Raw genomic sequence first — 262,242 nt, 5'->3', positions numbered from 1 at the left:
CTATACGAGTTTGAGTATTAGCCAGCTGTGTTGAATCAACCCCATCAACTCAATGTTCTTGATTTTCTGCAATATAACCTTGCGAGGATCAGATAAAAATCCCAGGACTAATTTACAAAAGGTTTTGCATATCATGCAATTTAGCCAAAAATTGGAAGTGGGTGGACCTAAATATTCCACTTTGCAACTTTCTTAAGCCAGAAAAATGTGTCTCTCTGCCTCATGGTTTAGGAGTTACAAGACCAAACCCCATGCCTTAGTACCCGCTTGCAGCTGATCAGGCTCATGCCTAGGACTACTACCAATTAACCACATTTCATGTCTTTAGGATATATGGTTTGGTCTACAGGATAAACAAAAACAAAAGGGTTTCAGCGCGATGTGCGTGGACAACCTAATTAATTATATGCAACATTAATTGTGGTACTACTTTAAATGTACTGGTTTTTGGCTGTGATTACTTATTACTCGAGCTTTGCTTTTACTTGATTGGCAGCCGTAGGAGGGAACTTCTTGCAGCTCACATGGCAAAAATGGATGCTTTGGAGTTTGGGTGTTCTAATGGAGTCCTGAGTTTACTAATCAAGTGACTGTCTGAGACTTTCCATTTCATTAATAACAGCTGCGATGTTGAATGCTCGCATTTCATGTCTTCTTCCATAATGTCTCAGTTCTCAGTAATGAGACAATCTCCCTCACTTTCCAATGTTCCACTCTTTTGTGGAAATGTACACATTGAAAAGTAAATTCAGTGCATCACTCACTAGAAAACACCCTGAGCATCAGCCCATCTACACCGCTGATAAGAAATAGAACTCAGAGAAAAGACATTTTGCTTTTAATGCACTTTCAGCTCCAGTGACTTTCTGCCATTGTATGAATTTGATGTCTCACGTTCCCAGCCCATACAAATCATTGCTCCAACTTGTGTAATTTGTCCCTCGGATTTGTGAGGCAGGGCATCAATGAGCTTTTTTCAGATTTCTACAATCTTTACACAAGTCTTCTATCTCACCTGCACTTGGGGATCTTTTTGTCTTTGTGTGTCTCAGTTCAACACAGCCTGCAGTGTTTCCCTCCCGAACTCTCTTCAGCGGTGCTTTATCCGTGCCCGGAGAGGCCCGATCACAGCCGCACCGCCCGGAGAGCTCTCCGCACTGCTTTGACTGATCTGAATAGGGCGTTAATCGGGCAGAGAGGGGATTCCCACAGCCAGGCCGGGGGCAGCAGAAGCCCTGAATACCTGTCAGGTGTACAGTGACATCCCGACATTGTTCCACGAGGGCGAGATTGATTGTGGAAAGCCGAGGAGGCGACGCAGAAGGGGCTGATGGGTAATGTGCCTGATTGCCTGAACACAGAACAATGCTGTCCATTTCATCTGTTGTCATGCCAACCAGCAGAGAGAGAAATAATAAAGAAGACAGCAGAAAGACAGCATGGAATAAATCCAAGTCTAGATCTTTCTTCGCTAATCTTCACAGAGATTTAAGTGTAAAGCTCTGCAATAATGAAAAAAAAAGTGTCACAATCATAACTCAAGCAGAAGGTTGAGTGTGAAGTCTATTAACTAGAGGCTCCATTAACAGCGGGACTGTTGGTGGTGGTACGAGTCCTAACTCTATATGTGAGAAATGTACCGATGACATTGAGATGCTAATGGCCTTTCGGACAATTATCCTTGCATCCTGGGCAAATGGACTCGGCCATGCATGTGTGATCTCGCCTCTCCGTCGCTGCCTCTGAGAATGTGTGCTCTTCTGAACGTTATCAGTGTTAAGAGATCCCTTGAATACAAAACGAATGTACTTTTTTTATGTGAAATTTTTGTTAAAGTGGATCATTACCAAGCATAACACATCACTACAGAATATTACTGTCAATTCAGTATTTAAATAGGACAAAACACCTTGAATAGCTCTGCTTATTATACTTCATGTCCATGAGTAAAATGTTATTCAGTATCTATTATTACTATTAACAACTGATATAGTCCAATTTTAGAGAACCGGGCTTTCAAAACGTCACTGCAGAAAAGTCATGCTAGGATCTGGTATATGTAAAACACTGGGCAGAGAAAGAGCAGAACCTTGGTGATTTCCAGATTCTGTCTAGGAGTCCCTCTGTGGCACCAAAATCCGATTCCCGTCTTCTGCATAAAGTGTGTGTGTGTCCGTCTCTCTGTCCGCATGAACACAATGCTTGTCGTCACATAGTCTGGGCCTGTAATGTGCTGAGAGAGGATAGAAAAGGAGATTGTACATGAAGATGAGACCAGGTCTGCACTCACAATGCCCTCATTTAGTGAGCTGAGACTTCCAGGCTCAGAGGCCGTGGGCCCCTCTGTCTTACAGCTTTACCCCAGGAAGAAGCTTCTGCCCTGGGGACACACATACACAGACACACAACGCCTACACACCCCTCCAAATCCAGCTCACACTTATCACATGCTCAAATGTGCACCATAAAACTGTAGCTAAATTAAGAAGACATCAGGACTGAGGTGGTTGCAGATTTGAAATGTACAATATCCCAGTAACTCCACTCATTTCAGAAACTGAAATGCATAGTCACAAAAATCATTAAAACCATTACCTTTTTTATTGTAACTACACATGATCTTTGTTTTAACAATATTGAGAGACTGAGATATTATAACTAAACACATTTGTGTAAAATCTGTAAAATGTCATTAACAGAAATGCAATTTCCTTGTGAGGAAAAAGTTGATATACACCCACATTTATTACTACTTAAAATGCCTAAAATTAGAATCGGTGTACGACAACCACTGCAGATGATTATGTCTAGAGAGGATTTTGGAGGAGCCAGTCTTCTTTAAACCTCACCACATTTCGTTTGTTTTACTCTTGATTGTTGAAGTGAGTGGTTTTACCATGGTGAGATCCAAAAAGCTCTCTGAGGCCTTTAGAAAGGAGGTTGTAGATGCAAATAAGTCTGAGGGGATTTAAAAAGCTCTCAAGACACCTAGAAATCAAATCATGCAACTGTCCAGAAAATAAATGACAAGAGGAAAACATTTAAAACAACTGCCAACATGGCTGGATCAGGACATCCTCGAAATTTCAGCTTAAGAGTTGACCATACAATGCAAACCCTATAATGCATATGAGCCCTGATATGCGTCCTGAAATGTTTTTCACTTTATTTATCACAATAATTGTATTTTGATGTATTTCATACATGTGGAAATGGTGTAGTGAATGCAATGCATCTTTCTTTTCTTTCAGTGCACCTTCTCTGAATTTTATACAGGGCTTATAGTTTGTAGGTTCATGTTTTTTCGCTTCAGTGGATTGGAGGTGCTGACTAGCTCCTGTTAGCATATGGATAGGGTGCAGCAGTGCTCTTGTTGACAGGGCATGGCGTGTAGACAGTTGATATCCACCCACTACTACAGTACAGCACACATGCAGAATACTGAACAGAACAACACAATTCACCTTTTCACTGTTTTTGCAAACAGCTTTTTTCTAATTCATTCTCATGACATTATTCAATATAGCATTTCATTTTCATTTACATTCTTATGAATAGAGCCCCACTGAGACGGCAACTTCAGGATCTGCTGTGTTTTCCTGCTTGCTTTTCTATCAAAATAAAGAGATATGTTGAGTAGTTATATGCTTTCAGTGAATGTTTAAGCTCTTAATAACTGTTTACATCATACACTCAAATTGAGAGACTGAGAAAACAAAAGCAAAGTGGACTGAATCTGCAGATTTGACAGAATCAGAAGGCCACCCCAACCCTTGCCTTGATTGCAAGACGACAGCAACATCTCAACAGCTCCCACTATGTGCAAACGTATCCAGAGGCCCATTCTAATGAGTAAATTCAGCTAGCTTAGGTGCACCCATTGCTGACATGAGCGCTCTATTGCAAACACACAGCCTGTGTTTAATAAATGTCCAATTTCAATAGAATGGGACACTCTGGAGCCGGCACACATGAGCCTTAGTCATCCTTCCCATTGCCAACCATCAACTGGAGAGATATAAAACCTCCTGCACTGGAAAGTGAAGCACTAGAGTGGGAACAGTGTTCCCTAGATTAACTTAACAACAACCAGCACCTTCATGATGAGTTGGTGTGGTGTTTTTAATGGCGAACAAATCATGAAACATCTGTACCTGACCTTACTGCTCAAAGACAACAGAAGACCAGGCCAGGCTAACACTGCTTAAGAGTGATCAGGGAAAAACAGCGGCATTTACCCACCCAATTGTGCCCTCTCGGGCTCCGGATGCTGATGGCAAAGTGGCATGGCCTGGAACTTGCGACCCCTGGGCCACAGTGGTAAAACATTAGAGCGCGGAGTGTAGAAAATGTTTTTGATCATTAGTATGCCAGCAGACAAGGCACATGAAAAGTCAGAAGAACTCAAAATGATCAAGCAAAACATAAAAAAAAATATTTTAATACTAAAGCAGTGGTGCAGAAACCACTTATATTGTACAATAAACTAATACTACACATGGTGGGTGCATTGTTGGAAGCAGTTCCTTTAAGCATTAACTAACAGTTTAACATTAGTAGCCATTTTATCTCAAATACACACATGAATAAGCCTACATGCATCCAAGGTAATAGTGAGCATGAGGCTGTAGATAGTCTGTATTTACACCCCCTGTGCTGCCACAACAGATCTGCCCATTCGAAACATGGACCCATAAGACCTCTGAAGGCATCCTATGGTATCTGGCTCGTTGCATCAACGAGCCTTAGGTGCCCATGACCTTGTGGCATTTTCACCAGTTGTCCTTTCTTGGACCACTTTGGTGGGTACTGGCCACTGCATAACAGACAAAAACCCACAAGACCTGCCTAATGTTTTGGAGATGGTGTGACCCAGTCATCTAGCCATCACAATCCGGCCGTTGTCAAAGTGGCTCAAATTCTTGTGCTTGCCCATTTTTCCTGCTTTTAACACATCACCTTCAACAACTGATTGTTCACTTGTTGCCCGATATATCCAGCCCTTGACAGATACCACTGTAGATGAAGACAATCAATGTTTTTCACTTATGTTATGGCTGATTTCAATTGCTAATCAGGTCTTGAGTACAGTCCTGAGGATCCAAAGAGAATGTGTCAAACTTAACTCTTTACTGTTCACATCCTCAGCAAATCCACACCCCCACAAGAGCACTGCTGAACACCTCAGATCAAGGCAGGAATGTGCACACACTGGCATGCACGGTTCTCCGCAGCAGGGTTTCTCAATACACTCATCCAGGCATATTCTTACAAAGCCTTCAGAATGCTCTCCAACAGCACTCTTATATTCGCATAATCTCTAAGCAGATACACCATTTCTCTCACTCTCACTCACACACCCATACACACACACACAGGTAACAGCAGGACCTCTCGCAACACACCAGCTCCACAGCCATGCACTCATACAGAGAGGAAGTCTCTCTGAATACATTCACACACTGGCCCAGAGGGATGCCACTTCTCTGAGCTCTAGTGGTCTTTACTCCCATCAGGCAGCCTAAAGAATCGATGATGAGAGGTGCTTTCAGGTCAGGAACACACATTTCCTCTCCGTCTGACCGGCTAGGCAGTTCACCACTGCCCCTTTTGTGTCTTCCCTGATTAGCCGCATCCATAGATCACCCACTAATCACCAGACCAACCTGCACTAAGGTGTGCTTATATTTAGACCTCCTGATGTGCGTGGACGCATGTGCCCGTGTCTTCCGTCGGGCCTGCAGCGCAGCCATAAAAAAAATAATTCTCCAGCGTCCCCCCTCAATAAATTAACCAATCAGCTCACTCCTCTAAAGAGGTAGCATGCGGCCAATTCATCAATATCCCTCCAGCCAAATATCCCCTCTTTCCAACCTCTCCTCAGACACACACTGAGTTGATGGAGAGAAGGAACCTCTTCCGCTCAGGTAGACTGCAGCCTTGATTACACAGCTGTGCTACAGTACAGACCAGGACTACCATATATTCAGCCGCTAAGCACCACGCAACAGAGCTGCTTCAAGCATCACATGACCAAGTCAAACGAAAATTTCTTAACCAACATTTTTTTGCTATTACAGGGAATCTAAAATTGAAGGGGGATTTCTTAGCAATGATTTGCTTCATGAACAGACCAACGTGTCCCAAGTATGCAGAGATGGGTTTCAGCAGGGGTGTCCAATCTTATTCGCAAAGGGCCGGTGTAGCTGCTGATTTTTATTTTAAACAAATCAGCAGCCACACCTGATTCCACTTGTTCAATCAGTCGGTGAGTCTTTCAACAACTGATCACATGCAGGAATGAAAGCCTACAGCCACACTGGCCCTTGAAGGATGAGACTGGACACCTCTGGGTTACAGTATTGAGGCCACAGCCTTTAAAGACAGAGAAAAGTGTATGTACCAAATTACCAAATTACTTTAATGCAGTTATTTTACCTGTGTAAGTATTGTTCATATGTTTGAGGATGGACTTGGATAGTAGATACAAATGTGCAATCATTTTCATCAAGGTTAATTTGTGTATTGTACCAGTAAATATAATAGTAGATATGTATGATAGCATATGATAGAATCATACTGGTTTTAGAATATGCGAAGTCAAGTGATACATATCAACTGTTAACATTTAGCTAACATCAGTTAGAGTAGCTAACATCTAGCTAACATTAGTTAAAGCAGTTGACATGTATCCAACAGCTCTCAGAGTAGTTAACATCAAGTGTCTTTATCCTTTTTTTTTCTAACATCTGAAAAATCTCATTTATCCTCTTGTTGCATACATATGTCTATGCATAAACATACCAAAATACAAAACCTGAACAGAAACTACAGTACCAATTACCAATTTGGCCAATATTGAGCGATATTTGATTATGTGTTTATTGTGCTCCAGAAGAGATGTAAATTTAAGCTACAGCACATTTAATTCCCTACAGAAATATATTTTATAACCAGGGTTACAGCAGGATACTGGGTTTAGGTATAAAAATCTATTTTTATACCACAGTATGGGAAAAATAAAATGCAACCAAATTTAAAATGCAAAAGAATCTTTTGAAAACCTCTTTCAGAGTTTTAAAAACCAAACAATCAATTAATGGAAAAAATAATCAGCAGATTAATCTATAATGAAAATAATCATCAGGAAACAAAATAATTCAAATGAGCTTCACCTCATGTCAATAAAAGGATAATTTTTTACATCTAAAATGTCCATTAATAAATTGTAGTAAACTGTAGTAAATATTCTGTTCAACCCAAAAATACTGTATTGATTCATTTTGGGGTAAATGTAGAAGAAGAAGAAGAAGAAGAAGAAGAAGAAGTTGTTGTTGATATTTTCTTAGATGGTCATCATGTCATTGTAACCCTACACATAACACCAATATGGGCAGTGGTGGCTCAGCGGTTAGAGCGCCGGGATATTGATAACAGGGTTGTGGGTTCGATTCCCGGGCTCGGCAAGCTGCCACTGTTGGGCCCTTGAGCAAGGCCCTTTACCCTCTTTGCTCCCCGGGCTGGAGTTGGCTGCCCACCGCTCTGGGTGTGTGTCTGTACTCACTGCCCCTAACACATGTGTGTGTGTGAGTGTGTGTTCACTACCAGATGGGTTAAATGCGGAGGACACATTTCGCTGTACACTGTACAGTGACAAATACGCGCACCTTTAATAACACAGGTAGATGAAGACCCACTTTCTGTATTTAATAAACAGCAACATGCCGCCACTGGTTTCAATATCAGTAGATACATACATGTAAAATAATGAATGTAGTATACCATATCAGTACATCTAAAAAATATATATATATAAATTGAACTTTACATTCTTAAGCCCACAGAATCTCACAGCAGCTCACACTAACAGAGGACAACAAGGGCACGATGGGCCAGATATTGCTGCTATAAGTAAACATGAGTCAGGGCGTTTTTTTTTTACTAACACAGGATGTTACTATGACTCATGGGCATGGTACGTATTCCAAGTTAAGCATTAATGATTCCCATGCTTAAATGTCTAGTCCACCATTCTGCTAGTCAGGAAAACATGCTTTCAGTTCATAGTTTCAAAAGAGAAGAACATTACAAAATAGACCAGGCTGGAACGAAGTACTCACGAATGCTAACATTAAGAAGCCGCTCACTAGTCTTCGGGAACAATATCTGGGAACAAGACAGAGAAAACTCAAGCACTGTTATTCTCTGCCCCCCCTTCCCCCCCGATGTTGCTGCAGTGATTCCAGAATAATCATCTTCTAATCATCTTCACAGGCCATTTCGTAACAGACTAAACTAGTGAACATGAGCAAGGGAAAGAGAAGGATTCCTGTTTTTAGCCCTGTGCATATCTTTGAGAGGCAGTGAGTGGCTCGCGGGCCCATGGGAACATTCTGAGAGAACAATATGAGAAAGAGCAACTTAAGGTTTCGGCCACAGCTCCAGAATAAGCATTATCTTCACAGGCCATTTCATAAGGCTACACCATTAATCAGACACAACCCCTCCAATGCACCTCCAAACTGACCCACGCTTACGCCATGGTCGTCCAGCCAGAATCACTTGTAGTACATCCAAGTTTGCATATAGACATCAAATAGCTTTCCTCTCCATGTAAAACCAAGAACAAATGTTCTCCACAAATGCTTAGAGGTAGGAGTATTGCTTGGCATTATTTTTTATATTAGGTTGAGCTCATGGTGGACTGTAAGGCCATAATCATTGAAAGTCACCACATAACAATATCAGCCATAGTTTTGCATGTAAATCAGCAACCCTAAAATGCCAAAAAACACCCATGTCCAGAGTGAACACAGAAAAAAAAGGGATGCTGTGGTCAAGCGAGACACAGTAAAGCACTTCAGTCGAAGATAAAAGGTTCAGGTTCTGGCTAAGGATGCTTCAGTAGTGCATGAAGAGTGAGGGTTTTGTTTTGCCCCTTTGTACACTAAGAGCACGGTTCCCTCTTTCACACAGTAATGGGAGAGGTAGTATTGACACCTGCTGACTGAGGCCAAAGCCTTCTGTCATGCAGTCCCTCTTCACATGGTTTAATAATATCTCTGTAGTGCAAGGTCCAATTTGATGCCTCGGGTGAGGACGCTCGTTCTTGCTCGCCTAAAGACAAAAACAAGAGTACAAGAAGTCCCTGACTGAGCAGTCAGAGGATAAGGAACAGCCCGGGCTGTTCAACTACAGAGAACAGGGGAACAAGAAGAGCTTTGAGGACTTTTGATGGGACCTGGTGCGGTCTGCACTAGTCTGCAGCCTTCAGGGGTTAACCTCCCCTTCAGCCAAGCAAAATACTCCAAGAAGCATGCAATTACAGCCTCAGTCAAAGGGCATGCGCAATTTCCAAACCTATTTACACAGTGGTGAAGGGCCTCCCTTTACCTCCCCCCTCCCTCTCTGTCTGCCAGGAATATAGCAAACTGAGATAGCATGATTAAGGTAGTTTCCATTGAAGAAAAACACGGGCTCAGCGAAATTCACATGAAGCATCTAGGAGAGCGGGATAGAGGTTGATTTTGGTTGGCAAGTTAGATATGTGGGTGTTTGGTGTCTAAAAAGAATGAACAGAACAGCAATGGAGCTCGATACAACCGAGTTTATTAAGCCTTAATCTGGAATTGATTAGACATCCATCAAACCACGTCTGTAGAGATGGGCTAAGCAACTGAGGCACTGACCTGCCTGGTGGACAGAGAATATGTTATGTATTGAGATTGAATTCGCCAGCCCTCCCGTCTTCAAAAAAGACAAAAGCACATTTTTGCGGCAGATAAACCCAAGACCGAACTCTGAGACTTTCCAAGCCCATGTCCACCAGTTAGCAAGGTCTGAGAAACATGTGCTAAATATTCCACACAACTTGGCACAGAGGCCATAGCTCCGCCCCAAGTTGGGACAGGTCTCTCCTGGGAGTGGTGAGTAGGGGCGGGGGGTGGGGGGGTGTAGGCCTTCACAGCTGTTGACCAGCACCAGGGTCCAGAGGCCCTCTGTGCTTCCTCCTTTCAGAGAGACGACAGAGGCTGGCCAGGGGGCACAGCACTCTAATAATAACAACATTCAACATGCAGAAACCAGGTCAGTCCTGCCCTACCCTGACCTCCCATCACTGCGCTGATGTCTGGACAAGAGCCAGCACCCAGAACAAGCAAGAGAGAGAGAGTGAGAGCGAAAGAGCATGTGTGTGTGTGAGAAAGAACAAGAGAGCAAGAAAGAGAGGGAGAACGACTTCAACTCATGGCAGGCCGCAGGGTACCGGAACACAGGGGCTCAGATCACTTCCTTCTCAGTGCTGTGTTCTTCCTGTTTCAAATAGACCTACACCACACACACACACACACACACACACACAAACACACACACACACACACACAACTTGACACATTCTGCGCACCAGGTTTTTTGGGCAAGGTGCCAGGGACTCACCAACAATTCCACTGACCTTACCGGTAATTCAGTGGTTTGAGGAGCAGTCACGCTGAAGTTTCCTGATGCAGTAATTGCAGGTTTTCCTGCGTAAACAAAAGTTATGATACGTGTGAGCCGACAACACAATATGGCATATCTCTGTGCAAATATGGTATAGTTACACTAAGGCAGGGGGATCAGAAAGTGAATGGGTGGCCTAATGTCATAAGCTGACTTAGCTGTTGCTAGGAAACCCTGTTCCCACATAGATTTGCTCTCCATCATAGCCTTAGCCTGCATTCATGTTTATCTGGTCATTTCGCCTGTCCTGCTTTTTAACTCCGCTCTGACAATGTTCTTATTTTAATGGCATCATGTACTAATAATGCGCTAATACATGGTCATTACTTGGATATAAAGAGAACCTTACCAAATTAGAAACTATGTGGACCAAGGACAAAAAAGAAAAAGCAATGAGTAGCAATGAGGTGTTGCATAAATGATAAAAAGTTGAATGATGACCCACATGATAAGCCTCCTTGGGGCTACTTTGTATTATACAGCTCGCAAAGTCTATAAACTCAGGTAATCATCAGCCTTGTGGCATTATGGGAAAATACACCGTTTGTCAATATGTTTGTGGACACCCCATCTAATAAATGCATTCATCTACTTGCACCCATTACTGATACAAATGTGCGCAAATGCGCAAATGTGCAAATGCGCACACACACACACACACACACACACACACACACCTTGTCTAGCCTCTGTAGAGAAGTACAACCAATAGATAAGCTCAGGAAATAGGTGGGACATGGTATTCATCCAACATCCTGATGCTGTTGTCGCTGAATGCAATCAAATCCTCACAGCAATGCTCCAAGCTCTAGTAGAAAGCCTTCCCTGGACAGTTGAGACAGTTACTTTGACAAAAGCAGAATAAACTCTTTTTTCAATACTCTTGATTTCTGAAGATACCATGAATGATCAGGTGTCCCAATACTTTTGTCCACATAGTGTATTTACTGACTGTATTTCCCTGTGTCCATATGTTTTGCATACTGAACAATAACAGAACAGAGAAGGGGTCAAAGGGGCAGACAGAGGTAAGAAAAAGACTAAACGTAAAAGGGTCACTCTTGGACCGCACTGACCACTTTAAAAAAAGTGCACCTGTAGCTGCAGATCCACTAGTAGATTGTGGGAGACTGGGAGGGAGGGAGAGAGAGAGACAGAGATGTGTGTCTTAGGAAAAGCACAGGAACATAAGCAACATCTCAAACAGCGAGACGCAAGAAGGGAGATGCGAGAGAAAAAGAAATGGCGGGTTGTAGACTTCCTGCCAGGACAGAGACTGGGCAGGATCACATGACCGTCTATCAAAACTGTCCACTCCCATCAGAGCAAGTGAGTGTGTGAGAGTGTAAAAGGAATATTCTTTGTCTACAAAGAAACCTTCAGGCAGTGATGAAACCCACACACACACACACACACACACACACAGATAAACCACACTGTTGTTTTCAATCTGTTAAAGAAAAAAAGCCGAGCATCATCCTGGTCTCTCGCTCTCTAAGGTTTAACACTCTTGGCTTTTAAAGCAAATACCCAAGTGGTATTTGTTGAACGTAAGGGTTTGGATTATAAACACTGCAGGCCCCCCTCACAGGCAGGTCGGAAAGGTTGCAGCAGTGTGGTGTGATGGTGGTTAGTCTCTCTGTCTCTCTCACACACACACACACACACACACACACACACACACACACACACACACACACACACACACACACACACACACACACACACACACACACACACACACAGGTTTCTCACACACTCAGCACCAAGGGAATACTCCAGGCTAATTAGCCCCCTGCATCTGGGAAATGTCAGTCTGTCTCCTTTTGGCATAAGCAACATTCCTATTTACTTACTAACCTCAACCCATCTACTGTACACACTGAAGCCCTATTTACTTCTGCTCTTCAGCTGCGTGCCTGATCGGATTTTGGGATCGCGATCTGTCACGCCCCCTCCTGTGGGATTTCAAATACACTCTGTGGTCATATTTTGGGCAACAGCAAATGCCTTGAAACTCTTGAAAGCAGATTGTGGCTGTTAGGCCTGAGCAAAGCATGGAGAGAATGAGAAGTCCAAACAAGCTGCTGACAAACAAGACATATCTGGGGCACACTGTTCTTCACATAGCTTCTTTACATCAGGGGAATGAGCAGAGAGAAAGACTGCGAGAACGCTGGAGGGTTTTAGACAAAATTGAGCATTAGCCGAAATATTTTCAAGCTTCCTGGTGTCTTCTATCTAGCTTGTGTGACCAAAACCATGTAACTACTAGCTACTAGTACCCCTAATAAACAAACATAAGTACCCAGACGCCTCACAAAGAAACTATTTGACTACTTTAAAGTACACTTTACATACATTAATTTTTAAGAATATTTTTAATGACATATCACAGTTAATTTACTATTGTGATCATTTATAAATTATATAAATTCAAAGAAATGCTACCATAGCAGTCCCATACATACTAGCAAAGAAGCTTCGCTGCAACTACGTTCATTACCCCCAGTGGGGCCATATGGAATAGATTACTGCAGAGCATGGGGTGCTGTGCTTCTCTCAAAAGCAGCAAACTAGCTAGCATTTTCCTAAGTCAACCAGCCTTCATTTTTTATGTGAAAAAAAAAACTCTCATGCATCATATGGGACACCTGTGTACTTTAACCTATCCTCTATCCACCTTATTCTGCCAGGCCCCTTTTAAAAGGCATGTGTTAGAAAGGGTGTATAGTCATATCAGTCATATCATACTCTGAATGACTATTTCCATCTTAATGGTTGAATTATACAGAAACCCTGAAAAACGGAATTCCCTTTTAATGGATCTCAAAAGACATATTCATCTTAACAAAAGCTTGTAAGATGAAGTTAATAGGATCATGCTCACACGTGGCCGCATGTTACAACCGCTTACTAAGAGGTTCCTGTTGACATACTCCAGCATTCCCATATGGCCCCATGACAGAACGTTCTCAAATTAAGGATTAGCAATAATTTGAAGGCTAGATGACATCAGGTTGACAAGTGGTCAGCATTAGCAGAGGGAGGCCTGTAGAGATCCTCTACCTGACAACATCACACACACAGGCATCCTGTCTGCCTCCACAGATGCTATCTGTCCATCCCTCGGTCATTCTCCCTGGTTTCCGCGATGTCAAACCAGGATTCTGATTTGGCCCTGTTGCTCCTTCTTTGGACCTCTCTTTCCTCCATGATTCATCACAGCCTGATTTTGGCTGGGTTAATTGCACTGCGCCAGACCACGGCAAGCCCCCAGACCTCAGATGGAGAAGATAAACGTCTCTGCTACAGATTAGATCAAAATATGTTTGTTGATAATTATTTTACTAAAACTGGCAACAAAAAAAAAAGCAAGACGCTTTCAGGTAACAGTGGGGATTTATAAGGCAAAGCGGTGTAAGCAAAGACGGCCAGAGAATTTTAAGACCCCTCTTAAGCAGCAGCTTCAAGCATGATCTCAAGTTACCACCACTCACCACCACATCCTAACCATGTTTGAAATAAAGAATAACACACACCTGTTGAACAAAAAGCCAGAGTGAGCACCAGTCTTTCACAGACAAGTATGTTATGTGTTTCAGACCAACAGCGTCTGGCCATTAGTAGTTGCTCGAGTCGATACGCAGATGTGAATGTTAAATAAGCAATACAAAAAACCCCACAGTGTAACAAATGAGCCTATCGGATGAGAACGACAATAAAGTTTGAACACCAGCAGGCAGGAGAACGGTCTCCTTTGGAGTTGGTAACCTGATCTTAATCAAGCCACGATTCAGGATGAGCCTGTTTGTATTTTCAGCACTACCTACATACATCACACCTGACACAAAAAAACAAGAAGCACAGCAGTGGAACTGTTCTATCAGCGTCAATCATCATTTATAACCAGATGCAAAACGAACAAGTGATTTTTACACATGTTGCCAAACTGAAATCACAAATCACATTCAGCCATTGGTTTAATCTAGCTTGCTGTTTAAACGAAAAGGCACAAGCTGAACGTCAGCGCAAGAAATGAAACGTTCCAAGCACCTGCAATCACTAAATGAACGGCAGCATTCACTTGGAATGTTTGTTTGGCTTCTACAGAAAAAAAGGAAAAAAAGAAAATCAGGGTCTAAACTTTACAGCCAACACAAATTTTCATTAAAAGCACATCTGCATGCTTTGCTTTGCATGATTCGTTTCTGTGAAGTCGTCGCACATTACCAGTGCCCAAAAGTGTACTTGCAGAACTGTGGCTGGTTTGGATGTAGCAGGGAACTACTGACTGAAAGAAACAGCAGCAGGAGGGCAAAGTGAGGAAACCAGACATGTCAGAGGTTATCTTGAAGAGACTCAGGTAGACTAGCTATTAGCGCCTGTAAGGTGTTTATATCTTAACTGTAATTCGAGCAGTGTAAACACCTGGATTAGCCAAAGTGAGATGCGTGTTTACACGCTGTGAAGCATCACCACCAGTCCCCAGTGAGTTCCTCGCTACTGTCAACACATCCACTTTCTCTATGCCTCCCTGCTCAGGTTTAACAGGCCACCCTATCGCTCCACCTGATCCCACCACCCCCTCCCGGCCTCCCTCGGCCACTACAATCAGTCTTCTGCTGGCACATGCAATTAAAAGATGTCAAACCTGGTTTCTTTCTTAACAGTGTTTAGGTTGGGCTTGTCAGCGCATCAAGCGGTATCTTAAAGAGGCCTCAATCAAGAGAGAAAAGGAAAAGCTTGGTTAAGTGACCGTGAGGAGGGCCGATGTCCCTCAGGTATGCGACAGGAGCAGGGAGTGGACAATGCTGTGGGAATACGATCAGGATCAGGCAGGAGAGAGGAGGGGTGCGGCTTGGCCGCCTCTCTGCCCCTTCTGGGAATTCTCAGGACCAAGATGCAGAGATTCAGATGGAGACAAAGTATCAGGTTCGTGGCTTTCCGAAGTGCGGCTGGGCCACGTTCCAAACGGTGCCTCTGTCTCAAGGAAGGGCGACAGAGGCGCCAGCAGGTAACGAGAGGACTGTGCCCGTTTGACGAGTGAAACCCGAGATTTAAAGCACCAGACTTTAAGCTTGCAGTCATTATTCCAGACATAGGAGAGGCAAAGCTTCAGGCTGGCAGAGGTACAGTAGAGGTTATACAGTATATACAGGTTTCTCAGTTTAACAATATAGTAACCTAATCAACATACCCAATCATACTAATACACAGCACAATTCTTACTATACAGTAAGCCCACTCATACGGCAATACACAGTATAACCCAGTGTTTCTCAAGCCTGGTCCTGAAGGCACTCTGACCTGCACATTTTAGTGCACTCAGAAAGACCATGTTAATGAGCTGATTAGTTGAATTAGATGTGTGTTGGGGGCAAACCAAATTATGTTGGACCAGGGTTGCGAAACACTGGCATAACCAAATCACAATACAAGAACTATATACCATCACATGGTATATAAAACGTTGTACAATTGCAAGTGAAATTATTCAACCTCAACTGCAAATCAGGTTTAATAGCAAATTGTACAGACTTTCAGCAACCAATCAAACAAGACCAATTTAAATAGCTCAACACAACTAATAGAACAAGTGCTTTCTCCAAATCCAACACAAAATGACACTTAATAACGACCTAATGACAAGCCTCTTTAATAGTTACTAAAGTATCCTTTAACCAGATAGCAGTGCCAGCAAGAACTCCTGATGCAACTAATGAAGCCCTTGATTTGTGCTCATATAAGGAATTCTATTCAGGGGGTTGAATAATTCTGAAACTGCAGAAGTCATTAAAAAGAATGGACCACTGAAACAAGCAGTACTCAAGATTAGCACCTTCTAGTTTACATCAAAAGGGTACAACTACAGCTAAATATATGGGTTATTTATTGGTTAATGGAATGCTATTGATGCAGCATAGTTCGTAGGATCTGCTGATACGTCTTGGTGCCAGATACTACAGGGCATCTTCAGAGGTCTTGTAGAGTAAGCTGCTTCGGTGGCATGCGGCCTGCCTACATATTATTAAGCAGGTGGTCATAATGTTTTGCCGTATTTGCAGTAATGCAGGATCACAAGCTTTGAAATCAACCTCAAAGAACAGCTTCAGGTTAAGCCATTCCACAGTAAAGGACTGCCTGAGAAAAGAACTGAACCAGGAAAATCACTGATTTGGAAAAAATAATAAAGCAATTAGGTTAACACCAGCAATGCAGGCTTTAGTATGGTGTGGCAACTACGTAGAACACATATTTACAATCAAACTAAGAGGATCACTCACAGCTGCACTGTCATGAAAACAGGCTAAAACCTTGACCAAGTTACTGCCAGTCATACAGGAGACAAATAGGGTGAAGTGGCTGTAATTTAACCTCCTGTGTTTCTACAGAGCTCAGAGCTTACATGACGGACAGACGGCGATGACCACTGTTCCTGCAGGACGGAAAGGAAACGGCCCAGAGGGCGAGGCGGCAGTCTCTGATCACTGTGGATGATTGTTGTGCAGGCCCGGTTATGCCACACCACGCTGCCTCTCTTCACTCACTCTCTCTGGAGCTCCACTGGCAGAGTGATTGTAGTAGGAGAGAACCCTACAATAGACGAGCAGCAATATTACAGTTTACACAGCCCTCTGAATGATTCCTCCACAAAACATGGTTATTTTCCATCACTCACTCTGTCTCTCTCTCTCTCTCTCTCACACACACACACACCTGCTTTACAACATTTCACCTGTGAAAGCGCTGTCTAAAAATATGGGTGTGTAATACAATAGAGTTAAGCTCCTCTGAGTGTACAAAACTCTCATATGCGAGTCAAAGGCCTTGTACAGTCAAGTGTTCTTCAAGATCACGTTTGGAAATAAAATAGGAAAAAAAAAAAAATAGGAAACATCTGCATGCTTAAAGGGTTTTCTGACAGTTTAATTGGTTGATTAAGAACCTTTGGTATATGGTTCGATAGAGCATATAGCAGCTATCAAGTCATAAACCTAGATGCTCTTACATAGAGTGACTTACTTAATCATGTTAAGTCAGCGATTGTAGGCTTACAAGTCTTAGCCAAGGACTCTTACAGCCTGTTTACACCTGGCATTAGCATGCCTTTGGTATCTGGACAGTATCTGGATCTACTTTGACTGGATTCTGTTTGCACTGGTCATTGGGTAGGGAAACATGGCCGAGCAGCTAAGGGAGAGCAGCAGGGTTTCTCTCATACAAACCGACCTGTTTTAATAGTATAACCCTAAAAGTATGGTATGGTTTGTTTTCTTTCCTTTTTTATTTACATGTTTTTACTCAGTGACAGACGTAATTCATAATGTCGCAAAGTACTTTGCGACGTTAAACACTTCAAACGAAACATACATCAGTAAAATTAAAACCCACAAAGATAAAACCCCCATTTTTTGAAGAACACAACAAACTACTGCCATTAGTTTACACCATACATTAGTTTCTACAGCTAGCTAAGTGCCCACCGTGCCAACCGAGCAACACTATCAGATAATGAGCATTTGTTTTTGTTCTTGTTACAGTTCTGTCTACATGTTTACTTGGTTTGATAAATCAGCCAATAAAAGCAGAGCACCCTCCCCCCATTGAGCCCACCATAAAAGGGAAATCAGCAGGTTTCATTCTGGGGGGGGAAATAAAATCTGAGCATTTTCTGCCACAACCGAAGTAAGTCACATACTTACTACACACACACACACACACACACACACACACACACACACACACACACACACACACACACACACACACACACACACACACACACACACACACACACACAAAGAACAACTTCAAATACTCAAGAAAAGCATTCTTTGGCAGCTTTAAAGCTTTTACCTTTGAGAGATCTGAAAAAATCCACAGGTGTTTCTGTGACGACTAAACAGTAAAAAGATGTACTGCTGTCAAAAGCCGCTAGTGAAAACGGACAAAAAGGAAGAACATTTGCAAATCAAAGAAAGACGCCACTGGTGTTCTCAGAATGATAATCTGAGCCAAACATCACCAAATGGTGAGAAGCAGAGAGCACTCCAACTTCTAAGACTGAACTTTGGAGAAAAATCACCCTACAGAAAAACTGAACGCCAGCTGTAAGCCGTAATAAAGGCAAAGTGTGGACACAGTAAATGCAGATCAACATGATTTTACATGTTTTGGTTGAGTTTGTGTGCAATTTCCTGTTAAATGGTTTTTAGATTTTTCCCGATGTTGAAAAAAGGAATAACTTGCATTTAATGGCAGTTTTGACTGGAAAGTAAATAAAGGAAGGGTGGTCTGTGACTTTTCCACAGTGCAGAATATTTGGAAAACAATGTGAGAAATGTTCTTGTGCAGTAATCCTTCTTTACGCCAGTGAAACTAGACCTTTGTCAGGAAATCTGCAGCATTGCGATTTGTGTAACGACAGATGTTCTGCTGCAGTTCACAACAATCACTCTGTGAAGACAAAAATAAAATCTAATCAAGATCATTAACTCTCACAAGTCCATTCTGGACAACCGACAAGGGATCAGGCAGCCAAGTCCAGGCTGCAGCAGCCAGAGGAGTGAGTGGATCCAATTAATATCTGGATATGGTCAACAGTTCAGGGCATTGCTTATTACATCTGAAGGGGAGAGGAAAATGAAAATTAACCCCCAGACCTTAATTTTTTAACTGCAGAGAGGGGAAAAAAGTGGCAGTAGAAATGGTTATTCATCAGCATGATCTGCATAAGTGGCCTGTGAAACGGCAAAGAGGTTTTAAATTGAAAGGCATAACCGTCATTAGGGAAACACTCAATACCACATGCAATCAGAAGTAACATTAGCCACAGGAGGGTCCACAGAAAAAAAAGATTATGCTATAAATTCATTTGACTTAATGTGTGGCTTGAATTAAACGACTGTACATTCAGGCTCACACTCGTTCTACAGTGAAGTCTGTGCTACACAGCCTGTCTATTTTCAGACTAGAGCGAAAAGTGGACTCCTCAAAATCTCTTTGCCCCTATTTTTCTTTCATCCATTAATATGAAACACATAAGGACAACTTGAAAACATTAGTCAAGTCATTTCCATACACAGTCATCTCAAAATACAAATGAGTTTTGAAAGGACGAGGATGTGGATCACATCCGAAAACCCATAATCCTGGAACATGTACACATTGGGCCTTGTTTTCGTGCAGCCACAAGAGCAGTCTAACTGTGTTTAGCTTTGTCTGTGCACAAGCACATTTGTGCCTGTTTATGCACAGTTCCTATTTTGTTGGACAGAAATAAACGATCTGGACTGTGGATGCTGTCCTTAGAATGTGGAGAAAAGACAAATCAAATGAGCTAGAGAGAAAGAGGAGAACACTTTCTGCATTCTCCCAACAATCCAACACAGATATGGTCTTAAACACTGGCCCTGTCCTCAGAAGACTGATCTCCATCTCAGGTGAGGCCACAGTCCTCCGTGGCTAGCAGTCCAGAAGAGCACAACTGGACTCACTCACTCGGGGTGGGTCAGATGGATGTCCCTTCCTAGCACTTGCATCATCACCTGGTGCATTGCTAGATAAAACAGAACTGGCAGTAGGTGTTCTCCTCCAAGCTTGTTGAGCTGCTAAATGACGTTGCGTTAGACGGCATTTCGAAAATATGTGATGCGCTGGATGGGATGTTGCTAATAAAATATTCAGTCAGATCCAGTCCTGTTTGCATTTGCGACACATTGTGCCTGGGTAACCCAGGATAGGTCTTTCTCCACTAGCAAAAACGCATCTAAGGACATAGGCAGGTCTGCCTTGCAGAAACAGACCCACAATTTAGAGAGATCATCACAGACCCTCTTCTAGACATCCCAAATGTTTCACATGAATGTGTATTCCCTTAGGAAGCAAACACCGCGTATTCTTGTATACCTAAGGGGTACTTAGGGGTGAGCAATAAGACTATATTTTATTGAAACTGGGATCAATTTTCTTGTTGTGATAAAAGCCAGTTTATCGTTTCAGTACAGAGAGGGTAATTAGTGCTGTTTAATTAGATAAAGTGTAGCAGTCTTTGAATATACATCACTCTATTCACTATGGGAGAGTATTTGAAAGCAATTTTTAACAATCTGCTGCTACTGATGCATTTTGTCTGCATTTTAAAACATTGCAATTAATATTATTTCGTAAAACATTGTCTTTAAATATTGTGATATTTTACCATATCGCCCACCCCAATTCAAATCTAGTGTAAGCCCCTAACAGAAGCTACCATAAAAAAGTTACAGTTAATAATAACAATAATAATATTAATAAATACAATACTGAGCTGAACTATAAAGATCTTAATTTTACTTTCAGTACAAAAACCAGTACACAGTTGGGCAATATACAAAACATTTATTTTTTTATATGAAGTGCTTCAAAATCTACATATCGCTTCATTCTGAAAACAGAGCCTGGTGACCAGAGAAAATGAAGACAATAATAAAGAAACAGGAAGAGAGAAAAAAAGAGAGAGAAAAAAAATGAAACTTGCCACAAATACTCCTCTAGAATGTCATCAGTGAACAATCCAAGTTCAACTAGCTGTTCAACCCCCCCTCCCTTTCACACAGAGCCCTCTAACAGGTCATGTTCTAGTTTAATGGTGTTACACAAAAGAGGGATGGCCTGCAAGGGGCGTTGTAGGCGAATGTAAATATCTATGTATCTGCGAGCACTCAAATTTTCAGCTAGTCCCTACTGCAGTCCCAGAGTGATCCAAGACTCCTGGGGTTTCCAATAATCCACAAGAGGTGTTGTGCGTGTGTGTGTTCATGCCTGAGACAGCCTTTCGAGGACTCTACGGTACTCTCCCAGAACGTCCTGGTAGCTCTTCTCCAGTTCTTCGTGCTGTAGTCTCGTGTCCATCTGACTGATGTGAGACGCCAGCTCCTCTGGACGCAAACACTTGCGCATCTTTGTCAGCTCGCGCTGGTTCTTCTGTGAACACGAGACACATCACAGTACAGTAAACCATTCTGTAGGATACTAATAATCAATTTCACTGCCTTTGCTTTTTCAATAAATCTCAACAGACCCAAAACAACTGTGTAGTTGATCATCAACCAGCACTGCTCCCAGCGGACCACATACACACACACTTAACTACACACACATGTTCAGGGAACAGAGATCCCACAATGCGAAAATACTATGTGCAATAGCCCCCCCCATGTGCAATTAAGAGTCATTTGCTGTAAATAATATTGTTATTGCTCTTTTAAATCTTATTTATATTGTGTATGTAGTGTAAATTATTTATCTACATTTTTGTAACTGAGTGTCTTGCTATCCCTTTCTGCTGTGACACTGAGAATTTCCCCACTGCGGGACTAATAAAGGATTATCTTATCTTATCTTATCAAGTCTGATGTGTCTGACTGAACTGTTACCTAAAGCATATGCCTTCACTTCACCAGTCACTTTGTTTTAGCTTATAAGAATTTATAATGGGATTATCATTGGTTGAGTGGTAGAGTGGTTGGTGCGACACTATGGAGAACACCACTACCTGCCAGGGAGCTACCACATCATGTGAGAGACTGGGGTTGGATTCCCGGTCTGGGTGACTATGCAGCGCTACACCAATAAGAGTCCATGGGCAAGACTACTAATACTACATAGGCCCACCTCTGTAATAAGAGTAACCTCTTAAGTCACTCTGGATAAGAACATCAGCTAAATGCCATAAATGTAAATGAAGAGACTTTATGGAAAAGGAATTCACAGATCCATGGTAAATCAACAGTATACTGACCACAGTACCATAGAAAAAGTTTGGACACATCAGTGAACATTCCCCTTACTGTGAGTTCAGTGAGAAAATAATTTCTAATACATAAAAAAATACTTTAAGCAAGATCAGGGTTTTGAAAAAGTAAAAGTGAAAAAGAAAAAGTCTGGGCACACCTCTGATAACTTTGTTTGAGCACTCAATGATTACCAAGGTCTCAGACCGTAGCTTTTTAGGGCTATGGCTTGTTTACAATCATCATCATCTGGAATTTGTTACTGAATCTGCCACTGACTATTCAGACTATACTGGCAGAAGTGGGTGAAACTGTTCATTTAAAATGATCTATTGGGGGCTGATTACAGATTTTTTTTCTTTAGTGTTTGTAATGCGTCTTGTGGGGTACAAGTTGTTTGATTTAGAATAATAAGGTCTTTTTCTGGTTAAATAAAGGTAAATAAATTTAAATAAAAGGCCAGGTGACACAAATTTCAAAGCTCTATGAATAGTCATACTCCTCAAACCCTGTTCCAACAATAAGCAACCATGGGTTCCTCTAAGCAGCTGCCTAGGACTCTAGGCATAATAAAAATAATTGATCCACGTAAAGCAGGGTAAGGCTACAAACATTTCAGTAGCTGTTTCCTCAGTTCATGTTCAGAAATTGCAGGTTAAAAATGGAGATCAAATTGAGATCTGGATGACCAAGAAAACCACCAGGGAGAACTGCTCTTAGGATTGCAAAGCAAGAAAGGGAAAGCAATTTGACGGCAAAACTCTGGAGGGGACTCTGGAGGGGTGGTGCACTTTGTACAGTTTTCTACTGTACAAATATGTTCTTCACAGAAGTGTACTCACAAGATTTAAATCACAAATGTTTTCAAAGCAACATCTAAACAAATCTTGTTACATTTTGGAAACAATTACTGTAGACTGATTAAGTTGCAAAAGAACTGTGGTGGATTGATCACGATTTGGCGTGCGTTGCAGCCAGTGGCACGGGAAATGTGGGGGAGACAGATTCAAATTCTGGAAGCAAAAATCAAAAACTAAAGATGAAAACTAAAGAGGGCAGCTTCTACAACAGGATGATGATCCTAGACACACCAGAGAATCCATAATGGACTACCTTAAGAGCCGCAAGCTGAAGGTTTCGTCATGGCCAAGGTTTGGAGTTCCCCTACCAAACTTTCCTGGAAAAGCAGTGGACTGACCTAAAGGACCAATGCACAGCTCAAGAACTAGAAGCATTTTGCAAGGAAGAATGGATGAAAATTATCCAAAAAAGAACTAAAAGAGTCTTGGCTGCTACAAAAAGCATTTACAAGTACTGACCATGCAGGGTGCATAAAATGTTTGCTGTGTAAAAGTGAAAATCAGAATAACCCTAATTGAATTATTAAAGAAACTGGTCTTCTTTCACTCTACGCTTTTTGGAAATCAGGTCATATCTTACCTGTCTAGCTATTCACAGCAACAAAGTCTGATCTTTTGTAGCCACTGCAGCACCAGAAACAGGTCTTGTATCGCTACGAGCCAAATAAACTACACACCTACATAGAGCTTCCTTTTTTGTTTAGAGTGTAGGTTACTGTGTTTAGTTTTAGCTCCCCAACAGCATACATACAGCCATACATACACACATTCAAATGTACACACACAAGATTGAATGTAAACACACACACACAAGAGGAAAAAAAAACAATATCACACAACCCTTGCATGCACTGAGTAATATGCAAAGTAATGCACATAGCCATACACACCATTCCCACCTGCATGCAACAATCGCACACACTCCAACACCCCCATTCTCACCCTGAGGGAAGCTGAGCAAGGGAGAGAGAGCAAGAGCGAGAGCGAAAGGAGGGAGCACAAGAGGCAGAGAGAAAGAGCATCTGGTCTCCAGATCCTTCCATTATACTCTACTAAGGAATTCCAACTTCCTTTTCAATCCCACGTTCTCTTTTTTTTTCAGTCTCTTCTGCGTCCCTTGTTTTTTTTTTCTGTCCAAAGTTTGTATGCTGGTTAATGTCACAGTGAGAGGTTAGGGAGCTGTGATCCGGCATTCCCCGCTGATCCCACATTTCTGTTAAATGTTTCACTTACAGGGGGCACAGCACAAAGCACACTACTTCACATACACCAATATTATCATATAGTCCCTATGGAGCACAACATACATACACACAATAGGAGCAACATATTTTAGAATAAATACCTAATAAGGGCATTAAGTAGACCCTGAACATTGGTATAATGGACCACTGATTTTCTGAGCCATTAATTGCTGATGCTAACAGAACACTTGAGGATGTCCATGAGGATTTTAAAAAATCCTTGAAATTTAAACTGTCTCAATAGAAAGAGGTAGAGAGAGAGAGAGAGAGAGAGAGAGGGGCAGAGAGAGAGAGGTAGAGGTAGAGAGAGAGAGAGAGTGTTTGTATGATAGGGCACAACTGATTGTGAACAGTTTGCTACATTCCTTGCAGCAAATAGTGTGTCTGAATGAGATGCAAATCCCTAATAATGACAGCAGCTTTGAATAGAGCTCACAGTCCTGCAGTGCAGACTATAGCCACTGCCTGGGGAGAGCCATCAGAATCCCTCCCACCCGCTTACAGGCTTCACTTTAACATTGCACGTGGGCTCTGTGTGGGTGTGTGCGCTTATGTGTATGAAAGACAAGAAATAAATCGGAAATGCAAAAATAAAGGAATAAAATACACAAAAGACCAAAATTAACATTTTTGATTCCACATTCCCACAGTAAATTGCCAACTTATGACATGTACATGAACTTGGTGGTTGGTGTAGGTGTTTGGTGATAACACCTACATCATTAAAAGCCCTCCCCGTGGCAGCCTGGGGTTTAGAATCCCTGGCCGGACATACACGCTACGCTACACCAAAAAGAGTGTCTTTGGGCAGGACGTGCCCAAAACTAAGTTTTCCTAACTGTGAAACATCATGCAAATAGAAGTCCCTTTGGATTAGAGCTTCAGCCAAGCAAACATATACCATGAGTGTAAAATATACATCCCTCAGCACAATGAAATGTGACATAGTCAGACACGCTTAGCAGAGTAAATGGTACATGTTTTGGACAGACTTCACTCACTGCATTATTAACCATTATTTAATGAAGAAGATTAAGGACTTAACTAGAACTAGAATCATGCAATGTTTCATTTTATGATATTTGATTAGGAACAGGAACAGGTGTCAACACTACACTGGGAGTCTTTAGTCACCCCACAATTCTGAATTATGATACATAGAAGTGACCACAAAATGATTCTCTAGGCATTCTTAAATCACTGTGCACTGTGGCAGAAACACCCTCCCTGAACAGTGCACCAGTCCATCACAGGGTACCACGCACACCCATACACACACAGGCATGTGCACAGGTGCAATTTCATATGAACAATTCACTGTGTGTTTCTGGAGGGTGGGAGAAAACCAGAGCACCTGGAGGAAACCCACAAGGACACAAGAACACCAAACTCTCTCTCGGACACCGACCAGAGCAAGGATCAAACTCACAACCCCAGGCCTTTGGAGCTGGCTGGTGCACACCTTACTATGCTGCCTAACTGTGCTGTTGATATTGAATCAGAATTACAAAAAGTATTGGTATTGGCAATACAGAGCACTGATATGAAGCTTACTGACGCCCTACATTTTTTTTATGATATAGAACATTTTTGTTTGCATACTTTGTTTAAACAACCAGTAAAAGCCAGTCATAATTAGTTATCATTAAACAGATATTTAATGGAACTTTTACATTAGCATTTTCTGTTTCCATGTGGTGTTTTGTGAGTTTAAGCAGCTTGTTTAAAGGCAGCATATTGAAGTTTAGCACCTTTTAACACCGTGTACCTGAACGTGAAATTGCTGCATAAGCAATTTTTGTTTGCTGCCATTTTTTTCGCTGCTCTGAAGTGTGAATTTTAAACACTGATTAAAAAGCTGTTGAGTGAGCTTAGCCTGATTATACTTCCCTACTTGCATGTGTTTCTGCATTGTTGCAAATTAGATTTTTTTCATAGCTCTGAAACATTAAATATGCAGTTAGTCAACCAGTAAATGCTGTTCTTTCAAGCTTATTTTATCTTATTTAGGATATGATATAAAAAGTATAACCTATAAAAGTGGAACATTATAAATATCAGGATTTATAGCCATCTATCAAGTATAAGTGAGAGTTGGTATCGATATCGATACGCTGTATCGGCAGATACTTGAAAATCTGGCATTGGTATCAGAAGAAAAAAGTGGGATCGGTGCATCTCTAATGTTTTAGTCATTAACACAAAATCTTTTGAGAAACTCGTGATTAACTGATCCTTTTTTTACCACCTCAAAACACTCAAATCAACTCTTTGAAAGTGACTTTCTTAGTACTATCTTTCTCACCATTACTCATGGACACATACCCTGTAAGGCCCAAAGAGTCTTTTCTTCACTTCCAGCCGGAACTCTCTGGCTTTTTCCTCATCACTCATGTCTGTATTCCTGAGCCGCAGAATCTCGTACACCCGCCTGGCGTGCTTCTGCATGGGAAACGAGAAAAGGGCGCTTTGAAACTTGCATATGAAAAAGCAGATGATTAACACAAACACAAGTAAATACAGGAACATACATAAGTAAGTGCTGTTAATGTATGCATGTCTCCTTAAAGGATCCATACTACAATACGACTGACTGCAAATGGACACTGGAGATTGTGGAAAGCAAGTTAAAGCATTAAAAGGCCATTTAATCACACCCGGTTTGAACAGCACAGCTCTGAGCCCCACACAGTCCTCCATGGGATGAGGGGTAGCCATTTTGCCTGGTCATGCCATAGGCACCAGACTGTGATAATCGTCCACAAACAACAGGGCCAGGGGGATTCTGGGAAATAAAAGAGGGTGCTGGGACGTAATTGGAGCAGTTAAATAGTGGCCTAAGTGCAGAGAGAGAGAAGTCATACAGGAGCCACACTGAGGTGAACTCCTACCCATTCACAGTTAATGGCAAGCTTCCAGTGGTGTGTGGGCGTGGGTGTGTGTGAATATGAGAGAGAAAGCACGAGAGAGAGAGAGAGCAAGAGAGAGAGAGAGGGGGAGAAAGCTTGTCTTCCTTAAGATGAAAGTCACAAATGAGTGAAAGGTCATCAAGAACTACAAATAGAAGAAAAACAACAACACTTGCTGTAACACTTGTTGAGGGGCTTGACAGTGGCATTCCACACTTTTTACCCTCCGTTTTGACAAAAAATCTGGCTAAATTGGAAAAAAGCGCAGGTTTGCGAGGGAAATGTCTTATTAAATTAAGGTCAGATTGGACAAAGTAAACCTTTCCTCTTATTTGATGCATAAGACTCCTACACATGTTCTCCCAGTGGAAGACGAGTGCTTAATTTCTACTGAGGGAGAATACACACACACACACACACACACACACACACACACACACACACACACACACACACACACATATATATATATATAAATTATTATTAGTGGTACTTTCTGTTGAAGCATGAAGCACATTGCTGTACAGCATGAAGCACGTGAGCTCACCTTGTTGATCTTGAGTTTCTCTCGTGCTTCTGTGGCCATCTCCTCGCTGAAGCCATGGGCTAGTTTCTCTGTGGAGAAGGATTGCAAGGCCATACACAGCTTCACCAGCACAAAGTCCCTCAGCTTCACGTAGTTCTCAGAGGGATCCTCGGCTAAGATTAATCAGACAAGAACGTCAGGTTAAATTCAGACCAATTAACAAAATCTTACAAGCTCTTTAATCATGGCAATTGCGTTTGGCGTGCAACAACCAATCGACTTGGGCGACTAAAATCAACATCATTTAGCGTTAAGAAGCAATATAGCAACCCGACTACACAACTGCAGCTACATCACTCTGGTGTGGAGAGTAGAGTTATATCTGCGAGAGGTGAAAGAGTCACACATGGACACAGACTTAGTGTTAAAGAAGAAACTCCAAGGAAATCAACCATATGAAAGGGAGGCATGTAGCGAACACTCAATAGTCACTTCCTGCCATTTCCACATACTTCCTGACTCACACTTGTCTGACACTTGGGATTGAAATACATTTTGTTGTATTTTGTTACTTTACACATCCTTGGTTTTGGATTTTGACAGGAAAAAGATACTTGAGTTTTATTTATCTTTTATATTAAAGGAAAGTTCATTAAAACATATAAATATACATAGATATAGATAGCAGTGTGTGTCTTTTCAATGTACATATGAGAATGGTGTCGTGATGTGCTTTTAAGATGCTACTACTAAGAAAGAACCTTTCTTCAGTGACCTGTTGCAGCACAGCGGGTAATGAGACAACACCAATACACATGCAAAATAACCAATGCTTGTACTTCTGCACAGAAACTTGCCAACTTGCTATGCCCACTCTTACAATCCACACATCATTTTTCACAAGAGCTACTATGATTAATCAGCCTAATGCTACTGTGACTGTAACCCACAATTGTGGGCAGATATGATTATAAGCCCCCTTTTGAAATTTTATTCGTCTTAAAACACCAGGCCGTGCATTTTCAATGTGATTCCCAATACTGTTATCATTCAACTCAAGCCTATTCTGGTCTGATGCTGTGCGTTGGCAGCTGCAAGGACAACTGAGGAGCTTATTCACAAATTATTTATATTCCCCTAAAGGAGTTGCCCTATTTGTCTACATGGGTCAACATTTGTTTTACCCTTACAGCAACTGGAACTGCAGCTAACCAGTCTAAAACCAGTCACACTGCACTTCCCTCCTCACTTCATCACACTAACATTTGAACAATTCATATCTTCTCAAATGCCTAGATGTAAATATCAATATGTATATTTTCATAGCCTATACATTCATAACTATAGCTTAAACAGTGTAATAGTCTATGGTGTACATATTCTGCATTTTTAATTTAGCGTATATTGTGGATTTACTCCTACAAGGGACTATGCACCTCAGCGTTTTTCACACACCTTTACATCTGTAGTAACGTGACGTGACAAAGGTGATTTGATTGGATTTAGATTTAACAGTTGTTTCAGTGCTTGAGCGCAGAGCCAAAGCCTTAAAAACAGAGCCAATATCTGCACTGCTGCGAGTGTATGTACTGTATGGACTGATTAACTGGCAGACAGCGACCCAAATACACACACCGACAAAAGAGAAGAAGTTAGGGCACAGAGACAAAAAGCACAAAAAGAGGGAAAAAGAGAACAAAAACAGGGAAAAGGACATATGAAAGCTGGGCGAATGCTGGCTGCAGGTCTGCCGTGGTAGAGTGGAGCTGTGTATTCAGTTTGAATGAAAGCTAATCTCTCTCTCCCCACACAGCTCAATAATTATGCCATTGTGTGAGAGAGCCCGAGCAGCAGCATGTGGCCAGCACATTTCAGCAGCAAACTGCCTGCAATTTACATACATCCCTCCCACCTCGCCACACGTTGGACCGAAGAGCTCCGAGCACAGCCGTGGCAGAGAGGTATTTAAATTCAGTCGATAACTATGCTCGGAAAGGAAGCTCTGATCGATGCTGTCACACACACCGGGAACGTTTTGAAGAAACGGCCTAAAAAGTATGAATACGTCCCATTTGCATTACGGGGGAATGGAGAACGGCAGACGCAGATCTCTGCCATGTCGGGGTGTGTGTGTGTGTGTGTGTGTGTGTGTGTGTGTGTGTGTGTGTGTGTGTGTGTGTGTGTGTGTGTGTGTTAGAAAAGGCCCTAGGCCAACAGTGGCTCATGTGAGTAACTCATAAAGTAGGAAAACGCAAGAACCGATCCCACATGTTAGAAAGCACACAGAGGCATGCACCGCAGGCCTAATTTAATTAACTTCCATAAGAAGGTTAATGCAACCGGGAAGCTTCCATTTCAGCATAACTCTCATAAACTATAAACATTCTCCAACAACCCATGTAATGGTCATAACATACAGTTTCCGCTAAGCACTCGCCACCTCCAACCCACCTGTGACGTCCTGTACTTTAGGAGAGTTGCAGTAGAACCGGTGGACGGTCTCCAAGAGCTGAGCTCCATGACCCTCACCCTGGAATGGTGGCAAGACCAGCATCTGACTGGCTCAGAGGAAAAGAGAGAAAGGTTCACATAAAAACAACACATGAAAGAAGACCTTTAGGGGACCACAGGGCGAAGAGCATGAGTTTAAGGTCAAGTCTTTTCATCCCCCCCCCCTCCCTCTCTTTGCTCTTCCCATAGAGTTAGCTATTACACAGCACACTCCCACAATATCACATCCAATTCAGCCTCACATGATACAATGGACATTTCATGATCATAATGATGATCTGATACAGATATGACAATATGTTTTGTTTAATACACATAATTCATGTCCGGACTGCTTTATTTTCTCCAGCGTAACACTTGATATAGCTCTAGCAAAAGATTATCTTTGTTCATTCACTCGGCCAACATAATGAAATGTTACCACGCTGTGCCAATCAATATATTACGCTGATTTCTAAAATGGGCTTTTTGATGGGTGCTGCTGACTTCACCATCCTTATAATAAGCAAATGGGGGCTGGCTTATAGGATATATAAGCCAGTAATTTGGGGCATTTAGGGACAAGAGAGCCAGAGATGTATAATTTTCTTTTCCTTTTTTCAAAGAATAAAAGAGAGAAGGCACGTGCTTCCCCCGGTAATTACCTGACACGTGGTCTGGTTTTGTCTGGGTATACGTAGTAATTATACACTGTCATGTAGCCAACCGTAGCGTAGAGTGTCTCCCCATCTTTATTGTATTTCTCAAAACTGTAGAAAGAGTGAAAGAGAAAGAGAGAGAGAGTGTGTGAGAGGAACAGAGCAAGAAACAACGATAGAGAGAGAGGGGAGAGAGAGAGAGAGAGAGAGAGAGAGAGAGAGAGAGAAAAAAAAGAACACAAAGGCAAGCAGGTCAATCATAGGCACGCTCCCATGCACCGGACCTTCTATCACTCTTTCAAACCCCCCCCTTTTCCTTTCTCGTCTCTAGCCGTTTATCACCCCCCTCCCTGCTTGTTTTCTCCCTCTCCCTCTCCCTCTTGGTCTGTGGCCTGCTGTCAGTATGAGCATGCTGGAGCAGGGCAGTTGCAGCCTGTGCACCTGCTGTAGAGAGTGAATGCATTATGCACTTAATTGGTGCACTGCAACTTAGAGAAGAGAGGAGCGGAGAGAGGGAGGCATCTAGCCTCTTCAAATCTCTCCAGTCCATTTGCCCATTGTCAGCTTTAATAGGTGCCAAACTAAAGAAAACACTAGCAGAGTCTCCTTTTCTGCTGCTAGAGATTCCATTCACTGTTTCAAAAGACAACAGCATTCAATTCAGCCTCTTGCACTAAAAAAAAAAAAAAAAAAAAAAAAAAAAAAAAAAAAAGGCAGAAAAGAAAAGAGACAAACAACACAAAAGGAAACTCTTGCGAGATCAACAGTTCACCTCTATGCAGGGGGAAATATAATTAAACAGGCCCGGTAATTGGCCGCAAGCACTACAATGAGAGGTAGTGAGGTCTCCTCACGTGTGTGTATGTGCGCGCGAGTATGTGTGTGTGTGTGTGTGTGTGTGTGTATATACGCACATGCACCTGACTGAGTGCAAGAGATGTTTTTCAGCCAGCATGCTCATGTCCCGCTTGCTTTATTAATTCTAAATGCATTCTCTCAAGTTCACTTCAGAGTTCAATCATAAGCCAGAACAGGGATTGATGTGACTTGATGTCACATCACACACACAGACACACACACAAAAAGGACATTTGAGGACGTTTGCGCTTCCAAATCCTATGACGTGACAGAAAGCAGGTTCGCCACTGTGCATGGGCCAAAACATTATTATAAAATTATGAAAACGTCCCTTAAAAATATTTTTTGTATGACGTTTAAAACAATTCAGTCAAGGGGGGGCAACTGCCATGCGTAAGAAATGATGAAACCTTCGGATGGTGAGAAAACGCTAAAACTAGTCACAGAGTGTACTGTATGCTCTTTAGTTCTGTATTAGTTCTACTTAGTGGTTCTCAGGGCTGCTGACAGACTTCTTCATGACAACATTTTGGGTCACTGAAAGCTACTCTCCAGGAAACTCTTGTTTTTTAGCGTTGTCATGTGGACAGATGTTTCTGAAAAAGCTACGCCTGTTTCTTGCGTGATGAGCTGCTTCAGGACTCTGCATGTCTGACATGGCTGATGATCGGGTCATTTCTGAGCTCAGTAATGTCAGATTTGATTACGTCACCAACCAAACAGAACTATTACATTTTTTTGTTTCAAGAAGCGAGGTAAAACAGAGGTCTTACAAAGTCAGACGACCTCCACAAGAGTACACAACTTTCCTCCATAAAACATGACACAACGTTCACACTGAGTTTTTAAAGGACAATGCAGATCTATTACTTTGTCCTTGATTAAAGGGAACACCCCACCCCAAAAGGACAATGATTCTTAATTTGTAATTTAAGCTATTGACAGGCCGATTACAGTTTCTCTTTTCATAATTAATCCATTAATTGAAATTCATAAGGCATTTTCACATTAGCGTTTCTGTTCCAGACCAAGTTCGGTCTTCGAGCCCGGCAGTGGTCCAGAGCACCAGTCTCTGGTTGTCCAGAAATCGGTGGTCTGGGGTTCATTTAAGCGGACTCTGGTGCGGTCTGATGCAGATGTGGTGTGTCGGCACATTGCAGGGTTGCACGATTGGTTCATTTTGTCATGTGACTGCTGCCTACACGCCTAAAAACCTTCTACTATGAGAACAGCTTCTCGTTTGCAGGTGTTCCTACATGGTGTAACAGCATGACTACAGAAAAGCGGTGCTCTTTGCCACCTGAGTGTTTGTATCCAAGCAAGAAAATACTGAAAAGCAATAAACAGATGAACAAAGCTCCGACAAAAATAGACACAGAAAAGTGATGTTGAAAACTGAACAACTGATGCACGGTTCAGATGAAATTCTTGTGTGAAAGCAAACCAGTGATAATGAGCCTCTCCTCCAAACAAGCCCAGAATCGGCCTTGGGTGCAGACCTGTGTATTCGGGACAAGTGTGAAAACGTCCATAATGGCCCGACTAATCAATTATAGAAAAAGTCATAAGCTGCAGCCCTAGTTTGGACAGCATTTTGTTTCTAACATTTCTATACAGGAAAGACGGTCATGTCACATTTTATACATTTGCAGTTTCTACATTTGAAGGCAACTGAATCATTAACAAGCATCCAATTTTAGGACTGGCAGTAAACCTGGTTCCATTGGCCGGTTTGTACTCCAAGTATAAGTAGACTTAAAAACAGCAAGAGACTCACACAAGAAAGAAGTCCCAACGATCGTCATCTATATCAATAAAGCTGGCTGTCTCAATGAACCACATGAGGAAGGTCTGGAGGCGCTCGTGATACTCCTTGAACCCTGGAGATGAAATATCCACCTGTAAGACAAACAGGCAAAGATGACCTATTTTAATAGCGTTTTGACTGTGTACTAGAGTCACATTATACTTCATTAGCATGCCCCACCAGGGGTCTTAAACCGAACACAATTCAACAGTCTTTCAATCAATTCCCCAATGACTTTAAAGGTCAGAACTGTAGCATTACAATTAGTTCTGGCCAATTAGGAGCCACTTTGTATTTAGCAGGAAAATAAAGTTATTACGCAATCAGAAGGTGGTGAAAAGTGTGTATTGTGTATCAGGACAGCATGAGATGTACTCAAAACGATGAATAAGCCGTCACACGACTTGACTGCCCACGATACTCAGCAGGCCCTGCTTACCTTGTGTATCTGGTAGGTAAGGTCCACTCCCTCTTCCACATTGTGAACTTTGTAAGTGTGCAAAAGGCTCCCGAACGGCTTGAAGTTTCCCTCTTTTTCCAGGAGAGAGATAAAGTCATCGGTGTTGCAGCTGAAACCTGGAGGAATGATCTCCCTGACCTTCCCTTCCACATCATCAGGCTGTGGACACATCCGATACATTAGAAGGGTCAGTGTGAGTTCTAATAACAAGATTCTGTAAATAATGACTATTTAAGAGACTGAAGCAGCACAATTGTTTAGTAGCAATGTTACATTGCGTTACAAGAAAAGAAATCTTTCTAATCTCAAACAAATCACCCTAATACCTGTCTGGCGAGAAGACAAACTCATTTGGTTAACAGTCTTGTGTGCACTCTTCGTACTGAATACATTAAGTTAACAGTACACCATTAGGTGACAAGTTTGTACTCCGTGTTTCCCAGTGCTCTGGCCTCGCGTGTAACCCCAATGGAGCCACAACAGAATAATACCCTATTGTTCTGTCATTAGGCTATACTTCAGCCTTGATTGACATAGCACACGTGGAATTAAAAAAAGAAAGAATACATATTTTTGTCGAACAAAAAGGAGAACCATTAGGCAATTAGTACTGTCAGCTGAGTAGGCCTTCAGCCCCCCTCTCTCCTACTCTCTCTGAAAGACCACTTAATTGAATACATTTACTACTTATCTTAAACCATGAATATTTGATGAAGTCCCCCCACAATAATGCGTCTCTGCTTCTCACCGGGCAATAAAATTTAATGAATTGATCTCAACCTTAACAAAAAAACCCAGGCATCTATAATAGGCTCCTCTCCTCTAAGCCTGGCGAGCGAACTCAATCAAACGAGTTTGCCCCCGCCATTCAGAGCCTTCTGGGCAGACAAAAGACCCCTCCTCTGCCCTCTTTTGAGATTTTTTACTCAGCAGAATGCGCAGTGGCTTCAGCTGCGATGTTTGCATTGTATCCATTTCCATGCGGATTGACATGAGAACACTTTGTATTAAGTTGCTAAGCAGGGCCTTTGGCACCATTTAGACGCGTGATGGGCATTAGTTCTGTAGCAGGCCTCTCGCTGCTCCACATTCAAAACAGGGAAATGAAGAAGGACAAGGACAAAACGCACGACAAAAGGCTAATGCAACACGGCGCTAATTCCTGCTCTTTCAGACATCAGCTAATATCAGCCAGGAAGCAATGCACCTGCGGCTGAGAAACACTTCTCCATTGTTACTGTTCAACTGCATTTCAGAGGAATAAGAGAATCCGGGAATGCACATAAAAGGCAAAGGACAAACAAGTCAGATTGTCCCTGCTCTCTTCTATACAACATTTACAAATTGCACAATCTTCTGTATAAAGAGGGCATTGTTGGGTCACTATATTAACTAACTGCGCTTCTTCAGAGCTTTTAGTCCATTCGGGAATACATCATCTTTTCAGATGAGAGCTCCACAAAGGTAAATGCCAGTGTAGGATCTAATTCTTACATAAAGGCTTTCATTTTAATCAAAGAACGTCTTGTTCTGTAAGAGAAAAGGGGAATAAAGTACCCCAATATGAGCAGCAGCTCCCTCCTTCAGAAGCACCATGTACAAATTCACCACAAAGACTCACCTTCTACTTGGGGTACACTATATGCTGTTGCCAGCTGACAGTATGCCAAACAGACTAGAGGATTTACCAATCTGTTACACATGTGCTGACGGGGTTTTTTCGCAGACCTATCAACAGACAACAAGCTTCTTCAAGCTAAGGCTAAATCCCATTTGGTCAACGTTTGGCACGTTGGTTATTTGATTCGATAAAAGAACTCACAAGTTGTACAAACAAAGGATAAGGCCAGAGACAGTTCACTCATATATGAATATAAAGGCTTTGAGCTAACCAAACAAGGTTTTGCCCGTTACTGCATTACCTAAAGTCACAACGCCATTCATACCACAACGCAATCTGCATTCTGAGTGTTGCAGCAGGGGTGCGGTAGCGACAGTACTGCCGGTCAATGCGGCTTTGTAATATTAACACATTTCCATTTGGACAACTGAAACAGCAGAGCAGCAACAAGTCTCTTACAGAACTGGTTTGCTTGTATATTTATATTGGTGAATATACATTCCATTAGGGCAGGGGATGGGCAACAAGGGCCAGAGCTTACTGATATCCCTGCTCTAACAGACCTGCTAAACCTGGCAATTACCAGGTGAGTTAAATCAGGTGCGCTTGTGGAGGAAAACCACAAAAGTGTGCAGGAATCCGGCTTTCCAGGACCGGAATTGTCCACCCCTGCATTAGGATAATGTCTGTGCAAGCAACTCTGCACAGTAGAAAGGTGCACCTGCTTCTTGAACTTTCACACGGGAACTTGGCAGTCACAGGGATCCCAACATACCAGTAGTTCTCTCCAGGAGAGTCTTTTTGGTCTTTCAGATCTCATCTAGACCGCCACAGTTCCTCTGAATTGCCATTTCTTAATAACAATCTGTACTGTAGAAACCACAAGCTACATTATAGCCTTTAACCTACAATTATCCATTATTATCCATAAGCAGGCAACATAATTTAATTCATTTATTAGTAATCGTCAGTAAAGGTTATTACACATGACTCTTTTTTTGTTATCATGAAGTGGTTAGCTACAGGCAGCAGTCGCTTGTAATAGCATAGTAACAAGTTGCGTTGTCATTTATGTTTTTACATAAGTTGCTAAGATCATTTGTAGATGTGCTCAGGTGTAGCTTGTAACTATAGTCTATGATCATTTAGGACTATTTAAGGGTGTGTTACTTATATATAGTTCTGGTACATCAAGACCAAGCAAGAAAATGTACAACTCGTTCACTACTTGATTCTGTCTCTCACTGTTGATTCCAACTGAAGAAAAACTGCAGACTGCTAACCAGCACAGGGTCAAGTCGCTTTGCCATCAGCAACCAGAGTCCAATAGAGCACAATTGGCAGGGTTCTCTGAGTGGGTACATGGCACTCTCTCTTAAGGGATGTTGGCCAGCGTAGGCATCTGTCAGCTGGTGCAGTATCTTAGCAGAGGTGGGTAAGGTGCAACAGCTAAAGAGAGCCAATCTCCCTCAAAAGCTGCTCGTCTGTTTTCACAGATGCACGACAGCCGGGAACAGCAGCTTAACCAAAGCTGACAAAAAAAAACACCTCTTATGTGTTGTGAAAACATCACAGGACAATGTTGGCAAAGAGATGCCCATGGCTTAAACATCTTCATAGCACTCACTGCGTGACAAGGGCTGAGAACATCATCACACCCTGAACATCATCTGTTCAAGCTCCTCCCAGCAGGCAGGAGCCTCAGGTCAATTTGCGCACACACACGCATACATACAGAGACTTAAAAAAGTGGAGTGTGCAATGTTTACTCACATATCATTCCAAGCTACTGCATATGTTAACTTAACAAGCCTTTTTAAGGATCAGCGGTAACCGTGTAATTACCCACTACAGGAAAGTCTGAATTAACTGCATTCTGTTTAGATGTGCATGGCAGTGGTTAGCTGACTGCCAGCATAGCTGTATGACTAATACAGTATGTATTCTTTTCAAAAGGGAACGTGGCACGACCCTTACTTCGAGCAGAAGTAAGGGCATGTTTTAGATCACCGGTTATTTTTATGTAATGGGGTACAAACAACACGCAGACTTGTATTACAAGTCAAAACTTGGTCTGCATTATACAATCCTTGAAGATCAACAAACACAAAGGTTTTCCAGGCTTACCTCCACACAGTCAAACTTCTCGGTGACTCTGGCAGAGTATTTCACTTTGAAGAGTGTGCTCAGGTTGCCGGCAGTGTAGTACAGCTGAATCTGAAGGCCTTTATATCCAAAGGCCACTTCGCTGTTGGGCAAGAAAACAAACAAAACAAATCTGTTGACTATATCTGACAGGACACAGCTCTCACATTTACAATCCAAGGCAAGACACTTTACTGAAAAGACAAGAAAATCAACAGGACACACTTGCACTAGCAGGCTACTATTAATAGGCTGAGTTGCAAGGCAGTGAGCATCAACTTCATGCCCATGTATATCATATCACTAATTCACTTGTTAGGTCATGTTTTCAAATCAAGAATCCTATGGCTCACAGCTTCAGACCATAGTATTCTTATTGTTTACAGAGAAGCAAAGAGTTCATCAAAGCAGCTGACACAAAGCATCACTTACACTATAGTGCCTACTTATCAGCCCACAAATAAAGTATTTGTTGTGTAATTCCCTGTGAATAACTCTGGATGTTACTTACTCATCACCAAACAGTTGATGGCTGTACTCAGGGTGGAATGTTGTGCTCTCATCCTCCACATCCTCTGGGAAACGTACTGTGGGAAATCAATGACCATCATGACACACAAACATCATGGACTGCATACTTACATTTAACCAAATACACCCCCCCAAAAAATTTTTTTTTTTATATTCTTTTAAAGAAGACAGGTGTTACCTAATTTTAAGCATATTGCTTCGTTGGTATCGCATTTATACTCTGCCAGTTTCTTCTCCATCTCATTTACACCTGGAAGATAAGCAGAAAAAACAATGCTTTAGCAGCTGTTGTAAACAAAACCACAGCCAAATATGTTCTGTGTTAAGTCACTACACTGAATAATGATATATATATATATATAAGACCTTACCTACGCAAGAAATATAAGGAAGTTCAGCAGTGCAACAAAGAATCGATACTGTAGTACTGTGGTACACATATACAGTACGTACATTTAAGAGAATTTAAGAGAACTGAGCAGCATGTGAATAGAAATAAACCAATATAAAATGGGCAGTGGTGGCTCAGCGGTTAGAGCGCTAACAGGGTTGTGGGTTCGATTCCCGGGCTCGGCAAGCTGCCACTGTTGGGCCCTTGAGCAAGGCCCTTTACCCTCTCTGCTCCCCGGGCGCTGGAGTTGGCTGCCCACCGCTCTGGGTGTGTGTGTGTGTGTACTCAATGCCCCTAACACATGTGTGTGTGAGAGTGTGTGTTCACTACCAGATGGGTTAAATGCGGAGGACACATTTCGCTGTACAGTGACAAATACGTGCACCCTTTAAAATATGTATGAACTGCAACATGTTAAAGTGCATATGTGCTTTGATTACAGCAGAGGAAAGTGGGAGAGGCTCTCATTCATGTTTAATAAAGGGCATGTGCAGCAGATTAAAGCAGAGGGGTATGAGGAGGGTCCTTGTTTAGGGGGATGATGGCCTGAGAAACGATGCTGTGGAGGTGGCAGTGGAGATTTATAGTTATGAAATGAATTCTGACCAACCCTATAAATGTAATCGATGACAGTCGGGTATGTCAACTCTGCAAGCACGTATCTTTGCCCAAAACCAGCCAATATTAGCCAACTAGTAGAAGCACAGCTGACTCTGACTGCTAACGACCGGTTAGCACAAGCTTGTCTCTGATCCCATCACTGTGCCATCGGTTTTATTAAAACAGCAAAGGATCATGTGAGGAACCAGTTCGTTTTAGGCGAAACAGTTACGGTGATTCAGCTCACTTGTTGATGTGATTATCGAGGCACCACCAACGATGACGTTAGCTAGCTAACTTTTAACAGTCATGTTAGCTAGCTAGCTAGAATATGCTACAAAAATAGACCGCGTAGCTCTCGTTCAGCGCTGCCCTTTGCTGTAAACACCAGTCAGCAATAAAGTGCAAGCTAGAGCAAGAATAGAATAACCACGCGATCTAACCGTACAGTAGCTACATTATTGATCCAGCTGCCCGCCTGGTTCAGGCTGGCTAACGCGGCTGCAGCTAGCTAACCAGCTAACTTAGCGATCACAGACATCAGCCGTGAACTCGGTAACAGCGCTGATAACAGTCACCCTGTTGTCACACGGGATGCTCCCCTGAGCGACTGAAGCACATACTGTACATATGTACAGAGATCCTGTACAATTACAGTGTGATTTGAAGAGTTATCGCTTCTACTGCTTACCCGCCATTTCCACGCACTGTTTCTCCTCACGACCCGCGAAATGCAAAAGCATGTCCTGTTTACCCACGTGCTTCCGCCCTCAACTGTGATTGGAGGAGAACAGCCCTTAGTCTGACAGCATTTTCCCGCGCCTTCAAAAGCCATCACTGAGCAGAGCGCTGTGACCAGACCATGTATCATCTTTATCAGATCAACATACCTCGTAACTTCTAGCTCATATGAAAATGCTTGGTGTGTTTTAAAATCATAAATATTGATTAACTAAACTCGTTTGGTTTTCTAATGGCCTTAAAATGTCCTCACACACACACTAGAGAACCTTCAAGCAATCAATACTCGTGTGCATTGTAGTGCCTATAAGTTGGTGTAACTTAGCCACCTTTTGTAATATGTTGACATGGTAGGTTATATGGTATATAATAATATATATTTAATATATTATATATATAATATATATATAATATAATATATATATATATATATATATATATATATTGGGTTAGGTTATTTCAGACAGTGTGTTATAGAGAACAGTGTACTGGGTTACATGGCACAGTGTGTTAGATTATATGGTAGTATAAGTGTGTTAGGTTGGATTGGCAGGATTGGCAGGTTACATGGTTGATGCACTGGTTATATATATATATATATATATATAATTATTATTATTATTATTATTATTATTAATAATAATAATTATATATTATATACTTATTTTGCATAAGCCCTTTCTGGGCTTTTTTACATATATATATATATATATATATATATATATATATATATATATATATATATAGTAGCTACTTCATCTAATTCATCAGCTTTGTGGTTTCAGCAAGCACTGATTTGTCTTGTTTCTAATGAGCTAATTTCTAATTGGTTTCAGGCAGCACTCGGTCAGACACTGTGGATATAATGTGGACACTTGAGCATCTTGCTAAATAAACAACTCCTGAAAACCTAGTTTCTTTAAGTGAATGTACCACAAAAAAACTGAATCCGTTAATGTGAGTGTCCACTGAAATGTCCGAACAAATGGACTCTCACTGTGGTGAGAAGGAAACATATTTCTTGATTCAAAAAAGCAAAAATGAAATGCATAACATGCCATGTCATCTGACCCCTACAGCCCTGTCCAGAACTGGAATAAATGACCCTGCTGACAAGTTAATGCCCATTAGTTGAAAAAACTATTGTAAAAACTTATACATACTGAACTCAACACCTATGAATGACACCTGAGGTCAACAACCCCAATACCACGCTCATCAGCTAAATGGGGTAGAAAGCTCCCAGCGAGAGGTGGAACTACACCCTCTGGAGTGATGGAGCTCCACCCTACACCTTTGGGACGAGCTGAAGCAGCAGTACCGGACCTTACTAATGATGTTTAGTGTCTGACAGCAGTCCAATCCTCACAGAAAGGATGAGCAGAGGCTGAAGCTCTATTAATACCTTTGATTTAAGAAGAAACTCTGGGAGGATTTGCTTCATTTTAGTTGCTGCTTCTGCTGCTCAGAGGCGTTAGCCTGTTAGCACTGCGGTAAGAGGGGGTCCTTGGGCGACTCTGCGTAGTTGCTAACTCGCCAGGACAGCAGCACAACACACGCGTCAGTGTGGAGTAATTGCAGCGATAGTAGCAGCAGTAGTAGTTGTTGTCGTCGTCAGTCTCCGTCTGCCGGCGAGCGAAGCGCGTGGGCTAGTCGACGTGACGTCACTCCCAGCATGGCGGTCAAGGTGACTCTGTCAATATTGTGCTGTTTAGAATTAACCAGACTCGGGCATTAGCAGGGGTTTCTCGTCATAGCGGTTTCTAGCCGCTTAAATAAAGTAATAGTGGTCGGATTCGCCTGCGTTTAAGCCTCTTACCGGCGACAGCCTTGAAGAGAGAGAGAGAGAGAGAGAGAGAGAGAGAGAGAGAGAGTTTTGGAGCGCGCAACTTTGGACCTGTTGGTCATTTCAGTCTTACTCTGTCCGTGTTGTCTTAACGTGAACGTAAACCGGCCATAGTTATTCAGCAGAATATGCGCAAGCCCATGCTTCTGCAGCATTAACTGAATGATGCGCAGTGAACTGTATTCAGAGCTCATCCACTGACCTGTTGCAGACTAGCATGTGTTCTACAGTGGGCAACGCTGACCACTTTGCATGTGTTTGCAGGTGCAGTCCACCAAACGAGCCAACCGCAATGAGCTGAAGGATATATTCCTGAAGGTAAGGCTCATCACCACCATCACCACCACCACCATCATCATCATCCTTATCTTTATCTATGGGAATCTTCATTCTGTTGTAGATCCAAGCAAATGTTCTATTATATTTATTTCCCTGTATACCCCCCCCCCCCCACTACCACCTCTTTTTTGTATAAATGTGTATATGTGTATGATCTGTTCATTCAGGATGTGTTGGTATAACTGCAAACTGTGCTGCGAAGTGATGGTGACAGTCTGTATGTGTTAGCAGAGTTCAGCCCATGTCAGGAATTAATTGTATTTTTAGAGTAACCTGACTGGTGTTTACTGTGGGCAGTCACAGGACACAAAGACATGTGTAGTGATTAACTCCTTACACTTCTTAGGTTTATTATTCAGTTGTTAATTCTTATACATATGCTGTTATGGCTACTTTAAGTATATGTCCCGCTGGATTCTATTTTGAGGTCTATGAAATCTATGATGTAAATTGTGACAGTATTGTGACAACTGAAGGATAGGTGTTTTGTGGAGTTTTAGGGCCTATGAAACTGGTGTAAAATAATGATGTGTGATTTTTACGGTATGATAAACATCTTTGAAAATAGCATGGTTATACAGTATACACAGTATACAGCATTTTACAATTCTCCCTCTTGTTGTTGTAGTTCTTCTTCTTATTAGTAGTAGTAGTATTAAACACTGACCCTTAAAGGAGTTAAAACAGGGTATTTTTTCAGTTGATCAAAAGCCATACTATAGGTAAAGCTTGAAACAGTTTATTAAAAGAAGGATTTCTCTATTAATCAATTGATTGATTGACTCTGAAAATAGTAACAAATTGGTGGGATTCTCTTCTCAGGTGCACACGTTAAGCAAATATACTCGATATGATCAAGCCATCAATCTTCAAGTTTGAAAAACCTTGTTCTCCCAGCCTTGCACACTGATCAGTAGCACTGTGTGTGTAAAGTGGTCTTAGAGGAGGTTGTGTGTCAGAGCTGGCCGAGGTCCATGGCACGAGAGGAAAGGTCACACGCCTGCTTGGACTAATTCTGTCTCTCCCCTTCTCCCTGGTATCTGCCCTTTCTCCGCTTCTCCAGACCTCTGACATTTGCTTCGCTCTCTTGTTGTCCCAACAAGGCAATTGATCAACAAGCATGCAAATTGCATCGCAGGCCACTTACTTTTCTTTCTTTTTTTTAACCACACTAAATTCCTTGTTGTTCCATGACTGGGTTGACTCAAATCACCTATTTGTCTCAGTGTCTATGAAGGCTCAATGGTTGCTGTTAAACTGTCAGAAACTAGGAAGCACTTCGACAACTCTCGAAGTGAGTGGTTCACAATTTAACCTAGCAACATTTGAAAAGCTGCTCTCTCTCTTTCTCTCTCTCTCTCTCTTTCTCTTTCTCTCTCTCTCTCTCTCTCTCTCTCTCTCTCTCTCTCTCTCCACACATGGCTGCACAGTTAACCTTGCTCGACAGCGATCAAATCTATAATTGACAGAACTATGATTTTAATACCACCCTCGTCACACGAAATAATTAAGTAGCTCTCAGAAATGAAGTCTGCTATAATGTGTAAAGGAGCCACTGAAAGCAAGAGTACTATTTCACTCAGTGCTAACTACGTGCTTGATTTGATGATGAAGTACTTTAGGCTTACCACAGCTGAACTTGCGCTCAATTATATGGTGAAGCTGTTAATAAATTGATTGGAATTAATGCTTTCCCCACAAGCATTAGCTGTAGAGTGTGGAGCGATGAGTGTGTGTGTGTGTGTGTGTGTGTGTGTGTGTGTGTGTGTGTGTGTGTGTGTGTGTGTGTTTGTGTGTTACAAGAGGGAGAGTGATAGACAGACAGAGAGCGTGTGTGCATTTTAGACAGATGTCAAAGAGGCACCCATCACTGTCAGTGCAACCTGATGATTTCTATCCTGTCCAAGCTGCCTTTTAGTTGGTGATCTTTATCATTTATTTGATTATCTCCTGCAGTTCTACAGCAAGTGCTATACACTAAGCCTACTCGTACACCAACTACCATAAAAATGCAGCTACCTGTATCTCTGTGTGTTTCTATGAACCACTACAATTCAAAGAGGATTACATTATCCAGGGCAGCTTGTATTAGTACTTGTATTACTATGATGACATTATAAAGACACAAGTTCACTATATGTCCAAATGTTTGTGGACACCCCTTCTAATGAAAGCATTCAGCTACGTTAAGTTGCACCCGTTTCTGACACCTGTAGACACCTGTCCTTGTGGACAAGTATTGTCAATAGAATAGGACTCTCAAAAGCAGATCCATATGAATCTATTGGCAACATGCCTAATGCCAGCCGTGGGCTAGAGGGGCATAAAGTCCCCCAGCACTGAGCTGTGGAGCAGTGGAAATGTGTTCTCTGGAACGATGGTGTTCCATCCAATACCTTCGGGATGGGTTGGGGAGTTGCATGGTGGTCATCCAACATCCTGACCTCACTAATGCTCTCAAACAAATCCTCACTCCAGTGATCCAAAATCATCAAGCAGGGTAAAATCCCAATACTTTTGCCAATATAGGGTATCCTAGGGTGCACCTGGATTAGAGATTGGACTGGACACATAACACAGGTTCTGTCAGATACACATCTTCTACCAGTCTGAGGCAGAAGAGTCACACACACATATACACACACACACACACACACATGGACGAGATCCGTGTTTGATCATGATGTGATTTGGGTGATCCCATCGTAATTAGATCGCAATGCATCTTGGGGGTGTTTACACCTGGCTTTTCAGGTGGACAAGTGAAAGCATGATCCGATCACCAAAAATGCCAGGGTGTAAACGGGCTCTTAGCAACTCTAAAATAGCCATTCATATTCACTGTAGAACTTTGTACCTCTAAATATGCATGTTATTGTAAATGTGCTATGAGTATGCTGTCTACCTATCAATCTGCCTGCCTGTCTGTCTGTCTTTCTGTCTGTCTGTTTATCTATCTAATCCACTGGGTTAAGATACCTACCTACCTACCTACCAACCAATCAATGAGTGAAGTGAAGTGTTTGATAGCAGTTTTTAAAGCTGAATCTTATCTCTTTCTAATCCCCCCCTTTTTTTTTGCAATGCTGGTATTTCCACATTTTTTTAACTGAACTGAGGCCCAACCAGTCACTTTACACACACTTTCCTCAGAAGTCTTGTCAGGTGCCTGAAGGGAATGTGATGTTGTGGATAAGTGTAGGATATTACTATATCGTTACACACATTTTACCTGCAATTCAGTACGTAAGCTGTGTACTGGTCTCTCTAAACACTGGCTGGTATTCTCATTACTGCATGCACTCCTGAACTCTCTGTTTTACTCTTCATTTACACACACAGCACATCGCTGCTCTTCATATTTATTCAATTTTACTGTTAGTAGAGTAACTTAGTTTGGCCCTTAATCACCCTGCCTTCATGCACACATTAGCACATATTTATATAGCTTTGTACTTCTTGTCTATGCAATCTTAAATCAGCCTTCTGTTTTGTCTATAGACCTTTCACTATTGTATCATGTACTGCCTATTCTGCACTGGACACTTAGCCTAACAGTGTTTAATTGTACTGTACAACCCTGTATTAGTATAACGACAATAACATTGAATTGAATTAAATTAAATTTAATTGAATTAATTTAATAAACATCTGTTGTGTTTTTTAACATGTTCTCCATTTTAGCGATACCATCTTCCTGCAGAAGTCACTGACCTGTCCCAGCTTTTCAGATGTTAGCAGCAATTCACTAGTATGCTCTTTTGAATGTGTCTCCAGGTGTTGTGCATAGCTGTAACTTTACTGGGGCCTCAGGCACAATTTGCTGGCAGGTCCTAAGAAGCCAGCTCTCCATCATTCTTCTGAGCACAAACAGGCAAAATTTTATTAAACTTCAGCTGAAAGAGGAATTGAAGATAAAACATTCGATGCTGAATGCAAGCTCGCCGCTGAATAGTGGGAGAAAATGGAACTGAAAGTTTTGATTGTGCACTTTGAACTTGACAGGCGTCAATGAAATCCATGATAAGTGTGAAAATATTGATGTACCTCAAACAAAGTATACACTGGATTTAGAGAGAGAAACATAAATCAATTACATTGATGTTCTCACGGAGAGAGAGAAACGCAGCTGAAAAGCAGCCACAGTTTCCAGCAATTACTGTTGCAATGAGGAATAAAGTGGTCATATAATAGCTGTGAGAACAGTGATACAAAAGGACAGATTGCTGCTGATTTTACACCGTATTTCATTGAAGCCTTTATAGAGAAAGTAAACAAATGTTTGTCTGTAGATCATTTAATTTCCCTCTGCTGTCAGTGGTACCAGATGTACTGTTATTTCAGGAAAAGGAAAAATTCTCATATTTTTGCTGGATCTACTTTAGCATTCAGTGTACAAGAGAATGATATACAAAGCAGTACAGAGTGTTTTTAACACATTCCTTTGATTAATTATTACCCAGTAAATTACTTTAAAATGATCAATGATCAGGAATTTCTGTGTTTCAGTAGTCAAATTTCAGTGCTGATAGTTGATCATTGTACAGGCAGTTTTTTTGGTGCATCTATTAGTTTTATAGAAAATGTTTTATAATTTTCACAATTTTCATAATGTAGTACAAAACATCTGTGTGTATATGTATATATAATATACATAAATTGTTGCTGTTCACACAAAAACCTTGTCTCTCTAAAATGACAACTTTACAGGAGAAAGAAAAAACTTTAACTTTCAATAGAAGTCAATGTACAAGTCACATTGGGCATTTCTATTGGTCCATTTATCATGGAATTCTAAGACAGTATAAAGAACAACTGCCAGATTCACATTTGTCAAAATTGAGGTTTTTGTGTGTGAGTGACGATCTGTATAAATAATAAATCAGACATATATCAGACAAACAGACTACATGTACACTTTTACTATAGGTCAGGAATTCAGGGAGTCAACATCTCAAAGTCAACATATTAGTATTAGAATCTGTATTCATAAATGATTAGTAACATGTTTCTCTGAAGCAGAAGCAGATGTATATCTACAGTGTATTTTACAGTAAAAGATTTGGAAAGCAGTTAAACATGTATTAGTTCATTGGTAAATGTGTTTAAACTGTGGCTGATTGAAGCTTCAGTATGTTGTTATGTATTTGGTCCTGCAGTATGCCAGTGTGGTGGATAGGGATGGGGAACATTACATGACTCCTGGAGATTTTGTGCAGAATTTTCTTGGACTCCACACTCAACTCAACCACAATCCCAAAACTGTACAACTCATTGCTGGAGTCGCAGACACCACTAAAGATGGGTAAGAGAGAGGTCTTATCTTAAGAGATATGCTCACTGTAAATAGTGATGATTCTTAAATGCATGAATGATTATATAATGCACTGTAGAATCCTCATATTTTCACTAATTTTAGTGCTGTGGTCAGTTGGTAACAACTTTGCCAAAATCTTTTAAATGACCTGATTATCATTTGCAGTTATCATATTAACAAAGAGTAGTTTTAGTGGCTATAATAAATTATGAAATGCTTTCTTTTTGCAAATGCTTCCTAAGCGTAATGAATATTTTGTTTATTGCTTTCTATTTTTTGTGCCAAACTTTTAGCACATATGGCGTTTTATCTCATTTGCCAGGGGTCATTGCTTTGTGTCTCTTTAAAATCGTTAAAATTGTTAGCAGTAATTGCCCCTGCTATTCTGCGGTTGTAAATTCACAGTAAGAGAAAATCTTCTTACTGAGGCAGTACATTACATCATAGTCATCACTGTCAGGTCTGTCTGAGTGTTGATATCAGTTCTCATAAACACTCTTGTTTTTTTTTTTTATGGGAGTTGGATCTTGGTCATTATCCTTATGTTAATGACCACTTTAGCAAACTCTCTCTTTCTCTCTCTCTCTCTCTCTCTATATATATATATATATATATATATATATATATAAAGGTAATATATATATATATATATATATATATATATAGGTAAATAAAATAATAAATAAAGGTGCACGTATTTGTCACAGTGTCCTCCGCATTTAACCCATCTGTGGTAGTGAACACACACACGCACTAGTGAACTAGGGGCAGTGAGTACACACACACCCAGAGCGGTGGGCAGCCAACTCCAGCGCCCGGGGAGCAGAGAGGGTAAAGGGCCTTGCTCAAGGGCCCAACAGTGGCAGCCAAGCCCGGGAATCGAACCTACAACCCTGTTATATTTATTTATTTTGAGGATCTGTCTGTGTTTTTCAGATTGTGCTCTTTCTTTCTTGTCCAAACAGACTGATCTCTTTCCAGGAGTTTCTGGCCTTTGAATCAGTACTGTGTGTGCCGGATGCCCTCTTCATAGTTGCATTTCAGTTATTTGACAAGACTGGAACTGGGGACATTTCTTTTGGTATGTATGGACTTAAGGATGTTATGGTTACATCTGGTTTACCAACAGTTGTGGAGTCAGGCACTAGTCATTCATCTGTCTGGTGAACACCATAAATCTCAATTTCTGCACCTACACTCATACAAATAAAGATACTTCAGTGGTTCTTTGAGTGATGCCAGAGAAGAGCCATAATTGGTTCCATGAACAAATATGTTTGTAATATAGATGTATGAGTGTGAACCTTTTAGAGTTTTAAAGAATTCTTTACCAATTTGAAGTTGCTTCACACTCACACATCCCTATTACAAACATATAAGTTTCTCTTCTATGGCATCCCTCAGAGAACCATTTGAAGGATGTTTTATTTTTAGAGTGTAATGTTTTTGTTAACAGTAGCTGGTTATGTTTCTGTGTTGTAGAAAATGTACGAGACATCTTCAGTCAGACTACAGTACACCATCATATCCCCTTCAACTGGGACTGTGAATTCATCCACCTGCACTTCGGCCAGAACCTCAAAAAACGCCTCAACTACTTAGAGTTTACCCAGTTCCTACAGGTGCGTAAAGCAGAACGCAGACCACAGCTTGCAGCCCCCACTAACTTGGTCCTGGGACTATGTTTTCACCCTGCCATCTTGTGGAGGCTAAAGTATCTCCATGCATGAAACATATCAGTTACTCCATGCTTTCACACACACACTGACACATGCACACACACACCTAAAGATGGGCCTGTAAAGCAGACAAGCATGCTAAAGTGCTGGTAGAGCACTTAGTGCCTCGCTATGAAAAAGAGATCCAGGCGAACGTGAGGATTCCAGAGGTGAAGTTGAGAAGTTGGATTCCTCTTTTGTCTGAAAGTTGTGATTTAGGGTCGGGGCGTTCCCTCTGTCCATCAGATGTGCTGTGAGAGGAGACTTGTAGAAGAGAAGACTGCAGTTGCAGTGTGATGGCATGTTGAGTTATGGAGATCAGAGGGGCTGCTGTGGTAGTATCTGATCAGTTTTGACAGCCTTGCTGACTCCTGGTTCGACCCTCTTCTCCCCCCCTCTGCCTCAGCTCATGTGTCTGATTGCAGTGCTGTCCGGCTGAATCATGGCTCCGTGCTCCGGAAACACCTGCCTCCTCTCTAGGGCACACAGCATAGGATCAGACTACACCTGATGTGGTTTTCATTAAACACACCCACACATAGAAGATGTGGACACACAGAAACACACATGCGCGCACACACACACACATTCAACTTGCTACAGCCCTTATTCAAAATGAAGTTTTAGTGATTTATAAAAATGCGTGAGAAAAACACTGAGTCATGGTGACATCATACTGCAGGTCTGGGATTCTACAGGATTTATTGAGGCACAACAGATATTCGTTCTTTCAGCTCGTGTTTGTTTAAGGTTTTGTTGATTAACAAAAGTCAGAAAGAATACCAGCCAGTCACAGTGTTATGGGTTGTGCCTGACAGTTAAATGTGCTGACATTAAATATGAGGGACTTGCGTAACCCTCTAAACGGGAATAATGTCAAATATGAATTGACAGTCAAAGCAGTGTGATGTTGAAGGTCCAGCACGCATGTTTTTTGTCTCTCTCCCTGTAGGAGCTGCAGTTGGAGCATGCCCGCCAGGCCTTTGTTCAGAAAGACAAGAAGAACAGTGGGATGATCTCAGCTTTAGACTTCAGTGACATCATGGCCACCATTCGCCACCACATGCTCACGCCGTTCGTAGAGGAGAACCTCGTCTCAGTGAGTCTTAAGCCTCCAAAACCCTTAAGGGCAGTGCACACCCAGCCACTGTCCTCTAACAAACCCTAGCATTCTGAAGGCCAGAGTAGTCCGTCTGGACAAACACAATCCAACCCAAACATTCGAATGATTCATGTTTTCCATAACATGTTCTGAAAAAAAACAGACATATCAAATTCTAGATTCTCCCATCAGTCAAACACAGGTATGGCATGCCAGCCAAACATTTGTGGTCAGTGGTCTTATGTTGATGGACACCAAATGTGAACACCAAATGTGAACTATCAACCAAGGTGACTTACAGATCATTCTAGAGACTTCCAGCGATCACACATGGGGATAGCACACCCACTGTCATTTGAATTTGTTGGCGATTTTGCTTGAGAGTTTGATTGGTCAGGATGCTCTGGTCTGTACACACCAGACCACGTTCTGGACTTCTGGACACAGATTGGCTAAAAGGGGGTCTACAGTGGTCCTTGTTTAAAATTCCACACACCTACAGTCTTTAAAATAAAGGTACTGCAAAGGGCTCTTTGAGCGATGTCATAGAAGATATATTTGTGGTTCTAGAAAGAACCAAAACATTTTTTGTAAAGGATATATAGTTATAATGAACCTTTAATGGGTTTAAATACATCAATATTAAGGTCTTTAATACTTTAAGTTTAATACTTTTAGTATCAGTAGACAGTGTTCTGTGGAATGATGGTGCTACATCCAATAGTTTTGGGATGGGTTGGGGATCATCCAACATCCTGCTCCTATTAACGCTCTTGTCGCAGAAGACAATCAAGTTCTCACAGCAAGGCTTTTCTGTAAAAACAGTTACCCCAACAAAAGTAGGATCAATTATTTTTAAACCTTATGCACAAAAACCTAAACCTAATATGCACAAAAACAATGAATAAGCAGGTGTCCCAATACTTTTGTACATATAGTGTGTACATATGTTTATATGTTCTTTCTTTTAGAAAGTGTCACATCCATTCCTTCATACTCCAACACAACAAAGCTGAATGAACAATTTGGACAGTTAAAAATTAGAAAATTAATTATGTAATTATAATATTCCATTGAGGCAGTTTGACAGCATGATGAGTTCTGTAGATTCTGCTGAAATCTTTTAAATGACAAATTAGGACTGAAAGTAGATTATGAAGAGGACTTTTTCAGAGTCTTGTTTTCATTTAGACTCGGCCTTGACTTGCTCTTGGCTGCCTTCGGGCTCTGTATGACCTCGATCTTGACTTGGACTTGTCTTGAGTTCCTGAGTACAGCCCTAGGATCCTCCGAGAATGTTCTGCATATGGTTCCAAAATACAGACTGTTGATTGCCCTTTTGTTTTCAACAGTGTATGTCTAATCACTGCCTGGCAATCCCCTGTCTCCAAAGTTCTCCAAAGAGGTCGAGCCTAACTTTTAACTTTGTATATTCCGTGGACACTTATTGAGTTTTTTGGATTGTATTATTATTTATTATCTTCTATTCCTGTTATTTGCAACCACATTTGACACACATTCAATTACTGGAGTGTAAAATGGAGATGATGAGTATTTTGCTGGGTTAATAAACTCAGTATTTGCTCTCTGCTCTGCAGGTCGTGGGTGGAGGCACCTCACATGTGGTCAGCTTCCCCTTCTTCACCGCCTTTAACTCCCTCCTCAACAACATGGAGCTTATTCGAAAGATCTACAGTACAATAGCCGGCACACACAAGGACACACTCGTCACCAAAGGTACCTACCACAGTCAGTTTCCTTCACCAGGAAGTTCAGAGAGGGCTGAGATTACTGATTACATCTTTAAGTAGCGCTTTCCTGTTTTGGTTTGTTTGTCCAGAATTTGGATGTGTATGAACCGGCTTGGTGCCGGTCACAAGGCCAGACACAGGACAGGAACACGTTATCTGAAAAGGATTGATAGAGAGCACAATATGAAGTAATCTGCACTTGATAAATGAAGATGCTACAAAAGGTTCTTTGAGCAACGGGATAAAAGACCATGTTTTGGTTCCACAAAGGACACGTGAACCTTTTTAAAGGTTTAAAGTTCTTCACACTCACATTTCTCTTACATAAGTGGTTCCTCATGGAACCCAAAGTGGTTCTTCTATGGTATCGCTCAAAGAACCCTTTGCAGCAGCTTTATTTTTAATTGTGCCTTGCCTTCATGCCAACAGGGACTATTCTATAGTAAACCACTAAGGCAGTTGTTTTTGGTGTTATACACTATATGTCCAAATGTTTGTGGACACCCCTTCTAAAGAATGCATTCAGCTACTTTAAGCTGCTCCCACTGCCAACACAGATGTGGAAATGCACATATAGCTTGTCGAGTCCCTGTACTGTCAAAAGAATAGGACTCTCCGGAGCAGATGAACATGAACCTAAAGGCACCAGGCCTAATGCCATGTGTGAGGGGCTAGAGGGGCAGCGGAACTGTGTTGTCTGGAATGATGGATGGTGCTTCATTCAATACTTTTGGGATGAGTTGGGGAAGTTGGGGATGAGGTGGGGTGGTGATCATCCTACATCTCGACCTCGCTAATGCTCTTGTTGCTGAATGCAGTCCAGTCCTCACAGAAAGGCTCCAACATCTAGTAGGAGGCCTTTCCAGGATAGCAGAGACAGTCACTCCAACAACCGCTGCCGCTGTGGGGCCTTGAGCAAGGCCCTTCACCCTCTCTGCTCCCTGGGCGCCGCAGCAATGGCTGCCCAACGCTCCGGGCACGTGTGCTCACTGTCCACTGTGTGTGTTTCACTGGTGTGTATATGTGTGTTCACTGCACGGATGGGATAGATGCGGAAGCCAAATTCCATCTGTGCCCGTCACAAAATGGTCAATGTGGTTGTTTATTGATTAATGTTTAATAAGCTTGGGTTTTTTTAATACCCTTGATTTAATACCCTGAAGTAACACTGAAGTAGCAGGTGTCCCAATACTTTTGTCCATATAGTATATATTTTCATGGAAAATGTGGCTCCTCATTCCAGTCCCATGTTTTGGGAATAGTTTATGTGAGACTTATGTGAGCTTGTCTGATTATCTGATGTTTTTCCTCCTCCACCTTTGTGTATATCACCGTCTGCCAATCTGCCCAGAGGAATTTGTTAATGCTGCCAATAGGTTTGGTCAGATCACTCCAATGGAGGTAGACATCCTGTACCAGCTCTCTGGCCTTCACTCTCACTCGGGGTAATTACACACGCTATAAGCTTCTTTCTCTGGACAAATTCAAACAAACCACTGTACAAACAAAACTGTAGCTCTGGTACTTTTTAATGCACATTTTTTTTATGCCCCCCCACCAGCTACCTTGTTTACACTGACTATTGATCACTTTGAGTTGTAATCACTGTGGAAGAAGTGGTTCGGTTGAATTTGATCTGCTGCACTGCAGAGAGTCTTTATCCAGCATGCATGGCTCCTGCTGCAGGCCTCTGCATTGACTGAGGAGCTTCGCATGAACGTTGACAGCTTAGTGTGACCTCGTGGTCTAACCTACCTAACACATTTCTCCTAAACAGGCTCTGCTGATTGAATCTATAAATGCCATTAAAAACATTACAGCCCTGTTTATAGCTCGTAAAGTTTGCATTATTGCCTGTTTTCTGTAACAACAGTGGCTCCATTGCTTGATTTATAGGGGAAAGGAGAGCGAGAGGGAGCCGTAACAATGCCTGCGGCGCGTGCTGGAGAACGCTCAGTGTCTCTCTCTCTCTCTCTCCCTCTCCCTCTCTCTCTCTCTCTCTCTCTCTCTCTCTGGCTTTCTAATGGAGTCTTGCTCTGTATGTGTGTGTGTGTGTGTTTTACATGTGTGTGTTACAGGCTTGTGTCCAGCTTTGTTTACCTGTCTGTGTGTGCAGGCATGCAGTAACTCAGTGTTACGGCGCTGTAAAAAAGCTTATGGAAAATGTGACTTCATGCTGCTGGGAGGGATACAGCTCAGTTTGGTGTTCTTACTTCACTAAAGTGAAGCTTTCCTGGCACCCTCTAACCGGGCTGCTTCCTCCCTCTCTCTGCTGTCTCTTTCTTTCTCTGTCTATCTGCTGTCTATCTGTCTATCTACTGCTGTCTCTTTCTCTGTCTATCTGCTGTCTATCTGTCTATCTACTGCTGTCTCTTTCTCTGTCTATCTGCTGTCTATCTACTGCTGTCTCTTTCTCTGTCTATCTGCTGTCTATCTACTGCTGTCTCTTTCTCTCGCTGTCTATCTGCTGTCTATCTGTCTATCTACTGCTGTCTCTTTCTCTCTCTCTCTGTCTATCTACTGCTGTCTCTTTCTCTCTCTGTCTATCTACTGCTGTCTCTTTCTCTGTCTATCCACTGCTGTCTCTTTCTTTCTATGTCTATCTCCTGCTGTCTCTTTCTCTCTGTCTATGTATTGCTGTCTCTTTCTCTTTCTGTCTATCTACTACTGTCTTATTCTCTATCTGTCTGTGTACTGCTGTCTCTTTCTTTCTCTGTCTATCTGCTGTCTATCTGTCTAACCACTGCGGTCTCTTTCTATCTCTGTCTATCTCTGTCTGTCTGCTGATCTCTCTCTCTTTCTGCCTGTCTCCTTTTCTCTTTGCTGCTCTTTCTCTCTCTCTCTTTCTCTGCTCTGACCTTACTTTCTCTCTACTGCTGTTTCTCTCTCTTTCCCTACTGTTGTATCTTTCGCGATTCTGCTCTTATCTCTCTCTCCTCTCTTTGCTGTCTTTCTCGCACTCGCTGGCTTCTGCTGTGTGTGTTCTCTGTACTGAACTCTCATTTTCTCTCTACTGCTCTTTCTTTCTTTCTCTCTCTCTCTCTCTCTCTCTCTCTCTCTCTCTCTCTCCCTGTAGGCGTTTGAATCTGGCTGATATAGAGAGAATAGCTCCTCTGGAAGAGGGGGCTCTGCCGTATCACCTAGCTGAAGTGCAGAGGCAGGTAGGTCTCTCACACTTCCACAGTTTTCTCTCTTTGTGCTCTTGTTCTGGATGCAGATCGAGAGCACGCTTTAATCTCCTTGCTTTTTCGTTCCGTAATAACGTAACCACCGTCTTATTAGGGTGAAAATTACACACGCTCTCTCCATAACGGAATTAGCAGGGAGACTTTTTCTTCTTTGTGGTCTTGCGTTACGTAAAACTAATTGGAGAGCATATTATCCCCAATTTCCTGCAGTAAAAGCTTGTCACCCTCAGTCTGCGTGGACGCATATCACACGCACACACTCACACTCTCTCTTTCACACACACACACACACATCTGAGAATCTTTAATAGGTGCTTTTATCAGCGCTGGGTTTTCTGAAGCCTCATTGTGTGAAGCTCCTGAGGCAAGGTCTGCTCCATCTGAAAGTGAAGAGCTGGATTCTTGGTGAAAGGGAAAAGGGGAGCAGGGTTGGAGAAACAAAGCAGACAGACAGAATAGACTCACACAAACACAGAAGAGGAAGAGGAAGAGGAAGAGAGGTGGACAGCAGTAGAAAGTTAGGGGGGTTTACCTGACTGACGGTGAGGCCTAATTTACTCACAGACAGATACACACCATGCTGTGGTCAGTCTCTCAGTCTTCACTGCTGGAGGTCTGGAACACCACACTGGGGAAACGCACACACGCACACACAGACATTCACGTGCATGCTCGCACAGAGTTGTGGTGTTCTCAGGCCTCCTCGGGTGGAAGTTGGGGTAATTGCACTGGCTCCTTTGATCAGAGTGCAGCCTCGTTAGCATTCTGCCCTACAGTAAAAACAGCTGTGTGTGTGTGTGTGTGTGAGAGAGAGAGAGAGAGAGAGAGAAAGAGAGAGAGAGATCACTCAAGTTCTCAAACACGCTTTTTCAAGTCATGTAGATACTTATCAGAAGAAAAATCTCACAGGATTAATCATATTCCGAGGATCACAGTAAACACACTGTTAACATATGACCGCAAGGAGAGAGAGAGAGAGGGAGAGAGACAAACCGAGGACAGAGAGAAACAGAAACAAAAGGTGAGAAAGAGAGAAACTAGAAGAAAGAGGGAACGCAGAGGAAACTGAAGAGAAACAGGAGAGAGAAAGAGTGAATGAAGCCAGATTTGGGAGAAGATTCTAAGAAGCTAGGGGAAACTGAGGGATAATGAGAGAGAAGGAAACTGGAGAGTGATAACGAAAAAAAACAGGAGAAAAGATTGGAGATGATTAGAGAAACTGGGGAGAAAGAGATCGGACGATAGAAAGAAAGCAATTGGGGAGAAAGGTTGGGAGAGTGATAAAAAAGAGATGTAGAAGAGTGAGAGAGAGAAAGAGATCGGAATAAATAAACTGGGACAAATAGAGATTGGAAGATAGAGAGACTGGGAGAGAGTGAGAATAAGAGATTGGGAGAGAACAAGAAAGAGAAATATTGGGAGAGAAACAAAGAGAAATATTGGGAGAGAGAGAGAGAAAGAATGGGAGAGTGAGGAAGAGAAAGACTGGGAGAGAGTAAGATAGAAATATTGGGAGAAAGAGAGATTGGGAAAAGTAAGAAAGATTGGGACAGTGAGAAAGAGAAAGAGATTGGGAGAGAAAGATTGTGAGGAAGAGAACAAACTTTCTTTGGGAGAAAGTGAGAATAAGAGATTGGGAGAGAGTGAGAAAGAAACTGGTGGGAGAGAGAGAGGTAAGAATCAGGAGAGTCTTTATTACTCTAGAAGTCTGTTCTCCAACCGTACACAGACAGAACCTCATCTTCACATGAATACGAGTGAAAGGGGGGATAAGATATGAGGCGCCTACAGCACATTCCACATCTTTCCTCTGCTGTCAACCGCTTTATAGTGCTCCTCTGTCTACACAGTATCTGGTTAACGATAGTTTTATAAAGCTCAATTCATTCATTCCCTCCCTCCAGTTTTCTTCAGTGGTCTATACTCTATCTCTCTTTCCCTCTCTACAGCACACAGACAGTTCGCGGCCAATCTGGCTCCAGGCTGCTGAGTCTGCGTACCGCTTCACGTTGGGCTCCATCGCGGGAGGTGAGTGACGTCCATGCTTGGCCTGCTGAGGAGTAACTCGAGCTGGGCATACTGACATAGGGAGGCCCCTGGACTGGTTATTGTCCTATTGGCTGATCTGTGGCTCCAGGCTGTCTTTGCAGGGCAGGGTTCCGGAATGACACAAATCTTCCGGAATTGTGGTGGAATCTCGGAATAATTACGAAGGAGGAACTGATACAAGGAGACCACTGACATAATGGTGCACACACACTCGCTCATGCACATACACACACCCGTACGCACACACACATGCACACAATAGGCTACACACGCCGGCTTGTGCCTCTGACTGTTCCAACTGGGAGTTTTGAAAGAATCTTACTGTCTGTCTGCACACACATATATATACACACACACACACACACACACTCTCTGCTTGTGCTTGCACTGCTAACGCTTTAGGCCAAGGCCTTATGAATTACTATAATGATAGAGCCAATTATCAAACAGTAACATTAGCTAGAAAAAGTGAATATAACTCTTAATGAATGTCAATTCATAAACCAAATGGCAGCGTATTGTATATAATACACTGCCATTTCTAACTGCAAATATGCTGATTGACACTGATTGTACTGTGCAGAGGTAGTAATATGGTATACCAGCAATATGTGTCAGTGCCTGCATGTTATGCTATGTTTGATTTAAGCAGGTGTAGTATTGTACTTGTGGATGTAAATATTAAATATCATACAGTGCTTCAGAAAGATGTAACATGGAGCCTCATGTCCGTCGTGTTTTCTGTTTTTGTCCCCATGTTTACTTTTGTCATGTGCTTTTTTTTGTCTTTGCCATGTGTTGCTTGTTATTTGTTATTTACCTGGGAAGTCGGATGTCGGAGATGGGAATGACCGTGTTCCAGTTAGACATTCCAATAATTGTCCCACTTTTTATGACCCAGGTTAGCATTGTTAACATTGCCTCACATTAGTGTTGTTAGTAAGACCAGTCTTCCAGGCATCCAAACATCATGGAAACACGTCCACAAATAGACATTGGACAGTACTGAGTGTGCACTGTTAAAATTATAAGGAAAATTGAGGAACTTTTGGAGGTTCTTCAATTTGAAACTGTAGAGGAACCTTTATAAGGTGCTTTGAGGAAGGTTTTCAAAAAAAGTTTTTTAGAAGAAAAAGGTTCCTTGAAGGTTCCTCAAAGCACCTTAAGAGATCCCTCCACAGTTTCAAACTGAAGAACCTCCAAAAGTTCCTTATTAATCATACTTTTAACAGTGTTGATTTAATGACATGCAAATATAAATACTAATAAATGGTTACTTTGATACTACTGGGCGTATACTGTTTATGTGTGGTGCAGCCATCTTGAATTTTGAACTCGGGGTTGTTGAGGCTCTCCCAACTTTATGAGTAGGAAATCCGAATTGTGGGGAACAATTTCCAACCTGGAACAATCTCCGAAATTCCGACATCACCAGTTCAAATGGAAGTTTCAAAGCATAAGCAGTTCAGTGTGGCATTGTTTGGTGTTACACATCTTCAGTTGTCTTTTGATTTCAAATGATTTCTCAGTGATCCAGTTTCATGTTCAAGTTGTGTTTGACTCCGTTTTTGTGTTAATTTTGTTTTAATAAAGCCTAAAAACGCACACTTGCGGTCTAATTTTGGAGTCATAGGTGGACCTCAGAAGAAAATTTTAATTCTGTAGAGGGTAAGCATTGATGTCATATTCTCGCTGGAACGTGTGCCCTTTAGTCTGACTTATTGGCAAAACATGGCTTTGTTAATTAGAGAAAACAACCCAACCGGCATTGTCTGCTCAAGTTAAAGGCAGTCAGACTCAAAAGTGATCCAATGGTTCATGGAAAGCGATGTGTAGCCAGGAACATCCAGCCAACTGAGGCTCAAATTTAAAACACATTTAGAGAATAAAACCCCATATCTAGCAGCACAAAGTCGAGTGAAGGGTCTTAGGAGTGTTTTCGTCTTTTTAGGCTCATTTAGTAGACTGGCTCATCCAGGTTTGCTAGCTTTCCCTTTTAATCGAGCTTAAACTTGCTGAAATACAGTGGGTTTTTTTTTTTTTTTCTCCCATGTTTTTTTCAGAGCATGATTTCACTACTCTACTACTTTTAAATGTAAGGTGCAGCCCCTGTAGGTCTGATATGTATAAATGACCTCTGTTCTGATTGGAGGCCTTTTTTAGAAAGCAGTCAGGGCTAAATTACTTTATATAACTACAGCATGAGAGGGCGGGGCTAAACGGATGTAAGCAGCATAGGTGAACAAATTGTTGTTTTCACAAAAATATATATACTGGTCCATTAATCATGACAGTTTTGTATAACGGAGAGAAAATTGCAAAAACAGACAAGGTTTTTGCGTAACTGCAACGATTTATGTATGTTGTTTTTTGTGACGTCACTTAAACAGTACATTCAAAACAGGCTGTTTTTGTATCTTCTAGCCCTGTACAAGAAAGCCTCACAGTGTTTTTCTCTTTTTTGGCATGTCTCTGTCTGTCTGTCTGTCTGTCTGTCTGTCTCTCTGTCTCACACACCTCTCACACTCTCCGTGCATGTTTGAGAGATGCAGTCGTCACCTGCGCTTTGAAGTTGAGACAAGACTTGACAAGCTTTTGAGGTTAAGAAAGGCGTTTACGGCAACCTGCTCCTGAACTGCCACCACGCACACGCACACACACACAAACACACACACACACACACACACAGACACCTATTATAAAGCCCTCATACACATTTTTGTTCTCTTAACTTCTAACCTCTCACATGTTAAACATTTTGGCTGTGTCCGTAACGGAAGGCAGCTGCCTTGTTGCCTTGCTGCCTAGGCTGTCTCACAAGTCAATACTTTAGAAGGCAGCATTGTAATGAAGGTACCTGCAACCGACCAAATCTTTGAAGGTAGCAATACGTCAAGATGTTGCCAGGATACCAACTACCGTAACTAATTAAAATTGTTAAACATCAAAGGCCAAAATTAAGATATTACACTGACAGTAAAAAATCTATATTATGGGAAAATAATCGTAAAAAATGTACATTTGTACAGATTGCTGACTGCTTTGCTTCTTTTCTCGAGACTAACTTAGAGGATCATGGCCTTCACAAATTGAAGTCACAGCAACGATAAAAGTACCTTAACAGACAGCATTTTATACAAATGCTTGATTAGGACATGACTTGGCACCTCCCTGCCTTCGAATGCTGTCTAAGTAGGCAGCATTTATTACGTTTCAGACGCAGCTAATGTCACACAAAATCCTTGTATGTCTTTTTCTGCTGTTTTTCACTTTTTTACATAATCTGAGAGTTGTGTCAAACCTTCATGATGAATGGACCAATAGAAATGCTCCAAATAAAATCTTTTTACATTTGACTTTCATTCAAACTTAAGAACTTAAGTTGATATTTTGGCAATACAAGGTTTTTGCTGGTAGCACTGATCTACATACACATACAAACACATGCTCAACCATGTGACAGAGCTCTCATGTATAATATAAAGTATAAAATCCTTCTTGCCACACTGTGGCATAAGTACACATACACGTCTTTCTCACACATTCTTATTCTCATGCTCACAAGCTTATATAAACACACACACAGGGCGTCTGTGGGAATTGGAGTTCTCACTGGCAGGCATCACACAGTCTGAGCCTAATGACTGTTTTCAGCACATGCAGTGTATACAGGTATCTACAGCATGCAGAAAGAAAACAGCAAAACAATGGCAGCTAAATCTAGCGCTGGAAGGGTATTACAAGCAGAACAGATTTTTCATTTCATTTGTGTGTGTGTACGGCTTAATGGGTAAGACCTAAGAATATTGTTCATATTGTGTTTGTGTGTATTTGGACGGTGTTGTTGTGGGGACTTTGTCCTAAGATATCCAGCTACTTTAAGGTGCACCTATTGGTGACATAGAAAACTATTACCAAATGAATGGGATGCTCTGGAGCAGCCACACATGAGCCAAAGGTCACCATGTCCAATGCCAAGCATCAGCTAGAGGGATATAAAGCCCTCCAGTATTAAGCTGTGGAGCAGTGCAACTGCGATCTCTGGATTGATGGAGGTCCATCCAATAGCTAGGGTTGACATTAGATGCAGGAATAACGATGTTCAAACAAAGGGGGGCAAACTCTCTATTAATACTCATGATTCTGGAAACCTATTGATATGTATGAAAGGACAACGCAAAAACTGATCTAGTAGACCCTAATATATGAAATTTGCTTAAATTGTACCAGTGTGGTTATATCTCAAAGCCATTTAACCCATTTTTACACCATTGTCAGCTCCCCTTTACACTGTGTGAACTTTTAATGATGAATGGATTAATAGAAATTGTCCAAATTTAAAGCGCCTTTTCCCTTCTGCAATAAAATTAACCATTAATTAATACTATTTTTCTGTAATGGCAACATGTAGGTGAAAGCTCCTATTTCCATCTGTTTTATGAAAAAAAAATGTGTGGGTTAACACTTGTGTGTCTGGCAAATGAGGTTTAAAGTTCATGCACTGATTAATTCCTGCCGTCTCTTATAGCCACGGGTGCCACAGCTGTGTACCCCATAGACCTGGTGAAGACACGCATGCAGAACCAGAGGTCCACTGGCTCATTAGTGGGAGAGCTCATGTACAAGAACAGCTTCGATTGCGCTAAGAAAGTGCTGCGATACGAGGGCATCTTTGGCTTCTACAGAGGTAAACTTACACTTTACAGTGAAATGGACCCCCTGAAAGCACTCACAATGACCTGTTTCTAATGCATGTTGACCCAGTTTAGACTGTTAGCTAATAAACTCAAGGACCTGAAATCAGATGACACAGAATAGTTATAGGAAAGGATCGAGATGACTCAAAGGCTTCACTCAAAGGTAACTCCTGATATCACCTTCATTTAAAGTGGATTATGATTCACTGCGTGTTGCGTCACTGACATGTGTGGCCTACACTAGACAATGCCAAATCAAACAGCTTGAGTGCTCATGGTTGATACAACATTGAGTGGTTAGTAAATAAAGAGAGCTAGCGAACGGCCCAAGTAATGTACTGAACAAATTCACTCTCGATTGCTCTCATGCTCTCATACTTGCACAGGGGTCAGGATCCATTACATATCAATCAAGCCAATCCAGACATGGCTTTGCAAACAGTTACATTGACTTCCATGTTGGGTTTCTCTGACATTGCCATTAAAAAGCTCAGATATGTTGAGTCTATGTGGTAAAAAATGTGTAGTAAATGTCTGGATAAAATTACTGTATGTCTACTTATTATATCACTGCTGTGTAATGAAAAACATGTATCTCCGTTTTTGGTTGTTGGAAGCCTGTAGCAGCTCTGAACACTGTGTAAATAAGGTTGGATGAATAGACCAATAGAAATGCTCTAATTTACTTGGAATAAACTCTTAATTTTCATTACCTTCCATTCAAAGATAAGGATGTTTTTGCCTTCTCCTGTAAAGTCACTATTTGAATGTGTTACAGATGACATGACGACATTATGACTGTTCTAATTATTTACGCTGAATGTATAAATGAATGAAATGTACAGTTTAATTTCAGCCTCTTATCTTCAGTATGAACAGATTATTATATTTCAGTAATATTTAGACATGTGTAGTTTAAACTTGTTCTGATCTGTGATGTGAGCTACAGGGCTATGTTTCCGTCTCAGCACTGTCACACAAATTAAAGATCTGTGTTAAATGGCAGAGCGAGCGTCGCATGTAACCCTCTCTACCGTTTCAGATAGACCTAATACTACAAAGCTTTTGACATCTGAGGTAGGGTCAGTGGGCTGCCCTGTATGTAATCACTGATCACCTTTTACTACCAGCATTTGTTTCACTGGTGTGTTAGTGGGAAATAAACAGTCACTGCAGACAGAGGGGACATTTCTGACAGGATTACAGAATGAAAGGGAGCTGGTGGTACACAGCAAAAGTAGACTTTTATACATGCACACTCTTCATGCGTGAAGGATCCCCTGCGCAGCGGCCCCTGCTAACACTAGTGCATTAGAGGTGCTGCAAACTGGGTTTTTTTGGATGGAACTTATGGAATGTGTACGAATACATATATGGTTACACCCCTAGTTCAACCCCAAGAACACTATACCAGCTGTTAAGCATGCTAGTGGAACTAGTACGCTGCACAAATTGGATAAAATATTGAAGATAGAGGACTTAATTAGATCATTTCATCAAATGTTAGATGTGCTGTATGTGTATTTTTAACCATGTACTGGTTTCACAACCCTGTGCACCTAAATCTTTTTTTATTTTATTTAAGATGTATGTTGTAGACTCACTCTGCCCCCCAAAACAGTTAAAATTAATAAAAGAAAGACAAATATTGGCATGAAATTCATACCAGTGATGAGTGTATATAAACTTCCAGTCACAACTGTATGTAGTTTAAGACTTCTGTCAAGATGAAGTGTAGTTAGATTAGGTTAAGACTAAGTGCTGTGGATATACTCATCGTTTATTATTACACATATGTCGTTGTGAAGGACACTGCTTGTTTAAAAAGTCATTTACATTCATATTTGTAAATTTAATACAAGTGGGACACAAACAGCACTTCAATTGTCCATCCATTTAGAAAACTATTTCAAACGCATTTGGCCTTTGTATACCACCTCAATGGATTTTAAATTAGCCAATCAAGGTGTGATTAAACTGTAGACTTTCAGCTTTAAAACAAGGGGTTTAACAAAAATAATAAATTAACCACTTAGCAATTACAGAAATTTTTGATTAAACACAGTCACTGTGATATGCATAACATTAAATAAATAAATACATCCATCATCAGCGTGCTCTGTGCAAAAGTGCCTTAAGAAGTCAGGCCTTAGTAACACCCCCTTGGGCAGAAACCACAACTTGCAAATACTTTTTGCAGCAAAACATCTTTCAGTTCTTGTAGTTGGAATTTTTCCCACTCTTCTTCGCAGAAGGCCTCTAGTTCTGAGAGATTCATAGGTCATCCTGTTGCACAGCTTGTTTAAGGTCTATTGACAATTTCTCCATGATGTTTAGTTCAGGGGATTGTGAGAGCCATTCCAAAAGCTTTAGTTTGGATCTGGATGTATGTTTTGGATCATTATACAGTGGTAGAAGCTATCCACATTTCAGCTTCAGCCTTTTAACAGATGGTTTGTGTATTTTGTGCAGTGCATTTTTTCATCCACCCGTGCAGTATTGCCAGTGCCACCGGTGGCAACGTTTACTTTTAAGTTTACTTCAAGATGCAAATCAGTAGAAACACTCAAGAGAATAAATGCCTGATTAGACTGCAGAAAGCATCTAAAAAGCCTGCCCAGTCCTTGAACAGATGAAACCAAGGCTTACTTGAGTATGGAGAAGGAAGGGAGGGTTCATGATCCAGAGCATACCATATTTTCTGTCAACCATGATGGAGGCAGTGTTATGGCATGGGCATGTATGGCTGCCAGTGAAACTGGGTTACTCATGTTTGTTGATGTGATTGCTAGTAGAAGTAGCGCAATGAATTCTGAAGTGTATATATTTGCTCTACATCTGGAAAACTAATAGGATAGGGATTCACTGTACAGATGAATAATGACCCAAAGTAAGGCAAAGAACTGGGATGTTCTTACATAAGTCAGTCACCAGATCTTAACCCAACCCAGCATGCAGACAAAACTGGTGGCAGAAAGCTTCAGAACAAAAGCAGCAATTGAAGGCAGCTGCAGTAAGGACTGACTAAAGGCCTGACAAAGCATCTCAGGGGAGGAAACTCAGCATTCGGTGTCCACAGGTTCCAGGCCATCTATGTGATACTGTTTTGGTATTATTAATAATTCCTAAAGAGTTCTTGCAGTTTTGCAAAACTCTTTGAGTTAAAGCCAAAAAAATGTACACTTTATAAAGATCTTGGCTCAGAGAGGTCCAGCAGACCTAGGCCTTGCCACTGGGACCCAAGGCAAAGCTGCTCGTCATCAGCAACCAGAGCCGGAGAGAACACAGGGTGGGTAGGGTGGCTAGATCTCTTTCTCATCTCCCCACATTCATCTGCTAGCATTGCTTGCCCAATGACAATGCTTTTGCAAAAGTTCGAAAAGAGGCGGTGGTAGGTTGCTTATGTGTTGGAGGAGGCATGTTTCAGTGTTGGGGGAGAGTACTAATGAGTGGGTTGATTAAAAATGTATTTATTTAAAAGAAAGATTATGATTGATTCATTGTAAATCCAGTTTATAGTTTAGTGAAGTCACTAAAGTCAAGCTGAACATTTGAGTTTACCAATAACTTTAAGTTGGATTAACTGAAAAATGCTGCTGTATATAATAATTACTGCCACATCAAAAATGAAGATAGAAGTTTTTTCTATGTTTTGCTTTCCAGCTAATTGTAAATCTAGCAGTTGTGTCACAATTTCAGGATGACTGGACCAGCAGAAATGCTCCAAAAATTTCCTTCTCCTGTAAAGTTGCTGTTTTGGAGATTCAAGATTTTGAACCAACCTGGACAATAAGCTACCTTAAAGTTTTAAGTTGACTGATTTTTATGTCTCACAGTTTCACAGATTTATTTGGAGTGGTTTAGTCTGTTTCACTGCAAACAAACAAAACTGGAATCACATTGTGTACCTGGCCTGCACTGACTTTACCCCCTGAAGCCTGTGTGTCTGGAGAAGTCAGGCAGCAGAGAGATTTAGCAGAGCTAGAGCAGCAGCTTCCCACAGTCCACTAATCCCATGTAGATGTCTGCACCTCCAGCCAGACAGCAACCTCTTATAGACATTGGGGGAGTCCAAGACTGCCATCTGCTGCTGCTTCTCACACTGCAGCTTCCTTTTTTCTTCATTTTTGTGGCCATATTCCACTAACCCCCCTCATCTCCCGTCTGCTATCTGTTCCCACTCTCGTTCTGCATGTTTTTCCCTCCCTCTCTCTCCCTCTCTCCGTCTCTCTCTCTGTCTGTGTGTTGTTGAGTGGTGCAGAGACGCATAGACGGGCTGGTTTTGCGTGCTGGCAGCCTGCCGTAGCCACTCACTCAGCAGTGCCCTCACAACTTATCATACTGGCTGACGGAGGGTTATACACACACACACACACAGACAGAGAAAAACCCTGCAGATGTTCACACATACACACACACACACACACAAATACACACACAAACTCAGCAGGCCCTCAGAGCTTTATCAGAGCAGCTGACTGAAACCCACTGAAACAACTCTCTCAACCTCTTTCACACACACAGTCATGCACGCACATATACACACACACTCACACGCAGACAGTTCCGCCTCTGTTCCCCCTCCTCTACAGTACCATCAGCTGCCAGACCTTTCAAAGGCTCGAAAGTTGTGTCTCATTTTTATCTTGTTTGTCTGAATGGTTACTTTGTTGACCGCTCTAATCAGATCTGTAAATGTTACTCTGCTCTCGCGTGTCATTGGGGGGAAAGTGGTTCATGTTTGTTTTTATGGTGTTGTCATTCTCTCTGAACTGCATGCACACAGCGGTAAAGCTGAAAATGTGCTGCACATAATTATTTTATAGTAAAATAATAATAATTACTTTTTAACTAGGCTTTATTTTTGCCATAACATCAACCTGCCTAACATCAACCTCCCTAACATTAACCTGCCTAATATGGAGTTGGTTCCCTTCGTGCCACCAACAACAGATCTGATCATTAGAGGCATGGACTGCACAATGCCTCTGAAGGTGTCCTGTTGTATCTGGGGCCAAGATGTTAGCAGCAGGTCCTTGAAGTTCTCTAAGTTGAGAGGTCAGCCTCCATGGATTGCATTAGTGAGCCTCGGATGCCCTTTAACCTGTTGCTGGTTTACAGGTGGCACCTTTCTTGAATCATTTTTGGCAGGTACTGGCCACTACATGCTGGGAACACGCCACAAGACCTTCCTTCTGACCAGCTTCGATTCTTATGCTTGCCCATTTTTTACTGCTTTTAACATTTAACCTTTAAGAAAAGACCAGTTACTTGCTGCCTAATATATCCAGCCCTCGACAGATGCCACTGTAGATGAAGATGTAGGTATTGATGAGGTATTGGTGTTTTTCACTTCCTGTCAGTGGTGCTAATGTTATGCCTGATTGGGATAAATAGTGCATTACTACTCATTACATGCAAATAATATCACAGTATTACAATATTGAATGATATTTAGGTTTTCATTATTGGAGTTTTAACTTTCTGAGTATTGTTATTCTATACTAAACGTATTGTTGTACAAGCCAGGTTTAGCTTGTTAATTTGTTTTGTTTACATTTTTCTTCATTTCATTTCTCATTTTAAAAGCCACCGAAATGAATCAGCATTGTAAATATTAACCAGACAGAAGCTAGATTTATTAAAAAAAACCTTAATATTCATTCAGGCTTTATATATTAAAGCATATACTTAAAGCAGCACTATGTGAGAATTGTTTTTTTGTGTTTTTTTTGCTACTGGGCTCCCCTATACTGTTGCGGAGCATAATTCAATGTTACACCACTGCTGTAAATATAAGTCACGCTTGGAGCGCCCAATCATGGACAATCTGTACACATGCATTTGTTGACAAGTAAAATTACATTTTATAGAAATATGACTATGACTGTGGGTTACGCAGCATTATGTAGTTCTCGTGAGAGGTCTTGAGCAGCTCCACCAAGGTTACATAGTGCAGTTAGCAGCGTTCTGAGCTCAGAGCGGCAATGACAGAGATGCAATTCTCCCGATTACAAGTCAGTGAAGCTTGAACATTTAAGGTAACATTGCTACATAATGTTGCTTTAAATGAATACTGATCTTGCACGTATGAAATGTTGGATCTTAGTACTGGGTGTTGTTATAGCCTAAATAGGTTAGTAGGTATTTTGTGTTTTTACCCAGTGAATACTAGTGGATACTAGTGCTTTGTTGGTCATCCAGCAAATATATCCCTTGAATGTGCACTTAGGCTAGAATCCAGAGATACCACCACAATATCTGAAACAGGAATTCCCAATACACCAATACAGTCACAGACACTGAATATGCACTCTTAAATGCCAACAATATCAGTATACCAGTATAGATGACAGTACTAGTCCAGTCCTATTTAAGTGCTAAGTGTTTGTTTTTATGTGTGTGTGTGTGTGTGTGTGTGTGTGTGTGTGTGTGTACTGTCTCTCCCCTGCAGGTCTGCTGCCACAGCTGATCGGAGTGGCTCCTGAGAAGGCTATCAAACTCACTGTAAGTCATTAAATCCTTTAAATATAATCCATTTCCAAACCACTATCTGTTCCTGCGCTCACTAACGACACACCCGAGCCTCGGGCTCATTTTAAAGAGTACAAATAAGAATCACCTCCTTGTGAACATGCTCTCGCTGCAGGCTTTGTGAATAGATTTATGTTCTAGAGCAGCAGAGCAATAGCGTAAAGATTAACGTTGCATATTGTGCTGGTTATAAAATCATCTGGCTGTTTTGCAGGTCAATGATTTTGTGAGGGATAAATTCACTGACAAAGACGACACCATTCCACTGGCTGCGGAAGTGCTGGCGGGAGGCTGTGTGAGTATGGTTGCGTGGAGGGCTGTGTTTTGGCAGGAACCTGACGATACGATACAGGGCCTACGACTCGATATATTGTGATTAGTCATAGTATAAAACCACACCATTATCTGCATAACATCTGAGTAAAAGACAAGTTGACTTTTTATCCAATCAGAACAGTGGGATCTGAAGACAGAGTACAACTCTGCTATCTAGTGGTTGGGGTTAAACCGCAACACAAAATCAACCACTGTCTTCCATCAGTCTTTACATGTAAACTTCTCATAAAAAAGCCTAACTTTGCGATACTTCGATATATCAATAATTTCTTACACCCAGAGTTGTGTGGAGCTACGTACAGTTTATATTGCACATGTATACGAGGAGGGGTAGGTGTGTAGTCTGCTGTGCTGTGAGTGTTGTAACTGTGGGCTGTTTGGGTGTTAGGTGTGTGCGGCGTGTAGAGGATGTAAATACTGGCTTCATGAGTGCGTGTGGTGCCAGTGCTTGGTTCTTTGTGTGTGTGTGCGTGTGTGTGTGTGTGTGTGTGTGGTGCCAGTGCTCAGCTGAATGGGCTCTTGTCCCTCATGTTAAGCTGGTCTAAGTGAGGCAGCTGCTCTCCTCTCTGTGCTCAACCCTTAATTGATTCTGATGTGGTGGACGTCAAACACTCTCTTTCTTCAAACTTAAACATTATGCCTGATTTTCCGCTTCCTTTTAATGAATATTTACTTTGGTAAATGAATAAATCGTGAGCTCCAAACCAGGCCTTAAAAAGCAAGAGAGGAAAAGAAGAAAGAAGAAGAAGAAGAAAAAAAAGAGAGCTAATTGAAAACTTCAGCGGCTCGTGATTTCCATCTCTTTCAAGCAAACTTTCTGACAGATGTGAAACTACAATTACAAGCTTAGAAATGATAATGTTCTAAATGATTTTTCTGTGTAATTTGTGTCTCTGAGAGTGACGGACTGCTGTGCACACGTTATTGAACCGTCACCGGGCCTCGCAAGGAGCATCAGGCCAGTGACTGGCCACTGTTTCTCTGTTCTCTGAACCCACTAATTGACCACAATTTGAAAAACGATGCTGCGCTTTTTTTAGCCAGTGCTCTAATTTAGCACTCAATGGCGTTGTGTGGTCAGTGGGCTTTGGAGGATGTGGATGCAGTAGTGCCTGCTGCGTGTAATGAATCCTGCTTGACAGAGAGCAGGCTGGCCGGATAGAGCAGAGAGAGGCGAGGGCCGAGGCTGGACAAAGGCAGCTCGGGTCCGGAGGGTCGCGACCCCTGTCAGGGCGTAATTGGGGGAAGATGCCCTGGAGGAATCTGGGCAAAACTGGCTGGAGCTCGATCTTATTGAGTTTGACAGCAGCGTGCATACCTGTGGCCTCCTCAGCCTCAGGCGTGCAGGAACAGCCAACACGCAGACGAGCAAAGCTGTGTACGCATCCTGCCAAGCACAATACAAGCCCCTGCTCTGGGGTACTAAAGTCCTGTAGCAAAAACATCATAGGAAGACGAAGTTTAACACTTTGCTACAAAACTGGAGGCCAGAACACTGCAGCCTGAACGTTTGTCCTTGAAAGGCTAGGAAAAGGTTTGGTAGCGAGTCAAATTTCTACAGTTTTACCTAAAGGTAGTTGATTAGTCAGGACATGTTGGGTGTCTTTAGTTTTGAAAGCTAGAGCTATGGGGCTAATGTAGCAAAAAGTAATGAAGGCTTACACAGCTAGTCCCTGTAGATCAATATTGCCACCATGAAGTATATGGCGCCATGCCTAATGCCAGGTGTGGGCTAGAGGGGTATAAAGCCCCCCAGCATTGAGCTGTGGAGCAGTGGAACTGTGTTCTCTGGGATGATGGTTGTGCTCCATCCAATACTTTTGGGATTAGTTATGGAGTTGGAGATGAGGTAGGGTGGTGATTATCAAACATCCTGACCTCATTAACGCTCTTGTCTCTGAATGCAATCAAATCCTCACAGCAGTGCTGCAAAATCTAGTAGAGAGCCATCACTGGACAGTTTCTCTAACAAAGCTATTTTCAATACCCTTGATTTCAGAAGAAACAATGAATGAGCAGGTGTCCCAACATGTTTGTCCTTGTAGTGTATATGTATAACCCAAGCCTGTTTAAAGACTAGAAACCACACAGCATGGCAGTGATATGAGGGCTTTCAGCCTCATTTTGTCCCCAGTTTTATCCCCAGTTGATTCATTTCCAAATTACCCGCTAAATAAGATGTCCTTTTGAACTGCCACTAAAGCAATTCCATTGGAGAGCTAAACACGCTTAGAGGAGAACAGTAACTGCCAGTTGTGTTACGTCTGCTAGCAGATACCCGCACTGGCTACCATCACACTAAGTGATGGGGAGCAGAAGGCACATCCTATACACCCAGTGAGAGCAAGGCAAACTGTGCTTTCTGGGTATCCTGCAATGTTTCACATGCCATGGATAGCTGTGGCTTCACCAAGAATCAAGTCTGCAGTCCCCTGGTGATTGGGCTAACGCTTAGACGGCTGAGCTCTTTTGGTCATTTTTGGTCATCGCACACATCATCACACAGATTATCACACATTTGCCACAAACCTCATAGAATTATTTAATCTCTCAAATACACTTGCTTATGTTGTTTGGGGCTGTATGGCTTACTCAGATTTTTCCTTCTGTTCATTGTTTATGTTGAAAGAGACAATTGTGTAACTTTTTTTTCTTTTCGCTATACTGTCAGTTTAACTTGTCACGGTTTTTGGGAATGAATAGGGCGTATTATACACTGTTATCTACACTCATTTATTAAGTTTACTGGGGAACTGGTCTTATAGTAGTATAGAAATTCTGTTTAGGATAAAGTGATATTTGTTAATGCTTTCTAATATTTGATATCTAGTTACATTTCTTTACTAAGTATCAGTTCAAAAATAGGTTAACCTGCTTAAAATGTTAGCAGTCAGGTATACCATTTTTATTTACAGAGTCGTACAGCAGTAGACTGATACAGATACACACAATTAAATGTAGCAGAAAGAGGAAAGGCTTGTTTAAATGTTAAATATATATATATATATATATATATATATATATATATATATATATATATAGAGAGAGAGAGAGAGAGAGAGAGAGAGAGGACCACAATAAAAGTAAAGCCATCAATCTCAATAGTAATAATTCACTGGAGTAGCGGATACCCCTTGATCATGATGAACCATCTCTGGGCTTTTTTTAGGAAGCTGTTCGGATGTTTACAAAGTAGACTACGACCCTGGGTGTCACCTCCACCCTCTCGTGGCCCTGATTAGGCTCCAGAGGGGTGATAGATGCTGCAGAGTCAGAGGGCGTAGAGCCTCAGGCTGTCCCTACTCCGAATGGACCGTCCCCCGGGATTGGAGGGGGGAGGCAGGGGAGAGTGCGTTAGAAGAGGGGATGGGGATCTTGAGGGCCAGTGACTGTGTTCTAGCAAGCCCAGAGAGGATGCAGCCTTGGGGGCAGGGCAGAGAGGGGAGAGAGGAGAGAAGGCCGGTGTTGGGGTCAGGTCTGCCAGGCTCCGTCTCACACCAGCTCTGAACCCACGTGACCCCCGCGTTTCCGCTCTGAATGGACACTAGTGTTGTGGTGCTGACATGGAGACTACACTCTGACACGGTGACATCACTGTCTTAAAGAAAGCCTTGTTTTAGGGTTTATGTAGCTAATTTCGAAATGCTGATTGGGGAGGAGAATACTGACGTGGCAAAAATTGAAGGGGCCAAACTGTCAACCTCAAATGACCCTTATCTCATCACCCCAAAAGACCTCAGATTCCTCCAGGAAAAAAACGTAAAAGTATTAGTTTTAGTTAGAAAGAGTGTTGATAGTTTTATTAAGTTACTAATCTGAGTATCAGGAGTAATTATGATTATGTGCTTTACTGCTGCTCTGGTTCTTAAGTTTAAGGAACAAAAAGGACTCAGTACAAGTATAATGTAATCTCATGTTTGTATTTCAACCTCAGGCTGGAGGTTCTCAGGTGATCTTCACCAATCCTCTGGAGATTGTGAAGATCCGTCTGCAGGTGGCCGGTGAGATCACCACAGGGCCGCGTGTCAGCGCTGTCACTGTCCTTCGAGACCTTGGATTTTTTGGACTGTACAAGGTGAGCTGAGTTCTGTAATTCCACTTGTAACATCTGCTTGGTTTTATTGACCAAAATCTTTAAAGCGGCCCTAAAATGTCAAACAGCATTTTCCTCTGCATAGTCAAATAATGTGAGTTTGGTATATGGAACTGACCTCAGTGCATGAACCTCAAACACGGTTGTCTCCTCCTTCAAAAGAAAATCCAGCATAACCAAAACAGGGCCGATTCCAAAACCCCACAAACCATTTTGTTATGTTTACACCCCCACAATCTACATACACCCTGTCAAAGATGGCAAAATGGTAAAACATGGTGGGAGAAAATGGTGGTGTTGATACTAAAGCCACGGAAGCAAACATTAGTCTGCGCTGGGTTAAAGCTAAAACTAGCCTTTTACCCCATTACTCCCCAATGTCTGCTCCCTTGAAAACAAACTAGAGCTAACCACACATCAGACAGGAAAGAAGTGTAACCAGTAAGACCCCCAAAATCCGGGGAAGCGGGTGGGGGTATGGCTAAAAGCTAACCTGGGTACAATCTCTTTAGCACATCATACTAATAGGACAGCAACACTGTCCAGTAAGACTTTTTATTACTGTTAAAACTATGCTATAATATGCAGCTTCTGGGAGTCCATCACTATTATTTAAATCAGCCAATAATTTGTTGGGGTTTTTTATTTGTTATTATTTGTTTAATTCTAAGGCAAAGTAAATTAACAGGCTTGTAAATAGGCTTATAAATAGGTATCACAAACAAAAGCAACTTCAGAATGGCTGTTTTGCAGATTTGGATTTGGGCCTTTAGATTTATTGTCTGGTGTGAATGCTGACATAATATATGAAACCTCAGGGCTGGGTACTTTATTGGAAACACATGTTCAATAACAGTTCACTGTTAAGGTGGACCTCTGTAGTCTAAGTTAGAACACTGTAGTCTAACTGTTGTCATATGCATTTTGTGTTAGGCATCCTCAAACTACTGCACGTCGGTCAGTTTCATACCACAGAAGCACTCTTGTGGCTGGCAAATCGAATGGGCTCTCAAACCTGCAGCGACACTGCAGTATAAAATATATCCTATGTCTGATACACTCATACCACCACCACCATGTTAGTCTCACTGCTGAGAATAGCAACATAAAAACATTGTAAACAGCAGGCCTGTGGTCAGAAACTGACTAATAATGGATGGGGTCAGATGGTGGCTGATAAATTGTGCATGACATCGGATGGACTGGAATCTGTAATTGTACGACTACACAGTGGACCAGTAAGACTGCTCGCAGTGAAAAAGCAGAGTCCCTACATTACCAGTAATTGTCCATTAGTGTGCTGGAAGCAGCGAAGTAGCTGCAGAGTTTGATGTGGTTGATCTGGACCCGCACTGCAGGGAGGGAGGTGTGTGTTTGCATAATCAGTGAGTAATGGTGAACAGCAGAGGTGATTAAAACATACTTGACCTGACCCCTGCTGAGTCTCTGTATTTCTGAAGATCAAGTCATTCCTATCAAAGCATGCTAAGAATCGCACACTCACTGACTTACAGTACTGTCAAAAGTTTTAGAACACCCCTGATTTTTTTATTGTAGTCCACCGGTAGCGTTGCATGCCCAGGCAAGGCCGCTGTTCTTATTTTGCCATGTTAGCAATGACCTTTTTACTGCCGCTCAAACCTGCAGCTCCAAGCCTTTACAGTTGATACTGAGACCTGGTCCAGCGGTCCAGCTTTGCTACAAGGTGTTGTCGATCACACAAGCTGTTGACTCTCAGAAACTTGTCTTCGGATGTTGTTGTGGATTTGAGTCGGTCTTCAGTTTTTTTAGTGTTTGTAGAGTTTTTGATGGTGTAGAAAACTGTAATCTATATTTTATAGTACATTTATTAAAGCCCATTACCACCTCCTAAAAAAGAAATGTTTTTTTTTTCCATTACAAAAACATAAAGGCTTTCAAAATAACATTAAGGCATCTCAAAGTAATCTCAAAATAATATAAAATCATCTAAAAATGAAAGCATACAAACATTCTTGATAAATATCAAGAAATCATGTTAAAATAAGAAATCTCAACATTTTGAAAAATCCTCTCAGAAAATTTACAAATCTTAAAACTGAAAAAGAGAAACATTATTACACACACATTATTTTTAAAAAGTTTTTATTTAAGCCCATTTGTGCCCCTTAAAATAACAAGGCATCACAAAGTAATCAAAAAACATCTTTAAAATAGTCTTTAAAATAAAAGTGAAATATATAAAAGCATACAAATTATAAATATATTTAGAACTCTGAAACTCTGAAAATAGTGAGGAATCATACCCAAATAATAAAAAAATCATCTAGAAATTTTGAGAAATCATCTTAAAATAGTGAAAATTCATTTCCATGTCATATTTCAATATCGAGAAACCATACTAATAACTCAAAATGATGAATATCTCAAAATAAATACATAACGATTCACCTAATAATGAACAAATGATTGGGTGATGTTTTTGTTTTATTTTAGTTTAAGTGGTGGGAAAGGGCTTGCATAGGCTTTAGTTATTTTTAACCCTTTGGAAGTTCACTGCTTACATTTGTACTATGTAAGCTCACTGAACTTCGTACCATGACACATTATTAACTGACTTGAAGTTCTTAAATATCAATAACTGTAGAAATGGGGGGTGTTCTAAAACTTTTGACCGGTAGTGTATGAATAGTAAAGAAGGTGGAATGTTGTTTCTGCTGCTTCTCTCCAACTTCCTGTGGTTTTTGCCTCTGATCTCCAGTAGTGTTCTCTGTCTCCATATTCTAATGAAGAGCAGACAGTGTGCAGCTTGTTAAAACACCTACTTCCTCCTCTCTGCGTGGAAAGATGCAAACACAAGCTGCCTGTGTTTAAATTGTGTCCGCGTCTGTGAGTCAGACTGCCTTGAGCTTGTAGACGTGTCTGTGTGAACGAGATGTGTGCTGGGCTTTATGTCTATATGTGGGGGTGTGTGTGGGTGTGTGTGTATGAGAGCAAGAGCGTCTTCCTGCTGGCCTAACATACCATATCTTGGCTTTAGCTTCAGAACAACCACACAAAACAACTCCAGAGAGATGCCTGGGGCCACATTCATGAAGCGCTCCTCAGTGGGCAGTTCACGCTGTGGGCGATGCAGTGGTGCAGGCGATGGGTGCTGTGGGTTCGATCTATGCTCCGGTCCCTGTTTATGGGGAGTTTGGGGTGTTCTCCCTGTGTCCGCATGGGTTTCATCCAGGTGCTCCGGTTTCCTCCTACCTTTTAAAAAACACATGGTGGGTGAATTGGCTATGCTAAATTGCCCCCTAAGAGTGAGTGTGTGTGGACTGGCGCCCTGTCCAGGGGGTATTCCTGCCTTGCGCCAATGATTCTAGGTAGGCTTTGGACCCACCAAAACCCTATCCAGGAAGAAGCAGATAAGAATGACTGAAAGATTTGTTTACACTGTGAAAACTCGAAACTTTACGAATGTAAAGAAAGGATTGCTGGAAGTGCAGGTATAAACTTTTTACAGCATGAAACTGCACATTTTAGTGTTTTCCCTGTTCCAACACACATGACTCAGCTCAATAAAGATTAACAAGGCCTTCATGAGTTTGAAATGGGTATGCAGGTAGAGCACCAAAACACAATACCTAATAAGAAAACATACAGTGTATAAGCACAGTTGTAAGAAGACCTGTCTGAAATCCTAATTTGTCAGAGAACATTCTTCCCTTTTCCAGTTTTATTGTCGATTATTTTTGGACCATTTCTATTGGTAATATGAGCCAAATTGGCAGTGTTATGATGTGGCAAGCCAGGGTTTCAGTTTGGGCCATAAATGTTAAAACAATGAGGAAAACAACAACTATGGGAATGATAATTTCAGCTAGCATCCTAATAGGTTTCTATTAGTGTGTTGGCGCTAAGCTAACAATAAGAACACATTTTAGGCTTTTAAAGGCACTCTTAACATATTGTTGCTGTCAGAACGCAACATTTTATCTTAATTAATTTACATAATTTGATATAGTTAGTTGTTCTTTACATTCTGTCAAGATTTTCAAAAATTACTTGGAATAAAATCTTTTTACATCCATTACTTCCATTAAAAGTCAAGATTTTCCTTCTTGTGTAAAGAAATCAGCCATAAAATTAGCACCACCTGCCTAATATTGAGTAGATCACTCTTGAAAAAAGTGCCACCACAACAAACCTGAACATGAGGCATGGGCTCCACAAGATCTCTCAAAGACATCATGGCTCCATGACATTAGCAGCAGATCCTTTAAGTTCTATAAGTTGTGAGGTGGTGCCTACAGGGATCGCAACATTGAGCCTTCAGTGCCCATTACCTTGTCGCCTTTTCACCCGTTGTCCTTCCTCTGACTACTTTTAGTAGTTACTGACCACTGCATACCAGAAAAACTCCCCACAAGACTGTTGACTGATGTTTTGTAGAGGCTCTGATCCAGTCGTCACGATTTGGCCCTTGTCAGAGTGTCTCAGATTCTTATGCTTGACCATTTTTCCTGCTTTTAACACCGACATCACCTTTAAGAACTGACTTCACTTGCTGCTTAATGTATCCCACTACTTGACAGATGGCGCTGTGGATGACTCTTCAGTGTTTTTTTACTTCACCTGGCAGTAGTGATGGTGGTATGGCTGATTGGTGTATGCGACTCTTTCAGAACTCCTTCAGTTCTCTATTCTAATACCGGAGTGATTCCTGGTTAGACTACCGCTCAAGTCAGTGAAGCAAATAGGAATGTGGTCCCACCCACTGGAAAATTAACACATGATTGGTTAATTCTGTGACTTTTTCTTTTTTTTTACATTTGTCATTGATTCAGAACCGATGAATCCCCCCCCCCCATTCAGTCAACCACTTAAGCAAATTTAGCAGAGAACTGAGATCAGTTAAACTAGACACGTCCAGGCTTGATTACTGTCAGCTCTGATGAATCGTAACATTACTTAAAAAGAATTTTGCCAGGAGTGTGAAGTTTAAACAAGCAGCACACAAGCATTACCCCCAATCAGAGGAAATTCTGGAAGAGATGAGAATGAAAGTCTAAAAGAATCTGGAATGAGTTTCTAATCCAAACCATTTCTAAGGCTCTGAGGCTCCAGTGAACCACAGAGGGGAAAAAAAAATATTGGAACGATGATGAATCTTCCCGAAAGTCCCGGTTCTAATTCGTCCAAGACTAAGGCGACGACTCGGGCAGGAATTCAAGAAAGTACCCAGACGACCATCTAATAAACTGCCTGGCGAACTGGCTTTAAATTGATGGAACCCTGAATTCTGTTCTCTACTAGAAAACCCTGCAGGAGAACATCCAATCATCAGGCCGTGATCTGAAGCTTAAGTGCAACTGTGTTATTCACAGCACAAGAGCTCGTCTACTGTCTGACTGGCTCAAAGGAAACATAATTGAGGTTTTAGAGTGACCTATTCAAAGTCCTCACTGGAACCTCTGAGATGCTGTGGCGGCTGAGGATCTTAAAAAGACGGTTCAACAAACATGATCATTATTTATTTGGTAAAATATAAACAAAGACATTTATTATTTCCCCAAAATCATTAGGCATTCTCTGAAAGACTAGAAGGCCCTGAGGAGTCCACCTCATCCGTGACGAGATTTTCGTAAGACAGCAGCAATATAAAATCAATCAAAATCATCACTCTGTGCTTGATAAATACTGGGCCTGGTCTCAAATCAGCAGCACAGCTCTACATTCCAGCTTAGTTTTTCAACATTTACTGCTAGTTGGCAGCAGCTTCTGATGGTGTGTTTACTGCATAGAAGATATATACAAAAGAATTATTGATTTTCAGACCTTTCAACTTGGATTTCCCACAATCAATTCAGTCAGGGTTGATGAGTGGTTGATGATCAGGTGTGTCTGTTACATAAAAGCATCAACCATTCAGGGCTTTCCAGACTTTCTACATTTTCTCGTGACTATAGGGAAGAACATCTTTATAGTTGTCCACAGCCTAGTTTTCACATCCACAGTACGCCAGTAAGGTGCTGGTCTTTACCTGCAACCCCACCCAATTCCTGTCTAAGCCTTTCTGCTTTAGGGAGTGGAGGCAAACTTTCTGAGAGACATTCCTTTCTCTGGCCTCTACTTTCACATATACACTCACACCGCTAGCTAATGAGGAGGCCAGACATTTCTTTTTTTTCAATATTTGATTTAGGAAAAGTATACTGATCATTGAAGGATAGAAGGATTAAAGCATTGAACCTATGGCTGTACCGTGTATGACTGTGTATGTAACGAATAAACTAGAATTATTAAATATTAGTATTAGTTACTGACATCCTCAATAATAATAATCGTGGTTTTGCATTGCAAAGCAGTGATTTATTCTCTGATGTATATTCGTCTTCTTTTCCCCTTTTTATTCTTATTTTTCTACCAGACCTTAGCAACATCATACCACTCACTTAACAATACTTTAGCAACCACCCAAAATACCATAGCAGCCATCTAGATCACCTTATCAACCATATGGAATACCATAAACACAAAGAAACACCCTGGCAACCACCTGAAATTCCATAGCAACCACCTAGAACACCAGAGCAATTACCTGAAATACCTTAGCAACTGCATTGCAAAACACTCTGGCAACCACCAGGAATACCCTAGCAACTGTATACTAACAGCCTATTAGCCAACCAACTGGTATACCGTAGCATTCACTTGTCAAGAACAGTTTCACCCTAGTGATCACATAGCAACAGTCTGGAAGTAGGAACCACTTAAGCTACAAATCCATTCAGTATCTTCAGAAAATAAGTTGTTACTTATCAAAACATACAAACGTACAAGAAAAGGGGTTACAAGAATGTGTCAAACCTGTAATATAGACAGGTACACTTAAGTACCCTCCTCACTGAGAGTTTCCATACATGCTTAGAGGGTTCCAAATTCCTAAATTGTCTTTTTGGCTTCTGTAATTTTATTTATTTATTTTTTTTTTTGATGATGCATTAACAGTAATTCTGTAGTCGTGGAGAACAGGTAGCCAATTCCACAGAATCTCAAAGTATCTCAAAGATAGGGCCACAGTGAAGCCTCAATGTACAGTGCATACGGTATGTATATAAGTACCAACTGCTGTTGCATTACCTGAGTGACAAAACGGACCCTCAGTTTACATTTAAATGATAAACTGGGTGTAGTCTGTTCATACAAGTGTGTGCAGGAATATTTCAGTACAGTGGGAGTGCATATTCGAAATCTGGTTGGTTCTGATATGACGTCAACGGTACAGTCACTGCTTCAGCAGGAAGGAGCGTTGGTCTTTACCTGTAACCCTGCCCAAAACCTGAGTAAACTTTTCTGTTTTTGGCCGTAGGGAGCGAAGGCCTGCTTCCTGAGAGACATTCCTTTCTCTGCCATCTACTTCCCCGTTTACGCTCATGCCAAGACAAAGCTAACTGATGAGGAGGGCAGATTGGGAGCCCTGCAGCTGCTCATCGCCGGAGCTATCGCAGGTACACAGTCTAATCAATATATGCACAGAAAATATTCTATTCTATTTCTCACCATTGCTTTGTCTTATTACAGTGGCATGCAAATATTTAGGCACCCCTGGTCAACAGTTCTGTTACTGTGAAAAGTGAAATACGTATTTATTTAGTATTTTAAAATATGTTTTGAAAAAAGCCTGAAGCAAAAGTTTGGGCACCCCTTTTGGCAACTATAACAGCTTGTAAAAGCGTTTTGCAGCAGCTAAGAGTCAGTCCTTGTTTGTAGACTTTTTGCCTGTTCTTCCTAGCAAAAGGTTTCCAGTTCTGATAGATTATTTAGCTATCTGGCATGCACTGCTCTTTTGAGGTCAGTCCACCAATTTTTGATGATGTTTAGGTTGGGGGACTGTGAGGGTTATGGCAAAACCATCAGCTTGCACCTTTTGAGGTAGTTCATTTTTTTCACTGGTATTTAATTTCCTCTCCCAGGGAAATGTTCTCTGTGCCACCAGCTGCAATACAAGCCCGAAGCATCCATCCTACTGCTTATCAGTTGGTGAAGCATTCTTTTAGTTTAATTCTGTACCCTTTTCTCTCCAAACATACTTTTGCTCTCTTAACATCAGTCCACTGGACGTGTTTGCAAAATACATCAGGCTTGTTCAGAGGTTCCTTTGAAAACTGGGATACCCTGATGCTGATTTTTGCCGTGAGGATGCAGGTTTTCTTCCCATTACTTTTCCATAAAGATCATATATGTGCCGATGTCACTGCACAGTAGAATAGTGCACCACAATCCCGGAGTCTCCAGAACTACATCTTCCTGAAGGTTTTTTTTATAGTCAAACAGGGGTTTTGGTTTGTCTTTATAACAATCATACAAGCTTTCAAACTTGAACTTGAAAATTTGCCTCACCCGACCGTTTGCTACCGATGAAGTACAAGTTATGGCCCTGCTAATTAATGTCTGAGAGCTCAAATAATGATGTTATTATATTGAAAATTAATTTCCTTTCAAATCATACATCATTCTAATATACTTGCATCAATCGAATGGAGAAAATTAGATATACTGACTGGATTTGAGATGATTTCTCTTCAAGGCACTTTTTTGTAGTGCAAAAGTGTTTGGCAGATGAGGTTACACACACCACTGGTGTGAAGCCATACATCTGAAGTCTTGTGTAGTTTTGAAGTCACTGCACGGAATTTGTTGCCCTGCACATTCAGATCCGATTGCATACCTTTGCATGATGACACCTCCTCAGTGTATTGTGGATAATTGAATGCGTCTTGTTTAGGTGTCCCTGCTGCTTCGCTGGTGACCCCCGCTGATGTCATCAAAACGCGTCTGCAGGTGGCAGCCCGTGCAGGCCAGACAACATACAGCGGAGTGATCGACTGCTCCAGAAAGATTCTGAGGGAAGAGGGCTTCAAAGCGTTCTGGAAGGGAGCGGGAGGTATATAGATATCCCCACACACACACACACACACACACACACACACACACACACACACACACACACACACACACAGTGCACTGAAATGAGGGGTTCCATGACTGTGGAATGAGGCACGCCTTGGCTTCTGTAAATGCTCCATTGAAGAGGACTCTGGCCTTCTTTCAGTGTGTGTGTGTCTCAGAGAAAGAAAGTGCATCAGTGTAAGTCATATACACTTTCTGTTCTTCTCCACGCAGCACGTGTGTGTAGGTCCTCCCCTCAGTTTGGTGTTACACTGCTCACCTACGAGCTCCTGCAAAGGTGGTTCTACATCGACTTCGGAGGACAGTACGTGCTGCATTCATACTTTCATAAAATATATCAGATTACATGTTCCTGTACTAAGCATACCCCCTCTCTCTCTTTTCCTGAACAGCCGCCCCACTGGATCAGAGCCAACACCCAAGTCCCGCATCTCGGAGCTCCCTCCATTGAGCGCAGACCACATTGGCGGTTACAGACTGGCCGCTGCTACGTTTGCAGGGGTAGAGAACAAGTTTGGTCTGCACCTGCCCAAGTTCAAATCGTCAGGTGCTGTAACAGTCAGAGTCGCTCCGACAGAGCAGACACCCCAGGCCTCATAGAGTTCCATTCAGCTTCAGCCAGCTGTATGATCGGCCATCAGCTGGCTCTCCCCCGACTGCCTCTTTCCTTCAAATGCAAACCGTGCCATTTAGATGCACAGATACTGCTATGCATTTCCACAGTGTCTCCCTCCTCCTGCATGAACAGGGCTCTATTTATGTATTTATTACTTTTCGCATGGTTTGCACAAATGTTACTGTACATATTGTGTGTGTGTGTGTGTGTGTGTGCAGGAATATTTCATGCTGGTGGGAAAACTGCTCCTCCAAAAGCGCTAAATCTGAGAATATATATTAGCCTGAGACGAAATCATGATCATCTACTTTGCCTCCACAGATAAACTGCTCTGCTTACATGTGACTTTTGCATATAGAGATGTTTTAGTGAACTGATGTCATACACAAATGAAAAACCATGTTGCCAAAGTAATCTCTGTGTGCAGATTTGCATAAACTCCTCCTTCAGGAATATGGCAGTATGTCTGTACACATACCGAATACGGTGTTCTGACTGTGTACAAATATTTGATTTAGTTTAAATGCATATTAATTTATTTTATGAAAATAAATGATTTAATTTTAAACTTGTGTATTGTTATTTGTTATTGTTATAAGTAATTTGTAAATGATTCAGCAGACAGTGGAATGACTGCTTTCTAAGTGTTCAGCGGTCTTTTGGAATCCATTCCAAGACTCCTCTGCATATACAACCTTTTTTCTGAAGACCTCAGAGAACTTTGTTTCTGGCCATGGTGACACTCATCTTAACAATCAAGAGCAAAGCAAACTAAATAGCTGAGTTTTAAAGAGGACAGGCCACTTCAAAATCTTCTCTAATGATCTAATTATCTGGAGCTGACCTGGAGCACATAAAAATTGCACTTCTATAACTTTTTAGAAGGGATTTCTTCAGTTGTATTTGTTTAGTTAAATTACATTATATATCTTTCAATTTCTTCAAAGATTCAAGATCAAATATTTAAATATGTAAAAAAAAAAAAAAGGTTCTCATGAGGCGTAGTTTTTTCTTCTATTTCTTCTATAGTGAAATTAGTGAAATTTTGGATTATTTATTTATTTAAATTAAAGTAAAAGCCAATGACTTAAATCAACACAGTAAACTGTTTAGGTTTAGAAAGATGAATTTATAGAGATATACAAAGACATTCAAAGAGGTGGAAGAAAAGCTATTGTTTCATACAGGATACAAACGGACTTAGTAAAGCTGGAAGAGGAGAAGCCAGTTTTAAAAAAACATTGGCTTCAAAATTTCGGCAGTCCGATGACCATACAGCATCTTACTGTGCGTAATAAATATGTAATTCAGGTTCAGTTCGGATTGTGAAGACATACAGCATTTCATCCTCAAACAGCATATAAAAGCCAGAGATAGAGTTGGAGTAGCACTAGCAGCAGATCGTGAGTCTTAGACAGTGAGTCTTAACCGTAGCTGCCTCAATAAGACTAAGCAAATCCAGAGTGTGTTCAAAAATTCACTAACTTTAAAGCATATGTTAAAAAGCTCTCTTGTGAAAGGGCAACTGCTTCATTTTGGGGAAGATAGAAAAATGACAAATGCACATAGATAACCGGTTCTTTTGAACAGTTAATTACACTTTTCTAAACATTTTATTACTGTATTAACTGTCATTGTGCCACACCTAACTCGAACTGAAATCGGTGGACTCCCTTGTAGCAGGATATCATGCTGCTACTCCGTTTGAACCTGCCCTTGAACACTTTGGCAACTGCAGTTTTCCCAGGCAGGGGTTCCAAGCAAAAATATGGATTAGATTTTCATTTACAAATAACAAGTGAATTCATAAACACACTCCGGCTCCAGTCAACAAGAGTCCTACAATTTCCATGCCACAAAGTTCCATGCTACTGCTTACAATTGGTTGAAAACTTGCATTTGGATATTAAGTGGAGATCAGGTGGAAATAATGGCAGAATCACCTTGGAAGTACGTTGAGGCCAACTAAGAAACATTCGTAATGTTTTCTAGGGATTTTCTACATAAGAGTTTTAAGGCTTCTGGTACTGGGGAAGAGAGAGGATCACTGGTAGCTTGTGAACTTGTGAAGTCAGATCTCTTTTCTTTAACACTATGACCACTGTGTGTTTATTCAAACCCAAAGAAAAGGCAGATTCCATGCCCAGTTTGCAAATCAAATTTCTACATTTTTGAAAGAAGGTCTTCAGAATTCTAATTAGCATTGTCATCATCATGCCTGGATGGGGTGTAATTCTTAATTTCTTTGCACTGAAAACCTGTAGCTGGCTTCAGGAATGGGGCAGAAACCCATGGTTATTAGGATGGCAGGCGCTGGGCTGCCAGCTCCTCAGCGTCGTCTCGGTTTTCATTGATCTCTGCCAAAGTCCTCACGAACCGTGTCCACTCGTCGTTCCGTGGCACAGCAATCTGCTGTAGAGGAACAGATTCAGCGAAGCAGAGACACAGAACAGAGCAGATTTTTTTTAATCCAGCCCTCAGGCTGATGTGTAAAACCTGTACAGCAATTCAGAGACTGTCATAGACTGACCTCACACGGGAGGAGGCCAGCAACTAGTGCTGCTCTCCAACTCATCGCCTCTCTCACACCCTCTCAACGGCGCTCCACCTCTCTCTACATCTTTCCCTCTGTCTGGTTCTTCTCTTACACTTGCTTTCTGCCTCCTCTTTTTAGGAACTCTTGTTGCTCTCGTTTCTCTCTCTCTCTCTCTCTTTCTTTCTATTTGCCCACTCAGCTGCTCATTGCATGAGTGTCCCAGGCACTCTGCAACCCCTGGGGGTGTTAGCCCTTAGAGACCCCTTGCTGACAGAAGGTTAATTGTGGTCCATGCATTAGCTCTCGAGTCTCTTAGCATGGGTCTTTTATTCTGCTGTGTCTGACACACACACACACACATAGATGACAGCTACTAAACTGAGACACTACTAGATACATCACATAGGTGTTTGGAATCCTGGTGACAAAAAGGAGATCCTGCAATAGATGCACTACTGAGAAGTACTAATTGTCAGCACTTTGTCCAAACCATTAGTTATCATTTGTTCGCAGCTCTAAAATTCAGCCAAATTACATTTTTAGAGTTAATCTCAATCAGTACTCACTTCTCCAACATCATAGATGAGAATCTGTCCATCAGAGTCTCCTACTGCAATCTCTCGGCCTGACTGCGCCCACCTCAGCCTGTTCAAAGCAGGGGTGCCTTCCACTGTAATGCTTGCAGTGGGGACCTACACATACAAATAAACAAACACTGCAATTGAATGTGTGTTCACGTTCAAATGTAGTTACCATCAACATTTTCAAAAACTGAAATCACAAAACTGAACCCATGTGACATTGCTTAGTTGAGTGTACGTCCATGTGCGAGATACCTCAGTGTCATTGTTGAGGTTCCACAGGTCCAGATGTCCGACACCATCCACACAGGCGAACAGAGCAGGGTGAACAGGAGACCACATCACATCGTACACATAATCAGAGTTATCCTCAAATGAGTACAGAGGCTTATTGTTCTGTAGAACCGAGATAGGACAGACACAGAAAGGGCAAAGAAAAGGAAAGGGTCATGGTTACTCCTTTTTACATTCCTATGCCATCACATCATGGGGAAAAATGAAGAACAAATTTGGCATTTATGAACACTAAGCTGCAAAAGGGTCTGTTTCGAATGAACCGTTTTTGTGACGTCACAAAAAAAAACAACGGTTACATGTATCTATTCAGGCTACAGCAGCTAAACTCCACCCACTCATGTTAGAAGTTATGGCTTTCTTGATGATGTTGGAAGGAGTGTTTTTACTACTTGTTGAATGAATGAAATCTAATACTGGGCAGCCAATCAGAAGACATTATTTACATACATCAGTCCTAGGCACAGTAACAGCTTGTCTGATTCTAAAGGTCACAAAACAAAAGGAGAGGAAAAAAATAAAATAAAATAGGACAGAGGTTGCAGGCTGGTACGATACCTTGGTGCTCCACAACTTAACGGTCCAGTCGAAGGAAGACGTGAGAAACAGATGGGAGAAGTCAACAGGGCCGGCCGCTGTGTGGCAGTGGATACCTGTGATTGGCCCATGGTGACCCTCAAACATCTCACTGATACCTGCCTTACTGCTCACACACACACACACACACACACACACACACACACACAAAAGAAGTAATCAGAAAAAAGGTTCTGACTGTGTCTTGTAAGATATGAACACCAAACGTTACATAAACTTCAGAAAAGAAATACTGTAGCGTGTACCAAGAGAAGCTTGGAAGCTACACAGACAGCAAATACGTGACAGACGAACCACTCAGATGAGTGTGTTTGTGTATGCGAGTCTATGTGTGTCCCGCACCACCCTGCTGCTCATTACTCTGAGAGGTAAATAGCCAGTGTGAGAGCTGCTTCTGCCTTATTAGCTGAGTTGAGATTAGAATATCATAATCATAGCATCATAAATGAAGTGGAAACACTGCAGCTCTCTCAATCACTGCTGAGGACAAGCACACAGCTTAACAGCTCACTGACTAACTGTACTGCGCTGACTGGCTCCGAATCTGACACCATCTACACACGGCAGAAATATTACCCACTCACCACTCAGGTAAATTCAGGGAATGCTTTAGTCAACAGGCATGCTACTGCTTTACCTGTAATGCACAAACGACTTGTGCATCCACTTATGAATACTGATGCGCGTGAGCTTATTTCAGCACACCTTTTAGAGCACATCAACAGTACTTCTAGAACACTAAGCCATTGCATGAACCATAATAAATAAAACAGATTAACAATTATTGAGAGCTGGTAAACAACTACGAGCAGTGTACAGCAAGTGGTATGTGTTTACTATTAACTTCTTAGACAAAAATGTGTGATACTGTAACAGGGAATTCCAAAGAGGCCGTCTACATACCACATATAAGTAAAAATGTCCTCAAGTTTTAGGATACTTTATTTCTGCCTCAAACCCCAATAATAAAAGTTTATTTACACACGCACACACTTTCACTGAGAGTACATAGTACATGGTAAGCTACGGATAGACTGTGTGAGCAAAATTGCTGAACATCATGCAGAACCAAATTTCCCAGGCTCGAGTTCACAAGAAACCTTACGCTGTGAGCAGTTAGCAAGGAAAGTTTGGATTCGAACGGTATTGTTGGAATTGTAGTGGATTTACAGGTATTCCTACAGTAACTGTAGTTTTGTTACCTGCCATGCCGACAGGCCGTGTAGACGGATCCGTCTTCACTGCCCACCACAAAGTTATTGACGTCACCCAGGGGGAAGGACATGGAGGTGACTGCCACTGCCTTGGACTGCTTAAATACCAACTCCATGCTGTCCTGCAAGAAAGAAAGAAAGAAAGAGAGAGAGAGATGACGTCAGCACAGAAAATGAACACAGCACAGTAAATAACCTCTCCTGACAGTTTCTTAATGGATGATGTAAATTCAGCTAACACATCATAAATGCTTAACATCTGACACTGTGGTTTGGCGAAATGTTTGGAATGACACAGTAATGTTATTCACACACAAAATACACATTATGACACGCGCACAGCCATTTACTCAGAAATGTGCTGTAACTGGATCTGATAAGTGAGCGGCTTTCCAAGTCCAGAAGCACCTCCAAACCACTTCCCCTAGACCTTTCCCCTTGAGTGTTTCTCTAGGTCACTCATTCTACAATAAGGCCCTTTCCTGATCCATTTCCTAACCAACACTTCTCACAAAAACCTAGAGGAGTGATTCGTTTTGCCACATTGAAACATGGGGGACAGGTGGTGGCTACTAAGAGAACTGTTTGTTACCCAATTTATTCTACCTAGAAGTCATGTGGTGGAAGAGGAGATTATTTTGGGTACCTGAGGCTGGGACAGCATGTCCAGACTCCATGAGCACATTTTACCATCAGTGGAGATGCTGATCAGGTTGTGAGCATTCTGAGTGCCAACAACATTCACACAGTACACAGGATGCTAGCGAGAGAATGGGGAGGGTAGGAAAAGAAAGAACAACATCAACATATTGGAGGATGCATCTAAAAGTCTAATGAATACAACTGATCACTATGGTCACTGTGTATCCCAGCAGTCTAGTGTAGGAACCATAGATTTCTAGTGGTTGTGTAGTGTATTGAAACACATTTGCTTCTGCTTTCCAAACACTTTATATATATATTTTTTTAAAGAAAGAAAGAATGAAAGAAGACAAATTATGCATTGCTTTTTATGGGTTTAGTGATCTGGACATGTGGGAAATGATATGCTCTCTACAGTACACTACCTCTCATCATTTCCACTGTAATCAACTTACATAGAACATATGGCTCAGATCACCTGCTCAGAACTGCTAGCTACACGAATAAGTCTTTTTCTATGATTCATCCGCTGTGTGGGAGTTACTGCCGTAATCAACGGGTAATCCTAATGCATGGCAGTCCCCTGCTATACGGCTCTCTTGATGTATGCAACCGTACCGTGTGAGCAGAGGCTGAGAGCGGGGTCCTCTGGACAGGGGTCCGCTTGTTACTCCTATTGTCCCACAGCACAATCTGTCCTGAATATGTACCACCTACCACCAGGTTGGGATGGAATTTAACAAATGCTGCTGACATCACTGCAGACTGAGAGAGAGAGAGGAAAGAAGAAGGGGGGGGGGGGGGGGGGGGGGGAGAGAGAGAACAAGCATTAATTTCATTACCAATGCAGCATAGACCTTATCTTAATATTCAAACCTGTAACAACTACTACTCAGACGCCCACAGAAACAGTTTTGTCCCCCAGCCATGAGCAATAAAGGGCCTACAACAGTATCTTGTGGCACAGGGCTAATTTTGTGTGTTATGTGCAGGAGTGGACAGTTGACTGGACAAGAGCTGGACAAGCGCGTATGGAAAGTCCGCAAATGAATGAGTGATAGGCTGTGTCCCAAACCACACACGACTGAATAACTAGTATCTAAAAATAGTGCACCACCACTGGAAGTGCATTCATTGGTGTTGCATGTGAAATGCAAATGCATGTGGTTTGGGACACAGGTATAAGCTACAGAGATGCCACAGAAATAAATACTGCTACTAATCTATAGAGAAGGTAGCTCCAAGCTCTCCAGGAGCAGGGTTGCAGACAACTGCCCTAACCTATCATAGTTACACTCTTCCCAAACATTCAGAGAACATAAAATGTATGTTTATCAATGCTATGCAATTAAACTACTCCAGCATGCATACAGAGTCTATCACAGTATACATACATTCAACTGAAAGCATCATTCCACTTGATGCACAACCATATTAAAAAATAAATGAATGAAAGGGCAGCTGGACAAAACCCCACTGCATCCAACTTAATCCTCCACCATCTGACCCCAAGTGCTTTTATACACTCTGTGGGCATTTCGCCAAGTCAGACACACTGGAAGAAGGAAGGTTTATTCCAACCTGTAAGAGAATTTTTTTTTTACCCTCCAATCTCTTACACACAGTCTGGGGGGGCAAGTTCACACTTATGCAGGTATGGAGTTTTTCCTTGGTCTGCGTAGTGTGTGCGAGCCGTGTATCCGCTCTGGAAGCCAGCACATGTGGTTCTACTCAGTCTGTCCACAGCAGACCACCTCAGGGCGAGTGCGCACGCACGCACACACACACACACACACACACACACACACACACACACACACACATACACACGACTAGCAACAGCAAATGGAAATTTCAACTCAACCATGCTTTCACAATTTCTAGATACAGCTCTATAGTTCCCAAACAGTGTCAGAGCTCAAGAAGAGCACTGCACAGGTTCACGCTTGTCTTTTAGTCCCTTTACAACCAAGCTCAACATCTCAAAAGCAGTCGGTTAGCTTCTGAGGGAGTTGCAGATTACTGTATTAATAATAATCTCAAGCTCTCAATCCCGTCAACCCGTCATTATTCAGGTCGCTAATATACTGTGTGTTAGTGTGTATGTGTGAGAGAGAGAAAGAAAGAGAGAGAGAGAGAGCAACTTGGTGAAATCACAGTCGAAACTGTACAGGGGGATGAGAGAAAGGTGTAGTGGAAGGAGGAGATGCTAGGAAACCTGGCAGCAGACCATGTTTGTCAAGGAAACAACCACCCGTGTGTGTGTGGGTATGTGCGAGAGAGACATGGAGAGCGCGAGAGAAATAAAGAGAGCCAGAGAAAGTCGGTCAGAGAGATGTTGTTATTTATGTGGGGTTTTTACAGGGTGTGTATGTGTGTGGTGTTTGTGCGGTGCTGATTTTTGAAGGGCGGGTGCTTCCTCATATACCTGGCAGTGAAAGACATACTCCGGCGTAGTTTTCTTATACTTCATGTTCCAGACCAGGGCCACTCCATCAGGCTCATGAGGAGCCTCCTCGTTGTTGTTGTAAGAGGCAACCAGCAGCTCAGGATACTGCAGACACAGAAAAGCATTAAAGCACACAGAGCAGACGCAGAGCACACACACACAGCCCCTCAGGCACTTCTTCCCTTCCCTCCTACTGCGGTCTGTATGTGTGGATGCCAGGCAGAACGCGTCACCGCCCTGCTTCAACAAGATTTATTACAGGGAAACTTTTTCTCAGCAGTGACGGTGAATAAAAGCTAGCGTGCAGCAGTGTAATACTCAGCCTGCAGACTACTAAATGAGCTAAGAATGAGCTAAAGCATGGCGGAGCTGCAGAGCTGCTGGGAAGCACTGCCCCTGGCTACTGCTCAGACATGTTTCAGGTTTTTTTTTTTTTTTTTTACATTTGTTTCCCCCCCCCTTCTCTCCCTACATTCTAAAGGTTAGGATTCTTCAAGCGAAGCTGTTCCTTAATCAGTGTTGTACTTGGCCTGTAGTTCTGTACAAGGTGTCTGCTGGCCAAATTAAATTTAAATTCATCACAAAAAAAACATAAATAACAAACAAACGAATCCTTACAGCCATTTTTAAATGTAGTGTAATACCTAATATACATGGAAATATACCAAACATTACTAACGTATTGGTAACAGCTCTAAACCACAGTTCAGTTCAACAGTCCTGCAAGTTATAGTTTGTTGCCCCTAGTGTTGTATAGCTACTTTTGAGGTAGTTGGTAGTGTGAAATGTATTGAGTAAAAACATGTAAACGCATGTTTGATGTGTTTCCACACAAGTCCTACAAGTGGTTTAAGACACTGCCATTGTCCGAGCCACTATGGTTTCATGAGTTCAAATAAAATTCAAAAATGGCAGTGAATGTCGGTACTTGTTCATTATCAGTACTCGTTTTACTGCAAACAGAACAGCGAGAGATAGGGAATAAAGAAAGAAAACTGATCGCATAATGGCCGTTCTTACAACTGGGCAACATGACAATATATTTTACTGTATGTTTTTCACACCCATATCTGCGTATAGTCATTTAACATTAGGTAATACTAGCTTGTGTGTGTCTTTGTGAAATTATGTCAAATGTTTCCTTTAAGATGAATGAACAAAATATATCAGACACTCCATCTGAAACCTACAAATGAGGCAATTTAATAATAAGACCTGTAAATTGTACTTGGACAAGATTTAAGGCCCCTCAGACACCATGTATTTAGAACATTATAAAAATTGTCTTATTGTCTAAAAATGCCAAAGCTGTTGCGAAGAAAAAAAACTAAGTCTAAAACTTAAACCAAAACATAAAAAACGCTCACCTCTGCTTCTCCTAATGCAAAAGAAATGATTACAGTTTGTCAGGAAAACACAAGTACAGTGAGACACACAGACACAAAAGCTCTGAGCAATCTGCGGGGGTGACAAATGGCTTTTGGTGCACAGAACCAGTGCCAGAAGTCATTTAGGCTTTACGTATCACAATGCAGAGCAGCACACGGAGAGACTTAATCATTCCACCTCAGCCATGATTTGCCAAAGCACAGATTTCAGCCTCTGGAGAAACCACGGCAGCTAAAACAATAATACATGTCTGTTTAGATTGTATACATCTGCTAGGGGGAGTGAAATTGAGAAAGCACCAGAACACATTGAGCCGATTACACATAACTAGATGCAATGCCTCCAAGCTTCAGCGCAGGGCTTCTGTTTTGACAGCGCAAAAAGCAATTTTCATTACATCATCAGCGAATAAATGTGACATTTATCTGGAAGTTCAAACCGACAAGCTGGAAAGCAATAAAACAAGCTTCAAATGTGGGATGAGGCACTGTTGCACTGAAAAAATTCAGACAAAAAAAAAGTTGTAATGGGATCTAGGAGCAGATCAGATGTCGCTTCGTTCTATTTCTTTTTTTGCTTGTAAATTGTAAGTAAAAGCAACTTAATGTATTTCTTTTCTATGTAAATCAAAGCGTCTCAGTGGCCATTTATATGGTTCTGTAGACGTGTGTGCCACAAAAATCATACTGAACATTCACAGGGTCATCTGTCATGTTTTTTCCAAAGTCTTACTTAATTGCACGTGCTGTGATGCAATTGGTGATGACTGTTTAAGCAGGGACACGTTTATTGTGACTGCTCTTTCCTTTAGCGCTTGAGCCTTGATATCAAAGGTGCTGAATCAGAATGGGACACAGATGTGGTCAAGTGCAGATTGTGAAAAATGTTGAAGGGCTCAAGTCAACAAACATGCACACCCCTTACACCCCACTTTTTGGAGTCTACGAATAATTAAAAATGGCACCACAGGACCCATGTGACCTCTCTCATAAACTGAGACACGCAAAAAAAATAACACTGTCGTGCAGGTGTGCTTTTTTCAGGACAAGTAGGAAAATATACTTAAAGGCCTACAAAGCTCTGCCTGTATGAAGAATGTGTTTTATTCTGGTGGACACTTACCTGTGGAGACCAGTCCAGGCAGGTGACCACTCTGTGCTTGGACCAGCGCTCATCCATAAACTGCCTGTTCAGAGACAGCTTTGCTCCGGCCTGCATCTCACTGAATTACAAACACCACATTCATTAGTCACTTTTTGAAGAAAGTAACGAAGCGTCTTAGCTTATCCTTTAGAACTGACTATTCTAGTATGTGCATGAGAATCAGATTAGTTTCTTGCAGAGTTCACTTTAAAGAGACGATGCCCAAATGTTGATATTCCTTTAGGTTCAGGCTTATATTTATTTGTTTGATTATTAGATTTGAATTTAACTACTTTTATGGCAGCATTAACGACATGCAGGAAAACCACTTGCAAAGGCTGAGCAGTGCCAGACAATCAGTTATCCATTATTTTTCAAAAACAAATAAAAAGTGAAGCCAGTAGCATTCGATCATGTGCCCCGTGCGGCCCACCAAGAAAAATTAGTGAAAAATTCAAAGTAAACGGAATACCCCTCTTTCTCCTCCAGGTCGCGGCCGCTGTAGTCAAAGAAAACGTCCACGTGTTCGGACAGAGCTCTCTCAATGATGCGCGTGCTGTGGTCAAAGAAGTCCATGAATTCCTCAGAGTGCAGGATCTGCAGCTTTTCTTCCTCAGTCAGCTCATGAGGGGGCACTAGAGAGGAGGAGGATTAAAGAGAATGAACTCTTTAACTCTCCAACTTTACTAGCGGTATGAATACTTGCCAAAAAGCATAAGGACGGCATGTGTTCATTATTTTATCCCCTAAAATAAAATCAGGTCATGTAAACATGCTGATCAAGGCTTACCTTCTTCTTCTTGTTTCTGCACGGGAGTCTCCTTCTCTACCTCCGATACTGGCTCTGCAGGGGGCAGCTCTTCCTCTTCTTCTTCTTCTGTTGAGCACAATAAGCCATTATTTTATTGATTTCTTGACCTGACGTGTAAACAATGACTTCTAATTTGTCACCGTCCCACAAAAACCATGCATCTCCAAAACGGGGGGGGGGGGGGGGAAATACAATAAAACCTAACCATAAAACATTAAAAACATTTACCATAATCCAGAGCCAATTGAACAGACACTACCAAAGCCATTGGATTGTAACTTCTGAGTATGTTTACCAAAATCATAAAAACAAGCTAATTAAATAAATAAAACATTGTATTTAAAAGGTTTTACACTTAATCAAAGTTTAAGAGAAAAGTGGTTTCATGGATAGAACGGAGAAGGTTTAATGGTAAAGTGTAAAGTAATAAAAACAATAATAATAGCCTTTCAAATTTCCAACCTCCTGCTACAAAGAGAGCACCAGGGCAACACAGTAAATTGTAATAATCCTGATCATAATTCCATATTCATTTCCATTTTAGCACCTTTTTACAAGATGGTTCATACAAGCGCATGAATAAAGAAATAAGAATATTTAAATGTGTAAAAGTGTGAGAACATGAAAAATTTTAAAGCAGTATGCTGATTGACTCACCTTTATCTGAAACAATCTTACAGCTCTTTTATTTTGTTAAATAGGTATTTTTACAATATTTGTTTTTTTATTTTATTTTTTACAACATGCAACACCGTAAGTCTTCAAGTCTTTAAATACACAGAAAAACAAACATCTGAAACATAATGCTAATATAGAAATGGTGCAAAGGTCATACGCCTATCACCTGGAGCAGAAGCACCAAAGCTGCTTTAGGAGTGTGACACTATGCTTGCGTTGATACTGTGTTAATAGTAGCTTGGCAATGGAAGAAAGGAAGTACAAAGCACCTCCAAAATATGTTGGCTTCACAGTTAGCCACCCTGCCACCACAGAGTCACCTCACCGAATGCTGCTCCTCTTCGCATTACAAACTAAGACACGTTAGGACACAGTCGGGGTCCTTGCCCCCTGCAGCCCGCCAGTTAATGAGACACACCATTCAACAGGGAGTACACTTGTTAGCACTACTATAACCTTGCTCCCTTTCCAATACACGCATATACACACTGACACAGGCAAGCGCACACACACACACACACACACACACACACACACACACACTCACAAACACAGACAGACATGGACAGACAGACAGGGCAGGAGGGCGGGCAGCAGGTGCCCTCAACCTCTCCCATTGGCCGAGCCAGCTGACGAGTGGGGTGTGTGAGGCAGATGGCTCTGCTGGGATTGTGTGTGTAAGAGAGGTGGCATAGAGATGGCACTGAGGTTTTCTGCCTGACTGCTTCTTCTCAACACACTCGCCGGAACCACAAGCCTGTGCAATTACCCACACACCAGGGGGTCCGACGACTGCTATTCAAACGGCGAGGATGTACAACAAAATACAGCTTGTGGCCCTGACCAGCTGGCAAGCCACACACTGCTCAAACAAAACGTCAAGCTTTTCTCCGATGAGGAAAAAAAAAAGAAAAACAAACCCCACACACACACACACACACACACACACACACACACACACACACACACACACACACACACACACACACACACACATCTGAAACAAATCCCCTGCTTATTGTAAGCTCTAGAACAAAAAAAAAAAGACAAAACATTCGTTAACATACCTAGAATACACCGAGGCACAAAATGAAGGTAAATTACATATAGAGAAATTAGCCACATTCTGCAGGTGATTATAAAGACTCCAGAACAGAGGCCGAAATCGTCCTTTCTCGAGAGAAAATCAAAATGATAATGTCATCTGTCAGATCTTCCATTACGAATGTCTTCATCCCGCTCTCAGAGGGAGGAGGGGGGGAGAAGGAAAAGGGATGGGGAGGAAGACGAGGGATTGTTCTGATGAGTTTACAGAGTTGCGCTGATGACACAGGCCATCTCAATGCGTTGGGCCCTTAGTCAGGGAAGGATAGAGGAGAGAAGGTTAAAATCTTTCCTTTCAAGGGCCTCAATCAGGCTCAGAGGAAAACAGTAATCAGTGTCTTTCAGTCCTGGGCCCGAGCGCATGCCGCAGCCCTTTCTCTGCCAGCCAGGCCCGAGCAATCAACCTGCCAGGCATTAGCAGCGGAAAGACAATCTGAAAATAAAGGGTATAATGCACCTGCCAGCCAAAATGGCCATTTGGAGAAAAGCTAGTGATCCTGGTGACCCCACAGGGGTAAGAGGGGGAGCGGTTGTACATAGAAAGAAAGAGAGAGACAGACAGAAACACCGTCAGAGAGAGAAAGAGAGAGAGACATTGGGGGAAGGGAGGGGAGGGGGAAGAAACATTTAACAGAATTCACCCTGATGGCAGATTCCCTTCCCCATCGACACCTCATCTCAAAGCAGCCCAATTATCGCTTTTGTATCATTTAAGGAATAAAAGCTTTTGGGGGCAGCGAAGGAGGGGGAGCAGGGGGACACAGGGAGTAATCACCCGCTTTTGTGGAAGGACAATATATTAATGCAAACGCGCCATGGGTCCAGAGGTTGTTCGAGTACAAGACTAATGCCCTTTGATCTCCAGTGCAGGTGCATGGGGTCTGTGTGAAACAGACAGACAGAGAGGACCCTGAAAAAAGGGGGAAAAAAATCTGACTTCCACATTTCGACTTATCAAAGGGGACTAAGCAAACAAACCTCAGCTCTCAGCACTGCGCTTTCCGAATTGGATTTTCTAGCATTCCGATTATAGTGGGACGCTTAATTGCGCAGGGCTCATGTGGATGGGTTTTACTATTGAAGGAGGGCACAAAGAAGTGGGCCGGGAGCACTTCTCAGCCACTTTAAGCAGGGAAAACAGAGGTCCATGCAAATAGATGCCACTGAAGTATTTTCAAATCTATTTATTTACCCTTGTAAATCCAGCAAAGTGAACTGAGAATGTGTTTCTCAACACTTCTTTGATAATGTGTAGAACAACATACTGTACGCTTGGTGTAATCCACGCACACATACGAGATAAAGAAGTGTGGAAATACAAAAACCTTGCATCTCCAACATGGAACATTTAAAGTGGAAAGGAAAAAAACTTAAATTTCAATGGAAATGAATATTAAAATTTCAAGTCAAATCATTTTGGAGCATTTCTATTGGTCCATTCATCATGAAATCCTAACACAATGTGATGAACAACTGCCAGATTCACATTATGTCTAATACGGTAACACAATATAATTGGAGACTGAGATTTTTACGGGACAGTGATGAATACACATCAGATCAAAAAAACAAATTCACTTCATATAGCTGTTTAACAATAACACAACCATTGACCAACTAAAATGCACTAACTGGATGTTTACCCAACTCTACTAGTGGTACAACAGATTTCATGAAAATGCTAAACACAAACCACCACCATCACATAACAGTTCACTCTTGTATGTCTTGGATCTCGCATGCTGGATCCAGTCTGAGTGGTTTAATAAAGATTATGTTTCGGGACACTTCCATACTGAATATTAGGAAAATCTGTGCCCATTTCACACCCACAGTTTCGGTCACGATTTCTTACACACTTAGATATTACTCAGTGAGGAGTGCATCCAGTGCATTATTAATTTTTCATGATTGATTAAATACATGTCTTTAAGGAGGATAATGCTCACGTAAATGATGAATTCAAGCTTAGACAATAGGTCTAATTTCGAAAGGCAGGCAGTTTTGTGGTTGTGGCAGTTGAGTGCTAGGTTAAGGGTGCCTGAGTTTAGAGAGAGGCTCTCCATACGAGAGGCCTCTCACATGCCCCAGTGATTAAAATAGAGTAGTACTCCTCCTCTCCAGAGAGGATGATTAAAACAATCACCTTTAATTAAAGTTCATATTCACAGAAAAAATGTTTTGCAGTCCCAGATGATGGTTCTGAAGCTTTGGGAAGCATCCCTCAGGCCTGTCTCAGAGACTGGGGCTCAATTCAGCAACTGGACAGTACAGTCAAAGATGCTCAGCACTGCTATGAGGAAGCCAATTTGGAACTGCATTCACTGGAAGATTGGTTGCTTTACAGCTCTGATGCATACGAATTGCTCAGTGGCAAGCATGTTTTCCATGTTCTATGTTTTCTAAACGAATGGTGAGGTTTTCCGTTAACAGCGTTCACATCCTTATGAAATATGCATTGCCTAGAAAGGTAGCAAGATCTTGGAAATTCGGAATTCAGTATTTGGACCCTCGCAAGGTGGCGGGCATCCCTTAAATCCCATTAGGCTGCCCTGCCTTTAAGATTCTCTCAAGACTACACAAGTACAGTGCAGACAAAAGACTGCAGAAAGGACACTGAATCTGAATGGTACAAATCAAGGACTCTAATCAGCATGTGTGTCAACCCAAGCCGCGAGCAGCCATGTCTGTGTGTGTAGCATAGCAGTGCTCAGTGCCCTCTCTTTCTGTACTGCACCACCCGCTGACCTTCAGAGAGCGGACCCCTTACTGCCTCCGCGGCTCACGGCAAATCACTCAATCAGAGAGAAAGAGAGAGAGAAATTGAAAGAGTGAAAAAGTGTGAGAGAGAGAGACATTTCTCGTCCTCTCTCTTTCTGAGTGGCAGGGACGAGAGGCGTGAAAGCCTCCCAATGTCACCCAATGCGTTTTGTTATGTGCCGGCATGCTGAAGGAGAGAGAAGACAGGGGAAAGCGAAAGAGTTGATGAAATGATTACAGAGTGGCGGCGGGGACGGTGGAAGGAGAGGTGGAGGGGGATGTCGGTGTGGTGTTGTCTGTAGATATCGGCCCTGTTAAACACACTTTGATGATGCCATGGAGAGAGTCCTTACGTCCTTACACTTTAACAAGAGAGAGGGAGAATGGAGAGAAAAGCGGGGGAGCGAGAGACAGAGAGAATGGGAGTATAAATACGGTTATGTACATGTGTTTCAGAATAACAGTACTCTCTTAAAAATGAAGGTTCTTTGAGAGATGCCATAGAATAACCACTTTTGGTTCCATAAAGAAGCATGTTAGCAATAGAGAGGAGTGTGAAGAATCTTTAAACTGGTAAAGAACCATGACCTCAAGTGAGGATTTACTCAAGATCCTTAAAAGGTTCTTCACACTCACAATCATCACTATTACGAACACACTACCTTATGGAACCAACAGTGGTTCTTCTATGGCATCCCTCAAAGAACCATTTGAAGCGCTTGTTATTTTTAAGAGTGTTGTTGGTTGTGAAGGACCTGAGTTGACTTCTAGAAGAAGCAATTCTTGCCTGGAAGAGAAACTAATTTTAAAAATTCAGACGAGATTTTCTTCGAGGGATTCTTGCCACTGCTGGTAGACCCGTATGACCATATGCTTACATACACTTGCAAATTCAGCTACTTCGGTCACTCCATGGCGTTCAGCACGTCCAAATACATTCACTCTTTTCTACCAATCATCAATATCTGCTTTGCGACCCATTTTCCACACCCCACAGGTATTTACATCAGCACCATTTGCAGGAGCCTGACGTTACTACCTCCTTAAACACACCAGACAATTTTTGCCTGGGAGCCTTTTTGCAGGTTGTTGTTGTTCCAAGTTGTTGTGTGCTGAGTTGTAATTTAGTTTGACGTAATGTGAATCTGGTGGTTGTTCTCATCATCATGAAATTTAGACACAATGTACGAACCAATAGAAATGCTCCAAAATTATGAGGTATAAACTCTTTTTAAATAGATTCTATTGAATATTCAAAAGATTTCTTCCTTCTCCTGTAAAATTGTCATTTTATATCAGATATCAGACATCACCTATATCCCATTATATCCCATTTCCATCACACAAAAACAGGCGTAAAAGGTTAAGATTAACTACAGTCAGTAAAGTGTCTGATGTGATTCTCTCATCTATATTTCATTAAATTAACTGTACTGGATCAATATGTCCTTTCAGAACTCACAAATAGCTGGAACAGAGGCTACCTTCACCCTAACAAAAAGCCTGGTAATGCATGCAAAGCTAGTCTGAGAGTGCTATCTGAACAACTTTGAACGCACCAGTGCGCACGCATGCACATCCACCCCCCCCCAAGCAATTACTGCCCCCACACCCCCACCCTCCGACATGTGCTTGACATGAGGACCTGAGATCACTACAAGCCAAACAGTGAATGGAGCTTTTTGAAGACACGCACAGAGTTCCACATAAAAGCTACGAGCTGCAATTACATACATGTTGACATGCTTCACATGCATTAGCAAGGCACGGCACACTTCTTCATATCATCCTTCAATCTTCTTACAATTTCCTGTTCTGCTGCTCCCACTCCCTCACTCTTTCTATACTGCTCTCTTTCACATCACAGACCCCCCCCCCAACCTATGCTAAATGCTAATTGGCAAGAGAGACCCTGCCGTTCAGTAAGGCAGGGGTAGGGTAAGGGTAAAAAGACTGTGTGTGCGCGTGTGTGCGTGTATGAGGGAGAGTTTAATCTTTCCTTGGCTTCTTATGTTTCCCGAGGCCCCGCAATTTTCCCCTAGCTTTCATCTCTGTGCTCGCTTAAGTCAGATCATTTCCAAAGCAAGTTCACTCACACACACACACACACACAGATCCCAGTTCATCTGATCAGAGAGGTTTATTGCCCCATAGCCAGGCCAGACATAGTAGCCCCATGCTGCACTTCTGACTGGCATATATGTCAGCACATGCTAAAAAGGTAGGAGGAGTACTAGGTAGGAGTCTGATTTTAGCTATAAAAATAGTATAGAATAATGAAGTAATCTCATTAGCAGTTTAAATCATTTCATAGAATAAGTGAAGAAAAGTTACAGTTTCTGTGAGATTACAACCTAAAACATAAAGCACATTAAAAATGGAAAAGTATTGGGACACCTGCACATGCACTGTTTCTTCTAAAAATCAAGTTTATTTAAAAAGAAAATGTTTATCCTGCTTTTGTTGGAGTAACTGCATTCAGCGACAAAAGTGTTAGTGAGGTCAGCATGTTGGATGACGACTACCCCAACTAATCCCAACAGTATTGAATGGAGCATCATCATTCCAGACTCCAGCTCCATAGCTCACCGCTCTAGCCCACACATGGCATTAGGCATGGTGCCAACAGGCTAATATTTAACTGCTCCGAAGAGTCCTATTATATTGGCAATACTTTTCTACAGGGACTAGACATCTGTGTCAGCAATGAAAGCAACTTAAAGCAGCTAAATGCATTCAATAGACGGGGCGTCCACAAACCTTTGGACATATGTCGGATTTCGTAGGTGTGGCATGATATCACTTTTCCACGTCTGATCCCAATACAGTAACCTTGACCATCTGCCTTGTTTTTGTTGTGATTTGTGCATCATGTGTGTACATTACACTAATCTTGTTTGAAGACTAGAACATCAGAATTAAATCTTTAACCATGTATTTAAATTATTTTTAACGCTGGGTACGATTTTTTCTTTATGTAGATTGCCGATAAAGTGATTCTGGCCTGTATACTGAATTGGCGCACCCATAGTATTTTCTTTGTAAAGGCACTGTGGAAAGGCACAGGAAATGTAAGTAGCTGGACAAAGTCACAATATAGAAGGTAGAAAGGGCAAAAAACACAAGAGCGAGCAGTTCACAGACTAGATCTGATGGGGTGTGATGGACCAGAATAGAAATGTAACAGCAACTACGTCTATTGCTACTGTGCAGTGTGGGAATAAACGTGTGTTCTAGAAATCAAAGTACAGCACAGTGATGTGAACAGCAAGGGCAGATGTGCTAAAAGCATTTGCATGGCCAGCACTCACCCTCTTTCTGCTCGCTCATGGTGGGCGTCTGAGTCTCCTTGGTGTAGGACACCACCTCTTTGGGCGGAAAGTCCACATGGGTCACCTTTGCCATGCCCAGCTTCACCGGGCCACGCCTGGCAGGGAGTGAACACACACACACAAACACACTGCCTCACTTGTTCTTGTATTCCATCAGCAACACAGAAGGCTGTAGAGCATATTTGATCACAAAGCAGTACAAAATGTCTTAATCTGAGATTATCAATCATAACAGCACCAAGAGCTTATATTTAATTAATAAATATAATTATTTACAACTTTTTGTAGTACATAATGTTTTTGTATCAAATTTTAACCCTCTCAATTTGATAGTGCCAATTAACCCACCCCTTTATAATTCCCCCAGCACAAGCAATGCTTCTGACACTAGGAGATTGAGGACTAGCACATGTCTTCAATACATGCAAAGTCAGCCACCTCCTCTTTCCTTTTTTTTGTAGTTGAATTTTTTTTAATTTGCCAATTAACCCACCCGTTTGTTGCTGTCACTAGCAATGCTCCTGACACTAGAAGGGTAAGGACTTAACCGATACTCGCAAAACCACCTCTTTTCGAACTGCCACCAAAGCGGCATCACTGGGCAGCTGACATGCTCAGAGGAAAGCGTCAGGTCCCCAGTTCCACCACACCAGTTAACAGACGCAAGTGCCCTCCAACATTGCTTTTAGAGTGATGATGGGAGAGAGCGCCATCTACCCACCTGGAAAGAGCATGGCCAATTGTGCTCTCTTGGACTGATGGCAGGGCGGCATGACTCGGGATTACCCTGAGCCACAGTGGGACTTGCAGCCCGGATTTGTTCTTTTTCACCAGTACTTCTCTGCTGGTATCAGTCAAAAACTACTTTGAATTTTAAATTACACACTGTGCTTCTCAATAACATGGCACAATGAAAAAAAGAGAAGGAACAGAGAAAGCAGAAGAAGAGGCAGAGGATGCAGTACCCCAGCTCAGAGTGAAGCAGTATTGTAGAAGGATCAGAGTCCCAGTGGAGAGTCCTGTTAGTGTCACAGCAACAGGCCAACGTTAGAGTGAGAGAGAATATGAAAAGTGGTTATTAGAGATTATTAGCATGGTTAGAAGAAGTTTTCACACTGATCATTAACGAGCACTGTCTACAGCAGTTAAGGGGCACAGACTAAATCTTTACGTCAACTTAACAGGAGGTTACGATGATGCATTACATTAGCTACATCAAAAACACTCAGTGTCACAAGCTATTAGTCACATGTACAAAGACTTGGACATGTATCATAATGTGTGTAACCACTGAAAGCAGAGCAGATTTCCCTGTTACAAAACGGGTCTGTGTGTGAATCATGACTGACAGGGGAAGGCTCATTCCGCCACTCCCACAGAGCTGATGCCGGAGACGACATGTCTACTGGCCAGCCGCGTCACCCGCCCCACCATGACTAACATGTGAGTAGAAGCTCTCTCTATGAGTGTGTATATATGTGTGTGTGTGTGTGGCAGTGTGCCCCAGGAGGCTGTACATGAAGCCTTGTGGATGTGTGAGTGTGTATATGTGGTTAGAAAAATGACCTCCATGTGTGTAGGAAGCGGTGGTGCAGCAGAGGGAAATGAGTGGACACGGAGGGCCTCAGGCGGGAAACTGCCCCCTCCAGGGCTGCAATTCGCATAGATGTGTGTATGTGTGGGGTTAGAGTTTCCACCAGAGTCCAAAACTCCAATCAGGGGTTAAACAGTCCCCCAGGCAGCTCACAACCAATCAGATTTCGTGTTCAGTTAGGCCTACTTAAACTAAAAATGGCACTTACTAACAGAACATTAACATGCTTTAATCTGTTAAATACATAGGATTTATTTCAGTACACGTTTGCATATTTATATTCTTTCATTTAAATATGCATACATTATGCATGCAGAACTAAATCATAAACACAGTCTTATCAGAATATTATGACCACCACTGGAATGAACTCTTCCCATCTATTCAGCTTCATTTACCATATAAGAGCACTATGTAGTTCTATACATACTTTGTTACCCTACTTTCACCCTGTTCTTTGCTGGTCAGGACCCCACTGGACCACCACAAAGCAGCTATTATTGGGGTGGTAGATCATTCTCAGCACTGCAATGATCTTTTTTTTTTTTTTTTTAACACTGTGTCCACTCACTGTCCCTTTTATTAGACACCCACACCTAGTTGGTCCACCTTGTAGATGTAAAGTCAGAGACAGAAGCTCATCTGTTGCTGCACAGTTTGTGTTGGTCATGCTCTAGTCATTCATCAGTAGTCACAGGATGCTGCTGACAGGACAGTTTGCTGGATATTTCTGGTTGGTGGACTATTTTCAGTCCAGAAGTGATGCTAAGGCATTCAAAAACTCCAGCAACACTGCTGTGTCTGATCCACCTGTACCAGCGCAACTAACATACTAACAAGCTAGCACCATACCAGTGTCACTGCAGTGTTGAGAATGATCTACCACCCAAACAATACCTGCTCTGTAATGACAATGTAGGTTAAGATCCAGGGAAGACAAGGATCCAGGCTTTTTTCTGTCCTGGCACCGAAGTGGTGGAAAGAACTTCCCCTAGAGTGTCCGAACGGCACAGAGTATTGTGGTCTCCATACTGGTTTTTGTGCTTAGTAGTATCTAAAATAAGGTATTTTTGGATCCTAGCCAATACAAACTAGCTAAGGATATTTAAAGTAAACAGTGAAGAACTTTTGTAAGTCGCTCTGGATAAGAGCGTCTGCTAAATGCCTTAAATGTAAATGTGCTGAATACAAAAGAACAGGGTGAACTGAGGCCATTGCAGTATGTAAGTATAGAACTACAAAGTGCTCCTTTTGTAGTTCATCCCAAATCAGGGGTGGTCATCATATTCTAATATGACTGTGTGTGTATATTTATATCGGTTTAGATCAGGATTCATGTGAAAAACTAAACATTCTCATTTCACAGCCAAAAATAGACAAATGTCTAATAGAACTATAACAACAACTGAGGTCATACTTATAATGAAGGTGAAAAACACAAGAGAAGACATGAAACTATATCGTTGACCTGACTGGCATATTTACTCTTCACACTAGGGGTTTTCCTACGTGGCATAAGTTATTTCTGAGGTACAGGCAAAAAAAAAAAAAAAGCAGCAGCTAATAATGTGGAAGTGCAAGGAGAAACTTACTACAAGTTGAAACCTGTACACAAAACCACACACAAAGCCTTTAAACAACGTAAACATTTCGCCTTTGGTGCACAGACAGACTGTCTGTCGCTCATGCAATCCCACAATCATGAAGCTCCTCAGTGCTAACAATTACAGATCAGAGTAGAGAAGAAAAGAAAGGAAAGGAAAAGAGGGGAGAGAGTGGGAGAGAGATATGATGGGGGTGATACCTGGGTCCCGTGGCGCCATCGCCTGAGTCCTGGCTACCAGCCTCACTCGGGCTGCCCAAAGATTTCGCAGTGGGAGACATGGGTGCAGAAACTGAAAGACATGAAATAATTCAGAAAAGCACAATGACTGCCACAATCAATCACAGCAGCTCATATACAGATAGAAAGGCACTATTTTAGAAAAATAAAATGGGAAAGAAAGATGCTATTTGTTGCTGACTTAAGTACAACGCTTCATCCCCCCTATTGTCGTCAGCCTTCCCAAAATGAATTACAAAATACATATCTTAATGATATGCAAGAAACGTTTCTAATTTGATTCATTCATTTAACCTCGCATCTAACCAGACAAATCTTTCATTTCTACGTAACGCTGACAGCCGGGTAAGCACCAGAAGACACAGGTTTCCGTACTGGATCGATATCAGCAGAAAATGCTGGATCAAATATCTGGAATACTGTGACAAATTTAGTCTGAAACAGCCAACTGTATGTTTCTTTGCAATTTTAGCATGATAGCCATGACAGAAAGTGGGATTTGTGCCATCTCTAACTGAAATACATGAAGAAGGGTATGGGAATATGCAGTTGATTTCAGTGCTGGAGAGTTAAAGCAATTACATTTGCAGATATCAAATATTACTAAACATGCATCATTCACTGCATCGTGTATCCAATGTAAAAGTCCTTAAGTGAGCTGGAACAAATTACTCACATCAATTAATAACTTTTATTAAATTATATCTTAATCATCAGTATACCACCTGCTTCGAATGCTGATGTGTGTCAAAAAAAAAACCCTAACCCACACACTTAAGCTTATCCTAGAGCCATTCTGCCCCCTTGTGTTCACTGCGTTTACTGCACCCAATATTTAATAAATGCCCTCATTTAATTGAAAATACTACCACTCACTGACACACGTGCAAGTAGGTACACAGGCAGTTTCTGCCCATATGAAATCTGTGACTGAATGTTGATGATGATGATGAATCTTTAGGATTTTTAGGAAACACTACATTAAAAAAAAATGCTAAATGCTTTGCAGTGTCAGCAAACATCCTAAAGGAATATTGGGAAGTCCTCAATCCCAGACTCAAATCCATATGGGGTACATTTAGTACATAAAAAATACACCATAGACTAAGACGTTGAGCAGGGTTCTAGCTTTAATAGTGGCCAGAGTGGGGAAGAGTAAAGTAAAGGCAGCGATATAAAGTGCAATCTTACCCACTGGGACATCAGGTGTGATTCCCATGCTCTGCAGCAGCGCCTCTGCTTCTCTCCTCTTCTTCTCCAGGTCAGAGTCATCCTGCAGTGTCACGGGTTCCTTCAGCTGCTCAGCCTAAACCAAAGACAAATAAAATCACAATTTCTTACTTTACTTTTACTGAAAAATATCTTTACCTGGAGAAACCAAAGGGTTAACGCAATTAATGCAATTCAATTTTGCCATTGGTATGGTTTGCTGATGGAGACAAAACCATTCCATAGTGTGTGTTTTAGCAGTAACAAATGAGATCACTGAGAATATTTGCTCCAAACATATCTGAATCACTCAACTAAATATTAGACTAAATAGCCTAGCATTTAATTGTATATATAAGGAGTCTCTGATCACTCACACTGTTGATACAAGACATGGTAGATCCAAATTCTGACCCTACCTTCTGACTGCCTCAGCTGAAATCGAGATTTCTCAGACCAGGCTATATTTTTCCAGTCTTTAACTGTCCAGTTTTGGTAAGCCTGTACCCACTACAGCCTCAGCTTTCTGTTCTTGGCTGACACAAGTGGAACCTGATTCAGTTCCACCTTAAAGTTGGACGCGTTGTGCAATTGTAAATGCTTTTCTTTTTACAACAATTGTACAGAGTGGTTATCAGAGTAACAGCAGATTTCCTGTCAACTCATTCCAGTCTGGCCATTCTCCCTTGATCTTTTTTTTAGATTTTCTCTTTGTAAACATTAGACTGTTGTGCTGAAACCTCCAGGAGTTCAGCAGTTGTAGAAATACTCAAACAAGCCTGTCCGATAGAAACAATTACAAACCGGATTCCAAAAAAGTTGGGACACTAAACAAATTGTGAATAAAAACTGAATGCAATGATGTGGAGATGGCAAATGTTAATATTTTATTCGTAATAGAACATAGATGACAGATCAAAAGTTTAATCTGAGTAAATGCAACATTTTAAAGGAGAAATATGTTGATTAAAAATTTCATGGCGTCAACAAATACCAAAAAAGTTGGGACAAGGCCATTTTTACCACTGTGTGGCATCCCCCCTTTCTTCTTACAACACTCAACAGACGTCTGGGTACAGAGGAGACCAGTTTCTCAAGTTTAGAAATAGGAATGCTCTCCCATTCATGTCTAATACAGGCCTCTAACTGTTCAATTGTCTTGGGCCTTCTTTGTTGCACCTTCCTCTTTATGATGCGCCAAATGTTCTCTATAGGTGAAAGATCTGGACTGCAGGCTGGCCATTTCAGTACCCGGATCCTTCTCCTACGTAGCCATGATGTTGTGATTGCTGCAGAATGTGGTCTGGCATTATCTTGTTGAAAAATGCAGGGTCTTCCCTGAAAGAGATGACGTCTAGATGGGAGCATATGTTGTTCTAGAACCTGAACATAATTCTCTGCATTAATGGTGCCTTTCCAGACATGCAAGCTGCCCATGCCACAAGCACTCATGCAACCCCATACCATCAGTGATGCAGGCTTCTGAACGGAGCGTTGATAACAACTTGGGTTATCCTTGTCCTCTCTGGTCCAGATGACATGGCGTCCCAGTGTTCCATAAACAACTTCAAATCGTGACTCATCTGACCACAGAACAGTTTTCCATTTTGCCACACTCCATTTTAAAAGACCCTTGGCCCAGTGCAAACGTCTGAGCTTGTGGAGCTTGCTTAGAAATGGCTTCCTCTTTGCACTGTAGAGTTTCAGCTGGCAACGGCGGATGGCACGGTGGATTGTGTTCACTGACAATGATTTCTGGAAGTATTCCTGAGCCCATTCTGTTATTTCCTTGACAGTGGCATTCCTGTTTGAGGTGCAGACGTTTAAGGGCCCGGAGATCACGAGCATCCAGTAGAGTTTTACGGCCTTGACCCTTACACACAGCGATTGTTCCAGGTTCTGTGAATCTTTTGATGATGTTAAGCACGATTGATGATGATAACTTAAAAGTCTTTGCTATTTTACGCTGGGTAACACCATTCTGGTATTGCTGCACTATCTTTCTGCGCAACAATGGTGGAATTGGTGATCCTCTTACCATCTTGGCTTCAGAGAGACACTGACACTCTGAGAAGCTCTTTTTATACCCAATCATGTTGTCAATTGACCTAATTAGTGTTAATTGGTCTTTCAGCTGTTCGTTATATGCTCAATTTCCTTATTGCCACTTGTCCCAACTTTTTTGGGATTTGTTGACGCCATGAAATTTTGAATCAACATATTTCTCCTTTAAATTTTACATTTACTCAGATTAAACTTTTGGTCATCTGTCATCTATGTTCTATTACGAATAAAATATTGACATTTGCCATCTCCACATCATTACATTCAGTTTTTATTCACAATTTGTTTAGTGTCCCAACTTTTTTGGAATCTGGTTTGTACATAATACACAAAATATATAAGATCACAGCGATTCCCCATTCTCCCCAACGTTACATGAAGCTGCTGGTCCGTATCTAAATGATTTTATGCACTGAACTGCTGTCAATGACTGATTAGCTAGTTGCATAACTGCATAGCTGTAGCTAATAAATTACCCACTGAATGTATATGATCTAGACAAGGTTTTACCTCTTTCTTCTTGCGCTCCTCTTCCTTTCTCTTCTTTTCTTCTCTGATTTGTGCAAGGCGCTGTTTCTTCCGCTCTAACTCAGCCTTCAACTCACTCTTATCCGACATGATGCTGCAGAACAGGAAAGAGTCAGAAATTGATAAATATATAAATATAAATAATATAAAATATAAATGCTCATCAAAATGTCATACAATGATTCCTGCAGCTATTATCTGTAAAATAGGTCAGGCTGTTACAGTGAACCTACTCCATCCTGTACCATTCACACAGTAATATAATACATAAACTCAATATTAACTTTAAATATAGATTTCATTAGACTACAAAGACCCTTACTGAAATGACCAAAAGTCTTTTATGTATTTTGAAATTGAATTTGTTGAATGAAATTGAATGAATTTATAAATAAATAAAATGAATAAATTCATTCTGTATTTAGTAGTTTTCTGTTTTGAGTGTTCTGTCCTAATATTTGATTCATTGTTTGAAACAAGAAGCATCCTAAATAATTATTTATTATAATCTGCAGCCAAATGGGGTTTATTGTAGTGACACTTTTGAACAGTAGTGTACAAGAAAATTTAAAAAACAGTTGTGTGTTTTGACAGATCTATCTGAACCTCTGTCTGTACAACAGGTCATGACTAGCGTTGCTGCAGCTTTTCTAATGACTTCCAACGGAACACCAAACAACAGTCAAAGATTATGAATCAAGCAAGGAGTAGCACATGATCTGGCCAAAGCACTCAAGCTGCTTATTCTTCTCCAGATCTTTCAGACAAGGACTTGCTAAAGGGCCCAATCATATTCACAAAGACACTGTACAGACAACAGTGAGAGCGAGCTCCAGCAGTCATCTAGTCTGGACACTTTACTTTTGTCTTGAATACCTTCTTCTTGTGCTCACACTCATGAGAAAAGAAATCAAGTGGAGGACTTCAAGAGTTGCCTTTGTTTCACAGCACAGAGCTTTTCTCTCATTACCTGCAAACAGCACCTGACTTTTACAAAAGCCTGAAGGAAGCACTTAAGAACAGCTCTTAATCACCCTAGAAATGAAGTTCTCCAGGTTCTGCAGTATTAGCTTCATGAGGCAGAGAAAAATGTAATACCTTCAGCATAAATACAAAGGCATGTGTTGTAAAAAGAAAAACATACAGGCACTTAGACTCTGGGTGAATGTGATACAACAGCAGGATTATTCATGCAGTCACGCTATAACTCGTGACTTTGTAAAATATTCAGAAAAAAAAATGAAAATGCTGTTCAGTCAGATGGACATCTAAAGCATGCAAACAATATCTGAAGAAAACCACAACAAAACAATTATTATTATTATTATTGTCATCATTATTTTTTGGTTACTGCTGTTACTATGCATTTACTGGCTGTCGTATTTTTTCTGTGGGTTATCGTACATATGAACAAGTTTGAGCTCTCAACACTGAGAGAACATCCCTTACATAATTATGGACAAAGTATTGGGACACCTGCTCATTCATTTTCTCTTTCAAAATTAAGGATGTAATAATTACAATAGGGATTCATCCTGTTTTTGCTAGATTCATCCTGTTTTTGCTCTACTATCCAGGGAAGGCTTTCTACTAGACTGCGGAGCACTGCTGTAAGTGACAAGAGCCTTAGTGAGGTCCAGATTAAGACTGATGACCAACACCCCAACTCATCTCAAAAGTACTGGATGGAGAACCATCAATCCAGAGAACACAGTGCCACTGCTCAATGCCCACACCAGGCACTAGGCATGGTGCCAGTAGTAGGTTCACGTTTATCTGCTCGAGTCATTTACTTTTCTATAGGAACTAGACAAGCGGTGTGTGTGTGTGTGTGTGTGTGTGTGTACATTTGCACATCTGTGTCAGCAACGAGTGCAACTTAAAGTAGCTGAATGTGTTCGTTTAGAAAGGGGTGTCCAAACACATCAGATCATGTAGGCTATTTCATACGGAATAGCTAACGGAAAGGTTAGCCAGCTAGCGTTAGCTGATCACAGTTAGCTGGGCAGAGGCGTAAGAAGCTGGTTATGGTTACAACCACTGTTTAAAAACAAGCTGTGGGCTGCACTTCTCACAGCCATGGCCCGTTTTTGCTAATTCGTAGGTTCTTGGTCTGAGTAGACACTTTTAACAATCTCTCGCTTTAGCCAGAAGCTGTGAAGCTACAGGGCGGGACCCAACCCGAGCCCTCAGCCCGGCTGCACTGCAGCATCAGAGGTCAGCTCAGCGCGGTGAGATTTCTTGTCTAGGCCACACGGCTCAGTAAGCTTGCCACATGTGAGGGTAAATAAATCACTAAACACATACAAATAAAGTTTACTGAAGTTAACTTTAACTAATCGCTAAAGTATTATATATAATATAACTAAACACACAACTCTTATTCTGTAGCACTAGCTGCGCTGCTAACCATCCCCTACCGCTAATGCAAGGCTGCTGTCATTCATCGTGTTCGGGCAGACATTAAACTAACTTTAAAATATTCATTACGCGAAGAAAAGCGTGCAAAAATGAGTAATAATTTTTAAATGAGTTGTTTTTAAAACTTTGAACCCAGTTAAAAGCCACAAACTGACCCGTTATCTAGTTTCTTTGATTTGTCTCCCGAAACCGTTGTTGTTGGCACCAACCATAGACCTGTTTCCTGGTTCACGAAGAGCTGTGACGAATTACGGCGGCTGTGGAGGATCAACCCGCGCTTCAGCACAACAAACACACCATTAAACAGAGGGCTCGGTTTCTTCCAGCCTGTTTTATTTGTGGCTACTAAAGGTTAGCTACATTTGCTTATCCGAGTCTAAATCGCTTTAATGAACCATATGTTAAAATACACCTTTAATGTCTTTTGAAGGAAATGCAATTTATCGTTTTGTGCTTTATCGCGCCGCCTTGTGGTGAGGTTTGAAACTGCACCGTGTTTTAGAAAACCGTCAAAACACGAAACGTTCATTATTTTATTAGTTATCCGAATTAAATACTGAAGTATGTAGTGCTATGTTTTTGTTTGGACAATCACGACATCTGATATGCAGTCTAATGGTAATCAGTCAGAGCTCAATAGCAGTTATACCTGCATACCTGCATCACATGTCCTGACCGCGCGCAATGCAATGCTGCATGGGTTATTATTATACTGTTAATGTTATACTGTAAATATAACATTAACTAAAGTAGGAGTTTCAGTATTTGGATGTCCGAAGTATATTGTAATTGCAAAGGCCAATAATCGATTTTATATCATTTCTACAAATTCAGTCATTCGCATTTTAAGGTGTTAAAAAAAGTGCTAAACATAAACGTTAATAAACTGGGTTTTACGGAATAACACCATTCGTGTTCATATCTAAAACTGATCAACATGTTTTCTGGGAAGAGCCGAATTTCTAAAAAACAAAGTTTTATAACTTAATTTATCATATTAGAGTATTTTGATTGCGCCGATTTATTGTTATCAAACATATGTAAATAATTTTCTGAATTTCTGTTAATAAATGGTTTAATTTACATGTATTAACCCATAAAATATGTACTGTTAGATGTTCAGCCAACGAGCAAATAAACATATTGTATACTTTTACTCTGTATTGACCGCAGCTGCACGATCATTTTTTTAGCAGTTGTTAATATACATTGACAGAACATTTGGACACTCATACATGTACAAATACGTTGTAAATGTAACGAATTACAGTTATTTGCCATCACATTGGTTTGCTCAGAATCACACATGCTCACCTGTGTTCAGGCATCCTATCAGCCTTACTACATGATGACGCAGAGAGGGCTTTGCGCCCCTCGATGGCCAATGAGAGGTGTCCTTCATGCGGGTCGTGTTTAGCTTGACATCGGCCACGTTTTAACGTAACTAAGAACTTTATTCCCCCTCGCAGCTGGAATTATTATACAACACTAAATGGATGAAGATAAACCGCACACGCTCCTATAATGAGGGTGGGAGGCTTTCAGCTGAACGAGAGACTGAAACCGCAGCGGAGCGGCGTGAGAAAGGAGCCCCTCGGTACTGTCCGCTGACAGGCTTTCCTGGCTTTCCTGGCTGGATCAGCACACAGATGTCCGGGTTTGTTTACAAGCGAGGCTCTAGAGAAGCTGGCGTATAGACAGTCAGGCTAGCTAGCTACGTAAAGTAACCAGATGAGGCTAAGCTTAGCTATACGAGCACTGTTTAGATCCAGCCTGTGGAGAGAAGCGTAACCAGCGCGGCTCTCTGGCTCTCTGGCCAGTTGGCTAACCCCAGCTAAGCTGTTCATATTAATAGCTGTCGCTGTGTTTGTTTCCTGTATACAAGCAGACGTTTACATAGTCTGTCAGATTTTAAAAGAACATTTTCCGAGCTTGATGGCTGACACGAATCTGCCATCATGAGGATTTTAAGGACTTTGATGAACAATGCGTCCATCGGGAAGCTGGTGGATCAGTATTCCAGGTTTTCCCCGTCACCTCTGTCTATGAAACAGTTCCTTGACTTCGGTAAGTTTCTCTATGAGCATCGGAATCCAATGAAAGTGTTCAGACTAAACCTGGCTAAAGAGCTGTCTGCGATTGTGTGTCTCCTTTCCCCAGGTTCAGATAATGCGTGCGAGAAAACGTCGTTCATGTTCCTGAGACAGGAACTGCCAGTCAGGCTTGCAAACATTATGAAAGAGATTAACCTGCTGCCTGATAACCTCCTGAGGACGCCGTCTGTGCGCCTAGTGCAAAGCTGGTGAGTGGGACTCCATACACTGGTCCACATCATGGGGATGTCTCATCACTGCCTGTTGACTCATTGCCTTTTATTCGCCATTTTTTTATACCAGGTACATACAAAGTCTCCAGGATATCCTTGAGTTTAAGGAGAGAGATGCCAACGATGAAAAAGTGACATTTGAGTATGTATATCAACATCAGGAAAGATCCTCTTTAGCAGTTTGTGGTTTTTTTTTTTGTTTTTTTTTCTTTGTGTCTCAACATGTTGCTGTTGCTGCGGCTCTTCTCAGTTTCACAGATGCAGTGATTAAGATCCGCAACAGACACAATGATGTGGTGCCCACCATGGCTCAGGGCGTGGTGGAGTACAAGGAGACCTACGGCACTGACCCAATAACCAGCCAGAATATGCAGTACTTCTTGGACCGCTTTTACATGAGCCGAATCTCAATCAGAATGCTCCTCAACCAGCACAGTGAGATCCTGTTTTTGACTTCATTGAAAAAATGAACCTGAAATGAGGTCATTAGCCTCAGCCTCAATTATTTGATTTATTTTTTATTTTTTACCCGTTGCAGCTCTGCTGTTTGGAGGACGAGTGCGGGTGAACCCAGCGCATCCTAAACAGATAGGTGGTATTGATCCCCACTGTCGGGTCACTGATGTGGTTAAAGGTAAGAGATTTATAGAGTACGCCAGAGTCAGCTGTCAGACTATATGCCAGACTAATGTCAGTATCAATGCTTTTTTTGTTGTTGTTATTGTTGTTGTTGCAGATGCTTATGAAAATGCTAGATCCTTATGTGACCGATACTACATGAACTCACCCGAGTTGAAATTGGAAGAATTCAATGGTAATCAAGATCAGTTTCAGTTTCTTCATATTCTTGATAATGAACCGTTTGAATGGGAGAAATAAAGTGAATTCTTTTCTGTCTGAATTTCTCTCTGCAGTTAAAGAACATAGTAAGCCCATAACTGTGGTTTATGTGCCATCCCATTTATATCACATGGTGTTTGAATTATTCAAGGTACTGTGCTGTTTCTGGCTTTTTTACATTTCCTGTGATAGAGTTAAGTTACCTTTGTGCTCATCGAAGATTAGTATAAACATTTAGGGACTGACTCTGCTCTGTCCGTCTGACTTCTAAAAGTGTATTTATCATCTGATCTACGCATTTGTCCTGTGACACCATCAGAATGCTATGCGAGCCACCATGGAGCTGTACGGAGACGCTATGGAGTATCCTCCAATCCATGTTCAGATCGCTCTGGGCAATGAAGACCTCACTGTAAAGGTACAGAAACTCACTGATCTCTAACCTGTTACTTTTAGACTTTGTTTCTGTTGTGGCTCATGTGTCCCTCTTGAATCATTGAACTTTCTCAACTCCTCTCCTTAAATTGTTGATTTGGAAACATTTCACCCACTCACACACTTTTTCATCAATTCTTTGCTCGCGTAGGTCAGTGATCGTGGGGGTGGAGTCCCGCTGAGGAAGATTGACAGGTTGTTCACCTACACTTACTCCACTGCCCCTCGGCCTCAGATGGACTCGGCCCGCGCTGCACCCCTGGTCAGTTTGATCAGCAGCTGCACTGTTTCCCAGTGACTAGTATAAGGCAAACACATGCACACTGTTGAACTGCTCTGTGTCAGCTCATTATACCCATATAACCTGTAGCTATCCAAAGCTGAAAGTGTGTTGTGGCTGCTCAGCATGAAATGCTTGGTCACTGCCGATGTGTTTCAAACATCACATGTAATCCCAATCCTTTTGAAATGTTGTCTTTAGGCTGGTTATGGCTACGGTCTGCCCATCTCCAAACTCTATGCTAGGTACTTTCAAGGGGATCTGAAGCTTTACTCACTTGAGGGTTACGGCACAGATGCAGTGATATACATCAGAGTAAGTGATTTCACATACACTTTAAGAATGTGTGATGTTTCTCTGTCTGTGGTGGAAGCCACTAAAACAGGAAGTAGGGATGTCCCAATCCACCTATTTTCGTCCTTTGGGTTTTGTGTTTGTAAATAATCCTGCCACACATTTATAATGCTAATTGGCATTAGCGTTAGCCTCCACTCAGTTCAGCAGTAGTTTTATAATGTTTATAATGTCATATTTCACTGTAAAATAGCCCCACACTGCAGACTCTAAACTCTTATTTACCTTCTGAGAATGTCCTTGCTGCTGCTGGCTGGGCAGTAATATCCGTTAATGGGCCCCTTGAGGCCACCAGATGGCTTAAAAGACTCTGGAAGGGGATTAAAGTAGCCAATACCCGGTTCATTAAAATATGCCTGGATCAGCTCCATCCTGATCGAATCGGGACATGCCCAGTTGGAAGTGTGTTAAAAAATATTATTCATTTTTTGAAAATAGCATTACATTAATTTTAGAACGTGATCGTTCTGTTCAGAAGGTAGACCATGTGTAGATCATTGGTATGACACTTATTAATTTTTTTTAGGCACTTTCAACAGAATCCATTGAAAGGCTCCCAGTTTATAACAAGTCTGCATGGAAGCATTACAAGACCATCCATGAGGCAGATGACTGGTGTGTACCAAGCAAAGAGCCCAAGGACATGACCACCTTCCGCAGCATTTAGAGAGTGCTGCGCTCCGTTTCATCTTAAGGAGCGAGCAAGGACTACAGCTTGAACAAGCGGGAACATGTATTTTAGTGAGAATGTGTGTTAGGATGAGTTGTAATAATATATAAACAAAAAAAGTCATTGCACTACTCAGAGAAAAAAGGGTTGTTTCACACGTGTTGAAATTGCTGCACTGTAAATTAGCTTTGAGTAATCGGTTTCTAGTGCCATTGATTTCTGACACTTGTTCTATCTTAGTTTTTCAGTGTGCGTGGATGCCTTTCAGGTGTGTCTTGGTGTTACAGATAGGGCCAGTTCAGTGTCTTTTCTAAACAGGATTGCAGCGCTAAGATTTAGATTTTACGTTGTTTTACAGGTTTGCAGTATCACGTTTTCGAATCGTTTACAGAAGCATTCCGATCAACAATATGGTATTGCTATGAGATTAGGACAGCTACCACTTCCACTGAATTGTGGAAGGTGGTTTTCCTGAAAGCAAACACTGGTAGGTGATGAGGGATCACTGAATCTACAGAGTTGTCTTTTTGAAAGCACAGTTTGGCAGTTTTCAGAAACTCTGGTATTTCTCCTATTTCACAAGTGTCTTAGAGATGTGTTTTGAAGTGTGTTTTCTCTTAATGCTTATGCTTCATCTGAATTGTAACAAAATATATAGTGCATCACATTCCATTTGGGGCAAAGTGTTTACATTCTGGGACTTTTTTTTTCCTGTTTGCTTTATTTGAGAGAAAGTGTGCAATGAACATGGCAATGTACAGAGTTGAAAGGGATGTTCTGTACTCCCAGATGCTTCACATGGCCAATAATAAGCTCATTACCCCGCTGCGTTGTGTATAAAAGTCTTAACTAGCAGCTATGTATGGAAGTGTGAGTTGTGCTTCAATTCAACCTTATTTATAGCTGTAAAACTATAGTTAAATTATAGGACAGACAGTGTACAGTTGTTTAAGACCCATCCTGATATTCCAACTAAATAAAGGATGGTGGTGATAATGCTATCAAAGTGGTTAATGGTTTTCATTCCATCTGGCCTAACAGGCAGCTATCACAAAATGTTATTCTTACAAGCACCCCTGGTCTGTTGCTGTGAGTAAAAGATGATTCTCGAAAGGCATCATTTGTGTGTGTGTGTGTGTGTGTGTGTATTCTGCACCAAACATACCTTTGTTCATAGTAGCCAAAAAAGTCCTAGCACTTAAAGGGCATTGAACTTTAAGGTGAGGACAAAGGAAAGGTTTTCTCCTGGGGACTCTACCGTGAAGGTCCTGAAAGTAATTTGCAGTCAAACAGGTTGTTTTGCTTTTTTAACAATGCTATGAGCAGTTTCCTTGGGTCTTCCAGACTTCAATTTGGGCTTTAAATATCCCGGGACACCCAAACTTGCATGGAGCTCCTTTTCCTCCCCCCCTATTTTATAATATAACAAATTCATTTTGATGGTAGCCCATATTATCCTCCTCAATTTCTGTGTTGGGTTTTTAAACACTACTCAAATCAAGGGTGCCACAAAGGGTTCTTTGAGCACTGCCATAGAATAATTATCTTTGGTTCTATAAAGAACCTTTTTTGAAGAACCTTTTAAAAGTTTAGGCATGTCAGTGTTAAGGTTCTTTACCAATTACACACATTAACCTCCTGTATTCATAACCTTAACATTACAGTGCTGCCATCTCTGCAGTACTGAGAATGGTCTGCCACACAGTTTCTGGTCAACAGTGATCACTTGCCATTGGTGGTTGGGGTAAAAGGGGAGTTACAAGTTGTGCACAAATGTAGTATGACTTGCAAACTCAGTGTAACAGATTGCTGACAACACGCTGGCACACAAAGTCATGTGAAAATGAATTTATTGGTGCAGCTTATACACTTGTACCAGAGAAATGACTGGGTATCAGGACCTCACATAAGACAAGTAACCCTGTAGCTGAACAATCACAATTGTCCCTTTATGCAGACAGAAATCTACCAGGGCTAAGCCAATAGTTCAGGTAACATTCCGGATGAATTAGAAAAGCCAATGCAAATGAAAGTAAAAGTACGTAATGGTCGCTCTACATCCAAACTGATTGCACTCTCCCCTTTTCAAACAAAAGTTACAACTGAACCTCGCAGTCTTTAACGTGACACTGTACCCTAGTTTGGTACTAATCACTGATATACAGTATAGGATTTATGGTTTATGGTCAACTGGGCTAGAAAGAAATCACCATAACCAGCGCAGTTAAAAAGAGGCTGTAGCAACACCTTAAAAAATTCACTTGTTCCTTTTGTAATTCGCAAAATGACTAACATACGAGCTATTCTACTCAGTAGAAAAAGTGTACAAAAGTTAAAATCAATAAATGTTTTTTTTTCTTAAAGCTATGCAGTTAATAGAGGTGTATAAAACATTTCATTTGTACATTAAAAAAAAAAAAAAAGATCAAAGACAATATAGTGCTCTCACTCTATGACTGTACAAAGTTCCAGCAAATAAGGGTCTATACAGGGCCACAGGAGATGCTTTCCTTTTTTTTAAAAATAAGATATAAAAGTGTTATTGTTTTTAAAGCATTACACTTGCCACAAACTTAGTGGTATTTGGACTGTCCGATCATATTCCCTTAATGCAGCCAAGAAATGCTATTTTGTTTGCTCATAAAATACAATACACATCTATTTGGCCCAGTCAAATCACATTCACCTAGATGTTCCATGACCGGACTAACGAAGCGATTTTCTAACCGAAGCATCTGACCCAAAGAAGGGTTTCAGTCTTTGTCGACATGCAGTAACAGCACAGTCCTAACAGCGTGTGTGGAAAAAGAACAGTTTCCTCTGGCATTTGTGCTTAATGGATTGAGCAAGGCAGTGGGCATTCGGAGAAAGGTCTACATGGAGGGGACTGAGGAGAGATAGCATACACTGGCCCTAATCTGTCCTTTAGTGTTAAGGCCTAAGGTGAAGAAATTGCAAGGACTTAGTTGGCAGGTGTGACACTTAAAGACACTTGAGCTTTGCTAATGGTTTTGATCAGATTAAGAGAGCAGCTAATTCATGTAGCTCTGTCTATGAGGTTCTGCACATTATTTACACTGGATCAATTCCTTACTACAGTGCCTCACTGCCAAAACATTTCCTGCAGACACTGGTAGTGGAATGAAACTGCAAAGAGCCGTCAGCTGCCTGCTTGACACAAGCTAGTGTGTGTGTGTGTCTATTGAGGCTTCAGAAAAGGAGGAGACCTAGAAAAACACACAACAGCCTCAGCAGACAGAATCAGCGTTGCCTGGTAGTCTCCCACTTCGTCTTGCTTCTTTCTCACGTTTCTCGCGCTGCTTCTCCAGTTTCTCCTGTGCTTTTTTCATGTCCTTTAGTTTCTTCTTAATCATGGCACGGTCACTTTGGCTAGAGACCCCAAGCACCTGGAATTCAAAAGAAAAAAGAAGAAAAACGACATTACCATCTGGTGAACTCTTTCTTAGTCTTAGTGTGGCTAAAGCTGGTCTAAATCAATCCACTAATGATGTATAGTTTAAACACAGACTCCACATAATCTGCATACACATTATATGCTCAATCATTCTTCATAAGTATGTAAACAAAACAAAAATGTACTGTCCAGGGATGGCTTTAGCATTAGCAAGGTCAGGATGTTGGTTGATCACCACCCCACCTCATCCCAAAAGTATTGGATGGAGCACCATCATTCCAGAGAACAGTTCCACTGCTCCACAGCTCAATGCTGGGGGGCTTTATACCCCTCTAACCAATGCATGACATTCGTTGTTAATCTGGGTTATTAATCTGCTCCAGAATGTTCTATTCCATTGACAATACTTCTCTACAGGGACTAGACAAGCTGTATATTTGTAACTGTAAATCTGCCAGCAATGGGTGCAATTTAAAGTAGCTGAATGCATTCATTAATAGGGGTGTCCACAAACATTTGGGCACAGTGTATATAAACCTAGATCTGGATTTATTTTGCTTTAAATCATTCACTCACTTTGAGTCGGTCACTGTCCAGGTTCAACAGCTGTTGCCCATCCACACCCTTTGTTGTAAACTCTGGAGTGTATTGGTCCATGTTCATGCCCATCAGCCAATGGCAGACCTGCTGAGTTGTCCACTCAGAGACTGGGCGGTTCTGCCACTGGTATTCCTTCCCCCCAGAGCAAGGCTCGTCATCCAGTGTCTACAGGATAAACACATGTTCACACACAACTTGATGCTGCAATTTAAGCTACTGATCCGTACAAGATGACCCAAACTTATTTGTAGTGCTACTACAGTAGCAATGCTTAACATGGGTGCATTCTAACCCCACACACACACACTGAATTTGAAAAGCAGATGCTTTCTGACAGTCAGAAAGAAGCAGTGTAGAATCCTGTGACATGCACAGCAGCTGCAGAGTGAACTGATTTTCTCTTGCTTCCTTTGTGCAAAGAGCACAGTGTACTTCAAGCAATCATGCACTTGCAAAATACATCACGTCACTTTAATTACAGAGGAATTCCAGAATTCCACAATATTTCTCAAATTCTGCAGAATAGTGATTTGAAATCACTATCACAGAGTGGACTGATGTGAAATGGTGCACTGCCGCCCCACCCTCCCCCCTCTCAAAAGAATTGGCGATCCGGAGGTGAAAAGATTCACTGAGGAGCCATTTTGTAGTAAATTTGTAAGTCTGAATAGAGCTAAATAATTACAGCCCTTTTATTTACTAGCTACAATCTTTATTGAACATACATATGCTCATTAATAGTAATTGTACTGTACAATGGTATAGTAGTATAGTAATAGTACTAATTAATAGTAATTTGTCCTTACAATGCCTTGCATGGCCTAAATGTATTAAAAACATTAGGCCACAACCTACACATGTAAAACAATGTTTTAGGCATCAGTAAGCATACCTGTAACCAATAGGGGTGTACAAAAATATCAATGTATTCAAGTATTGCTATATTACACTTCTTTTACTCAGATGTAATGCATGTGATGGCTTTTTAATACTATATAATTGATTTTATGATTTTTTAATACTAGTTTTCCTAGTAATAACAGTTTTTCTAAAATTCACATCAAACCACTCTGTGTTAATCAATTATTTAAGCAAGTCCCCTTGAAATTATACTCAAATATTACATTCATAGCACTCCCGCAAGACATGCAAACTTTATCAATATTAAAACAAAACATATAAAAACAAATGATCAACAAAAAGCCATTAAGAAATCAAGGTAGACACAAAACAAAATGTTTAAGCCCCCCTAGTGCTACCAAAAATCAACAGTCATGGTTGCTCCAGCCCTACAAAGCGCACTACATACGACACATGCAGTCTTATGCTCCATTCATAAGCCATACTTAAAAAAGCCACAGAGCAGGAACTATGACATAGCTCTTAATGAGGGGCAACTTCCCCTCCATACACAATTCTTGACCTTCACTGTGACCTTTTTTCTGGCAGGCCCGAAACAATAGAAGCTGTGGGGTCGAGGTTTCTGTGCGCCACTCACCTCGTTGGAAGAGAAGGTTAAAGTGTGCGCGCGGCCCGACAGGTTGGGCTCTGCCACTAGCCCTGCTAACTCTGAACTGGGACTGCTCGGATTTGAATCATCTAGCACTGACCAACTCTGGAACAAGTAAGAGGAAACAACACATACAACTGTAACAGCTAGACTAATTATTTCAAATGTAAAAAGAGCAGGCCTTTATTTACAGAGAGTATGACTGACTCCCAAGTGACAGGTGAAACGACCCAGACTGACGAAAGGTGCTGGCCCTATAGATCTAAATTATAAGTCAAATTTCCACTTGTAATTGAGCATTTCACAAGTATGTGTTTATGTAACTGTAAGCTGCCCCCCCTCCCCCCTCCTATACATTTCAAGTTTCAAGAGTCTGAGACAACAGAAATGTAAAACAGGGCCAGCACTGTCCACAGAGGGTGACATTCAGCAAGATCAATTAGCATGCAGACCTACCAGTGGTCTCGGTAACATGGCAAAAAAAATCAACCACTACTAAGACTACACAAAACTACAACTACACACAAACCTAAAACACTACTGCAAACACAATAGTTTAAAATCTAAAAGGGCTCCAAAAATGTTGATAACTCAAGTGTCACTTGAGTGGAAACAAAAACATGCAGGTAACCAGATTTTTACTGGTTATGCAAACAAGTTAAGGCATGAACTAGAGTATACTCCAACACAAGAGTCTGCCTCTACAGCATGCACTAAACAACATCCAAATACTAACTACGAATGATTCCAATTGTATTAGTAAAGCGTATCAAATACACCTCTACCAGTGACAAGGGGTGTAACGGTACACAAAATTCATGGTTCGGTACACACCACATTTAGGATAGCACAGTTCGGTGGGGGATGGGGGTCTACTCTATATGCTGTCCTTTAATAAAATCTGAAATTATTGTATAATGTCATTTTTCAGTATGAAAACTATTCTAAACGATACAGTTCAGTGATTTTTAGACTAGTGTCAGATATAGTTCTGGTTTTCTTCGTAACTCATATTAAACATTGTTGTTAAATGATAACATTCTGCCAAAGGTGTAGAGAAACCGAGTTGGTCAGATTACCTTTAATGTCAGTACTGGTTTCACTGGTGTATTTCTACGGAGAACTTTTGTTGTGCAGTTGTGAACTTTGGTTCTGCATTACGTTCATCAATCTTCACACATACTGTGTATTTTCTGTGGGACTATGCGCAACGAACCATGACACTTATACCATGACCGTTCAGGGCAAATACATGTATCGCTACACCCCTACTGGTGACCATTTCATTAGCTTGTATCTAGAGGAATGAGTCTCATCTAAGAGTCAACGGGAAAATACTGTACCAAATCTAAAGATCGACTGAACAGAGAGGACCAGGAGAGGTTTGTCTGTTTGGAAAAAGGGATGTTAGTCAGTGAAGGCATCAGTGGAATTAGATTCACCCCCCTGTTTCTGAAAACCAGGAAAGCATGGTATAATTCTCAGTCATCCACTTCAGATTGTAGAAGCAGTTTCAGAGGATTTAGCTCAGGCTTTGTGCATTTCAAAAGTCTCAGTCCTGCCAGCCCAGAGCAGCTTTCACAGCCTGTTGAATTAGTCAATGCTATCTTAAAAGATTAAAGTGTTTATAGTGATTCTCTGTGGGCTAAGCCCGAGAATCCTCCCCTGTCTCTCTCATCTATCTATTCTCCTCTTTTCAGCTGCCCTCTTTTGGTCTCAATCTTCTCTCCCTTTGCCCCTTTGCTCATCTCTTACTCTCTCCACCCCTTTTCCTCTTTCTGGTTCTTCTGCTCCGCTGTTTCTCTGCCTCTTACACGGTTTCTTCCTCATCTGTCTCTCTGATTAATCATGAGTACCATATGGTTAGTGACGCAAGAACGCAACACATCTGCTCACAGTTCTTCTCAAGTCCCAACCTCGGTCTCCAAAGCTCTTATGTAGTAGGACCTGTTTCCATACTACCTGAAATGTTTTAAAACTGAATAAGTGAGCTTCTTGTTTTCAGTCACTATGCTCTTCACTGAGGCTCAAGGGCCGGGGAGGTCAGGGAGAAACACAGGGTGAATTATCTTGTCTTCCTTTCCGGAAAACACGACAATAGTTTTTAAGGGGACACCAATGAGGGGATTTATGTGACGATCATTTTAGTGATCATTTAGATAATCTAGTTTCTATTAGCCAAATGAGGATTTACATAATGAGCAGCATCAGAACATCTATAGTTATCATAAGTGTACAGTTGAACAGTCATACTGCTATTAAAACCCCAAAATGTGCAAGAGCTAATTTATTTAGTGCTGTACTGTGGTGTTCATGCTTTTTGTTATTTGTAAGCCACAACACTGAAACTGGATTATTACATTTTGGTACTAAAACAGCTGTTCCCCAACCTCCAAGCAACAGCTTTCAGGGGGCACAAATTTATATAGCCACTTTAGAATAGTCCAAGTATACTCTAATTACACTTTCCTGTTACACAATTAAGCATAGCCCCCACCCACCCCTAAACATGCTCTTTTTAACATGTACTTGCATGTCATCTAAACAGGCTAAACAGACTAAACAGGCAACTGTACACTAAACTATGGACAGCAGGGGTCACTACAACTGAGTCTTGGAATCACTGACTAAGACCAACTGTGGTAAGAGGAGAACCAGAGGACTATAGCAAAGGCACCTTGTTCTTGCGGTCCTGCTGTTCACTGGGTTCTGCTGCAGTGTAGGGCAGACTGCTGGAGGAACTGGAGGGATCTCGCTCTCTCTCTTTCTCCTTGTCACCAAACCAGGAGAAAGGCATGCATGTGGGGATGGACGCCATGGACTCTGAGGGCGAGACATTTACTCCTGACTCTTCAAGCAGCTCCGCTGACCCTCTGTTCAAGAGAAGAGAGCAAATAGTAAATAAAGACTGTACATGAGATTGAGGTAGGTGTAGTGCAACTAATTTAAAAAAATAGACAGAAACTTGTCTAAAGCTTTATATTATCCAGCATTTACCTGCTGTCTAGTGATGCCCTCATAGCTTCTTTGTCATGTTTCTTCCCTTTTCCACCAGACTTCCTTAGGCCCCTGGAGAAGAACAGACTCTAGAGTTATGGGGAGCGTACTAGCTGGGGAGCACTTTAGACCATAAAAAGAAGCTTATAAAACTGATTCTATATAGCACCAAAATTATGAGATACCCTTATGAGAACCCTTTTCAGTCCTGTGTGGAACCCTTTTTGTTTCGAGGTTACCCATTACACAGGAGAGCATTACAAATTTAATCCACCCACCCAAAGTCTGGGAACCGTCTTTTGGATTTTCCTGCACCATCACCGGACTCATCTAAAATATGAAAATAAGCATGAAGACACTTTCTGTACCATGTTTAATATTTAATCTTTGCCACACAGTACCGTACAGTAACATTAGCACAAACCCCTTTGCATCACAGCAAGTATCTGATAAATACAGCACATTACCTTTAATGTCTTTGCTTTTTCCTTTGGACTCTCTCTTCTTGACGTTTCTGAGAAATCCAGAGGGGGAGGAGTCTTTGAGTGGGGAGATGGTGGGGCTTTCTGTGCTGTCTGCACTAGCTCTATGGGAAGAGGGTATGGTAGAAAGCTCCACTATGCTTTTGGAGCAGCCCACAGTCCGGGCAGTGCTAGGCTCCTCCTTTTGCCCATTAGCTGGATAAGATACGGACACCGGCAGAGACAGACACTCCTGGATAGATCTCCTACGACGTGGGGGAACCTCAGGACTCAGACACTCGCCATCTTCAACCTAGAAAGAGACAGTGTACACAAGAGAGAAAGGGACTTGGTCAGAACTTGCCAGGAAATGGCATCCTATATATTTCTTATGCGGATAATGTTCAATGCAGACCTGAGGTGCACATCCTGGGGAGCTGATGGCCTCTTTAAGTTTGCTACGTGATGGGGGCTGGCGTTTGGCCTTCTGAGCTAGCTGGCCTTTGGCACGATGGGCACTGGTGTCCAAAAGCTCAGTTTCAGGGACTACATCTCCCCAATCTGCATCTGAGAACACCACCAATATTTCGCATCATAATCCTTTTAGAATATTCTATGATTTGTTTGTAGAATAAATTAAAGTCAGTAGAATTGCAACAGGCCCGTTTACTACTGTGAGACAGCTGGTAGTCCTCATGGGCTCAGCTTAACTTTGTTTTAGTGCTACATCCACATTTTTAGGAGTAATTAAGAAGCTTGTGTTTAGTCAAATCTGGTTAATATAAAAATAACAGCACTAATGACATGACCATCAGAAGTGACAACTAGTGACAACTACACCAATATTAAAAGGAGGGGATCCATCTGATAGGATCAACGTATGGCTTTGGATTAGTTTGACTGCCGTCTCAGTGATCCTAGCTTAAGTATATTTGCAGACGGCAGCTGCAGGGTTCCAATAAGATTAACCAGAGAGACTCTGCAGATTACTCACAGATCCACACCATGCATTTATCAATAGGTTCATAGCAGCTCTGTATTAACCATAAGACTCTAAAGTCTTATGGTCTAACTCATAAGAATCTAAATAGGCAACATATGCAAAAAATGGGAAAGAAAATACCAGCATGTCTTTGTGACTTACACTGTACATCTAAAAATTTATATTATACTTGATTTTAGGAATCAAATTCAGCCAATGTCAATAAGAAAGGTTTTACACTGAAAGCAGGAATGGCTTTTTCTGTGGTAAACAGGCTAATTTACCTGGTAGAAGTGAGTCTGCAGTCTTATTCTCTGAACCTGTAGGTCCCTCATTGCTGTTCTCTGCTGTGGAGTCCAGTGGCTTGGTATGGGACTCCAAGGCTGCCACCTATGAACAAGAATCAGCATGATAAAATAAGCATGATAAAAAGTTTTATCTGTGCATTTTAACTTCCCTAACCTCACACTAAATGTTAAGTGAGGATTCATTTTACAAGGTCACTTAAACAATAAACCACTGACAGGTCAACCTATATTGTTATATCAGAAATGGTCAAGTGACTACTGTCACCCTAATAGTTTATGTGAAGTGATCATTTTCCCTTCATGAGGGGTGTTCATGTCAAACAAGGAATATTAAGCAAGCCACTATTTCAGTGCCTTATGTGAGGGAGTACAGATAAATAAAAGGAACTTGACAATATACAGAAAAAATGCAGAAGAAACAGAATAAGTGTCTTTACTCTCTGCTGCAGATCCTCTAGCTGAGTTTTGTACCAGCTCTCCTTCTCCTCCAGGGTTTTCTTCAGTTCTTCCTCCCTCTTCATGAAGTCTAATTCTCTGCAGCAATGAGGAAAATGTCAGATAAGCCATGTCATTGGATTTATCTACATTATAACAAAGCTTGTACTCACTTCTGCTGGTACTCTTTAAGCAATTTCTTGGCTTTGATGTATTTCTTATCCAAAGTCTCATACTGGTTCTGAGTGTCATTCAACTGCTCGTTGATGGCTTTGCAGAGTGCCTGAGCATCCAGCCAGTTCTTCTCCATGTACGCAATTCTTTCAGAGTTCTCCTCTAAACTGGTCTCTAGTTGTGCCTCCCGTGCCTCCCATGCTGTCTGCGCTTTGTCAGACTCCCTCAGCTAAAAAAAACAATTAATTTAATAATATTACATTTTACAATATATTGTATGTATTGTTACACTTTAGACCATATAAAGAAGCTTAGGTTGATGTAACAGACAGTACGGACATACAGTACCTTCTCTTTCATCTGGTCTAGTTCAGCCACAGCTATGCTGTGTTTGATCTGGAGCTGGGGGAAGAGAAAGTACAGTAAAACTTAATACTAATAACTCAAATGAGTCAAAACATCTAAACTTCAGATATCACTTCAATACATAAACAAGCCCAATATATATATATATATATATATATATATATATATATATATATATATATATATATATATATATATATATATATATATATATATATATATATATATAAAACATACTTTAGAGATATTCACTGTCATCAGAGTTTAAACAAAGCCATTATTATTAAATACATGAAGCAGATTGTGCTAATGCCTGTCTGGTCTCTCTAATACCTCTTTAAATTTGAAGCTGAGCTGAGTGCCATCCATATTTGATGGCAGGAACATTCCCTCGCTCTCCGGTAAATCAAACACCTCCTTCACCCTCCCTCCGAAACTTGAGCTCACGATTCCCTCTTCCTCCCCCTCCTCCTCCTCCTCGTAGTGCTCGTCCTGAAAAAACAGAGATGACTTCACTGAGTGAATCACTGTGAGTAGTCTTAGACAATGACAAAGGAAAGCACATGACAGGAAATGCATCATTCCCAATGGTAAACAAGGCCTACACACTGCATCAGCAACTTACTTATTCACTGTTATCCACTGAAAAACAATTAAAACTCTAGAATGTTTACAAATATATACTTTTTGCAATCAATCCTCAATGTCATTTCTTGGATTGGATGCCTGTAAGTTAATCAATCAGGCCTGACTGTGGGGGGTGAATGGAAACAGGGCCACAGTAGTTTATATCTGAGCACAGTGGGCTTTAGTGTAGTGTAACCACCAGTGCTCAAGGAAAAAGGACAGAATGCATTTCTGCCTTTGTGTTTTGCATAATGCAGATGACTACAGTGGGGACAGCAATGTCAGTCCAGCCATATTTACACAACAGAAGGCCTGTTCACCTAGTCCAGTCATTCCCCATTCAAATACATTGCAGTATGCAAAAAAAACAAACAAAAAAAACATCACGCACCCATATGAATCATATATAGTTCTACTTTCAAGTTCTCGAATACAGCACAGGAAATTAGTAAGTTAAACACACAGCCTAAGTGTGGCAGCAGGCAATAATGTCATGTCTATGAAGATACTTTGGCTCTTCAGCCCAAAGCCTCAACAAACTGGGCTTTCTGAACTCCAACCTAGTCTGTGCATTGGTACTGCTCTGAACTCTAGTCCAGACAGCTTTAAGGTTACTCAGAGGGTGTTTGCATGGAGCTAAAGTCTACTGACTCACCTCCTCTGTAGACTGTTCATACGGATCCTCCATTCTCTGCTGCTGCTGGTGCCTCTCCTGCTCCAAAGTCTCACTGATCAGCCGCGCCACCTCGCTCTGAGTCCCTGGCTTCTCCCGCCCAATCAGGAAGCTGCACAAGGCAAAATTCATAGGTTAGTAGAGAGGAAGTGGGTTTGGCTGACCTTCACTTATCAGCTTGAACCCCAGGGCTACTCACTCCTAAAAGGTGTCTCACTTTTACAGTAATGTCTGAGTAAGTTTAAGGAGTGTGTATGTGTATCAGTACAGGTCTATAATGCTACATCACAGTCTGTAGGAGAACTGTAAACTCAACATGACAATAGAGCAAGTAAGATTTTTTTTTAATAGTGATCCTGCACTGTGCAAGTTTGTCATTCATTAGCCTGTGGTCAACCATTAACAGACCCACCAAAGCTCTATGAATTACAGAGCCAGCATGAGACTGCATGAACAACCATTAAACTATATATCTATACTATTATCAAAAACTACAAACACATAAGGTAATCAGTATTAAAAGCATCTCTGCTAGACTCGTCCATTTTTCTCCCAGGCACTGCTGTTGCGCTACACATAATGATTGCCTGGGGTTAATGTATGGAGCTCATATGGAAGTCTATAGAAATGAGAACTTACTGGACAGTTCCTTTGGTGTTCTTGAGGACTGTAGCAGCAAACAGCTGTGTCACTCCCACCAGACTGATGCCATCTACTTCTACTATCTGGTCATTTACTTGTATCCTGGACAAAAGATAAACACCCCATCAGTAAACACTTCCATTCTAGTAATACATCACAGAAAATGGGCATGTCAATAAATATTTATGTACTGGATCACAGAGCTTCCCATTTACATATAATCTGTAACAAACATAACAAACACCCCTGTTTGAGATGTTTAATAACAGAGTAGAACCTGTACTTAATTCCCTGAAAAGCAGAAGAAAGCATTTATGTGGCTCTGGCAGTTATGAAAGGTGTAAGAGATGAGCCCATTAGATTAAATGGGTCTTAGGTCCTGTCCCCATAACTCTAAAGATCTTTGAAAGATGGGGGTCCCATTGCACACAAGAACGCAAAAATGGCCAAAAAACACTTGCATGAGTATGCCAGTCTAGCAGGGGCCACAAACATCTAACAAAAATTTATCTCAAGCAGCAGCATAATGCCCAATATAAAAAATGAATTAGCTTCACACTGTATTTAGGTCTTTAGAACAACACGATTCTCTGTGTTATTGAAAGAGCTACTGTTTGAGCAACAAACACACACACAGACTAAAAACCCAATTTGTACCAGGAAAAAAAACGCTTTATCAAAAAAAGAAATCTACCCGAGGGTTTTTATTTTCCATTGTCACACAAATTCCTGATTGAGCTTGAGGGCAGTACATTCGGTCACAGTGTAATGAACAAGTAAAAGCCATTAATTCCACTAAGCTGCTTTTTGCTTGTCCAAACAATGAGAAAAACGAGTGTAGATGGGGCTAGTGAGACCAACGTCTGGTCTGAGATCAGTTATGGGCCATTTATTTACCTGTATTGGTTTTATCAAATCATGAAAGTTAAAAAACTAACCTCCAGTTCACCATTTTGTGCCCAGGTCATCTTACCTGCCATCTCTCTCTGCAGCACCCCCCTCTGTGATGGTCTTCACAAAGATGCCAAGCTTCTCTAGGCCCTGGTCAGCCCCCACTCCCATCCCTATTATGCTGATGCCCAGTCCATGGTCACCTACAGCAGATGGGAAAGAGTACCTCAGTCCTGGCTTTTCTCCTGAAGTCCCAAAGTACTTGTAATATATGGCTTAATTAAGTTATGAGCATGACCTACCTTTCTCCATCTCCACTGGAAAGACATCCATCTTTTCCACACGCTTTTCCAGCTCATATTCGGCAGATGCTGCCACAGGGTCCACTTCGTCATTTCGCCGGTCATAGTCCTCATTTGAGTATGTGCTAAATACCTGGATAAGACAGACACTAATATGAGACCCACTGACTGGAGGAAACTCCTACCACAAATCCAATTATCTTAAAGACCTGTTTATCTATTGCTCAATTGTTAAGATCATGAGAAGTAGTTACTCATCGAAGTCCAGGTTTAATAATAAGTTTGTCTTTAATACTGGAGAATGATGATCACATAACTCAATTTATTACATGAACACAGGACACTTAATGAAATCTAAATTGACAAACCTATAATCACTCTATAATCTCATATATATAATCTCATTCATAAAGTAACCAAGGCTGGTTGTGTAAAGAGCCGTTTTAATGCACTCAAAAGAGCTACTGTTCACAACTGTCAGTGATGTTAATAGTAGACAGCATTCCTGAAAACAGAACTGCTGGAGAGGCAGTAATATTCTGACTTCACATGAGTGACAGAAAAATGTGACAAAAAATAAGTGTTGCAGGCTTAAAGTCCAAACAGATAAAGGTGCTAACTGGATCATAGCCAAGAAAAAAGGGTAAAAAAGGGAGGATAAATGGGTTTCCACTCAAATGTTTTATAAAAACGTTATACACAATTCTGAAATTTTGGCAGGAAAAAAAAACAAACAAAAAAACCAAAAAAAAAACAGGGAAAAAAGTTTTCATCAAAAAAAAAGAAAATGTTTTCATCCACTATAGTTATGCAAAGAAGCATTAATTTTACAGTGAGGCTAGCTATTTTGCTTATTTTTTGCACGTTATACACAATATGATTCCATTCATAAACCAATAAAAGAGGAAAACATCCAAGGGGTAAACACTTTTTATAGGCACTTTATGGCCATGTTTGCAGTTCAGAGACTGGGCAAGACAAGCAGTGGCCCACCTAATAAGGGCTAAAATCTCTATTGCACTGCAACAACGTCCAGCATACATCCGGGAGCGCAAACGCACCAGAAAATTCTGGAAAAGCAGTGCAGAGCCATTCTTCAAATGAGGTTTAAAACCGGCATTTCAAAATGTCGCAAGCCACCTTCGAAAACCTGTGTGCATTGCTCTGACCTTCCATAAGGCAAGTCATCAGCCTCCCGTGCCAACTGATCAGAAAAATCACCATTTTTACATATCCTTTTTTACAAGCTGGATACTTTTGTGGAGTATAGGGTAATAGGGGTGTTTGAGAAGGCATCGTTTATCCATAAAACCCTTTTCCATCACTCTTTCACAATTTGGCTTTAGAGCTACTCTAACGCCACCTTGTCCTAGTACTTTTTTTTTTTGGTGAATGGAAAACCCACTCGAGGCTCACACATGCAGCCTGTATACCTTGGACTGTGTGTATAAACAAGACCCTCTCAGTAAATTACAGGGGATGTTTTGGGGTGAAATGTGATCTGCAACTCCAAAATATGTTGTTGGATTGTGTCACATCATTACTCGTCATGCTCTCAAAACCCACAGTATTTGAAAGATGGTGGGAAACAAAAAACAAATATTTTGGACAAACTGATCCTGTCGGTTTTCAGCAATTAAAATCAAAGCGGCATCATGAGCCCGGATCTCCAACAACCCTGTGTCTGACTACAAGGCCAAGGCACACGTTTCTGCCAGGACTCCACTGCCTATTCTCTGGCTTATTCACACAGTCTCTCCGTCTCCTTTTCTAATAAGATCGGCTCTCCAAGCGATCTCCAGCTGTTGAGTAATATGCGCCACACTAGATTAAACCCATCCTAAGCATAAACTACAAAGAGCACAAGAGCAATAAAGAGTGAGTGAGTGTGTGTGTGTGTGTGTGTGTGTGTGTGTTTGTGTGTGTGTGGAAATTAGTGGAAAAGCAGAAAAAGAGAAAGAAACGGAGAAAGGAAGCAAGAATTGAGATTAGTAGACTCATTTGGAAGCTTTAAGAATGATGTAATGCAGTAAACATTTCCATTCAGTCAGAGGCTGTGTCCCAAACTGAAGATAGCTGCCTTAAAACTTTGCTTCCTTTGATGGCTCACTGCTAGCTGTTAGTGTTCAGCTGGGTTAGCATTAGCCATTGGCATCTTTTCACCCCATAAAATGTCATCCAAGAAGTCTAGAATACTGCACCTTGATTCAGACATGACTGGCTTCCTCCCTGCCTTACAACACTGAGTAGGCAGCGTTTGTTAGTTTGAGACACAGCCAGAGGGAGAGCTCCTCAAGCATGTCAAGGCTAGAGCATGCACACACACACCTTTTAGTGTTGCTTAACATCTGACCTGAAACCTGTTCAATGCCTGGGTGCTAACAATGCTCATAATTACTATAGCGGTCAAAGAATCTGGTTCTAGATCAGCGTGCAGTGCCACCCTTTACCTACTATCTAATCCCTACTGCTGCGGAGAACCAAAGCCACCCCCACACAAAGACAATCTTGCAGAAGAAAGCTCACACACAGAGCTTTGTGTGTCTACATACTAAACTCGCTTGGCTGCTGATCCGAGGCCAGTTTATTGTCCAGCAATCAGGCCATGCTGAGTGATTTCCTTGCTAATGATAAGGCTTAATCTGCATCCACAATACTGAAGGCTATGATTTTAGCAGTGGAACTGGTCCTAGATCAGCACCTATTAACAAGCCTAAACTCCCAACAACAGTAATTCTCATGAAGAGCATAACTAATCCACTGGCTGACAGAGACACTTGGTAGGCCTGAGCATTTCTGTGGTACAGGGAGGAAGGCAGTCATATAGGCCCTTTTAGTGCAGTTTCAGACAGTCCATCTCCTCCCTCAGACTGGAAAAGCAGTTCAGTTTACTGACCTTGGACAAAATATATCCTGTTGTTACTGTATACACGCACATGCACGCACTTTATTATTATGCATCATACACCATCTTCTGTACAGGATATTTAACCATGAGGTATTTCACTTAACATCAGAGGTAAACACCCAATAAGCCTGGTAACTTAAGTAATAAAGCATACTGAAAAATAGGGCTGCTCCCTGAAAGTCCACGACTCATCAGTCAGAGACCAGTCAGTTGGCCGAGATTCTTCAAGCTTTCGAGAATTTAAAGTAAAAAAAACAAACTAAAGCTTACAAAAATGCACAAGAATTACATTTTATTTCCTCGCTTGCTTAAAGAAAATCTGTGTAATAGCATGCACTGGTGGGTTACTGCTGAAGCTAAAGAAAATATGCAAGAATTCTCTCATCAATCAACAACATCAAACACGGCAAACCAATTTCCAATTATCTGGGCAGAATTTAATGCAGGCAGTAAGTCTATTGACAGGCTAATTCTAAATGTGTTATTTATCTAATAAATATAAGACTTACTAAAGATTAAAAGGGGGGGGTATATATTAAAAAAATCATGATGAATACATGCGTGCTGCCTGTCTCAATATCTCCATATGGCAGCCTAACATCATATGTCAGTAATTAATTCAGTCTGCTATCTTTTATTATACACAATTTCTCTTGTACAGATTTTTAAATGCTCAAAAATATGCTGTTTTGACCTTCAAATTCTGTCAGTTTTGACTGACAAAATTCTCCGTCAGGTCCTACTAGAAAGAGAGTCAGAGAAGTGAGGGAGAGAGGGGTGAAGACTCAAGATCATGGGAATCTTGTTAATTAACTGTAGAAAATATAACAGCAGAGCATATGAGCATTTGATGATTCCCAGGCCTTGGCTGAACTCTCAGTACCACAGTGGTTATGCTTGGCCTGTCTCCTCTCCTCTCCACTCCCCCTTTTCTTTCTTCCCTTTCTTTTTTTGTAGCCGACTTTCCTGTTGCCATTGACTACTTCAGTAAATTGGAACAATGTTCTTTTTCTTTTCTGTAACCTAATCGTTGAGACTCAGACTTCACAGAAAAAAATGTGTCCCTTTGTACGAAAAAAAGAGCGTGAGGGAGAGCAACCGAGAGAGAGAGAGAGAGAGAGAGAGAGAGAGAGAGAGAGAGAGAGAGAGAGAGAGAGAGAGAGAGAGAGAGAGAGAGAGAGAGAGAGAGAGAGAGAATTATCTCCAGCTCTAGTTACCTTCAAGCGGAACTCTCCTCACACACGAACACACACACCTTTCTTCAGCTCCTGCAGGCCCTGGCTCTCTCTGTGTTTTGACTTCTCTATACGTGCAGGTGAATTACCTCACTCACTGAATATGCAAACAGCCTTGCTTCACATTCCTCTCAGACTGACCATGGAGAGACTTTGCTAATATTAATCAAAGACTCCATCGCTAATTAACACAAGGCAGCATCATGGCTGAAGCAGTCCACAACAGGCAGAATTCATAGGGAAAAGTTTCACAATTCTTTATAATTAATTAATTAACATTTAGTCTTCGGGTTTCCAAATCAGTGGGGATAGAATCCACCAGAAAAACAGCACTGCTATATTGAACATTTTATTTACAGGATGGCAAACACAGGAAGATGAACAAATGTAATAAAACTTATAGAAGGGGCCAATTTGGCAATGCAGTACATTATGTAACACACTAAAAGGCCTGGATAACAGAATGTACCCCATTGTTGATTTAGTCACTCCAAGCATGAGTGAATTCTTTCCTTGGTGACGAAAAAAAACTAGAACATCTAATCAAGTGAAGAACACTCTCAGAGAGGTAGGCGTATCGTTGTCGAAGTCTACCATCAAGAGACGCCTTCATGAACGTAAATACAGAGGATTTACCTCAAGATGCAAACAACTGGTAACACTCGAACATCTAAAAAGCCCATCTAAAAAGCCTGTCTAGCTGTAGAACAAGATACAAGGATGGAAGAAACAAAGACTGACTGGAGTATGAATGAAAAGAATGAAAAGATGGGTTCATGGTACAAAGCATAACCAATCACCTGTCAAACACGATGGAGACACTGTTAGCATATAGGCATGAATGGCTCACAACTGAAACTGAAACACAGCAAAGTGGCTGACAAAATTAGTAGTATGAATTCTGAAATGTATAGAGCTCTACTTTATTCTCAGGCAAATGCTCCAAAGCTGACTCTGAAGGGCCAAAAGCTTCTTTAGGCAAAGAAATGGAATATTCTTAAATGTCAGAGTTAGTCACTGGACCGCACGATTTTCACTAACTGAAGCAGAAACTGAGGCAGAAAAACCCACAATTAAGCAGTAACTGAAGGTGGCTGCAGTAAAGGGCTGGCAGGGAGGAAACTCAGAACTTGGTCAGGCTCATGGGTCCCAGAATCAGGCGGTCATTCACTGCAAAGGTTTTGCAAGAAAGTAATAAAAATAATCCATAGATTTATAATTGTTAGTTTGTTTAATTCACTTTAAGACAGTGAAAGGCTTGAGGTACTATGTAAAATGGCTTCAGTTCTAAACAGCTAATGCAAGATTTAGGTCTAACTGACTTCAAACAGGCTTGTGAATTAAAGCTGAAGATCTACACTTCAATACACATCTTGACTGCTTCATTTCAATTCCATCAAGGTGGCGTACAGAGACAAAATGACAAATACTTACAGACAGGACTGTATTTAGTGAAGCCATAAATCTACCAATCATGCAAAAAAAGGGAACACATCCACAAAGCTACGCTGTGGTGACCGTAGTGGACTAACTGCTGAGCTCCTCCACCTGATGTCATAGCTGCTGTTGGCTGAAGTCACCCACATGATTTGAACTACTTTGGTTATTCAAATGTCTCAGACGAAATGGACAAAAAAACATTTTTTTAATCTTTACTAAGCAAGAGGCTTTTGCACTTCAGGGTGCTGCTAAAGTTGGCTTAGTTAGAAGGCTTCGGAGCAAACATACCTCTACGGAGTAACCACGGACATGCCATAGTAATGGCAGAAAGGAAGCAGTTTGGACGGGAGGGGCATTTGGAAGGAGCATTGCTCAGAAAGCAGCAGTCAACTAGGTATTAAAATAAGGTGCTGAGTAAGCTGAAGTTACAGCAAGGGGCTATAAATGCAGTAGCTGAACAGTACGTAATGACATTGCCTAGATCAGATGACATCTGGGTGGACCAGCTCAGCAGCAATTGAAAATAATCGAGTTTAACTACTTAATGTATTCAATGGCTGCATACCATATAGATGAATTCAATCGTTTGTTGGGCTGCCACTAACAGCTATTTTTTAAATTGATTAATTTATTGATTATTTTGTTGATAACCTAAAAAAAAAAAAAAAAAACCTGTAAACATAGGTTTACACATTAAATGGTTAATATCCAGTCAAGCCCAAAGCCCACAAACACACCCTGGCTGATTTACGAAGCTTTACCACTGGGTAATAAGAGCTGGTTCATACCTACTGCAGACACAAGACGAAAGTGACGTAACTGCAGATGAAACTGCCATGCGCGAGAGCACATTCTCCACTCGAAAACTGAAACAATGTGTTTAGTCTGCATGGTGACGTCAGCACACGTGATGCTCTGGTGTGCCTTCTAAACTTTGCCCAGTGTACAAACACCTTTCCATTAGTGCTAAATTTCAGGTTCCCTCATACTTTCGATGCCTTGGGTCTTTAAAAACTTTTAAGAACCTACTTTGCAACAGAGTCTGAATCTGCTGCAGCCTCAATTGTTATTAAACTAGCTTTGAATAGAGCAGACTGGACTGGAGACAGAAACAGAAAGAAGGGCCGGTTTGTGTGGTTAGAGGTGTTTGTTCTGATACTCACTGTATTGGCTGGGTGGACTCTTGAGAGGAGTATCCGGTTACTTGTTGTTAAAGGTTTTTACACATTCTAGTTTAACACATTCTGCATATACTTGCATTTGAGACAAAGATGGTTTAAAAAAAAAAAAAGACCAGACTTGCGAATACAGCACACAGAACACTGGATCTAATTGGCTTCGGCAGTCGTACGCAACCTCCATAGTCCTATCTAGCGGTTCAATAAGGAACTGCAGCATGCTCAAGAATATGATCTGATCCTTACCTCACAAATATTACATGATCAGCTATCAGTATTGTTTAAAACCTGCTGATCAATTGTTTAGGCCTGCCTAATTCTGGAACAAGAGACAGATGGACAGATGTCAAACATGGCGACAGCACTGTTATGGCAAGGGTACCAACGACTGGAACTAGGACAATTATTCAGTTTAAGAGTTTCCTTGTCCTACAAATTATGTTCAATCAATGAACAAATGTACAACTGTACAAATATCTGATTTCATCTAGTCGTTCTAAACCTTTTAAAGGCAGATAACCTGCAGTTTTCACACTGTACAATGTGGTTCCTAAGCTAAGGCTTTTGAAAGAGAGACCGAAACAGCACGGTGGAACTGGGCAGAGAGGGAGCACATGTTTAACTTGCACAACCAAATCAGACTCAAAATGCAGTTCCACAGTTAAATTATATACAGTAACCCTGCCAAGACTAAGAAGCAGAATCTCTCATTGCTTTAACTACTGTATGGTGACTTATCTGTAACACAGACAGCTCTATAAACCTGTAGTTGAATAAAAATAAGTTCTTTATAGAGGAGAATAAGCTGTAGCACGGCCTAAGGTTTGACATTAGGCTTCAATTGGTCGCCTAGTTGTTCCGAATGCTGACTGTCGCACATAGAGATGTGTGATGCGGTTAAAAGTCCATAGTTCCATCTGGTTCTGATCTAGAGCCACTGTACTGCACCACAACACCACCCCTCTACACACATCTATACCCCTCCCTGTGAGTCAACATTACCGTGCATCCTCTACAAAAGGTCTGTTCCTCCCACACACACACATCCAACTAAAACAAATCTCACACAGAGAGACAGACAGAGACAGACAGACAGCTGTAGCTCTGCAGCAAGGGAGTAAAACTAAGCAGTGAATGTGGCTCCAAAACACAGAGCCAGATCCAGGGAGCTGGCAGCATGCTCTCTGCCACAAAAACAACAAACCATTACACCAGCATAGTGCACCAGAGAGTGAGAGCGATTGTGAGGGAGTGAGAGAGAGAGAGTGTGAGAGAGTGAGAACGAGAACACTGGACCATACAGCATCACCCAGTCTCCCTCCATTATGGTGTAGATAAGAGTCATGTTATTAAATTAATTAATTAATTAATTAATTAATTAATTAATTAAAAAATCAGAACATCCCATGAAAGCCTTTTACTTTTTTAACATATAGATACTTAATGTTAACAGTATTTGAATAATAACAATATTTGAAAGTTAACATTCCTAATTGATCTCAAATTATTTTTAGGAAATATTTGTGAAACAACTGCCAACATGGGCAGGTCAGGTGGTCCTAGCAGCCCGAAGGCAAAATTTAAGATAAGTGAAGTGTCCAACAATCCTGGGGACATAAAGGCAGCTCTCATCACATTTACCAATAAATAAACAGGAACTGGCATCTTCATGGTCATGTTTTTACAGTATATTAAGTGTAAAGTGCATCTCCCTCCATGCACACCTCCCATAAAAACCAAACCTGTCCAGTCTCTTTCTGATGGTATGCATTTTGACATAGACTGTGGCAAGATTTTCACTGGTTGTCCTCTTTTACATGACTGCGTGTGTACACACACACACACGTGCACACAGAGTTCAGAGTGAGTCATACTGTACTTTTCCTAAATATTCCCAAGGAAAAGTGAGCTCTTCTTCACAACCATTACTTCATATTTCTTATAATTCTAGTTTTAACAGTGAGATTTACAGTGTGTTCCACGATCAACAACACAACCAGAGACTGTAGCTGATCTCCTGTTAAATAGATAGCCAGAGCTTCACAGGTTTTCAGGTCTGGTTGGTTTGCTGTGTCCTCCACCCTCATCCTGCAGAGATCATTGCTGGGTTTGACACACATTTCCTTCTCACATTACACAGGCTTCACAGTACACAGCAGGTCTTTCCCTAGCATACATTTCTCTACCTCCCAGTTTTAATGCATTTAGAATAACCACACTAAATAATCCCTCTTTGCATTTCCATTAAAGCAACATTATGTAGTATTTTTACCTTTAAATATCAGCTTCAAAGTCACTGAGACGCTCAACTGACCTGGAGAGTAGCGTCTCGATCATTCCCCACTCCGGTCTCGGCCCGCTGCTGTATTACGTAACTTTGGTGAAGTGTGTCGGACACTTTATTGTTCAATAACTCTGATAAAATTACTTTACTGCATCAGTACACAAGCTTCTTACATTTTGTGTGTAGTTCTCAGCTTGTCCAGAAATGCATGTGTATGTGTCCTTAGCAGATTACACTTCCTGACTGTGGGAAGATTTTTTTCAAACTGTTTATGCTGCACAAATTAAAGCAATATCTAACACCTTACACTTTCTGCAAACTACTGCTGTGGACCAAAAACCATACAGCAGTGGAGATAATATTAAGAAATGATAAAGTGAAAACACAAAGATGAGAATTAGTATTCATGCTGCCACCTCCCGCACTAGGTCCAGGTGTTTGGCTCTGACCCAGAGTCTGGGCAGAGAGCAGACAGCAGAGGGACTGAGCGGGCGAGAGCGAGCGAAAGAGAGGGTGGAGGGTTTGAACACATTCCACAGGACAGGCAGAGATAGGGAAATGGAAAAGACAACATCAGAGACAAACTGGAACAGTCAGGGCTGGTGCCCAATTTCTGTTTCTCACTTTTACTGGAAAGATGTGGGGGAGGGAGGGGAAGAGAGAAAGTGTGAGGGGTGGAAAAGGGAAATAAATAAAATAAAATAATAAAATCACAAAATCAAAATAAAAAACAAAAAACACCACAACATAGCCAACACTGTGTGTAATCACCAGCTACACATTCCAATGATGTTGCTTAAGGTGTTAATTGGTTATTCACATTAGTGCATCCATAACAAGAAGAACCAAACGCTCCGGTTTCTACTGAGTGCAGTACAGTGGGGACAAGGGAGGGTATTCACTGCACAGGAAGAGTGTATCCTCGCAGTAACCGAGCAGAATTAATCTGCAAGGGGTCCACAGGGACACAGACACACGGAGTGCCTTCCAGTTCCTGCAGACTACTGCAGTCTGCAGTTCTCCAACCTCAACAGTGGTATCTCAGAGTTACCTTCCTGAATCAGTGTTTCCCGGAGTTCCCCCGCACTCCCAATTTTCCTGTTTCCTCTGCTTCAACACACTAATCTTCAACTCCTAAAAGGACTTGGCAGTTAGCTAATGAGATGAGTCAGGTGTGTTAAGAGCAAGAGCAAGAATAGGGAAACCCTGACCTGGATCACTTTCAGCAGAAGCATAAACTAGTTATTAAGATCAGCAGTGCTGATCACACTGAGCTCAGAGGCCACCAACACAACTGCCTATTTAGCCATCAGTAGATCTAAGCTACTGCTGGCCTGCCTCCAGCCTGAGCAAACATAGTGACATATTCCTTAAACTCTGCATGAGAGTGTCCACTGTGTCAACGCCTATGTTTTGTGCGAGTGTATGTGTGTGAGCGAGGCAAGGCTTTTATGTGGCTTCAGGGAGAGGCTAGCAAACTTCCTGGAGTTGATTAAGTGGGTGGAGTTAGGAATAGCAGCAGGTGCAGTTCTGCCATTTTGAGTTCCACTATAATGAAGTAGTCTGGCATGCAGCGCGCGCACACACACACACACACACACACACACACACACACACACACACACACACACACACACACACACACACACACAAAACAATAGCCTGGCCCACAGGTTAGCCAAATAAAGATCATGCAGGGTTTCTCTAAACAGGAAGAACACACCTTACGCAGCCTGCTACTTTCCTAAATATACATTTTAAAAAGGTCCACATCTGAAAGTGGATGAGAATTGTCATGTGTATGTACATACACAGACTCTTTACAGTGGCTATACACACTCTTTACAGTGGCATGCAAAGGATTGACCACCCTGCTCAACATATCCGTTACTCACTGCAGCCAAAGTGTTCTATTTTAGGTACGGTTCATTTGTATGCGCTTTCAGCGGTGGACAGGTGGTAGTATGGGCACTCTGGGGTCGCAAACACTGCTTCATTCACAGCAGGGTGTGATGCGGTGTATGAATCCTTTAAACATTTTTGTTGCTTGTGCTGTGAACAGACTGTTAATACGCCAAGATTATAATAGAAAGTGTACAGAACCCACAAAATGACAGCAGGAAAGAAGAGCAGAGTAGGACAAAAGTGTAAAAGGACCGAGACCTGTTTATCACGACTTTAAAAATACAGTAGTGTGTAGTCAACACATGTTCAAATCATCATGTAAGGAACACTCACAGCTATTTGTGGAGTCTATATTTAAGACGCTGCACACTCACACAGTAATATTAACACAGGACATTTTTCCCTCCCGGCGTGTCTCACAGAAAAAGAGCATGAGAGGGGCTGTGTTCCAATTCTTCCCCAAAGCTAAGGTCTTCCTAGAACTGCACACTTTTGTGACATCGCCAAAGGGTGAACAAGTGTTACACGTGCTATTACTGGGCAAGACCCCTCAACTGTACTTCACTAGTGATTGAACGCGAGTAATCACAGTTTGCCACCATGCTGAGCTTAACAGTTGCTGGTGAATTCTCGGACCTTTGTTTAATCCTTACATACATACATAACCAAAGCTGGGAACATACTTGACTGGATTCAACTTATATCCTTCTCCCTTTTCAGGTATGTTACACGTCTGCTCATAAAATCTAAATGGGTAAAAAGACGAATGATGCTATACACACTTGGCCTTTTGAGAGACATCTTGGGTTTGAGCTATGCGACAATCACAGTGGAACATATGTAACCGCCTTTATGAAAGTATGGTCTGATCCACACTTGCGAAAGAGGAGCATCATGTGATCACAGGGGGCACTGGTGAGCACCTTGGTTGGTACATTCTACAGGCCTGGACATCTTCAAATCATTATTTGATTCAATTATGAGTATTTGAACTGACTACTAGAGAATTATTCTAAGCCAAACTCTACAGTGCTTCACAATAGAGCTTTTCTTCTCCTATGAGGATCTTACAGTAGCCATTCCCCCAACCCTCTAATGTTGCTCTGAGAGCCAGTAACAAAAGCATCGCCATCTAAACCCCACAGTAAACTATTTCCTCTCCCACAGCCAGTGTTGAACGCTTAACTACTTAACCTTGAGCACTGAAAGAGTGAGTGTAACATTTACTGAAGGAGCCAATCAGAGCAGAGCACATCAAATTATTAATAAAAGTATAATTAAAGGAGAAATCAGTGTGTTTCAACATACAGTTTTAAATGGGTGTCTCACATGCTTAATACTTATACATCAAACATACAGCTTAAAATGCTGAAGAAATGTATTCTATAGCAGCCTTAAGCTTATTATAACGACTAGGGCTGCACAATACTGGAAAGAACTGACATTGCAGTATTTTGATGTTCTGCTGGATTTGCCTTACAGGACAATGAAGGTCACACGATGCGACTATTATGCGCACACACACACATTGAGATGACTATGCTAAAATGATATATTTTGCAGCTCTAATAACAGCCCTCTCACCCCGACAGTTAGGATAGGTAAGAGGAAGATCGGTTCTTCCCAGCGATGGAGGAAAAACATCACAACTACACTTTTTCCATATTTCCTCATCTGAGCTGAAAGGGGAGGAGAACAAGCCTTATAACGGCCACCTGCTCTAACGGTAATGGCTAAAACAGTTGGATTGTAAAGATTATTTTACATTTTATTTGGGCCTTTGGGCTTATGGCATCAGTACTAGCGCAGACAACATTTATAATCTCATTCTGCACTAAATATGTATTTCATCACCGCCACACAAAAAAAAAAAAAAAACTTCTCCAAAATGTAAAAAATAAAAAAATTAAATATCCCAAGAATGTTTTTTTTATTGGTCCATTTACAATGGAATTTGACAATGCACAGAACAACTGCCAGATTTGTATGTCAAAAAGTGGAAAAGGGCAGACAATACTTGTTTATGAGACAGCCTAAAAACACACAATGCATTAAGGATGTACTCGTTAGATTACCACTAAAGCTGGTCTGTGCAAACACCCAACTATGAAACACAGCTTTAGCAATCTAAGACTCTAAGGCACAAGAATCTAAGGTGCAATCCGGCTGTCTGACACAAAAACTCTGTCATGCTGGGACAAGATCTTATGTTTACAATGAGTCTGCCCACACTCCCAGTTTCACAATGAGGGAGAGAGGGAATGCAACAGATGTATTTCATCACCGTGAGTAAGATATTCATTATGGGGAGTCAGGCAGAGCCCACTTTAAACCTCGCCCTGTTAGCACACACTGCGATTTCTCAAAGATTCACAGCAGAATGTCAGAAGCCCTTGTAGAAAGGAAGAACTGCGGTCGGTCTGAGCTGACCTCAGATCAGCCTCCGACCCCTCTCAGACTCCCTGTGGGGATGAGACTGGGGCACCAACCAAGCTCAGACACTCCATAAACACATAGAAACAATAACCAAATCGCAGAGTAGTTTTCTGCTGTCACACCCTGACAGACTGTGTTAACAGTGCACATAACATGAGATTATGCTATGTTAAATGGATGTAAGGAACTGGACATGACTGAATTTAGGGATATATTTTGACAGACAAGGTTGAACTTGTTTGAACGTCTTTCTGTCTGAACAAACATTCACTACAAACCTGCAGCCTGCCTAATAACAACACAGCACACAAAGAGAGGTGTTTTTCATATTTCTGTTCCAGTGAAGATAAGAAGGAGAGATAGTGAGTGAGACACCCTCTTAACTCCCTGCATGCACAGAGACACACACTTTTACCACACCTGTTTGTACTGTGGAATGCCATCCACAGGTACAGGTACCTGCTTGCAGTTTGGCACCACATGCCTGCTGCTGCTCTTGCCTCCACTAATTCCTCAAACAGTTGAGAACAAACAGAAATGTGAGTTGATCATTAACTGCCAAAGTGTGAAAGAAATGCAATAGCAAAGGCATCTGAGTGAGCAGGCAGGTATTCACTCAGAGGACAAACAGACAGGAAATATTCAGCAGTATTAAGGAGAATTAAACAGCCAGGCTATGTATGAATAAGCAGTGCAGTGAACTGAACCAGGACCATATGCTTCACTCTGATTATTTTGGCACATGCTGTTTACTCTGTGTCCAAACATCACGTTCATGATGAACGTGGGTAACGTAAAGACAGGAGAGTTTATAAATGGACTGAGAGACTGATGTTATGTTCAAGCCTTACTAAATGTTTCCTTGTTGAACTCCATCCTAATCAGAGCCGTACAAAATGTGTTTTTGTGCTGTCTCCAGCTTTTAAAATGGGGCTAGCAGAGCTTCCACTAGTGGGTAAATGGGGGGGTAATTTTGGGGGGGGTATAAAAGTTTAGAATTTTGGAATTAACCCATTTTACAGCTCTGTTTTGGTTAAAAAAAAGGCATGTGTGAAAAATATTTTACAGGCTTAAAGAAATAAACAAATATATATATATGTGCACACAGATTCTTAACTGATTGCACAATCACATGTCTTGTACAAAAATTATGGCTGCATGATATTGGAACAAAAACAAAAACTAAAGAAAGAAAGAAACAAAGAAAGACAAAGACATTTTTGCCAGAGGTCAATGATTAGAAACTGTCACAGCAAACAAGCACTCTGTGTATCCAAAAAGTGGAGTAAATTTTATTGGGCGATCTAATCTGCCTGTGGTATAGGTAATGAAAACGATGCAAATTTTCCTTTTGCAAAAACTTGTAACAGTTAGTAAAATTGGCACATGGCTATATTGCAACGACAATCCTAAAACGACATTGTGTAGCTCTTCTTTAAGAAACCTGAAATCGTTCTTCTATGGCATTGCTCAAAGAACCCACTTTAGCCCCTTCACGTTTAAGAGTGTGTTGCTTCCATGTACTAAATTCTCATTATTCACTATTATTAAACTTATTTTAACTTAAAATGAACATTTTCCTCTCTGCAATCCAAAATATACATGGAGCCATTTTTCCCAGACCCAAACAATTTTCAAGAGAAATTCACCAATGGCACTGCAATTTAGTCCAAGACTAGGCTTAATCAATGTCCAGGAATCAGCCCGGTTGATCAGATAAAGATTGATGTTTTGCCACAATATTGTTCGCTTCCCAGAATTGAGACTCTACACTTGGTATCAGTATGAAAATTAAGCGTCCAGTACCATAACAACCCTAATCCTACTACACCAACCACAAAGCATCCTCTATTCAACAGGCTCAATGGTCAACGCCACAGTGATGTGACTGACACTACCAGACAGAGACAGGTCTCCATGACGGATAGAAAGAGGGAGAGAATTTCAGAAACGATCCCAAAGCTTATCTCCAAATCCAGACAGCAATGTTCCTGACTGCTGCAACACCATAACACCAGCATTTTCAACAAACACCTCTAAAAGAAAGCACATGCTATTGTCTAATCAAAGCAGTCTGCCACGTCCTGGCAACAGATGAACAACATGCTATGCTAATTTAACCATGTGTCTGTAAGCTCTCCATCATGCTTACCCGAATTGGTGCAGTAGAGAAGCGGATCTTCCTCCTGGATGTACGTTCTTCATCCTCTGACAGACCAGCAACTTCATCATACTCCTCACAGGACTGATCCTCTTCCTCATCCTCATAATCATCTACCTCCTTCTGCTCTTCCTCCTCGTTCTCAACAGCTTCTGTCTCCTTATCATCCACAAAAGCTGCATTCTCAAAACTATAAAACACTGGAGATGATTTCCCAGACTCATCCTGATCTTGTTCACTCTCGTCTTCCTCCTCATCTTCATCACAATGTTTGATATTCTCCTTTTCTGCTGGCTCCTCTTCTTGTTCCTCTGCATGTTGTTCTGGTGCCTGCCACACGTTGGCCTCCTGCTGCTTGACCTCTGTGACCTTCTGTAGGTCTTCTTGAGGTGACTGAATTGAAGGCGCTCCAGTCAGGCCACCTTTGGTTGATTCAACACTTAGGTCTCGTTTCAGCTTCACCTCTTCAAATACATTGTTATCTGCATTCTCGTCGTCATTCTCACTTTCTGACGACTCATTCTGGACCACCACCAGCTCTGCTCGGACCACCCCTACCCCAGCAGGATCCAAGGACGGTGAAGCTTGGGGAGGTAGCTGGTCCTTGGATGGAGTACGCACCAGGTCAGAGTCTGTTTTTGCCATCTCTGGGCTCCTGACCTTGTTATAAAAACTGCTGACGAATGGAGAAGGCTTTTGCTCTCTAGGAGAAGGACTGGCAGGTTTGGATTCCTCACTACCAGTGCAAGACACAGTAATACCATCACTTGAAGAAGATGAGCGTTTGAATGGGCTTGAAGGAGTGGGCGAAAGGGGCTCGTCATTGCCTTTGGCCGTAGGTGAGGTGGGTTTGTAGGGTGACTGGGAGACAGGTGAGCTGGATTTGAATGTGAAGTCAGCAGCTGGTGAGGGTGATTTAGGAGAGTTGAGTGGTTTGGAGTCGTTATTAGGTGAGGTCGGTTTTTGTAAGTGGTCACTAAAATTTGAAGCTTGTTTGACAGCATCGTCACACACTGGAGATGTGGGCATTGCTTGTTCTGCAGGGCTACATGCCTTCTCTGGACTTTTAGCCGATGCTCTAACCACCTCTTCGTGATCGCTATCTGCCATGAAGTTCTCCAGTCGTCTGGAAATGGGACCTGCGTTTAATAATCTATTGACCGTCTTTGAGTCCTCACCATCCTTCCTCTCCTCTGACACCCTCCTATCCGGTGAGGTAGGGCTCCGCTCTGTTTTGATAATGTTGTTGCTATTTTCGGAAGTCCCAGCGGGTCTCCTGCCTGCTCTCCTCTCTTCACACACGTTCCCTTGGGACACCCGGCCGGAGGCCCTGCCCGGGGCTGGCCTCTCTACAGCAGGCTGTTCCTTTATCCCTCGCTCAAAGAGTTTTCTAGTCACTGAGAACTTCTCTGCCAAAGCTGCTTTGTCTATTTCGCCATCCTCCCCTTTCGGGGTCCTGTCTGCACTTGGTGGCTCCAGGCCAGTGGGGCTGAGGGGGCTACTTAGGCTACTTTTTTGGGAGCCCACAGGGAATTTTGGCTGTGATGAGACTGGAGACGTTTCCGTTTTTAGAGCCGGCTTTACCTCCAGAATCTCCTGCTGTTGCTGCTGCTGCTGCTGCTGGCTGTCCATCTGCAAGAAAATGTTCTTTATCTTGTTCACCCGGTTGCCAAACGGTCTCCCCCTCGTGTCCTCCCGGGGGTCGCTGGAGCCATTAGCATATGACTTGGAGGAGCTGTCGGACTTCGGCCCATCAAAGGAGCACTTAATGGTGTGGAAGTCGGACTTGTAGGCATTTCTATGCGGAGAGGCACTCCTCAAAGTCCTCTCGCCTTTGCTCTCAGCCTTGATCATTTTCACTCACGCTCTCAGTCAGTGGAGGGTTTAAAAACGGGGCTAGTTCCAAATCCGGATCTCCGGATCTGCAGTCAATGAGTAGCCGAGGTCCTTTATCTACTCGCACGAAGCCATAAGCACTGCAGGGTTGCTCCGACTCATTCCTTCAAGCCAAGCAGACGGCAGACATCTGCAAAAGAAAGAAAAACTGGATCTAGATGGGGGAACAGGCTCGTATGACGCGCATATATGTGTGTGTGTGTGTGTGTGTGTGTGTGTGTGTTCTCCACACTGTGAGCCCGGACCACTTCAGTTAGGCTAAACTCTGGCTATGCTAGCTAAGTTCGTTACCTACAGCCTTACAGCAAGCAGGACCTCTCTAGGTGAGGCGTTAAAACACCCCATACACTCATATTTAGACCAAACTCGACTAGTTGTACCTCAGGTAGTGAACGTAGGTTATTCTTTAACGACAAAGTGTGTTTAGAGAAGATTAGGCAGATCGCTCGAGATCAAAAACGGCCGAAATCAGCGCGAGCCCTCACCGAGAGGCAGCCTCGTCAACTTCTGACAAGTCAAACATCCAACAAAGAGCTTTTCCCCGCCTTAAACGGCTCCTCCGCGGTCTCTGTTCGCGGGTTAGCCGGTACGAAGAGTCGAAGGAAGTTTCTCTGAACGCGAGTATGGAAGTATAGCTAAAGACGGGACCCTCCAGCCGCCACACGGGCCTGAGCTCCTACCTTCACCCGAGTGCCATGGTTACCGAGCCGGTCCGCTTCGTCAGTCATAGCAGAGCAAACTTGTCATTTCTCCTCCGCCATCGTGCTTCCCCCTCTGCCGCGCTTCCCTCGCTCTCCTTGATGAAAACTCACACAGACCTGTCGCGCCACCGCTCGTTCCCGTGTGGGGAGCGCGCGCGCGCGCACGAGCGCATTCCTCGGCTGCTAAATCCCAACCCCCTTCCTGAGGGCGCGCGCGAGCGAGCGCGGGAGCGCGCAGGCCAGCAGACAGAGGGGAGGCCCAGGAATGGCGTGGGAAAAAAAAAAACCCTCTCATTCCGACAGACCTCCTCAGCAACGCCATCTCTGGAAAAGGAAAAGAGACGAATGCTTTTGGGGTTTCACAGCAGCGGTTAGAGACTCATACCTTCCCTTTCTCTCATCTCCAGAGGCTCTGGCTTACAGTCTTTCTTTACAAAGTAAAAAAGAAGTAAAGGAAGGGCTACCTGACCCTCAAACAGCAGTTTGAGCTTTTTTCAGTTAGACTTACTTTTTCTGGTCGGCCCTCCAAAAGTTCTGAAACACGAGCTTGAGTAGGTTGATAGTAGTACATATATGTATGGCTGGACGAAAAGAATAAAAATACTATGTCACGATATTTAAAGACATTTTCATGATACACAATATTTATTACAATACTTAATACTTGTTATCAAAGACAAAATATATCAGTAGTGACAGATTCTTAAAAACTAATATTTAGATAATCTCCTGGACACCTATACTCTTGACTGCATAAGTTCTGGTAGTGGGGGACTGTGTTCACACTCTCCCCTGATTTTCCTCCTGAGATGAATAAAGCATTTCTGATTGTAATTATACTGAATACAGTCATTTCTATTCTAATTAAACCAGTTTAATTATGCTGTTTGTACTAATTAGTACTGACATTTGCAATTGATCAGTGTTCTTTAAGCACTAATATCCTCATGTGCTTTACGCTCTTGTATTCACTATATGGACCATAGTATTGGGACACATGCTCACACATTGTTTCTTCTGAAATCAAGAATATAAACTATAGTTTATCCTGCTTTTGTTGAAGTAAAAATCGCTACTGTCCAGGGAAGGCTTTCTAATAGGTTTTGGAACATTGATGTGAGGGTTTGATTGCATTCAGCGACAAGAGCGTCAGCGAGATCAGGAAGTTGGATGACCACCACCCCACCTTATTCCCAACTCCCCAACTCCCCAACCACCAATCCAGAGAATACAGTTCCACTGCTCCACAGCTCAATGCTGGGGGGGCTTTTTACCCCTGTAGCCCACAACTGGCATTAGGCATGGTGCCAAAAGGATTATGTTAATCTCCTCCAGAGAGTCCTATTTTTATTGGCAGTACTTTTCTAGCAGTAGATGGACGGACAGACAGACGGACAAACGGACGGACAGACTAGTGTCTCAGTGCTGGGTAATTGCCTACAAGGTTGTAGGTTCTATACTTGCTATGAGCGTGGTGCTTTATCCTCACTAGGAGAGAGACCCACCACCTATGGAGAGAGAGGTTAACAACAAAAGGCCCAACAGTGGCAGCTTAGTCAAACTCAGGTTTCAAACCCACAACCTTGTAGTCAACAACCTAGTGCTTGAACCAGTAAGCCACCATTACAATGTGTAGGCCTAACATTTTAAACATTATCAACCCTTATTGCGTTATGTGGAGGTCTGGCAATTAGAGTTCAAAAGAGCTAGACATTTGTTGCTGTATTGATGCAGCTGTTTGCAGGACAAAAGGTGCATGGCTATTTAATGTACCAAGCTCAGCAGTCCGTTTTGGGTGTGTCTGGGTGTCTCCTGAACACAAAGTAAGTGGGTCACAGTCCCAGGGTGATGTGGCAGTTGGAATCAGACACAGTCACTTCAAGCCTAGTGTTCACACATGACTTTTATTCCTAACAGACCTCTGTTCTGGCAAACAGTTACTGGGGGCCTCATTCAATCAGTCAAATTACCATGAGAAATGCTGATGTAACAGTTTTTATAGAACAGGGTCTATTGCACTAAAACAACCAGAAATGTATCAGAGCAATAAAATGCTGGTTCATAAATATGAACTCTTTAACGAGACCACTGTATTCTCCGTCAGGATAAAACTGCTGCTACAAAAACTGGGGCATTGAGCCATAGAAAAAGGCAAGGGATAGGTCTGCACTGACCTATTTTCCACTATTTCTTTGACATGGGTGACCATGTCAAGACAGTTGGCTTAGTACCAAAGCACATGTGCTGTCCTGTTTGAGATGTTCATGTTGTCTTAAAGTAATGTGCACATAATAGCCACAAGGGTACTGTGATTTTCCCACACTCTTATTTTTTAGCACATTTAGCAGAAGCCAGCAGTCCAGTGGCTTGAATATCAAGTATAGTTTAATCGCTCAATGGAATATCTCTGGTATGAAATATGTCAGGTAAAATTAGATATGTTACTTTTGCTGAAAAAGTGAACAGACTTGGTTAAATATTTATGAAAGGACAGAAAATGACTTCAGTGCTTCAGGGTAATGTCTGGAAAATTATGAATTACTGTGCACATCGGAAAGGGGCTTTATTTAGATTTGAGTAAACATGAATAAAAAATGCTTTTCATGAAAAGAACACCTTGCCAACTGTGCATACATGGGTGTGGATCTGTCATGCTTTGGGTTGTGTTGCTGCTAGTGGAATCAACAATATTGCAGAGGTGAAGAGACGTACAGATCCCATTCAGGGAATGAAATAAACCCCCAGAAAATCCTGGAATCAGTTATCTAACCATTAGCTATAAGGATGACGCTGAAAACAGGGTGGGTTATACAATGGGATAATGATTCAAAAAATACCTCAAATCCACCATGCCACTAAAGCTTTTGGAATGGCCACAAAAGTCCCCTGACCTATATATATATATATATATATATATATATATATATATATATATATATATATATATATATATATATATATATAACATTCTCAATAAAACAAGCTGTGCTTGCAATATAACCCACAGATATCTCAGATCTAGAGCCCCCTATAGATCATATTAAATTAGCTAAAAAAATCTGTTGAGCAGTGTATACTGTAATTCATACTGTGCACAGTAATGAATGGCTAAAGAGGGCATACTCCATTATTTTCTTTGCTGTCTAAAATGCTGTAATATTCTCTCTGTTGTAGAGATATCTGTTCAGACTGTCACTTGGCAGCTACTGCTGAAGCAGATGGTGAACTATTTTACTTGTGTGTGTGTTCTCTCCAATTTTCTGTGTATCTCTCTGCTCCAGGGATGACCCAGTGTACATGTTTAATCATAAGATACATGAAAACTTAACCACAATTAATACCAACAGGGGGAATGGTCACTACAAAAAAATATATTTTAAGGGGAAAGTTGTCTTGTTGTTTAAATGTTAATTCCACAAAATTAATAATAAGCTCTTGTTTAAAAAAAAAAACAACAAAATAATAAATTGAGGCCTTTAAAGGTATTAAATAATCATTTTTGTATATCGACTATTACAACAGGCCTCTTTTTATGTTTTACAACTACAGACAGCAAGAAATGCTCAAATGAGCTGGGGGTTTTATGGCATTTCCGGCAGCAAACTACTCTCTTGTTCCGGCTTGACTAAAACTGGAGTTATCAGATGAGCACAGCTTAACGCAGCCATTTACTCCTCCTCACGTAGACAGCGTTGATGTAATCATCTCCTAGCCCTAGGCGCAACGTACTCTCTACTTTGTGCCGGGAGCTTAGAAATGATTACATCAGTTGTGTACGTGACTATTTATGAATGTGACTTTATTTATGAATGGCACCAGTCTTACACATTTTACACTGAGCAAGACATGCATAAACAACAAAGGATTTCCCACAGGAGTTTTTCCCACATTTGTTTTGACACAAAAGCAGTATGTAAACATTGTTAAAGTTCATACAGTCGACATATGGAAACTAATCCGCAAAGACAGCCTGTTGTGAGATTCCTGTTTTTGTAATGTCATGAAAAACAACTTATTGACATATTCGCCTGTTCAGACTACAGTAGTTTAGATCCACATATTCATGCTATAAATACAGTGTGATAATAAACTACAATAATATGTTAGATTTAGATTTAGCACCTTTTTATACACCCATGGTTGCTTTATGACTGCAACAATAATAATATTGTTGTTGTTATTATTATTATTATTATTATTAATAATAATAATAATAATAATAATAATAATTCTGGCCAGAAGTAGGATGTTGAGAGGAAGTGAAAGTATTCTGAGAAGGGTTTAAACTGAGCTTCCAGGGTAACAAGATGTGCAGGAGCAAACAGATGAGGTCCCAGAGAGAGAGAGGGGGGGGGGCAGCATTAAATGACCTGCTATCTATAGTGGACAGCCTAACCTGGGGACCTTAATTGACGAGATGAGGTATAATGGATGAAGTAGTTCAGAGAGATAAGTAGGTGTCAGAGCATGCAGGTCTTTTTTGAACGAGCCTGAGAACTACATAAAGAAAATGTAGGATATGTGTAGACCATCAATCTCTAGGTTCGTGTGGCCTGCTTTGAAAATACACAAAAAACAAAGACCAAAGGTTCAGTATCGATTGCCGTTGTAATGCTTCCGGCCTCAAAGGATCTAGGTAAAGGGTGGGCAATTCTGGTCCTGTAGAGCTGGATTCCTGCATAGTTTTGTCCTTTTTCTGCTTAAGCACACCTGATTCAACTCACCTGTTCATTGCCAGGTTTAGTAGGTCTGTTAGAGCAGGGAAATCCGCAAACTGAGCTGGAATCCTGTAGCTGCCCGCATCAGATTCAAAACCCTGATATTGGCCTACAAAAAGCCAAGAATGGCTTTTTGTAGAAGAAGAATTCCCTTTGTACCTGATGGCAATGGTCAAAAGACGATCAGTACCAAGAGTCCTTCAAGCTTCAAGTATGCCTCGGCTCTCTGCTCCGCCACCCCTTAAGGTCCATGGAAGACGAGCATCCAGGCTTTTTTCTGTCCTGACACCAAAGTGGTGGAACAAACTTTCCCTGGGTGTCCGAACAGTCTGAACAGCTTTTCTACATGCTTTTCTAAGTTGACTGAAAACACACCTTTTCTGAGAGTACTTGGCCGAAGTGTGGTGTCAAGTCTCCATGGTCTCCATGTTGACTTTTTTGTTTAGTAGTATGTAGGCTTAAGAGGTATCTTCAGATTCTAGTCTATATAAACTAGCTAAGGGTGTTTTCTGAGTAAATAGCGAAGCACTTTTGTAAGTCGCTCTGGATAAGAGTGTCTGCTAAATGCCTTAAATGTAAAATCCGGCCCCCGTTGCCCACCCCTGATCTAGAGGATTGTCCTGGGTTGTTCACCAGAAGGCAGGTAGATGTTGTTCTCTAAATATTTAGAAGCAAAACTAACCTCTTATTAACATAAGAGAAAAAGAAACACTGCAGTGGATAATTCTGCTAGCTCGGCTGGCAGGAGTGTGTAACACTTTTACCCGAGAGTGTCTACAGGTTCATGCATGGCTGGCTCCAGTGCCACAGCCCACGCACACTAGGCCTGCATGTGTGCACTGACTGCCACATGCCTCCTGCACCATCTCCTAGTAACCACAGCCCTGAAAAGCAGACAGGCAATTATTAAGGGCAGCCCTTTCTTTCCCCTCGTGTCCCTGGAGTAGAACTGTTTTGTTAAGTAAACTGTTGTTAGGCCAACCTCCCACTGCTACTGTCTACTGAAGCAGTGACTCTGAGGATTAAACAAAGACGAATGAAAAGAAAATGAATCTGGAGAGGGTTCTGGAGAAACTGAATGCTCAGTCACTTCCCCACTTCCTACACTCTCATGAATAAAGGTGCTTCACATGGTTCTCTGAGCGATGCCATAGAAGAACTACATTTGGTTCTATATAGGTTCATGGCTGTGACCAAAAAAGATCCATACTCCCTCATTAGTACTGCACTATATAGGGAGGCACTGTTTAGTTCATTAGTAGATCTACAAACACAAATGAATTCAGACCCTTCCTCATCAACTACGTCAGCACCGGTCCCATAAACAAACACCTGAATGACTAAACCATGTTAAAATCTCCACACACACACACACACACACACACACACACACACACACACAAAAAAAAAACTGAATACTGAATTAAAGTTAGTAAAAGCATTGTGCTATTCAGGAAATAATCTTTAACCGTTATGTTGCTTAGATCAATAAGCCTCCCATTAATGAACTACCAGGGAAAATATCTGAAATTCATGACTTTCAGTGGCTCGGAACTATCGCTTGCTTATATCAGCAAGTGTAGTCAGCTCTTTTTTTCACAATGCATTCTGGTCCATATTTAGCTGATGGAGTAAGCTACGATGGTTAGAACCTACAAGTGCATTGTGGGAGATTGTAGTGCCCTCGACATCCTGCTCAAATTCCCCTTTGCGGTTTGAACACTCAGAGCAAAATGGCTGACATACTCATTAGTGCCCTAAAATGAGCCACTTTGGTCACAGCCTGTGTTTGTAATAGAGACGCGTGAGTGTGAAGAACCTTTTACATCAAGTGAAGATCATTTAGAGCTTTAACGGGTTCTTTACACTCACACGTCTCTGGAGGGCCGGATTCCTGCACAGTTTAGTGCAGATCACCTGTTAATTGTCAGGTTTTGTAGGTCTGTTAGAGCAGGGAAATCAGCAAACTGTGCTGGACTCCAAACCCTAGTTCTATGGCTCAAAAAGTACCATTTGAAGCACTTTTATTTTTAAGGGTGAAGGTAAGAGACTTAATGGTAGTGTTGTTGGCAATACCTTTGCATTCTATGTGCCAGGAAAACATGATTACTGCGTTGATGTGGTGATGAAGAACAACTCCCAACATTTATCCTCTTGTAGCTAATATGGAAGCCAGCTTTTGACATATTAGCATCTTATCTTATGTGTCCTGTTATGAGCTAAATGCTCTTTAATACACAAGCACTCAGTGGGGTTTGCCGTCACTTTCTTAAGGTAATGTAAATTAAAGTAAAGTTTGTTGCAGTAAAATGACTAGTACACAGTAAAGGGCCGATGATGAAATCCCAGTTTTCTCCTTGGCACTTGAATGCTGTTGACCTCACCTCCCCAGATTAAAATGTAAATCACTATAGACTGTGTTAAAAATAGCGACCCTCATCCCTTTCGCCCTCACATGAGCCCAGAAGCCCTGTCGGGGGCTCTTTTCCTCATTCACATGGAATTACACTCAAACCTTATGTTTGTCTTCTAGTGCAATGGGCTGGTAAAATCAACTCTGCTGTCCAATGAAAACCATGTATCTCCATTGTTTTTTCATTTTGTAGCTGCTCTGCTCACTGTGTAATAAATACATTACTTGGAATGAGCTCTTATTTTACTTTAACTTCTATTTAAAGTTAAGAACACTTTCCCCTTTTCTAGTAAACTCATCATTCTGGAGATACATGTTTTTCATTGGACAGCGATGAAATGAAGTGTATCTAACAATTGCCATTTCCTCCCATTTTATCCAACAACAAAGCAACTGCTGGTGATGTATCAGCTGTTACCAGTGGAGTCCTGTAATACAGCTTATGCAAATACATGTGTATTATCGTTAATTTTTACATAAATGTATCTCAAGTGATGTAACAAGAAAACAGCAGCCCATGTAAATATCACTACCCTCGCCGTATTACGCAAGCATAATTACATAAGAGAGGATATGCTGTTACAACTATCAATGGATGATGCGCTGATGATGCACTCATGAGTCAAAACTGAAGTTGGTAAACAGGCATTTACACAAGCTGTACCATGGTAATCTAGCTATTGCAGTGAATAAATCACTAGTAGTTACACTGTTGTTGCGTTCATCGTTAATTAGTAAATATTATACAGTTATTTAAGACATGTCCTAGAAACTGGGAACAAGTCTTCACATATTTTGCTCAAATGCCAAAGATTCTTTAGTGGGTTGTGTGTGGTAGTCATCTTTCCAAAAAAGGTTACAGTATTTGAATCTGGACTAATTTCTCATGTGAAACATGATATTTGAGCCTGCCATAACACTCTTTAGTGCACTACATGTTTATGGAGCTTCCTTCTCAGTCATTAATCATGTTCATGAAATTTCTAGTAATGAGGTTCAGTTTTCACTTTTGGTTTTTCAGGTAACACTGATGGAGCAAACACAGTGCAGCCAGGTGTAATCAATAGGATATGGGTTGCACCTCGGTATCTAGGTGTGTGTGGCCAGCTTCCAAAATACACTAAACCAGCATAACAAACACAAAAATCCAAAGGGCAAGTAGTAATTGTTGTTCTAATGTTTCCTGCTTTCCAACCTAAGGACCTAGAGGACTGTCCTTGGTTGTAGAAGGCAGGTATATGTTGCGATTAAAATGTTTAGAAGCAAAACTAATGTTTATTAGGCCAGCCGGCAACCGTGCACCACGCAGCTTGATTTAGAGTCAGTGTGTCTTTGCTATCATAGCGTCTCTTAATTATTCATGGGTGTGTTTTGGGCGTAACATGCCCAAATAAACCAATCAGCGTGTCACTTGCCATTCCCTTTAAGAGCCAGGTCCAGTCTGACTTTTTGCATTGCGTATGGTCTGGGAAGGCTTGCTGAAGCGGTGGAGCGCCTCGCTTCCAGAATAATATTATTTTATTCTTATTTTTTGTTTTCTGTTTGTTGTTGATGTAAAAGTCAACTGGCACAAGCTATGGGTTTGTGCACTGCTGTGTGTCCATGTGCGCGCCTGTGTTGACAATTTACTGCCAAGAAAGCAATGAACGTCTGATTGCTGTCGTCTGCCTAGGTTGTTTTTAGTCAGTGTGTGTACCTGTGTTTTCTGTTACCAAGATAGCAATACGCCAGAAATTTACCCGAAAACACCTCATTGCGAGACCAACCACGCCCCATCGGCGTAGATATATTCGCAAGCACCATTGCAATTTAAACGCCGCAGGCGAAAGGTGGTGTGTAAGATAGCAATGAGCATTGCGACGTGTGTCTCACACAGGGTGCAAGATAGGGCCCTGTGTGTTTTATTGAGTCTGTCTTATGTCTGTCTAGAAATCTCTCCATTCCTTATGTGTTAAAGTTTATGTAGAACGCTCAGGGACTCTATTACCACTCCTAGACTGCCATGCTAAACTAAATATCACATTTTTTTTACGTAGATCTACTCCAATAGCGTTTTGTTGGTACGTTGTCTGAAGTTTCTGGTTCTCAGTCTCAGCTGTGGCCTGGTATTTTCTCACCTGCTTCAGCTAATGATCTGCCCAGCATGTTGCAAAGAGGGCCTGGACAACATTGTTGTGTTTCACTGTGTACTTCTTGTATATAACTGGGATGTCAGAGCTCTTCTTGATTCTGATTGTCAGTCTTTATGTTAGAGCAGGAGTCAGGAAGGCCAGAAACTCCTTAAACTGCTTCAAAACGTGTGGTAAGATGCAGTTGCTTAACCAGTGTCAAACTGACTGTTGACTGCTTCTGGGGTAAGTAACAAGTAATATTGACTACGGTTTAATTAGACTGCCTGGGAGAACGTTAATGACTACAGCTTTGCGAATGTTTGTACTTTTAAGGGGTGGAGAGTGAGCTACGTTTTTGGAGGTCAAGTGTGTTTGAAGAACTTGGTCTCACGCACACCAGAAAATGTGGATACATACTCTTCAATAGATAGATAGATAGATATAGATAGATATAGATATAGATATAGATAGATAGATAAATAGATAGATAGACAGACAGACATCTTGGTGGGTAGATAAATAGGTAATTAGGTCTTGAACTATAACTACTACACTGGAAAACCTCTGACCGTGACATGCCTCTTATCATTCTGAATGGAGACCAGGAGCAATCAGAATCCCATGCACTCATAAAAGAATGCTGCCACCTTCTGGACAAATCGTATCTGGTACACCAGTTCAGTTGATCAGTATATGAAGCTATTAGTAGCCCTGCAAAAAGGGGCACAAAATGCACCCATATTCATCATTTTGGCTTGTAAGTAGAGAAGTGTGTTTCAACGCCTCAAAGCATGGGCTCTGTAACACACACACAGCAACTGAAGTCTTTCTTTGTGTTACCTTGGAAACAGTGGGAGGAATGTGGAGACTTCAGTTTGTGTTATTGGAGTCACGATGCTGTTGTCTTTCACTGTGCTCAATGACTGTGTGTGTCAATCGCTTCAGGCTTGAAACTGCATGGATGTTTCCCAGGACCAGTTCAAAACCTAGACTGCGGGTTGCTTTCCGAGTAGTTCCGCGGCTCAAAGCTGATTCCTAGCTTGTTACCTTTGATCCTGCATCGGTATGGCCTCATTACCAGGTTGTGTTTATGTTGTCCTTAACTTTATAGCCATTAGCCTGTTAAATTGACATCTGTGTGGGCTGCCACTGCCTGTTTCACACAACCAAGGTTGCTCTGGTAGAGTTCAAAGTCAGCAAGTACTAGCAAGTATGATATCTCTCTCTCTCTATCTCTCTCTCTCTCTCTCTCTCTCTCTCTCTTGCTATCTTTCGCTTTTATTTTCTCTGTGGGACTGAATTCCTCTGGGTTGCTGAGTGGACACTTTAATAATGACACTTGGACACAGCTGCTCAGCATGCCTGTGTGTGGAGCTCAGACAGCAGAGAACAGAGTGAAACAGTTTGCATCTGACCCGTGACAACACATATACCCGGCAATGTCCCAGGGAGCTAAAAAATACTGTTAGCTTTCCATAAGGGCAATTACATGTGAACTCTGTTCAAGTTATCTAACAAGTATTGACAGGATTTAGACAAAAACCTGCTTACTAATGCTTCAGTTGACCTGCGGTTTTGTTCTTCCGAATATTCTAAAAGGAAGTCTTTGATCCTTTATATTGTTTGAATATGTTAGAACAGAGCTGGGCAGCTTGGAGGGCCACAGCACAGTGGTCTCCAGCGACGTGGTATACTGGGCTGAAAAATGAATATTTACAATGTATACAAGTGTTTTAGGGCAGCATGAAACTCAACAGTGTCATACCCCCATAGCTCTGGGGTTGTCTCTCTGGATAATTAAATATAAATAGTGATTGGTGTGGCGCAACAGATAACACCACTACCTGCCACTGAGCTACCACACCATGTGGGAGACTGGGGTTCGTATAGACTAGGATCTAAAAGATGCCTCTAAGCTTAGACACTACGAAACACAACAGTCAGTAGAGAGACCACAATACTCAACATATGCTATACTTTGCCTCTTGGAAGAGGTGAGTCTTCAGTCTGCGTATGAAGACACTCAGTGCGAAACAGAAAAAAGTCTGGATGCTTGTCTTCCGTGAATCTTCCTGGATGGTGTGTCTAATGGTGTGTCTAAAAAAACAATCTCTATTTCATTTTTTAATTTTTATAGTTTCTTTGGTTAGTTTTTATGAACTTTGTAGGAACAAATAATATGTTCTGACACATGGGCACGTGGGGCAGTGGTGGGTGGGGCAGTGGTGGCTCAGCGGTTAGAGCGCCGGGATATCGATAACAGGGTTGTGGGTTCGATTCCCGGGCTCGGCAAGCTGCCACTGTTGGGCCCTTGAGCAAGGCCCTTTACCCTCTCTGCTCCCCGGGCGCTGGAGTTGGCTGCCCACCGCTCTGGGTGTGTGTGTGTACTCACTGCCCCTAACACATGTGTGTGTGTGAGTGTGTGTTCACTACCAGATGGGTTAAATGCGGAGGACACATTTCGCTGTACAGTCCACGCTGTACAGTGACGAATACGTGCACCTTTATCCTTTACCTTTACCTTTTATCCTTTACATAAACAATGTTCACATTCCAGTGTGGGTGCCTACCCCCTCGAGATGGACGTAGCCTTTTTACCCCATATTTGTGATCCCAGACAGAAATCTCTAGCTGGGGTCAAACAAGAAGAGAGGGCAACCACAGAGACCTTGATTGTAGCAAAATTTCCCAGCTATCAGTAATGACTGTAAAAAAAGGAAGCACTGACTCCACTGTGCAAAAACAAGGATCAATCTAATGGCTCACACAACATTCTGTGAATGCCTTCAATCTGCCAGCATACAGAACCTGAGCGGACGGGGCTCGAGCACTCAAGATTGTGTTTTTAATTTGTGGTCACCCTCCCCATGGAGCTCCTTGCAGCAGAGACATAAATAGTGGAAACTACATATGGTATGGACCACCACAGGACCACCAGTAGAATGCTATGTCCCTCTTTCTGGACCTTGTTCAGGAGAGCTTGGAGAAGAAGCATACAAAAATTTGTTTGGCCAGTCATGAACCAAGGAGTCCTGGCCCAGGGGAAATCTTCAGCTCTTGAGTTATCAGCGGCGAGAGTGCAGCCTGCATGCAAATGTACTCCATGCCAGGGAGAGTCTGAAAGGCAAGACTTTGAATTGGAACACCAAGCCCTAGAAGGCAAAACACAGGACCTGTCTGTGTTATTGTGCTATGAGAATGTGAAAATGAGTATGTGTCCTTCAGATCTACTGTTGTGAACAAGTCACCCCAGAGAAAATGCGTAGGAGAGCTGAAGTGAGTAACATATGGTCGCTGAGGTGCTCTCCAGGATGACTGGGGCTGAGGTCTCAGGGGCGCAAAAGAGGTCTCTGGGATGGAACTGCTTGTGGCGCCTGAGCAGAGAAAGTCTGCGAGACCCCTGCAGACAAGAACAAAATGGCCTTTGTGTGACCTCACCCTTTGTGATTTAGCAAGTCTTTCTTGGTGCTGAGCCAGCAATACCACAATTCTTGCATGGATCAAGTAAATAACTCCCTATCAGTTTATTTAAACAGAGTCTAGCCTGTTTAGTAGACGAGAAAACGTTTTCTGCAACAGCCCCTAGAGGATGAAGCTCTGACTAAAGGACACTGGGCCACACAATCAGTCTGACAGAAGTGAGAAGAGCTGATCTACACACCTTACATCGCTCACAATGCCACATATGACTGATTGGTATCCTAATTCTTGCTCTGCAGGAGGATCACAGCAAAGGATTATCCTTTTGGATGGAAGGGTTGAAGGGTAAATGAAACTTGGTGAGGAAGCTAAATCCAGGGAAGGCAGCAGGTGTCTGTGCTAGGCTAAAAACCAACCATCCAGCTACAATCTCTTCCGCTAGCTCACTGCACACCACACAGAGAGGACACAGAGAGGACAGCAACACTATCCAATAAGACTCAGGAATTCTTACAAAATATCATTACAATGTTATTGTTACTGTGCTGAAAAACAAAGCTTTGATATCAATGCTATGCTGTGCTATGCTATGTGACTCCTGTGAGCCGCTGTGGTTACGTGCTCACCATGAAAGGAAAATCTTCTTTCTTAGGCAAAATAACAGGATTATTAAAGGCCATGTAAAATCACATCTGTGTTTTTCCACCTAGTACATCAAATAACTTAAATATTGCCTAAATTATTTTAGGGAAATTAATAAACTACAAGTAAAATGTAGAATCTGAGCCCTCTAAAGTTTTCATCCTGATCCTAGTGGTGTCCTCTCGACTATATGGTTGGAGTTAAAGGTGCTGTCTACAGTTCTAGAGAATGACTGTTTATATTTGAACTCAGCCGCCTCTTAAAACAAACTGTTGCTACAATTGCTGCTGCTGAGCAAGTTGTGATGATCTATCACAAACATTCGTAACCGGGACAAAACAACGGGTAAACACTGACAATACTGATTTCTGTGCAAAAATAAGTCAAGTGTTCCCCACCAATCCAGCAGGAATAGAGCAACATCCTCATCCCTTTTCATGCCTTTCAAGGTGCAGAGGTCTCTCCACTGTTCAAACGCCTCACCAATGTCTTCAACCGTGCCCTTCCTCTTCCCCTGTCCTGTGCATGAGCATGAACACCCCCCATTGCTTATTGGCTGGAAAAGTGTTTTGGAAGAGGTGAGTATGAACACTGCATGCAAACAGAGCTGGCAAACATTTGATGAATTTTGCGAAACGTATATTGGATTGAAATTGTATACATCATAGGTTTTGCATCATATTTAAGATAAGATAAGATAAGATAATCCTTTATTAGTCCCACAATGGGGACATTCTCGGTGTCACAGCAGAAAGGGATAGCAAGACACTCAGTTACAAAAACGTAGATAAATTACACTATATACACAAAATAAATAATAGAAGTAAAAAAGCAATAACAATATTATTTACAGGTTATTCACAGGAAATTGCAAATGACTCTTAATTGCACATGTATGGGGGGGTATTGCACATTGTATTTTCATTTATTCAATATTTCTATTACTATATTACTATATTCAATATTTTATTAGCACTTCTGTTGTATTTAAACGTTTATTTTTCCAAGTATTTATTAATTTATTTGGACTTTTTGGCTGGTATTATTTTCTTCATTGATTGTGTAAAGCTACCTTGAGTCTAAGCAATTACATCTTACAATAACATCTTCTTAATATTATTATTATATTATATTATAATAATAATAAACACAAACTCATTAACATGTAGTTGAGTAAATCTAAGTTACCAGGGCATGTGTCCAGTGCAGTTGGTGGTCCAGTAAAGTATTCCTCTGTACCATACTGCTCTATCTGATAGACTGCAGTAGGCAGCTACTGGTCCATCCCTCCCACGCACTGTGCAGCGAGGCTGCCACTGAAGTCCCAGCAGTGTTGCAGACAGTGCCGCCACAGCCAGCAGCAGCTACTCCACCAGGACAGGCTTATTTGTTTTCTCTCTCTCTCTGTAATGTAGTTTTAGTTAGCTTCTGCTGATTGAACACAGCCACACACACACACACAAAAGTTCATCAGTGCAGTTAGGTTAATACAGCAGTGACGCCCTTCAGTACTTGTAGCGTTAGCGTCTACTTATTGGTGTGAGCTCTGGGGATGCCTCAAAGGAAAGTCACCCATTAACAAGTCCGGACGATGCGAACTGCCTCCCCGAGTCCATGATCTCGTCAAAGATGGTGGCAGCTCATACTTCTGCCCATTCCTCCGCGTCTGCTGAATGGATAGTCTGTCTCGATAAGCGGTAAGCTTAAGTTCTGCTCGTTTTTATGAGACGATTGTGTTTATTTTTTGGGTCAGGGACTGAGTTTGAGTTTGGTCCAGGGATGTGGGTCACAGCCCGCTGTGTAGGCAGCCTGTAGGCGCTAGAAACAGCTCGCCGAGGCTTAAGGAGAAAGTAGCTGCGTGTGTTAGGCATGTAAACACACAGGTCAGGTCAGTTTTAGATGGAGTTAACCATCTAATGTCCACGATGCTGAAGTTGGCGTTTTCGGCTGCACCCCCCCCACCCCCCTCGATGAGAAATGAGCTAAATTCTGTCGCCTGTCCAGAAACCTGAAGGTAAAGAAAATTCGAGGAAGATCTACTTCAGCCTCGTGGTCTCGTGCCTCCCTGCCCACCTCTGAGCCCCAGAAATTGCACAGCCTCGCAGGCGTTCACGTTATCTGCTGCACAGCCTTGACATCTTCACGTTTATGATGGTCACAGGTGTGATTTAGAGTCTGAGGAGAATTACAGTCTGTATATAGGTGTGTGTGTGTGTGTGTGCGTGTGTGTAAGTTCCGATGTGAGGAGAGAGCAGCACCACCGCAGTGGCTTTGTTACTGCAGACTCATTGTGAAGCACGCTGGCACACACCTCAACACCGCTCAGCCAGGTTTGGGGAATCAGGCTGCTGAACTGCCCCCCTCTATTTCCCCCCATCAGGACGATCGCTTCAGTGAGTCTTCAGTCCTGTCATTAACCTGAGCTGCGTCTGTTATAATAACTTCATCCCCAGGCGTTGCACGCACGCACACACACACACACACACACACCGTCATGTGATCCAGATACACCACCTGCAGGTGAATCCAGGGTTACACACAGCCCTTTTTTTATTACGCGATCATCGACTCCAGTCTCTTTCCTAATGTGTTTATGGCACGCGCTGATCTCACCGTGCCACTAAATGGGCTGCGAGCCGGGCTTATCCAGGATTAATGGCTCCATCATCTCTGGGCAAATCAATATACACACAGTTTTACAACCGTCCTCACTCGGAGATGGACGTGGATGATTAGCCAGAGCTGCTCTCCAAATGCCATGTAATTGGCCACAATGCTGAGGATTTTGCTATAGGATGAAACCTTTGGGGTACATCTTCTGCACACTTTGAATGATGCTTGGTCAGTGTGTGTCTGCTGGTGTGTTTTTGAATGTTAAATATATATTTATGACAATATGATCTTGTACTGTGTCAGTATTGTGTAATTATGCAAGTTTTCTTGTTCTCTGTTAAAGGATCTTTAGTGATACTAGCCCTGCTTTTTGGGATGTGATATATCTGCAGTGATTTACAAAATTCAGAATTCGAGTGTCTGAAAATGTGCCTCACTTAGGGTAAGATGCTTCCATTTTCAGTATGTATAGCAAAAACAAACAAACAAACAAACAAACACCCCCCCTCTTAGCCAAATTTAATACTTTATCTTTTCAGATCATGCGCTTGTGGTGGTCGGATCATGCTGAGATTGATCTTGTCTGCATGAAAAGCTGAAGTTAACACAGTACCCACAGAAGCTTGCATCTCATTAATGCGTCATTCAAACATTTACATTTACATTTACATTTATGGCATTTAGCAGACGCTCTTATCCAGAGCGACTTACAAGGTTACTCGTATTACAGAGGTGGGCCAATGTAGTGTTAGGAGTCTTGCCCAAGGACTCTTATTGGTGTAGCGCAGCATAGTCACCCAGACCGGGAATCGAACCCTGGTCTCCCACATGGTGTTGTTGTAACACAATGGTAGGTGGTGGTGTTATCTGTTGCGCCACACCAACCACGTCACGTCAAACCTTTTATCTCCACTTTTATCTTCTATTAGTCCATTCATCATGATCCTTTGACACAATGTAAAGAACAACTACCAGAGTCACATTATGTCCAAAAGTGAAAAACAGCAGCAGAGGCTTTTGCTGGAGCAGGAACGTATGCGAGAGATGTGTTTGTCTGTCTTTGCTGGGCTGTGTGAACAGCAGAAACATGGACGTGGAAATGAAACCCTCCAGCACTGAACTCTGCAGCTCCACATTTAACTGCCATAAATAAAGTGCATTCATCAGCCATTTGAGGTATGTGGAGTGGTTGATTTAGTAGAGTATATAATGGGTGGTCTGACTGGGGTTGGTAATGTGTGCTGATCTGGCAGAAATGCAGTCACACACAAACAGACTATGGTGCCATTTGTCACTGCTCTGGTAAAGCTAATATCATAGAATGGACTAGCTGGTTTCATTACAGAGAGTAAAATTGGTGCTGTTTAATTAGTTAATAATTAATAAGTGCAGCAGATATTGAATATTACTGGACTCAATATGAGAGATTATTTGATTAACAGGTTTTAGGAATCCGCCATTAACAATGCATTCAAGGTAAAAGTAAAATAAAGATTATGTATTGTACAATTGTCTTTCAAAAATTGTGATATATCCCTACAACCTACCAAGCTATTTGTCCATCCATCCATCCATGTATATCTACATTGATAGATAGATGGAGTCATGTTTTGGCCGTATCTGGAGTTATGTGCTGGGATGCAGTGTGTGAGTCTAGATCATGGTTTGTAGGTTTTTGCTTGTGATTCTTATATTGTGGTAAACTTAATTAGTTGATAGTTAATTCGTTAGTAAGCAAACACTTGTTAATTACACAGGCCTTTAGCTTGCATCTCTGTGGAAAAGCATTCCCTGTAGAACGAGACACTCTGTGGCTGAATGCATTCAGATCCTCTCAGTAATTTTCCAGCATCTAGTGTAAAGCCTGGCTGTCTTCCCTGGCAATGCTCTGTCACGTTTTCTGAAGCCAGTTTCTGCTTGTTTTCATGACTTTTTGTTCTCAGTTTTGTCTTCACTAAATGAAATCTTTGCAGATTTTTGCAGCTAAGATGCCTCGCTTCCCTTCACTTCATTCTAATACGGCTGTCAGCAGAAACACCACCATTAAAAAAGACCAATGAGTCAGTCCCACTGACAGCCATACCTGCCCATGTTTCACACATGAGGTGTTTTGCTTTGGATGGTGAGCGGCCCTTTTTCTCTCCACATGTTTCTCTTTGCATTGCTGAGGTAATCTTCATCCCACGTGTCTATAAGACTTCGTCCCAGAACACAAAGAAAGCCTAAGCTTTGTTTTTCTGCAGCACTATAATCCTGAACCTTAAGGCTGATCCCATGGCAGTGTTCAGGGACAGTAAGTGTAGAATTCCCACAGCATGTTCTATAAGAAGCTGTTCTTGGATCAGGGTTAAAATACAGTGTGCATGGTGACAACGTGGCATGGTGTACCAGATGTGTTTGCATAGTAAATGGGCCTTTAGTTCTTCCTTAACAAACACACTCGCATACGCACAAACACACAGATGAAAGGGTGACCATTTGCAGTTTGCTCAGGTGTGACTCACCTGTAAGTCCCACTTTAAATACACAAGGTTTCCATTTAACAAGACCCCTGACATTTGCTCTGCACTGGCTGTTCAAACTGTGATATGCTTCTTGTGTAGCTGTAACAGTGTGTTTCCATAAATTATTGAGTCTCGATCACTCATGAGCTGCCCTCTGATTGGTTAAAAAAGATTATACTATGGTATCATGTCTCTAAATGAGTTTCTTTTTAATATACTTCTGATGTTCTGGGTTTATCTATGTAAACATAAAATATGTGCTAGTTTTCTTATAACTGAAATATGGTGTGAAAAAAGGACACTGGAATACCTACTATAGATTTTTTACTTTTTTACGTGCATCACAGTTTTTGTTTAGTCATTTTTAAAAAATGAGAAATTAAAGGATCATATCCTAAATTTTTCTTGAATGTTATTTTTTTTCAACTTTTAACATTTTTTAATGCAGTACCACAAACATGGTTCATTTTAGATTACCATCTCAAGCTCTCTTCATCCCTTAGAAATAAACAGGCTGTTTTGGTGTGCCTCTAAAACTGATCTCTGTTCTGACTGGCTGCCCTGTACTGTAAACATTCCTTCTTACTTCAGCTTGAGCGGGCATCCCAAACTGCTTTAGCCACATTTGTATAGGTTGAATATTACAAAGAAAATGCAAACAGGTTATTTTTACAGCTTTTACAGCAAGGTCTACAATCTACAAAGTGTCTTGAGTGTACTATCCAAATAATGAAAGCCTCACTGTTTTAACATACAACACACAAAACACACACATTTACATCTCAGAAATTGAATGAATTTCCATGATATGGAACATTAAAAAAATCAAGTCAGGAAATGAGCAAAATAAAAAGGACACTGTGCTTCTACCGCAGTGAGGATGGTACTTTAAAATTATACATATTATATGTCAAATAAGGACTTTCATCTACTTGTATTTAATCCCACTCACATCACGCTAGAATTCACGTGTTAAATGAGCAACAGCGCCTCTCCGCTTTGCAATAGCCTACTGCACTCAGCCTATGGCAGAATTCTTGTGAAAATACATTCTGAGCTGATGGCAGATTCATTTCCACAGCCTTCCACCTCATTCAGCCAATCAGGGCAGGGCTACAGCACACTTAAGTAGAACAGGAAACTGTTTTAAACATGGGTGTGGAGATGTTTAAGCATTGTCAAAGGTGTTTGACTGTTTGACTGTGCCACTTTTTTGTTAGAAATTGAATATTTGACATATTTTTCATGGCTGCTGTGTAAAGCAGTTCTCAGACAGTCTGTCTAAACAGTGTCAGCAGAATATCTCACAATCCATGTGTCCAGAGACCTAAACATCTTTGTGCCAAGCTTTGAAGTCGACTTTTAATTCCCAGTTGTGTGGAATCGGAGAATTGACCCTTTTGAAATAGACTCTCAGTCTCTAACTCGGTCCTCAAGGACTTAATTAGACCACTGCCTTGACTTTAGTCAGCCCTCCTCCTTCTCTTTAAGCTATAAATGTGTTTCTTTTTGACACATGGTGTAGAATGCTGTAATGCTGTAACCGTGACACTTGTGGTATTGTGATTTAGCAGTAAATCAGTGAGATATACAGCTATTATATATGAATTGTGTGAGTGTGTGTGTGTGTGTGTGTGTTTAGGCCATCAGAGCGCTCAGGAGAAGATGTGGACATTATCATGGCCCGACTGAAGAGCGTGAAAGCATTTGAGAAGTTCCACCCCACCCTGCTGCAGCAAATCTGTCTATGTGGTTTCTACGAGTGTTTGGAGAAAGGCATTACATGTAGGTCACACATACACACACACACACACACAGAATGTGACCAGACATATACAGAGACTCATGCATACACACAAACACATATAAACAAAATGCTACTTTCAACAAGACTCCATAATTGTCAGTTTCTATATGTAGAGAATGTGATGTCAGAATTGTGTTGGAGGTGTAGTCTTCTCACACTCTCACATTTATTTGTTTATTTTTCGGTGTGGTCTTTTATGTAGTGTACAGACAGGGGGATATCGGCACCAGCTGGTACGCTGTCCTGTCTGGCTCACTGGATGTTAAAGTCTCTGAAACCGCAAACCATCAGGTAATGTTGAACATCTCATCTGCCATATGTGGTGTTCACCCTCTTTTGTGATTATAAACAGTTTTATCTGACAAACAGCACTCTCTGAACTCCACAGTTGTAATTTTGAATGTTCAAGTGGTTAAAATGATATTAGATATTAATATAGGATATTGTTACACATGTTAGTTTTACCATTAGTTTCACCCCATGGCCCTATTTCGATTATGGGCACCATAATGTTTGGGACAAATGTAGAGAATCATTTTGAATCAGAATCATTTTTATCCACATGTAATAACAAATGTTGAGTTCTCATGATTCTGGCTGTAAATTCAACAGCTAGTTACTGTTACACAAAAACTTGTATCTCCATTTTTCACAGTTTGACATAATTCAAATCTGGCTGTTGTTTTTACATTGTGTCAGCATTTCATGATGAATGGACCAATAGAAATGACTAAATATTTTATGTGGAATAAAATATTTTTTTACTTTTTACTTTTTTTTACTTTTAACTTCGATTGAAAGGTTTCCTTTTCCCGTAAACTTTCCATTTTGTGAATACAGGGATTTTGTGTGACAGCAACAAAAAGATATTTCACAATGTTGTGGTTCAATTATAAATGTGTTCAATTTATGAATAATTAATACCTTCATCTTTTGATCAAATGTGCTCATACTTTACCAACAAGCATTAGCCATTAAGCTTATAAAGCCTATTTTAGGCTTGTTTTGCTTTAGAAGCCCTACAAAGCCTGTAGTGATTTCTCCAATTATTCATACTTGAGATCCTTAACCTTGGGGCTGGAATAGCACTCTTCCCAGCCCTCCATCACCCCACCCCCTCTCTCTCAGTACTGAGGAACACATTACCTCTTTAACCTTAATGTATAAGAGTATAGAGAAACAGAGATGTGAGATATCTGGGCTTGGGCCCAACAACGTAATGTAGGTTCTTGCTTCCAGTTACTTCCAGTACTACTTTTGTCTCCACGCTTCTCGTCTTTAATGAGTGTTTCCCCTCTGTCCTCTTAAGGATGCGGTCACTATTTGCACATTGGGCATTGGTACAGCCTTCGGGGAGTCCATTTTGGACAACACACCTCGCCACGCCACCATTGTAACACGAGAGTTCAGTGAGCTGCTGCGCATCGAGCAAAGGGAGTTTAGGACCCTGTGGGAGGTAGGAGAAAGCTCACTGCTGAGTTGTACTGCTGTGAATGTGACAGTATACTAGTTGCAGTGTTTTATTCATGCTGCTCATGCTCTTGTGAAAGACAGGTCTGTACTGGGGTAGTCATAGTTACTAGTAGGTTTTTTAAATGTTGTGCTGTGTCTGTTTTGTCCAGCAGGGGGAAGTAGATGTTCTGTAAAAGAAATGCTCATTGCTGCAGATATGCTACCCATGCAGTAGTGAATGGCAGTTTTACAGGATAGCACACTGTGTATCAGAATAAATTAATGCTGTGTCCTTCATATACATGGAATATCAGACATGCATTCCCTGTACTTTTTAATATTGAAGCAACTAAAATGTATAGTCCATCTCACATCCATTTGATCTATTTTGCCCAGGTACTGCTTCTCTTCTTGAACCAAACATGCAAACAGTTTTTCTTTACATAGTGACAACATTTTCTGATGATAAATTCACCAATAGAAATTAATTTTGGAATTAATTGGAATAAACTCTTTTTACATTGACTTCCATTGAAAGTTAAAACCCAATCATCTCTTAAAATCTTTGACTAGACTGGACTGTGGAGGTTGATAGGAGGGCAGTAATTCACTGTATGTCCAAAAGTGTGAGGACACCCCTTATAATGTATGCATTCAGCTACTTTTTGTTGCATTTATTGCTGACACAAATGTCCAAATACACACACACACACACACACACTCTGTTTAGACCCTGTAGAGAAGTAATGGCAATAGAATAGGACTCTGTGGAGCAGATAAACATGGACCTGTTGGCCCCATGCCTAATGCCAGGCGTGGGATAGTGGGGTATGAACACCCCCCCAGCATTGAGCTGTAGAGCAGTGGAACTGTGTTCTCTGGAATGATGGTGTTCCATCCAATACTGTTTGGATAAGTTGGGGAGGCATTGATCATCCAACATCCTGACCTGAATGCAATCAAATCCTCACATCAATTCTTAAAAATCTAGTAGAAAGTCTTCCCTGGACAGCAGAGACAGAAGAATCTTTTTTAAAAGCCTTGATTTCAGAAAAAAACTATGAATGAGCCGGTGTCCCAATACGTTTGTCCATATAGTGTATGACTGAGATTTGAGAGTAATACAGAAGGGATGGATGGCTGGATAGATGGCTGGCCAGACAGACAGATCAATAGATTTGTAGGTAGATAGGAAGAGAGGCAGAGAGAGAGAGAGAGAGAGAGAGAGAGAGAGAGGGAGAGGCAGAAAGATTGAGAGAGCGAGAGTCTGTCCCTCTGCTTCCTTTAGGACAGGAAGACTGTCTCTAAGGAGATTCTGTCCCTCAGGCGCAGACTGCAGTTAGTTCTGGATCTGTGTAAAGGTGTGTGGACAACTGAGGATTGAGAATACAAGGAGTAAGAGGAGCACTCGTGGACAGGTCTGTGTGAGCTGAAAGTCACCTTTTCAAGGTGTTTGTAGGTGTTTGCTGAGTTGTGTTGGTGGGATGGTGAAATACTGAGTGAGTAAGGCGGTGAGTGACAACACTTCTCTGTTGAGTGTTAGAGAAATTGGGAGTTTCCTCCATTATCATGAATGGGATGCTGCTGTTTAGAGCTGCTATTAGCTGTTCATTGAACTGTCAGAATTCATTGCTCAAACTGTCATTTTGCAGAAAGTAATAGATATCAGAATCTCTTGTCCCTAAATGTGAATCAGATATACATGTATGTGACGTTACTAGCTGTAATTAATTGTGTCATGTGTAGTCGTGCTTGTTTGACATGAGAGAGGAGCAGAGTGACATCATTCAGCTGTGTGTTTGCACTGCTCTGCTAATGGAGCTTCACTTTTTCTGTTCCATTAGCCACGTACACCGGATCAGACTCTACCTAATAGCACTAAATAGCATTTAACCAAGTAAGCTCTCTCCCTGCCTCTTTCTCTCTTCCATTTCTATCTCTCAAAGAAGTGTGTGATCCACAGGTTGGTTGTTGATGTGAATGTATATTTTCTCTGAAAAAAAAGAGCTGAAACTGTTGTGTTCTCAGTGATTACTGGATTATTGGATTGTTGGATTGTTACCAAATCAATGGATCACCGGATTTAATTATTAGTTCCACAGAACTTCAAATTCAAAGGCTAAATTAGCAGAATTATATTTTAATAATAAATAACCCACATTACTTAAAGACTTGACCATCTCCTGGTACTATCTGGGGGTATTCAAGGTTCTGCATAGAGGAAATGAGTTTCTGCACTATTCTTTATTCACTGAAAACACTAAAACTAAACATTTCTTCATGGTTTTATTTATTCTATGTTTCATTGCTCGTTTCCACATTATTTATAGTTTTCCTGGACTGTAATCGCACGTAGTTGCACGTGGGTGTGAGGAAGTGTGTGTGTCTGGCTGTGTTGGGTTATTGCAGGAGCGTGGCAGGGAGTTCTGACTAGTAGGAAGTGATGGAGACAGTGTGTTTATAGTATGTGTGAGTAGAGACTGTAAGCCCGGGCCGTGCTGTAGCCAGGCCCATGCTGTACCTCCCACACAAGCTTGTATACACACACATCACCTTTGGTAAAGTAACTCAAACACTCTTGCAACAACAGGGCCTTGGCTATTGCTTATCTCCGCTTTCAAGGATAACCCAGTAAAGACACTGTCTTTCAGGAGAGCATAGGCATGACAGAAATCAGTTTAGATGTGCACAGAATGCTGGGCTGTTTCTTTACAGTGATCAGGCTGGGTTCCTCTGAGCTCCTCCAGCCCACACACCCTCCTAAGCTTCATCTGACTTCACATTCGGTGAAATGCAGCCATCCAAAGGAAAGCATTTCATCATCTTTAAGACACTTTTTGTGTGCAGATACCATCACAGATATTATGAATTTTGAAAGAAAAGGTGTTCTCTTGAAATTTAAGCCAAAAAAAAGACTATATGTCCAAATGTTTGTGGACACCCTGTCTAATGAAGGCATTCGGCTACTTCAGGTTGCACCCATTGCTGACACCGAAGTACAAATGCACACACACACACACACACAGACAGCTTGTACAGGCTCTGTAGAAAATTTTCAGTTTTAACTGGAGCAGTTATTGAAACCATGTCTAATGCCAGGCTTGGTCTAGTGGGGTATAAACATCTAGCATTGAGCTGTGGAGCAGTGGAACTGTGTTCTCTGGAATGATGGTTCTTCATGAAGTATTTGTGGGATGATTTGGAGAGTATGGGATGAGGTGGAGTGGTAATCATACACCATTACATTACAATCCTTACAGCAGTGCTCCAAAGTCTAGTAGAAAGCCTTCCCCGGACAGTAGATATGGCACCAACAAATAGTCTTTTTACAGTAGACACAGTGATTACATTTATGTCACTTTAGGTCACCATAAGACACAAGTGGAAGGCAAAATCCACAGATTACTAGGGTTAGTTTTAGGAAGGAATCTCAGTGGCTATAGTGCTGGTTTTGGACAAGTTCTGTTTACACTGGTCACTAAAATGCTTCTCAAGTGTGATCAGATGAGATCTGATTTTACTTTCCTGCATTAAAGCACATCAACTTTCTGTTTTATATCCTGTAACTGGCTGGTCCGGGAGATTGTCAGCAGTTTAGAGTGTGGAGGTCCTACAATGCGAAAAAAAAAAGGGAAAAAAGTGAAAAAAAGGATATATTTGTATATTTGTATATTCTGTATCAGCTCTATCAGAAAATGTGAAGGAATATTTCAACCAAGGTAGTTGCAAAAATATGCTACACTCCATTTAGTTAAATAAGACTGATTACACTCTTTGTAATGAACCATGCAGTTATAAGCTCTATAAGCACTGGCCATATTCACAATACACACATAAAGGCATATCGTGTACCACAATAACGAAATTTATCACGATAAAATATTGTCATATTGACCAGCTCTAGCTTGAGTGTTACAAAAGGTTACAAAACACTTTCTTATTACCTCAATTGGCTTTCTCCTTTACCTATCCTGCCTATATTTCTGCTGGGAGCATTTTCTTATACAATGCTTTTAGCCTATAGAGCCTATAGCACACTTTGACAAGATAGCACAACTCGTTAGAACGAGTTCCGAAGGTTCTAATCCTACATGTGAGACCGTACCAACCAGGGACCAGCCACGGCAAATCCCACTGGTGGGGCTGCATCTGCGAAAGTGTTAAATGTGCTGAGATGCGTTTGTGCCCAGCTCCAAATGTGGTTTGCATCCAATTGTACTCTGATCACAATGAGTGCGTTTACATCTGAAATCTAAAAGCGATCTGATGACCAAGAGTTTATGTTAATGCCAGGCCTCTATTTGTTATAGTTGTTTTTTGTTTTTTTTGTATAACTGGTGTATAATAACTAATTTCTAAGGCCTATTCTGTGGCATTGAAAGGACATTAGTGAATGTAGTACATTTCCTTCTGTATTACAGTCAGATAGGGTTGCTTGCACTCATTTAATCAAAGAAAATTGAGGAAATCACATCTGTGCGTGAAAGGCAATATTAGCAATGTTACATTAACAGCTTTGAGCTTCCTTTCAAGAGAGGAAATTGGGCCTCTAAGGACTGAACCTTTGTGACTTCTTTTTCTCTCTCTCCCTCTCAACAGTAACGAGTGTTGAGAACAATTCAGAGCAGCTCTGTTCAATGAACACTTTTAATTCCACTTGAAAGCAACTTCTGTGTGTGTGTGTGTGTGTGTGTGTGTGTGTGTGTGTGTGTGTGAGAGAGAGAGAGAGAGAGAGAGAGAGGGAGAGAGAGAGAGATAGAGACCACCCAGTCCTAATATAAATGGATTCCGCACCATATCCCTAAACACGGTTCCAGAGAGAGACTTTTTATTCACCAGTCTCTTCTTATTCGTCTCAGGTTTGTTAGACATTCTAGTGCTCATAGTAATTGAGTTGTTTAGTGTGGAGCTGAACTGCTGTTACCTGTTTCTTACATCATGTGGAGAGCTCTGTGTTTCACTCTGTGCTTCACTCTTCAGCCGGTACATTTATTAATATCATATATTAAGTCTTTTTACAGGTGTGCATACACACATACATCTGGGGAGGTGCGTGTCTGCATGTGTGCTAAAAATGAGTCATGCTTATTAGCTTGTGCTTTGTAAAGCAGTGGAAGGGTACTTGTATACGCACACACACATTAATTCATATACATGGAAGCCCACAGTGATTCATACATGTGCTCTTTTCCACACCTGTGCGCACACTCCACACACTTATGTAAGTCTGAATGTAATTCTGCTGTAACCTTCAGGCAATGTACACTGATCAGCCATACCATTAAAACCAGTGATGTAAAGTCAATAACATTTGATTATCTTGTTACAGTGGCACATGTCAAGTGGTGGGATATACATATTAGGCAGCAAGCAAACAGACAGTTCTTGCAGGAAGCAGGAAATGGGAAGCTTAAAGATCTGAGCATCATTAAAAAGGGCAAGTGTGTGATGGATACATGACTAAGTCAAAGCACCTCCAAAACTGCCGGTCTTTTGGTGTGTTTCCGGAATGCAGTAAATACTATCTACCCAAAGTGCTTGAAGGATGGACACACTGTAAGCAGGTAATAAGGTTATGGGCACCCAAGGCTCATTGATTCTCAAGCTTAGCCCGCCCAGCTCGATCCCACGGAGAGCACAAATTGCTGAAAAAGCTCATGCTGACAGTCTTCTGTGCAGGCCGTGCTTCAAAAGGCCAGAGGTGTTTTGGCAGTCCACACAATGTTAGGTAGGTGGTTTTAATGGTATGGCTGATATACTCACATCAGTCATCAATGCACATTTATAATTGAGAATACTTTACAGATCACACACACACACACACATTCGCCCATTCAAAAACACACACACACGAACATGCAGAAGCAAAATGCTCGCCAAGAAAGGGGCTCTGTAGCAGCACCTGTTTGTGTGTGAAATAACTCATTTCTATTTCAAAGCTGGCGGCATCTGATTGGTGATTATGCTGTTGGTTTTGAAGGAGAGCTTTTCCTTTTGAAGCTGCGTGGCTCTGTCGCACATAAAGCCTTTATAGAGGCAGAGAGAGGTAATAATGGAAGCAAATGGGCCAGCAGAGCCCTGTGTCTGCAGCAGTATCCATCTCTCTCTCTCTCTCTCTCTCTCTCTCTTTCTCTCTCTCTTTCTCTCTCTCTCTCTCTCTCTCTCTCTCTCTCAGCTCTAATGCAACCAGCAGGAACAGCATGTCCACTGCAGCGGCCCATGCTAACATCTCTATTCTGTATCAGTGTACTCACTCAGGGTCTTGTGTCTCATTCAGCTTCTGCCCTTTGCTTTTCTTCATGGCTGTTTCAGCTTTAGCAGTCGAACATCCTTGGACTTATGCGATGTCCAGTCACTTATATACTGCAGGAAAACGAATGACTTCTTCAGCTATGGGCATGGTCTGTGAAGGTGGAAGTGTATCAATAGGGAAATGTTAGGCTAATCCCTATCATCACTGCTGGCTGTTAGTAATGCTTGGTAGTATTGATAAACTTCATTGTCACAACATGGTATTAATGCATCCATAATATGTCCAAATATTTGTGGACAGCCCGTTTAATGAGTGCATTCAGCTTCTTTAAGTTGCGCCCGTTGCTGACACAGATTGTCTCTGGAGCAGATAAACGTGAACCTATTTGCACCATTCCTAATTCCAGGCATGGGCTAGAGGGGTGTAAAGCCCCCACGCATTGAGCTGTGGAGCAGTGGAACTGTGTTCTCTGGAATGTTGGTTCTCCATGCAATACTTTTGGGATGAGTTGGGGATGAGGTGTGGTAGTGATTGTCCAACATCCTGACCTCACTAATGCTTTTGTTGCTGAAGAAAATCTAATCCTCACAGCAGTGTTTAAAGATCTTATAGAAAACAGACAGTAGAGACAGTTACTCCTGCAAAAGCAGAGTGCCCTTTTATTATAGTGATTTTGGAAAGAACAGTAAATGAGCAGGTGTCCCAATATTTTTGTCCATATAGAGTATGCTAGAGGTGTTTTTGATGATCGGCCCACAATCAAATTTTACCTGGCTTCATGAACAACCAGCTTTTTATGTCTGCATACACTGTTTAAGTTGCTCAGCTGGCTCCTTCATTGAGTTTGCTTCCACGTTGCTTTCATGTTGCAGACTGATAACACATGCAGGGTCACATGAATACACATGCGATACTATGTTTAAGGGGACAGTACAACAGAATAAAAAAAAATTAATGTGAAATAATCGACATGCAAAATTATGTTGATTAGAGGTTTAGATTGTCAAGATCAGTGTCAATATATCACATTATAACACGAACCTCGAGCATATTTTCTCGATCATACCACAGTTCCATTATCGTCATCGCCATTACGCAAGATAAACAGTCCCATTCCAGTCACCTCGCTGCTAAAGCCACATCATCAGAATCTCAGCATCGGCCAAACATTGGGTGATGGTATAGGTTATGTTATGTATATGTTAATCCCATTGCTACACACACTGTTACACACACTGCCAGAGCTGTTAAATATTAAGAACTTACTTTTATGAGAAGCTGAACTGTGTTTTACACTCGCCTGCCTTATATTAATTACCTGTCTCTACCCTAAATGATGCAGCAGATCATGCTCCCTCTGATTGGCTGATATAATATCGTATCTCAAACCACTAAATGTACCCTATCTACCAACCTAGCGACACTTCTGATAGGTATTGCTCTGCTTTACATCCACAGTGTCTGTGTTAAGTGTACTCAGTGTACTTAGTGTACTTGCGAATAATGGCGGTAAATCTCCAGCATTAAGCTTTTATCTGAAGTATCAGGGTGGTCATTAATAGCAAATAAATTTCATGAACTCATTATACTTCATGTAGGCAGTTTTTTACTTGACTAATTATAAGGTTGCTGCTTTGTCATTGCTGACATTTTTGTCTTGTAAGCGCCGGGCGTCGTTGCTAGGTTACTTCTTGCTTTGGTCAGAGTGCCATTATTGTGCAACGTAGCTCTCATAGAATTTCTCTCAGCCAATCACATTGGGGGGTCGGAACCAACTGTAGTATAATTGTCAATCAATTGCTCAGCCCTAACGACGTCCATGTTTTTTACAGTCATTAGAAAATGACTCCCGCTACTAATATTACCATTATTAACAGTAATCACTACTCTCATTCTTACTCTCATTCTTACTCTAACCTTTACTGCTATGACTATATTAAGTTATACTACACCATGATTATTATATCAGGATTAAGAATATGTTGCGTACCTGAGTAGTACAACTGTGTAGGTGGTTCAGTGATTTTTATCAATAAATTATATTAATAAAGTTCAGACCAGAGGAGGGTGAATCTTGGCTCCTCCCAAGGTTTCTTCCTCCAGCTCTGAGGGAGTTTTTCCTTGCCACTGTCATCTTTGGTTTGCTCACTGGGGGTCTTCAGTTTTCATGTCCTCTTATGTTGTTGATTTCTTGTTACACTTCTCTTTTTACTGATTTCTGAATGTCTACAGCTGCTTTGTGTCAACACTAGTTATGATATACAAATAAGTTATGTTATGATATACAAAGGCATTTGATTTGATTTGTATGAGCAGGTATGCACCTAGAAATACCAGAAATCGGCATGAGCTCACAATTCCCATATCGGTGCATCCCAAATAAACACAGCCTCACATCAGCTTTCAGAATCTTGTTCTCAGATGAATTAATCATAAATCTGCCCTGTAGAACACTCACATCTGTATGTTCAGCCTGAACAGCAGCCTATTGATGTAAATTATTGAGAGAGGGCTCTTACCTGATTCAGCATGGAGGTCAGCTGTTACGCATGATGCGTGTCTGTTGTGTTTGTGTTTTGTGAATGCGCTGGGTCATCCTTAATGTTAAAGGCCTGGTCCTTTTTACATCATTGAGTGAAATTCGATGTAGATTGACTAAAGTTATGGGGTTAAATTTCAAGTTTCAGTAAACCTGAAAAGATGAAGATCACAAACATCAACAGTGCAGCACCACAACCCCAAATCTATTAATAAAATGTCCCAATTTAACACTGTCTAAAGAGTGTGTGTGTGTATATATGAGTGATGTTGGGAGGAGGAGGGGTGGATAGTGGGCTGGACCAGCAGCTGACCCCTCCCTGAGAGTGTGGAGTGGTTGCTAGGCGATTAGAGTACTCCAATCATCATCATGCTCTGATGGGTACTCACTCTCTCTGAGCTGAGCAGGACCACGCTACACACATTCACATGCACGCATGCAAACACTCACACACACACACACACACAAAGGCACGCTGCAGTCTGCTAGTACTCATTAGGACCTCGTAGCGCCATCTCGCACTCGCACTCACACGCACACCCACAAGCATTAGTCTGACACACATCCACTCTCAGGAGCTTCCTCAGACAAACACACACGCTTCGGTGCAGGGATAGGCACAGGTTCAGCAGTGTGTGATAGAGACTAGTAGCAGGGAGGAGTGCAGAGAGAGACCGAGAGTAAAAGAGAGGGAGGGAGAAACACACTGACTGCTTAAACCCCCCCCTCATGGGTCCTAATCTACTGTAGGTAAGTTTTTTACTCTCTCTCACTCTCTCTGTCTGTCTCTCTCTTTCTCTGCCTCTCTAGGTCTCTCTTTCCCGGGGTTGTCTGAGGTGACTATGCTTAGTCACTGTAGCTGATTGTGAACTGATCGTTTCGAATTTGAGCCTGTTTCAGTCTTGATCAGTGCATATCATGAAGAGCTTGCCTGAACTGCAAGTTGACCCACAGTGTGTGTGTGTGTGTGTGTGTATATATATATATATATATATATATATATATATATATATATATATATATATATATATATTTGAACCAGACTATACAATATGTATCACAGTACAGGGGTTATTGGTCAATATTTTGCAATGTATTGTGGTACTGTAAGCAAGATAATATTTTGCTTTTCTCTTTTTTATCAAATTATAAGAAACTGTATAGTATTAAAACACAATGATGCATCTGAGGAAAAGAAGAGTTTAGCTTTTATGCAGTCAGAACAGTGGGATCCGAAGACAGAGTACAACACAGCGATCTAGCTGTCAGGGTTAAACACAACACAAAAAGAACCACTGTCTGCCCAAATCTTTGCATGCATTTACTAAAAATTCATACTGTGTTTTTGAGAATCAGTACAGTATTGCAACACATAATATCACAAAACTTTAATATATATATTGATTTTTTAACACCCATAATATATGCATACGTGTGGAAAGAGAACAAGAACAGCTGAAGAGAGAAGGATAATAAATTCTGAAAATCAAGGTTGGCAATTGTGTGTGTGTGTGTGTGTGTGTGTGTACGTTCCCTTTACTACCTACATAACCTACATGTGGGGGAGAGAGAACAGGAGACAGTGAGACAGTGAGAGAGTGAAAGAGCGAGTGAGAGTGTGTGTATTATGTAATCTGGGTGAATAATTCAGTCGACTAAAGTGCAGTGGAGCACAGTGATGAGATGTGTATGTATACAGGAGCCAGATGTCATCCAGCATGGGTCAAGGGAGAGTGGTGAGTGTGTGTGTCTGTATGTGTGTGTGTATGTTTAAAAGAGAGAGTGACATTTGCAGGTAGAGTTTTTTTTTTAAATTTTTTATACATGTTTTGACCAAGACCTAGACTTTCTTAAGGTAGTCTGTAATTACAACTCCTCCCAAATCAATTCACTAGCGATAAAACGATGCACATATTCTGAGTTTCAATTTGGGACTTTTATGTGTTCAACATATCTTTGGCTGCAGCAGCCCTTTAACTTCTTGACCTCTGTTCGTAGGCTTATGGCGAGTTCACGCTACATGATTTTAGCCCTGATTTTCCGCTTACCGTCAGGTTTTGGAAGTCACTGAGAAAAACATCAGCTCGGAGGCAAATCGTTTTTTGCTCAAAAATCTTCTTTCGATCGCTATATTCAAAGATGTGACCTGTCTGAGTAAAAATAAAATACCTAGCATGTTAAAATATCTGGACCTGTCAGTGAGTCGAAATCCTGTAGTGTGAAAAGTGTCACGACCAGGTTATGACTGGCAGTGAGTGCGGTGTCACGCTTCAGCCAATGAGAACGCAAGGAGAGATGAAAGCCGAAGAAAAAGCAAAAGGACTCCCTAAATCCAGCCTTATCATGCATCTACGTGTGTGTGTGTGGTAAAGGGGCATAATATAGTTTCTATCGGAACACAATGGCATTCACTCAACTGTAATACCTACGTTTTAATTGCAAAAATGCGTATTTATTTACCTCAAACTCCCTCTGCAGAACAGACAATCCACTCCTTCATCCGTACTCTTTTCTCTCTTTTTTATTTATTTATTTTTTATTTAACTGCTCGCTTCTTGTGGACATTTCACATCATTACTTTACAGAATAAAAAATATATAATCGTGATTTAGTGACAAAACAAGAGCAGACAGACTCGTTTGTGATTTTTCCTGAAACGGTAGTGTAATGTGTTGTTGAACAGTCGTTTAGTGTGCAAAGCACAAATACTTAAACATTCGTGATTACAAGAGATTGAGTTGTGTAGTTTAAATGACTCAAGAAGAAGAGTAGTGTGTCAATACCATTAGACTTCAGTTCTTCACCTTTATAACGGACTACTCCCATAAATAACGTCAGTTTCATAGACCCCAAAATAGAACCCTGTGGGACAATGCTAAATATAATTTCCATATAATTCCTTTTAGTTTCTGCATTAATGGCAGGGTTTGTAACAGAATATTAACCTAGGGGTCAAGAGTGAACAACTACCATTAAGCAGGAAAAGACAGAAAATATGCCACAGCTTCATTTTTCAGCTTTTTAATGCAGCATTAAAACAATCATACTCTTACAACCCGAATTAGTTTAATATGTACATGAAGGTATGAGTTTATTATTATTGTCATATATCTCCAAATATCTCCAAAATGGCAACTTTACAGAAGAAGGAAAAAAAATCTTTAACTTTCAAAGAAGTCAGTGTAGAAGGATGGATTTTGGAGTACTAGCTCGTTCATCATGAAATATTTACATTTTTATGCCAAAAAGTGAAAAAAAGATGAAATAAGTAGATCATTTGGTTTTAGGGATTTTTGACATTTTATGGATGCACATATGTTTTATTATCATCGCAGTTGTGTTTCCTTCTTGAACAGTATGTTGAACAATGTGTTTCCTTCTTGAACAATAACATATTAAAAATTAAACATTTGAATATTTGACAAATAAACAACTTTTTTAATTTTATTTCTGAGTCAAATCGACAGCCCTCCCCTCAGAGAATCCTTCAGCATGGACCTTATTAACACAGACAATGACAATCACCTAAAATACCTTGAGGCAGGGGCAAGGACCAATCAGAGTGGACAGGCTTGTTTACAGCTGTCTGACCAACACGGTGGAGAAGATCTTCAAATGTGAGTTAAAAATGCACCCCACCCTGTGCTGGGGTCACAGGTGTGTGTCCTGAGTGGGTTATTCATGCGGGATGGATTGGCATGCTGAGTGCAGGTGTTAAAGACTGTTTCTCACTCTGTGAAAAGTGACGGCACTGTGTGGGACCTGGAAGGTTCCTTTGCAGTGCTGGAGCACAGAGAGGGCTCGGGTTGTCATGGAGACGCCGAACTCCTGTTCTTAAATTTTATGTTTCCTCATCTGCCGTGTCTCCTATTCCAGCAGATTCAGTCCGCCAGAGTAGCCATTTGAGAAAGAATCAACCCACGGCCCTTTACTAATGCTTCTATTCTACCACATTTAGTGTGACCTTTTTCACATGTAGTAAATTTAACCACCAGTTTACTTTTACAGTTATATTTTTGTACATATCTGTGTTTTTCATGACAGAATGTCCTAGTGTTCATGTAACAGCCAGTCATTCTTCTGCTTTGCTTTGAGCCCCAACATTTGGTGTTCTTCTCCCTGGAGGAATCAGCACATCACTCTAGCAGCAACCAATATCAAGATAACCCATTTAAGTGACACTGAATGATGACCTCCTAAGCCACTGGTATTGAGGGGATTACAAACTTTGTAAGCAGAAACAAACAGAGAGCAAATAACATCATTTTCGGAGAAACTGCCCCTTCTGATTTACTAATGAGCCTTTTAGATCCAGAAGATTAATCTTTGTCAGAAATCAATTTGTTGTCATATAAAATTACTTACACGCAGTTTAATGTCTGGCCTGTGGCTAACTGTCATCTAAAGAGACAAATATGTCTTCCTCTGAATTCAGTTACTGTATACTGACACTAGTATTGATTTCTTTACAGTGGTTGTGCAGATAGTTTACAGTGCAGCAGCTCTGGCATCAACATTGCAACAACGAATGCAGAATAGAAAAGTAGAAGCCTTCGTGTGATTGGTTGATGTGCTGCAGAAATGCATAATGGTGCCAAAGAAAGCATTTATTGAGTATTTTAAGCTGTTCATTGGTGTAAAAATATTGAGTATGTGGGTTTGGTTGGGGCTGAAAAAGCTCAGGTGTGGTTTGAAAGGCGTTTTTACAACCCTGTTTTACAACCCTGTTATTTTGTCTCAGAATAAAAACACTCATTGGATCTTCCTGTGTAACATAATATAACATAACCTATGTTTATGTTTATTTTTAGCACTGTAATAAAGTTTTTGTAATTATTCCTGAGTCTAACCAGATGCCAGATAACCAGTGTTGCTGTCCTCTCTGTAAAAGTGTGCAGTTAGCTAGCTAAAGAGATTATAGTTCTACCAGAAAGACTCCTGAAGCAAGTGTAAGATTTAACAAAGTTTTTTAATTGTAAGTTAAAGTCTTTGGTGCAGGTCCTGTCGTCGGCCCATGGATTGAAGCATCTCAGGTGGGTTTGTCAGTAGCGTACTTTTTAAGACAGGTGGAAGCTGATGATTGGTTGGAGTAATAGGTGACGTAGCACTACAGCCTCATGACAGAACGTAAAGTAAAGCTTTCATTCAGGTTAACTTTAAGCCTACTACTGGCCTAGCTCTCACTGCTTCTGATGTATGGTAAGCTGGCCTGAGGTAATTCTGTTTGTTTTTCGGGGAAGTGAAAAGATGGTAAAAAGAAATTTCATCCAGCACAGATACCCATTTACTTCTTCAGCTTTACCTTTGTTTTGCACCTTTGAGCTCCCTTTCTGGCAGATTATTTTTTAGATTTAAGATTGTTCTGTGTTCCAAACTCACAGTATTTCGCTTTGCCAAGATAAATGCAGTTTTCCTTTCTAGAGCCCCTTTAAATTTTACTCTAAATGCTTGTTAAAGGGTTTCGTTACCCTTAAACATCTTGTTAAGAGTGTATAACATGGCTTTAAAGTAGAGTTCGCAAAAGTTCATTGTTGCATAAAAGATGACTTTAATAATTTAGTAATACTTTAGTATTATGTCTATTATTAGATGCTTTGGCAAACAGTTCACTACTCTAAATATAAAAACGTACACAGGCTGGCATGTATTTAAATGTGTGGAATTAGACAAGAAAATATAAATTCTGTGTTTCCAGTAAAAATGTGTTGTTGCCAATATCGTTTGGTACCGAACACCGAGATACAACATTTGTTCTCCAAATAAAAATTCTGGTATTGTGACGACCCCAATCTGATGGTTTCTTATATTCCAGACTGTTTTGAAGGGAGAGCTTACAATGCACACTGATTCAAATCACACCACTATTGTTCCACTGTAGTGCTTTAGATCCGCTGAAAATGAACCCTAATCACTGCAACTCTGCCTGAATTGAATCACACGTTAAATGTGTTCTGCACACTTAGCTTGTAGATCTTTGCAGTCCTTCAGTCCTCTCTGGGATTATTGACACTCCAGAAACTGCAGGGAGACTGTACATTACGTAAGAAAGCCGTGGCCCTCACACCCTGTAAGCATTTACGCCTATAATGAACGGTTGATTACTTCACTGATCAAATCAGACTTGTGCCACTGAACAGAAGCAGAGAGTGCCACATCCCATCTCAACATAGTGCATGTCATAATTCATGATTTGAGTATGTGTGTGTGTGTATTATAAATAAATACTGTCATGTATAAACCTCATATATCCATTGTTGCTTTTTTTCATCTTTTGACATAAAATTGTAAATTGTTTTATGCGTTGTACCAAACTTTCATGATGAACCAATTGAAAAAATTTCATTGACTTCTATTAAAGGTTTTTTCCTTCTCCTGTAAAGTTGCCATGTTGGAGTTTTTATGTATGACAGTGATGCTGCAAAAGTTTGGGCACCCCTGGTCTGATGACATGTTTTGTTGATTGGTTTAGGTGAAAATATGTGAACAAACTGTCTACAAGAGACTGAAATTATATATATATATATATATATATATATATATATATATATATATATATATATATATATATATATATATATGTGTGTGTATATTTCTCAAATCTATTAGAGAATTTATGTTCTCTGTGGGCAAAACAAAACATTTACATTTCATATAGAAAATACAAGATTTTCTGAGTTAAAATAAATAAATAAATAATTTAAAAGATGATTGAATGTGTTAAATCCAGAAGACAATTTTCCTTTTTTTGCTATCATGAGTTTTTTTTTCTTTTTACTCTGGCTGCACCCCTGTTACTAATCTAAACTCATTACTGCTCTAAACTGAAGGATGTTCGTTTAAATTGACAGCACCACTTACTCAGCGTGACATAATTATAATAACCTACTATGAGTGAAACCTGGGTGAGTGTGTATGAGTGTGTGTGTGTGTGTGTGTGTGTATGTGGGTAATGGTATGCTTACAGCCCACTGTCATATCTCCGTTAGTCATTGGTCTCTTCTGAAACCTCAAGGGGTTCTGGGTGATTTATCATGTAGCAGCTCTTGTTTGGACAGGAGTGAAATCATTAGTGTCTGTGAGGCTCCATCGACTTGCTGCATCAGCCATGTTCAAACCAGGAGCCCCGCTGGGACGATCCTGCATTTAGAAAGTTCTGCAGGATCATAGAAGTATTGTCTGAACTGTACAGATCTTTTGAATGTATTATGGATTTATTTGTTGGGGACATTGCACGTCCCCAAGTTGCTTATAGGAAACCTATTATTATTAAAATTGAAAGGATCCGTAGCGTAATCATCATGGTCAGTCATGGTCTTTTAATCATGAATGTCATGCGTGTCATTTTAATTTTGTGACACTTTAATACATATTTTTATGCAATATATTTTTTATATGTTCTTGAAAAATTAACAGAAAAACATTAAGAGCTGCTTTTCTGGACAAAGATTAAGATTAGTTATAGACTATATTTTCTATTCAATGTTCAGTTTCCCTTTACAATGCTGCATAGTCTAGATTCATTTTCAGTCTGAGAAACTAAATTAAGGTTTAATAAAGTATGCTCTTATGTTGTTCTTAAAATGAGATTTTTTAATATAAATAATGTTATTTTAGGAAATATTTGACACATCTGATTTTATATTGATTCACATTATGTCACAATTTCATATTGATTGGATCAATAGAAATGTTCCACAATGATTTGGAATAATATCTTTTTACACTGACTTCCACTGAAAGCTAAGATACTTGACATTTTGGAGATACAAGCTTTTAATGTTACTATACTAAAACGTGCAAACTGCAAACGTGTTTATGAGCTGATTCATTCGTCCATTCGAGAGGCTGAACAATAATGGCTGAATAAGTGCTGAGGTAAATGGACTAATGGATGGTAGCATTATTACATTTAATCTACAGCTGCTGGGATTCATTTCCTCTACTGAAATATAAAACTATTCACAGCCATGAGGTCAGAGGAACCGCCTGATCCAGCCTTTATTTTTACAGTTATTGCTTGGATGTGCATTTTGTTACTGTCTCGCTAAAACCTCTCCAAAATTGCAGCTTTACAAGAGAAGGAAAAAATCCTTAACTTTCAGTGGAAGTCAATAAGAAAAGACTTTGTTTCAGTTCATTTCTGTTGGTATATTAATTATGAAATTTAGATGCAACAATGACAAACTGCCAGAATTTTAGTTTTAAGCCACAATGGAAAAAAATGATGTCAAAAAGTGAAAAACACCTACAATTTGGACCTGCATTAACCAAATGCAATATATCAGTGTAATTTACTGTATAATAAATTATATCTATTGCATACTTTTAATTTATCATTATGTCATTACACAATTGCATTTCAATATTGCATCTGTATACTTTTTCAGTTTTCTCCTCATCATTGCACAGCCCCCCCCCAACTTGTGCTACTAACACATCTGATTTCAGAAGCCAGTTTTATGATCTCGCTTTGATCGTGTATCAGAACTCAGCTTGTAAGACTCACATTTACATACATTCACTCTCTGTGTCTCGATTAGAGCTCTGCTCCCCGAGGGAGAGGAACATAAAGCCTGCTGTAACATCCCAGGTGTCTGCGCTGACTAATGGACCCAGCGGTGCATTTCATTACCCACCATGCCTATTAATCCTTCCTGCTAAAACTCTGGAATGGCTGGTTGAAGAGAGCAGATATATTCACACATGTCTGATCTGTTCCTCTGAGCGCTTCTGATCATGATTGCTGCTGAAAGGCTGCAGTATATACTCTGAAATGCTAATGAATCCTGGTGCCGAGAGGCGCAGCTGAATACATGGACCAGGCCAGGGTGGCAAATGGTACTTTGAATTTACATGATTCAAATGTGCCAATCAGTTGCACATGAATTAGAACATCACATTAAAACAGTTGCCGTCTTTAAGTGTGTTTCCTGGGCTGGAATTTTGTTGAATTACATAAAAATTGTGATTGCCTTTTGACACATTTGAGTCATGTAAATTTGCAGTGCCGTTTTTGTATTCAGTGTGGTGAACATTGAACATTTGACTATGATTCAGGACCTGGATCTTGTAGGACTGGCTTAAATGATTTGAATACTCAAATACTAAACCACTCGTATGGATCCCTGATTATGAGGTCTGTTTATCACTGTTTAAAGCAAAATATTATATCATAAATCAGGAGAAAATGGAACAAGTAAGTTCTGGTGACCTATAATGGTCGACCCAGAGTCAGTTTCTGTAACTTCTGCACCATTAGGGATGTGTTTTTTGATGCATCAGTAGAATTTAAGCTGATTATCCCGCCACTTTAGAAGCTGAATGATTGGCTCCCACAGGTGGGACTGTTTTTGTGAACAGGTTAATGATAGTCATGATAAGTTATAAAAATCATACTATACACATTGATATTTTGATATTATATGATAAATATGTTGATATTTTTCACAGATTTAATATGGGGGAAAAATGTAAACAAAAAGAAAGATTGTTTTGTTTTGGACAGAATTTCAGTTGTTGAAAACTGTCATTCATTTAAAGAAGCTGAGCCTGAGCTTAATCACTCATCAGCTGCAGAGAGATAGCGTCAGGATAGATAGTCATCAGTCTCGAGTGAGATTTATGTTCAATTACATAATTGAGGTTATTTCACTCCTGTTGTAATTTAGTATTGGAATATTATTTGTAAAAGTATAAATAGTAAGTATGTAACTTTGTTTGGGATGAAAAAGTATCAGTCTTGGTTCTACAGTCCTATTTACAACCCTGTTATTTTGCCTTAGAATACAGTTCTCTGTTCTGGTTTTCAGGGCTGTATTTTTGTAGAAAACTTAAAAAAAAAAAGTTAACAAAAAAAGAAATCATATAAAACACATCTTAAAGGTCTCTGAGTGGTCCAGTTTACTTAGTTACTGCCACTATGACCCGAGGATCGCTGGTTCAAATCCTGTATCATGCTGCCTAACATCAGTAGCCGGAATCTGAGAGAGCACAATTGGCCTTGCTCTCTCCGCATGGGTAGAGGGCTTGCTCCCTCTACACATCACTTTAGTGCATCTGCTAGCCAATGCATTAGAGCTGCCCGGTGACGTTGCATTGGCGGCAGTTCGAAAAGAGACGGTAGCTGGTTGTGCATGTGTCGGAGGAGCTGTGTAGTGAAAGGCGGAGAGTTCTAATGAGTGGGTTGGGTAATTGACTGTTTATAATTGTGTAACAATTTAAATTCATAAATTATCAAACGAGGTTAATTATTACATGTAAATATGACCATTTTTGGAGTGTTATTGAGAATGAATATTTGAGTATTTCTTTGGAAACACCATCAAGCATTTGTAGTCTGGGAAAGGCAATGTTGGGTCAGCGCCAGCATCTTGACATCCATGTCCTAGAAAATGGCCTGTTATGTAATGTGGAAGCCAAGCTTTGCAATTCTGGCTTAGAGAAAATCTACAGAGAAACTGAAGTTCAGGTGAATGCACTCTAAAGCTGCCTCATTAGGATTCCTTTTCTCTTCCTTGTACTCCTCACTGTATTTTACCACAGCTGTCAAACATAGTTGACTCTTGTCAAGTCAACTCCATGTGACATCTTTGTACGGTGGTGTTGTGCAGTATTCCGCCCCATTCCTGAAACCTTTGTGTAGTAAGCTCATGAGCGTAAAGAGTATTACATCACCACTCTGCTGCTACTGACTCCAGCTGTAAGCCACTGATAGCTGCATTGTCATTGTATTTTCGAACCGTTGAGCCATCTGCCAGTCCCTTTCATCTGTACATTTGAATAGGCTCTGATATGCAGCCACACGTGCCATATCGTGAAGTACTTTATATACAGACGTTGATGACAAAAACATGCCGAATTCGCTGCGAACTTGTGTACACACTTTAGCGTTGTTTCATGTTGCTGTTGGTGTGTGTGTGTATCAGTCTTTGATATATGGGCTTTGTTGTGCTGTCTAATCCTGTCAGATTCTCAGACAGTCCGGATTAGGAGGATTACTAGCCGTCAGGAACTACAGTACTTCACTACATTCTCCCAGTGCATCATCTCAATCTGCTCATGTTTTACTCCTGTAAGCCTCAGACCAGCGACTACCAACAGCCAAGCGCACCATACACCCACACAGTGTCTGCCTGAGGACAAGACCAGTGCTAGGAACCAGGCACCATGCACCCACACACTGCCTGTGAAAATGTAGCCTTAACAATAGACTACTCTGTGGGGATCCCGGTCTAGCTAGTCTCTGTTAAAGTATAGAATTGCACTTTACAGAAGTGGAAACTAAACAAATGTCAACTGGCTAAGGTAGTGTTTACAAGTGCAAAGGGGTTCAAGTTGGATTCCCAAGCAGTATGTAAAGCACATTATCTAACAGATCTTTATTTTGTTTGTGTCACAAATGAAATTTTTAGCAATCATGAGTTTATAGTCATAGTTTCTTTATATTATATATCATAGAATATAGTATATTTTATTTTCCACTCTGATGAAATTGATGATGATAAAGTTGCTGTATATGATTTGTAAAAATCAGCCAGTGTTTCTAGCTCTCTGGTCTGTCTGGTGTTTGTTCTCAAGCCCGGCTCTGTAAACGGGAAACAAAGAAAGTTGCTTGGGTCGAGCCACACAACACTATTCTAGCCAGTCAACAACAAGGGGTGTTCATGCTTGTGCACAAGGACGGGGGAAAGAGGAGGGACAGGGGAGACTGTGTATCTGGCACTTGCTAGCTAGCGATGTGTTGAACTACAGGCCGAGAAAACGCAAAAAAGGAAAAGCTCTGACAAACTAAAGCTGAACAAAATGATCTTATATCAGGCAAGAGAAAAGACACCTGTAAGGTACTGGGTGACGTACTGGAGAGACCACCTGCTTGATAGTTTTACAGAAGGTCAGTATTGTTTTGTCTCGTATACAAATGTTTGTTATAGATGTGCACAACTGGTTTGCATAACAGCAGCAATGTAATGCTAACCTAGCTAAAGCTAACTAATTGCCATGACTTCGATCTCTCTAATGTTATATCATGGTAATTGATTGTACAACGTTTGCGAAGTGTTTTATGGCCACAAAGTTCTAAAAATATTTTGTTGTTATTTGGATTCATGAAAATGTGAAATGCTATGCTGGGTAACATTAGTTGGACGAGGGGTGGGTGGAGGGGCGGCGTTTCTTTTGCTGTTTCGTCTAGCACCTTTAATACGATAACAAGGCTTGACTGATCTGAATTCATTCATTCTTAATGTTCTAGTGAACTCACTCCAATTCCACCAAAGTGTGGGTAGGGGAAAATAAGGGGAAAACAACAAAGACTTGGTACAAGACATTTGGTACGATGAAGTTAAAAGCGGTGGGAACTGTTCAGGAACAATATTCAGGACCTAAAGGGTAAAGAAGTAGGCTTGGGATCAGAAGGCTGCTGGTTCAGGTAGCTGATTCAAACTGGCAGTGCTGGCAGAAGGGTGCAGGGATAGAAGGAACCAGTCTGGGTATATGTGCTTACTACCCATATTCACTACTGTGTGTATTCACTGCTCCAATTCTGCGTCAATTCCACCTAAGTGAGCTACTAAAGTAATACGTTAAAAAACAAGGACTTGGTTATAGACACTAGGTTTGATTAGGTCGGAGCGGTGGAACTGACACTGACAGGTTAGAGGAGCAGGCTTGGAACCAGAAAAGAACATTTTCTTCTGTATAACTATCGCTTTTTCTGGTACCTCTGCATCTCCGCTGGGCACGACTCTTATGTAACTCTGTATGTGTGTGTGTGAGCATGTGCACTAAATGTGTGTTTGCACATGCTAATCACTGTATGAAGCCCCTTGATGACATTTTGAACCAGAAGTAAATGTGTTTCAGCCACTTGCATAGAGACTTGTTATGAAAGCCTGGCTGTGCAGTCATGGCCAACTATTCTTTACTCTTCAGGGTGAGGATGATGTTCAGCCTTGAATAGTCTGATCTATTGATGTTGTGTGTTGTTCTCTCCTCAGAAGTATCGTCAGTGCATGGCTGGTCTCCTGGCCCCTCCTTATGGTGTTATGGAGAGTGGGCCCAGTGCTGACCGTGAGTCGATTTTCTCTTTTCTACAGCCTTAGTACAAACTATAGCTTTGCTAATTACTAATTCACCCTGATAAAGTGATATGATTTTGTATCTCACGCATACCTCCGAGATATACTGGGGGAACAGGGCAAAAGTATTATTTCTAAGCCTAAATTTGATCTCACATTTACAGTGTCATCTGTAATCTTTGGAACAAACATATTGTTTTTATTATTTGCCTCTGCACAGTTTTTTTAATTTGCAATTCCCATGTCATTAAATTGCACATTCTCATAAAAGGTATTTTTATTTTTGTGCATTTTAGTGTTACCATGTAGAAATCACCCATTTCAGGCCACCACAATATCTGGGCTTCACATGTTTGTTGTGATTGCTTCAGTAATTTAAGCCGCAGTCTTCTTTTGCTATTTGTCAGTATATACCAGAGGTATCAATAAAAGCCAAAGATAACTTTATAAGGCTGGCAGTATCTTAACCATAGGTTTACCAAAATCAACTGTTTGGAATGTTTTTAAGAAAAAAGAGAAATATCTAGTGAGCCTAGTAACCATAAAGGGACTGGTAGGCAAAGACAGAACTCTATACCTTTTTCCTTTTATCCTGGGCCTGTATGGCTGCTATTGGTACTGGCTCACTCATCTTTGTTGATGTAACTGCTGAAGCAAAATTCATTCTGAGTAGCATAGAAACATCATATTAGCTCAAATTCAGTGAAATGCCTTCAAACCCATTGGACAACAAGACATGCACATAAAGACAAATATCCCAAACAATTCTTCAGGCAATACTGGGTTTTTTCCACAGCTAAAAACTTTACTAGTTGTTCTGTATATTGTGTACATGGGAGCATATTTTCAGACTGAGTACTAAGATGATCAGAGTTAAAGGGCAAAGATGGTGTGGCTAGGTTTTTTCAATGCACTATTTTAAAACTAGAATAATTTTAGCGGAGTCTTTCAAAGTCGTAAAGAGCCTGTCTGGGCTGAGAGAAGGAGGATGTGCTTTGGATAAGATTAGAGTATCACTGGACCGGATGCCCTAAATGGGCTGTTTGTCCTGAAGGAGTAGAGCTTACTGCTGTAACCTTAAGTGATGACCAAGCTTCTCTGCCTGACCTCCCTCAGGACCTGCCTGCACAGATTACACACACCCTTACACATCCTTAGCCAGCCTCACAATGAACTCCCAGTTGCCTCTTTTCTCTCACACTGCATTTAAGAGCTGTCCTTTACTCTTCTGATGTAATGATGTATTATTTAGACTGCTGCACTAGACAGGTTGTGATGACAAGAGAGACGGATGTGTGTGGATGAGTGTGTGTGAGAATCAGTGTGTAAATGCTGAATTCTGTTCTTTTACAGAGAGGATACTGATGACCACTGATGTTTAAAATCCTTTTTCCTGTTGTCCATAGGAATGCCTGACAAAGAGAACCTGAGTAACAACTCTTTGGGATCAGTGTCTAAGCATTTGAACAAGGTATGAGCAAACTTTTACAATGGATAATTCCCTTGCTTTTAAGTTATATGTTTATAGTAATGCATTCCTAAAATGCCTTCTTAAATATTCAGTTCAATGGAACACTGACAAATGATATGAAAATGAATATGATATTAATGAATAAAATGTTAAAATGACTTGAAAACAGTCAGTTTACATTACATAATGATCTCCTTGAACTGATTTTAATAATATTAATATTCTCTATTCATTCTCATTCATTCAATTTAAAGCATCACTTCTTTCCCTATCAGATTTCTGCAGCATGTAGTGTTTTGGGAAGCTACACTTGCAGGGTGGCCTGTTTTTTTTCCCCTCCTATTCCTGTAATTGACGCATATCCAGCCTCCTGCCTGCGTGGATAATTGTGTAACAACATCCTTTCCATTCTACAGGCTTCTCGAAATAATGCAAGAATGCAACGTTTATTCAAAGTTTTGTCTAAATATAAACACAACAGTCGTGGCATGTGTGTGTGAGTCCATCACATTTCCTGCTCCTCCTTGGCTGCTGGTCATTTCCTTGCCCTTCTAAGATAACCTCTCACACCCCTGTAAATTTACTATTTTCATTAAGGTTCATTTGGGTAGTCAGAATATACTGCCCAAAAAATGTTAGTCAAGTTTGTTGACATTAGTGGATCTTGATGCTTGCGTGACATTGTTTAAAGGAACATTATGTAGAAATTGTACCTTAAAATAACAAATTGATAACAAAGCATTTTGATGCACCACTGACATGTTAGCATTTGTGCTTCTGTCCTTCCCCCATTTTGGTCCACAAAAGGCAGAATACAACTATAGCAACAACTTCTCAGCAAACTCAAAATAATTATATATTTATCATCTGTTTACAAGCACAAAAATGAATTATATAGAATGAAAGTTTAGAATCTACACTTTTGACAAAGTTCCTGAACGTCAAGTATTTTGGCCCCCCCAATCCTATACGAGTGTTTTAATGCTGACTATCCACTAATACCAATTCAGTCCGATCCGAACTTAGATAAGATGTGCTAATACACTAGTAAACACCAGTAGAATCACACTTTTTAGACGGTTTATTTAATCTGACTGATTTACTTTGTCTGGTAGCAACTTAAATGACTGTTTTAAATTCTATAGTGTTTAATATTGGACTGACCTACCTGACCATTCAGCTCCCAGTTCCTTTAGAACATTGGTTGTAATTAGGTTATAAATGTGCCACTCAGTTTAGAACCAAAGAAAGGAGTGTGGTTCTCTCTCTGATAGACCAGATCAGTTTCACTATATTTTGCTTTCTAACCTGGTGTACTTTAAAAGTAAAGACAGGATGGGAGGAATGTTATATCTTCCCAAATGAAAATAATGAAAAGAATATATCTTTGTCGTTGAACAACTACAACCAGCAGCCTGAACAAAAACAGGCAAAAAAACACAAACATTTTATGGCAGAGTGAAGAGTTAGAATTAGACATAAAGACATATGAAATGTAGAAAATGTAACTGCAGCACTATTTAATGGAGAGTTAGAATTAGAAGACAACTCTGTCTAGAGTAATTTTCTAATCAAGGAGAACTTCGTCTGCAGCAGCTGAGGATCATATCTATTAATGCCACCTAGAGGACACTCTGCTACAGCAAACCCAAGGATCAGAAGTGGATCAGAAGCTTAAAGCTGATTTACGAACCAATAAAAATATCACTGGGTCCGATCACAGCGATTACATAGTGTTTTTGTAATCGGTGGCAATAACAATGACTTCTAAAGGTTGAGACCTAGTCCTAGTTTAAATGTACAGTACTTGATAAATCAAGAATGAGCTACGGTCAGCACAGAGGGCAAATGCAACCCCCACTTTCTCTCACTAAGCTTGCATATAACACACACACATACATCATCTAACCCCACTGTGGTTGAGCTCCTGTGAGACTACATTTCATAATATAGTCTTCATTCATCCTAGCATGAGTAATGCTGCGTATGAGGGAGCCATCCTGTGCTACATTTCCTTTGTACAGTTGAATCTCCCTACTTCTGTGATGGTTCGAGTCATGTCTCGTGCTGTAGACAATTACCCACAAACAGAGCAATTGGCGACTTTAACCTGATGCACAACCAGATTAGACCATTTTCCTCAGCTGGTGGGTGGGGTTTGCATAGGAAACTAAATGAAGGCAGTATGAAGTGCAGCGTCCGCAAGTATCCTGTGAATAAACATCAGCTTGACCAATAGATTTTTGTTTGCCTCGTGCAACCAGAAAGTCGTTAATGGTGAACCCTGATGTTTCTGTGTTAATTTGTGATACTATTAAAGGTAATATTAAAGGTTACGCAGCTGTCACATTAAACATTGTTTAACATTCATCACTCTAGACATTTGTTACTTGTCTGTTCCCATTCAGAATGCAGCACTGACATATTGTTATGTTGTAATGGATGTATGGAGGGATTTTATAGTGTAATGCATAATTGAAAGAGTGGGTGTGGGTGTTAAAAATGCAGTCTGCTGGAGTGTGAACTGGGCATGACTGTAGGGCAGAACAGTCTCTCCTCAGCTTCCAGAGAAACAGAAGGAGAGCAGCTCCTGCAGCCATGCCTGCTGTTCAGCACACACACACACACACACACACACTGATATGCCTCTGTCCACCATTACACTGCAAAACTGAACTGCTATGTGTGTACACATTGCTGACTTCACTCAGATTGTTAGGAAAAAGACCATGTAAAAAGAAACAATTTACCTGCACTTGAATTTACTGCACAAATGCATCACTTCCATTTAAAGGGGCCTTGTGCAACTTTTTAACTGTATTCTTTCCCACTTTTGATGCTTTTATGGTGTTATTTACCAAGAAGAACAGTTGATATTTCCAGTGGGATCTTTTTTTTGTGGAAAATACAAAATAGGAGAAGGTGCAATGGCATGTAAATGGTTTGATCTTCACAATATCACAAAAACAGTAATAGGACATTTTAAAGCTTTAACAGTGTTTCCATACTACATCAAATTTAGATCATTTTTTGTGGCTGTCAAAAAAAAATGTGTTTCCATTGTATCTCCACGTGACAAAACATTTCATGAGTGTCACACTAATAGAAATGCTCCAAAATGATGTGGAATAAAATTACTTTACATTGCCTTCCATTGAAGGTTCTTCCTTTTCCTGTAAAGTTGCCTTTTTGGAGATATATATTTTGAGTGCCAATGAAGATATGTCTAGTATAGGTAATGCTTAGCCCCTTAAAACCCCAGCCTTATTACACCCTAATGCTTATTATGAAATAACTACATTGAAGACACTACATTATTCCTACATTTTAAAAGGGTGTACATGTTTGGATCTGCCAGCTGGCCATCTGAGGGCTAAGATATGCATATAATTTATCTTATTTGCAAAACTAAGATGTAGTAAACTTGCTACTGAGTTATTCAAATAAATGGACAAAACAGAACAAAAGTAGGTGTTCATATATCTTATACATGATTCTTTTTCTGCAGATAATAGCTTCTTCTGTGTCTTTTAGAGACATGGAAATGGAGACAGTGATTCACTGATCTATTGCTTTCTCTTTCTGAAAAACAACTGATAATAAATAGATAAATGTTGGTTTTAAGTGTTTAGTTCCCATAATACGCTTTTCATTGTTTACAAGACATGGATTAGAAAGACATCATGACTTCTAGTGCCTTAAGAACTCCAGTATCACGTTTAACACAGATTAACAGTGAGTGAACTTAACTGGATTATGAAAGCTTATTGAATAATCCATTAAATGAAATTTAAGATTGCTAAGATTTAGTTTGGCCTTTATGTTTTAGAGCTGTTTATCAGAACTTGAAGATTCATCCATCACTAATCTGTAATTAATGTCAGTGGACGGAGACTTGTGGAGTGACAGATTGTCATGAAGTGTTCTTAATCTTTAAAGGACAGAGATGTTTTTTTGTGAGGAGTGAAGTACAATTGCTCTGGAAGAAGCACCCTTAGCATTACTCAGCAGCAGTTAGTGATGTGTTTGGACGATTGTGATGACTGTGCACTTTCTCAGGTTTCCAATGCAGTTCTTTTGGCTACAAAGGGACGAAAACCTCATTGATTATTGATGCGTTCTTCCGATGGCATTCTCTGAGCGAGTGGCTATGCTGTTAAAGCAACCTAAACAGAGAGTTTGTGAAACCAGAGTGACATTTGAAATGTTAAAACAATTACGACATCACAGCGAAATATCCTCATTTTTCTGTCTCACGCTCCATCTCATTCACTTTTCTGTTGTTTCATCTCATCTCCATGTTGCACGCATCAGTCTGTTTCTACATTTTGTTTTTCAGAGACCTTTTATTGAAAACATTGCCAAACTCCACCCCAAACCCATAATACAGGTACTAAATCCATCCCATCAGCAGATTGACAGCTGTGTGAGCCAACCACAGCAGTGGAGCTCGCAGCGCCCTGTTCTGATGCAGATGTTTGTATGTTGTAGGTGCCATCGGAGAAGATTTTGCGAGCAGGCAAAGTGCTGAGGAGTGCCATCCTCTGTCAAGCACCTCACATGATCCGAGACAGGAAGTACCACCTTAAGACTTACAGGTGAGTGTCTGAGGAGTATGGAAATATCTATGCTGTAAAAGCGAGCATTCACATGAATATAAAATAAATAAATAATAATTAATAATAAATAAATACCTAGGACTAACATGATTGTAGTATGACTGGTTTACAGACATGTGTATACATTTGAATCAGATAAATTTAATGGATCACTGTTTTCAGTGGAAGTGAATAAGACTTGGCTTTCCATTGAAGCACAATGCTATAGTTTGTGTCAATGGAAAGTGTTATGTATGTGTGTTTGTGTGTGTGTGTGTGTGTGTGTGAGTGTAGAAGGTGCTGTGTAGGCACAGAGCTGGTTGACTGGCACATGCAGCAGAGTTCCTGTGTGCACTCGCGGGTTCAGGCTGTGGGGATGTGGCAGGTCCTGCTGGAGGAGGGAGTGCTCAACCACGGTCAGTTATGCTGTCTTTGACTGTCATGCAATATACATCATGCGACTGTACAGTAGGGGTGGGAATTTCTAGGCACCTTGCGAGTCGATTTGATTATGATTCAGAGGGCTGCGGTGCAATTTATTTATTTGTTTTAATCGATTATCTTATTTTTCCAGGATTTGCTACTTGGTATTTTTAAACTAAAGCGTTTGTAATGATCCACAATGACTTTACTTCTAATATCTTTTATTAATGAAACAAATGGAAGGGATGTGGCGAGTCCGCTGGAAGGTCTGCAGTGGGGCTGCAGTGGAAAAACGTAGTAATACTTCTTACCCTCCCCAGTAGCCTCGACACAGTGGGCAAGTTGAGCATGTAAAGTCACCAGTTGGGAGATACATATGATATAGATTTAAACACCATCACATCTAGTTACACTTTCTCTCATTATAGTCAGATTGCTCTGTGTGCGAGTGAGCTGTGCCAGTGGAACTGAGCTGATGTTCCACTTCATGAATAAAGCAAGCATCGTTTAAAGGCTTTGTCTCTCCGTTGGCACACACTGCAGTCCAGATGTAGCACGGCTCGCTCGTTACACCTGATGAGTTCTGACAGGACATCTATTCCCAGTCACTCTGGACCAGAGTAACAAATACAACCAGGGCAGCACACACTGTGGTGCTGTCATGTACGTGTGACTGTGTGTGTTTGTCTCTGAATGTTTTTAAGAGTGCTGTTCTGTTCTGTGTTGTGCTGCAGTTGACCAGGAGCTAAACTTCCAGGATAAGTATCTGTTCTACCGCTTCCTGGACGATGAGCAGGAGGACGCGCCGCTCCCCAGCGAGGACGAGAAGAAAGAGAGCAGTGAAGAACTGCAGGATACACTCCTCCTCCTGTCACAGATGGGCCCTGATGCTCACATGCGCATGATCCTTCGAAAACAGTACGCTCTCGCCCCAGAAACACGAGCGACCTCTGAGGCTGTATCATCATTATATTACCCTCAAGGGCACAGCTATGAATAGAGCTGCTTCGAAATGTAACTGATTTATATTATATGGGTCTGGCTTCAAGCTTGGGTCTTCTTTAAGGAGAGCTGAACAGACTAATCAAGGAACATAAAACACTGACGGAAAGGGCATTTTAAGATCATCAAGGAAGGGGTCCGTATACTGCAGCCTAATGTCTTCAACTTTATTTGAGACTTCCCTGCCATTGACCGTATTTTCTGATCATCCATTTACAGTTTGGGATATTTCTTTCTGTCTGTGTTTTACTCTTGCCCTAACTCTTTAATTCTCTCTCTCTCTCTCTCTCTTTGTAGGCCTGGCCAGAGGACAGTAGATGATTTAGAGATTATTTATGAGGAGCTGCTGCATATAAAAGCCTTATCACATCTCTCTACGACAGTATGTGCAGACTCTGCAATCTTAAATGACCTTAATGTATCTGCGGTCTTCCCAGAGTGGGATGCTTATACAGTGTAACCTTCATCAGGAGCATTTGTTCAGACTGCCCTGTATCAAAGTTTGAAAGTCACCAATTCATAAGAACAAGATCTGCTGAACTTACTTGTGCTTAAAATTAGAATCCAGGTTGGAAACCCACACTGCAAAAAATGATCATTTGTTCAGTCAACAACACATATTGATTTGAGCCAACCCAGAAACATTAGTAAATGAACTGCAGCTGAAATTGCTTTAATTTATTGTATTGTTTACTGTTTATTCCTACCTGCGGGTAGAACTTCCCCTATCGCATGATGTCCCCAGACTAGGAGGCTTTTGATAATGGAGTGCTAAGCCCTTTCTGGGACAACATACAATCTCTATACATGATAATCAGGCAGTTAGACTGTTGTGCCACCTAGAGCTGTGAAATTACACTACATGAGATTTCAGGTCTGAGTAAATGTACCATGCCATTCCTTCTTGGACACAGATGTGCACATGGTCTCACAGCTTTAAAGTGGCATGACTATCTAAACTGCCTGCTTGCCAAGAGATCAGTAGCACAACCTTCATGGTCAGGAGGTTGACAATAGGAAGGCTTCCCCACATGATAGGAGGGGTCCTAACACAGACAAAAGTATTAATGTTTTAATGTAGCACATTAACTCATGTGTTTGAGGCTCAAATGTATTGTTGACCAAACTGAGATATGCGATATAACCAAACTAGAAGATGTGAGTTAGGTGAACTTTTGACTAAAGAATTCTGTGATGTGTTATGTATTGTAAATGCGTGTGTCTTCTTTCCTCAGGTAAAAAGGGAGTTAGCAGGCGTCCTCATTTTTGAGTCTCATGCGAAAGCTGGAACAGTGTGTAAGTGCGGTATCTAAATATAACTTGATTGATTTCACATATCGGTACTTCTAAACTTTTTCCTGCATACCTAGAATACCATAATAAACAACACTAGATTAATATTAAACACATTCAGCGTACTACTCAAAGATAAGCTGCCTAATATGTGGTTCTGGGAGGTTCTTTGTTGTAATCCTTGCTGTGTTTTTCTCTCATCGTCAGTGTTTAATCAGGGAGAGGAGGGCACCTCATGGTACATCATCCTAAAGGGCTCAGTTAATGTGGTCATCTATGGAAAGGTGGGATCAGTTACTGTTACAAGGCTTTCCTATTCAAGTGACAAATTAAGCCTCTAATCCGTTTTAAAGCTTGCCGGCTAATCACATTACAGCCATTTATTACGATTGGCTTTGTGTAAGTGTGTGTGTGTGTGTGTGTGTGTAGTAACTAAATTGAAGTTTTAGAGAGTGTGTTTGCTCTGAGTGGGCATGCCATGGCTAGAGTTGGAGAGTAAAAATGATGTGTTTATTGCAGGGTGTGGTTTGCACTCTCCACGAGGGTGATGATTTTGGAAAGCTGGCTCTGGTGAATGATGCCCCGCGTGCAGCCTCCATAGTCCTGCGAGAGGACAACTGCCATTTCCTGAGGGTGGATAAAGAGGACTTTAACAGGATCCTCAGGGTGAGGGGTTAACTGTGTTAGCATGCCTGTATTTTCCACTGGTTTGGCTGAGTTGATCAGCTGTTTCATGGTATTTTTGCCACATTAACATAATGAATGCTTCATTGGTTCCTTTATTTTTGTACTTTTGGGTTATTATTTGTGGGTGTGTCTTTTTCTTTATCTCTCTCTCAGCTGTAATCTCTATCTCAGTGAGTAATCTGCCTGCTTGCTGACTCTTAACACAGGAAAACCTCTCGCTAGTTGCTTAGACAATGGGTGCCTTGGCTCAGGAAACCAAAGCAATGTCTGACTGGACACTCTGTTTGTGTGTGTGTTTATATATATGTGTGTGTATGTGTATGGGGAGGTTTTGTCCTGAAAATACAGAACCTAAGTATATTTGGTAATTGAAGAGTTTGCTGTAAACCTTGTTTATATTGTCCCTGTCATGCAAAAACCTAGTATCTTCAAAATGCCAACTTTACAGAAAAACTTCCTACCTTTGGTTTTTATTTATCATGCAATATTTACATAGTGTAAATAATAATTAGTTTTCATTTTTATTAAAAATATATGTATATATGTATTTTAAAGTACTTCAGAAAGTAAAAAAATGGCAAAAATGGAGATACATGTTTTTGCAAGACAGTACTGTTGTGCTTGTAGTTGATGGACAGTATCTATACTAACTGGAAATACTGCAGCTTTTCCTATCTGAGCATTTTGGCTATGTTCATATTACCTGCCTGAATGTGACAAAGATCTGATTTTCAGGGCTGTGGGGAATCCAGTCTGATCTTTTCAATTCAGATATGAGTCACATTCATGTGGTGCTTTATTGGAGACAAATCTGATTCTAATACCTCTAGTAAGGAACATCTAAGAGCAATTTCGAACAAATGATCTTGACAGCAGTTTCTGCTGCCACTTTGAATAGCTGACCCTAAAAAGGCATTTTATTCCTTACATAGTGACTCCATGGGTCATGAAAATACTACACCCACATATGCTCAATTGAAACTAATGACAGAGCCATGGGTTTGAGCTGCTGCTGGACTCTCTTTTGATTGGCCAGAGTCTCCCTCTGCTGGTGACTTTACACCATTGCAACAATACATTTGTATCACTCTTAACCAGGGTTCTTCTGTGGCCAGCACAGTGGTGATTTAATTGCTCAAACACACCTGATTCATCAGTCAGCTGCTATGTTTAGTAGGTGTGTTTCATTGGGGAAATCACTAAACCAGGTTTGACACCAGCTCACAAGAGCTAGAATTGAAGAACCCTCATTTAAACATATAGGAATTGTGTACATGGGAAAATATTGTAGTCAGTTGGCCAAGATGTGGTTGGTGTCTGATGCTTGCTTATTTAGTTCTTGAGTGGCGCTAACACTAAGAAACATTATTGCAAAAAATAATTCTTGGTAAAAACAGATTACCTATACAGGAAGCAGATACGTACCCAACTGGTTGACTTGCTCAGTTAGGGTCATTCAATGCATGAACTAACAAGTATTACAAAACACTCACTGTAACACAATAGAACTAGATTATAATAATGTTACTGTGCTCAATAAAACATGGGCAGCCTCATGTTGTGTTTGTGAGAGTAAATGTGTTGTTTAATAGCTACCTACATATATAGATAGCTGTAGCTACAGCCATTCAATTTACAGTGTTCCTCAGTGAGCTGCATCTATGAAGACTATGGCAAAAATAATGAGTACTAGTAGATCATGTGTTATTATGTAAAGAGGAAATGGAGCTGACGGTAAAACCACATACAATTCAGTCTAGCAAGGAAAAAGGAGATGATCTTTTGCAGTTTTTATACTGAGCTAACATTAGTGTCCAATTCTGTTTTCCCTAACTGGGCAACTCAACCAAGCAGTCACACATGCTTTTTGGAAAATACAGGAATGCATTTCTTTGTCATTTTTCTGCCATTCAACAAAAATCAAAGCTTTACCTGTAGCTCAAAATAAATGTCTGAAGAGCTGCGTTATGCCAACACAGACAACGAAATCCATTTTTGACATTCTCACCCAGTGAACATAATGAGCAGACTGAAGACCCACCTCTTCCGAGAGTACTTGGACGATTAGAGTACTATAGTCACCTTATTGTCTTGTGTTTAGTAATGTCTAAGCTTAGAGGTATCCTTTGATTTATTGGTCTATTCTAACTAGCTAAGGCTTTTCTTGGGTAAATAGCAAAGCACTTTGTAAGTCGCTCTGGATAAGAGTGTCTGCTAAATGCCATAAATGTAAATGTAAATGTAATTAGCATTCCACACTCTATTCCATACCAGGGATAATGTCAAACAGATGAAGATGGTTTTTGCCAAGTTTTTAATACAGAAATTTGATCATCAATATAAGGTTGACCATGCAGTTGCAATGCAGCAAACTGCAGACACCAAACATGTCTTGGCTGACTGATTTCACATAGAGTGGCTGACTATAACAGGCTAGATACCAGCCAGTGTTTCTGCTAGGTCTTTATATTACATCTAGATATTAGATGGTACCTCTTTGAGGAGCTGTAAGGATAATGTGATTTTTCTAATAGTTTCCTATAAATCTCAGTATTGCACTTCACTTCTGTGCTCAGTACATGGTCTACACAGTGCAGTGCTAACTGTAGGAGTGTGTGTTGTATTGTTCTCAGCTTCAGCATCATTAATCTGCTGACTACACTTTACACTCACTGCTACTTTCACAACAGTACTAATCCACCATGCTGACCCCACCATTCAGTAATCCAGCCTCCGGGTCTGTGTGTGTGTGTGTATGAGTATGTGTGTGTGCAGAGTAAAGCATGTGTGATGGCCAGTAACCCTTGTAGCCAACAAGTGGCATATATGTGTGTGTGTGTGTTTAGGGTGTAGAGGCAAATACAGTGCGACTGAAGGAACATGAAGAGGATGTTTTAGTACTCGAGAAAAGCAACATCCGAAGCTCCAGCCATGCGGGCTCCTCACCACTCAAGTATGTCTCATTCTTTATCTCCCTCTCTCTCTCTCTCTTTCTATCTATCTCTCTCTTTCTCTCTCTCTCTCTCTCTCTCTCTCTCGCTCTCTCTCTCTCTCTCTCTCTCTCTCTCTCTCTCTCTCTCTCTCTTTCTTTCTCTCTTTCTTGCATGTGTACACTATCTATTTCTCTCAGTCTCTTTCTCTCTTTCTCTCTGCATGTCTTTCTCTGCCTCTTTCTCTCTGTTTGTCTGTTTACCTCTCTCTGCTTCCTTCTCGCTCTCTCTCTTTTTCTCTCTCTGCCTCTTTATCTCTCTATTTCTTCCTCTGTCTCATTATCTCTCTCTATTTCTCTCTGTCTCTCTCTACCTCATTCTTTCTCTATTTTCCTCGCTCTCTCTTTCTCGTTGTCTTTTGTACCAGAGGTGTGTAAAAACTGTTGGCTCGTTTTCGAGTTAGATGGGCAGGTTCGCTCCAAATTTAGAGCCAAGCTCTCTGTCCCAGAGGAACTGCTGTCTCTGTGGAGGCTTCTGTACAAGGGATCTCTGCCTAACTGCTCTAGAGTGATTCTCCACTGTGTAATACCAGCAAATGCTTCGTGTTAAAAATGTAACTAAACTGTTTGAACATTTCTGTCATAATCCTGATACAGTTTTTTATGTTTTCTGTGGCTGCTCTCAGCTGGTTTCACGGTTTTAACTATTGGGCCAAGCTCTCGGATGACTAGGCTTTTTGTTTACTTCTATTATATTTATTTTGGGATGTAAATACACACAGGCCCCGGGGTCCTACTGTATTTTGGTGAATGTCTTAGTGGGACTAAAACAAGCTCTTTGGAAGTCTTTTAGTCTGGGATCGGAGGGACAGGATACAGATACAATAAAGCTGTGGCATTACTGGAATCTCAGACTTCACACTGAAAAAGCAGCCCTTTGAATTTAGATGATTGAAATGTGTGACGTGTTACATCAATACAGTTCTAAAACTAAAACAGCAAGACGGGCTGATGTAACATTTTAATTAGTGAGCAGCCGACTGGCACATTTGACAGTGTGATGTTCTGTGCCGCAGGTACACTGTGATGTCCGGAACTCCAGAGAAGATTCTGGAGCACTTCCTAGAGACCATGAAGTTAGATTCCCAGTTCACAGATTCAGGTACCCCAACACTGCTGACATGCAGGATCGCACGTCTTTATTTATTATTGTTTTTCTTACTGTTTTTGCCTTTTTATTGTTTCAATTCTTTTAACCATTTAACCAAAATGGTTTACCATTGCTTTTTAAACATTGCAATGTGAGCTACTTGTGTAAGGACCAGGAGCAGGGCTGGGGTGTCTCCCGCCACCAGGGGGAGAAGGCGCACATCTCCCAGAGCTAATTAAGCATGTATCAGGGTTGAGGCAGAGACAGACATTGCTGTGTCTTTGCCTCCAGTTTTGGTCAAATGCAACAGCGTGTAATTTTGGGTAAGAGGGCAATTTTTTTGCAGTTTTGCAATCCCCCTCACTTCCCTCTCACAAAAGAAAAGAAAAAATAAAACAAGGAAAGGAAAAATAAAGCTGCTCTTTGCTTATAGAGTTTTCTGTCTATTTCTGAGACAGCTAGTGTTTCCCCAGCCATCCTTTGTTCTCTATGATGTACCAACCTACATCAAATCGGGTGGGTTTAGTTATGTGGCCTGGATTTCATGTAATTTATTTATTTGAGCTTCCAATTGGCATTCGGGTCCTGCCTTCCAAAACCTGTGGTGACTCCCAGAGTAGGCCTCTGGGATACAAGTTAAAATCTTGTACCATCTACCATGCCACCACCATTACAACATGTTAATTGAAATTGTAAAATAAAATGGGCTATATTATTATTATTATTATTATTATTATATTTACAGTGAGCTCAGGTTATAGCTCTCTGGACTAACATTTATTGCACAGGCAGATTTTTCCTTTTTCCTTTTCTGTTGCCATTAACCTCATTGTTTATCTGTTTATGTTTCTCTTTGTCTGCAGATCCAGCGTTGGATGATTTTGTGCTTATGCACTGTGTGTTTATCCCCAATACTCAACTGTGTCCACTCCTCTTGGCCCAATATCCTTTAACTCATTCTCTCTCTCTCTCTTGTTCTCTTTTATCTCTTTAAACCTCAGTGCCTTTCTACATCATTGCTTTTTTTACACCTCCTTGTAATGCCACAAGTTCCTCCACTATGACAGCTTTACCAGGAAACACTTGCTCAACACGAAACATTGCAAACAGCTTCCAATGAACATTATGCAATATGTGGTGTGTGGATGTTTCCCAGCTGCTGTGACAGGTCTGGAGCTGTGTACTACATTTTGTCCTTAACCCCAGTGAACCTACCACGCACATGCTTCTCAGGGCAGCGATCAGGAGAGGCTGGACTACGCTCTGAATAACAAGCGCAGGGTCATACGCCTGGTGCTGCAGTGGGCAGCCATCAACACGGACCACCTGCAGGAGGAGGAGAGTTCACTGGCCTTCCTCCAGGTTTCACTCAGCACAGCACACATAAACACCAAGCACAAGGACAGCTCCATTCAGTCTTTCAATTGAGTTCAATTTAAAAAACTGCATAAACATATATGTTATTAATAATAATAATAAGCATTGTCATGTTTACATTTACGGTATTTAGCTGACACTCTTATCCAGAGCAGCTTACAAGGTAACTCGTATTACAGAGGTGGGCCAATGTAGTGTTAGGAGTCTTGCCCAAGGACTCTTATTGGTGTAGTGCAGCATAGTCACCCAGACCGGGAATCGAACCCTGGTCTCCCACATGGTGTTGTTGTAACGCAATGGTAGGTGGTGGTGTTATCTGTTGCGCCACACCAACCACAATGTCATCATAATCTATTCGTTCATTAAGAATCCCTTTACTTGTATGGTCCATTATAGATGTCATGTAGCATGTCCTATAGATGTCATGCTCACCTGACATTTAAATATAATTTGACTGAATATATTTTCAAATGCAACTAAATGCAAATGGTTGTCTATAGAATGTGACCCTACACCTAACCTTAAACCTGATCCCAAACCTAACCCTAAAATGTTAAGGTTAAGGCAAGGCTTATGGTTAGGTGCAGGGCTACATTCAATAGACAATCATAGGCATTACATTCAGCCTAAAGTTCAGTCGCATTTAATAGGCATACAGTTAAATGTTAGTTTCAGGTTTCGGGTTTATTTGTCATTTGCACAACATGTCAGGACATTTATGCATTGAAATGCTTGTGGTGAGGCTCAGGTTGATACTCTACAGTAGGACAAAAGTATATACATACTAAAAATAAAAATTATTAAAAAAATAAAGTTTAAAAAATTATATTAAATAAAATATACACAAAATACAGAATATACAAAGACAAGAGGGATTTGTAGAAATTCTCTGACATGTATATTTATGAGACAGGTATAGTCTGAGAGAGAGTGGAGCTAAATATAAATATGTATGTTTATGTCTATTCCTGTTGTATAAAGTGACTTAGTGATGTTGTCCATAGCATTGATATATATATACAGTCATGCCCGAAAGTATTCATACCCCTGTCAAAGTTTGACTTAAATTTACTTTTATTTAACCAGAAATTATATTTTTGCCTGGAAATGACACAGGCATCTCCCAGGAGATAACACAATGATGTACAAGAGGCATCATTGTGGGAAAAAATATTTCTCAGCTTTTATACACATTTGAACAAAAAGTGGCATGTCCAAAATTATTCATACCCTTCTCAATAATTAATAGAAAAGCCTTTATTGGCTATTACAGCAATCAAACGCTTCCTGTAATTGCTGACCAGCTTTTTGCATGTCTCCACTGGTATTTTTGCCCATTCATCTTTAGTGATGAGCTCCAACTCTTTGAGGTTCGAGGGTCTCCTTGCCATCACCCTGATCTTTAGCTCCCTCCACAGATTCTCAATTGGATTCAAGTCAGGACTCTGGCTGGGCCACTGCAAAACATTAATGTTTTTGTCTGCTAACCATTTCTTCACCACTTTGGCTGTGTGTTTTGGGTCGTTGTCGTGCTGAAATGTCCACCGGTTCCCAAGGCCAAGTTTCTCTGCAGACTGCCTGATGTTGTTGTTGAGAATCTTGATGTATTGCTCTTTTTTCATGGTGCCATTTACTGCGATCAAGTTCCCTGGTCCATTGGCTGAAAAACACCCCCAAAACATTAGGTTCCCACCACCATGTTTGACAGTGGGGATGGTGTTCTTAGGGTTGAAGGCTTCTCCTTTTTTACGCCAAATGGTGCACACATCATTGTGGCCAAACAATTCAATTTTTGTTTCATCTGACCATAAAACAGAACACCAGAAGTCTTCTTCTTTGTCCAGATGAGCATTTGCAAAGGTCAAGCGGGCTTTTGTGTGCCTTTTCTGGAGAAGTGGTGTCCTCCTTGGCCTGCGTCCGTGGAACCCAGCAGTGTGCAGTGTCCGTTGAACTGTCTGCCTTGAGATGTCGCCACCAGCAGAGTCCAGATTCACCAGGATGGCCTTGGTGGTGATCCTTGGATTTTTCTTCACCTCTCTCACTATTCTCCTGGCCAGCACAGGTGTCACTTTTGGCTTCCGACCACATCTTCTGAGATTTTCCACAGTGCGGAACTTCTTGTATTTTTTAATATTACTTTGCACTGTAGCCACTGGAACTTGAAAACATTTTGATATGGCTTTATAGCCCTTTCCTGACTTGTGAGCGGCCACAATGCACAGCCGCAGGTCCTTAGTGAGCTCCTTTGTCTTAGCCATGACTGTCCACAAACCAACTGCAGAGAGCTGCTGTTTTTCTCCTGTTGAGTTGATTAAAACAGCTGTTCCCAATGAATCAGGGTAATTAGGATGCTTTAAAACAGCTTGGACTATTTGGAATGGTATAGAACTTTGGATTTTCCCATATACTGTGACAGTTTTCAAAGGGTATGAATAATTTTGGACATGCCACTTTTTGTTCAAATGTGTATAAAAGCTGAGAAATACTTTTTCCCACAATGATGCCTCTTGTACATCATCGTGTTATCTCCTGGGAGATGCCTGTGTCGTTTCAAGGCAAAAATATAACTTCTGGTTAAATAAAAGTAAATTTAAGTCAAACTTTGCCAGGGGTATGAATACTTTCGGGCATGACTGTATATATATATATATATATATATATATATATATATATATATATATATATATATATATATATATATATATATATATAGTATTAATAATAAAGTGTCCGAGTGCAGTGGTGTTGGTGAAAGGTTCACAGCTTGTTCAGGAACCTGATGGCTTGTGGGTAGAAAAGTTAAATGTCAGGTGAGCAATGGGCCATCCAAGTAAAGTGTTACTGTCATCCAAATCCATATCATTTTCATAACCAAAGATCATATTTTTCCTGCTTTATTCTTCTTTTTGCCATTGTTGTTGTTATTACTGATTATCAACACTGATTCCATTAAACTACATCCTAACTCCACATAGTTCTGATCTTTTCCTTTGTGGATGAGCTCGTCTCTCATGCTGGAAATGCTCTTCTTGCTTGTGATGCAGGAGTTTTATATGGCAGTATCCGAAGATGCCAGACTTATTCCTGCGCTCAAAGAGCAGCTCCCTGAACTGGAGAAGGTCCTTAAACACAAGTGAGATTTCATTCTTCTTGCCAGCGTCATTCATATAGATATTTAATAGGACACGGTAAATGAAAGCTAACGCACATCGTTTCTGAGGCTGAACCCATTTGCCTTTATTTTCAGCTCCGAAGACGGGAAACCTTCTCAGAAAAAGGTGAGGGGAAATGGTACATCTGAAATAATGGGGCAATTTTTCATTGCATATGCTGCCCTTCCTGCAGCCGTTTGTTCTTATTCCCTCTGTCTCCTTTTAGCACAAAGTGCTGCTCCGCCAGTTCAGCATGGGAGATGAGAAACTACAGAAACGGCAGCCAATCAAGAGCACAGATGAGAGTGAGGATTTCGGACTTTGACTGATGATTTCTCTACACGGATAGCTGGACTGATATAGTTGTGAATGGATAGCTCAAGTCATTCTAAATAAGACCATTGTAATACGCCGTTTGACTGTAAAAGTAATGATGAAGGAAGTAATTACAAAGAACGTTCTGAGTTAACTCAACTTGGTTTAGTCAGATTTTAGCTCTGCATCTCAGTCCGGTCAACAATACATAATGATCCAACTCATCTTATTCTCATTTGCAGGTTAAAACATCCCCTTTTACATGATGTCTCCAGACTGGGAGGCTTTTGAGAATTAAGCATTGAGCCCTTGCTGTTATTTGAACTTATGGTCCCCTAGCAGTTGATGAGCAGGCAGTTAGACCGTTGTGCCACTCTACAGCTGTGGAATTGCACTACATAAAAACAGTTCTGAGTAAATTTTCCACATGGTGGAACAGCTGTTTACAGCTGTTTACCTCCCTGCTTGTTAAGAGACGTTCGAATCCCATCAACAACCCAGTCCTCCATGGTCAGGAGACAGACTATGTGTGTGTCCCAATTGCATTCTAATTAGTAACACTAACTAGTTTTTAAGTATGTAATATAGATCAAATGTGAGTATGCTCAGATATCCATGATGCATACTTAGAACTGGAGTGTGTTTTGGAGTGTGGTATTGATGGTCACTTGTTAGCTACTTGCGTCTAGAAAAATGAAAAAAATGGCAGATAGTCAAGCAAGCGCAGTGGCGACGCCGTCAGGAGAAACGTACAGCTGCATATGTTGGCATAGCAACTCTTCATTACTTCCTGTTAGTACAAAACAGAATAGTATGTTAATATTTTGTGTACCAACCTGCCACACCTGCACTGTTCCGATTAGTTTATGGTATATACCTTACAGTATTGGGGTGTAGTATGCAATTGGGACACATCCCATAAAAATGTTTGCTGTTGAGTTGACTCAGCTTAGCGTTATTATAACCATATTTTAGACCTAAGCAAATGTAAAAAAAAAACAACAACTTCTGACTGAACTAAGTTGAAATCGCTCCGTAATCAGTTTAATTTTAATATACTTTATCATTTTAAATTAGGTCAATGTTTTTCAGTGTGCATTGTCTTTCTTATTGTCCATGAACATTAGTCCATTCTTGTCCTGCTTTTTGCACTGAAATGGACCTGTGTTTTATATCTATAGTCCTGTTTAAGGTGTACTGCAGTGATCACACTTACACCACCATACGAGTGCCTGTGTCTGCATCTGTCCGAGAGGTTCTCTCCGCTGTAGCTGATAAACTGGGCTCACGAGATGACCTCCTACTGGTGCACCTTAGCTCAGCAGGAGGTAAAAACATACACACATACAAAGACACACTCACACACACATACACAGTATGTCCTTGATATAATTAACTGAGAGCTAATTCATCTCCTTTGAGAAGAAAAAAATGCGGTAAGTGCATTGCTATCACACTCTATTTCATTTAAGCCATGAGCTGGATATGTTAACAGCTTTGGAGTGTGTGACCTCTGGCCGCCTGCCACACCAGTGCTTTATTCTCAGCAGCATATCACTGTTGCTGTGCTGTATAAAATTCTGCGCAGCACTGTGGCTGCTGGTGCTCCATTCCCTCTGGCAGTGCATCAGTCTACCTCACCATGGCTTGATGCTGACCCTTATAACCACACCACATATACAGAAACGCGGTGGCATGATCACAAACACCACTCTGTGTTTGGATATGATGTGACAATGGCTATTTTTTGCCATTGAGTTTCTGATGATAAAGTCCCACATAGTGTCCAGACTCGGACAGCAGTATGCGGCCCCTGTGTGGTGTCAGCACTTGGTTCCCATGCAGATGCATTGCTGTATATCTGTCACATTTGCAAGCTTGTGATGATGCAGAGGAGAGTGAAGGCTTGGGGTTATTACAGAACAAGCACGCACACTGTTATGACAACCAGACGGGGTAACACACACTCCCCGACCTCAGCGTCAGGGTAAAGTTGGGGGCAGAATTTGTGTCTGTATATAGTAACAATAATAATAATGCACTATATATAGAGTCAAAACAGTACCAGGGGATTTTGGCAACTAATGTAGCAAGTCACAGACTGCATTTAGAGGTAATGTGTCAAATATGATGAATATTGTTTTTATATCTGACTCTCTTTTTTAAGTGATGGCTCTACGCTTGAGTTGGCATGTTTCAAGTGCTAAATTGTTATGGAGTGAAGTTGCATTGGGCTGGAAATACCAGACTTACGCCATCATTTATAAATCCTGCCCTTACCGGGAGAATAAATATTTGTCACCTGTTGCAATCACACAGTTTTTTACACCACACAGAATGACGCCTGTGTTCTTTTTCAGATAAAGTGGTGCTGAAGACCAGTGAAGTGTCCATCTTCTCCTCTCTCAGTATTAATGGCCGTCTCTTTGCCTGCTCAAGGGAACAGCTTGACTCTTTGGTACAGGATGACCAGAAACACATAACCACACCAACACAACCAATTGGGCAGTTTGTGTAGATAAGGGGCCATCAAGTCCAGTCCTGAAGGGCTGGAGTTCAGCACAGTTTGGTGCTTTTCCTACTCAAACACAGCAGCTAAATCTGGAAAAAAAATTTATTGAGTGTGGTGATGGGCTGGGAGGGACATTAGCCCTAACGGACTGAAATTGATTACCTCTTGTGTACATAAATTTGAATAATATATATTATATATATTATTGAATAGCACATGCCTTATAAAGCCTTTGTCAAAGCAATACAATGTAAAAAAAATTTAAAGGCAGGTCAACGTAAAATGATAAAGTAACCGATTACAGAGCCGTCAAAATTCTCCTAACTCACATTTTTGGTTCTGCATCTCATTTTGGTCAACAACACATATTGAGTTGATCCACAAAAATGTTAAGAAATGTTTCAGCTTCTGCTAAAATTGCTTAAATATTTTGTACGATTTTTCGTTTATGCTGCCTTCCTCCGATTTGTTTACTATTTCCATCTGCAGGTTAGGATTCTCTGTCACATAGGGCTCCTTACTTCTTACAAATTCTCTGGCTCCTTACTATGGAGGCCTGTGTTGTTAATGGGATTTGAACTTATGATCTTCAGCCTCTGGACAAGCAGCCAGTCAAATGGTAGCACTCTAGAGCTGTGAAGCCTCATATATATCTTGTGTCCAAGTAAAAGTGGAAACATAGATTTACTCAGAATTGTGCTTTTATGTACTGTAGTTTCACAGCTCTAGAGTGGCACTTCAGTCTAACTGCCTGTTTAGGAAGTGTAAGGAGAAAAATAAGTTTAAATCCCAGCAAGGGAGAAAAATCTTTTTTTACTAAGTCAGTTAACTCAGGAAACACTCCTGACCTTACTCTCACTGAGTGTGTTTGCTCGTTTACATAAACTTGGGTAATCAGATGATGGTAAGATCTGGGTCTACCTGAGTTAGGCAGTATTTGGAGGTTCTGCTTTGCAACCAGCCAATAATCTCACAGAATTAAAAGTTTTTTTACACATCAAGCACAATATGATTATACAGTATTTACAATTTGGGAATCATGTTGTTGGTTTCAGAAAAGTTATTTATCTGCGTCTCATGAGTGCTGTGTTAAACGCTGCTTGCTTCTTTCCAGTACCACTGTCTATTTTCACGCAGGTGCAGACTGAGCAATCTGAGAGTTAAAGAGTAAGACTCTTTAAAACTCCAGTTAAAGAGTATTCATACACTTAGAAATACGAAATTACTGAGCTAAAATCTTTATCAGATTTCTTAATCAGATTTTTAGACCATACTCTGATCTAAGAAATCTGAGAATGCTGTTTACATGACCACTTGACTAATCAGAGAACTGCAGAAAGCCAATTATTAACAGATTTTTTAGTGCATGTTAATGCACTCACTGATATGGCTGTGTACAACATAATAGTAACTGTGGCAGCATATTGCTGTCTTCATAACAAAACCTAAAAAGATGTTCCTACAAAGTAGAAGAATATACAAGAATGAAAAAAGTTATTTCATTTAACTTCAAACTTAAATGTGTGTTAATGTTAATGTAACAGTATTTATATCCTGGACTTATTTTGTAAGTGATATGTGAGCAAATAGCTGTAAGAATTGATTGTTGTTGAGCGTGCTTGTAAATTCTAATTGATTGTGTTTGTAGACTCCACTGCCAGAACAGGAGGGGCCATCAGTTGGATCCATGTCCAACTTTGAGTTAATGAGCTCCAAAGACCTGGCCTACCAACTGACCTTGTATGATTGGGAACTCTTCAACTGTGTGCATGAGGTACACAAACGCATACACAAACACATAACCACGTTTGTAATCTGTAAATTAGTCTTTCCGTAGAACATCAGTAACGCTCCCTGTGCACTTTTTCAGCATGAGCTGATCTACCATACGTTTGGGCGGCAGCACTTCAAGAAGACGACGGCCAATCTGGACCTTTTCCTTCGCCGCTTTAACGAGATCCAGCTGTGGGTCGTGACAGAGGTGTGCCTCTGCTCGGCCCTCAGCAAACGAGTCCAACTGCTGAAGAAATTCATCAAGATCGCTGCACAGTGAGACACAGTCCATCCTCTTATTTATCATCAGCTCTTCGTTCTAAAGAGCCAGAAAGATACTGGAATTCACTTTATCTAATAATGAACAGTCACTGAGGCATATGATAGTTTGGTTTTAATTGACTCAGATAAATGACTAGATGTTTGGAAGAGTGTGTGCTGCATAATGATGTGTCTGTATGTGGTGAAATAATCTGTGATTTTTCTCTTTCAGTTGTAAAGAGTTTAGGAATCTGAACTCATTCTTTGCCATTATTATGGGATTAGGCAATCCAGCTGTCAGTCGGTTGAGTCAGACATGGGAGGTGAGAGATCACTTTACACATGTAGGGTCAGGTCTAACCTTTTGACCTCTTAAATATTGAGGACAAAAATGATTCATGAAGCTGACAAACTCTATATTTGTATTAGATTTGGGTCACAAATATGAGCAAGCAAACCTCTACATAGAAATATGCTTCACACTTCAGTTGCAGTATATCATTGCTCTGATAAAATAGGTTATAAATAAGCATTCTGTGAATGTGTATGTGTGCATTCTCATGGTTGAAACTATCCACCAATAAAGGCTGCACTGTGCTTATTTTATATAGTAATAGATACCAGGCAAACACACAGAAAGATCCATCACGTGTCCCAGCTGCTCTGAGGGCAGATTATAATTTTAAAGTTATAAGTTAAAAGAGTAACAACATTATTTCCATGTCCTTGGTAGGAATTATTCATACTGGGTGGATGGCAGAGTATATGGCTAAGCTTCATTCATTTCATTGCTTTTTGCAGAAACTGCCCAGCAAGTTCAAGAAGTTTTACGGGGAATTTGAAAACCTGATGGTAAGTCAATGTCTTGCATAACTTAAACAAGAAACCTGTCAACATATGGTAACAGTAGTAGTTATTTCTCAATTACAGCAACCACTTATGAAGAGGTTTGTTGCACAGTCAAAGCCATTTCAATTTCGATACCGCTTGCGATGTAATACAGTGTTGTGTGTGGACTTTACACACAAGATATGTCTGTGCTATGTCATGATTCCTTTTGATGCTATTAAAAAGAAATAGAAATGTGTTATTGCACTTTATAATTTATGTGAACCAGTAACCAAACTGCTTGTAAATACTGTATACAGGTTATACATATAGCATATAGACTATTCTCTCTTTCTTGTTCTGCTTTTGTCTCCTAGGACCCTTCTAGAAACCACAGAGCATACCGCCTCACTGTGGCTAAGCTGGACCCCCCCATCATCCCTTTCATGCCCTTACTCATGAAAGGTGGGTGTTGTGGAGCTATAGTTTTGAAGTACTCTTAGAAGTGATGTATAATAATGTAATTTTGTGAAATGTAAAACTTTATTTATACACAGTTAATTACAGTATCATTCTGTATTCAATTTATGGACTTTTTCCATACGATTCATCAAAAAATAATTACAAAAACACTGTACCAATGTTAAAACACAGTAACAGACAACAGTAACTTTTCAGATTTCAGATTCTTATTAAATATCTCCTCTTGTGCTTACAAAACTAAAATAATCTTAAATCTGTGTCATATTTTCTGAATAAGTTCTGCGTAGGAATACACTTCACGTTTCAGTTGCCTTTTGTCATTACTCTGATAAAACAAGTCAATAATAAGCTTTTAGCAATCTGCCTACAAAAACAAAATATGGTATTGATTGGACATTCAGAACAGAAATGTCCAGTCCTGTCCGCGTAAGCCTGTTTTGACGGCAGGTTTTCATTCCAAACGACACACCCAGTTCCACTGAAATAATCAGTTGGACTTGTTGGAGTTGGAGTTGATCCTGCTTCCATGGAAAAAGGACCTGGAGCCATCTCAGCCTTTTGTAGAGAAGACTGGACACCCCTGGTTTATAGGATAGCATTGTAACAGAGTGTAGTTAGGGTTAGAACCAAGCATATATAGGGATGATGAAAACCAATGAAACTCTACACAAGAAGCTTTTCAATTGATGTGTATTAAACGATTGATGCCTTTGTCATCTTATCAGATATGACTTTTACTCATGAAGGCAACAAGACTTTCATTGACAGTTTGGTCAACTTTGAGAAAATGGTAAGTTCATCTGTTTTGAGATTGACAGTTTGATGGTTCCATTGCTCTGTCACAAGTTATTAATGTATATAATGCTTTACAGCGAATGATTGCCAACACAGTGAGAATAATGAGATACTGCAGAAGCCAGCCATTCAGTAAGTCCCCAATGTGACTGCATTCGTTCCTGTATTCTGTGTGCTGTATATATTACATGACAGACTGAATTAGGTGGCCACTGTTTCCTGCTTACACATGGTGCTCTTTGTAATTCGGGGTTGTAGGTTAATAGGTGCATATTGTGGTTGAAAAAAACAGTATCATGACTTCATGGTTTACATCATTCCATCTCTCTCTCCCTCTCTCTCTCTCTTTCATTTAAAGACCATGAAGCTCCTCAGGCCACAAAGAACCACCAGGATGTTCGGAGCTACATTCGTCAGATTAGTGTGATTGACAACCAGCGTACCCTGTCGCAATTTTCTCACAAGCTGGAGCCCCGGCGGACCTGAGGTCTGCTCCACTACGGAATTACAATACCCATGCTGCTTCAGTACTGCCAATGAATAAGCTAGCCGCAAACCCAACAAGCGATGACCGTGCTCTTCCTTCCATCTTTACTTGGGACCCTGGCATACCCACCTTGGAATTGTTTATGCCATTGACAAGATACAGCTGAACTGTATTTTGGGTGATCGAAGGACTGACAGTAGAATACGGTCTTTTGCAGGTTTTTTGTACCTCTGTGTGCTGCACTTGGTCTATTTTCCCCTGACATGCTGAGATGTGTCCCCATAATTCCAGATTTTGATTTTGGATCCACCCAAATGAATGGAAATCTGGTGAAGAAAACTTCTGTTAGGATTTGTTGGGATGTCTTCTGAGAAATTTTTAACATTTTGAGGTTTTAAGAAGGAATCACTGCTCACAAATTGTACTCTTCTGTTTGAAAGATTGTGAAAGATCTTCAGACTGCTTCAGATGTTCTTCATTTGTCAAGAACATTGTACAAGGCTTAAGATTTTTGTACATGACTTTTTGTTTTGGAATAATTGGGTTTCGTGGGTGTTTTGCATCTGATGTGTTTGTAAAAGTGTTAATTTATTCACACCTCAGCATGAAATGACTTTAAACACTCCATTGAGGAACCGTAAGCACATTTTAGAAACCCATGAGTGATCTGTGTGCAATGCTCTACTGATAGACTGTATACACTGTCCAGTTATAACATTAAAACCACCTGCCTAATATTGTGTAGATCCCCTTGTAGCTCTGACCTGAAGCATGGACTTTATTAGACCTCTGAAGGCATCCTGTGGTATCTGCCATCAAGGCGTTAGCAGCAGATCCATGGATAGGACTTATTTAACCAGCACTTCCCACAGCAGCACACTGCCCCACCAGCTTGTCTTCTTCCAATAATGCACCTTGTCACTATCTCTTGCCCAGGTAAGCGATGCACATGCAGCCGGCCCTCAACATGATGTAAAACTGATTAGGCCTTCTTTCATTGCTCAGTTTTGATGCTCACATGCCCATTGTAGACACTTTGGGCGGATGACAGGGATCAGCATGGGCACTCTGCAGGTCTGTGGCTACACAGGCCCATATGCAGCAAGATGTGATGCACTGTGTTCTGACACCTTTTCATCATAGCCAGAATGAACTTTCTCAGCATTTCAGCTATGGTAGCTCTTCTGTAGCATCACGCATCACCAGATGGGCTAGCCTTCACTCCCCACACACATCAATGAGCCTTGTTCAGTAACTGATACTGGCTGCCAAATATCCTACCCCTTGACAGATGCCATTGAAACGTGATAATCATTGTTAGTTGCTTCAGCTCTCAGTGGTTTTAATGTTATGGCTGATTGAGGTATTTATAGTACAGCCTGTACATAACAGCACAGTGACATGTCTTTGGTTTTGTTTTGAGTCTCTTCTCCAGCACACAGTGCCCATGATGTCAGTCATACATAGACTGTCCGCTTTAATTCGAGGGAATGTATGAGCCTATCGGGTGAAGGAATGACATCACTTTTTAGACCCTGTTTCTTCATTTTAGAGGACCAGAGGAAATGGGCTGTTCTGTTTCTTGGCCAGCCATGTGCCATTGAATCATCAGGTCATGCACAAGAAGGCCAACAGAAATTGGAATATACTTGACTGGCCAAGTGAACCATGAGACCTGGAAACTTTTCAGCAGGCAACTGGCTTACTGTAGGGAAGACTGCAGGGCAATGAGCAAGAACCTAGAACGGCAGTATTACAGACCTTGCAGCATCGCCAGGGAAGATACCAGACGTCTGCTGATGTCTGAGTCACCGACTTTGGGTAGTCATTTACTGCAGAGGATGTGCAACCAAGCACCATCAAACATGCTAATTATAATTTTTCATTTGCCCAATTACAGTACTTATGGTCCCCTGAAACGCTGTTTTCTATATGATTATTTATAAACATACCTGAAACACTTTCACGTTAAAGCTGATATTCTTTGCTTTAACCTCATTCAGTGATTCATTTTTGATCTGCTGGAGCACAGAGTCAAAACAACAAAATCATGACACAGTTCAGTTACTGCTGGACTAAATGCGTGTTGTGTAAATAGTTGGACATGATTAAAAGAAACCCTATTTGATGATATGTATTTGTCTCTGCCACTTTTATTCTGAAAACACACGCTTTGACAAGGCAGCACACTGGTCCGCCGTTCTCCGGTCAGTCAAGTGTTAAGTGTTACGTTTTAGGCTTTACTTGAGTAACTATGGGCTGGTTGGACTGGAATCTGGAAATGTTAGTAAGTTAGTAAGATGATCAAATTAATAAGCCTGTGATTGCCTATGTATTGCCTATATAATGCTTATATATACATCTCCATTTTGTCATTTTTCACGTTTTCACATGATTTGCATCTGGCAATTTTCATATTCATATTGTGTCAAAATCTCATGACGATTGGACCAATAGAAACACTGCAAAATGACTTGGAGTCATCCAGATCTTTTAACACTGACTTCCATTGAAATTAAGAAGTTATTTTTCTTCTGTAGTGTTACTATGCTGAAGCTAAGATTTTTTTGCAATTGCAGGAAAAGATTTTTTCCAACTTGTGAATTAGAATAATATGCACATATGCTAGCTTGCCATTGGCAGCCAGTTGCTCAGCTGCCCCCCGCCCCCTCGGAAAAACCCGGGGTTGTTTGTTCGAGGCCTCTGGTGTCCCGAACAGAACGCTCGTGTCCGCGGGGTGGCGCTGCTGTCACACACATGGCGGGCTGTGTGGGAGGACTCTGTGCTGTTCCCAGTTGTTTGGCGGTGGAGGCATGGGAGAAGTTACTCTGCAACACGTGAATCTCGGCGGAAGGGCGAGCTTGGAGAGTAGTAGGGTCCTCTGAGACTTCAGCAGTGAGAGCAGCTTCATCCTCGGCAGCGCCGGAAGAAGAAGCGCGTAGAGAAGAACAGCTGGTACGTAGCGATTTAGGAGCCCTATTCCAGTTCAACACGAGGGTATGTTTCTTACAGACGCGCTATAAACTGTTCAGGATGCGACGGTGGACGGTGGTCTTTATTCTGCCCCTCGGTTAGCCTGTCTCGGTGAGATGTCCGGACTTGTCAGTAGAGTGTAGTGAAGTGGGAACAGCGTGGAGTCAGCGGTGACTCAGCAGCCCTGTGTGTGGGATATAGGCTGGGGTCAGGGATCTGCATGACTAGCTGGCTCACATTACGAGCACATGTATGCGATAGGCCTAAGAGTCGGGAGCCGGGAGCCGGTATCCAGCTTGTGGGTTTGTTGTGAGCTAAGCCTGACTTAGGAAAGGCTGTAACTGCTCCACTATACTTTTAAACTGGGCTTATTATAGAGGACCCCCCCCCACTACACACACACACACACACTTCCACCCCGACACATAACTTTCTTGATCAGTAGGCCTTCACAAGCTCTCCTTATTTGGATCAGCAGTGTTTGCTCAGCTTGCCGGATCCAAAAGGCTGGAGGGGGACCGAGGGGTAGAGGGATGCCTGTTGCCCCTGTCATGTCTGAATTACACCTGTCAGCCACGGGTAGGGACTCTAGGGGTTGTGTTGATGAGGTGTGTGTGTGTGTGTCATGTGTCTGGGAACTGTGTGAGTATCGATCTTGTTATTTGCTGATCAGTTAGGCCAGCCTGTTGCTGCCTAGGCTAATGTACAGTGTGTCTGTTGTGCGGGCTGGATGCGCAGTGTGGGAGCAGGAGAATAGGAACTGTCTAACCGGTTCCGGAGCTTTTACTTTCCTTTCCTTTCACAGTCATGTGACCAGTTCTGGAAACGTGTCACTGTTAATAAAGTAATAAAGTAAAGTTAGTAAGATCATACATTGTCTATATATACATCTCCATCCTCATTCCATTTCGTTTTCTGCATAATTTGCATCTGCCAGTTTTTCTTCATATTGTGTCAAAATCTCATGGCGATTGGACCAATAGAAACACTGCAAAATGAGCATTGCTTTTAGCATTGACTTCCATTCAAATTTGGAATATTTTTTTGCAAATTGGAAGACTGTGACTAAAAATAAGAAAGGTCATTATCTGGGCAATAAGTGTTAAGTGTTAACTCAGTAAAACACTGATATTAGAATAAACACAAATAACTTTAATACAGAAAATAGTGGTTTCACATCACAGTGTTCATTAAACCGCTAAACCAAGCTCTTCTCTTGGGAGTTTAGGATTATTTATAATTAACATTCAATTTAATTGATTTAAGTTTATTTCTTTTGTAGTAGTAAAACGTAAAAAAAAAAGTAAAAACACTTTTATGTGCCCCTAAAACCTCTGCATAGTACTGTTTATAGATATACTCATATAGAGTCTAAAAAAACACCAGATCACATAGCTAAACACCCCCTATATATATTATAAAAATTATATATATATATATATTTTCATAAGTAGTCTTTATGAATGTAGGAAGGTCGATCTTTGATCCGGAATTCCAGGCCTTGTTATCAGTGGTGATGGTGTGTGTTGATGGTGATGTTGGTTAGCAGCAGCAGCAGCAGCAGAAGGCCTGCGCTCGCTCTCCCCCTCGGTCTGTGTAGTGGCTGCGGCGCGCTCTAAATATAGCGCTGAGAGCGCGCAGCGGCGCGAGCCATCGGCGCCCCTCTGAGCAAGAATGGAGTGGAGCGCAGGTAGCGCCTCTAAAAGCCTTAATTACACTGCAGCACACGGGGAAAGTCATGAACACACCGAGAACAAGCATTTACTGTAATGCACGGATTAGCGCTCTTTCTCTCTATCTATGTCTCTTTCGGTGTCTCCCTCTGTCCTCTCTCTCTCCCACTCTCTCGCCCCTTTCCCCTCCATCTCTGCATCTTTTAACAAGATGCATTTAGCTGTTGTAAGCCACACAAACAAAGGGGTGTGGGGGTTTTATTGTATGCTCCATAATTTGCTGGAGATTTCCACATCCAGCACTGTCCCCATTATATGCTATATTGTGATGTATCATTATCACACTGAGGTGGCTAATCTGGCCCAGTGAGAGGAATGCTGTATGTTATCATTAAATAAGATTAGATCTCAAGTAGGTTTTCCCAGGAATCACACTTGTGTGGACTTGGGCCACTCGAAAGGCTTCATACCTGTTGTTTTACTTACTGTCCCAGCTTAATGCTTGCGAGTTGTAGGGAGCTTCAGAGACTTGGATTGGTTCTAGCTCTGGGTTAATGTGTAGATGTTATTACATGCAGAGCTGACTTTATTCAAAGCCATGAGGTAGACCAATCCTGAAGATTGGACTGGTGGTAGATATTGTTTTGCACTTAAAACTGATCTGGGAAAGCTGGAAATGTTCTAGAACAGTCTGTGCTGGTCACAGTGGTCACCGGTGGTCTGTGCTGTAAGAGGTGAGTGTGTAAGAGGGGACTGAATGCCGGAGATGCCTTGGGCCTTAAGCAGGGCCTGCCTGCTGATTCATGCATTGAGGTTAGCGGGAGGTATGAGGAATGCGCTGCATTCAAACATGCTGGCATAGATGAGGAATATGTATGCATGTATACACACTTACACACACACCATCCACACGAACATATGCTCGTGCAAGCCGCTGTGAAGTTTATACGCATACGCTGTCCACATTTGCAGTCACACACGCTCACCTACACATGGTATATATAGACAGTGACATAGCCTTGCACACACTTAGGCATGCAAACACACCCCTCCCCCTGGCACACACATCCCCTCACTGAAGAGACAGCCAATGACACCAGAGACAAAGCTGTTACCCTGAGTGCACACTGAGCTCAGAACTGCCTGTAACCCTAGCTGTGGATGTGTGTGTGAGAGAGAGAGGGGGAGAGAGAGAGAGAGAGAGGTCGAAAGAGTACACAGCCCTATCACTGTCATTCTACGAGTGTGTCCATGCTGTGAGACTTAAATAGTACCAGTCAAAGTTGAGTTGAGCTCATATCTGGACGACATTCAGCACAGGAACTCTACCTCTAACTTCATCTCTGATTCCCTCTTTCTCCTCTCCCCTCGTCTTCCTCCGGCTGTACAGCAGAGCCGAGGGTTTCAAAAGTGCCATTATGCCATGGCGTCTCTGGGCGCCTCCTTCGTTCAAATCAAATTCGATGACATCCACTTCTACGAGAACTGCGGCGGCGGCAGCTTCGGCAGTGTGTACCGCGCCCGCTGGATCTCGCAGGACAAAGAGGTGGCGGTGAAAAAGCTGCTGAAGATTGAGAAAGAGGTGGGAGACATAATTGCCTGAGCTTTTCATACACGCGTTTTAATTGTCAGTGTGATAATCATTTTAATTGCCTCTCCGCATGTAGCGCCTGGTGCTGACTTTTGTACCCACCAGTCTCGATTATGCTTCCCCCCTGCTCTGAAGAGGGTGTGTGTGGCGCTGAGTGTTTCATTTGCGACCATAGAAATTTGTGCACTGTGTCTTTAAGAGAAAATTATCACATAATTAAATCATATTAGTCTCAGGTGAGCACTATGTTTGGCTCTAAATTACTCTGAAGTGATGGATTTGTCATTTTGCAAATTAGTTTTTCTAGGTTGTAATTTCTGAAGTTAGGCCATGCATTGTTTTGGTTTTTTTATCATTGTGCTCCAGTTTGTGCATTTCAAAGTCTAGAAAGTATGAATTTAAGTATGGATCATAGAGATTGCATGGAAATAAACTTCGTTTTTGTTTTTAGTTACCAAACATTTAAAAGCATCCAGCAAAACATTAACAAAGTTAACATTTTCAGACTAGCATTTTGCTATAAATGGCAAAATTCTGATGAAGCATCTTGCCTCTTGCATTGTCCAGTTTAAAACAAGCAGGTCAAAATGTCTATTTACCAAACTAATCCACATGAGAGAATGTTTCATAATATTTATTAATTTCTTTTTTAATTTTTATGAAATTAAATACTTTAAGGGTAGATTTTTAAGGCACTGTCACTATGATCTGAGGGTCGCTGGTTCAAATCCCTACTGATGTTGCATCAGCAGCAGTTTGAAAAAAGAGGGTGTGGCTGGTTTCACATGTGTCAGAGGAAACATGTGCTAGTCATCACCCTTTTAGGGTTGGGGCATTGCTAGTGATAATGTAGTTGACATGAACAGAGATTGTGTAAGTGGCCTTCCAAGCAAAATTAGAAAAAAGAAAATTTTGATATTCAATACAGCATCTTTTTTTTGCATATTATATGCTTTGATTAACCAAGTTTTCCATAATATGTAGAATTTTCTACCATAATCTGCTGATTTTGTTCCACAGGCCGAGATCTTGAGTGTCCTCAGTCATCGAAATATCATCCAGTTTTACGGCGCCATTCTCGAGGCACCAAACTATGGAATTGTCACAGGTTTGTTTGAGAACACCCCTCCACCTTCTGCTCATTTTATCACCCCTTGAATGACTGCTTTACTCTCACTATCATTGTTTCTTTGCTGATGCTTTATTTGCCTCAGGTTAATAACAAACCAGTGAGAGTATATGAATATCTGTGTTTGCTGGTCATTCAAGTAATGGTCACACTAAGTCAACAACTGTTAATGAAAGCATGTTTTATCACATCCATCACTGGGTTAAGCCGCCGTTGTTGCGTATGTACAGCATTATCATGGCACCAGGGTGGTCATCCGGTCTGGCTGTTTTTTGGCCATGTAACCTTTATTAGATTTTATGATGAGTCACGGTTAACAAGCGACTTGGCATTTGGTATCGGAACACAGCACATTCAATACACAAGTGTAACCGTCCTCTGATGTAGGGGTCATTGAACAGATTAGGGTTGCCTAAATCACTGCGTTTAAGTTGAAGAACAGCGTATAGAGTTATCAAGCTCAAATTAGTAAAGCAGGCAAAACAGATTACCACAATTTTTGGAATTTTTCAGGGAGGGGATTTACTCTACTCACCTTTGCAGTAAAGCATCAGCACTGCCTTGCACAGCTATGTAAACCGGGCACTGTAAAGCATTTAAAAGCAAGCCAACTTAAAAAGTAATCTCAGAACACTTTTTTTCTTGTTAACTCATGTTGTTTTGTGGTAGAGCTGTGAAACCATGTACAAATATGTGCCCAGGAACAAAATGAAAAGATAAATTTACTCAGAAATGTTATTTGTAGTGTAGTTCCACAGCTCTAGGTGGCACAACAATCTAACTGTCTCCTTATTAAGTATGAGGAGATCATAAGTTCGAAGGGGAAGTATGAGAAGTTCCTACAGACCCTACAGAAGGGAATTAAAAGTAACCAAATTGAGGTGGAGGGACCCAGACCTCTTTAAAATCTCTTTATCCAAGTTCAGCTGAAGCTCATTTACTTTTTTTTTTTAATTAGCTTAACTTTAAATTTAGATACAGAGCCAAAACTTTGAGACTTTTGACTAAACTCAAAAAACGCTCTGTAATCAGTTGCTTTATCATGTTAAGTCAGCCTGACTGGACATTTGTACAGTGCAGGGAGCTCTATATAAGTGAATAATAGAATTACACCCGATTGGTGTTTTGTTATTTAGAAGACACACAGGCCAGGTTTGGCATGTGGTCAGCACTGCAGTAGGAAAACTTGGTGAGATGAACTGTGGGTTGTCAGGGAGCTGTCGTCTCTATTTATCAAAGACAGATCTAATTAGCACCAGGTAAAGGAGAGACGTTTACAGCCAACTCGGCTCCCGTATTTCCACTTTCATCAGCAGGGCTATAAATCTCCCCACGTCCCATCATATTTCAGTACTGAGCGAGCGGAGCGCCCGCGTTTAATAGACAATATATCTTCTTCTGTCTATTATATATATGACCTGTGACCTCTATGCGATATGACTGTCAGTGACTTTGGAAATTTCAATCACCGACCGTGCCGAAATGAGAAATTTTAGTGCGGTCGGAAACCTTAAACTGCTCTTGCATATTTATGGAGGCAGGCTGTCAGCTACTTCTGCATTTGCTTAAAAATATGATGTGGTATTTGTTTATTGACTGTACCATAAAAGCAGTCCAGTGCTGTTCTCATTAATAGGTCCAAACACACCTAGAGGAATTCCGGGAAAAATGAAGGGAAGTTCTTTTAGGAGGTTTGATGAATGCTGTTGCATAATGTTGGGTGTGTCATGCGAGTAAATACAAAGTCCAGAGCACTGGAGAGTGGACTGGAATGTTTATTTTACAGTTAATGCTCTGCTGTAAGCTTTAAGATTACTTAGTATTGTCTTGTGTGTGAGTCTTTTTTGTAGTGATACCTGGTCACATGAAACACACATGAATTGCATATCGAAATTTCACAGAAGGAAGAAGCCTCCTTGGCTTTCAGTGAACGTTAATGTAAACATTTCCATTGGTCTGTTTATCATGAAACTTTGACACAAGGTAAAGATCAACTACCAAATTTGCATTATGTAAAAATGGAGAATTCATTCCAAAAAATGTATTCAATATTTAATCGGTGTTGGACCTCTCGTTCCTCTGGGAGGCTTAGGTGCTGCTCACGTATAAGCAGTCAGATGGTGCATTGCATATAAGCACTACTGTGTCTGTAGAGATATGCATGATGTTGCGTTTCTGTGTCCTTGTCTGTGTCCTTGTGTGTTGGCATGAGTGTGTTTATGTGTGGGGAGCTGAGTGAGAGCATTAAGCTGTGTTTGGGATTTGCTCTTAGCTATTGGCTATCATGATAAATGATCTCTGAGTATAATAGGTCCTTGACAGGGCAGTGTGTAAACACACTGTGGTCTGCCTCCTCGGTAAAGCAGAGAAGAGATGCAGAGAGGTTTTCCCCTCACAGGGGACGGGAACTCCACTGCTGGATGTCATATTTAAACTGTCATTATATTATATGTGATGCTTATTTGCATGTTTCCATGGAAAAGGATTAGACAGTAGGGGTCACTCTGTCTCCTTCACAGAGGGATGTATTGACTCCGCTCATCTGCCATTCAGTATCACATTGAAGTTGAGCCATTGATTAGCGTTCTCTTTCACAGACATTGAGGCATTTAGCAGAGCTACAAGATCAGACATTTTAAAAGATACAGAGTGGCACCACCACCGGACTGGTTGCAGTTTGTTACGGGAGAAAAAAATGCAGATACTGTGCTGTGAAAAAGTGTTTGCCCCTGCCTGAATTCCTGATTTCACATACAGAAGAACATGTGTTTATTTTTATGTATTTATTAAGAAAAGCTATTTAACACTCAATCCATTATGTGAAAAAACAATATTGGCCCCTTTCAATAGTTGGTAACCCCCTTCTTAGCAGTAATATAACTGCAACAAAACACTTTCTGTGGTTGGTCATTTGTGTCGCACAACACAACAACACAACAAAGAATTTTAGCCCACTCCACCTTGTACAGCTGCTTCAGCTATGACATTTTTTAGGCTTTTTTTTTAGGTCCTGCCACAACACTAGGCCATTCCAGTTAAATTTTGAGATGTTCTGTGGTAGATTTGCTTGTGCACTTTGGATCATTGTCTTGTTGCATGACCCAACTGTGCCTTATATGTGCCAGAGATTTTCTTGAAGAATATCCTGATACAGAGCATCATAAGCATTTCATCACAGTTACACAAAACCTTCTGTCTACTTATTTATTTATTTATTTTTTTACCATTTTTGATGTATTAACACAATTTGAATCTGGCTGCACATTGTATCTGAATTGCATAATGAATGGACCAATGTAAATGCTCCAAAGTGGCTTAGAAGAACACTTTTTTCACATTGATGCCCTTTGAACAGTATTTTAGAGGAATTATAGTAAAGGGTGTGTGTTGATTGTGTTATTAAGATGGAACTAAAACATTGGTCAATGCCATAAAGTTATGGTACACAGCAGAGCTAATCAGTTCTTGTCCTGGACTACAGTAGTCAAAAGGAATGCTTTCACTGCCCAGAAACACCAACTGAACCTGGTTATTAACTGTGGAATTGAGTCCAGTGTGTTAGAACAGGGATAAGAAACCATTTCTAAGTTGGTTCTAAGCCATTTATTCATATTTGCTATTTTGTAAGCAGTAATGCTTACAGTAAAATTTAACTTTTAAAGCACATTAAACAATGTAAACAAAAGGGCCTTGTGCCTGGAAATCCTGAAACTCAGTAGCTTACTACACTACATAACGTGTTAGTTTCACAGTACTTGATAACTTAGTAATTACATAGTAATAAGCTTATCTGTTATTATCTGAGTAATAAGAGGTTGATAAAACACAATAGTTAACCTTGTATGTGTGTTTTTCAGAGTATGCCAGTGGGGGATCGCTGTATGAGTATCTATCAAGTGATGCAAGTGAAGAAATTAGCATGAAACAGATCATGACCTGGGCAACAGAGATGGCTAAAGGTACATAATCCTGAATGGAGATAAAGCTAAAACACACACACACACACATACATCCAGTAACCAATAGAAAAGTTGTAGCAGGCTGCATATTCTGTTATTCTGCTGTTTATTTTGAGTTCATTAAAAAATTACATGAATCAAAGTATTTCATGTAAAGTGAGAAATCTGCATTGTATTTGTTGCATTCAAGCATTGCATCGCACTCTCACATTTTCGAGTTTTCGAGGTTTCTGAGTCACATTTCTCTGTGCTTTCTGCAGGAATGCACTACTTACACGCAGAGGCTCCAGTGAAAGTTATCCACAGGGATCTCAAGTCCAGAAATGGTATTTTTGAAAACAATCAGCGTGTGTGTATGTAGAAGAAAGGGTCTTTGCAAGATGTTTATTTGTGTTTAAGGGCCTGTGGCAGCAACAATAGAAGCCTAGCTAGAACAGGAAGAATGTCTCCACTGACTCACTGACCTGTACTCCACTACTTTCTTTTCAGTGGTCATGACAGCGGACAGAGTACTCAAGGTATATCTTCCCTGAAAAAGTTGTTTTTCTTAGTAATGTTAATCTCTATAAAATAAGGGTGCCAATTGTTAAACAGGCTGTTCCTTAAAGCAGTACCCCAAATCTTTTCAGTTGATGCCACATATAATAATGTATACACTTTGCCCTGTACTTTGGAAAAGAAGAGAAAGCCCATTGACCTGAAACACATGTATAATAGACGCCAATGGGGGAAGTCTCTTTTAACAACTTCTTTTATTGCGTTGTTGAGACCTACCGGAATATGTTTAGAGAACATTAAGTCTTTTGCAGTCTCCTTCTACAAATAACACGTTTGGCATCTTTATTTTTTAAACATGGACTGGAATCATGTATTTACAATTGCATTGTTTATATTTTTATATGTTTATTAAGATTAGTGGGATAATTAATGTAATACATTTAATTATTATAATTTAATTATTATAATAACATGTTAATAATTATAAGCAATAGTAATAATTGTGAATAGTGAAGTAATAATTGTAATTATTCTGTTTCTGTGACATTTTGTGTAGTGTTGTAGACCTCTCTCTATTTCTTTTGTGTGATTTTTAGATCTGTGATTTTGGGGCGTCCAAGTTCCACTCTCATACCACACACATGTCTCTGGTGGGAACGTTCCCCTGGATGGCCCCAGAGGTCATTCAGAGCCTGCCTGTGTCTGAAACCTGTGATACATACTCCTATGGTGTGGTGAGTCCCTATATGTGTATGTACTTTTAGCACAGTAGTTACAGAAAAGACATGGTACTTGAACTGATGTTAGTAATCCCAAAGTCCTTAATTGAAAGTGTAAAGACAGATGCAGGCAGGCGGGATGCAAAAATATGTCATTTGTTAACTTGAGTAATCAAGGTTAAAGGCTAAACAAGGATAGAGATGGGTAGGAACATGAACCAGTATTGCAAGCTGATGCCACAAAAATTCATGCTTGCACAAACACTTGCACTAACTATACATGCATACAACAACAACATGCATAAATACAGTAGTATTTAGAGCATTGGAATTTTACAGTAAAATATCAGTGAATATGAAAACAGTATATGACTTTTCATATGGTTATGGGGTGTGTGTGTGTGTGTGTGTGTGTGTGTGTGTGTGTGTGTGTGTGTGTGTGTGTGTGTGTGTGGCTTAGGTTTTGTGGGAGATGCTGACTCGTGAGATTCCATTCAAAGGACTGGAGGGGCTGCAGGTTGCTTGGCTGGTGGTGGAGAAGAATGAGGTAACATTATTCACTGTTCTGAATGAAGAGAGAATATATTGTAAACAGACACAAATGCAGATATAAATGGCTCCATTTTTGCTGTTTATTTATTTATTTATGTATTACTCTGTAGGTTCTGGTTTTGTTTGCTATCACAACCAACACCACAGCAAATGTTCGATGTCCACATTAAACTCTAGTCCAAACTTGAGTCTTCTTGTTAAACTGGTTAGATTTGTGTGTTTAACCTGGTATGCATCTGTGGTTGCATCGAATGGCTCCTTCCTAATTCCTTTTCTGCTTGTTTTCTTTTATTCTGCCTGATTTGAAATGGTAGAGTTGGCATAGTTTATTATTCACATCTGATGAAACAAGACCTAGGAAATGATGTGTATATACATCTCTGCCATCACACATATCTGCATTTATCCATTTTTGGCTTTTTGACATTATTTGAATCTGGCAGTTGTTCTTTATATTGTATCAAAAATTTCATGATGAATGGACAAATATAAATGCTCTTAAAAGGAAATACATTGACTTCCATTCAAAATTAAGAAGGCATGAACTAATAGAAATGGTCCAAAGCTTTTCACATTGAAAGATAAGTTTATTTTTTCCTTTTCCTGCAATAGTTTGTGTGTCGTCTGAGCAAGACTGTGTGTGTGTGTGTGTGTGTGTGTGTGTGTGTGTTGCAGAGGTTAACTATTCCCAGCAGCTGCCCAGCCAGTTTTGCAGGTCTCATGAGAAGATGCTGGGAAACTGATCCAGTGGTAAGAATCAAGTCATCTTTAATGATGAAATTTGTATTTACACAGTAAAACCCCTTACACAGTATTAGCTAGTGTATGTACATGGTTTGCATAGGTTTGATATTGCATAGTAATCGAACAGTAAACATTTAATTACATGTGCACCAAAGCACTTGCAGTACATCCCTGCAGTAATTACGTAGCTGCAAGTATAAACGTGCATTGATATCAATCCCGCATGCAGTGGGAGTTACTAATACATAATAGCACAGCAAATACATATCCCCCAATTAGAGAGCAGTCAGTTGTCTTTATTAAGACGTGACCTGATGTCAGGACCATCCTCTTTCACTAAATGCTTTGTATGGGTTCATAAGATTTGAAAACTATCCTTATGGAGAACAAGAGGTTTTTTTCACGCTATGGCCTGTTTCCATCTCCAGTCCGATTTGTCAGATCACATATCTCCTCAAACACTCCACACCCAGTTCAGTGAGGATGATTAATAGCTGCTCTCTGGCTCAGCCCTCATTCTGCCAGTCATTAGGGAGCACTCAGGGGCAGGTCTTTTATTTACCACGAGTACCAGTTCACGATTCTCTGAACATGACAGCACACTCAAGATTAGGACTGCAATAGAAAGCTGTTTACAAACTGTGTAAAATATTCTGTTTGACTAAATGCGTCAGACACACTATTCATAGAATCACATTAGACACCTGTAGTAATTTTCACAATATGATGCACTTTATGTCCAAAAGTGTCCAGACTCTCCTTCTGATATTTCAGTTTAGCTGCATGCAACTTTGCACAACTCATATAATATCTATAGAAAACCATTGCCAGTAGAATGCGACACCCTGGAGCAGCCGCATGTGAGCCTGAGGTCACCATGCCGAAAACCAGGCATTGTCTTGAGGGGCATAAAGCCCTGTGGAGCAGCGAATCTGCGTTCTCTGGATGAGTGAATGATGGAGCTCCATCCAATAAGTTTGGAACATATCATCCAACATCTGACCTCACTAATGCCTAAATAAGACAACCTCGGGGGAGTTTTTCAAACACTGCTTTCTCCTTTGTGATGTTGACCCACATCTCTGTAAACAGAAATTTGCTCAGCGACAATGTTATATTGTGAGAAACACTCTACAAGCAAAAATAGAGCTGAATTGAATTGCTTCAGAAGAGAAGCTGTGTTTTAAAGAGTTGCTCATAGCAGTAAGCACTGACAGGACGCCAGATCAGTTACGGTATCTGCACACAAATTTAATTTATTTTTGTCTTGTTGCAGAAAAGGCCCTTGTTTAAAGAGATCCTCTCCACACTTGAGGCCATGTGTAATGACAGCCAGCTCTCTGACCAGTGCAATTCCTTTCTACAAAACAAGGCAGAATGGAGGTAACGTAATTTGCATGCGCCCACAAACTCATGCACACAGGTATATACATACATATACATATATAAAAGTACACTTTTATTACAGAGATATGAGGTCATTAGTATTACATATATTATTAAGTTTTACATTAATAAAAACAAATGAAGAAAAAAACATATCAATTGTTGCTAGTCATCACTTTAACTGTTAGAGTAGAAGCTAACAACCTCATTTTACACATGTGAATAAATGATATGTGCTGTTAATGTATCTACATATCAAGCATAAGTGTGAAATGTATAATGGTAGCTTCATATCAAGATATGCTTATTCTGTGGTGGCAAAATTCAGGTTAGTATGAGGCATTCTCGTAGTGAAGGCTGGGGGTCCAGTATTCCGTCCTGCTGTCAGACACATCTAGAAGTTTCTGGGTGTCTGTTACTATAATTACAACTATCTGGAACAGGCCCAGGGGATGAGAACAGGAGATTCCTGTCTCTCAGGTCCTTCCTACTGCTTAAACTGTGTGTATGTGTGTAAGAGAGAGAGAGAGAGAGGGAGCGAGAGAGAAAGAGAAAGTAAAGTATCTGCAAAAAAATGGAAGCCAAGGGGCTCATGTGAATGTGAAATTCCATGAGCGTTTGTCAGGAAAGCGACAAGCAAGGAAATCAATTACTCGGGAAGTTTGGGGTGGGACTGAATGGGGGACATGGAGAGGGGGCCAGCTGAGTGGGAGGTCCATGTTTCATCACGTGTCTGTTTATAAATAATTGCTGTGGGAAGAACTTTTACAGCCTTCACACTGGGCACTCCACTGCCCCCTCTGGTGGCCATTATAGTGAAGGTAGAATTAGAGAGGAATGAGTGTGGGGTGGTTTTCTCCCACTGTAACTTAATCAATTAAATGAAAGATTATAGTCTCATTATTCTGTGTTATGCTATTTGTACATTGTGAACTATATGAAATGTAGGAGTTGGAGTTTGGGACAGTAACCTAACAATACCCTTAATGATGATTTAGTAATGTTGCTGTCATGCCCCTCCAAAATGTTTTAATAAACATCAAAGTAAAAAAAAAATGTTTTCCTAAAAGTAATTAAGTAATTTTGGAGCATTTCCATTGGTCCATTCAGCATGAAATTTCGACATAATGTAATAAACAACTGCTAGTTGTTTGAAGAACTGCTAGTTGAGTGAAGATATATTTGTATTTACTATCTAAATTAATTTCTATTTAATGTTTTTAATAGATTATTTTTATATTTTAAATGAAGGCAGTGGAGACTCACTGGGCAATTGATGACAGGGATGTGGTTTCGATACATGGGTTTGCTAAGCTGCCAGTGTTGTGCCCTTGAGCAAGGCCCTTAACCCCCTCTGCTCTTCAGGTGCTGCAGCAATGGCTTCCCACATATGTGTGTTCACTGCATGGATGGGTTAAAGGCAGAGGCCCAGTTCTAACTGTAAACAACACAATAGGTGAACGTGGTTGCCATTGTCTTAGTCTCTCTAATTCTTGTCAATATGTACACCTCCAAGAGGTGAGTAGTCCGCTGTGATTGACTGTAAACCAGTGTCCATATCAGACTTTTGGAATTCCCACATTTTTACAACCCAGTCCAATCCCAGTTATTTACCAATGAACATCCAGTTTCAGTTAGGAATGCATTTGAGTTTAACGAACAGGAGTCAGAGTAAGTACTCCTGTAACACAAAAATAGATCCTGTGTGATTCTTTCTGATGAATATGTGTGTGTGTTCCTGTGTGTGTGCAGGCGTGAGATTGAGGCCACTCTGGAGCGCTTGAAGAAGCTGGAGAGAGACCTGAGCACTAAAGAGCAGGAGCTAAAGGAGAGAGAGCGGCGCCTTAAGATGTGGGAGAGGAAACTCGTAGAGCAGTCCAACACTCCGGTCAGTTCCTCTCACTCTGTCTCACGCTCTCTCTCAACTACCATCACTGCTTGCCTGTAGTCAGACAGCACAGCCTCCACTTGCTGTGAGCCCACTCACCTGGCTGCCTGTGTGTGTTTGGTGGTTTAGCAAGTCCCCTCCAGTGCTTCAGTTAACCCCTTATACTACATATATGCTTATATTATTCAATTACTACTATTAACCGTTCAGTATACTTCAGCATTAGCTATGCATAGCGTCGCTTTCAAACAAATAATTGATAAATTGTAATTGATCACTTTTTGACATAATTTAAATCTGTAAATTGTTTATTACATTGCGTCAAACTTTAATGATTAATGGACCAATAGAAACGCTTGGACAAAAGTATTTGAACACCTGTTCATACTTTTTCTTCAAATCAAGGGTATTAAAAACCTGCTTTGGTGGAGCAACTGTCTCTACTGTACAGAGAAGCCATTCTACCTTTGAATTTTAGAGCATTGCTGTAAGGATTAGATTGCATTCAGCAACAAGCGTGTTAGTGAGGTCAGGATCTAACTCCCCCAACTCATCCCAAAAGTATTGGATGAAGCACCATCATTCCAGAGAACATAGGGGGGCTTTATACCCCTCTAACCCACACCTGGCATTAGGCATGGCGCCTATACATTCATGTATATCTGCTCCAGAGAGTCCTTTTCTAATGGCAATATTTCTCTACAGAGGCTAGACAAGCTGTGTGTGTACATTTGCACATCTGTGTCCGCAATGGGTGTCCACAAACATTTGGACACATAGTGTAATTACATTTTAGATATTACTACTGTGAACCTAATATGTCCGTTATAGAGTGTAGAATTAAAGTGCGGGCCCTCACACATGCCCTGCCTGCTTAGGGGGTTAATGTAATTGCGATCTGTGATGGGAAGCTGTTGAGGTCATGCGGCTCATGCTGAATTGAACTGTTGAGATTCTGTCGCTGTGTTGTACAGCATGCTGAAAGACAGTAATCAGTGTGTTCATATGACTTGGCATCGGACGCTTGCCCAGGACTAATGGGGAGACACTAATGAACTTTTAGAGGCACAAACCTGCTGGCCTTCCTCCTCTGCCTGCACTGCAGATATATTCACCCTAAACCTTCTCTCTAGACCACATGTTTTTGTTGCTGACAAACCACCAGTTTCCTCTGTTCTAACTTGTGTTTGTGACCTGAAGCTGAATCCACCTGGTTACGCTTTCGTTTCTGTTTACTTTCATTTGTCTTTTCTCTGTTTGTCCCTCCTTCAACTTGCCATTGTCTTTTTGTTCCTGTGTTTTTGTTCCTTTCTATTCAATTTCTTCTTTTCTCTCTCTCTCTCTCTCTCTCTCTCTCTCTCTCTATCTCTATCTCTCTATCTCTCTCTCTCTCCCTGCTTCACACTTTATCCACTCTCCTCTCAGCTCTTTTTCCCCATTGCCGCTCAGATAAGTTCGGAGTCGTTTTTTGAGGCTAAGCTGGAGGAGTCGGAAAGCTCGGAGCTGTCGTGCGAGATCAGGGGCTCATGTAACGGAGAGCTGAGGGGCATGGCTCTAGGGGCCGTGATGAAGGGTTTTGAGGACATGTTCACTCTGGACCGTCCCTCCTGCCCTGTGCTGCACTCGGGCATGCAGGTCAGCATGCAGGCCACGCAGAACTCCTCCAAAACCTGCTCTATGCGGAAGGGACACAAAATCAGCATGGCAGCCATTGACTGGTCCGATACCAGCGACAGCGATTAGGCGCTGGACCCCCTGCTCCTAATGTATGCTAAAGGGCATCAGCTGATGTACCCACCTCAACAAACTGTGGCCTTATAACAGGTTTCTGCTCAGATGCAAAAGTAATAATGACATTGAATTAGTCATGTTGTAATAACCAGTGATTTGATTAGCTTTTAATATGGATTTGTTTATATAAATAGTTTGCATACAGTTGCCATAATGTAATCTATTTTTGTGATTTGCTTCTTTTTAACATTAGCAGTATTCTCAAAATGCAGTTTTTGATGTGAAAAGAACAATTGCTATGGAAAGGTCAGAGGTGAATGTTTATCTACTGCTATGTATGGACTGCATTAGCCCACCCGGTCCGGCGTCTCCGGAGTCCTTATGGATGTCATTTGTGGCAAATGAAGTGGATGTATAGCGGCATGCTGAGGGGCGACCGAGCAGCGTGTCAGCCTGGCGAGGATGTGGCGCTTTTATGATGAAGTGACATTTCACTGACATTAAGATTGGCCAATTTGAGCAGCGTGGAAAGCAGTGAGGCTCTGAGAGACGCACAGAGGCAAGAAAGCTGAGCGAGAGAGACAGAGACAAAGAGAGAGAGAGAGAGAGGGAGAGAGAGTAAGATTCTTTTCTGCAAAACTCAATGACACACATTGAGGAAACTCTTAAGTCCTTGGTTCTCCAGCCTACTGCAGCTCAGATTTCCGTCCTTTCATTTTAATCTCACATCCAGCATAAAACACTGCAGGCATATGCATTGTTTATATACTACTGTTATCTACTATACTTTATGTATTGCTATATATTACTGACTCACATGGACATAGCAGTGTTTGCATTGTAGCATTGTAGCTAGAGAAAAGGGAGCGCTCAGTAATGCTTGCTGCTTGATCATATAAGAGTTATCTTTTTTGTTTGGTAGACCTAGCCCTGGTGAAACTGTCCAGCCCGATATTATGCACATATTTGTTCTCTGCATGTACATGCAAAAGTCTGCATGTTTCAGGGAGCATGCTTTGTTGATTTTCTAAATAAGTAAAAAAAAATCCTCTACAGGAAACCAACCGTTTTGCAGATTTTAGATCATATCATATATATAATCAACAAAACTCTGACCAGGGTGCCCAAACTTTTGCATATAACTGCATATTAGAGATGTCCAATTCAGTTATTTTGCTCCCGATTGAATCCACGTCTCTTAATGTTGAGTGTCAGCCAATTCTGATCTGATTTTGTGTTTGCATAAATAATCCAGCCACACAGATTTAGATTAGATGAGATGCTGATTAATACTGAAGCAAAATTTCTCTTTCTATTAACAGTTTTTATAATGAGACACTCTGGACTGGCTGATTTAGTTTAGTAGACTTTTTCTTAAAATGACTGTTTTATAGTGTGTTTAATATCTTATAATTCATTCAGACCAATCAGCTCCCAGTTCATTAAAAACACTGCAGTCTGATCACTTTGTGTGTGTGTGTGTGTGTGTGTGTAGTGGTACACTCTCTGGACTGATATCTGTTGTTTGTCAACTACTGATGTGAATTAACTGGTTTATAGTGGGTAAATGTGCTGATTTCTATAGCTCTGTAGTTCTATAGGTTCTGAATGTGCTCGTCAGTGCTCCGAAGATTTTGAACTCCTTTATTTACCTGTTGAGAACATCCTTGCTGCTGCCAACTGGCTATTAATGTCCATTAATGGTGCCTTGAGGCCACCAGATGGCGCTCTGAACTTCATGTTTAAAACAAAGAATCAGAACTGAATTTGGATAAAAATATCCAAATAAATTGTACCCGATCCATTAAAATATGATTCACTGGATCAGGACATCCCTACTGCGTATGTTCAACAGCATTTTGTTAATTTATTTATTTGCACTTTAGGTCTGTCTCAGTTAAATTTTTTTATTATTTCCCATAGTGAGCAAACTACTTTGACAGGGTCAATGCTATTCATAGTTATAGTTATATTCATCTGTTCCTATTAGTTAGAAATTTGCCACACATTCAAATATTTATTTATTTATTCAATCAAATGGTTTTGCAACATACATCATTTTTTTCGTACCCAGTCCATAGTTCATAGTGCTTCAGATTCCGTGGCACAGTATATTATAAGCCGTTGTGTTTTTTGTTTGTTTGTTTTTATGCATCTTGATTTGAGGATTGTGTGATCCTGTGTTGTTGTTCATATAACTATATATTAATTTCTGCTTTCTGTTTTTTGATCCAGTCTGCTTCTGCTTTCTTTACTCTTTCGCAAATAAAGATAATCACAAATCCATCTTACAGTTCATTTAAGACTGTATATTTACCTACATCTTTTCTATGCTCTGCGTATTTTCTGTGACTTCTTGATTTAATGTTTTTAGTTTTTCTGCAGCTCTAAATATAGCCTTTTTATTCTGTTTTGACCTCTGGACCTCTGGAAGTCCACACTGCCGGAAGTAGACATTAGTCATTAGTGAAGCCGGCTCACGTGACTTCAAGATGAAGGAGTGCAGGTTCAGTCACTTCCGGTTAGGTGTGCATCATGTTGCCCTTTGGTCTGTGATACAACCTAACTCAATATAGATCACATGCTAGTCACTACTTCTGAGCCTCCTTGAGTTCAATGATTTACAGTATCTGGAAAGAGCAGAACACACCTACTCTAATTACGATTTCTCAAATGATCTTACTGTGACCATTACACACATTTCAGAATGATCATGAAGACTCTCAGACCTGCTAGATCATAGACTTTTATTTAATCTTGTATTTTAGATTCTTAGATTATTAAAAGTTGCCCCCTTTGACTTACTGATACAACCTCATAACATTTTGTCATTTAAACAGCTTCATGAAGAGCCACCTGGGATGCTTTTCAACAGGCTTCAAGTCATTCACACATATGCTGAGCACTTGTTGACTTCTGAAAACTTCATTTTCTTTGCTTTTCACACAATGATTCACTCATTATATTATTTAGAACAAATTTGGAAACAATTCAGGTCTTTACACATAAACCTTTACATTAAAATGTAATTAAGTGATGCACTTTTGATTGCTACTAATAATAAATAGGCCAATATTTAAGCCAGCAAATACCCATATAGAGAGGTGTATGCAAATGTTTGGACACCCCTGTTCAAGTGACATAGACTGTACAACCAAATGTTTGTGGACATCCCTTCTAATGAATGCATTCAGCTACTGTAAGTTGTACCCATTGGTGACACAAATGTGCACATACACCCATACAGCTTTTCTAGTCCCTATAGAGAAGCTTTGCCAATAGAATAGGACTCTCTGAAGCAGATAATCATGGACCTGTTGGCACCATGCCTAATGCCAGGTGTGGGCTAGAGGGCTAAAAGCCCCCCATCATTAAGCTTTAGAGCAGTGAAACTCTGTTCTCTGGAATGATGGATGGTTCTCTATTTAATTTTGTCGGTGTGAGTTTGGGATGGGGTAGGGTGGTGATTATTTAATCTTCACCTCACTAACACTCTTGTCACTGAATGCAATCGAATTCTCACAGCAATGTCTAGCAAAATCTAGTAGAAAGTAGACAGTTACTCCAACAAAAGCTGGATAAAAGCTGGAAGAAGCAAGTAATGAGCAGGTGTCCAAATACTTTTGTCCATATAGTGTATTTGGTTGGGGGGGGCTGGGGGGGGTTTGTGTGTGGAGTAATTCCTCTACTGGAAATAAACTGGAATTGTCGAATTTGCCAAACATGTAAAATGTGTTTTTTCCCCAGTATGTAAAATGTAATAATATAAATCCATTCAATGTGGTTAATTTATCTATGTTTTTGCATCTAAATTTCCCCACTGTGGGACTAATAAAGGATTATCTTATTTTATCTTGCCCTGAAGCCCCAAACTCCTGCCTACGACAGTACATGTCTATGTGATGAACTGCAGTGTTTTTAAGAGCAAGGATGCTAAAATTCTTTTATGAGAGAACCAATATGCCACAGAGAGAACCATAGCTTCCGGGCACTCTCTGAAAAACGCAACTGCAGCTTTGAATGAGCATAGGGTCAGAATAGAGCAGTATTGTCCCGCATAGTGCCAAAAGGCCAGGGTGTACTCTGTACCCTGCTGAACTCTGCTCTGAGCTGGTAGAGGAATTTCAATTAGAGTCATTCGTGCTGACTTCGTGCTCTCTCTCTCTCTCTCTCTCTCTTTCTCTCTCTCGCTTCATCCAGTCTCTTCTCTGTCAACAGTCTGCTTCCCATCCTCATAAGCCCCTGCAAGCCATTTGTGAAATACAAGATGGCTGCTCGAAATTCACTATTATGTCACTCTAATTAGGCAAATGTATGTAATGGAACTTTGGCAGCCGGTGGATGTTTTTTTTTTATTATATTATTTTGTTTACTTCCTCTGATATGAATCCTACACAGACGGGGGAGTTGAGGGCCCATCTGGACAGACAGAGGAGAAACACAACACTTGCGCGCACTCTCTCTCTCTCTTTTTCTCGCTCTCTCTTTCACTCTCAAAATGAATGACACCCCATGCTGTAAGAGGTGTGACATGCACAGATTACTCATTCATTTATGATTTCCTCCCCATCATTTCCCACAGCTATATTCTTGTTCTGTAATGCTTCATGCTAATAACACAAGTTGTGTTTTGACTGACGTTTGCACATTCGTTAACACAAGTGCCCCTGCAGTTTCTTCATGTGTGCGTTACCTTTACTACAGAACTGTAAATACTACTGCAATGAGTTACGACGTGTGTAGGATTTATTTTCTCCCTTTTTCTCTGTAGCTGCTCCCAAACCTGGCCATCCATGCTTGGACGGAGGAACATGTGGTTAGTATGACTATACATTTCAATATGCTCAGCTTTCCCTCATTACAACTCAGTGATAAGAGTACCATCTAAAATGGCCTCGGCTTTGTTTTCCACAGCACTTCTGGATGTCACAGATCTTTGGAACAGGTAAGATTTTCACTGTGACTTGATTGTCTTATTTGTCTTATAAGAATGTGTACAGTATGCATTACACTGCTTCCTGTGTGTGCTCTTGCAGGAGAGGCAGAGTGTGAGATGCAGCTCTATGCTGATATCTTCATGCAGAATCACATCACTGGCCGCAGGCTGCTGCTCCTCTCTGAGTCAGATATGAGAGATATGGGCATCACCTCTAAAGGCCACATCATACACCTGAAGGTAGTGAACTTAAGCACACAGCAGTTTAAGTCTGCACCATTCATGGTGACGCTATAAAGAGTGTTGTGGTTAAGTGCTTTTTAAAGATGGCACAAAACAGGACCCATTTACATGTATCAGTCTTAAAGGCATAGCAACAAAAACAGCTTCATACTGAGGGATAAACAAAGGTTAGAAAATGTCCATGTGGACTAAGCAGTGTTATGCGGGTATTGATGCTTCTGCTTCTGGGCTTCCCCTAAAGTCAGGAAGTTCAATTCGTGCTTTGAGACACCACTAAAGGACACTCTGTATACTTGCATTTCTGGACAAGCTGAGAGATACGGAGCCATCATTTACAAGTGAAAGAAGCATGTGGACTAAGGTGTTTTTACAGAAGGTAATGTTACAGAATTTTACATAAATATGATTCTGCAAAAGTTACACAGTTACACAGATCTCGTGAGTGTTATCTTGCTCACTTCACCAAAGTTACAGTTAAAGTTTCTTTCATGCTGATCCTGGGGTGGGAATGATAGAGATGTCACTCTCCCTATTACAGGTCAGTGGATCACCACAACATAGTGCAGCATCAGATTTATTGAGATGCTCCACTGACGTATAATAGGGAGAATAGGATGGCTGTTGTTACTCCAGGCTGGACTGTGTAACTTTGGAGAAGCGGGTAGGAAAACGCTCAAGAGAACAGTGTAATGTTGCATAACCCAAGTCATATTTGTGTAAAATCCTGTAATATTACTCTTACGCCTCAGACCACATGCTTCTTTCACTTTCAGTGTTGGTTCTATATCTCTCAGCTTGTAAAATACACATGCACCACAGGGGTGCATCACATTCTGCAGTGATGTAAAAGTGAGCAACATTTCATACCTGTAGTAAGAGCCCGATAGTAAAATATAAAAATCCTTACATAATGCTGCTTTTAAAACGCATACATGTCTACCATAACACATGTTCAGTGCAGTTCAGTGTAAGCAGTATTTGTCCTGAACAATTTATATTTTCTCTACTTATACATTTACTACTACATGATCTAACTGCAGTATTTCACATGTTTTTTAAAAGTAATACTCATTCTCTATTTTAGGCTGAAATTGAAAAATTAACCAACGATTACCTTGGACTGTTCCATTTCCCTCCACTAACGAAGGTAGGCCTGGATATAACCTATGGATAAAATCTTTAGATAAAAGTTTAATGTTGATATGATTAAAACTTCAGTTCCTTCCTCATGCAGAATCTACTGTTACTCTCCTGTTTTGTTTCCTCATAATGGAGCCATCCCACCTCACTGTATCCACATGTTTTGAGTGTGCTTTTACTGCTAAGATATTGCCTTCCTGACTCAAAATGTCAAATACAGGTGGATGTGATTAATATTTTGTTCCCCTGTCAGGATGAGTGGGCCCAAGAGGAGGAGGAGGAGGGTCGGAGGAAGACTGTTAATCTGGAGTTGGTGTTTGGTTATCACTGGAAGGCAGGAACTGGACCAAAGGTACTTAAGAATGTCCCTGGGGAACAATACGTAGATGCATTTTCTAAATATAACGGAGAAGGTTGCGTAATAGGCATTTTTCCATTTGGTGAGCTCATCCTTCCAGCTGAAAATAAACACTGTGCTGCAGTGCAGTAGAAGCTGCAGCCTAAAGAGGGCACGTCAGGTTCCTGCACTGCTTCTGAGAAATGTTATTTTTTACCTGTTACTGCTCATACAGTCTTCTGGAGATGTGTTTTTATTGATTTGTCATTATTATTTATATTAATTATTTTGTAATGTTATTAGTGGTTATCGAAGTTCAGATGGAGGCCTTTTGTTTTTGGACTGATGGCTTGCCATCAGCATATAGAAGCGAAGGCTCTTTAGGGTGTCAAGATAGCGATACTCTTCCCATTGAAGTTGCCATTTCCTTAAGGAAAGATGCCTGTTATTCTCCCATCAGCTATTGACCACCGTCCCACTAAGCATTTTTTCTGTTCACAAGATTGTTTTTTTTCTTCTTCTCCTTCTTCTCTCCTTTAAAAATAAACAGAAAAAAAAGATAAATAAATCTTTCATCTGAAGCGATACGTAGCACCCGCCCCCTTTCTGCTTGGCGAAGGCTTTGTTCGGATCTCAAAGAGAGGAGAAAGGCCGCTTCTCCACTTGCTGCTTGAATTTAATCAAAAATGGCCCATTTAGCCAGAAGTCATTTTCTTTTTAAAAGGCAAATGTTATTTAATCTTTCAGCTGTTCATTGTCCCATCATAAATAGTCCCCTTTCAGTGCGTGCGGCGGGGCTGAAGCGAGGCCGCTAATTGCCTCCCATTTCTCCTGACATGTGGTGGTTTAGTGGGGAGGAAACTCAGCAGGGAGAAGGAAACAGGAGGCTGAGAAAATGAGAGCTAATTATTTTCCCCTGCCTGGTGTCAGGCTCCGTGTCAGCCTTGTTTTTACAAACTGGAAGGTTTTTTTGCACTAAATAAAACAAACGCGCTCCGCTCACTTTTCCCCTCTCTCTCTCTTTCTCTCTCTCTCTTGCGCCCTCTCTCTCTCTCTCTCTCTCTCTCTCTCTCTCTCTCTCCCCTTCTCTAGCCTCCTCCCACCTCTCTCACTTGCTCTCTCTCTCTCTCTCTCTCTCTCTCTCTCTCTTCCCCTCTCCATCTTTCCCTCCTCTCTCTTGCTCTCCCTCTCCTCCTCCTCCTCTCTCTCTCTCTCTCCTCTCCCTCTTTGCTGGCGGTGTCATGGTAGCAGCTGCACTTCTCAAAGACTAAATGAGGGGCCTGCGATTGTGCACTGGCCATCTGACAGGCAGCGAGTGTGCTGTTAATGAGGATATCAGCGCTGAGTCGAGGGAAAGGTGCTGAATTATGTATGAGGCGTCATTAGACGCTCGCTGTGCTGGCCGCCATCACAGCACATTGTTTCTGCCGGTGTGATTAGGCCGGGCCCAACAGCGGGGCCAGCGCTGGGCCAACACGCTAGCAGCCCGTTCCAGCGAGGAGGAGCCTGGCAGCTTTACAGGGCCACAGGGCTTCTGACATAGACGCTTTGAGGACCTCTGACACTGAAGCTTTGAGATCCGTCCAGCGCGCGGACACGGACACACACACACGTACTCACTCATGCATACAGAACGCCACACGCTTCTCCTTTAAACACACATGCAACATGCCATGCACTCCTGAACGCTGTACATATGATGTGGCCTCTGATTTTCTGTACATGGTAGATTGGCGTGCAGCAGAGGCAGGGGATGCAGTGTGCTTTAAGTAACAACCGGTGCCTTGTGCTCTGGGATGGAGGAGCAGAGGAATCATTACTGCTCTGTCAGCAAGTGCAGCGTGCACACAGCCAGCCAGCCAGCTTCAACGCACCCTCTGATGAGAGCCACATTTCCATTGCTAATGTGAATGAGAGTAGATGTTTAGGGGCTCACTTGTCCTGTTAGTGTGGCATTTGTGGGGTTGTTGTGCAGGGGTTGTTTATTCCTTTAAAAAAATCTTTGGAATCCTAATACAAAAGTTGGAGTTGTGGAGCAACGTGTCAGATATGACTTTTGCCCTTTGTTTTGGGACACTGCTTGAGCAGAGCATGTTCATAGCTTTAAACCAGATGCCTACAAATGACTAATTACTTCTCTCAAACTGTAATTACTTTACTTTACTTATTACTTCCTCTCATTACTCATTACTGTACTTTTACCTTACTCTCTAAAACATCTACACATCTGTACCCATGGGAAAATACCGGGGGGGTGTAAAAACGCCATTTCAGTACTTTAATTAGAAAGACACTGCAAGGCTAAGCCTCATTTAGTAGATATGTCACCCTCTCTGCTTATCCTCTGATCACACAGCCAGTTAATGCTGATTAAAGTGATAAATGGCTGATGTCATTAGAAAACCCAGAAGCTAGTCAGTAGAACCAGTTCAGAAACAGCTGCTGTTAATAAGATCTCTATGAATATGAAATGTAAAGCTTACAGAGCAGCTCCTGAATGACAGTCGAGTCTGGCTTGTGTAAGTTAGGTTCGGTCTCTTTATTCTTTATTTTGTATCCCTCAGTCATCATTAGCATGGTGAGTTGCACAGTCAGCTGACGCAGGTGCTTTATATATGTGCAAATTACGTATATTTAACATGAATGTATATACAGAAAATTCTAGTTGCAGAAAACATTTTTAAGTTTTCATTTATTAGCACACGGTGGCATTAATCTCAGTACAGATGGAATGTCTGTAACAATACAACATTCAACAGCAGTAAAAACAGGATATCACACGCACATTAAAAGAACATGAATAAATAAACATTCAAGCTTTTGTGTATTTATCGATTTTATGGCTTTGGGATTCTGTACTGCCCCCTAATGATCTATAGCTTCTACCAGAGTGGAGACACTACAAAAAGATGTTTGAGCAGTCGGAGTCCGAGAGAGCACAATTGGCTGTACTCTCTCCGAGTGGGAAGATGCCGCTCTCTCCTCGCATCGCTCTTAAAGTGATGTTGGCTGGCTGATATTACTGGAATGTGTTGCTTTGTACCACCAACACTGCTCTAGAGCCGAGAGCCTAGTTTACAAAGGTGGCACTTACAGGACAAGTGCCTGTGTTACAGTAGCACTACGCTTGCCCTGGGCTAGGCTCACTAACCAAGCTTTTCAAATGTTTTTAGAAGTTGGAGTAGAACTTACAGAAACTTTATTTATTTTTCTGTTGTCTTTTTTTTATGTGTAGCCGTTTGCTAATTAATCAGCAAGCTAGCAGAGTACAAAAGTTCCAGCAGTCATGTAGAACAGATGGAGTAGTTTTCGGCATAAAACCCAGTTGGATAATAACAAATCAAATGTTAGTTTAATTCCATATTTCAAAGTATATATTATTGTTTAACATTTTTTCAGTAGTAATAGATCATTTTTGGCCTAAAATTTGTGTTTATGTTTATTATTATTATTATTATTATTATTATTATTTATGTTGACTCAATCCCTTGTTCTTCTAAGGGTTTATCTGAAAACTTAATTTAAGCTAAAACCGTCATACTCATATTAGAACAGCCCATAAGCTCTGTAAGCTACACTATATGGACAAAAGTATTGGGACATCTGCTTAGTTGTTGATTCTTAATTAAAAATATTAAAACGAGTTTGTTGGAGTAGCTGTCTCTACTGTCCAGGGAGGGCTTTTTACTAGATTTTGGAGCATTGCTGTAAGGAATTGATTGCCTGATTACCCCTCTAGTCCTTGCCTGGTATTAGGAGTGGTGCCAACAGGTTCACGTTTATCTGTTCCGGAGAGTCCTATTCTATTGGCAGTACTTCTTTACTACAGGGACTAGACAAGCTTGTGTGTGTGCATTTGCACATTTCTGTTAGCAATGGCCGCAACCTAAAGTAGCTGAATGCATTTATTAGAAGGGGTGTCTACAAACATTCGGACATATTGCGTAAGTGTCTAGAAAAGTCCCTCTTGAGTAACTGGCTAATGCACATTGATGAGGCCTTGTTCACAGAACAGAAATGGAGGGAGGGTCTCATGTAAGAACAGTATGGAATTGGTGGGATCGCACCGATCATTTTGTTTAAGGGTTTAAACAGGGGGCTGCACTAGGAGCCAAATCTACATATTAGCCCCCTGTTATAACCAGGCATATCTGATGCATTCTAATTTCTGTCTGTACGCTTGGCTGTACAGTGTAAAAACAAACTGCTGGGTGCTGTGTTGCGTATCCAGTGATGTTCTCTGGCATGCACTTCAGAAATATTTAAGATGTAAAACCACTGACCACAGTTCCTGAGTGTCTGTTTTTTTCTGTCTGCCCTCTGAAGGACTGCAAATGGAAAATGTACATGGAGCTCGATGGTGATGAAGTTGCCATTGCTTACATCAAAGATGTTACTTTTAATGCAAATAGACCAGATGTGGAATTATTAAAGATGGCCAAGGTATATTAATTATTATTATTATTATTATTATTATTTGTTTTTTTTTAACATCACACGGGTGTGTTTTAATCACAATCTGTTCCATGTTAATGTTCTTTCCATTTGTTTCAGCCACCATTTGTGATGGACAAGTGGATCGTTGGGATATCTGACAAACAGACTGTTGACTGCATTATAAATTATGAGGTAACTAAAATACACATACACTGTTCAGCGTGCACTTCACTTAATAGATTAGCAGGTAAAAGATTTGGTTTAAACATTAGAAGCCACAGCTGGTTATATTTAAGGCATGTTGGAATTTTATTTATTATTTTTAAATGAATACTATTCCTGGTTGTAAAAAGTGAAAAAACATATAGTAATAAGTAGATTTGTCCAAATGTTTGTGGACACCCCTTCTAATGAATGTATTTAGCTACGTTAAGTTGCACCCACTTCTAAAACACATGTGCAAAGTAGAATAGGACTATCTTAACAAGATAAACATGTTATTGGCAAACAACCTTTTGGCTCTATGCCTATTGCCAGGCCTGGGCTAACGTGTTTAACACAGTGAAACTGTGTTTGTCTGTGAATGGTGCTCCATCCAATACTTTCAGGATGAGTTGGGGAGTTGAGGAGAAGGTGGGGTGGTGATCATCCAACATTGCTGAATGCAATCAAATCCTCGCAGCAATGCTCCAAAATCTAGTGGAAAGCCTTCCCTGGCCTTCCCCCAACAGCCTTCCCCCAACAAAAGCTGGATAAACTCTTTTTTTTTTTTAATACCCTTGATTTCAGAAGAAGCACTGAATGAGCAGGTGTCCGAATACTTTGTCCGTATAGCGTGACATGTCTCATTGTTTTGTCTTTGTCATTTTTTAAATCGAAGCAAAATATCAGTAATGCATGCTTATACCTCATGATGCAAAATATCTATAAATCATGAATGTAATTAAGATAATTGGATTTATATATATATATAGTGTATAGTGTAAATTGAATGTGAAATCTTCATTTGAGCACAACTGGAAGACTGTAGGGCTCAGTACCTGCTTGTGCATCCCTCACTTTATGCATGTTTTCTTACCAGAGTGATGTCAGGTCTCCTAAGAGCACGAGACACGTGCACTCAGTGCACTGGAGCCCAGCCAGTGGAGGAGACGAAATCAAAGCTGTAGAGCTGCTAATAGAGACTGCACCATCAAACGGAGAAGGAAACTTCAGGAGCCGCTCCAACTCCGGTAATGGCCTGTATTCATGTGCCCGTACCTTTGGGCATTCTGAATGGAAATGACAGTTTCTAACTGATGCAGGATTATTTCCAGCATTTTTAAACTATATGTATTTATTGTTTTCAGTTTTTTCACAACGTAACCAGTGAAAAAAGTGATGCGTTGAATTTACTTGATTGAAATGTGTGTCAGTATAAATACATTTCAAGCTTTTAGTTTACTTGCTTATAATTGTGTTAAGAGAATTTATTCAGCTCATGTGAAAATAATGCAGGCATTTGAAAATTTGAGAATCCCAGCTTCACTTTACATTATGTGAACAATTTAAAGATGACAATTGAAATGGTCTAAAATGACTTTGTGTTACATTAACTTACAATAACATGAATGAAGTTGTAAGTATTTGTTTTGCTGTAAAGTTACCATGCTGTAGACAGAAGGTTTTTCAGTTCATTCAGTATTCACCCATTGTTAGTACTGCCATTGTCAGGTTTCTTTATAGGAATTTAGTGTTTGTTAATATGTTGCATAATAAATAACATGCTAAAATGATCACATTGTAATAATATTGATGCTTTTAGAAGTCAGGTGAAAGTTCGCTTTTACTTTGTAATATATTGGTTGTACTGTTTTGTCCAGGTGTTGATCCTCAGTGGATTTCGCATCTGAGGCTGAAGCAGATGAGGGAGCAAATAGTCCAGGAGCGCAACGCTCCCACACTTAGCTCAGTCGATTCCATGACCCTCCCGCAGTTTCTCTCTGCTTTTGGGAACCAAGCATCATATGCTTCTGCTGTGCGGAAATCACCCAATCACAGTCCACTTTCACCATGGGCCAACTCCCGAAGCTCCTCACCTACGCTCTCCACCAAACTCTCCTCCCTCCACCTGGGGTCAAAGGGCAGTAGCCCGTCCAGTACAACCTCTGAGAGTGCATCGGAGAGAGAACGCCCTTTTAGTGCTGGAGTTATGTACAAGTACCCCAGAAACAACTACCGAGGCAGTATGAATGTGACTGTAGGAGGAGACAGGAAGTTCTCTAAAGGGTACAATCATGTGTCCCACAGTGAGGCTAGAGGATTTCAACACGGTGGACGAGTTCGGACCAACAGCAACGTAGTACCACAGAACCACCCAAGGATTATCCCAGGCATTGTAACAATATCAGCAGAAAAGCAAAAGAATGAACCAGAGGAGACCAAAGGGAACGAAGCCGGATGGATCAAAGTAGAGCGCAAAAAGCCTTCCAAGCAAGACCACAAGCAGCAGGACCAGAGATCGCTCAGAGGCCGTCCACGGCGGGGAGGACGAGGGAGTGGTCGTGGGCGGAACTAAGGGCTTTTAGGTTGTGGGAGTGAACATTTAAATTGTCCACAAGGAACTGTTTTTATAACAGGAGCATTACTCTGAGGAACTGAGAAACCATGGAACAGATTATTTAGACAAATAAGAAAAACACCTGAAGAAAATGGGTAATGCAAGAATTTAATTGAGAAGAAATATAAACATGAATTAGTAAATATTTTAATATAAAATATAAGTGCAGAAATGTATTTATTTATTTTTTTAGCTTAGGTGCAAGGCAGTGCCAAGGTTCAACTAGAAAACCAGTTTCCAGTTGAGTACTATTCAGCTCTCAGTCCAAATTTCAGATTTTAGAGTTAATCCAAAGATCACTACAATGATATCTGGGTGTGATGTGTTCAGCATTCCTTGTGCATGTTTAGTAGAGATCTTCACTTAAACCCTCTGTCTAAGACGTTATGGCAGAGAAGTGAATATTATCTAATCAGTGAATATTATCTAATCAGATAATGTGATAGTTTGATTAGATAATTTTTTAAACAAGATTTTTATACCTAGAAGACCAAAGCCTTCAATCCTGCTGCTATCACTTGCTCCATGCAAATGGTCTGTTCTTTCAGAATAATGCTCCAGACTTTTCCACTACTGATTCTTCTACAGCATTCATAGGATTGAAGAGGACGACAAAAAAAGAACTCATGGACTCTAATTATTACTGACTGTTATACTGTCTGGGATTTACATTATTGAGACGACATGCTGTACGTGTCTTTGTGTGGGCCTGGGTCTGACCAGTGAGATGCACTGTAAGAAACCATATATGAACTGTGACAAGTTTTATTGTCAAGAGCTTTAAGAGGGTTTTATTTTGCCATTAACACAAATAATATAAAATATATTGTATTATCAAGCTAAAACATATTGACTTACATAAGATGGGTTAAAATAAATAACAAATATAAACACTTAAAAACTCGAGTACACTTGTGTTCACTACAGAGGGAAGGATGTGGGTCAGAGGAAATAGCGCGCGCTTTCCGCCCCCTTATGCAAATAGTTTAAAGCCATTTGGCGCCACCGCGAAGATCCTGAAAGGCACATGCATGTAAAATTGTTTTTTTTTCATTGGTAAACTCTGACGTTATTTAACGTTTCGCAGTTGAAATACATTTAATTAAATTTCACTTTATATTTAACTTGACGGACAGAATTACTTCTGTCTTTTGCGAGTTGTGCAACATATTTTTAGGCATCTTGCAGGACTTCGCCATGGCGCGCAATATCGCCACGCCTCTCTAAAAATTCCCGCGAACTTCCAGACTAGGCGCCCTGCAGCAGAGAGTTTTGCTTCATACATTCACTGCAGCAGACAGGACAGGACAGGACAGGACAAGGCAATACAATACAATGCGTACCAAGGTAGGCATACTTCTTTGTTCATTTTATTAGCTCGCACTAATTTGTCTTTTTGCATAAGTGTACCTTTGGGGTGTGGATATGCACGTAACTGCAGGAACGTTAGCTAGCTTCATCCGGGTCGTTTATTACAAAACTACGGTTAGCAGACTAGTGCTGGGTCTTAGACAGAGTTGCTGGTAAGATAAACACTGAACCATTACCTGGCTACCTTTTTTAATAGGTCTTTATTTATTTTTATTTTTTTACTACATACAGTAAATTGCTACTCAGCAGGGTAATTTTGTTCTTTTTTGAAACTGTGCCTTTAGCTTGTTAAGACGTAGCTACGTGTTTACAACATCAACTCTGCAACAACTTCTGCAAACTCTCGAGATTTTCCCTCCGTAAACTGAGCAAAATGTGAACCAAACAGCCTTAAAGAAGTAGCTAGTTAAACCCGTGCATGTTCTAACTCCTTTGGTGTGGTCTCCTCCACCCTGCAGAGACAGCAGCCCCTTCCCCCCACCCGAATGAACCTGAGGAGTTATCGAAACTCACCTCTGGTTCCAATAGAGACCTCCTCCTCTTCCTCTTCTTCCTCAGACGACAGCTGTGACAGCTTCGGCTCCGATGGCTTTACAACGACGGTACGGCAATCTACAATTCATAAACACATTATGATCCATTTTCCCACACATTCCGTGTTTATCATCTCTGGTAACTCGTTTTAACACAAGTTCACATTTACCACAGTATGTCGTGAAGTTGCTATTTGTTACTACGGGCCCTAAAATGTACATTTTCTGTTGCACAGAAGAAGCCCCTTAGACAAACGAGACACTCAACCCAGAGAGGAAAGGTCTTCCAGTCCCCACCAGTGTCTGAGGAAGAAGCCTGCAGTGGCTTTGAGGAGAACTGCTTCAGTAATGAACTGAACGCCATGGTGAGTTGAATAGAATTGCTATACTACTCATCAAGCACAGTCTGACGTGTGTTTTGGCAGTACCTCAGCTTAGCTGTGCCTCTGTAGACTCTATTCACAATAGTTGGGGATATTTTCTGAGTGGACAGCTAGTACTTCTGAGGGTTGTACTGGATGTGTGCGTTCGCTAAATGCTGTAAATGTCTGTAGTTTTTATGATTTAATTCCCCCCCCCTTTTTTTTTAGAAAATGGATTCAGACTCTTCAGATTCGGCAGAGTCTCCAAAGAGGCCTCGCCGCTCTTTCTCTCTTAAAGTGGCCATGAAGTTCCCCAATAAAAAAGGCAATCAAAAGAAATCCGCAAATCCTCAGCCTGCTCCCAAACCCAAAAACCCAGAACCTGACTCTGATGAGGAGGAGAACTTCATCGCGAAGAGAGCACTTAACATTAAAGAGAACAAGGCTATGGTAAGAACAAATACTGGATCCACAGTTAAACCTTTGATTAGAGATGTACGTTTATAATACTGTCTTAAACAAACACTGACGTCACCTGATAAATTCTACAGTAACAAGTCGTTGAGTAAATTGCATTTAACTGAAGCTAGTTTTTTTTAATGATTATGGATAACACCTTTTTTTCCCCCTCTTCTTTGTAGCTGGCTAAGCTAATGTCGGAGTTGAACAAAGTTCCTGGTCTCTTCCCTAAGAGGATGTCTCTGCCTATTACCAATACAGTGAGTTTTAGAGCAATTAAATACCAAGTGTGTAAAAATCCTTTTTAAATATCAAAGTGGTTTTTAAATACACTCCCCCCTTCCCCCCTGTGTTTGTGTGTAGCCTCGGCGTGTTCCTCGCCGCTCCCTGGGAACCCCTGCAAGTCTGCGGAAGAACCCTGAACGTATGTCACGTCCTCACACTCGCTCGCGCTCTCTGGTGGACGGACCCCCAACCCCGCCTCCTGAAGAAGAGCCTGAGGACAAGTTCAGCCTGGTGCGCAGGGCCAGATACAGCGAGGATGGTGACGATGAATCGGTGAGACTCTGAGCATGATGGGAAGGAAGTGTTAAAATTGACAGCTTGTTTTGTCGGTTTCTTTGCACGAGTAGAAAGATTCTTGTTAGGCATCCTGAAGAATTTCAAGTTCGTAGAGTAACTTGTGCTTCTGTGCAGGAGCCGCGTCGCAGACGCAGCTACAACGGTATCCTTGCCATCCCTCACGTGGTGAGACCTGTGGAGGAGATCACCCAGCTAGAACTGGACAATATCTGCAGCAATGTCCGAGAGAAGATATACAACCGCAGCACTGTGAGTTTATGAAGTACTTTAACACAGATCAGTTGTGGTCCTCAGTCTGCCCCATGAGAACGGAGGCTCCGACTCTTCAGTACTGTTTGTGTTGCAATGATTTGCACTGATGACTCCAGTTAAACTGAATCAATTTAGCTCTCTTTGGGATGAAACATGCAAATGTGCAGTGTAATACTCACCATATCCATGATTTGTTGAGATTGTAAATATCACAATATTGCCCACTTCTAGTCACTGTGTTGTATTTCGCAAGACTGTGGTCTGACATTCTGTCTGTACTACAGGGTTCAACTTGTCACCAGTGTCGTCAGAAGACAACTGACACCAAAACTAATTGCCGTAACCCAGAATGTGTGGGGGTCAGAGGCCAGTTCTGTGGGCCTTGTTTGCGGAACCGTTATGGAGAGGAAGTCCGGGATGCTCTGCTAGACCCGGTGAGTATAGAGCTGCCTCCGGCACTTGGTTAATGTTTTGATGTAATAGTGCAAGCAAGGGTGAGTGAGCATGTAGCTGATCTGCAACTCTTGTGCAGGAGTGGCGGTGCCCCCCATGCAGAGGTATTTGTAACTGCAGCTTCTGCAGGGCCAGAGATGGACGTTGTGCTACAGGTGTGCTGGTCTACCTAGCCAAGTACCATGGCTATGACAATGTCCATGCCTACCTAAACAGGTAATGTTGTGTTGAGTTGATTTTTAAGATTTTGACACTGATCGGTTTTCGAAAAAGTCTTTTAACCTTTTCTTTTTTTTTTTTTTCCTCCCTTTAGTCTAAGAAAGGAGTTGGAGGAGAGCGACTAAGGTGTTTGCACTTGTCAATCCCTGCTGATTTTACACCACCAGACAAGACACAAGTTTTAGATTTTGAATTTCAGAACTTAATTCAAGTTATTGTGCCTTTTTGAGTAGCCAACTGGAAAGTCATCATTTTACATTGTTTTAAATGTATAAAGTTACTATGATCGCTTAGTGGTATTATTCTTCAAGAACTGTACAATACTGTTATTGGAAGCCTCACCTATACGTGTGGCTGAAATGAGCTTCCGTGCCCCTAATGAATGCTTCTTCAGATCAATAATTTTGATCGGTCCTTTACATTGATCCATGCACTGTAAAAAGATTTTGCTATTTTGAATAAAATGTTTTATTACAAGATTTTTTTTTGTTCTGTGGTGAGTACAGAATAAAACTGAACTTTTCAGGTGAGCTGACTTCACCCCAGTTAAAGTCAGTGATGGCTTTATGGTTATCCCTAGTAGATAGTGGGTGAGGGGATGATAGTCAGTAATTGCAAATCTGTGTAAAGTGTTAATGGATGGTAGTTGTATCTGTACCTTGTTTATCAGACTTGTCCAGTTGTATCATAGCTCACACCACACCTGAATTAAGACCACTAAAAAAATAATAAAATATTTGTGGCCAGAGCCTTGAAGACTGGTTTGTGGACCTCAGCCCTATGACTCCTGGTTCATCATGTGGTCCCTGGTCCATGTCGTTCCAGTGCGTTTGTGAAGTGGGGAGGGCTGCTGTCCCCCTGCCCCATCATCCCTTCTGTCCCGCTTTTACTAGAGCAGCCTGATATACTGCACCGCCTGTGCAGAGCCTTCATTAGAGAACTGTCACTAATGGTGTGGAAATAATTAGGAGAGTCTAATGGGAAGTCTTACACCTGTAAATCATTTGGCCTATTAAAGCATATTAGCACTCGCCCGCGCACACTCGTGCTCTCTCTCTGCATGTGTGAACAGTAGAATTCCTACAATCTTGATTGTGTCATAAGTGGTAAAGGTGATGTGGGTTTATTTTGGTCAGTTTTGAGATTCCTTTAGACTTTTACTGAACTGAATCACTTTCTCAGTACATTTTTAAACATCTATACTATATGGACAAAAGTATTGGGACAGTATTTTTTTCTAAAGAGAGTTTACTCGATTTTTGTTTGGGTAGTTCACATCATAGTTTGAGTCAATATTACCTGAATTGAACAGCTATGACACGCTAAAATAAATAAGGCAAAGTCTACCTGACATTTCAACACGTTACACAGCTATTACTTTAAAAAGTTAGTATCATTACCTTGAGTGTCAGTGCTCAAAAGCTTATAATTATAATAAAAGCTATAATTATTACACAAATTATTCCTGCATGCTGGCATATGATAATGCAGAAGACATGGTTATTTCCTCTTTCAGTCTTAAACACTAAGTCAAGGTATTTAACTATACATAGAACACAACTGAATACCTAAGAAAAGGTGACATGGGGGGGAACAACTACACACTGATGAGGGGTGAAGACATGCCCAGTATACAAACAAATGATGTCAGGAGCCAATAGGAAACGGTGCTGTATATTATTGTATATTATTACCTCAGTTACACTGACCTGTTGAAAAAGAAACACTAACATGAGAAAAATGATGAAATCCGAAATTTGTTTTGTATTTTTGTAAAAGGGTGCTTTTAAAGCTTGCATGGCCCAATCACTGTTCAGTTGCCAATGGCAACAGACTGAACTCAATTATTTAGTTATTTAATCTCAAATATGTACTCATCTGAGTCACACAATGAAAGGTTTCAGCTGGGATTATTTTTAAAGATGCATATTAGTTACATCATTTTTAAATAGACCCAGTATATTATCTTCGGAGTGCCTTCATTGTTTCTTCTGAAATCAAGGGTCAGTGACAGAGCGTTAATGAGGTCAGACTGTTGGATGATCACCAACTCAATAACTTCCCAACCCATCCAAAAAGCATGGAATGACACAGTTCCAGTCCTCCTCAGCTCAGTGCTGGGGAGCTTTATACCCCTCTAGCCCACAGCTGGCATTAGTGCATGGTGCCAATAGGTTCATGTTTATCTGCTCCAGGGAGTCCTATTTTATTGGCAATACTTCTCTACAAGGACTAGATGAGCTATGTGCACGTATTTGCACATCTGTGTCAGTAGTGGGTGCAAAGTAGCTGAATGTAAACATTTGTTTATATAGACTGGCAGAAGTTAGTTTAGGCCTCAAAGATATTACACTGGGCCTCAATTTTTAGGGACACCTTTCAGTCACAGACCCTTAGAATCGTCTATATTATATTTCTATATATAAAAGAGAAAGAGAGAGAGAGAGGGAGATAGAGAGAGAGAGAGAGAGAGAGAGAGCGAGAGAGGGAGAGGGGAAGAGAGAGAGAGAGAAAGAAAGAAAGAAGGGAAGAGAAAGAGAGGGAGAAAGAGAGAGAGAGAGGGAGAGAGAGAGAGAGAGAGACAGAGAGAGAGAGAGAGAGAGACAGAGAGAGAGAGAGAGAGAGAGAGAGGGGAAGAGAGAGAGAGAGAAAGAAAGAAAGAAAGAAGGGAAGAGAAAGAGAGAGGGAGAAAGAGAGAGAGAGAGAGAGAGGGGGGGGAAGAGAGAGAGAGAGAAAGAAAGAAAGAAGGGAAGAGAAAGAGAGAGGGAGAAAGAGAGAGAGAGAGAGAGAGAGGGGGGAAGAGAGAGAGAGAGAAAGAAAGAAAGAAGGGAAGAGAAAGAGAGGGAGAAAGAGAGAGAGAGAGGGAGAGAGAGAGAGAGAGAGAGACAGAGAGAGAGAGAGAGAGAGAGAGAGACAGAGAGAGAGAGAGAGAGGGGAAGAGAGAGAGAGAGAAAGAAAGAAAGAAGGGAAGAGAAAGAGAGAGGGAGAAAGAGAGAGAGAGAGAGAGAGGGGGGGGGGGAAGAGAGAGAGAGAGGGAGAAAGAGAGAGAGGGAGAGAGAGAGAGAGAGAGACAGAGAGAGAGAGAGAGAGAGACAGAGAGAGAGAGAGAGTATTCATTGTTTGAGGTTTAAGGTGACAGGGGCTATGTTGAGCAGTAAACCAGTTAAATGGCTTAATCCCACGGGTCTCCTGCTCTTTTAGGGGGATACAGCCTGTTGGCCCTGGCTTTATGAAAACCCAGACAGCCTGGTAAACTCATTCTGACTGATCTCCGCGTTCTCTAAACTTCCCAGTGTGGAAAGAAAATGCTCGTCACTCTTAAAGAATTTTCCTATTTTTTTGTATTTATTTCCACATGTGAATCTTTCTCAGTTGTGCAGGAAACGAACGCTTCCAAAAGTATTATTTGCATAATAAAGATGCACTTGAAAATACTGGTATTAAATACCAATGATCATCCACTTTAGGGTGATGAATATTTAGGGAAATAATTGTTTACGACGCTCGAGCATTGAGCTGATCTGGTAATCAGGCTATGAAATACAATATTTATTCATTAGAGCGGACTTAATGAGGCCTCGCGGCGCTAATTAGGAAAAGCAGCGTAGCGCTAAATGAGGCTCGCGCTAGCCTACCTGTACGGAGGAGGAGGGGTGTGGGGGTATGGGTTTTAGGGGGGGTGTGTGTGTAAGGAGTTGAGGGGGGGGGGTAGGGGGTAAAAGCTGCCCCCGCCCGGGGTCGCTGCTGCCCACAACTGAGCGCTGCAGCGTTCCTTTATGACGCTGTTCCACATTAGCGCAGGACGCAGTGACTGCAGCAGCGAGCGGCGAGCTGTTATAAGCCTGATTGATAATTATGAGGAGCTCTACATTAAGAGACCCTTTTAATCAGGACTTATGTTCACGTGGCCGTATTTTGCCTGTTGAGTTATTGAGTTAGGACAATGAAAGCTATTTGCTTGTAGAAATCTCCTGCAGATGAATGTTGACAGAGGAAGCAGAAAAAGAGCTGCATTTATTGGATTTATGCATTGATTTATTTTATTGTTTAGTTAAATATATATATTTATGTATTTGTATTTTTTTTTACTTTATTTATTGTGTGTTTTTGTTTTATTGGATTTCTTTTTTAGCTGTGCTCTGCTGCTGTGAATGGTTGATGGGGGAATGATTCTTATGTCAGGCCTCCCACCGCTCTGGCCTGGGACTGTGATCTGATGCCAACAGCAGTTTGGTCCTTGTGTCAGGAGCATTATCAGAAAAAAAAAAAAAATAGCGGCTGCCTGCAGTTGTTCCATCTCACAGGAAATTGCCAACTCACCCTAACAAAGGGAAGCATAAGTGCACTCACAGTGCGGCCCTCAGAGCAAGCCAGATAAGATGACATTATAAATAGTGAATTTCTTTCAGAGGAGACGTGAGGGAGGGAGAGGAACCAGGCAGCTGAACTTCACCATTCTGTCATTTTCCTCTTTTTTTTATGTCCTGCCTGCCACGATACGGCCTTTTTCTATTCTAAAGACAAGATCTTCTGAAGACTTGGAGGACCAGATGTGTGGGCTACACTGACATACTGGATCAAGCCCTTGTGTACTGGTTTGTCCTCTCCCCACATGTGAGAGACACTGAGATTAATTGTTCTGAGAGGTTTCTTTGTTCAATCTTGGTGCCAAAAGGAGGAGGCAGATAAAAAAGGGGGCAGATCTTCACCAACTGTAGCTGAGCTTCTGGAATGAGAATGACTTATTTCCAGTCACTTTTAATTCATTTCTATGTTGTATAATGTCTTCGCAGTTCCCTTGCTTTGGGATAAGATGTGCAGTACTGCCTTGCTCCTGAAGAGGGAGCTCTAATACAGGCGTCCCAAGTTTGAGAGCACCTGAGAGTAGAGCGAGAGGGAGAGGGAGAGAGGGGCTAGATGGGGTAGCCATTAAAGGTCTTATTGTCTAAATTGGCAGACAATCACTGACCAGGAGTGTCAAGGCCACCAAGGAGGTAAAGAGATTGAATTGTAGAGATTAAACTATTAAGGGCAGATAATACAAAATCCATTAGCCGTTTTAACGCTGAGTTCAACATTTGATTTGACACAAACCTGAGAATAAGAAGAGTTTCTTTTTCATAACATAGATATGCTTTGTATTTGGCTCCAGGCTTCTTTATGTGATTATATGTGCGTGTGTTCTTTTATTATTATTTTTTTAAAGCAGATAGGCTGTAATCTTCACATTTGACGATGTACTGTAAAATGACGGATTATCACTGTATGCCATCACTCGTGTGTAGAGGTATGTCAGAGTATCCAGACTCGTACAAGTACAGCTTTTTACTTCAACCTAGACCACACCAATGGGTAACAAAGGTACATTAAATGCCAGAAAGAAATATACTTATAATATATATTAATAATATATTATATTATTTTAAGTTAAGTCCTGAACTCAGTATTTGCTTAAAGGACCTCTTAAAAGGGTCCTTGAAAGGGCAACGTTTTTACACGTTTGTGTAATCACGTGGTTTTCGACTAGTTCACTCGTGAAAAACATGTAACTTTTTTTGCTTGGGACCTCTGGACAGATTTGCCAGATGTGTACTGATCTTTAGAAACACCTTATGGAGATCTACCTTCCTGCAACCAATCAAGAGTTTCTGAAGGCAGTAGGCCATTAGCTGGGTCAGGAGATGGAGATGGGTATTATAGCTATAGCCTGTAGAAAGAAAATACCCTAAGCTAGTAATATTACATTTCTATGTCTTTAACAATACAATGTGCAATGTGCACCCCCCCCCCCCCCCCCCATGTGCAATTAAGGGTCAATTTGCAATTATCTGTAAATAATCTGTAAATAATAATGTTTTTCTTAGTTTTTTTTTTTACTTCTATTATTTATATTGTGGATATATATTGGTAATTTATCTACGTATTGCATCTGAATGTCTTGCTATGCCTTTGCTACTGTGACACTGTGAATTTCCTCACTGTCTATCTTATCTTAAATAGGTCATAGTATTAGCCGTGGGCCAGTTTAAGCTCATATGACTTAATATATCTTCTTCTTTTTTATTATTTTTTATTATTTATTATTATTATTATTATTTATTATTATTATTATTATTATTATTCAGTGGTGAACAAAGCAAATGCATCAGTTATGATGCAGAGTTGTTCTTAAGTGATCTAAGGAATACAAGTTTGAAACTACCAGCAGATTCACTGATTTTTAACAGGTTCCGTCTTTATATTGGAATAGGTTTCTGGTAACAGCATTCTGTTCAGATTCTCTTTCACTGACAAGCTTTTTCAGCCCTGCCTGCTGAAAAGCAACCTCACAGCATAATAGCATATTATTGGCACCTCCCGGCTTCAATTTAATGATGGTGTCGACTCATAGATCTGTGATGAAAATTTCGCCTCACATTTAAACCAATTTCTTTTTGGTCTCATTATTTTCTCGTTTGGCCACTTTTTGCCATGTTATTGCTGGATCAGGTGTTCTGCTGCCAATCCTAAGTTGGCTATGAGACTGCAGGTTTCAAGCAGTGGTTTGTCTGTTATTACGCTGCCTGGGAGACCTTTGTTCGACACTTGGCGGAAGAACATCTCTCAGTTGTTTTAAGTCAGTGAAAGAATTAGCTAGAATGGATACTGAACCACGGTCAGTACACACAGGCTGAGGCCCTCAGCTAATTAGGTGTCTCATTAAGGTAACATTGTGCACTGAACTAATTAAGCTTTTCCAGAGTAAAAGAGTCAGAATGCTTCTGCAGGGCAGTTGGAATTGCACTCGTGGATCGGAAAGTTTGGGCTTGAATATCAGCTTCTGAATAAAATAAGAGAGGACATATTCTTCATTTATTATTTAATAAACCTGAACGTTGACATGCTTAAGCCTATTTGCAAAACACTGTGTGTTTCTCCATTCAGCTCGGCTCTGCCTGTGGACTCACATTAGCTGCTCTTGGCCACTGGAGGTAAAGAGTGTGTAATCTGTTTCGTGCCTTTCTGACCGGAGCGTGACTGGGGCAGAGGGGCGGCCTACTTATAACTCATCCAGGTGCCTGGGCTATAACATGTACATTTAATCTGACCATAAGAGCAAACTGGTGGAAATGGACTGATTTTATTGAGA

The 262,242-nt window shown here is 41.1% G+C and overlaps 8 protein-coding genes across 18 annotated transcripts; 5 read left to right on the top strand and 3 right to left on the bottom strand.

Moving 5' to 3' along the window:
• Positions 1-20,860: 20,860 nt before the first annotated feature.
• hat1 (histone acetyltransferase 1) lies at positions 20,861-40,123 on the bottom strand. The gene is made up of 11 exons (XM_072685118.1): positions 40,067-40,123; positions 38,563-38,634; positions 38,365-38,440; positions 37,836-37,956; positions 34,067-34,246; positions 33,598-33,719; positions 30,969-31,073; positions 30,265-30,371; positions 27,835-27,986; positions 26,704-26,820; positions 20,861-21,465 (listed from the first exon to the last, which is right to left on the bottom strand). The coding sequence occupies exons 1-11, from the start codon at positions 40,116-40,118 to the stop codon at positions 21,298-21,300; spliced, it is 1,272 nt and encodes a 423-aa protein (XP_072541219.1). The 5' UTR covers positions 40,119-40,123; the 3' UTR covers positions 20,861-21,297.
• Positions 40,124-41,638: 1,515 nt separating this feature from the next.
• LOC140560620 (electrogenic aspartate/glutamate antiporter SLC25A12, mitochondrial-like) lies at positions 41,639-83,210 on the top strand. Its single transcript, XM_072685117.1, has 18 exons — positions 41,639-41,803; positions 42,227-42,280; positions 47,461-47,606; positions 48,584-48,699; positions 49,101-49,240; positions 50,289-50,435; positions 52,037-52,175; positions 53,541-53,634; positions 55,266-55,350; positions 57,327-57,405; positions 61,955-62,113; positions 68,578-68,630; positions 68,872-68,952; positions 72,928-73,068; positions 80,426-80,564; positions 81,842-82,000; positions 82,240-82,330; positions 82,419-83,210. Exons 1-18 carry the CDS (start codon positions 41,792-41,794, stop codon positions 82,624-82,626), a joined length of 2,043 nt encoding a protein of 680 aa, XP_072541218.1. The 5' UTR covers positions 41,639-41,791; the 3' UTR covers positions 82,627-83,210.
• A 540-nt stretch (positions 83,211-83,750) lies between these two features.
• On the bottom strand, positions 83,751-112,064 carry dync1i2a (dynein, cytoplasmic 1, intermediate chain 2a). 4 transcript variants are annotated; one of them, XM_072685845.1, is made up of 17 exons: positions 111,987-112,064; positions 109,393-109,504; positions 106,801-106,915; positions 105,571-105,661; positions 103,138-103,191; positions 102,152-102,267; positions 94,278-94,364; positions 93,960-94,122; positions 93,467-93,566; positions 90,935-91,060; positions 89,125-89,271; positions 88,511-88,624; positions 87,853-87,986; positions 86,612-86,756; positions 86,015-86,155; positions 85,745-85,870; positions 83,751-85,054 (listed from the first exon to the last, which is right to left on the bottom strand). In XM_072685845.1, exons 2-17 carry the CDS (start codon positions 109,498-109,500, stop codon positions 84,941-84,943), a joined length of 1,881 nt encoding a protein of 626 aa, XP_072541946.1. In that variant the 5' UTR covers positions 109,501-109,504; positions 111,987-112,064; the 3' UTR covers positions 83,751-84,940. The 4 variants fall into 4 exon arrangements, with proteins under 4 accessions (XP_072541946.1, XP_072541947.1, XP_072541948.1 ...); XM_072685846.1 differs by having other exon boundaries at positions 83,751-85,051; XM_072685847.1 differs by lacking the exon at positions 103,138-103,191.
• A 956-nt stretch (positions 112,065-113,020) lies between these two features.
• On the top strand, positions 113,021-117,849 carry pdk1 (pyruvate dehydrogenase kinase, isozyme 1). 2 transcript variants are annotated; one of them, XM_072685850.1, is made up of 11 exons: positions 113,031-113,898; positions 113,992-114,133; positions 114,228-114,299; positions 114,408-114,592; positions 114,696-114,791; positions 114,894-114,971; positions 115,072-115,148; positions 115,317-115,415; positions 115,584-115,694; positions 115,914-116,027; positions 116,593-117,849. In XM_072685850.1, exons 1-11 carry the CDS (start codon positions 113,790-113,792, stop codon positions 116,731-116,733), a joined length of 1,224 nt encoding a protein of 407 aa, XP_072541951.1. In that variant the 5' UTR covers positions 113,031-113,789; the 3' UTR covers positions 116,734-117,849. The 2 variants fall into 2 exon arrangements, with proteins under 2 accessions (XP_072541950.1, XP_072541951.1); XM_072685849.1 differs by having other exon boundaries at positions 113,021-113,898; positions 114,228-114,592.
• A 720-nt stretch (positions 117,850-118,569) lies between these two features.
• On the bottom strand, positions 118,570-149,444 carry ppp1r9ala (protein phosphatase 1 regulatory subunit 9A-like A). 3 transcript variants are annotated; one of them, XM_072685842.1, is made up of 20 exons: positions 149,243-149,444; positions 146,658-148,692; positions 131,120-131,252; positions 130,900-131,020; positions 129,924-130,028; positions 129,267-129,396; positions 128,318-128,476; positions 127,967-128,020; positions 127,618-127,847; positions 127,447-127,543; positions 126,986-127,091; positions 126,135-126,286; positions 125,726-126,032; positions 125,537-125,588; positions 125,259-125,330; positions 124,939-125,134; positions 123,605-123,649; positions 122,250-122,366; positions 120,728-120,916; positions 118,570-120,143 (listed from the first exon to the last, which is right to left on the bottom strand). In XM_072685842.1, the coding sequence occupies exons 2-20, from the start codon at positions 148,518-148,520 to the stop codon at positions 119,985-119,987; spliced, it is 4,287 nt and encodes a 1,428-aa protein (XP_072541943.1). In that variant the 5' UTR covers positions 148,521-148,692; positions 149,243-149,444; the 3' UTR covers positions 118,570-119,984. The 3 variants fall into 3 exon arrangements, with proteins under 3 accessions (XP_072541943.1, XP_072541944.1, XP_072541945.1); XM_072685843.1 differs by lacking the exon at positions 123,605-123,649; XM_072685844.1 differs by lacking the exons at positions 122,250-122,366; positions 123,605-123,649.
• Positions 149,445-163,915: 14,471 nt separating this feature from the next.
• On the top strand, positions 163,916-220,461 carry rapgef4a (Rap guanine nucleotide exchange factor 4a). 3 transcript variants are annotated; one of them, XM_072685838.1, is made up of 30 exons: positions 163,916-164,264; positions 169,327-169,469; positions 169,694-169,782; positions 170,801-170,947; positions 192,731-192,803; positions 194,218-194,282; positions 198,774-198,880; positions 199,175-199,296; positions 200,038-200,221; positions 200,603-200,687; positions 201,541-201,601; positions 201,806-201,882; positions 202,118-202,264; positions 205,132-205,238; positions 206,291-206,376; positions 207,228-207,306; positions 207,576-207,726; positions 210,786-210,874; positions 210,989-211,019; positions 211,120-211,198; positions 212,390-212,536; positions 213,569-213,666; positions 215,369-215,494; positions 215,591-215,769; positions 215,987-216,077; positions 216,556-216,606; positions 216,960-217,047; positions 217,791-217,855; positions 217,938-217,992; positions 218,219-220,461. In XM_072685838.1, the coding sequence occupies exons 1-30, from the start codon at positions 164,182-164,184 to the stop codon at positions 218,344-218,346; spliced, it is 3,033 nt and encodes a 1,010-aa protein (XP_072541939.1). In that variant the 5' UTR covers positions 163,916-164,181; the 3' UTR covers positions 218,347-220,461. The 3 variants fall into 3 exon arrangements, with proteins under 3 accessions (XP_072541939.1, XP_072541941.1, XP_072541942.1); XM_072685840.1 differs by lacking the exon at positions 170,801-170,947; XM_072685841.1 differs by lacking the exons at positions 163,916-164,264; positions 169,327-169,469; positions 169,694-169,782; positions 170,801-170,947 and adding an exon at positions 180,143-180,485.
• A 708-nt stretch (positions 220,462-221,169) lies between these two features.
• On the top strand, positions 221,170-251,567 carry map3k20a (mitogen-activated protein kinase kinase kinase 20a). Of its 2 annotated transcripts, XM_072685834.1 has the most exons (20): positions 221,170-221,302; positions 224,384-224,575; positions 225,605-225,692; positions 229,571-229,672; positions 229,933-229,998; positions 230,162-230,190; positions 230,767-230,904; positions 231,350-231,436; positions 232,117-232,191; positions 233,462-233,568; positions 235,324-235,459; positions 241,962-242,006; positions 242,105-242,135; positions 242,227-242,366; positions 243,454-243,516; positions 243,763-243,861; positions 248,173-248,289; positions 248,401-248,475; positions 249,365-249,515; positions 250,146-251,567. In XM_072685834.1, the coding sequence occupies exons 2-20, from the start codon at positions 224,417-224,419 to the stop codon at positions 250,838-250,840; spliced, it is 2,403 nt and encodes an 800-aa protein (XP_072541935.1). In that variant the 5' UTR covers positions 221,170-221,302; positions 224,384-224,416; the 3' UTR covers positions 250,841-251,567. The 2 variants fall into 2 exon arrangements, with proteins under 2 accessions (XP_072541935.1, XP_072541936.1); XM_072685835.1 differs by lacking the exons at positions 241,962-242,006; positions 242,105-242,135; positions 242,227-242,366; ... (4 more) ...; positions 249,365-249,515; positions 250,146-251,567 and adding an exon at positions 236,885-240,748.
• An 86-nt stretch (positions 251,568-251,653) lies between these two features.
• cdca7a (cell division cycle associated 7a) lies at positions 251,654-255,592 on the top strand. Of its 2 annotated transcripts, none has more exons than XM_072685837.1 (10): positions 251,654-252,229; positions 252,712-252,855; positions 253,026-253,151; positions 253,377-253,598; positions 253,790-253,867; positions 253,971-254,165; positions 254,304-254,438; positions 254,726-254,875; positions 254,974-255,110; positions 255,208-255,592. In XM_072685837.1, exons 1-10 carry the CDS (start codon positions 252,218-252,220, stop codon positions 255,236-255,238), a joined length of 1,230 nt encoding a protein of 409 aa, XP_072541938.1. In that variant the 5' UTR covers positions 251,654-252,217; the 3' UTR covers positions 255,239-255,592. The 2 variants fall into 2 exon arrangements, with proteins under 2 accessions (XP_072541938.1, XP_072541937.1); XM_072685836.1 differs by having other exon boundaries at positions 253,023-253,151.
• Positions 255,593-262,242: the final 6,650 nt, after the last annotated feature.

The sequence above is a fragment of the Salminus brasiliensis genome, chromosome 8 (assembly GCF_030463535.1).
Source record: "Salminus brasiliensis chromosome 8, fSalBra1.hap2, whole genome shotgun sequence".
NCBI classification, from domain to species: Eukaryota; Metazoa; Chordata; class Actinopteri; order Characiformes; family Bryconidae; genus Salminus; species Salminus brasiliensis.
This window is presented reverse-complemented; position numbering and strand designations above follow the sequence as displayed.

Excerpts from the sequence above, each read along its gene's own strand:
- hat1 (XM_072685118.1), bottom strand. The coding sequence starts at position 40,118 with ATGCTTTTGCATTTCGCGGGTCGTGAGGAGAAACAGTGCGTGGAAATG. Across the intron at positions 30,372-30,968 it reads AAAACCAGACCACGTGTCAG|TCAGATGCTGGTCTTGCCAC; the intron begins GTAATTACCGGG and ends CCTCTGAGCCAG. Across the intron at positions 26,821-27,834 it reads AGAAACTCAAGATCAACAAG|AAGCACGCCAGGCGGGTGTA; the intron begins GTGAGCTCACGT and ends TTTCCCATGCAG.
- LOC140560620 (XM_072685117.1), top strand. Across the intron at positions 53,635-55,265 it reads GGCCTTCACTCTCACTCGGG|GCGTTTGAATCTGGCTGATA; the intron begins GTAATTACACAC and ends CTCTCCCTGTAG. Across the intron at positions 82,331-82,418 it reads TACATCGACTTCGGAGGACA|CCGCCCCACTGGATCAGAGC; the intron begins GTACGTGCTGCA and ends TTTCCTGAACAG.
- dync1i2a (XM_072685845.1), bottom strand. The coding sequence starts at position 109,500 with ATGTCGGATAAGAGTGAGTTGAAGGCTGAGTTAGAGCGGAAGAAACAG. Across the intron at positions 103,192-105,570 it reads GATGGCGCCACGGGACCCAG|GACTCTCCACTGGGACTCTG; the intron begins GTATCACCCCCA and ends TGACACTAACAG. Across the intron at positions 86,757-87,852 it reads ACGGCCTGTCGGCATGGCAG|TAAGGCAGGTATCAGTGAGA; the intron begins GTAACAAAACTA and ends GTGTGTGAGCAG.
- pdk1 (XM_072685849.1), top strand. The coding sequence starts at position 113,790 with ATGAGGATTTTAAGGACTTTGATGAACAATGCGTCCATCGGGAAGCTG. Across the intron at positions 114,792-114,893 it reads GGTCACTGATGTGGTTAAAG|ATGCTTATGAAAATGCTAGA; the intron begins GTAAGAGATTTA and ends TTGTTGTTGCAG. Across the intron at positions 116,028-116,592 it reads ATGCAGTGATATACATCAGA|GCACTTTCAACAGAATCCAT; the intron begins GTAAGTGATTTC and ends AATTTTTTTTAG.
- ppp1r9ala (XM_072685842.1), bottom strand. The coding sequence starts at position 148,520 with ATGATCAAGGCTGAGAGCAAAGGCGAGAGGACTTTGAGGAGTGCCTCT. Across the intron at positions 131,021-131,119 it reads TCCAGTGGAGATGGAGAAAG|GTGACCATGGACTGGGCATC; the intron begins GTAGGTCATGCT and ends CATCTGCTGTAG. Across the intron at positions 120,144-120,727 it reads TGGACAGTGACCGACTCAAA|GTGCTTGGGGTCTCTAGCCA; the intron begins GTGAGTGAATGA and ends TTTGAATTCCAG.
- rapgef4a (XM_072685838.1), top strand. The coding sequence starts at position 164,182 with ATGATCTCGTCAAAGATGGTGGCAGCTCATACTTCTGCCCATTCCTCC. Across the intron at positions 216,607-216,959 it reads GGGAATTTGAAAACCTGATG|GACCCTTCTAGAAACCACAG; the intron begins GTAAGTCAATGT and ends TTTGTCTCCTAG. Across the intron at positions 217,856-217,937 it reads TGGTCAACTTTGAGAAAATG|CGAATGATTGCCAACACAGT; the intron begins GTAAGTTCATCT and ends AATGCTTTACAG.
- map3k20a (XM_072685834.1), top strand. The coding sequence starts at position 224,417 with ATGGCGTCTCTGGGCGCCTCCTTCGTTCAAATCAAATTCGATGACATC. Across the intron at positions 230,905-231,349 it reads ATACATACTCCTATGGTGTG|GTTTTGTGGGAGATGCTGAC; the intron begins GTGAGTCCCTAT and ends TGTGTGGCTTAG. Across the intron at positions 248,476-249,364 it reads ACTGCATTATAAATTATGAG|AGTGATGTCAGGTCTCCTAA; the intron begins GTAACTAAAATA and ends TTTTCTTACCAG.
- cdca7a (XM_072685836.1), top strand. Across the intron at positions 253,599-253,789 it reads TTAAAGAGAACAAGGCTATG|CTGGCTAAGCTAATGTCGGA; the intron begins GTAAGAACAAAT and ends TCTTCTTTGTAG. Across the intron at positions 254,166-254,303 it reads AGGATGGTGACGATGAATCG|GAGCCGCGTCGCAGACGCAG; the intron begins GTGAGACTCTGA and ends GCTTCTGTGCAG.